Source organism: Hippopotamus amphibius, chromosome 4 (assembly GCF_030028045.1).
Source record: "Hippopotamus amphibius kiboko isolate mHipAmp2 chromosome 4, mHipAmp2.hap2, whole genome shotgun sequence".
NCBI lineage: Eukaryota > Metazoa > Chordata > Mammalia > Artiodactyla > Hippopotamidae > Hippopotamus > Hippopotamus amphibius.
In genome coordinates this window covers 56,525,629-56,745,324 of record NC_080189.1, presented here as the reverse complement: position 1 = coordinate 56,745,324, position 219,696 = coordinate 56,525,629, and the positions used below count along the sequence as shown (strand labels likewise).

The window sequence follows — 219,696 nt, the reverse complement described above, 5'->3', positions numbered from 1 at the left end:
ATTCCACGCTCTTGGATTGGAAGAATTAATATTGTTAAAATGGCCATACTATCCAAAGCAATTTGGATTCAACGTGATCCCTATCAAAATACACATGACATTTTTCACAGGACTGGAACAAATAATCCAAAAATGTACATGAAACCGCAAAAGACCTAGAATTGCCAGAGCAATCCTGAGGAAAAAGAACAAATCTGGAGGCATAACCCTTCCAGACTTCAGAGTATACTACAAAGATACAGTAATCAAAACAGCATGGTATTGACACAAAAACAGACATATGGATCGATGAAACAGAACAGAAAGCCCAGAAAGAAACCCACACACCTACAGTCCATTAATCTATTACAAAGGAGATAAGAATATATGAAGGAGAAAAGAATCTTTAACAAGTGGTGTTGGGAGAGCTGGACAGATACATGTAAATCAATGAAATTAGAACACTCCCTCACACCATATACAAAAATAAACTCAAAATGGTTTAAATACCCAAATATAAGACATGACACCATAAACCTCCTAGAAGAGAACACAGGCAAGACATCCTGACATAAATTGTAGCAATATTGTCTTAGATCAGTCTCCCAAGGAAAAAGTAATAAAAGCAAAAATTTAAAAATGGAACCTAATCAAACTTAAAAGCTTTTGCAAAGCACAGGAAACCATCAGCAAAATGAAAAGACAACCAACAGAATGCAAGAAATTATTTGCAAATTATGCAATGGACAGGGGGTTAATATCCAAAATATACAAACAATAAACAACCCAATCAAAAAATCAGCAGAAAACCTAAATAGACATTTATCCATAGAAGACATACAGGTGTGTGAAAAGATGCTCAACATCTCTAATAATTAGAGAAACGTAAGTCAAAAACATGATGAGGTAGCACCTCACATCAGTCAGAACAGCTATCATCAAAAGTCTACAAATAATAAATGCTGGAGAGGATGAGGAGAAAAGGGAATCCTTCTACACCATTGGTGGGAATGTAAATTGGTGCAGCCACTATGGAAAACAGTATGGAGGTGCCTTAAAAAACTGAAAGTAGAGCTACCATATGATCCAGGAATTCCACTCCTGGGTATATACCTGGAAAAGACGAAACCTCTGATTCAAAAAGATACACATAACCCAATGTTCACAGCAGCACTATTTACAATAGCCAAGACATGGAAACATCCCAAATGCCCATCAACAGATGATTGGCTTAAGAAGAAGTGGTGTGTGTGTATATATATATATACACACACACATATATATATACACATGTATATACATACACACACACATATATATACACAAATACATGCCATCTGCAGCAACACGAATGGACCTAGAGAATATTATACTTAATGAAGCAAGTCAGATAAAGACAAATATTATGTGGTATCACTTATATGTGGAATCTAAAAAATAATACAAATGAATATATATACAAAACAAATAGACTCACAGACATCAAAAACTTACGGTTACCAAAGGGGAAAGGTGGGGGAGGGGGATAAATTAGGAGTATGGGATTAACAGTTGCAAAGTACTTACATAAAATAGTTAAGCAACATGGATTTACTGTATTGCACAGGGAACTATATTCAATATCTTGTGATAACTTATAATGGAAAATAACATGAAAAATATAACTGAATCACTTTGCTGTAATCTGAAACTAACACAATATTGTAAATCAATCATATTTCAATAAAGAAGAAGAAGAAGCAGCAGCAGCAGCAAAAGAAAAAAATTAATGTAGGGAGTTGCGTAGACAAGTATTAGAGAACTGAAAAGGTAAAGGAAGAACTGCAGTAACATAGAGATAATAAATATCGCAAGTAGCTACCATCCCTAGGGATGAAGGGACGAAAGGAAGAGGTTGGGTTATTAAAAACCACAAACTTGGAGGAGCAACCTACAAAGATGGGATCCAGACCTCTGAAGAGGGGTGCTGCTTAGCTGTGCAGGTTCCTCAAGAGTCACCCAAAAGACGTAAAGTCGGGTGTTAGTTCTTGAAAAGATTGTTTTACTTCTACTTTTTATAGAAAAGATCCCCTTTCTTAAGACATTTTACTTCTACCTATTGGAGAATTGTCATAATGCACTGAATGTGTTGGGGTAAGACACTTCAATACCATATGTAAACCTGCAATATCCACAATGAGAATGGTACTCTCTGCATGTGGCACGAGGGGCCACTGGTTATCCTCTGTCTTCGAGAAACTTGCTGAGTTCTTTCATTCCTTTATGTGTCCTTTCTCATTTTCTTTGATCTTTTTTATTCCTTTCTATAATTTTAATGTGATTTCAAGAGTATCATGTGATAAATGCATGCAATCAGTAAACTATCTATAGCCAGCAATTATACATGTTAATCAGTTATTAATGTATTTTAATGATTATTAAATTATTCATTATAGAATAAAATTATTGTGTTAAAATTCATTTGTAATTTAACATCTTTATTATATCTCTTAAACTCAACATTTGTTTTGTAGGTTCAAAAGAAAAAATTAAACATGAAAATTATAACTGAATCACAACCTGGTATTGGTATAAAACATATCAGCAAATAAGATGTCTGAAAAAAAGAGTACTTCAGAAGAGCTAGAGGATATCACTGGTCAGTTTAGGAAAGAATCTAGATCACGGTTAGTGGAAGAATCTGGAATTATTAAAGAAACATCAAACTCGTTAAAGGAAGCTTCTGATGGGACAGCTTCCAATCAAGTGTGTGAAACACGTCCTAGAAAAAAAAAACTAGGTATGTGTGATGATACATCAACATCCTCCTCTGGAAGTAAGTCTAAGAGAAATGAAGAACAAAGGAAAACTCTCCAGTTTTCTGAAAGAATCACTGCATATGACAGCTTGCCGTCAAAACCTGAAATTTCACGAAATTCATCACTATCAGTCACTGCGATGAGCACTGAAGATCAGGCTTTCGTTGACTCCCTATCTCATGAAACATTAGAAAAAATTAGTCCACAACTCTCTGAAGAAAATCAGAAAGGACTTCGCTTAGGGTCAGATGACTTTACAGTTAACCTCAAAGCCAAGGGTTTGCAAGAATTTCCTAAGGATATTTTAAAAATCAAATGTGTAAAATATCTCTGTTTAGATGAGAATGAAATCAAAAGTTTTAAAGGGGTAGACGTGGGTGATCTGCTAGGACTTGAAATTCTATCCATGCAAGAAAATGGGTTATTATCACTTCCAACTGAAATTCAGTTACTTCATAATTTAAAGCTGTTAAATGTCAGTCACAATCAAATATCACTTATCCCTAAAGAAATATCACAGCTTGGGACTATGAGGCAACTCTTTTTAGATAACAATTGCATTGAGGATTTTCCTTGTGGCTTGGAAAGTCTTGGAAACTTGGAAACTTTAAATCTGGCTAAAAATAAGTTAAGACATATACCAGATACTCTGTCTAGTTTGAAAAACTTGAGGGCTCTCAATCTGGAATATAATCAATTAACAATATTTCCTAAAGCTCTGTGCTTCCTTCCAAAGTTAATTTCACTAAACCTTACTGGAAACCTGATAAACAGTTTGCCAAAAGAAATTAAGGAGCTTACAAATTTAGAAAAACTTTTACTGGATCACAATAGACTTACTTTTTTGGCTGTGGAAATTTTTCGATTGCTAAAAATGAAAGAACTCCAACTGACAGACAATAAATTAGAAGTTATTTCACACAAAATTGAGAATTTTAGGGAACTTAGGATTCTAATACTTGATAAAAATTTATTGAAAGATATACCAGAGAAAATTTCCCACTGTGCAATGATGGAATGCCTTAGTCTCAGTGAAAATAAATTAACAGAATTTCCTAAGAACATCCATAAGCTTAAAAATTTAAGAAAACTCCGCATAAACAGAAATAATATAGTGAAAATACCTGAATATATTTCTCATCTTAATAATATGTTCAGCCTAGAATTTTCAGGAAATTTAATCACAGATTTTCCTATTGAAATAAAAAACTGCAGAAAAATAACTAAAGTTGAACTGAGTTATAATAAAATAATGTATTTTCCACTGGGTTTGTGCGCTTTAGATTCTCTTTATTATTTGGGTTTTAATGGAAATTATATTTCAGAAATACCTGTAGATATATCTTTCAGTAAACAACTGCTTCATTTAGAATTTAATGAAAACAAACTCCTCATATTTTCTGAGCACTTATGTTCTCTTACTAATCTTGAATACCTAGATCTTGGTAAAAACAAAATAAGGAAAATTCCGCCATCCATTTCCAATATGGTGTCACTCCGTGTTCTTATTTTATCCTGTAATAAGTTGGAAACTTTTCCCATAGAAGTGTGTGCTTTAGAAAATTTGCAAGTACTTGATCTTTCAGAAAACCAAATACAGACTGTTCCTCCAGAGATCTGTAATTTAAAAGGAATCCAGAAATTAAACATCTCAAGCAATCAATTTATATATTTTCCTATTGAACTTTGCCAACTTCAATCACTGGAAGAGCTGAATATAAGCCAGATAAATGGGAGAAAGGTAAGAGACAGATATTTGGGGCTTTGTGGGGAAGTTAGGACTGATCGGAATCTAAGCTATAGGGTGTGTGCGTGTGTGTGTGTGTGTGTGTGTTTAATTTAGCTGGAATATTTTATTTTTAGAGGATAGGTTTTTTTTAACCTCAAACGTGGCTTACAAATAAACTTTTCAACACAAGTTTTATAGGAAATTATTCCATTAAAATGAAATACCAAGTAATTAAAGCTGACAATTTTATAGATTTATTTTTATTTCAGTTTAATTGTAAAAGGAGTTTTAAAGTTAGGGATGTAATATAAACACATTATTGAAAATTTGGGAAATTAAGAAAAAGAAGTAACAAAAATTCCCCAAGCATACCATCATAATATAACTACTGGTCATATGTAGATACAACTTACTTTTACTCTTGCTTTTTCTTATGTATAGGATTTTATAAGCAATTATAAAAATACTGTACACTCAATTTTAGTCTTCTATTTTCACTTAAAAGAATTTACCCATGCTATAATCTTCCCAATAATTGTAATAAAAAATACATGATTTATGTGACTAATCCTCTGTTGTTATGAATTTAGTGATGTAATTTTCCATCATCATAAATAATGCTGTGATAAACTTCTTCATAAATATAGCCTTTTTCATATTTTACTATTTCCCTAGGGAATTTCCCGTAAAGAATTGCTAGATCAATGGGTATAAATGTTCTTATAGCATTTCATTTTACTCAATGTAGAGTAAATTTTATGGAAACATTTTTAAAAAATCAAAGCATTACTGATTTATATATTAAGATCTCAGGGAGTGAGTGAAAAGGACATAGCTATTATCTAGCTATATTTAATTTGACCATCACAGTCAAATTAAAGTACTTTGATAGAGGTTGGACTATTATGTGGAGCAAGATTTCCCAGAATCTGTTCCTAAAAAACACTAGTCCTGTGAGCTTTGAGAAGCACTGGGTTCTTCTCTTAGAGAATCACAATGCATTCAGTGTATTAAAAGCTCTGAAGTGTCCTGAACTAAAGAAATCGGTTTGTCTCTATTTAACCCACATTTCCCAAAGTTATTTGACCTTTTTAAGCCTAATACCTGCTATATCATACATTTTCCAGAACAGAAAGGCTACTCCAGAAAATACTTGCTTAAGTAGATGGAATGAATAATGATAATGTTGTGTTTTAAAAGTTGCTCTTGTACTGAAAGACACATTTTAGTTCTGCATTTGATCATCAACTAATTCCTTGGCTGATTCATAATCCTCTCACTGTCTCCTCCTGTATCTTACTGTGGAAGTCTACAAGGTTGTGTCTTTAATCTTCTCTTTTTTATTAATTCCTTCCTAGACCTCAGCATGCACGTGACTCTTAAATCTACATAACTGGAGCTAATCTCTCCCAGTGCTGTATTCCTACAGATTCCCTGGAAAGTCCCTGTTCTTCTACACTTCAATTGTCTCAAACTCGATATAATGTCAAAATCAAACTCATTCTTCTCTCTAATGCAACTCCTTTCAAACCTTCTCCATTTTTGTTTGTGATGCCACTTTCTTCAGACCTACCAACCTGGAAATCATGGAACCATCACCATTTATACCGAATTTTACACAAAAACTATTTCATTTTTCCTCTGAAAAAGCTCTTGCATCATCTCTCTCATTTTCCAGTGTCACTGTTTCCATCCTGGTCCATGCTTATCACTCACTTCATGTCTAGACCACTCCAGGAATGTCCTGCTATTCTCCTTGATTCAGTCTCCTTCCTTTTCTTAGAACTTAGCAAACTATCAGACTTCATTTCACAGGACCATTCTAAGGAATACAGATTCCTTGGATGGGTGGGTGGTTGCCAAAGACACCATTCCACATCATTAAAATATCATTTCGAAGGTCACCAGTTGAGAAAAATGATTTATCAGAACTCCTCTCAAAAGGAACATTCTCTGTAATTGGAAAGATCACTTTAATAACCCTCTTGGGGTGGAATACGCTCAAAAGATTAATTTATATAACAGCATATATTCACTAAATAGTCATCTAAAAAAATAAGTCAGGTTAATCACAGGGCTTTTATTTTGCTGAGTGAAGGATGCCCACAGGAGTCTTCCTTCCATAGCACCTCTATCATCACACAGTTCTCAGGCACTTCTTCTAATAAATGTTGCGCAAGTAATTCAAGAATATTTGTTTGAAGAAAACATTTGTCAAATTATAGACCTAGCTATCTGTCCTGATCTGACTCCTACCCCATAGGCCTGGATTTCAAGTCTTGCCAGAGACTGGTTCCATGTTCCTTCTCTAAATACATCTCCTGCTTTCTATCACCTCTCTTTACTGGTCTACTTCTCACTGGCCATCTTTGTACATGACATTTGTCTTGCCTGAAGTGTCCTGTAACTTCTATACAATCCTATTCATTCTCAAAAGTCCATTTGAGTCTCACCTGCTACATGAAGCTTTCTTTTAGTTCTTTCACTTGTACTGATATACATTCCCTAAACTTCCATATATATAGAATTGTAAACTTTATTTTGGCACTGAGTTACTTATTGATTAATGCTGATTTCTGATTGTTTCATATATGTGTATTTTGTTCCCTGAACTAAATTTTAATCTCTTTGAAGTTAGGGACAGTTATGCTTCTTTTATACATAGAAGGACACTGAGCATAATATCCACTACTCACTGTGTTGTTTGATTATTTCTGAGGGGCCCATGTATTCAAAACTCTTTTGTTCACTTATAGAACTTCCTTTATCTCAAAAGCCACTTGTGATGGCCTTATTTTTTCTGAAGATGCATACTTCTTCTTTGCCTTAGCAGAGTATCTTAATTCCTGTTGCTTTGCAATACTTTTTGTACTAGGAATTTTCATTTGAGGCTATATTGCCAAACTGTGTGTGTCCATTATAAACGGATTTACTGGGCACTTACTCAAAATGCGTCATGACTGGGAACATGAATACAAAAAGTTTAAAACACAGAGTGAAGTGAGTCAGAGAGAGAAAAACAAATACCATATATTAACACATATATGCGGACTATAGAAAAATGGTACAAATCAACTGGTTTGCAAGGCGGAAATAGAGACACAGATGTAGAGAACAAATACATGGACACCAAGTGGGGAAAGCGGGGAGCATTGGGGGGAATGAATTGGGGATTGGGATAACAAATTGTACACTCTAAATATATGCAGTTTATTGTATGTTAACAGTATCTCAATAAAAGTTCTTAAAAAAAGTATAAAACATATATCATGTCATTTAAAAATCCAAGGAGAACACACAAGGGACTAATAAAAAGCAACACTGATGAGAGTAGGAGTGAAGAGATCAAATATGGAAGAGAATAGTTTAGAAAGACTTCAGGGAGCAGGAGAAGAAATCAAAGCAGGGTAAGTTTTAGGGACAGAAGAAAGGGATAAGGTGGCAACAAACACTGAGTGTTGGGAGAGTGAGGAAAGTGGTTAAGAAGCCACGGGGTTGAATTGGTAGCCTTGGTTAGACTGGGGAGATACTTGGATGCTACACAATTTGTTGTGGGTTTTATTAAGGAAGGGAATCACAAAGACTTTGTGACATAGCGAAAATATCTCCTAAAAGGACAAAAAACTCTCCTTCCATTTTATTTTAGAAAAACTTTTAGTCATGGAAATATTTATTAAAAATATAATTGTTTAATCTTCGTTACAGTTAACAAGACTTCCAGAAGAGGTGTGTAATATGACTCAACTTAGAGGACTTGATATCTCAAATAACGCAATCAGAGAGATGCCAAGAAATATAGGGGAACTGAGAAGTTTGGTTAGTTTAAATGCATACAACAATCAAATAAAATATCTGCCACCATCTTTTCTATCCTTAAATGCTCTCCAGCAGCTAAACTTGAGTGGTAAGTGTCAAGCATAATCAATAAGCATAATCAATAAGTTGAGTTTTAGTTTCTATGTTGCAATTTTGCTGACAAGACAGAATGGCAAACAGTCAACATCATGTATTAAGTGTCCATTGGAAGGAAATGGCTCTTTCCGGTACAGAAAATGAGAGCAAAGCACAGGCTCCAGTTTCTTGCCAGAAAGAGGTTATAATTCAGCTGGGGAACCTGAACACATTTTCATTTCTTTTCTGTCTTCTCTGTCTATACCCAGTCATTCATTATTTCTTCCCTTTGCGAACCCGACTTCATCCCTCTCTCTTCACACACCTACCTACACAGCCTTACGTCAGCATTTTCTCTGATTTCCTTGTCTGCTGGCTCCCCTGATCCCACTCCTACACCCTACAATACTCTAATACCTTACACTCTTTTTTTTTTTTTTTTTTTTTTTTTTTTACTGATTTTTGCAATTAAAATGCAGTCAGATGACTGCTTTTTTTTTTTTTTTTTTTTTTTATTATTATTTTATTTTATTTTTTTGGGGGGTACACCAGGTTCAATCAACTGTTTTTATACACATATCCCCATATTCCCTCCCTTCCTTGACGCCCCCCCCTCGATTCCCCCCCACCCTCCCTGTCCCAGTCCTCTAAGGCATCTTCCATCCTCGAGTTGGACTCCCTTTGTTATACAACAACTTCCCACTGACTATTTTACAGTTGGTAGTATATATATGTCTGTACTACTCTCCCGCTTCTTCTCAGTTTCCCCTTCACCCCCCGCCCCCTCCCATACCTCGAGTTCTCCAGTCCATTCCCTGTATCTGCTTCCCTGTTCTTGTCACTGAGTTCATCAGTACCATTTTTAGATTCCGTATATGTGAGTTAGCATACAATATTTGTCTTTCTCTTTCTGACTTACTTCACTCTGTATGACAGATTGTAGTTCTATCCACCTCATTACATATAGCTCCATCTCATCCCTTTTTATAGCTGAGTAATATTCCATTGTATATATATGCCACATCTTCTGTATCCATTCATTTGTTGATGGGCATTTAGGTTGCTTCCATGTCCTGGCTATTGTAAAGAGTGCTGCAATAAACATGATGGTACAAGTTTCTTTTGGGATTATGGTTTTCTTTGGGTATATGCCCAGGAGTGGGATGACTGGATCATATGGTAGTTCTATTTGTAGTTTTTTAAGGAACCTCCAAATTGTTTTCCATAGTGGCTGTACCAACTTACAGTCCCACCAACAGTGCAGGAGAGTTCCCTTTTCTCCACACCCTCTCCAACATTTGTTGTTTCCAGACTTTGTGATGATGGCCATTCTGATTGGTGTGAGGTGATACCTCACTGTGGCTTTGACTTGCATTTCTCTGATGATGAGTGATGTTGAGCATCTTTTCATGTGTTTGTTGGCCATCTGTATGTCTTCTTTGGAGAAATGTCTATTTAGGTCTTCTGCCCATTTGTGGATTGGGTTATTTGCTTTTTTGGTATGAAGCTGCATGAGCTGCTTGTATATTTTGGAGGTTAATCCTTTGTCCGTTGTTTCATAGGCAATTATTTTTTCCCATTCTGAGGGTTGCCTTTTAGTCTTGTTTATGATTTCTTTTGCTGTGCAAAAGCTTTTAAGTTTCATGAGGTCCCATTCGTTTATTCTTGATTTTATTTCCATGATTCTAGGAGGTGGGTCAAAAAGGATGTTGCTTTGATGGATGTCAAAGAGTGTTCTGCCTATGTTTTCCTCTAGGAGTTTGATAGTGTCTGGCCTTATATGTAGGTCTTTAATCCATTTGGAGTTTATTTTTGTGTATGGTGTTAGGAAGTGTTCTAATTTCATTCTTTTACATGTTGCTGTCCAATTTTCCCAGCACCACTTATTGAAGAGGCTGTCTTTTTTCCATTGTATACTCGTGCCTCCTTTGTCAAAGATAAGGTGCCCATATGTGTTTGGGCTTACTTCTGAGTTCTCTATTCTGTTCCATTGATCTTCCTTTCTATTTTTGTGCCAGTACCATACTGTCTTGATCACTATGGCCTTGTAGTATAGTTTGAAGTCAGGAAGCCTGATTCCACCAACTCCATTTTTCCTTCTCAAGATTGCTTTGGCTATTCGGGGTCTTTTGCGTTTCCATACAAATCGTAAGATTTCTTGCTCTAGTTCTGTGAAAAATGCCATTGGTAATCTGATCGGGATTGCATTAAATCTGTAAATTGCTTTGGGTAGTACGGTCATTTTCACGATGTTGATTCTTCCAATCCAGGAACATGGTATATCCCTCCATCTGTTTATGTCATCTTTGATTTCTTTCATCAATGTCTTAAAGTTTTCTGCATACAGATCTTTTGCCTCCTTAGGCAGGTTTATTCCTAGGTATTTTATTCTTTTGGTTGCAATGGTGAATGGGAGAGTTTCCTTAATTTCTCTTTCTGCTCTTCCGTTGTTAGTGTATAGGAATGCAAGAGATTTCTGTGCATTAATTTTGTATCCTGCTACTTTACTAAACTCATCAATGAGTGCTAGCAGTTTTCTGGTAGAGTCTTTAGGGTTTTCTATATATAGTATCATGTCATCTGCAAAGAGTGATAATTTTACTTCTTCTTTTCCAATTTGGATTCCTTTAATTTCTTTTTCTTCTCTGATTGCTGTGGCTAACACTTCCAAAACTATGTTGAATAACAGTGGTGAGAGTGGACACCCTTGTCTTGTTCCTGTTCTTAGAGGGAATTCTTCCAGTTTTTCTCCATTGAGAACAATGTTGGCTTTTGGTTTGTCATATATGGCTTTTATGATGTTGAGGTAATTTCCTTCTATGCCCATTTTCTGGAGAGCTTTTATCATAAATGGATGTTGAACTTTGTCAAAAGCTTTTTCTGCATCTATTGAAATGATCATATGGTTTTTATCCTTCAATTTGTTGATATGATGTATCATGTTGATTGATTTGCGTATATTGAAGAATCCTTGCATCCCAGGGATAAACCCCACTTGATCGTGGTGTATGATTTTTTTAATGTGCTGTTGCAGTCTGTTAGCTAGTATTTTGTTGAGGATTTTTGCATCTATATTCATCAGTGATATTGGTCTGTAGTTTTCTTTTTTTGTGACATCTTTGCCTGGTTTTGGCATCAGGGTGATGGTAGCCTCATAGAATGAGTTTGGGAGTGCTCCGCCTTCTGCAATATTTTGGAAGAGTTTGAGAAGGATAGGTGTTAACTCTTCTCGAAATGTTTGATAGAATTCGCCTGTGAATCCATCTGGTCCTGGGCTTTTGTGTGTTGGGAGATTTTTAATCACTGCCTCAATTTCTGTACTTGTGATTGGTCTGTTCATGGTTTCTATTTCTTCCTGGTTCAGTCTTGGAAGATTGTATTTTTCTAAGAATGTATCCATTTCTTCCAGGTTATCCAGTTGATTGGCATATAGTTGCTTGTAGTAGTCTCTCATGATCTTTTGTATTTCTGAGGTGTCCGTTGTGACTTCTCCTTTTTCATTTCTAATTCTGTTGATTTGCATCTTCTCCCTTTTTTTCTTGATGAGTCTGGCTAATGGTTTATCAATTTTGTTAATCTTCTCAAAGAACCAGCTTTTAGTTTTATTTATTTTTCTTATGGTTTCTTTCCTTTCTTTTTCATTTATTTCTGCTCTGATCTTTACGATTTCTTTCCTTCTGCTCACTTTGGGGTTTCTTTGTTCTTCTTTCTCTAGTTGTTTGAGGTGTAAGGTTAGGTTGTTTATTCGATCATTTTCTTGTTTCTTAAGGTAGGACTGTATTGCTATAAACTTCCCTCTTAGAACTGCTTTTGCTGCGTCCCATAGGTTTTGGGTTGTTGTGTTTTCGTTGTCATTTGTTTCTAGATACTTTTTTATTTCCTCTTTGATTTCTGTAGTGATTCCTTGGTTGTTTAATAGTGAATTGTTTAGCCTCCATGTGTTTGTATTTTTTGCAGTTTTTTTCCTGTAATTGATATCTAGTCTCATGGCGTTGTGGTCTGAGAAGATGCTTGATATGATTTCAATTTTCTTGAATTTGCTGAGGTTTGATTTGTGACCCAAGATGTGATCTATCCTGGAAAACGTTCCATGTGCACTTGAGAAGAAAGTGTAGTCTGTCGTTTTTGGATGGAATGTCCTATAAATATCAATTAAGTCGAGATGGTCTAATGTGTCATTTAAAGCTTGTGTGTCTTTATTTATTTTCTGTTTGGATGATCTGTCCATTGATGTAAGTGGGGTGTTCAAGTCTCCCACTATAATTGTGTTACTGTCGATGTCCCCTTTTATAGCTGTTAGCATTTGCCTTATGTATTGAGGTGCTCCTATATTGGGGGCATAGATATTTACCATTGTGATATGTTCTTCTTGGATGGATCCCTTGATCATTATGTAGTGCCCTTCCTTGTCTCTTTTAATAGTCTTTACTTTCAAGTCTAATTTGTCTGATATGAGTATTGCTACTCCAGCTTTCTTTTGACTTCCATTTGCATGGAATATCTTTTTCCATCCCTTCACTTTCAGTCTATATGTATCCCTTGGTCTGAAGTGGGTTTCTTGTAGGCAGCATATAGAAGGGTCTTGTTTTTGTATCCATTCAGCCAGTCTGTGTCTTTTGGTTGGAGCATTTAATCCATTTACATTTAAAGTGATTATTGACATGTGTGTTCCAATTACCATTTTCTTAATTGTTTTGGGTTTGTATTTGTAGGTGTTTTCCTTTTCTTGTGTTTCCTACTTAGAGAAGTTCCTTTAGCACTTGTTGTAAGGCTGGTTTGGTGGTGCTGAATTCTCTTAACTTTTGCTTGTCTGGAAAGCTTTTGATTTCTCCCTCAAATCTGAATGAGATTCTTGCTGGGTAAAGTATTCTTGGCTGTAGGTTTCTCTCTTTCAGGACTTTCAGTATATCCTGCCATTCCCTTCTGGCCTGCAGAGTTTCTGTAGAAAGGTCAGCTGTTATCCTGATGGGTTTTCCCTTATATGTTGTTTGTTGCTTTTCTCTTGCTGCTTTTAATATTTTTTCTTTGTGTTGAATTGTCGTTAGTTTGATTAATATGTGTCTTGGTGTATTTCTCCTTGGGTTTATTCTGTATGGGACTCTCTGTGCTTCTTGGACTTGGTTCATTATTTCCTTTCCCATGTTGGGGAAGTTTTCCACTAGAACCTCTTCAAATATTTTCACAGACCCTTTCTTGTTTTCTTCTTCTTCTGGGATGCCTATAATTCGAATGTTGGTACGTTTAAGGTTATCACTGAGGTCTCTGAGGCTGTCTTCTAGTCTTTTTATTTTTTTATCTTTTTCCTGCTCTGTGGCGTTTATTTCTTCCATTCTATCTTCCAACTCACTTATTCGTTCTTCTGCCTCAGTCATTCTGCTGGTTAGAGCATCTAGAGTATTTTTAATTTCAGTTATTTTGTTATCCATTGCTGTTTGTTTTTCTGAGTTCTTATGAACTGTTTCTTGTACTTTCTCTAATTTGTTATCGAGATTTTGTATCATTTTTACTATCATTACTCTAAATTCTTTTTCAGGCATTTTTCCTATTTCCTCCTCATTTATTTGGTCTTGTGGGTTTTTTTCCTGCTCCTTTGCCTGCATGGGGTTTCTTTGTTTCCTCATGGTTGTCCAAGCTTTTGGGGTTGCTTGTCCTGGTGATAGAGGTGTTTATAGAAGACTGTCCAAGCCTCAGACTAATGTCCAAGTATTGGAGTAGACGAATATTCAGTCTAGGAAACACATACATGTATAAGACACACAATTATTGAATCCGTTAGGACATAAGGCTCTAGAAAGACCTGACAGAACCCCAGTGTGCTATCAGATATTCAGAGAGAAACCCAGCAGAAATTGACAACTGAAACAGAACAAATCAGAGACAAAAGCAAAAGCAAACAAACAACAAATAACACCCTACACATACAAACATCAATCCAGGGAGATTTTGTAAGCTAGGATCAAATATAGAAATGAGCTGGAGTACCACCAGAGAGAATGGAGATTCTCAGAATGTAATTAGACAACTGTACTAAGAACTAAGATAAAGACAAAAGCCTAATATTAATACCAAGGCAGTGCATCATCTGGAGAATAGAGCAAGGAGTCTGAGCAGACCGATAGTGTTGCTTATAAGTATGTTAAGATAAAATACACTTAAAATGGCTGGAAGAAAGGGGAACAGAAGAGCGTAATGTGGTTGGAAATATGCAAAGAAAAAGAAAGGAATAGAAGTGTATAAAAGAAAGGGATGAAAGGAAAGTATGAAAGATATTTTTTCCGTACTACCAAAAACTTAGCTAGATATAGAAGTATTTTAAAAGGCAAAACCAAAAAAAAAAAGAAAAAAAAAAAAAAAAGAGTAAAAAATATCCTTATAAAATTATGTTGTAAAACTTGTAGATCCCTTAGGGCTAAGATCGTATTTAATAAATCAAAAAAAAAAAAAAAGAGAAAGGAAAAAAAAAAAAAAAAAATCCAGAACTGATCCCCGAATGGACCAGTTCAATAGGTATTGATACTACTATTTCTGTTTCCTTAGCGTCTCAGCTGTAAGTGTCCTTTTCCTTGCCTTGGGTTTTTTTTTTTTGCGTTATTCTGTGACCAGCAGAGGTTCCTTTATTGTTCGTCTGTAAGCCTCGGTGTGTGGGGAGGGAGAGGGTGCAATAGTGGCTCCTTCTCCTGGGAGGGAGTGAGCAGTGGCGCACTGTTGCTTCAGTCAGGCTTGGAGGTGCCTGTTGCAGAGGGCGCTGGTGGCTCAGGCGTACACAGAAAGTCTTAGAGTTGGGCCTCTCTCGGGGTTTTTTCTTTTTGATGCTGGTTTTTTTTTTTTTTTTTTTCTCTCGGCAGCCTCCCTGCTGCTGGCGTTGCAAGGAGTTTTAATCTAGCCCCGCCCGAGCGCCTGAGGGTGCTTGTTATCCCTGAGCGCCTTATGTGGCCCCGCAGGGCATCTCTCCACTGCCTGTTGCAGAGGCGCAGAAAGAGAGAGAGAGGCTATGCGCGCGGCTCCTCCCCCCCGCCCGGGAGCCTGCAGCCTCCAGCCGCCATCATGGCCGGGCAGCTCTCAGGGATCGGCACTCCTCTCCGCGGACCTCCTCCCTCCTGTCCTCTCGGTCCGTCACCCTACCGGCAACAATGTTTCTCCCCCTGAACCAGCTCTCTGGTTCCCACGCTCCCGCTCCTGGACCCTCCGTTCAGCCGCGGATCGATGTCTCGGTCCGGGAACGCTGAGCTGCGCTGCGGACCCTCCGTATGTTTCTCACTCCCTCCCGTCTGCCACAGCTCCGCCGCTTCACCCTCTTTGAGCCCTCGTAGATGCCTCCCTACCGGCTATGTCAGGTTCTCCGCAGCCCTTTCCGGTGTCCGAGGCCGTCTGCTGGTGTTCAGCTGGTTCTCTGTGGGAATGACTGTGTCCTTCCGTGCATTCCCAATGCATCTGTGGAGAGGGATGCACTCCACGTCTCTCTACTTCGCCGCCATCTTTTTCTCCTCCCTTACACTCTTTTACAAAGTAAGTCACTTCAATAACAACAACAAAAAGTAAATCACTCACTCTCAAAATATCAGAAAAGAATTCCCAAAGCTTGACTAGTAGTTTTCTTTTTTTTTTTTTATAAATTAATTTTATTGGCTGTGTTGGATCTTTTTTGCTGTGCGCGGGCTTTCTTTAGTTGCGGTGAGTGGGGGCTATTCTTTGTTGTGGTGCGCGGGCTCCTCACTGCCGTGGCTTCTCTTGTTGAGGAGCACAGGCTCTAGGCATGTGGGCTTCAGTACTTGCAGCAGATGGGCTCAATAGTTGTGGCTCATGGGCTCTAAAGCACAGGCTCAATAGTTGTGGCACACGGGCTTAGTTGCTCCGCGGCATGTGGGATCCTCCTGGAGGAGGGATCAAACTTGTGTCCCCTGACTTGGCAGGCAGATTCTCAACCACTGCGCCACCTAGGAAGCCCAGTAGTTTTCTTAATAATTTTTATTATGAAATATTTCAAACATAGATAAATAATAAACACCTAGGTACTTACTCTCAGGTATAAAGAACGCTAACATTTTGTGATATTTACTTGAGGCGTTTTTGATTGTTAAGAAATAAAATAGAATTGAAACTACTTTTGTACTTTTCCCCAAACTAGAAGTAACCACTGTGCTGAAGTTGGTGTAAATCTTTTTTCTATCCATGTTTTTATACATATATATCCATAACAAAGTAACATTATTTTGAGTTTTTTAATTTTATTACATCTTATCATACTATATGGTATGTAAGTTACCATTCTGTAACTTGTTTTTTCATTTGTCATATTTCTAAAATTAATCCATGTTAATCTATACATAGACCTATTTTATTCATTGTAAATGTTGTATAATATGTATAATAATCAATTATATGGTTAAATAACAATCCATTATCTTTTTGATAGATGATTAGGTTGTTTCCAATTTGTGTACTACTATAAATATCCCTGTATATGTTCCTAGTATACATCTGCTTGAGTTTTTCAAAGTGCATATAGCTGTAAGTAGAATCACTGGATCAGAGGGTATGTACATCTTCAACTTTACCAGATTTGAGGAAATTTATGTCCATAGTGGTTGTACCAGCTAATCTCATAAACAGCTTGGTTTCTAAAATTATATCTTTCAGTTGGAAGTAGCACTTATAACCAGAGCCTTGCACCTTCTTAAATTCAGAGGATTTCTAGATTAAAAACAAACTCATCTTTTGGGTGAAGTAGTACCAGTAGTACAGTAAAACCTACAGTAAATATATCAATTCTTAGATATGATGCAACAGGCGTTTGTCTCCTGAATCCCCAGAACTCCTAGTAAGCTGGCTATGTAGGTATATATCAGTTTGCAACAACTTGCAAGAAATTATAGTGTCAGCCCTGCAATCTAATTTTTTCAGTCCCACTTTTGTATTATGGAAAAGTTTTACTGTTTTTTTAGGGAGGTTATCTGTTTTGTCCAAGTGTAGGACATACTGCTACTCAGCTACTCTTTGTGCATGAAAAAAACAAAGGCTGACCAGAGTCTTCTGGCTCACTGGAGAACACAACTACCAATAGAAAGCATATTTCTCTCGAGGCTTTCTAGTACAAGAATCAAGACCAAATAGGAAGATCGTAGACCTTTCTGCAAGCTTAGCCTGCTCTGTGAGTGCCTATCAGAAATAGAAAAGTGTATCAATCAGGATCCAGTCAGGAAACAGAAACCACACCTTAGTTAATTACTAAGTAAAATGTTATTAACTGTTTAACTAAAAGGGTAAAGAGAGAAGAATCTTAAGGTTATCACAAAAGTAGCAATGGCAGGAAGCAATAACCACTTTATGGCTGAGGGAATAAAGTGAAGAAGTTGAAATTATTAAAATTTAGAAGTTTGGAGGAGGGGTCACACAGCTGAAGCTGAGTGGTGAAACAGAAGTCTGAGGATGAAGTACTGCTTGCCTGGTGCTTGCTCCTGTGAGCTTGGGGGTGGTGAGTGTGCGTTTGTATAGGGGTGTGTGTGGGGGTGTGTGTGTGTGAGAGAGAGAGAGAGAGAGGGAGAGAAAGAGAGAGAGAAGGGAGCTAGTTCTGCGAGTGTTGGGAAAACTGCAAACTGCATTCAGCCGTTAAGGGCAGGAACTGCTGCTGGTGGCGTAGGAGTGTTGCTGGTGTGACACTCAAGGGAAAACAGTGAAGGAGCCCACAGAGGTGGGTTTGGATCTAAGAGATAATCGCTACACAATTGGCATGACCCTAGTCTCCAGCTTTCCTTGCCAGATTTGAAGTTAGAATCTGTTTCCTCCATTCATAAGATGAAGCTAACAGGCATACCCATGTCATAAATTTGGTTTGTGGACTGAATGAGACTTTGAAAGCTGGTAGTATTTTCATTATTCAGACCAAATACATTTATACACAGTCTTGAGAATTAGTGCCCTCTGTTACTAACGCTAGTGGATTTAGGAAGATAGATAACCACTATGAACCTCAGTTTTTCCAACAGCAAAATAGGAAAGCTATAACTTCTGCTTGTTCGTAGAGTTGCGGACATACAATAAAACTTATGAAAATATTTTGATAAATGTGAGACATTATACCAATGAAAGGGATTTACAGATTAATTCGTTGCTTTCTTCATAGCACAGACTTTGAAGTAGGACATTATTTAGAATTCCAGCTTCATCATTCACATCATCTAGATTATCCAATTTGCTGGTATAATTTTCGTAGTGCTCTATAATCTTTTATTTCTGTAGAATCAGTAGAAAGTTCTCACTTTCAGTTTTGATTTTAGTAATTTGAGTCTTGCTTCTTTTTTCTTAGTCCATTGAGCTAAAGGTTTGTCGATTTTGTTGATATTTTCAAAGAATCAACTTTTGGTTTTGTTGATTCTATTGTTTTTCTATTCTCTATTTCATTTATATCCACTCTAATCTTTATTGTTTCCTCCTTCTGATAGTTTTGGTTAATCTGCTTAAAGTTATTAACTTGAGATATTTCTTCTTTTTTAGTGTTGATATTTTCAGCTATAAATTTTATCCTAAGCACTGCTTCTGTTGCATCCGTAATTTTTGGTTATTGTGTTTTCATTTTCATTCATCTCTTTGTATTTTATAATTTCCTTTTTGATTCCATCTTTGACACACTAGTTGCTTAAAAGTATGTTGTTTACATTTGTAAAATTTCCAGTTTTCCTTCTATTATTTTTGGTAGTTTCATTCCATTGTGGTCAGAGAAAATATATTGTATGAATTTTTTCAATCAATTTTAATTTATTGAGACTTGTAGTCTAATATATGGTCTATCATGGAGAGTGTTCTATGTGCACTTGAGAAAAATGTGTATTCTGTTGTTGGAGTGTTCTATGTATGTCTGTTAGGTTTAGTTGCTTTATAGTGTTGTTCAAGTCCCCTATTTCCTTACTGACCTTTTGTCTAAATGTTCTATCCATTATTGAAAATGAGGTGTTAAAGTCTCTATCTATTATTGTAGAACCACTTATTGCTCTCTTCAATTCTATCAATATTTGCTTAATATGTTTTGGGGCTCTGTTGTTTGATATGTATATACTTATAATTGTTATATCTTCTTAATGTAATGATCTTTTTATCAATACATACTGTCCTTTGCCCTTTATAACAGTTTTTAATTAAAGGCTGTGTTATCTGATATTAGTAAAACCACCCCAGCTCTTTGGTTAGTATTTGCATGGATATCTTCTTCTGTCCTTCAATACCTAGAGCCATAAAAGAAAATACTATTTTCCCAGTCTTTGCAGCTTAGCTCTAAGCTGGGGCCCTTGAATGCTAAGTCAGGGGACCTATGACTCTGCCTTAGCCTTCTTCTCCTGATTGTGTGAAGCCCAGAAATCCACCACAGGTGCAAGCCTAGGATCCTCTCAGTTCTCTTCTGTGCCTGTGTCCAGTCCTGGATATGCTTACTGTATTCCATTTTCCCCAGGATACACTGTGGCCCTTCTTAGCCTTTTTCCCCCAAGAAACTTCCTCTTTGGTCTCCTCCTTCCTGGGCTTTTGGATCTGTTTGCTGCTTTCCCTGTCTGCTGTTCCTTGTCCCAGGTGGGCACAGACAGTATATGTATTTACATGTGACAACAGCTGCCACCAGGAAGGCAGCTCCAGCCTGAGTTGGGGGAGCAAAACAAAGGTCAGTCTCTATGTCAGTCCCTCTGGGAATCAGAAGACAGGTCAAAATGCAGAACCTCAGTATTAAAAGAACAAGGTCCATTTTGGCTTTCTGGCACCAACAAGCTGCATCAGGAATGCAGACTGCCCTCCCCAGGGCTGTTGCTGCTGTGCTGGGAAATGCAGGGTGGTAGGGAGATGCATGAAAAAGCCATAGTGCTCTCTTACCAAAATTCTGCTGCCTTTTTCTTCACTGAGCAGTATCCTAGTAACTGTAAAATTCTGGATTAAATTCCAGAATTCTGAAAAAGCTGATTCTATCACCCTTTTCCAGCTTTTGATTGTTTCAAGTGGAGGGTCTGGTTTTTTGAAAGGCCTGCTCTGAATTTTCTGTGACATTCATTCTAGGTGTGGTTTTCATGTTTATTTATACTGCTTGGATTTTGCTGTTTCTGGTCTGTATATTCATGTATTTTACTAAATTTGGGGATTTTTTTAACCATCATTTCTTCAAAAAATTTTTCTGCTTCATTTTCTCTCTGTTCTCCTTGTAAGACTCCAATTACCTTTATGTATTGTTCTACAAATCCCTAAAGCCATGTGTGTGTGTGTGTGTGTGTGTGTGTGTGTGTGTGTGTGTACAGAGCTTTAAGCATATTGATCTGCCTTCAAGTTTACTGACTTGCCTTTCATCTCTATTCTACTGTTAATTGTCTCCAAATAATTTTTAATTTCAGATACTGAATTTTTCAGTTCTAGAATTTCCATTTTTTTCTTTTTTATAGTTTATATTTCTCCTCCAAGATTTCCTATTTTTTCATTCATTATGAGAATACCTTTTTATTCTTGAATATCATTGTATCAGCTGCTTTAAAATTCTTATATTTTAACTACAATTGAGTCATTTTTTTCTTTTGGGAGTGAGCCACATTTTTTCTGTTTTGAATCCTGAACTCTATAATCAATTCCATTTTTCTCCAAAGAATGTGATATTTGTTTTTGTTGCTATTGTTGCTTCATCAGGCACTTAAGTTGCTGGACTAAAAATACAAACTCCTTCCCTGCAGTTGGCAGCTCCTTAGATCTCAGTTCAGTACTTTTAGCCATTAGCTGTTACATCTGTTAACTATTGGTGTGTGAGACATTTCCACAAAATTTAGCTTCTTAAATTAATAAAACATTTATTTCACATAGTTTCTGAGGGTCAGGAACCCAGGAGGTGTTTAGCTGATTTGTTCTATCTCAGAGTCTTTTATGACACTGCAGCCAACCTGTTGGTTGGTGGTGCAGCCAGGCTTGATTAGGGCTGATGGATTTGCTTCAAAGCTTATTTATGTGGCTATTGGCAGCAGGCTTTAGTCCCTTGCCATAAGAGCCTCTTTATGACATAGCAACTGGTTTTCCCCAGAGCTAGTGATATCAGGGAATGAGAGAGAATATACATAAGTCAGAAGCAGCACATACTCCAAGAAGAAATGAGCAACTCTGGTACTCAGCTCTTGGTTTCTAAGTACCTTTCTTCACTAAAAGGAACCAAGTTCCTTTATTTTTGGCTAAAATAACATAACCACAAATATATAAATAGCACAAAGGCAAACTTTAGGCCAGTTCCTCTTGAAATGACTGCAAATTCTTACTTTGTCAATTATCACAGTTTTGTTTTTTATGTCAGGTTTATATCAGATTAAGGTGGTTTTTAAAAAATTACATTTAGGGAAGTGGAGCTTAATCTTCACTCCTCGAGGGTGAACCAAACTTCATAACTCAGTTTTAAAGAATAGAGTATGGAAAGGAGAAAATCAAAACATTACACTGGAGAAACCTGGCAAACACTATTTTAGCCAAGGGATAAAGTTGAACATGCTAGTGACATCTTGTGGATGTCAGGTATCCCTGGTGTGATGAGAGCACTTCACCTCTGTAGTATTCTTTCCAAAAACCCATAACCCCTATCTATTCATGAAAAAATATTATCGGAAAAACTCATATTAAGAAATATTCTACAAAATACCTAAGCAGTACTACTCAAAACCATCAAGATCATGAAAAACAAGGACAGGCTGAGAAATTATCACAGACCGGAAGACATAACTGTGTGCAGTGTGCTATCCTGGAATGGATATTGGAACAGAAAAAAGACACTGATGGAAAATGTAATGAAATCCAAAAATGTCCAAAGCTTATTTAATAGTAATGTGCCAATGTTAGTTTCTTGGATTTTAAAATGTAACACAATAATGTGAGATGATAACATCAGGGAAAACTAAAACTAGATGAAGAGTATATAGGAACTCTATATAATTTCTGCAACTTTTCTGTAAATCTAAGATTACTGCAAACAAAAAGTTTATTTAAAAAACTACCATTATGGTAGTGGAATGAAATGCCAGGCTGATATCAGCCCAGCTGATATAGCTGTGTATCAGTCCAGACTGGGTGGGAAGGCACCAAGGGAGACTATCTTGGGAAGAGATCAAGTACCATGCATATAAATTTCTTGAAAAAAGATTTATGGGTTGGGTTAGTGTTAAGTACACAGAAAACCAAGCAAACAAACTAAAAGTTAAGGTGAGTATCATCTCCAGAAAAAAGACCAAAAAAATTATGCAGGAAAGGAAAATAAATCATCATTTTCTACATGGCTCAGCTAGTATATATGGTATTTATATAGTTACAATATTGTAGACACTGAGCATCAACTTAAACAAAATAATAACCAATTTGGAAGAGAAAATTAGGATTTGTAGTTGTGGAACATAGGTCGGGAAGAAGAAAGCTACATCTTCATCTTCTATAGCTGAGAGTCAAAAGATTATGCTGAAACTAAAAAATCAAGAAGTACCATTATAAGCATGTTATTTACAGAACTGAGGCAAATACTTAAAGAATCAGGTAAAACAGATCAAGTGCTTACCCTGGAGAAGAAGGGGATAGTGTGGGACTGTTGTTTTCTATAACAAACTTTGATGACAAATTCTTGACTCTTTATGTGCATTCTAACTTCAAATAAGAATTTCAAATGTTAAAAAAAAAACTACCATCACACTTACTCTGTAGAGTCCTTTCCTGTATTATAAGAGGAAAGCCTCCTATCTCATTTTGTCATTCTCTATGAGAAAAAGGAATCATTTTGCTCTGTTTCTATACTTCCTCCTTTTCATTCCTAGCAAGTGGACAACAGTAAGAACTTATGATTTGCCAGCACTGTGAGGTTCCTCTGAAATTTTGTCAGTGAGACACAGTAGATGCTCTTTACATAGTCATTTGTCTACATAGTTTTCTTTTACAGAAGAATATAATTCAATTATAGTTTTTTTCTACTAGGAAATAATCTGACAGCTCTGCCTATTGGTATCTGCAAACTTTTTTCACTGAAGGAGATAAATTTCAATGATAACCCTTTGCTGAGACCTCCAATGGAAATCTGTAAAGGAAAACAACTGTATACTATTGCATGCTATCTACAGAGGGCAGATGAGAGAGATGGTAGGTGATGAGTGAGTTGTTAGCTAGCTTACAAGTCATTTTCTGGTATCTGTAAATTAACAAATAGTTTGCCTTAATCAGAGTCTTTCAATCTGGCAGAGACTTTCAAACATTTATCATCTTCCCTTTTCTGAAGGCTAGGAATTTATTTTGGTAATTTTGATTATTTAATTTGGGTCTATACAATTTGAACCATTGAAAACAGGTAAATTTAAGTCACAGGTGAGCTGCTTCCCACCTATTGGCCTCAATGTACTTCTAGAAGTTTCTCATCATGGTTGTGGCCAGACTCAGAGAATCTACATACAGATTATTTCATCAGTTGTGATCTGTAGCACCCCATATGTAGTTGTCCTAAAGGTCGTATTTGGCCTTGAAGGAAGTTCACAGATCCTTTACATTGATGCCAGTCAGTTCTTGACTCATTATGACACCTGTCTGCAATCCTTGGGCAATCTTCATTCCTTCTGTTCTTTAGTACTCCTTTGGTGTTCCTGATTACTTCAGAGAGCGAGTCCATTTTCTTTAAATGCCCTTTCCCTGGACCAGATGGAGACTGGTTTCTCCAAGACTTTGAGATGGATGTTTCACTATCCAATTCTTTCCCTGGGTCTGGGTTCTCAACAACTAAGCTTTTTTCTGGGACTCTAACTTTGCCGCTCATTGTCACTCCTCAGAATAGATTCAGATTTTGGCCCTCCAATTTAATGCAGTATTTAAGCATTAAATCAATTTAATGATCCAGATTTGAGGAAAGAATACATACAACTGTCCCCCCAAATCATTCTATCATGTATCCTGTCTATGTAATCAGGAGGTTTATGTCATCATCATACTATAATCTATTAAGATGGTCACTAAAGATGTATAGTCCTCTGTAAGCCATGTAGGCTATCATTCAGAAGCTTTTGCAAGACATGGGTCTCACTGATGGAAGGAACCTAAGCAATAAAAAAGTCACAGTAGTTGTCTTCTCTAACTTGCTATGAAAGTTGGTTCTGCTAATTATCATAAAAAGGGGGATATTTAATGGTAACTTTATTTTTATAAAACAAAGCTTTTAGGGGTTTCCAAGGATCTATAAGGCATTCCTGTTAAGTAACAGTACTTTAGAGAAGGGCTGTAAAATTACATGATTGAATTCCCTTGTTAAAATTCTGTTACTCAAGTTCCTGAGGAAGGAAGATTCACATGGTTCTAGCCTCTATGGGGAAAGTTCAATGGGCAATGACAACAGATCAAAGTCAGCAAAAGCAGGAGAATCCAAGTCATTTATCTCCTTTCTTTATTCCCATGGGCCCTTCATACTGCAGGCTTGGCGCCCAGAGAAATTGGAAAGGAAGTCATCATGGGAGACATATTTATTCTGCAATTAACAAAGAACATGGGGTCTCTTCCTTAAAATTTCACTTAGGAGATTGGATTTTCAATTATATCGTATCAATACCTGAGGGATTAATGGTATGGATAAAAATTTAAAGACAGAAAGCATAGAACATATTTGAGATGATTACAGAGGGGTGCCAGATCACTAGTTCTTGAAAGTTCTCAAATTACCTTGGTTAACAAAAAAATGGATCTAGTTCAAATTACCTAGAAGCCTTTTTATAAATTAAAAATACTCTACTTATATCTAAGTCAACATTCATTGAATAAGTAATTTGAATATAAAATAAGCATGTATATACCATATTTATAGTAGATTTGAACTTGGTTTCTCAGGATGGTACCGAAAGAAGCATATAAAAAAGCCAGAATTGAAGGAAAGAGTTAAATTCATTCCAAATCCCGAAAGAATTAAGGGTTTGATTGATCACTTTGAAGTGGCATGTGATATCCTTGTAAAAAGACATTTTATGTTAAGTAGACATTTTATGTTATTTATGTTTAGGATTATTCAGATTTTAAAAGAAATGGAATAAATGGTTCAAATTTCAGTTTGTGTATTAGATCTGCACTTTATTTTTCAATTTTATTTTATATATACATCTTATAGGAGCACAGAAGTAAAAAAAACCTAGCTGTAATATTAACTTAAAACAGAGTATGTTTTTCAAAAGAGATGACCTAAATTTTCTTTTACGTTCAAATATAGAGAAAATTTTAGCAAAGATCTTCAAGATAGTTGCCAATAATATTAATGAAACAAGTTTTCAATTTTTGTGTCAAAAATTAAACCTGGCAATCTCAGAAACTGACAAGTCTACAATAAGGTATGTATGAATGACAACAATGTAGTATAAGTTTATTCTCATGTTCTGATTTATATCATATTGATATTACATGGTTTTGAATCATTCATATTAACAGGAACTCTAATATGCTGTAAAAGACTGATTTTAGTTTATTATATATTTGAGATACATATGGGTATAGTAGTTTTAGAGCAAGTACTCTGAGGATAGACTGCTTGGCTTTAAATTCCAGCTAGTTTTGTGACCCTGGATAAGTCCCCACACTTCTCTGTGCCTCAGTTTCTTCACTGGTAAAATGGATAGACTTATCTAAGAGAGTTGTCATGAGATCAAGTTATAAAGCATGTAGTACTCTAGCAGTAATGTACTGGTTTATAGTAAATAGTCCACAATTATTTTGAGGTCTTAAGTAACTCTCTCTTAGAATCAAATGTTAATTGAACTGTTGGTTTTCTACAAGGAAACAAGGGATGGCATGAGACTAATATTCATTTACTATGTATGTGCCAAATTCTGTGCTAAATTTTTATATAGACTATCTTCACCAATTATTTTAATCCTCGCTTCATTCTGGTAAACTAGGTTGAAAACCTAGATATACAATATTGATGTAGTCTAAAACAATGTTCTTAATTGATAATTAAAATAATTATTATTTTCAAAAATTTCAGCACTGTTTCACTAAGTGAGAGAGTTCACCGAGCACTTGATAAGTGGAAAATGGAAAATAACTTGTCAGTAACCACTGTGGCTCTAAGAGACCAACTAACTCGGGTGCTAACTATGATAGGAGCATATGAAATTATGGACAAAATAACAGCTTTAAAACTTTCTACATGTGCAATTAAATTCTGAACAGTATATCCAGAAGAACTGAGAACTTATGATGCACTTATATAATTGAGACTGGATACAACAGAACTGCACGTCATGTCTTTTTTCATGCATTCCTAAGAGATGATGACAATTTATGGCTACCACTCTAGTACCATCATAATAAAATAGTGCAGACACCATTTTGTGTATTCTGTTGCCTTTCTACCCTCCCTTCAGAGATACAGATATAAAGACAGCTCTTCTTAAGCTATTATAAATCCTTAGGCACTCTTATCCCTACTGGAAAAAGTTTAAAAATAGAGAAAGATTAGAGACAAAGGCGTTATACTTGTGAACCAATATTTCATTTTGTACTTCCAAAATAACAAAGACAATAAAATATACAGTGTTTAAATCCAGCCTGCAAAATTAATTCCTTTGTTTAATTTGGTCTCACATCACGAAGTTTCTGTGTCTTTTAAGTAGATAGTTATTTTATAAAGTTAAGAAAAATTTGGAAACCCAGGTCACACTACTTTGAGTGAAAAGTGAAGAATCCAGAAGTATCATTAGTTTCATACATGGCTGATGTGATGGTTAATGTTCTCAACTAGCGGCAAGGTACTTCCATGGAACATTAAAATCGGAAGGATCTTGTAAATTGTCTATTATTTTACAAAGAAGAAAATTAAGACCTAGAAAAATTAAGTGATATAAACCAGGTTCTCTACCCTTCCTTCAGAGATACAGATATAAATAGAGCAGAAAATTTTCTAGGGGAAACTTTGGTCTGAAGTGAGAGACAGAAAGTGAGAGAGAGAGAGAAGAAAGCTGGATAACAATGAAAGCACTTTCATCCTGTCCAGTTCTTACTGTCTCTTGCCAAATTGCTACAATAGGCTTTTTTTTTGTTAATTTATTTATCTATTTATTTAATTTATTTATTGGCTGTGTTGGGTCTTTGTTGCTGCAAACGGGCTTTCTCTAGTTGCTGAGAGCGGGGGCTACCCTACATTGTGGTGTGTGGGTTCCTCATTGTGGTGGCTTTATCTTGTTGCAGAGCCCGGGCTCTAGACACGTGGGCTTCAATAGTTGTGGCATGGGGGCTCAATAGTTGTGGCTCACAGGCTCTAGAGCACAGGCTCAACAGTTGTGGCACATGGATTTTGTTCCTCCATGGCATGTGGGATCTTCCCAGACCAGGGCTCGAACCCCTATCCCCTGCATTGGCAGGCGGATTCTCAATCACTGCGCCACATAGGAAGTCCCTGCTACAACAGCCATTTAAACACGTGTCCTATCCTACAGACTCACCCAAACCATACTGTACTTTACTGCCAGGTTTATCTTTTTTTATAACTTATTTTTTTTAAATTTTATTTATTTATTATTTATTTATTGGCTGCTTTGAGTCTTTGTTGCTGTTTGCGGGCGTTCTCTAGTTGCCGGGAACAGGGGTTACTCTGTTGCAGTGCTTGGGCTTCTCATTGCTGTGGCTTCTCTTGTTGCGGAGCAAGGACTCTAGGTGTGTGGTCTTCAGTAGTTATGGCACAAGGGTTAAATAGTTGCGGCTTTCGGGCTCTAGAGTGCAGGCTCAGTAGTTGCGGCACATGGGCTTATTTGCTCCAAGGCATGTGGGATCTTCCCGGACCAGGGCTTGAACCGGTGTCCCCTGAATTGGCAGGTGGATTCTTAACCACTGTGCTACCAGGGAAATCCCAGATTTATCTTTTAAAAACACAGATCTAACCATATCAACCTCCTGATCAAAATTTAAAATTATTTCTTTTATAGCCTAGATTACTCCATTCTTTCCCTTGTTATCCTCCAGTCAAGCTAAGCTATTCGAAACTCCTCAAATATGCTATGAACTCTCACTCTTTTGCATTTACTCTTCTTTCTGCATGGAACATGTTCTCCTTTTCCCTGAATACTTACCTCCCCTGGCTAATTTCCATGCACCTTCCCTAAGACTTAGCCCAGATCATATCCTCTCCCCTCACCCTGAGAATCAAATCTTGGAACAAAGATAAGATTTGCAATGTAATTACAAAAATATCTAGAAAACAATGGTTATGAGAACTTATCTCTTTATCATGCTCTACATATATTATACAATAATATTCATAACATTAGTAATGAAAGAATAAAAACAACTTTAAATAATTAAGCATATGTTAGAGAAAAACATAACTCAAAGACCAAATATATAAAAGCTATGACAGATGAAATTTAAATCTCTAACATAGCAGCAATATTAAATACTGTAGTTGACTGTGTGTTCATGTTGGTACATGACAGAATCTGCCACTTTGCAGTTGAACTTCCTCCTCTCCTATTTTTGATGAACTTGATATTATATCAATATCTTGGAAATTAATGTTTAGATCCTGAGAGATTTCCCATCAAAAATTTCTTGTATGGTTGCATTTTGTTTTTTAATAAGTTTGACAATTTTAGCTTTTTGATTTGAGTAATCTATTTTCATTTAATTACTGATATTTTGGGGTGGGTTTTTAAGATATATTCACATGCCATAACAATCATCCTTTTAAAGTGTATAATTAGGTGAGTTGTGCACCTTTCACCACCATCTAACTCCAGAATATTTCATCACTTCAAAAAGAAACTCCAGACCCATTAGCAGTCACTCTCTATTTTCCCTTCCCACAGCCCCTGGCAACAATCTGCTTTCTGTCTCTAAGGATTTACCTACTCTAGATGTTTCATATGAATGGAATCATATAATATATGGCCTCTTGTTGGAGCATGCATCAATATTTCATTCCACTTTATGGCTGAATAATATTCCATTGTATAGATATACCCATTCTGTTTATCCATCAGTTGATGGAAATTTGGTTTGTTTCCACCTTTTAGTTGCTATGAACATTTGTACAAGTTTTTGTTTAAACATCTTTTAAGAAAGTATTTGGGGTATGTAAGTAGAAGTGGAATTCCTGGGTCATATGATAACTCGATGCTTGACTTTTTGAGGAATCATCAAATGGTTTTCCACAGTGGCACAACCAATTTCTATTCCCATCAGCAATATATGAGTTTCAGTGTCTCCACATCTTCTCCAATACTTGTTATTTTCATTAAAATTTTGTTTTTTACTATACACATCCCATGACATGGTATCACATCATGATTTTGATTTGCAGTTGCCTCATGGCTAATGGTGTTGAGCATCTTTTAAATGTGCTTAGTGGCCATTAGTATATCTTCTTTGGAGAATTATCTACTCAGATTCTTTGCCTATTTTAAAATTGGGTTATATCTGTCTTTATTTATTGAGTTGTAATAGCTCTTTTTGTAGTCTAAATACAAGTCCCTTATCAGATGCATAATTTACAGACATTTTCTGCCATTCTGTGGATTGCTTTTTCATTTTCTTCACAGTGTCCTTTGAAGTATAAAAGCTTTATATTTTGATTAAGTCCTATTTATCTACTTTTTTATTGCTTGTGCTTTAGGTCTTACACATAAGGAACCATTTTCTATTCCAAGATCATGAAGATTTACACCTATGTAAGACTACATTAACAGGGTTTTCACCAATGTAAATCCTGTTGCTTCCTCCAGTGACTGTCAAGGTAGCTGGTTTTCACCAGGAATGCATGTGGTTAGTTTTCAAAGCTATCGCAGAGGGAGGGTGGGAGTGGAATAAGTTAAAACACCACTAAGCTTGCTGTTCTTATCAAGATATGGCTGCTTTTCTTTAATAAATGCTCCACGGATGATTGACAGGCTTTGGTTAATTTTCAGAGTTTTGAAAAAATTGATTCTGACATTTTTGGGGTTTGTTTTCTTGTTATTTTAGAGGGGAGAATTTAGGAACTTTTGACTGCCATTTTCACTGACATCATTCAATATATTTAGTTCTATATCTACCATCTTGCTATATGTTTTCTATTTGTCTCATCTGTTTTGTGTTTATTCTCTTGATCTATCTCAATTTTACCATTTTCATTTTTTTCTATTAATTTTATTGCTATTCTTTTAGATTACATTAGAGATTACATTACATATATATAGCAAATATGCAAAGAGCTAAAACTCCTTAATGAATGTTCTCCCCTCTTAACTTGTGTTATTGTTATCATGCATTTAATTCTATATTTAAATTGGCTAACTTTATAATTGTTGCTTTTAAAGTCAATATATATGGATATATGTGCAAATTATTTCTCCCAGTGTTCTTCATTCTTTCCTGCATTTCTATCCTTTTGTCTAGAATAATTTTCCTCCTGTTTAAAGAGCTCCCTTTAGTATTTATTTTAACCCAAATCTTCTCATGATGAATCTTCTGTTATATTTCACCAAAAATAGCTTGGCCCTAAGAAATTCATTTTAATAATGTTAGCACATTACTCTTACATGCTTCTATAGTGACCACTTAATTTTTCTCGGCTCTCCCAAAACTGAAATGTTTCAGGAGTCCCATCTCTCTTCAGACGACTTTGTCAATACTTGAATTCAGTCTGCTTAGTTATCTTGCAACTACATCTCTCTAATGGTTTCAAAAGAAAGCTACGATTTTAGAAAATTTTTTTCCCAGGGAGTTTGGACTTAAGGTGGGGGCAATGTTCTTGTGTGGTTTTCTTTATCCTAAACAAAAGCAGAAATCCTTGTTTCTTTGTATATCATTCCTTGAATGCTTTTCCATCTCTTTGCTTAAAAAATTATAATAACATTGGCTTTGGGCCAGTGTTTCTTGCAAGAACCAAAAAGCAGGATGATTTAGCTGAAGTTTTCTTCCTTTGTTTGAGGACCTTAGTTTCTTTTAACTTTCTTCTCAGTTTACCATATGGTGATGACTGTTAAAGGTCCTAAATATACTCTATTAACAGAACAATGTCTCCTCCTTTAGGTCTCTTCTGGGTAACTAAACTCCATCCTACTTTTCCTTGTCTTGAGCAAATTATTTTTTTATAGTTTGTAACTGGAGCCTTGTGTAAACCTTAATGTCCTCACTTTGCAACTTTGGGCCCTCTGTCAAATTCTCATTCTGTTAATTTCTGTGTTCTTGCTGATAGTCTCTCAGAAAATAATCTTGTCATACCGGTAGGCAAAGGCTCTGCTTGTGGATGAATGTGGCTACTTTCACTTCTCCACATTATTCCCTTTCCACTTATGCTATGCATTCTAGCCTCAACTATGGCAACATTCTTTCTTCCGTCATTAAATCTTTAACCTCACCCTAAACACAGAAGAGTGATTAAGCCTCCTCAAAGTCAGGCTGGCACAATGTTTTCACCACTGGTTATTAGAGCTTTTCGACAGTAAGGTACATGTGTTTGTTTCTAAGTATCCGCTATCCTTTATAGAACGCATACCCAAAAGTATAGTGACTAGCATGCACATATTATTTTCCCAATTTCAAAGTCTGGCTTCTTACAGAAATTAGAGTTCTCACTTCTTTTGAAATTTATTTGAACATAATCTTGCTCAGTGTACCAATATTGTCAGGAATTTTTTTTTTTCTTATTTGTTTTGTTTTGTTTTTGGTAGACAGTGGTAGCCATCGATAGTTTCAGGTGAGTGAGGGTTAGTTACAATACCCCACAACCTCACCCTATTAATGAAGGAAGTCTTGGACAATTCTTACACACACACATACACAAAAAGTCATGTAATCTGTTCTGTAAGTGGAGTGAAGTCCCAGCTCTGTCATTTTAAAATATTCTAACCACAGCTTTCAGGAAAGATACACTGGAGGCAAGATCCAGTTAAACTTATAGCCTATTTTAGGCAACAAGAATCTTCCAAATTCCTAGCTGGATAAATGACAATTTAGAGATTGAGCCTGGAGAGTCATCCTTAGCAGAAGAGGCTATGGGGCTGGATGGAATTTTCTTCTAAATTGTGGTAAAGCACACATAAAAGTTATCATCTTGACCACTTTTAAGTGGCCTTAAGTACATTCACACTGTTGCGCAACAATCGCCACCATCCACCTCCAGAACGTTTCATCATCCCAAACTGAAACTCCAAACCCATTAAACTCTCCCTCTGCCCTTCCCTCAGCCCTTGCAACCATCATTCTACTTTCCATCTCTGAGTATCCCATATAAGTGGAATCATACATTTATCTTTTTATGTTGGGCTTATTTCACTAAGCATAATGTCTTCAAGGTTCATCTACATTGTAGCATGTATCAGAATTTCATTCATTTTTAAGCTTGAAAAATATTCCATTGTGTATATATACCATACTTTGTTTATCCATTTATCTGTCATTGGACATGAGTTGCTTCCACTTTTTGGTTTTTGTGAATAATGCTGCTATAAACACGGGTGTACAAAAGTCTGTTCAAGTCCCAACTTTCAGTTCCTTTTGATACATATCCAGAATTGAAATTGCTGGATCGTATGGTATTTCTATGTTTAATTTTTTGAGAAATCATCATACTGTTTTTCAAAATGGCTGCACCATTAAATACTCCCACCAGAAGGGCACAAGAGTGTACTTATCCTGGTACGACTTGTTATTTTCTGTATTCTTGATAATAGTCATTCTAATAGATATGAAGTGGTATTTCACTGCGGTCTTGATTTCCATTTACTCAATGATTAGTGATGGTGAGCATTTTTTCATATCCTTATTGACTATTTGTATATCTTCTTTGAAGAAATGTCTATTTGAGTCCTTTGCCTATTTTTTAAATTGGGTTTTTGGATAAAATTTGTATATTCAGGAGTATCTCTAAAATATTTTAGCCAGTGCAATATATATACATATATAAAATGTCACTAACTTCTTCAATTAAGAGCCCATTTCTAACATATAGCATTTTATTCTATATTTACAAACTATAATTTTACCAATGAAAACACAGTTCTAGCATTCACTGTGCAAATTAGCAAAGCCTCTGATGTTGTTTTTAGTAGTTACCTCTGATATGACCTTCCTGATTCAAATTCTAGCTGACCATCCTGAGAATTAAATTCCATATTGTGCAATTGCCCTCACATATACTAACACATAACATCACACTGCTATGTTGAAATATTTTAAATTTAAACTAAATCACACACACCATAGCAAAAAGCTCCATGTCTGGTTCTGTAGCTATTGTGCTGACCTTTCTCTCCTTCATCCACCATGCCCAGTCACATTTGCTATGTATTCTTTCTTGAACCAGCTAATTTGCCCATTTCTACCCCAGAGTCTTTGCACTTGCTGTTCTTTCTGCCTAGAACACTCTTCCTTTTGATTCCCTCATGGACTTATCCTTCTCAGTATCCAAGTCTCAGCTCAAATGTTACCTCCTTAATGAAGCCTTTCCTGACACCAAAATTAAAAGTAGCTCGTTTCCCCCAAGTCTTTCTCAATCAAACTGCCCTGCTTATCTTAAACTTAAGTTTATGTGCTTATTAGCTCCATGAGAAGAAAGACTTTTTATTCACAACTTTGTACCCAGTACCAAGATAAGTGCTTTGGCATATGGTAAGAGCTCAATAAATATATATATTTTTATATTCAAGGAATGAATGAATACCTAGCATGTGACATGTTAGAACAGAGGTCAAAAGAAAGCACTATGAGAACACAGAGCAGGAATAACTAAATCATGTTAGGACAGGCTGCCTAGAGTAGGTGAGAAATATCTTGAAACAACTGTCCTGATAAGAAGTATATTAGTCAGCATGGGCTGCCATAACAAAATACCACAGATTGGGTGTAACAATAAAAATTTATTTCCCACAGTTCTGGACCCCTGGAGGTCCAAGATCAAGATGCTGGCTGCTTTGGTTCCTGGTGAGAACTCTCTTCCTGGCTTGCAGACAACTGCTTTCCATTGTGTCCTCACATAATGGAGAGAGCAAGAAGATGACACCTCTTCATCTTCTTATAAGGACATTGGCCCTATCAGATTAGGGACCCACCCTTGTGATCTTATTTAACCATCATTACCTCCTCACAGGCATTATCTCCAAATACAGTCACATTGGGGGTTGGGGCTTCAACATAAGAATTTTGGGGGCACATACACATTGTCCATAACAAAAGGTGTATAAAGAAGGGCGGGCATTTTGGGGAGATATTCCTCCATGGATCTCTTATGCTCCTATGCATTTTGTTGGACATGCCAAAAATGAGGGCACTTCTGGGCTCGGTGATAGGCCAGTGAAGTGAGGGCCTCACCCCAGCAGCACCTTAGCTTCCTTGGACAGACAGAGCACCTTAGTGGCAGGTGAGGAAAGGGCAGAATTTCCTTCCTTTTTAAGACTGAAAAATACTCCATTGTATCTATATGCCACATTTTGCTTATCCATTAGTCCACTGATGGACATTTGAGATGCTTCCGTTGTTTTAGTTATTGTGGTGTGAACAATGGGAAATGACTTCTCTCTGTATAATCATGCATAGTGGCCATCTCTGTTAAGGGCAGGGAAATCTGTGTAAATTTAGCTGGAAATGTTTAGGAAATGTCATTCAGGGAAATGTTTCTCTTCCAGTGTCCCAGAGTTGAGAGAAATGTTTGTCCTTGGAGTATGCATGTGTGTGTGGTCCAGTAAGTCACCAGAAAACTACAGGAGATATGAAAATGTACATTTCATTTCTCACTGGTGTAGAGACTTGAGGGGCCTAGACTTGAGATACCAAATGGGATAGTTTTGCTTAACTGCCTCTTACTGAAAAACTCAGACTTAGGGAAATGTATTGCAGAATTATGTCCTGTGAATCATGTCCTCCATCCTCTGTGGTGGGGATGGAGTTTGGGTGTGAGCTGGGCTGTGATTCCCAGGGTAGAATCTCTGTTGGGTACAAGTTAGAGTCCTCCTAAATGGAGATTTTTTTTTTTACAGTAGGGATTAAAGCTCCTTCACAGAGCAGTAACAGAGAAGTAAATTTAAACAGGACAACAAGATACTGTTCTGTGTCCCTGAAGGGAACCTCCAGTCCCCATGAAATGTTTGTTTTGTTTTTTTCCTTTGACTCTAGAAATAGTCATACTTAAGCATCTGGTTTTAGTTTTTCTCTTGAGTACTAAAATTTATTTTGTTATCTATAATTCATCAGTAAAATTGTAAAGTCCTGTGTTGATAGTGTGGTTTTGGGTATTTTAAGGGGAACACCCTTTCTGAGTGCAGGAATTATGGGAAAGTGAGCAGAGGCTGAACATCAAGCAGAGAGTAGAAGAGCTCTTTGGAAAAATGACTGCAATCTATACTTATTCTGGAGTCAACTTAATATAATCCTCCTCCCCATCCCAAATATATAAGAGGAAGATTACAAGAAGGGAAAAAAACTTTTAAGAAATGATCCTAGCTTATTTTCAGTCAAGCATCTTATTGTTTAAATAAACATCAAAAATATTTAAACAAAGAAACTCTGACTTTGATCACAGATGCTTTATCAATCACCCAGCATTTCAGTCCATTCTTAGATCACAATAAGGAGCAAAGTTTAATTTCAATAATATTAAAAGAGTGGTCTGATGAGAAGTATGGGCAGCATAGGAAAAAACTGAATTATTATACTAACTAATAAGATAATAGTAGGGTTGAATTGGTGGTGAAGCAACAATCTCCCCTTTGATTTTATGATGTGCTTCTGAAACATCACCTTGGAAAACTCATGTTAAAATAACAAAAGCAAAAAAAAAAAAAAAAAAATCTGCCGCAACTAAGACCCGATGCAGCCAAAAATAAATAAACAAATAACTAAAGCTAAAAAAGATAACAAAAGTTATAGTTATACAATGAAACTACCTTGAAGTTTTAATGAATAACAGGTTTTGCTTTAAAATGATTCCACATGAAGGTAGAACTGGTGGTATGGTTCCACAGAGAACAAAAATTGAAAATCCCACATATCATACACCAAATCAGCAGTTTTCAAACTTCTTGGTCTCAGGACTCTTTAAATTGTCTCAGGACAATCTTAAAAATTATTGAGAACTCTAAAGGACTTAAGAAAAATGTGGGTTATATCTATAAATATTTATAGTATTAAAAATCAAAATAGAGACGCAGAGAATGGACTGGAGAACTCGAGGTTTGGGGGGGTGGGGGGTGAAGGGGAAGCTGAGATGAAGTGAGAGAGTAGCATAGACATATATATACTACCAACTGTAAAACAGATAGCCAGTGGGAAGTTGCTGTATAACAAAGGGAGTTCAACTCGAGGATGGATGATGCCTTAGAGGACTGGGATGGGGAGGGTGGGGGGGAGTCGAGGGAGGGAAGGAATACAGGGATATGTGTATAAAAACAGATGACTGAACTTGGTATACCCCCCCAAAAAATAATAAACAAATAAAAATACAAAAATAATCAAAACAGAGAATGAACATGTTTATTAATTTATTAAAAATAACAATGCCATGTTAATGCATTTTTATAAACAGTTATATTTTCAAAAACAAAAAAAGTTAGTGAGAAAGGTGGCATTATTTTAGATTTTTGCAAACCTTTAATTCCTGGTTTAATGGAAGACAACTGAATTCTCATAGGTGTTCTCAATCTACTGTGCTATCTATATTGTTTTGATTGAAGTACATTAAAATAACCTGGCTTCACACAGATGAATAGCTGGAAGCGGGAGGAATATTTTGGTAAGTTTTTCAGATAATTATACATATTCTTCGAAAGTGGTAGTATCTTAAAAGTTAGTTGCATATAGAATCTGAAACCATCAATGAACTTTTTGTATTCTGTTATATGAAAATCTACTGGTCTAAGTTGTACCTTGAATGGATGTTTCACTCATGCATGATTTTGTAACATCACGCACTGGACATATGAAAATAGTGGCTCTTTTAACTATGCAAAGATTCAGTATGTTGACACATTTTATTATACAAATTCCACCTGTTACTAAATTTTCTCTGTGGAAAAGTTTCAAGTAGTCTCAAGTTGTCAAGTTCATAGTGGTAGATACAAGTTTTTAAAAATTCTTAATTTTTATTTGAAAGCTTTAATTTTATCACCAACAGAAAATAAGGTTTTCTTTGAAAGGAGAGGTTGACTTCATTTTCAAGAAAACATCTGTCAAATACCTAAATCTGAATGATCAAAGTTTGTCACTTGTTCTTTCAAGTAAAAATGCCATTCTGTGAAAAAAGCAGCTAGTTAAAATACACATACTCAATGGCTGACCTTTAAAAAAAATTAATGCTTACAGTTTCATCAAGGATATTCTTAAGTGAAGCAGGCAATTTTTTTCTACTGCAAGTGCATGGCAGTGAAGAATAATGACTACTAGAGTTTGGTGCCACTTGCTACTTATTTGTGCTAAGGCCCCAGAAGTCTTATTTACTATTGATTTGATACCATCACTGCAAATTCCAGCAGTAGCAAGCAAATACTGGTATTATTATAAAGAGCTTTGATTTTGCAAACGCCCCTGGGGTCCTGGGAATCCCCAGAAGGCCATGAACCACACTTGGTGAACCTCTACGTATGAGAATAAATGCAGAATATAAAAACGAGATCCCTATTCTCAAGTTCATCTTGTAACAAAGGAAACCGACTGGAGACGATTACAACACAGCTTTAGTGTAGAAGAAATGGCAGCCGTGTGGAGGACAGATTAAAGACAAGCGTGGAAGCAGACACCAGGCAGCATGCTATTGCAGTAACGCAGACAAGCAATGATGAGGGCCTGACCTAAGGCAGTGGCAAGAGTGGAGAAACCCTTAATGTGGTGGAGTAACAGCACTTGGCGTCTGATTGGACGTGAGGCACAGCGGAGGAGGGCACTTTGGCCGACAGTGGTGCCCCTCCTACAGAGGCATTACAGGAGGAGAAGGCTGGCAGCCAGGTGGGCGGAGATTCATGAGTTTAGCTCGGCATTTACTTTGAGAGGAGTACCAGATCTCTCGGCTGAGGTGTCTGACCAGGCAACTGGCCGTCAACGGCTCCTTCCCCGAGGGCCTCGCAGTCCTCGTTCACTGCTCGATCCCAGCGCCCAAGCACAGCAGCCAGCTCTTAACGCTGCCTGAGCAGAGGCTCTGGTCAGGGGCTCGTGACGGCCACCTAAGAGAAGGGTTCAATCTGGCAGTCACTGCATATACATGCTTATTTGAAGCCACAGAAGTGGGCGAGATCAGGTTGACTGCAACAGGAGGGCTGAACCTCCGCTTCAAAATCTATCTGGTGCTAAACGGTCAGCATAAGCGGCGTGCGTGGGAAATGTTGCCTCAAATCGGACACGACGGCCTATAACATATACATGTAGTTTGCAAAACCTGTTTTTGTAGAATGCAGAACACCCGACAGCCAAGACGTGCTACCTTTATGCCTGCGTGTGAATACCTGTCAGAGTGGTTTTACTCGGCGGGGGGGAGATGGGACTGACCTCGGCGTCCCAACCTTCTGTCTGTAGACGGCGTCTCTCACAAGTTGCCTTTGCGCGAGTGCTGGCAACTCTCTCAGAATCCCAGAACGCGGCCGTCGAACAGGTTCGGGCGCAGCGCATTCGCGCACCCAGGCAGGGGGCGGCGCTCCAGCCACCCGCCCGGCTGACGTGACATAAGCCGAGATCACCTCATCCGCACGCGGTGCAATCACGGAGCGCGCGCCACCCCTGCTGCCCAGCCGCAGCCCTGGCCCTGAGATCCTTCCGCCGTCCCCATCCCGGGGCCGTGTCCTGGCGCCTCGCACCTAGCGCGCACCGGCTCGGATGGCCCGCAATTCTTAGGGGCTGATCTCCTCCTAAGCCCACGTTCTCCTCTGTCTCTGCACCACCCGTGCCATAGCCGCAGGCTTCTTCTTCAGGTCCTCTCTCCCCGCGTCGGGAGACCTCAGCGGCGTTGGTGGTCCTACTTAAAGGGCGTGGTCAGACCCAGGCCCCGCCCCATTCTGTGACGCACAGGGTGGTGCGCGAGGCCGCCTGGAGTAGAGGGCGGGGCGAGATTTAGCAGAAGACCTGGAGGCCGGGGCCGCCTCCCGACGTCTGTCTGCCGGCTTCCCTCCCTCAGTCGATTTGGGGGAGCCGCGGCGACCTCGGCCTCCAGCGTCTTTGGCGAACTGACGCAGGGATAGCGGCCGAGATGGTGATGCTGGGCTTATTGCAAGCCGGCAGGTCCGTGCTGGGGCAGGCTGTGGAGCAAGTAACCGGCGGCAACCTCATGTCCACGCTGCTCATAGCCTGCGGCTTCACGCTCAGCCTGGTCTACCTGTTCCGCCTCGCCATCGGCCACTTGGCTCCACTGCCGGCTGGGGCGGTAAGTGCACCCCCGGGGGTTCTGGCGGGGGACACTGCGACCTGGGCGACCGAAGGGCTAGCGGGGGGCTGGGACCGCGGGGGTGCTGGGCGGAGGAGTGGCGGCGGGCGCGCTGGGGCCTGGCGGTGGGGGAGGGAGGGTGGCAGCGGCACTGATGCTGGTGGAGCTGGCGGTCGCGACTGCTTAGACCTTGCTGGGCTCGGTGCTGGGTGTCCAGATGTCAGTCGCGTTTCTAGTGGTGGCCGCGTGTGTGGTCCTGGCAGGAGGCTGTGTTGGCGAAGGTATTGGTGGCCCTAATGGCCACGGCCGGGGTGGCGACTGTGGCCCTGGCTGTGGCGCTGAGCGTCCTGTTGGCCGTATTGGCCGCCGTAGGGGGTGTTTCGGGCCTGGGGGGGCCCTGGTGGTGATGTTTTTGGCAGCTTAGGCCCTGCTGGCCATCATTCTGGTGGCTACCCTTCTGTGGTTCAGTGTCCTATAGGCTGTGTCATTACCCCTAATGGCGATTTACATCAGTTTGGAAGAGTGGGAATGACTGGAGTGTTGTAGGGACCTTCCTATGATGCTGATAGAATATCAGATCCTGTAACTTAGTGGCTTTATTGACCAGCTTCCTACTTCCCTAATATATTTGATGAATTCATCCTTCACCAGCCAGCTCAGGTAGCTTTTAAAACTACCCTTTTACTGACAATGGCATATACAAACTATTGACCAAGTAGTTTTTAAAATGATATTTGTTTGAACCACAACAGGCGTGAGGCAGTTCTTTTTCCTACGTGTTGTATTTTTGAGGAAGTGTTATTTGTCTTTGGAAAGACAAAGGTAACTTTAGTATTTTAAGATTGCTACTATTGTCCAAAGAGTGTGTTTGTAGAGCTCCTTACTATTTGAGACTATGAAAGATATGAGGAGTATTATCCTTTTTCATCATTGCAAATTTGATTTGCAGGATACTTGATGTTGTAATCTGCAAGTCTCATTTTGGGGCATCTGAAGTACCCTTTATAGGGAGTGCTAAAATGTTCCTGCTAGAACTGATCTACTCTCTGTTTAAAATCAATGAATCTAGATTATTTGTTGAGAGAAGCATGTTGTTTACTGATGAATATAGCTTCTTAAACATTTCTCTCAAGTTACTTTGTCTTTTCCCATGCCTACTTTAGGCAAGATCTTGGGACTAAAATTGTGAGTGGTAGTAGAAATAAGTGGTGAAGAAACCATAGTTTGACTTTTCTGGTTTTTTTTTTTTCTAATAATGGTTAGGAAAGTTGCCTAGAGACACTAATAATACTGGGCATATTTCAGAAAGTGTTCAGCGTTTATATTTGCAATGCCTTGGTGTTTGTCTAGTTGTTTATCTTATGCTAGGTCTTGAGTTTCTGTTCTTTTTACTATGGCTACTCTCCTAAGATATTTGCGGTTTGCTTGTTTTTTTTTTGTTTTTTTTTTTTCATTTTATTTTTTTTTGGGGGGTACACCAGGTTCAATCAACTGTTTTTATACACATATCCCCATATTCCCTCCCTTCCTTGACGCCCCCCCCCTCGATTCCCCCCCACCCTCCCTGCCCCAGTCCTCTAAGGCATCTTCCATCCTCGAGTTGGACTCCCTTTGTTATACAGCAACTTCCCACTGACTATTTTACACTTGGTAGTATATATATGTCTGTGCTACTCTCCCGCTTCTTCTCAGTTTCCCCTTCACCCCCCGCCCCCTCCCATACCTCGAGTTCTCCAGTCCATTCTCTGTATCTGCTTCCCTGTTCTTGTCACTGAGTTCATCAGTACCATTTTTAGATTCCGTATATGTGAGTTAGCATACAATATTTGTCTTTCTCTTTCTGACTTACTTCACTCTGTATGACAGATTGTAGTTCTATCCACCTCATTACATATAGCTCCATCTCATCCCTTTTTATAGCTGAGTAATATTCCATTGTATATATATGCCACATCTTCTGTATCCATTCATTTGTTGATGGGCATTTCGGTTGCTTCCATGTCCTGGCTATTGTAAAGAGTGCTGCAATAAACATTATGGTACAAGTTTCTTTTGGGATTATGGTTTTCTTTGGGTATATGCCCAGGAGTGGGATTACTGGATCATATGGTAGTTCTATTTGTAGTTTTTTAAGGAACCTCCAAATTGTTTTCCATAGTGGCTGTACCAACTTACAGTCCCACCAACAGTGCAGGAGAGTTCCCTTTTCTCCACACCCTCTCCAACATTTGTTGTTTCCAGACTTTGTGATGATGGCCATTCTGATTGGTGTGAGGTGATACCTCATTGTGGCTTTGACTTGCATTTCTCTGATGATGAGTGATGTTGAGCATCTTTTCATGTGTTTGTTGGCCATCTGTATGTCTTCTTTGGAGAAATGTCTATTTAGGTCTTCCGCCCATTTGTGGATTGGGTTATTTGCTTTTTTGGTATGAAGCTGCATGAGCTGCTTGTATATTTTGGAGGTTAATCCTTTGTCCGTTGTTTCATAGGCAATTATTTTTTCCCATTCTGAGGGTTGCCTTTTAGTCTTGTTTATGGTTTCTTTTGCTGTGCAAAAGCTTTTAAGTTTCATGAGGTCCCATTCGTTTATTCTTGATTTTATTTCCATGATTCTAGGAGGTGGGTCAAAAAGGATGTTGCTTTGATGGATGTCAAAGAGTGTTCTGCCTATGTTTTCCTCTAGGAGTTTGATAGTGTCTGGCCTTACATGAAGGTCTTTAATCCATTTGGAGTTTATTTTTGTGTATGGTGTTAGGAAGTGTTCTAATTTCATTCTTTTACATGTTGCTGTCCAATTTTCCCAGCACCACTTATTGAAGAGGCTGTCTTTTTTCCATTGTATATTCTTGCCTCCTTTGTCAAAGATAAGGTGCCCATATGTGTTTGGGCTTACTTCTGAGTTCTCTATTCTGTTCCATTGATCTTCCTTTCTATTTTTGTGCCAGTACCATACTGTCTTGATCACTATGGCCTTGTAGTATAGTTTGAAGTCAGGAAGCCTGATTCCACCAACTCCATTTTTCCTTCTCAAGATTGCTTTGGCTATTCGGGGTCTTTTGCGTTTCCATACAAATCGTAAGATTTCTTGCTCTAGTTCTGTGAAAAATGCCATTGGTAATCTGATCGGGATTGCATTAAATCTGTAAATTGCTTTGGGTAGTACAGTCATTTTCACGATGTTGATTCTTCCAATCCAGGAACATGGTATGTCCCTCCATCTGTTTATGTCATCTTTGATTTCTTTCATCAATGTCTTAAAGTTTTCTGCATACAGATCTTTTGCCTCCTTAGGCAGGTTTATTCCTAGGTATTTGATTCTTTTTGTTGCAATGGTGAATGGGAGAGTTTCCTTAATTTCTCTTTCTGCTCTTCCGTTGTTAGTGTATAGGAATGCAAGAGATTTCTGTGCATTAACTTTGTATCCTGCTACTTTACTAAACTCATCAATGAGTGCTAGCAGTTTTCTGGTAGAGTCTTTAGGGTTTTCTATATATAGTATCATGTCATCTGCAAAGAGTGATAATTTTACTTCTTCTTTTCCAATTTGGATTCCTTTAATTTCTTTTTCTTCTCTGATTGCTGTGGCTAACACTTCCAAAACTATGTTGAATAACAGTGGTGAGAGTGGACACCCTTGTCTTGTTCCTGTTCTTAGAGGGAATTCTTCCAGTTTTTCTCCATTGAGAACAATGTTGGCTTTTGGTTTGTCATATATGGCTTTTATGATGTTGAGGTAATTTCCTTCTATGCCCATTTTCTGGAGAGCTTTTATCATAAATGGATGTTGAACTTTGTCAAAAGCTTTTTCTGCATCTATTGAAATGATCATATGGTTTTTATCCTTCAATTTGTTGATATGATGTATCAGGTTGATTGATTTGCGTATATTGAAGAATCCTTGCATCCCAGGGATAAACCCCACTTGATCGTGGTGTATGATTTTTTTAATGTGCTGTTGCAGTCTGTTAGCTAGTATTTTGTTGAGGATTTTTGCATCTATATTCATCAGTGATATTGGTCTGTAGTTTTCTTTTTTTGTGACCTCTTTGCCTGGTTTTGGTATCAGGGTGATGGTAGCCTCGTAGAATGAGTTTGGGAGTGCTCCGCCTTCTGCAATATTTTGGAAGAGTTTGAGAAGGATAGGTGTTAACTCTTCTCGAAATGTTTGATAGAATTCGCCTGTGAATCCATCTGGTCCTGGGCTTTTGTGTGTTGGGAGATTTTTAATCACTGCCTCAATTTCTGTACTTGTGATTGGTCTGTTCATGGTTTCTATTTCTTCCTGGTTCAGTCTTGGAAGATTGTATTTTTCTAAGAATGTATCCATTTCTTCCAGGTTATCCAATTGATTGGCATATAGTTGCTTGTAGTAGTCTCTCATGATGTTTTGTATTTCTGAGGTGTCCGTTGTGACTTCTCCTTTTTCATTTCTAATTCTGTTGATTTGCATCTTCTCCCTTCTTTTCTTGATGAGTCTGGCTAATGGTTTATCAATTTTGTTACTCTTCTCAAAGAACCAGCTTTTAGTTTTATTTATTTTTCTTATGGTTTCTTTCCTTTCTTTTTCATTTATTTCTGCTCTGATCTTTACGATTTCTTTCCTTCTGCTCACTTTGGGGTTTCTTTGTTCTTCTTTCTCTAGTTGTTTGAGGTGTAAGGTTAGGTTGTTTATTCGATCATTTTCTTGTTTCTTAAGGTAGGACTGTATTGCTATAAACTTCCCTCTTAGAACTGCTTTTGCTGCGTCCCATAGGTTTTGGGTTGTTGTGTTTTCGTTGTCATTTGTTTCTAGATACTTTTGGATTTCCTCTTTGATTTCTGTAGTGATTCCTTGGTTGTTTAAGAGTGAATTGTTTAGCCTCCATGTGTTTGTATTTTTTGCAGTTTTTTTCCTGTAATTGATATCTAGTCTCATGGCGTTGTGGTCTGAGAAGATGCTTGATATGATTTCAATTTTCTTGAATTTGCTGAGGTTTGATTTGTGACCCAAGATGTGATCTATCCTGGAAAATGTTCCGTGTGCACTTGAGAAGAAAGTGTATTCTGTCGTTTTTGGATGGAATGTCCTATAAATATCAATGAAGTCGAGATGGTCTAATGTGTCATTTAAAGCTTGTGTGTCTTTATTTATTTTCTGTTTGGATGATCTGTCCATTGATGTAAGTGGGGTGTTCAAGTCTCCCACTATAATTGTGTTCCTGTCGATGTCCCCTTTTATAGCTGTTAGCATTTGCCTTCTGTATTGAGGTGTTCCTATATTGGGGGCATAGATATTTACCATTGTGATATGTTCTTCTTGGATGGATCCCTTGATCATTATGTAGTGCCCTTCCTTGTCTCTTTTAATAGTCTTTACTTTCAAGTCTAATTTGTCTGATATGAGTATTGCTACTCCAGCTTTCTTTTGACTTCCATTTGCATGGAATATCTTTTTCCATCCCTTCACTTTCAGTCTATATGTATCCCTTGGTCTGAAGTGGGTTTCTTGTAGGCAGCATATAGAAGGGTCTTGTTTTTGTATCCATTCAGCCAGTCTGTGTCTTTTGGTTGGAGCATTTAATCCATTTACATTTAAAGTGATTATTGACATGTGTGTTCCAATTACCATTTTCTTAATTGTTTTGAGTTTGTATTTGTAGGTGTTTTCCTTTTCTTGTGTTTCCTACTTAGAGAAGTTCCTTTAGCACTTGTTGTAAGGCTGGTTTGGTGGTGCTGAATTCTCTTAACTTTTGCTTGTCTGTAAAGCTTTTGATTTCTCCCTCAAATCTGAATGAGATTCTTGCTGGGTAAAGTATTCTTGGCTGTAGGTTTCTCTCTTTCAGGACTTTCAGTATATCCTGCCATTCCCTTCTGGCCTGCAGAGTTTCTGTAGAAAGGTCAGCTGTTATCCTGATGGGTTTTCCCTTATATGTTGTTTGTTGCTTTTCTCTTGCTGCTTTTAATATTTTTTCTTTGTGTTGAATTGTCGTTAGTTTGATTAATATGTGTCTTGGTGTATTTCTCCTTGGGTTTATTCTGTATGGGACTCTCTGTGCTTCTTGGACTTGGTTCATTATTTCCTTTCCCATGTTGGGGAAGTTTTCCACTAGAACCTCTTCAAATATTTTCTCAGACCCTTTCTTGTTTTCTTCTTCTTCTGGGATGCCTATAATTCGAATGTTGGTACGTTTAAGGTTATCACTGAGGTCTCTGAGGCTGTTTTCTAGTCTTTTTATTTTTTTATCTTTTTCCTGCTCTGTGGCGTTTATTTCTCCCATTCTATCTTCCAACTCACTTATTCGTTCTTCTGCCTCAGTCATTCTGCTGGTTAGAGCATCTAGAGTATTTTTAATTTCAGTTATTTTGTTATCCATTGCTGTTTGTTTTTCTGAGTTCTTATGAACTGTTTCTTGTACTTTCTCTAATTTGTTATTGAGATTTTGTATCATTTTTACTATCATTACTCTAAATTCTTTTTCAGGCATTTTTCCTATTTCCTCCTCATTTATTTGGTCTTGTGGGTTTTTTTCCTGCTCCTTTGCCTGCATGGTGTTTCTTTGTTTCCTCATGGTTGTCCAAGCTTTTGGGGTTGCTTGTCCTGGTGATAGAGGTGTTTATAGAAGACTGTCCAAGCCTCAGACTAATGTCCAAGTATTGGATTAGACGAATATTCAGTCTGCTGGTGTTGGAGGGTTGCTTACAGAGGTGGGGGGCAGCTGTGGAGGCAGGGGCACTGGCAGCAGGGGTTTTGGGAAGTCGGTTTGCTTGTTTTTAAGTTACTTTTGGTGCTTCATCTTTTGGTAACTTTTTAATATTAAGGACAAGTTTCTTTTTTTTTTTTCTTTTCTTTTTTTTAGTCAAGAAACTAAACTGAATGTCTTGTAATAGGAAATGTTAACTGGAACTTTGTTTTCTTTTCTTTTGTAGAAAACTCCACCATACATTTCCTCTCCAATTCCATTCCTTGGACATGCTATAGCATTTGGGAAAAGTCCGATTGAATTCCTAGAAAATGCATATGAGAAGGTAAGTCTTCCAAATCATTAGAGGAAAAGAAATTAGTGCTTTTCCAATTTTCTTTTAAATGACAGAACATTAAAAAAAAAAGTAATCTTGTGCTTATTCCCAGTATAGGAAACCGATAAAATTGGAACTGCTCTGGTTTAAGAGCTGGAGGGGTTTTGGAGACCCTCTTATGTTCTTCCATGTCCTGGGATGATCTCTGAGGAAATCTAGTTCTGGCAACTATAGTTTAAAAAGCACTGGACTCAATTTTGTATTCACAGATCATAGTTAAAATTGATACTAATTGACCCTTCTTTTTTTTTTTTCCCCTGTGGCTTCACTTCCACTTGGATGACCCACACAGCACTGTGGCCTCTCAAATCTTTGCCCCTCTCCTCCCCAGTGAGCTTTCTTCTACGAATTCAGCCATTTACTCCACAGTCCCACTTTGGACTTATTGTCACTCTTACCTGTTTTACCTCCACAGTATTAGTTTAGACAGCCTATTCTAGACCACAACTACTCCTGTTTAGCTTGTCCAACTCCTTCCATTATAACCATTCTTTGACCTCATTAGATGTTCTAGTCCACTGTTGATTTACTTCCTCCTGCTCTATTAGTCTTATCTTCCTTCTTTTTCCACTTTGGGACCATGGTCTATCATTTCAGTTACACTCTTGCCAAGACCTTAAATTTCCTTGCCCCTGGCTGTGCTTTACCTGGTAAAACCCCAACCTTGAATTAATTAATTAATTAATTAATTTTCATCGAGTTGTCTGTACTTAGTCTCTATTTCCACACATCCTACTTACTTACTCTTTAGTCCACTCTAGTCTGTCTTTTAGCCCCTTCAGTAATGAGCTCTGTGTCCTAATCCAATGAACTCGACTTCTCAGCTCTATTTGTCAGTGATGACCGCTCCCTCCTTAAATGTGGCTTCTCTCATTTTTTCTTCTGCTTCTCTGACTGCTTCTTCTCTTAACTCACTTGTGGGCTCACGCCTGGCCATTTACTGTTGGGGTTCACTGAGGTTTGGTCCTTGGCCTTTATTCTTTCGTAGATCATCTTGTCTCTACCTGGAACTTCAGTTGTTAGCCAGATGTAGAGGACACCCAGATTAATGTCTCTGGTTCAGGTCTCTTCTCTGATCTTCAGACCTGGATATCTGACTCCCACATGATTCTTTCCTAGTTATCCAAAGGCACCTGAAACCCAACATTTTTAAAGTGTGACCCTTGATTTTTCTCTCTCCAATCCTCTCTCCAAGCCTAGGATTCATCCTTGATACTTCTCCATCCACCAATCCATTGCCAAGTCTGCAGATTCTCTTCAAAATAATTCCGTATCCATCTGCTTCTGCCTCCACTGCCCCTCTGTTACCTTGTTCCAAGTGCTTATCATCAGGTTTGTGTGATAGGTTCATTGGTCCTCTGGCTTTCCTTTAGCTCCTGTCTCTCCCTCCTCTCCACACAGGAGCCAGAGGGATCTTTCTTTTAAAATATGCACAGATTAGTATCTTTCCCACGTAGTTTAAAATCTTCCATTGCATTTCACTGCTTGCAAGGATAAAATTTCCTGAGTATGGCTTATGAGGCTCTATATGGTCTAGGTCCTACCAGACTCTGCCCTCATCTCATCCTTTCCCTCACTTTTAGGACCTTTGTGCATGCTCAGTCATCAGGCTAACTTCTACCCATCCTTCAAGTCTCAGCTCAGGTGTCTCTTTCTCTTTTTAGTCTCCCTTTGATGGTTCTTTCATCATGGAGTTGCTTTCCATTGTTTAGTACTTCTCACATTTGCAGTTTTACATTTATTAATGGGATTATTTGAGTAAGTTGTATCTTTTTCAGTAGACTAAGTTTCATGAGTTGGAGACAGTATTTTTGTTCATGACTGTATCCCCAGTGCCTGCAGTCTTCAATAGTAACCAGAAAACTGCAAAGCAAAGCACTTAACACCTAACCAGATTAAGAAAAATTTGACATGAAATCATTCAGCGCTGGTGAGATAGTGGTAACACTGATAGCTAAAAAAACTCATGTCTTCATGTAGCAAGTACTGTAGGAAAGGTCGTATCCTTTGGCTACTCCTATAAATTTATCTTTAACCAGAGGGAAAAAAAAATCTATATTCTCAGAGATATTCATTACATAATTATCTATAACAAGTAAAAAACGGACACATCAACCGTAGTGAAAGAACAGTTAACATATGATGTCTGTGTAAAAGATAGAAAATATTTTTAATATAAACAGTGAAAAAGCAGAATAGAAAGTTTTATTTATATTTTATTTGCAACTGAATGAATATACTTATAAATTCAGACAAAGACTTGGGGAAGAATTGCATTAAAGTGTATGAATGTTTTAATTTTCAGCAATGTATGAGTTTGTTATTTAAGATGAGTGTCTTAGTGCTTCAGATTTTTTGGCAATATCACTATGGGTACTTTTCCCTCTTTAGTATGGACCCGTATTTAGTTTTACCATGGTGGGCAAGACGTTTACCTACCTTCTGGGGAGTGATGCTGCCGCACTGCTTTTTAATAGTAAAAATGAAGACCTGAATGCAGAAGATGTCTACAGCCGTTTGACAACACCTGTGTTTGGGAAGGGAGTTGCCTATGATGTGCCTAATCCGGTAGGTAACACTGTTATCTTAAAGAAAGACAAATCTGTACTATAATATTATAGCTAGTAGTGTAACTTATACATCTAAAGTATAGAAGCAAATGTCCTTTAAATGAGACATTTAAAAGAAGGGAAACCGTGGATAGCTGACAAAGAACGGGTATTTAGTTGATGGCATGGACTAAGCAATTTTAAAAGGCTTCCTGTACAAAGAAATAGAATCACTGAGAATTTAGCGTATTAAGATTTGATTTGAGCGAGTAAGAAGAAAAATCCCATTATTCCATCAGAAGGGCCTCCTACCTTACCACTCCTGTCTGAAATTCTAGCATAAGAGCTCTTTTGGAAAAAAAACAAAAGAGCTCTTTTGAGCTAGAGATTGTTGGCTTTAGAAGTTTGTATGATTTCTTTCCTCCCCCAAAGTCAAATAGTACAGTGCTACAGTTTAATGTAGAATGCAAATCAGGTAATGAGCCCGAGTACTTGGTACAAGCTCTGGCTGTGAACATACCATGCATTACCCAATACCCTAGTATAGCAGATAAAAACTGACATTAAATATTGCTTCTGGGGATTGAGGAGGTGTGGGAGAATGAATAACTCTCCTCCAGACCAATAGCAAGAGCCTTGGGTAATCCCTCTGGTTGGATGTATCTATTCATTTTCCACACAGTTTATCAGATTCTTAAAATAGAACTGCCCCAAAGGGCTGAAACCATTTGTTGTCTTAGTATGAATTTATTCTGACTGTATTACAATCTAATTAAACTTTGGAAGATAGTGTAAGTGAGGAATGATATTTGTTTGGGAATAGATGGGAAGATATGTGAAGGAGGATAAAAATATTAGCAAAGCGTAATGGACTTTTGGGAGATTGTGTTGGCATCTGGGTTGGGTTGGAAGACTAGAATATAACAGAATAGGAAAGAGGGAGCTCTGGAGTCAGGAGTGGGGAGAGCGTGTACGTATAGGAACAAAGGCAGGAAGTGGGATTCCTAATTTATCATTTGTCTTGGGCCTGTGTAGCAAGTGTCTTCTACATGTTACTTCAGATATATGCATATATGCTTTAAGTTTTGCATATCTGGTATAGTTTAGAAAATTATTTTTATTTTCAATTTTTCAGAAGATTGTTTTCTTTGAGTGTTAAAGACTTACAATAACCTAAATGAATCTTATAATAAAACAAAACTGTGTTTTAATATATGTATACCCTTAATATTTTGAAGGTTTTCTTGGAGCAGAAGAAGATGTTAAAAAGTGGTCTTAACATCGCCCACTTTAGACAGCATGTTTCTATAATTGAAAAAGAAACAAAGGAGTACTTTCAAAGTTGGGGAGAAAGTGGAGAAAAAAGTAAGCAAAATGTTTTGGTTTTGCATTTGTCCTAATATGTCTATGTTTTCCGTGACTAGAAATCTTAGAGTGTGTGTGTGTGTGTGTGTATGTGTGTGTGTGTGGAAAAAGCAAACTACAACATATGTAAAACCACCTTAGATTTAATGAAATGAACATTTCATGATTACCATGGAGTTATAAGACCCAAGAGGAAGTGATTATATTAAGTCCCCTACATAGGAACCTTCAAATTGCAAACTTTAGAGATGTGAACATGCCCTGTATGCCAGCTGTTGTACTGTACTACTGTACTTTTCTAGGTCCTGTATATAAGATTAAAAATGGTTTCTTTATTTTTTGTGCTTGTTTGTTTTTTATGTATAATATTTTTTGTGTGAAAACTGTTATAAATCTATTACAGTACTATATAAGTCGATTGTGTCGGTTGGGTACCTAGGCTAACTTTGCTGGACTTACTAACAAATTGAACTTAGGAACACACTCTCAGAATAGAACTCGTTTGTCTGTAAGGGACTTACTGTATTGCTGCTCACTTAGCAAAACCTTAAAATAGGTTAATTAATGTGTGTATTATTTAGCTCATTTGTGTGAATAATATAAAAATGATTCATGATTGAATTTTGAAATAAACTGAATGTAAAACTTATATTTAAGGTCATTTGAAGATAATAAATAAGATAAAAAATTTTGAACTCCCAGTGGGCAAGTAGAAGTCTCAGTGATTTAATTATGTATGCATTATGTTATTTTTCAAATATTGTATGGGAATGATTTATTCCAAGGAAAAAGTAAATTTAAATGCATTAGTGTACCACCAAAAGTGTGATTTTAGCCATCCCCAATAGAAATCTTTAAAAAATGTGTTATGTGCTTTCTCACATTATATAGGGAGTATATTGAATGTAACTTAACATTCTTTGGATTCTGTGAATCCAGTTTTTATATCGGACTGCAGTAAGTGTTGCCTTCAGAGGCAACTGTCATCCCCATAGCAGGAAGCAGCATCTGCCTGTACAGGGCAGTAAGACCACTGTGTAGGTCACCACATTCTGGGTCTGGTCTTTAGCTTCTATAAAAGGTCCAGAAACCTGGTTTTATTTAATACACCTGATGTTTATGTGACATATTTCCTAGTCTGCAAGAAGCTGATGTATAAACTAGAATGCCAACTGAGTAAATACAAGTGAGATATAATTATGGCACCAAGAACACCAGAATATTTGCTGTACTTCTCTTTATTGGCAATCTAATTGGAAAGCCAAATGGTATCTGGAAGTCCATTTGGTGAACATGGAGTTAAAGAACAGGATATTGATTGGGTAATTGTTTTAAAGTGTCATCCAAATGTGCTTGCCTGATGCATCTGTCTCTAATGTTTAGATATACAAGTTCGTTATTAGTTATAGTTTTATTTTATATATGGTCAAGACTTCAGTTTTTTTCCAGCTTCTGAGTTTCCCACTTTTTATTTTTTTTCCCACTGTTGACCTGGGAAATAATCCATTCTTCAGTCTTTGGACTGCTGTTCCTTGGAAAGCACCTTATTATTGTCCCCATGTGCACTAAATAACCTTTTTATTGCCTTTATTATGCTGTGACCTGGAACTCAGATAACTACATTCATTTTTATCTTCATTTTATCTTTTCAAGATGAAAGGCTCATGAGTATGAGTGAGGTTTTTGATGCCTTTGTGGCATCTGTTTTGGCTGTCCAAATGGAGTGCCTCCCATCATTTGGTTTCTTGCCTCTCTTTGTTGTAGCCACATATTTGTCCATAGGTTTTTTTAAAAATTAATTAATTAATTAATTAATTTATTTATTGGATTTATTTATTTTTTATTGGCTCTGTTGGGTCTTTGTTGCTGCACATGGGCTTTCTCTAGTTGCTGCGAGCAGGGGCTGCTCTTCATTGTGGTGTGTGGGCTCCTCATTGCTGTGGCTTCTCTTGTTGCAGAGCTCTAGGCACGTGGGCTTCAGTAATTGCAGCACATGGGCTCAATAGTTGTGGCTCACCAGCTCTAGAGCTCAGGCTCAGTAGTTGTGGTGCACGGGCTTGGTTGCTCTGCAGCATGTGGGATCTTCCTGGGGCAGGGCTTGAACCCGTGTCCCTTGCATTGGCAGGCAGATTCTTAACTACTGCGCCACCTAGGAAGTCCCTAGTTTTTTTTTTTGTTTGTTTGTTTTTTGATGGTTTGAATAAGGATTCTCGTTAGTTCCTGAGTTAAGTTTTTATTCTCATTTTCCTTCACAGTACTTTTATATCTCTAAGAAAACAGAACACTTCAAAAGAATTTTTGGCAATAGTAATGGGAATGATCTTTTTCCCTCTAGATCTGTTTGAAGCTCTTTCTGAGCTCATAATTTTAACAGCTAGCCATTGTTTACATGGAAAGGAAATTAGAAGTCAGCTCAATGAGAAGGTGGCCCAACTGTATGCGGATTTGGATGGAGGTTTTAGCCACGCAGCCTGGCTCTTGCCAGGCTGGCTCCCTTTGCCTAGTTTCAGGTATGGATAAAGAAATGATACTTGGTCATTTCACTTTGTTTAATTACTGTAGTGTTGGTTTGCTTTGCATTAACAAAGATAAAAATTGAATGTAAAACCTACAAATTTGGGGAGATTATGAGCCTCCATTCTTCTGTAAGCATTTGACATTTCTTTACATAGTGGGCTCATTTAAGGTAAGTTTCAGTTTATTAGAAAGGTAATTTGTTGTCTGTCTGTTTTAAAACCTACTTGTCTCACATATTCCTTGTACTCAGGAAGGTTTCTGAACTCCACCTAAAAGTGATACAGCCTTCTAAGCACTTGTGTGAAAGTATCTGACTAATTTATAATGTATTGTGAAGTTTCTTTGTTTTGAAGTATTAGTACCTTTCTTTAATTTTCTCTTTGTCCCCTTGACAGCTCTATTATGATCTCCTTAAGGGCAGGCATCACCTGTGATACAGAGAAACATTGCTCATAGGACTTGACGTGTAGCTTAGTGTCTTGCGTGTTAGTAAGTGCTCTGTGCCTTTGTTGATTCATTTCTGTTCAGATGAGAAATGGGGATTTATTCAAATCCTAAATCCCATAGAAGAACTAGGGTGACTCTGTTCCAAGAATTAATTTGGTTAAAGTTGGAAATTCACGTTAACATAAAAGATTATTCTGCTTTCTCTTAAACTGGAAAATGGTTATAAAGGAATAATCATTTGAGTCTTATCTTATACCTTTAGTTAGAACATAGGTAGTGTGTTAACAATCAGGGATATAGATGTTAAAACACATTTCCTGCCCTTAAGGACCCTAGAAATTCCTAACAATGTAAGATTTTCATGGCTTCTCTTTTTTTGCTCTTGGTTCTGAGTTTTGTCAATTTAATGCCTGAAAATATTGCTTTATTTTTTAAAGTCATTTTCATGTTTGAATTACAGACGCAGGGACAGAGCTCATCGAGAGATCAAGAATATATTCTATAAAGCAATCCAGAAACGCAGAGAGTCAAGAGAAAAACTTGATGACTTTCTCCAAACTTTGCTAGACTCTACTTACAAGTAAGAGCTCTTCAGATCACATATTAAACTGAAACAGGAAATTACCCATTAAAACATAGTTAAATAATATGTACATTTAAAAAGTAATAATGCTGGCAAAATTAGTAGCGATGACCTTTGAACTTCTTAAATGGATGAGACATAAATTACTGGGATCCTGTGCCTTTCGGGAATCCCAGTACTGCGCATGGTGTAAAGTTTGCTAATAAACTGCAATGAAGTATTTGTAATCAATATCAATTTCATGTTTCCCTTTTCCTTAAGTGAAAAAAAAATTCTGACTTGTGATGGGTAAATGCAAGAGAAAAATTAATTCATTTTGACCCTTTATATAAAGGTTGGGGTGAGAAATGTGTCTGCCAAATGTTAAATTTGTGTATGTGGTCCATTCTGTAGGGATGGGCATCCTTTGACAGATGATGAAGTAGCAGGCATGCTTATTGGGCTGCTCTTGGCGGGGCAGCATACATCCTCAACTACCAGCGCCTGGATGGGCTTCTTTTTGGCCAGAGACAAAACACTTCAAGAAAAATGTTACTTAGAACAGAAAACAGTCTGCGGAGAGAATCTGCCTCCTCTAACTTATGACCAGGTTTGTTGGATTTTCAGTTTTATTGCTGCCTATGACACTGAGTATGTGTGGCTAATTTTTAAAGGGGACAATTTGAGATTTTCTATGTACTATAGATTAAATTGATTAGATTCTTTATTTTTAGAAAATTCCCCATAGCCTTCCCTGAAATGTCCTAATGCCGGATCCAGTTTGCTAGTATTTTGTTGAGGATTTTTGCATCTATATTCATAAGGGATAGCAGTCTGTAGTTTTATTATTATGTCTTTGATAGGTTTTGGTATCAGAGTATTACTAGTCTCAGAGGATGAGTTTAAAAGCATTCCCTCCTCTTTTACTTTTAGGAAGACTTTGTGAAGGATTGGTGTTATTTCTTTCTTACATGTCTGGTAGAATTCACCAGTGAAGCCATCTAGGACTGTGCTTTCTTTGTGGGAAGTTTTTTGATTACTAATTCATTGTTTTCACTTGTTACAGGTATATTCATATGTTCTGTTTCTTTTTGAGTCAGTTTTGGCAGTTTGTATCTTTCTAGTAATTTGTCTGTTTCGTCTAGGTTACCAAATTTGTTGGCATACAATTGTTAAAGTATTCTCTTAGCATCCTTTTTATTTCTGTTAGGTCAATAGTGATGTCTCCTCTTTCATTCCTGATTTTAGTGACTCTTAAAGTGATAGCTAAATTGATATATAATTCATATACTGTAAAACCCATCTACTTAAAGTATACAGTTCACTGGTTTTTAAAAATATATTCAGAATTGTGAAACCATCATCACAATTTCATTGTAGAACATTTACATCACTTCCAAAGGAGAGCTGGTACCCCTTAGCAGCCATGCTCCATTTCCCCTTCCCCTGGCAACACTGATCTACTTTCTGTCTCTATGGATTTGCCTGTTCTAGACATTTCATGTGAATGGAATCATACAGCATGTGGTCTTTTTCTTTGCTAACTAGGGACAGTAACAAAACAAGATATTCCCAGTTACCCTGAATTTATTTGTATCCTGTTGAAGTATGTTAAATATTTGTAAAACTTGGGAAATTATTTCTTTTTAGCTGAAGGATCTAAATTTACTTGATCGCTGCATAAAAGAAACATTAAGACTTCGACCTCCTATAATGACCATGATGAGAATGGCCAAAACTCCTCAAGTGAGTCTCCTGACTAGATCTTCTCTGTGCCCCCAGTTTTTATTTATCAAAAAAATTGTAATATCAAAGAGAATTTTTAAAATTAAAAATAGAATAATCACTTTATATAATTTTCAATTTTGCATATTCTAAATATATAAATACTTTTATGTAATTGCAGAGTATGCATGCTCTTCTGTTCTCGCTACATTTTAATTTAACAATTGGGGTTTTTAAAATGGAAGTATATTTTTTTCTTGTTTTTTAAAATAACATGTGTTGTAAAAAATTGTAACAGTGTGGAAGTGTGTAAATTGGATTGTGAAAGGCTCCTTGAGATCCCATCTCTACCGCTAAGGCATTATCATTTTTTAAAATTTGTGTATATACGTCCAACCCAATGTTGTGTCATTTGGAAATCATCTTGAGTTAAAATAATTTTTAACTGGCCTATCATCTAGCCAGCCAGTTTTATAATATATGTATATTTCATGTATTTTAATGCTTTATTACACAGTGGTCTGATTATTTGGTAGAATATTTTAAAATTATCTAATGAAATGTGTTGCTTTCATTTGTAGACTGTGGCAGGGTATACCATTCCTCCAGGACATCAGGTGTGTGTTTCTCCCACTGTCAATCAAAGACTTAAAGACTCATGGATAGAACGTCTGGACTTTAATCCTGATCGCTACTTACAGGACAATCCAGCATCAGGAGAGAAGTTTGCTTATGTGCCATTTGGAGCTGGTAAGATGATTACATTTGAAATGTTTGTTCTGATAACATATTTGTCTCTGTCAAAATAATCCATGTGAATTTTATTTACAAACATCTTTCCCTTTCCTCTTAGGGACATTCCTGCAAAAATTTGTAGGAGTGTAATCTTTGCAGGTTGGAAAAAGTATTTTATTTGTACTAAAGGAAGTAGTTTTGTGAATCCTCATATAATGTTCTATTACCTTCTAATTATCTAGTTTTATCAGTTCTGATTTTTATAGCTCACCCTGTTTTCCCTTATCATAGTATTTAAAGCTCTTTGTGAATTGTTTTAAAGAACCACTGGAGTTAGCACACCATTTGGACAATTATTGCAGGCTAAATATGAGACAATCAGTGTTTCAGAAAAGAGCAATGGCGTGGAAGCTTTTCTGCTTTGTTAGTGAACTTTTTGGTTCTCTGTCTATATATCCTTATGATAAAATGGTCTTTAAATTTAGGCAGGCTGTGCATAGGTGTGCAAAGCTCTGCATTTCAATTAAGATCCTAAAATAATGTAGGCAGACTCTTGTTCCTCCAATAATTTCTCTTTTCATTGGTACTTTGTACAGGTTAAACTATGTTCTTTGGTTTATTTGATTTTTCCAAAGAGATCATTTACGTGACATGACTTTTTTGTGATTAGTCACACCTTTTCCACACATAAATGAAAGTATAAGTCCTCTGGGAACTTCAGATGTTAATAACTATTTAGTAAAGAAATTCAATAATGCTATATGACATAAATAACATATCAATAAAAGTCACAGATTGTTCAAGTACTTGAAAGGGGCATTAGTTCTCTAGCCCAAATTCTGCCCCAAAGAGGAACAGTTTCTAAACTGACAATTATCTGGCTTCTATCTGGGGTTAGTGGAGACTCCCTTGGTTAAGGACTCAGTCCCACAAGACTGTCCCCCCAGCACTTTAGATGCCAGTTACAAGTCCAGGTTGTCACCTGTTCTTCTTACCAACTGGCTGTAAATTTGAGGTTCTCTAGATTCCCCTCCTTGGGTCCCATAATTTGTTAGAATGGCTCACAGAACGGATAAAAGTTTATTTACTAGACTAGTGGTTTACTATAAAAGTATACAACTCAGGAATAGCGTGATTGAAGAGGAGCACAGAGCAAAGCAGAAGGAAGGGGTACACAGCTGCCATGCCCTCTCTGGGTATACCGCCTCCCAGCACCTCCACATGTTTACTACCCTCGAAACTCTCTGGACACGGTCCCCCATCCTGTCCCTTCCCTGCACTTCTGTAGGGATATTGTGGAGGCATTATTACATGGGCACGATTGATTAAGTCACTGGTCATTGGTGATTAATTCAACCTCCAGCCCCTGTCTGTCCTGGAAGTTGGGGGTATTGCTGAAAGTCCCAACCCTCTAATCACGTGGTGGGTTTCCCTGGGAGCCAAGTCACCTCATTAGCAAACTCAAGTGTGTGGTAGAAAGGGGATTGTTATGAACAACAAAAGGCTCTTTTCTTCTTTGACCTTTATTGCTCTTTTCACTTAAGAAATTCCAAAGGTTTGAGAAGCTCTGTGCCAAGAATGGAAGGCTAAATACATATTTCTTATTACAAACCACATTATCATAGTTGCCATACCTTTAGTACTGAAGTCAAAGCTGAAGTCAGTTTAAATCCTCCAACTTGGTCCTTCTCTTTCAAGATCATTTTGGATTTCCTAGTCCTTTGCATGTCTGAATGCATTTTAGAATCAGCTTGTCAGTTTTTACATGTATATGACCTTTTAAGTTTTGATGTGTTGCTATTTCGGTTTATTAAAATCCTTTTTCTTCCACTACCATTTGTAATGGCACTTAAAGTTTTGATTGGAAGGTTCATATTAACTTTTAACTATGGGTTTCTTGGGACAGAAGTTAAGAATATTCTGATATATTTCTGAACTAGATTACCATCGTATGTTTCAAACCTTACATGTATTTAACCTAGACAGATGTTAGGTTTCAGAAAAAAACTGTAAAATCATTGTATCGTTACCCATATGCTATTTCCCCTGGTAACAGACATTAAAAATCTCTTGGGATTTTTATTATTTACACTCTTGTGAAAAGAATATGTCATCTTTTTACTATAATATCTGTATATCTGCTGTTCACCTTAACTGTAGATAAACAAATTTTATCACTCCAGGCTCAAAGGTGTGAGGAAGAATTTCAGCTGATTGTTATGGAAACCAATTTTTTCTTTTACAGGGCGTCATCGTTGTATTGGGGAGAATTTTGCCTATGTTCAGATCAAGACAATTTGGTCCACTATGCTTCGTTTATATGAATTTGATCTCATTGATGGATATTTTCCCACGGTGAATTATACAACCATGATTCATACCCCTGAAAACCCAGTTATCCGATACAAGCGAAGATCAAAGTGAAAAAGGCAGCAAGAAACTAAAATGTGAAACATCATCATAAACTGCAAAAGCAGTGAAGAGAATGAAGTTTACGAAACAACTCCCAGTGTACTCTTTTTTTTGAGTGTGATTTTAAGACAGCCAGCTTAACTTACAGTTTTTATATTTTAACTGAATGGTTCCATCAAACCCAATGGCATTTCAGAAATTTCCTAATGGTTTTATGATGGATAGTTACTTCATATGCTTTCTTTAAGGAAATCAAGCTCATTAGTTTGGGGGTGGATTGTTGGTAATTGGCAGATTCTAAATAACACAATTTCCAGGAATTAAGTTTAAGAGCATACATAGCTATTGACAAGTAAGTTCAAAGTATTTAATTAGATCTGCATGTATAAAAGCCCAGTGAAATACTTGGAAGCCTTATTTATTCATTTACTGGGCATGTATGTATGTGTAAGGATGGGTGGGCAGGGAATAAACTCACATTTAAAGCCTTGGATAAAAGAGAAGCCGATTGTTTTGGTATGATGAATTTAGCAGTGATGGAGCTATGCTGTAGCAAAATACAGCGTTTGAAATAACTAGAAGCACTGTCTGTAGGAAATTGATATCTGACAATGACTAATTATATTTCCTTAAAAAATTATATGAAAGACTGCTCGTGTAACTTGATCTAGTAACTAAATATTACATGTTTATCTGCCTGATAAATTTGTATCTGGTTCCACACAGTTGCATCCATGTGGAAGTCCAAAATAAAGTCCTCATTGAGGGATAGTTTTGTTCTCTTTGGCTCAAGGTGGTTCCCACTTCCTCTCCAGAATCTAATTAGGTATGTTTGTTACTAGTTCTGTTAATTTAGATTAACAAGTTTTTGGGTTTTTTTTTTCCTTTTTAAATACAAAATCTGAGATCAGGGAACTCTGACTTTAAGATAAGGGTAATACGAAGCAGGGGTCTTGGGAGTGTATCACTGGTCAAATTCTGTGAAGCCTGTGTTTAAGAATCAACTCAAATTATAACTGGAAATGTCTCTATGATACCTGTAATTTGCCCATATAGTTTGTTACTACTAGATGAGGTAAACATACTTTCCCTTATGTATATTACGGTTCTATTTAAAAGGCTGGAGGACTCATGTTAAACTCTATTTGTGAAGGCAAAATCTGTGTTGTTGAGTTTTTCACATTAAAATTATCTTTGAGAATATAGTCTATTCACAAATTGTAAAGTGTGTGGTTCAATGAATAGAATTCAGAAATCTAGGAACTTGGATGGGAAAAAGGTTCCATCTTTATTTGTACTAATTTCAAACTGTAATTTAGTATTTTTTTTATTTATGAATTTAGGCAACAAACCACACTAGTATTAGCAGTACCCATGATTTTGCAAACAGAAATAAGATAGTTTTCATATCACATTATGGATGTTGCAGATCTCTTGAAATATCTTTAACTTGAATCACTACTTTGAAATTCTGGTCTTATGGTTATTAGAGCTGCTAAATCTTATTGCTTTACTCACCACAAAAATTTTTAACAGTTTGACTATTTCTGTATAATTGGTATCCTTTGCAATCCTATATATTTTTTGTCTTTAAAAGCATTATTCTCAGAAAGGATCCATAGTTTCACAAGACTGCTAGAGAGGTTCATGACACACACATACACAAAAACTGGGGGAAGCTGGTCCATGTTTAGTGAATAGCTTTAAGACATAAAAAGATTTAGTTTTTTTTAATTTTTAATTTTTTACAATAAACTGCATATATTTAGACTATACAATTTGGTATCCCAACCTCCCAATTCATCCCCCCCCACCCCTCCCCGCTTTCCTCACTTGGTGTCCATGTGTTTGTTCTCTACATCTGTGTCTCTGTTTCTGCCTTGCAAACCAGTTGATTTGTACCATTTCTCTATAGTCCACATGTATGTGTTAATATACGATATTTGTTTTTCTCTTTCTGACTCACTACACTCTGTGTCTCTACAAATGTCCATCCATGTCTCTACAAATGTCCCAGTTTCATTGCTTTTTACAGTTGAGTAATATTCCATTATATATATATACCACATCTTCTTTATCCATGCATCTGTTGCTGGACATTTAGGTTGCTTCCATGTCTGAACTATTGTAAATAGTGCTGCAATGAACATTGGGGTGCATGTGTCTTTTTGAATTATGGTGTTCTCTGGGTATATGCCCAGCAGTGGGATTGCTGGGTCATATGGTAGTTCTATTTTTAGTTTTTTAAGAAACCTCCATACTGTTCTCCAAAGTGGCTGTATCAATTTACATTCCCACCAGCAATGCAAGAACGTTCCCTTTTCTCCACACCCTCTCCAGCATTTACTGTTTGTCGATTTTCTGATGATGCCCATTCTAACTGGTGTGAGGTGATACCTCATTGTAGTTTTGATTTGCCTTTCTCTAATAATGAGTGATGTTGAGCAGCTTTTCATGTGCCTCTTGGCCATCCGTATGTCTTCTTTGGAGAAATGCCTATTTAGGTCTTCTGCCCATTTTTTGATTGGGTTGTTTATTTGATATTGAGCTGGATAAACTGTTTATGTATTTTGGAGATTACTCCTTTGTCTGTTGATTCGTTTGCAAATATTATCTCCCATTCTGAGGGCTGTCTTTTCGTCTTGCTTATAGTTTCCTGTGCTGTGCAGAAGCTTTGACGTTTCCTTAGGTCCCACTTATTTATTTTTGTTTTTATTTCCATTACTGCTGGGGGTGGATCAAAAAAGATCTTGCTGTTACTTACATCGAAGAGTGTTCTTCCTATGTTTTCCTCTAGGAGTTTTATAGTGTCTGGCCTTACATTTAGGTCTTTTATCCATTTTGAGTTTATTTTTGTGTATGGTGTTAGGAAGTGTTCTAATTTCATTCTTTTACATGTAGCTGTCCAGTTTTCCCAGCACCGCTTATTGAAGAGGCTGTCTTTTCTCCATTGTATATCCTTGCCTCCTTTGTCATAGATTAGTTGACCGTAGTTTATCTCTGGGCTTTCTATCCTGTTCCATTGATCTATATTTCTGTTTTTGTGCCAGTACCATACTGTCTTGATCACTGTAGCCTTGTAGTATAGCCTGAAGTCAGGAAGCCTGATTCCACCAACTCCATCTTTCCTTCTCAAGATTGTTTTGGCTATTCAGGGTCTTTTGTGTTTCCATACAAATCGTAAAATTTCTTGTTCTAGTTCTGTGAAAAATGCCATTGGTAATTTGATCGGGATTGCATTGAATCTGTAAATTGCTTTCAGTAATACAGTCATTTTCACAATGTTGATTCTTCTAATCCAAGAACATGGTATGTCCCTCTATCTGTTTGTGTCGTCTTTGATTTCTTTCATTAGTGTCTTATAGTTTTCTGAGTTCAGATCTTTTACCTCCTTGGTTAGGTTTATTCCTAGGTATTTTATTCTTTTTGTTGCAATGGTGAATGGGATTGTTTCCTTCATTTCTCTTTCTGATCTTTCATTGTTGGTGTATAGAAATGCAAGAGATTTCTGTGTTTTAATTTTGTATCCTGCAACTTCACCAAATTCATTGATTAGCTCGAGTAGTTTTCTGGTGGCATCTTTAGGATTTTTTTTGTATAGTATCATGTCATCTGTGAACAGTGACAGTTTTACTTTTTCATTTCCAATTTGGATTCCTTTTATTTCTTTTTCTTCTCTGATTGCTGTAGCAAGGACTTCCAAAACTGTGTTGAATAGTAGTGGCAAGAGAGGACATCCTTGTCTTGTTCCTGATCTTAGATGGAATGCTTGCAGTCTTTCACCATTGAGAGTCATGTTTGCTGTGGGTTTGTCATATATGGCCTTTATTATGTTGAGGTAGGTTCCCTCTATGCCCAGCTTCTGGAGAGTTTTTATCATAAATGGGTGTTGAATTTTGTCAAAAGCTTTATCTGCATCTATTGAGATGATCATATGGTTTTTATCCTTCAGTTTGTTAATATGGTGTATCACATTGATTGATTTGCATATATTGAAGAATCCTTGCATTCCAGGGATAAACCCCACTTGATCATGGTGTATGATCCTTTTAATGTGTTGTTGGATTCTGTTGGCTAGTATTTTGTTGAGGATTTTTGCATCTAAATTCATCAGTGATGGACTTCCTAGGTGGTGCAGTGGTAAAGAATCCACCTGCCAATGCAGGGGACACGGGTTCGAGCCCTGCTCTGGGAAGATTCCACATGCCATGGAGCAACCAAGCCCATGTGCCACAACTGTTGATCCCATGTGCCACAACTATTGAAGCCCACATGCCTAGGGCCCGTGCTCCACAAGAGAAGCCACAGCAATGAGGAGCCCATGCACTACAATGAAGGGTAGTCCCTGCTCATAGCAACTAGAGAAAGCCTGTGTGCAGCAACGAAGACCCAACACAGCCAATAAATAAAATAAATAAATAAATAAATTCATCAGTGATATTGGTCTGTAGTTTTCTTTTTTTGTAGTATCTTTGGTTTTGGTATCAGGGTGATGGTGGCTTCATAAAATGAGTTTGGCAGTGTTCCTCTGCAATTTTTTGGAAGAGTTTGAGAAGGATAGATGTTAGCTCTTCTCTAAATGTTTGATAAAATTCACCTGTGAATCCATCTGATCCTGGACTTTTGTTTGTTGGGAGATTTTTAATCCCAGTTTCAATTTCATGATTTGTGATTGGTCTGTTCATATTTTCGATGTCTTCCTGATTCAGTCTTGGAAGCTTATATCTTTCTAAGAATCTGTCCATTTCATCCAGGTTGTCCATTTTATTAGCATATAGTTGCTTGTAGGAATCTCTTATGGTGCTTTTTATTTCTGCGGTGTCCATTGTGACTTCTCCTATTTCATTTCTAATTTTATTGATTTGAGTCCTCTCCCTCTTTTTCTTGATGAGTCTTGCTAGAGGTTTATTGATTTTATTTATCTTCTCAAAGAACCAGCTTTTAGTTTTATTGATATTTGCTATTGTTTTCTTTGTTTCTATTTCATTTATTTCTGCTCTGATCTTTATGATTTCTGTCTACTCACTTTGGGTTTTGTTTGCTCTTCTTACTCTAGTTTCTTTAGGTGTAAGGTTAGATAGTTTATTTGGGATGTTTCTTGTTTCTTGAGGTAGGATTGTATTGCTATAAACTTCCCTCTTAGAACTGCCTTTGCTGCATCCCTTAGGTTTTGGATTGTTGTGTTTTCATTGTCATTTGCCTCTAGGTATTTTTTGATTTCCTCTTTGATTTCTTCAGTGATCTGTTGGTTATTTAGTAGCGTATTGTTTAGCCTCCATGTGTTTGTGTTTTTTACAGTTTTTTTCCTGTAATTGATTTCTAATCTCATAGCATTGTGGTCAGAAAAGATGCTTGATATGATTTCAATTTTCTTGAATTTACCAAGGCTTGATTTATGACCCAAAATGTGATCTCTCCTGGAGAATGTTCCATGTGCACTGGAGAAGTACGTGTAATCTGCTATTTTTGGATGTAATGTCCCATAGATATCTATTAAATCAAGCTGATTTATTGTGTCATTTAAAGCTTGTGTTTCCTTATTAATTTTCTGTGTGGATGATCTGTCCATTGGTGTAAGTGGGGTGTTAAAGTCCCCCACTACGATTGTGTTACTGTCAATTTCCTCTTTCATAGTTAGCATTTGCCTTATGTATTGAGGTGCGCCTATATTGGGTGCATATATATTTATAATTGTTATCTCTTCTTCTTGGATTGATCCTTCAATCTTTATGTAGTGTCCTTTCTTGTCTCTTGTAACATTTTTTATTTTAAAGTCTATTTTATCTGATATGAGTATCGCTACTCCAGCTTTCTTTTAATTTCCATTGGCATGGAATATCTTTTTCCATCCCCTCACTTTTAGTCTGTATGTGTCCCTAGGTCTGAAGTGGGTCTCTTGTGGACAGCATATATATGGATCTTGTTTTTGTATCCATTCTGTGTCTTTTGGTTGGTGCATTTAGTCCATTTACATTCAAGGTAATTATCAATATGTAAGTTCCTATTACCATTTTCTTAATTGTTTTATGTTTTTGTAGGTCCTTTTCTTTCCTTATGTTTCCTGCTTAGAGAAGTTCCTTTAGCATTTGTTGTAGGGCTGGTTGGGTGGTGCTGAATTCTCTTAGCTCTTGCTTGTCTGTAAAGCTTTGAATTTCTCCGTTGAATCCGAATGAGATCCTTGCTGGGTAGAGTATTCTTGGTTGTAGGTTCTCCCCTTTCATCACTTTAAATATATCAAGCCACTCCCTTCTGGCTTGCAGAGCTTCTGCTGAGAAATCAGCTGTTAACCTGATGGGAGTTCCCTTGTATGTTATTTGTCGTTTTTCCCTTGTTGCTTTTAATAACTTTTCTCTGTCTTTTTGTCAGTTTGACTACTATATGTCTTGACATGTTTCTCCTTGGGTTTATCCTGCCTGGGACTCTCTGCGCTTCCTGCACTTGGGTAGCTATTTCCTTTCCCATGTTAGGGAAGTTTTCAATTATAATCTCTTCCAATATTTTCTCACGTCCTTTCTCTCTCTCTTCTCCTTCTGGGACCCCTATAATGCAAATGTTGGTGCGTTTAATGTTGTCCCAGAGGTCTCTTAGGCTGTCTTCAGTTCTTTTCATTCTTTTTTCTTTATTCTTTTCGGCATCAGTGATTATCACCATTCTGTCTTCCAGGTCACTTACTCGTCCTTCTGTCTCAGTTATTCTGCTATTGGTTCTTTCTAGTGTATTTTTCATTTCACTTATTGTGTTGCATATCTCTGTTTGTTCTTTAATTCTTCTAGGTCTTTGGTAAACTTTTCTTGCAACTTTTTGATCTTTGCATCCAGTCTTTTTTTCAAAGTCCTGGATCATCTTCACCATCATTATTCTGAATTCTTTTTCTGGAAGAGTGCCTATCTCCTCTTCCTTTAGTTGTTTTTCTGGTGTTTTATCTTGTCCCTTCATCTGGTACAAAGCCTTTTGCCTTTTCATTTTCTCTGTCTTTCTGTGGCTGTGATTTTCAGTTCCACAAGATAACATACTGCTGATACTGCTTGATTCTGCTGTCTGCCCGCTTGTGGAGGAAGCTGTCTAGGAGGCCTGTGGTTCCTGATGGGAGGGACTGATGGTGGGTTGGGCTGGGTGGGCTGAGCTCAGTAAAACTTCAATCTGATTTGGTGGGTGGAGCTCAGTGACACTTTAATCTGCTTGTCGGCCATTGGGTGGGGCTGTGTTCCCACCCTGGTGGTGGTTTGGCCTGAGGCTACCCAGCACTGGAGCTTACAGGCTCTTTGGTGGGGCTAATGGTGGACTCTGGGAGGGTTCACACCAATGAGCACTTCTCAGAACCCGTGCCGCTAGTGCCCCTGTCTCCTCAGTGAGCCACAGCTAACCCCCACCTCTGCAGGCAACCCTCCAACACCAGCAGGTAGGTCTGGTTCAGTCTCCTATGGGGTACTGCTCCTTCCCCCTGGATCCTGGTGAGCACACTTTTTTGTGTGCCCTCCAAGAGTGGAGTCTCTGTTTCCCCCAGTCCTGTGGAGGTCCTGCAGTCACATCCTGCTGGCTTTCAAAGTTTGATTCTCTGGGGATTCCTCCTCCCATTGCTGGACCGCCAGGTTAGGAAGCCTGACGTGGGGCTCAGAACCCTCAGGACTTCTGTGGTATAACTGTTCTCCAGCTTGTGAGTCACCCACCCAGCATTTATGGGATTTGATTTTAACGTGATTGCTCCCCTCCTACCATCTCATTGAGGCTTCGCCTTTGTCTCTGGATGTTGGGTGTTTTTTCTGGTGAGTTCCAGTGTCTTTCTGTTGATGATTGTTCAGCAGTTAGTTGTTATTCCAGTGCTCTTGCAAGAGGGAGTGAGCGCACGTCCTCCTACTCCGCCACCTTGATTCTTCTCCCAAAAAGATTTAGTGTTTAACCACAGACTAGTTATTAGGAAGCAATAACAGGTTTGACTGCAGAGGCCTAATGTCTAAGGACGATGATGGTCAAACAATGAGAGTGAAATAGAGCATCTGTTTATCTGTTCTTCTCCATTCTCTCAGAGTGGAATCACCTTGAATGGAAAGCTGTGCTTAGCTAAAAAAAAGGTTTTACCCACAAGGTCCCCTCTTCAACTGTTTTAGAATACACTTGTAACTTCTAGAACTCCTTATTGGAACCCAGCTGCTAATATGGAAAATTTAGGTAGTTCAAAATTTCCAAGAGTGCATCCTGCTTGTTTGTATTGGTATAAATCATAGACTATCTAATTGTAAGATAAAATCCTCTAGAAATAAATATCAAATACTACTCTTCTTGCTGTTTTAGTGATGGCCATGTTATCATGCAGGACTCTAGTTAAGAAATAACATTGAGATCTATATTATCTCTGTGAGAGCATCTCACTCTGAATTTGGATTGGATAGCAAGAATACTGCTTAATTCTGCTGCACTGTGGTTAATAAAATTTAAGATTCTGCATATTAGTGGGCATGGCTTTGTGAGGACACACCTTTGGATACAAGTAACCTAAATATAATAGGGCAAATATGGGTTAATCATGAAAATACCCATTTGGCTTCTAAAAAACACTGTATGTGGACTTAAAGTTGATTAAAAAGGCACATATAAAAACTCTTCTTCAATGTACAGAAAGAAAAATCCCAAACTCATTCTATGAAGCAACCATCACCCTGATAACCAAAACCAGAAAAAGATGTCACAAGAAAAGAAAATTACAGGCCAATATCACTGATGAACATAGCGGCAAAAATCCTCAACAAAATACTAGCAAACAGAATCGAACAGTACATTAAAATGATCATACACCATGATCAAGTGGGATTTATCCCAGGAATGCAAGGATTCTTCAATATACACAAATCAGTCAATGTGATACACAATATCAGCAAATTGAAGGATAAAAACCATATGATACCAAGTGAGGAAAGCGGGGAGGGTTGGGAGGGAATGAACTGGGAGATTGGGATACCAAATTGTACACTCTAAATATATGCAGTTTATTGTATGTTAACTGTATCTCAGTAAAAGTTCTTAAAGAAAATAAAACCATATGATAATCTCAACAGATGCAGAAAAAGCTTTCGACAATATTCAACACCCATTTATGATAAAAACCCTCCAGCAAGTGGGCATAGAAGGAAACTACCTCAATATAATAAAAGCCATATATGACAAACCCAGAACTGACATCATTCTCAATGGTGAAAAACAAAGCATTTCCTCTAAGAACAGGAACAAGAGAAAGGTGCCCACTCACCACTATTATTCAACATAGTTTTGGAAGTTTTAGCCATGGTGGTCAGAGCAGAAAAAGAAATAAAAGGAATCCAAATTGGAAAAGAAGACGTAGAACTGTCACTGTTCGCAGATGACATGATACTATACATAGAAAATCCTAAACATGCCACCAGAAAACTACTAGAGGTAATTAATTTAGTAAAGTAGTAGGATATAAAATATTAATGCACAGAAATCTCTTGCATTCCTATACACTAACAATGAAAGATCAGCAAGAGAAATTAAGGAAACACTCCCATTTACCACTGCAACAAAAAGAATAAAATACCTAGGAATAAACCTACCTAAGGAGGTTTGTATGCAGAAAACTATAAGACACTGATGAAAGAAATCAAAGATGATACAAACAGATTGAGGGACATAACCATGTTCTTGGACTGGAAGAATAAACATTGTGAAAATGACTATGCTACCCAAAGCAATTTACAGATTCAACGCAATCCCTATCAAATTATCAATGGCATTTTCCACAGAACTAGAAGAAGGTATTTTACAATTTGTGTGGAAATGCAAAAGACCCTGAATAGCCAAAGCAATCTTGAGAGAGAAAAATGGAGTGGAGGAATCAGGTTCCCTAACGTCAGACTATACTACAAGGCTACAGTGATCAAGACAGTATGGTACTGGCACAAAAACAGAAATATAGATCAATGGAACAGGATAGAAAGCCCAGAGATAAACCCACACACATATGGTCACCTTATCTTTGAGAAAGGAAACAAGAATATACAATGGAGAAAAGACAGCCTCTTTAATAAGTGGTGCTGGGAAAATTGGACAGCTACATGTAAAAATGAAATTAGAACACTTCCTAACACTATACACAAAAATAAACTCAAAATGGAATAAAGATCTAAATGTAAGGCCAGACACTATAAAACTCTCAGAGGAAAATACAGGCAGAACACTCTATTATATAAATTACAGCAATATGCTTTTTGACCCACCTCCTAGAGTAATGGAAATAAAAAATAAATAAAGAAATTGGACCTAATGAAACTTAAAAGCTTGTGCACAGCGAAAGAAACCATAAACAAGACAAAAAGACAATCCTCAAAATGGGAGAAAATATTTGCCAACGAAGCAACTGAGAAAGGATTAATCTCCAAAATATACAAGCAGCTCATGCAGCTTAATACCAAAAAAGCAAATAACCCAATCCACAAATGGGTGGAAGACCTAAACAGACATCTCTCCAAAGAAGACGTACAGATGGCCAACGAACATATGAAAAGATGTTCAGCACTACTAATCATTAGAGAAATGCAAATCAAAACCACGAGGTATCACCTCACACAGGTCAGAATGGCTGTCATCAAAAAATCTACAAACAATAAATGCTGGAGAGGGTGTGGAGAAAAGGGAACCCTCCTGCACTGTTGGTGGGAATGTAAATTGATACACCCACTATGGAGAACAGTATGGAGGTTCCTTAAAAAACTAAAAATAGAACTACCATATGACCCAGTAATCCCACTGCTGGGCATATACCCAGAGAAAACCATAATCCACAAAGAAACATGTACCACAATATTCACTGCAGCACTATTTACAATAGCCAGGACATGGAAGCAACCTAAATGTCCATCAACAGATGAATGGATAAAGAAGATGTGGCACATATATACAATGGAATATTAGCCATAAAAAGGAACGAAACTGAGTTATTTGTAGTGAGGTGGATGGACCTAAAGTCTGTCATATATAGTGAAGTCAGTCAGAGAAAAACAAATACGACATGCTAATGCATATATATGAAATCTGAAAAATCAGTATTAAAGAACCTAGTGGCAGGGTAAGAATAAAGACGCAGACGTAGATAACAGACTTGAGGACACAGGGGTGGAAGGGGAAGCTGGGACAAAGTGAGAGTAGCATTGACATATATACACTAACAAATGTAAAATAGATGGCTAGTGGGAAGCTGCTGCATAGCACAGGGAAATCAACTCGATGCTTGGTGATGACCTAGAGGGTGGGTTAGGGAGGGTGGGAGGGAGGCTCTAGACGGAGGGGATATGGGGATAATGTATAAATACAGCTGATTCACTTTGTTGTACAGCAGAAACTGGCACAACAGTGTAAAGCAATTACACTATAATAAAGATCTGAAGAAAAAAAATCCCAATAGTAGCTAATTCTAAACTTAGGACAACTTTCTGAATCTCTAAATCCTACATATTTGAGATAAATAATAAGGTGATATGTACTACCATAGGCTGAATGTTTGTGTCTCCCCAGATTTGTATGTTGAAACCTAATCCCCAATTTGTTGGTATTTGCAAGTGGGGCCTTTGGGAGGTGATTAGGTCATGGGGGTGGAGCTCTCACAAATGGGATTAGTGCCCTTATAAAAGAGACGTTAGAGTGCACCCTTGCCCCTCTGCCATGTGAGGACACAAGTGAGAAGATGGCAGTTTACGAAATCAGGAAATGGGCTCTCACTAGACATCAAATCTAGTGGTGATTTGATCTTATACTACTTAGCCTCCAGAACTGTGAGAAATAAATTTCTATTGTTTTTATAAGCCCCCCAGGTTATGGTATTTTGTTATAGCAGGGCTGAATGGACTAAGACATGCACGAAGAACTACGGCTCGTTAAAAAAAGAAGGTTCAAACACAGTGTAGTTAAAATGGTGAAGTCATTTTTATTTCAGTACTTGACAAAATACCCCATAAAATTCAAAACGTCTACCATTATACAAAAATAGGTCTCTACAAGTGATATTGTCTGTCTTCATCACCAGTAGCAAATATATTAGGCAGAAACATGTAACTTCAGTAGCCTTATAAGAAAAGTGCAGGACACCTCAAGCTACACATTCAACAGTAACATAATGCCAAAACTTTAATCTTTTCACCCATTTGATAAATACACAAGGTTTATAATTTAATCATTTAAATTAGCATTCCACAAATATACACGTAATTTAATGATTATTGTGCATGAATACACACACAATGCTTATATGTACAAATTCCAGTTTGTTTTCATGTGCTGGCAAGGGGTTTGTATACAATCATAAGCTGTGTTCGTATTGGTCCCATTGAATATCCACAATACAAAAGCACAAAAGAAGCATTGATTTATAAAAGGGAATTTGTTTAAAATCACTTCAATCCGTGATGTTTCAAAAGATTATCTTCTCATGCCAGCATGAAACTGAGTTGAACCTACAAGAAAGGAACAGGATGGTTCACTGATTTCAAATTAGACTGTGACTTATATCAGACTAACTAGTTCATCATGGGCAGAAGATTACTACCTATCACTTATAAAAATGCTTTGTTTTCCCCTAAAAAAGTCTTCTTTAGACTTGAACTGATTTTTTAAAAGAGATTTTGAACCTATATTTAGAAGTCACTGTGGCTGGCTCCACAGCATACTAGGTGAGATGGATGTTAAGGTTCTCTGTAAAGTGTCCTGCAGGTTGAATGTTCTATACCTTTTGAAATATCTTTTGGTCTTCAAAATCTGGGTCTTGTGAAATTTAGATGCTCAAAACAACAAAGTCCAGCTATGATAATAAAAGTTTGCTACAACTACAAGTTGCTTGGGTTAGATGATTTCTTGTATGTAGAGATAAACTACTAACTTAAATAACTGGTTAATTAGTCCTATTTTTTTCCTGGAAATAGTAAAAACAAGGGTCTCTAATAATAAATATACACACACACACACATAGACTTAAAGCTCATTAAATTGATTCAAAACCTTTGAATCAGGAGTGAATTGAAGAGGGATAGGGAAAAGAGGTTTTTCTCACAATAAACAAGGAAGGGAACCCACTTCTACTAAGAATGAAATTTTTTTGTGTCTGTTTTTGGGCAGAGAAAAATAAAAGGACATTCTTACAGTCTTTTGAGTGGGATGGGTTCCTTGGATCATATGTAAAAGCACAAGGTCCTAGCAGAGATTATGGCTGAAGTAAGTGCTTAAAGTACTTGTGTCCTTCTCTCATCTCTCTATCCCTCATCTGCAGGCCTCTCGACGTGTTACTTAGGAACAAGTTCTCTAGTAGACTGTAAGCTTCAGACTACTTTGCACATCGGTGCTCGGTGTGCATTTCACTTAATTAATCTTCTCAATGAGACGAGCAAGAATTTTTGGCAGGGGAGAGTGGGATCCAGGGTGATAAATCATGTTTTTTTCTTAAATTCCTAAACTCTAGCCTGGTAACTCATGCACTGAACTGTAAGATTTGATTATCCTAATGAAGAAGGTCAAAGAATTTCAAAAAGAGAGAGTTCCAGTCTATCTAGCACTATGGTGGCTGCCAATACTTGGTTAAGCTGAGGGTACCTGGCTGTACAGTTCCAAGTCGTCTCTGTAGTGCCTCTAGCCGTGTGATATAATCTGTCAGGGCTCTGTCAGGATCATAATTCTGAAGCTGAGAGCATGCTAAGGAACCAGGATTTAAATCAGCCGGAGGGCCTGGGTACCTATGAGATTAAAAATATGAACATGAATCCAAATTATCCAGAATCAATGCAAGTAACTCACCAACCTACTTCTACCCTACCCTCAAAAGGCAGACCACTTGTACACTGCTCAATCTATACCCCCATACTCCTGAGTCTGCCATATGTGAAGGAAAAATTCTTCAATGAATTCAAAGCAGCAACTAAGTCATCAAAAGAAATGTCCAGTACACTGTCTGTCACAGAGGCCATCCATAAAGGCTACATATGTATAAATGCATATTGTCCTGCAAACTTTAGAGGTTTTTTTCATAATTTCAGAGACTCCCAATTTTAGTCAACACCTTTCTCAATGTCTAACCACAGCACACATACTAAATAACACTTGATCAGCTCTGTTTCCTATACCCCTGGAAACTAGTTACAAATTCAAAAACTATTTTTGATTCTGAGCTTTAGATTGTGTAAATAGATACGAAAGACACGTTTAGCTATGTCAATGCAAAGAAGTCAAAGCCCTAACACTGTCCTTCATTCTTCGTTAAATATTAGTATATTAGTATAGATTTTATCAAATTCTTACCTATTTTGAAATGGTAAAGGAGACCTTGGATAGTCCAGATCTGATCTTGAGCGATATGTAGCATGCCTCGGTTCTCCATATAGCTCCAGCCCACCAGAAGAATGATAAAATGGGTCTGTCTTTTCAGCACCTAAAGTAATCCAAAATGTACCTTGTAAAGAAAAAAAATACCAAGCCCTTGAAAAATGTCTACAAAACAGATAAGGGTTCAAAAGACTTACTATATTGTACTACACTATACTATCTCCTGTTGCTAGTCACTTTCAATTGTTCTGGCTACAGGAGAGAAATAATAGTACAGCTTGTTTTGTTTCTCTTTGAATATTTGCATTTCTAATAATCTGGAAATAAACCTCTAAGAAAATAGAGTATTTTATTTTTAAAAGACCTCTTCTTAACTAGAGGTGAAGTGAGGGGTGTCTGAGTGTGTGTGGTTTGAGAGAAAAGGCAACGTGGATAAAAAATATTAGATTAATATAACCAAGTCCTTTTTATTACTCTATTACACTGACTCTTATTGGAAAAAAACTTGAAATCAAGGTATGCTAACTTACAACACAGAATTCAGTATGGTACAAGTTTCAGCTATTTCAGAATAAGGATGCATATTTCAAAAACACTTTGTTTTCAGTACCATGTATATTTCCTCCTTCTCTGCATAGAACATGTAAAGGCGGTTTACTACCACTATGTTATCAGTTATGCTGTGTGTCTATAACTCTGTGTGCTCCACAGCTTCTGACCTCATCCTTTTGCCTGAATTGTTGAAGCCCTAATGTTTGAATGTAGGAGAAGGAATTTTAACTGTTATATCACCTATGGGTAAGCTGAGAAACCTGTTTGAATATTGCTAAATTGTGAAAACTTTAAATCAAAACTTCTACATAACAGAGTAACAGCAATCTTATCCTGAACCAGAGCCTTAAATGCAGTTTAAAAAGAGTGGGCTCTGGAGCCAGACTGCCAGGGTTTGATGCTGGCTCTACCACTTCCGATAATGGGTAATTTGGGACAAATGACAAATGCTTTCCATGCCTCAGTTTTTCATCTATAAAGTAAAAAGAAGAGTAACTGTACTTACATCATAAGATTATGAGAACACATGGAAAAAAGCAGGGCCTAGTGTGAACTAAGTGCTCCATAAAAATCAGCTATTACTCTTTAGAACAGGAAGGTCCCCAGTTTTATTAGTTATAAGGGCTCTGTCTTTGGACAACACAGGTCCCAGAACACATTAATTGCAATTACACTTACAGTAATTTTAGAGCATCACCAACATAAGAGAAAATTCTATTTTGACTTCACCTGGATTCAGTCCAAAGCCATCCCTGTTAATATTGATGGAACCAGAACTTGTGACTCGATGCCACCGTCGAACCAAAAATTTCATTCTAAAAAGATCCCAAGAAAAAATTTCACAGAACATCTATAGTGTAAAGAATATAAACATACACTTTCCACAAAAATCGTCATACATTTAAATATGAAAGCAGAACAAATTTCAATATAATCACATGACTGCCTAATCTAAGATAATGCAAATGTCCCCTGGTTTATGGCAAAGTTAACTAGAACAGAAGAACAGGGCCTTCCATGAGGCGCCAGAGGCCTCTTCTGTTACCAGCACCAGGCTCTGGCTTTAGAGGTACATGGGACACTAAGAGATGAAGAGCAAAGGTAGAAAAGGGCAACTGGATGGGCAAAGAAAGGGAGAGAAGAAATGAAAAGACAAGGAAAGAATGGAGACTAAAGGGCAGATGAAATGGAAAGAAGAGAAAGACCCTTAAACTGGCAGTAAGAGAGAGCAGCAGAAGCTGGAAAAGGAGTGAGGCCATGTAATCAGGGATAAAAACAGTGCTAACTTCAAAAGGAATGGGGGTGGTTGTGTCACAATCCAGCTGTAGCAAATTGCTGCCTGCCGCATCCTGGCCCAAAGAGCTTTTTGGAGCACCAGTTTTGACTTCTTAATTACAACTACTTTCAAGGCTCAGTTTTAGGAGCATCAAAATACAATAAACAGGGACTCCTCTGGTGGCATAGTGGTTAAGAATATGCCTGCCAATGCAGGGGACACAGGTTCAAGTCCTGGGCCAGGAAGATCCCACATGCTGCAGAGCAACTAAGCCTGTGCACCACAACTACTGAGCCTGTGCTCTAGAGACCTCGTGATGCAACTACTGAAGCCCACATGCTCTGGGGCCTGTGTGCCACAACTACTGAGCCCGTGTACTGCAACTACTGAAACCTGCACGCCTAGAGCCTGTGCTCTGCAATAAGAGAAGGCGCTGCACTAAGAAGCCCATGAACCTCAACGAAGAGTAGCCCCTGCTTGCCACAACTAGAGAAAGCCTATGCGCAGCAACGAAGACCCAATGCAGACAAAAATGGATTAAAAAAAAAAATTTACTTTGAGACTGTCTGGCTCCTGGAGAAGTAAAAGGGAGAGGAAGCATGGAGAAGTTATCTAGGTGTCTGGGTATACACCAGCCAGGTGAGAGGACTGCAGTGGGCTAGCTTCTCAAGGTAGTTTGATTCCTGGCTCCATTTCAACCACATACAGAATGAGCACCAGAGTTCCTGGGTTGGAACTTCCAGAAAAGGAGTGACAAAAGCACCAGCAAAGTCCAATGCAGAGTCAGGCCAGGGCTTTCTATAGCTAGGCTGTGAAAGTGGGCTATTTTAGTAATGAAGAAAATGAATATATGTCAGCCTAAGTAACTTTTCAAAAAACATTTTTCTCTCTTACGATCTCTTTTATTTATACGTCTGAACTCGTTCATGGGCTTATTCAGATTAAAAAAAAAAAGAGGGACGGAATGAATAAATTTTTAAAATTAAAAAACAAGAAAAGAAACAAACAAATGAACAAACAAAAAAACCCCAAAAAAACCCAAAATAAAAAAAGAGACAACCCAGATTGGATGTCCCAGCCGTAACTTGGCTGCCTGCCTCTGGGAGGGTCCTTTTCATAAGGTCTCTAAAGTATAACATAAAGTATCCCTGACTAAAGGATGAAAACCTAGAGAGAAGTGGGCACGTTTTAGTGATGGCAAGTGTCTCATACTATATGAATACAGAAGATAACAGGCAGAGAAAAAGAGAGGAGTGAAAATAACTAATCTTTTTAGAAAGTCTCTTAAAATGCATTTTCTTTCAAGTACGTTACCTTGAAATTGCCATGGACACTCTGACAGCTGATCGAAACCTGGTGAAGCCCTTTGGACGGTTGGTGATCACCTCTAGATCCGTAAAGGTCGGCTGTCCCCCCATTCGGGCAAGCAGAGCCAGGGTGGCATCCTCACATTCCTGGAACCCACCCAGTAACAGAAGCAGATATTTCTTCTGATAAATGAGAGCTTTCCGAAAACTTTCTGCCCTCAGGTATTTGCCATAAATTCTCTATGTTTAAAGAAAAGAGAAACATAAAGACATTATTAAGAAGTTGTTCAAATTGTTCTCTAGTAGAAGATAACCTAGACTTTATTTTAAAAAAGTAGCAGTAGTAGGATGGCAGGTACCCTATCACTGTTTTCTACTTTATCAGCAAAGGTAAAAGTAAAGCTAAACGTTTATACTTCGGCCTCCCTTTAGTCAATGGATTTTAGCTCCTATTAATCACATTTACTGCAAACACTTTTGTCTCTGCATTATACCTGAGTTTTTTTAACTGTATAATAGAGCTATTTTTATCATCATCACTAATCTATTTAACTTTTTCAATGTTAATGTTTTCTGTCCCTTTAAGAGTCATGTTCACTCCATAGTTGGAATAAATATTCCAAACATCATCTTTTGTTTTTTCTTTTTTCTTTTCTCTTTCTTTTTTTGGATTTTATGTTAACTAATTAAGGTAGCTGTACTACAATATTCATTATTAGTCATTAGAGAGGCTATTCAGAGGGCTTACCATTTATAAGGCATGATCCTCTGACAGTAGTAAAGCTTCTGTTGGGAGATGAAAAACTAACTTTCTGTTGGTCTATTAGGGATGAGACTGTGGGAAGTGGGACCATGAGCCCAGGGTCCTGCCTCTGTGACCATTAACAGAGCTTAATCTGGTCCCAAACCCGGGCGTGCTTCACCACAATTTTTTTGTAACCAGCTAGAGATCTGCATTCAATGACAGACTGAGTGGAGAGACCTAGAGACGCAGCCTGAGTGCCACCTAAAATTCTTTAGTCTGACAAGGTTAGTGAGAGATGAAATAAGGCAAAAGCAGATGACCAACTTTAGTATATGTTTAGATGGAAGATGTCTCCTACCTTTATAGTGGCATGCTCAGAATCAGGGCTCAGATTCTGAAGTAAAGCTTCATTTCTTAGTTCAGCTTTTAGTTTGTACACTTCAGCTTCTGCCCTTTTCAAGGATTTTTGGAGAGTCAGCTTCTCTCTGTTCCAGACTTCTTTTTCTGAAGCAATGATGGCTTCAATGTTGGGGCCACCACTGAATGAAAACCTAGAAGACTGCAGAGGCCAGAGCCTACTTACATGATTTTTAAAGAACAAGTCTCTGATGAAATGTCTGAATTAAACATATTAAAGATATCCGTATGGGGGATATAGAATGCTCAGCTTTCCAACCTCGGGGAAGTTCAAAGCCAATCTCAACTAACATTAAAAAATATCTACTAACTTTTTTTTTTAATCCACTAACTTTTAAAAAATAAATTTATTTATTTATTGGCTGCGTTGGGTCTTTGTTGTGGTGCACGGGCTTTACTCTACTTGCAGAGAGCAGGGGCTACACTTCATTGTGGTGCACGGACTTCTCATTGTTGTGCCTTCTCTTGTTGTTGGAGCACAGGCTCTAGGCACGTGAGCTTCAGTAGTTGTGGCACATGGGCTCAAAAGTTGTGGCTCACAGGCTCTAGAGAGTAGGCTTAGTAGTTGTGGTGCACAGGCTTAGTTGCTCTGCGGCATGTGGGATCTTCCCGGACCAGGGCTTGAACCCACGTCCCCTGCATTGGCAGGCGGATTCTTAACCACTGTGCCACCAGGGAAGCCCCTCCACTAACTTTTAAGTTTATTATCTTGCTGAGGAGATTAACTTTATAACTAAACATCTTGTGAAAACCTGGCCCCAGAGAAGATGTTTAGATTAGTAGAGCAGAGACGTTCAACTAAAAATGTCTAGAAACTTTTTTTTTGGCCGCGCTGCACGGCTTGTGGGATCTTAGTTCCCTGACCAGGGACTGAATCCAGGCCATGGCAGTGAAAGTGCTGAGTCCTAACCACTTGACCACCAAGAAATTCCCTCTTTTTGTTGTTGGGTTTTTTGCTTTTTTTGTTTTGGTAGACTTAAAAATAGACCATCTGGGACTTCCCTGGTGGCACAGTGGTTAAGAATCTGCCCACCAATGCAGGGGACACAGGTTTGAGCCCTGGTCTGGGAAGATTCCACATGCCGCAAAGCAACTAAGCCCACGTGCTACGAATACTGAACCTGCGCTCTAGAGCCTGAGAGCCACAACTACTGAGCCCCTGTGTCACAACTACTGAAGCCCATGTGCCTAGAGCCTGTGCTCTGCAACAAGAGAAGCGACTGCAATGAGAAGCCCATGCGCCACAAGGAAGAGTGGCCCCTACTCGCCGCAACTAGAGAAAGTCCACGTGCAGCAACAAAGACCCAATGCAGCCAAAAATAAATAAATAAATACATACGTAAATTGGGGCGGGGGCGGGGGGGGCGGTGAGGACCATCTGGGTCCAAATGTTAATAAGCCTGTGCCTGAAATAGTACACTGGAGAAGTGGGGGGAAAAAACCCAGCTTGTACATAGGGAAGTGGGTCTCTACAGAAGCTGTGTGGATGTGTTATCATATATCTTACCACACAGTTGGTCTTACAGGTCTTTCCTATCTTTATATTGGATGGTAACAGAACTAGCAATTTAGTATTTTGTAATTTTTAAATGGAAAAAATTTAAATAAATTCCCAGAGTAGTTTATTAGACCAAAATATATAATTTAATGGCCTTACGCACTTGAGTTATGAACACAATAACTGATAAATAACTGACAAAAATAGGCAGAATGCACATGTGAACACTTCTTCACATGTGTCTGCAATTGGTCCATAGGTAGCAAAGTACCTGGCTCTGGAGGTAAGTATATCTTGGTTTGACTACTGACTTCAGTTTTCTCATGTGCAAGGTTGGGTGTGGATTAGAGATTCTGAACACATATAACCCAGAATCTGGCAGAGAAGGCTGCCCATAAGTAAATAAATAGCTATTATTATTACTGTCATTCCTATAAAATCTTCCAATGATCCTACTAAGAATCAGATGCTTGGTATGCGGCCATGATAAAAACAGACGTACATAATCTCTGCCAGCTCCTGTCTGTCGATACCACCTGATCTGCTCCTCCAGCTTCATAACCATGTTTCTTAAGTCATTCTTTTCTTCAGTCAGTTGCCTGATATGTCCTGTCAGCTCAGTATTTTGTCTTAGTAGTCTTTCAGTTAATGAGCCACAAGAAGTACTTGGGGACATTAAGGTAGGCTAAAAGACAAAATGGTGTAAGGTCATATAAGCACAAACGTTTATAAATGATGCACATAAAATGTGAAATCACTGAGAATAATCGATTTCATGAAGTAGTGCTTGAGCTGTGTCTTAAACAATAAGTAGGACCTCACTAGGCAAGAAAGAAGGGCATATTAAGCAGAAGGAATAGCATGTGTAAAGGCACAAAGGCTTGAGCGAGAGTATGTTTCTTTTAAGGAGCTACAACACGCTTGTTAAGACTAGAATAAAGGTTGCTTTCATTTAATGGATAACAGACCTAAATGTAGGCAGTGAAGAGCCATGAAAGGCTTTAGGCTAGAGCACGCCATAAACAAAATTTATGTGTGAGAAAGATTCCTCTGACAGTATTGCACAAAGTAGAGTAAATTAGAGGAGAAAGATCCTGATATCAGACAGACACATAAGGAAGTTACTGCCAACAGTCCAGATGAGAAATGCTAAAGGCCTGAATGCAGGCAATGACTAAATGCACATGAGATGGACATTTAGGAGACAGAAGACACAGAACTTAGTGACTGCCTGGATGTGCAAGTAGGAATGAAGGAAGGTGGTCTATGGTGACTTTCAACTCTCTAAACTGGGTGATATTATGACCAGAAATGTGGGCTGGGGACAGGAAGGAGAAACGGAGGATGATGCTCAGTTTGGATCATGCCTGTGAGGTTCCTAAAGGGGTCAATATGGGGTGTTTCCTCAAGAAAAGATGCAGCTAACTGAGAATATAAACCTGGACCACAGGACAAAGGTCTAGACTAGAACACAACCCACAAGAAGATAAGCTCCATAAAGGCGAGATTTTTTTTATTAGATTTTGTTCACCATAGCTCCAGAACCCAGTATATACCTGGCACATAGTAGGTGCCCAACATAAGTATTTGTTCAATAATAAAGTCTACTGAGAATTCAGGCTGTGGGAATGAGTGAGCTTTCACAGTTATAGTTAGAGGGGAAAAAAAAAAGGAAGATGAGGAACTCATGAAGGTGACTGACGACAGGAACAGAGGAAATGAGAGAATATTAACACAAAAGGTAAGGAAAGAGAGGGTATTTAAAATGGTCAAAAGTGTCAAATGCTACAAAGAAGCCAAGAATGAGAGGGACTAAAAAGATTCACCAGATAAGTCAATCATCAACACACTGGTAGCATCCTGACAGTCGTTTCATGGAGTGGTGAGGGTAAAGGACAGACTATTCTTTCAAGAAACTTTTCATAATGTAATAAGAGGTCACCATAATTATTCAATGATGATAATTTTGTTTCCCTTCAAACTTCCACTATCTTCTATTTGAGAAAGACAAACATTATTAATATTTTAAATAAATGAAAAGATAAAATTAAAACTCTTTAGAAAATATGCTGCCAGTTTCAAATGATTCATATAATTTTCATTAAATCTTTGCTCTCAATACTTTACAAAGTGTTTTTAGAAAGTCTTACCTCTGGGGCTTCCTAGGTGGTGCAGTGGTTGAGAATACGCCTGCCAAGGCAGGGGACACGGGTTCTATCCCTGCTCCAGGAAGATCCCACATGCCACGGAGCAACTAAGCCCGTGCGCCACAACTATTGAGCCTGCGCTTTAGAGCCTGTGAGCCACAACTATTGAACCCATGTGCTGCAACTACTGAAGCCCACGTGCCTAGAGCCTGTGCTCCGCAACAAGAGAAGCCACGGCAATGAGGAGCCTGCGCACCACAACGAAGAGTAGCCCCGACTCACCGCAAGTAAAGAAAGCCTGCGCACAGCAAAAAAAGACCCAATACAGCCAATAAAAAAAAAAAAAAAAAAAAAAAAAAGTCTTACCTCTTCACCTGGCTGGCCAGTTAATTTTTGTAGTTGTAAAACAATTTCATCAATATTTTCCTGAACCCAAACAAAATCTTCATCATCTGCTGTTTCAAACTGTAGTCTTCAAAGAAAAGGACAAAAAGTCAAAACCTATTGTCTCAAGGAGCAGTGCTGACTAACACAAACATTACAGATCAGGTGACACTGCTTCACTTCTTACTTCTCCTTTATATTAAGTGTTCTCTTTCCCTGAGTCAGGGTTTTACAATATTTGTTTTCAGGTATATGAGTTCTGTTAAAGAATATCACCTCCTAATGTAAACATGCATTAACTTTAAAATTTCAGTTTCCCACCCTTGGCTAGCTAAGAGTGAGCGACAGATTCTGTCCAGCTTTTCTAAGAATGCCATTTCCAAAGGTCAGGCAGAAAATTCTAACCTATTGGAGGCTTTCTGGGCTAGATGCTGTAGTTTTGAAGCCACATGTTGAAGTTTTTGTCTGACCATTTCTAATTCATGATTACAGCCAGTTCCTCCTCCATTCATTTCAATCATCTTAGGATAGCTTGATTCCTTTGTCTCTCCTATTTTCTGTTGAAGAACCCAATTTCTGGTTCGATCATTGGTTAAACTCCATGTGGTAGGCTGGCAATTTGGGACAGAAAAAGAAAAAGCAATAATTAATAAAATGAATAGCACATCACAGTCTTTCTTAAGGGAACACAATTATTGGTTATATTCCAAATAAACGTCTACAGATTTCATTTTTAAATGATTTGTACAGAGCTATTTAAATAATTTAATCCAATGTCAAAATTATATGATCACAGGGCTGCAATATTCTTTTTAAAATATTTTAAAACAAAATGTCAACTTACCTCATTAAGATTCTGATACAGAATTCTTCTACTTTCTCGTTTTTCTTCTCGTTCCAGTTCTTGCTTTTGGAATTCCTGCATAATTCCCTGCAGTCGTTTTCCTTCAAGGTCTAATTTATACACTTGTTGCCTTTTCTCTTCCAGTTGGCGCTGAAGATCTTCCACTTTGGACTGAAGCTCATGCATTTTTTTCTGTCCCTCAGTGTTGGCCTCTTGTTCTGTCTGCAATGTCTTTCTGTGAACCTGTCTATCCTTTTCCATTTGCTGTCTTGTTTGCAAAGAATCCAGTTTATATTTCTCAGTCTCATTTAACAATTCTACTATGCGACTGTGTTTCTCCTCTAGCTGTTTCTGAAGCTCTTTAAGCAGGTCCTCAGAGGGTAAGGATGGCCGAGGCTGCCCACTGTCATCGCTGCTCTGCAGCTGTGCGTGTAATTCCCGCTCCCTATCCAGGGCACTACTCATTTCCTGAATTCGCACTTTCTCAGACTCAAGAAGTACTTGAAGCTCTAAGTTCCGACCTCGTTCCTCAGATAACTGGGCATCATGTAGCATTCTTTGTGATTCTATTTTCTGCTGTGATTCATTTAGTTGTTGTTTCTGTTGTTCCAAAAGCTGATTTAGCTGAATATTCCTTTGTTTCTGACCCTCAAGTGAAAATTTCAGATCCTCATAGGAGAAAGTTGAATTTAAGAATTTATGTTAGTATTATTGAAAATACTTTATAAGTATACAGTTATGCCTTTATTAATACTAAGTTGGTAGTATTTGGTAAAAGAACTGATTATCCAATTTACTAACTTGTATTTTCAGTGGTTAGAGTATTTTGTGAGCCAGTTGATTTTCATCAAAGGATATCAACAAAATAGAGTTAAGCTAAATAACACTTTCTCTCCCAACATTAATCACATCTGGTTAAGGAATATGAAGCAGAGTACATTTCCTCTAGGATTAACAACCTTTAAAAAGTAAGTGTTTCTGATACAATGTGAATTTTCTAATACCACACCACATAACTAAAAATACTAGGGCTCATGAGGAGAGCAGGGTTAGGGACAAAGTACTCAAAACCCATACAAATTTGTAATGACAAAAAATAGTAATCAATACCTGAGAAAATAACACGTCCTTGCTAGGTAGAAGGCTCACTATGCCTGGAGGCTACCAAGGTGGACGTTAAAAAAAACAAAAAACAAAAAAGTAACAGGACAGAAATTCTGGCCACACAGTTTTTTAGCACAGAGCTACTGGTCATGTGGACAGAAGAGCTCTGAGCCAGGGGGAACTGTTAAAGCGGCACTGCATGCACTACAACCTGCTCTGAGCTGTGAGCTGCGCAAGGCTGGGGTGTGCCTCTCTGGGAGGAGAGCCTACTGTCAAGGGACTGACTGTAAGTTTTCTAAAAATATAGTAGCAAGGGCTCCTGCTGCCAGAAAAGTATCACTTCTCTCCTTCCCTAGGAGAAGACAGGAACCAAAACCACTTCTGCGTTAAAAAGACACAACTGCCATACTTATCAGATTGTACAGGCACCAATTCAAATTCCTAACACACATGCCGCAGCAAAACAGACTCTATGCATCCTTGGAGCAGCAAAACAAAAAAAGGATCACACCATTAGCAATTCCTGATAATACTTCAGATAACATTATAATAATATTCAACACGTAGTGACTGACTTATTATATCTAATAAGAGAGTCTAAGGTGGACATTTAAGGAAGAGGAATGGCTCTCTTCCATCATTCTGGGTTTTCCCACAGACATTTAAAGGCAAAGATAACAATACCTCAAGTTCTTCTTTACCCTGCTCTTCACTGCGTCCCAGCTTGGCTTTCTCTTTCTCCAAAGCCCACTGGAACTCTCTGGATTTTTTCTGTTCACTTGCTAATGTGTCATTAAGCAAATGTACTTCATCTGTTTTATCTTTAACTTCCAACCTAAATCAGAGAGACAAATGAACTTTCATAAAACTACTCTGACTATGTATATTATTGAGAGAGAGAGAGAACAGCTTCCACTGAAAAGTGGTGGCATATTATAAATTAGCTAACAGGAAAATATACACTATGTAAAGATGAAAGATTTTTGACTGTGGTTCATTTCAAATTAACTGTTTCTAGTAACAAAACTGTTAATTATTCTTTACCATTATAAACAATTTATTGTTACAAAATAATATGAAGAAAAATGTCCTTTAACTTTTAGTGAACATAAGAATCACTGTTTGTGTGTGTGAAAACATTCAAAATAATGGCTATACTTGTTATGTGTCCTTGGCAAGGAGAATATCTCAGTATTTACACCAACAAATTTATCCTTTTTACAAGCATTATCTTTAAAAAATTTTTGCGTATTTTAGCTAACTAAACCATGAATTACACTGAGATCATAAATATCATATCAAATTACTTGGTAAAATGAAGGTCAAATGTATGTCTCTTATAAAACAACAAGTCTCAAACAGAACTGAAGCTACGTAGAGAGTATGCCAACATCTAATCACGAGTTTATCATTTGGAAAAATTTGGAGTGTTTCCTTTCCACTGTAGTTTTTCCTGTAAGTGACAGTTTCATGCTATTTAAACATTATATACAATGTTATGTTTTCATAAGATCTGCACAATGTCTGTAACAAAATTACTCCAAGTCCTTCACTAATACAGGTTTATAATTAGGAAGCCTGGCATACCTGAATGCCTCTAATTCCTTTAGGTGCTTATGCTGGGCCTTGAGTGTTGTTTCTAGTTCCAATTTAGTTTGTGCAAGTTCACTTTTCAGTTCAGCAACCACCATTTTCTCAGAACTCAGTTGTTCCTGCAGTTCTGTTGCTCTGTCTTTCATGCTGCTGAGCTCCACTTGCATCTCCAGCAATTGAGACTGTTTCTGCTGCATATTATATTCCAAGAGCTCTAAATGAAAAATTATTAATATTTAAAATATGATCTAGCAACTTGTATTTGGTTTATAAATATTTTGTTGATAATAAATGGCTTGTTACTTAGGAGATTACTACAAAGCAAATGCAAAAAGATTACAGCCCCCAAAGTTAGCAGTTTATATAAATACATGCATATGCATATTTTCCTCATATTGCTAAATTGTCAAGATTTCAGAACTATGAATATATAAGGATGATAAAAGTTTAACAATTGATTACTGGATACAAGACTTGAAATTAAAAAAGAAAAAAACTTGAGGTGTTCACATAATACTATAAATAGAAACTTGTGTTAGTTCATTCAGAATTTCTATAGCTCACTCTAAAAAATTCCAGTGGTTTTTGACAGCTGTAACGCTGACTGTAATGATCAGCACTGCTTGCCTATTTTGTTTAGCCCTCCTTTGCAGACAGTCCCTAGGAACTTCATTATAACAGAAGTGGGAAGTCCAAATGCCAATTTGGATCATGGTCTTTTCTTTAAAAACATACCAAACCCTTGCTACATGTCTGTTACAATTAAAACAAAGTGCAATATTTAAATCTCTAAGTATAATAAATGAAAAAAAATGTAATACAATATATATCAGGATCCATTTTTATAAAAAATATAAACTTATGTACATAGGCACAATGAAAAGGTCTGAAAGCATATTTCCTGGGTGTAAATAGTCATTATTTTAGGATTTAGGAGATTCCAGGGGTGATTTTTACTCTGTTCTTTTGTTTCTCTATTCTACCATAAATGTATTTTTAACTTAAATTTTATCAAAATTCATCACTTGCTATTACAGTTCATATTACTGATGTCAGAAGACAGGAATAACATTGGCTTTAGAGTATTCACGTTAATTTAGGCTTTTAAAACTATTTCTTAGGAAGTAGAGTCTAAGGATTCACATATATAAATATGTACCTATGTGATACTAATTAAGCTTTCAATACAGTCCTATTTTTTTAAACAGGGTCCTATTTAAGTAAAATAATACTAATAATAAATTTTCCAAAAATAATCTTTAATTAATTCTGTATCTAAATATAAGGGATATATTTAATCTGCGACCTCATTATAACTTTTTTTTCTAAAATATTTTAAGATATTTAAATTCCTCAGCTTTTCAATGACAAATGAGACTGGTATAAATCTCAAAATTGGCAAAAGTATAGGTGTTTCTACCTTTATATTAAATAGAAATGAAGACAAAGACACGTCTTCATTAGATATGATGAATTAGATTTTACTTTACTCTCTAATGATTTCTAGCTGCAGCTAAATTTAAATTAAGATTCCCCTATTGAAAAGTGAAGAAAAGATCTGAACAAGCATATCACAAAAGCAAAAATCCAGCCAGCCAATAATCATACAACAAATAAGCCAATTCAGTCAGAGAAATGTACATTAAAAGCATACAATCCACTGCATACCTACCAGATTGGCAACAAAAGTCTGACAATAACAACTTTTGGCAAAAATGTGAAGCAACAGAACTTTCATACACTGCTAGAAAGTGTACAAATTTATATGACCACTTTGGAAAACAGTCTGGCATTGTCTAATAAATTTGAAAATACGTAGTCTATGATCTAGCAATTCCACTTCCGGGTATGTATCGAGAAGACTCATTCATATATGCACCAGAAACACGGCATGACAATGTGCAGAACAGTACTGAATTTAATAGCTAGAAAGTAGGAACAGTGTGAATGTTCAGCCACAGAATGGATGTATAAATTGTGAAATATTCATACAAGGGAATTCTATGCAGTAACAAAAAGGAATGAACTAGAGTTAAATGTGGTAACTTAGAAGAATGTTATACAGAGGTGAAAGAGACAAGACACAAATGTATACAGGGCGATAAAGTCCAAGAGCAAGAAAAACTTCTAACTTATGTGGTTTAGGAATATACAAATAGGTAGTTTAAAAAAATCAGGATAATGGTTACCTCTAGGGTACCAAAAAGGAACATGTGTTCTATATTACTAGAGGAGCAGAAGGGGGCTTCTGGAATATTTGACATGGGTGAGGTTTCCACAGGTATTCATTTAATAGTTTTTACACTTTTCACATTTTGCACTTCTTTGTATGTTACAGTTTGCACACATAAAGAAGGTATTAAAAAAGAAATGGTTACTTCCATTGAGGATTTCTTTTTCTTTTAGGTTATCCTCACATAGAGCTTCAAAACAAAGAAAAATAATAAACTTAACTGGCTAAACAACCTGATCACTGCAATGCCTGTTCATTTTAAATACATCTGTTCATATGTCAGAAAATTGCTGTCTCTTGGGCTAAAGTACTCTGTAAGAGTTACTACCATTCTCTCTCCACACATAGCTTGGTGAAGTCAATTTCAACCACCTCAGGAGATAAAAGCAAAGTCCTTTGCTATTTTAAAAGCATGTCCTTACCAGCCTGTTTGGCACACACAGCATTTTTTTCTCTTGCGATTGAACAATAACCCCTTACCTCCATCACCACTACCTCCTCCCAATTTCAAGAACTGTTGTTTTGTTTAAGATGGAGCAATAAGCATAGATGGCACAACATAACTGAGCATTTTTTATTTCATTCCCAAAGCTGAGTATGAGTTTTTGCCTGGTCAGAGAACCCTGTTGTAAACAAATATTTTTCAACACTAAAAAAAATTTTTTTTAAAATATCATATATGTGTGTGTATATATCCCTTAAAATTGGACACCCCTTTAATCCCTAGAGTAATTAATGTAGATTAACTTCCTGATATGAGAATGAGAAGATATGAGAGAAATGTGACTAAGAAGAAATGTGTTTTAACTCAATAATAATAAAGTGAAATAGTTTTACCTATTTGCGTCACCATATGAACCTGTCATATAGCATACCTTGGCTTGGTTCATCATTCTCTTGTTCTCTTTTCATTTTCCTACCATTCATTTGAGCATGCAGTGCTTGAATTTCAGCTAACAAACTCCTTCTGTCTGCTTTCTGGAGGCATTCCATAGCTGCTCGATATTCAATACCCTGTAAAAAGCAATCAAGAGAGTTGTAAAGACAATAGAATTAACAATCGGGAAGTCTGAAGAAGAATGACATACTAAAATTTTGTAAAGATGTTATTAATTTTCTCTTCCTGCTCATTAGGATTTACTTTTTAGATATTAATCTTCACATTTATTTCAAAATTCTTTAAATACACAGTAAAACATGATGAATAATATAATAAACACCCACGCACTTAGCCTAAGAAATAGCCCCTATACAGCTGAAGTCCCTTGTGTACAACTTTCCGAACACATCCTCCTCTGCACCATCTGCTCAAGAAATAACCAAATTCTAAGTCTGGTGTTATTTTCATACACTCTGTATATTACATTACCTACATACACATATCCTAAAAAATAGATAATTCTGTTTTACGTGTTTTAAAACTTCATATGAATGGCACCATATTTTATCCATTTTTGTTTAATTTGCCTTTTTCACTGAACATGTTGGTGAATCATCCTGGCTGACACATACGGCTCTACTTTGCACTCATTTTCAATGTTATATAGTATTCCACAGTATGAATAATATAGCACATTTTATTTGAGCATCTTTTCACATATTTATTGGATACTCTTTATTTCTTCCATGAGCACATATTTATATCCCTTGTCCATTTTTCCACTGGTGGTTATTCTCATTAGATATTTGGCCTGTAGATTTCTTATGATATTTCTGTCTGGCTTTAGAATCTGAGCAATACTGGCCTCACAGAATGAGCTGGGAAGTGTTCCCTTCTCTTCTTTATTTTGTAGGAGTTTGTGAAGAACTGGTGGTATTAATTCTTCTTGCAACATTTGGCAGAATTCACTAGTGAAGTCACCTGATCCTGAGCTTTATTTTGTAAGAAATTTTAAAGTTACTAATTTAACTCTTTGTTATCTGCCTATTCAGATTTTCTGCTTTTTCATGAGTTAGTTTTAGTAATTTGTATACTTTTAGGAATTTGTCCATTTAATGCTATTGTTAAATAATTATTTTTAAAATTACATTTTGGACTTCCCAGGTTGTCCAATGGTTAAGACTCCACACTTCCATGGCAGGGGGTGTGGGTTTGATCACTGGTCAGGAAACTACGATCCCACATGCTGTGTGGCGTGGCCAAAATAAACAAAATTGTTGTTGAGAAATCAGATTTGTACATCTTGATCTTATATCCAATAACATAACCAAACTTTCTTATCGATTTAAAAACTCTCTGTGTGTAGATTCTCTTTGGTTTTCTATGTAAGTGGATGAGGGTGTCTCTCCTACTCTTATCCCTTAATTAATTTTTCTTGCTTTGCTTTACTAGCTAGATCTTTAAGACAAAGTTGAACAAACTACTTAACCCTTTGTTAAGGAATGTTTTTAACATTTAACTACCAGATATGATGCTAGTTGCAGTTTTTGCAAGATATACCTTTTATATAGTCAATGAAATTCCTTTCATTTTTAGTTTATTTGTTCTAAGGTGTTTTAAAATATGAAACTCATTCATTCATTTGCTGTATCCCTTGAGATGATCACTGGGTTTTTTCACCCTTTAATGTGTTAAAATGATGAGTCACATGAATTTTTCTTAATGGTATGCTACCTCTGCATCCCTGGATAAGTGAAAGGTGACTGTGTCTTTAAAAAATATACAATGGTGGATCTGGCTTGCTAATATTTTGTTTAGGATTTCTGCATCTCTGTTCTTGAATAAAGTAGGCCCATAAATTTTCTTTCCTGTATTATCTTTGACTTTGGTAACAGGGTTATACTAGCTTTCTAATAGAAAGGGCATTCCTCCAATCATCCTACAATGGGGGAGAGAGAGAAAGAGAGAGAGAGAGAGAGAGTGTGTGTGTGTGTGTGTGTATCCCACATCTTCTTTATCCATTCATTTGTTAATGGACATTTAGGCTGCTTCCATCTCTTGGCAATTGTAAATGATGCTGCTATGAACACTGGGGTGCGTGTATCTTTTTGAATTAGCGGTTTTGGTTTTTTTTTGGATATATATCCAGGAGTGGAATGCTGGGTCTGAATGAGCTTTGACAAGCAAATAACTGCCCATTTCACCAAAGCTTTTGAATTGACATAAAATTATTCATAGTATTCTATTAATTTTATATCTCAGCTATATCTTTAGTTAAATCCCATTTTTTAAGCTCTTTATTGGAACGTAATTACTTTACACTGTTGTGCCGTTTTTGCTGTACAACAAAGTGAATCAGCTGTATTTATACTTATATCCCCATATCCCCTCCCTCCTGCCCTCCCTATCCCAGCCCTCTAGGTCACCACCCATCATTGAGTTGATCTCTCTGTGTTATGCAGCAGCTTCCTACTAGCTATTTATTTTACATTTGGTAGTGTATATATGTCAATGCTACTCTCTCACTTCATCCCAGTTTCCCCTTCATCCCCCACCCCGGTCCTCAAGTCCGTCCTCTATGTCTGCATCTTTATTCTTGCCCTGTCACTGGGTTTATCAATACCGTTTTTTTAGATTCCATATATATGAGTTAGCATACGGTAACTCTTGTTTTTCTCTTTCTGGCTTATTTCACTCTGTATGACAGACTCTAGGTGCATCCACCTCACTACAAATGACTCAATTTCATTCCTTTTTATGGCTGAGTAATATTCCATTGTATATATGTGCCACATCTTCTTTATCCATTCATCTGTTGATGGGCATTTAGGTTGCTTCCATGTCCTGGCTATTGTAAATAGTGCTGCACACAATGTTCATTTGTGGTACATGTTTCTTTTTGGATTATGGTTTTCTCAGGGTATATGCCCAGGAGTGGGTAAATCCCATTTTTATTCCTAATTTTTTTAAAAGTATGCTTTATCATTTTCCTTAACCTATTCTCCAGCAAAAAATTTAAACTGCCACATGTGCATGTTTCTAGCTGAAGTCAAACAAGGTGATACTCTGCCTTCTTCTTTCATCTCTTATACTGTAAACAAGTGTCCTTTTTGCCATCTACTTAGTGCTGTAGTTTTGGAACTTTTGTGCTTTTCAATTGGTGAAATGGTCCCCAAGCATAGACATGAAGTACCGTCTAGTATGCCTAAGCTCAAGAAGGCTGAAAGATAACATTACAGAAAAAATGCATGTGTTAGAAAAGCTTTGTTTAGGTTTAAGTATTATAATGCTGTTGGCCATGAGTTCAATGTTAATGACTCAACAATACATAGTAAATAGCGTGTCTTTCAACAGAAACACACATAAAACAAGATTATGTATCTACTGGCTGACAAAAATGTCATCACCAGGGGCTCACAGGGACCTACCCCTGTATCTCCCCTGGTGGTAATGGCTCAACATTCACAGCAGCGTTACAGAATCTATCCACTGCAAATAATGAGAACTGATGGTATTTTATTCCTTCTATTTTCTTTGGACTTGTTTCGTTACTCTTTGTCTAACTTCCCAAGTTGGATGATTAGCTCATTAATTTTTAGTCCTGCTTATTTTCTAACATAAGACAAAACATTTAAGGTAATACATTTTTCTCCTAAATATTCTTAGTGGTTCTTGTTAAAATTTTAACCTCCAGATTTACTCTAAAACTAATCAATAACTTTTCTCATTACTATTAAAAAGCATTCTTTGTTTTAAATTTTTGTTTAAAGTTTCATTTTGATACCTGTTCTTGTATTCTCTGTTCCAAACAGCTTAATAATTCAACTTCATCTCTAGTACCTAGAGCTGTCAGCTCGGTCTGAAACGCGGCTAGTAAAACACCACGCTCCTTTAAAAAAACCTGCTGAAGAGCAAGCAGAAGTTCACCTCGCCAGTCGGAGGAGCTCTCATGAGATTGAGAACCATCGTAAACCTAGCAGAGTATAAAAAACAAAAGTTAGTTTTCAAATAAACATGCTTAAGAACTGTGCTAAAAGTGATACCTGTCTACTAACCAAACTCAGTATTAGAGGCCTAAGAGGATACAAATTTATTTTCAAGTGTGCAACTTGGGGCATTTAAACAACATATAGAAATTCATGTGAAAATACATTATGAAAGACAACAATTTATTCTGTAAAGTTCCTTATTGATAAAAATCATATAAAGCTTTTCAGAGGCACAATATTCTTTGAGTACCTTGGCTTCTCTTTGCACTTGCATTTTGGTAATTAAATCCTTAAGAGATGAGATTGTACTGAGGTAAGCTCTTCTCTCTTCTAGCCAAGATTCTGAAGCTTGCTGATGGTCCTCTCCATCACTATAGGGAGACTCAGTGAGAGAGAGCACCTGCATGCCTTCATTATGGACAGCTCTTAGTAATCCCTAGAAACCATAACCCAAAAGCTAGAATTAGGACCTTTTTTCAAAGACTGCAGACTCAGACGTGAAAACAGAAATAAATTTTAACATAGCTTTATCCCAGTCAGACTGATTTTGAAAAGCCACTGCAGAAAGGAAACACAAGCCTACCATTACTGAATGCCTTCTTCCTATGGAAGGGTAAGCCAATCCCAGAAGACAGCCTATGACTTTGTGTAGCTCTCATCTTTAAGTTCCTTCTATCTAATGTACTCTTCTTGAATTTAATTAGGCACTAATTTGACCAAAAGAAATATGCACGAGATAAGTTATAGTCTTTGAGACTGCTTTAATAATTCTGGCAAAAAAAAAATTAGGAGTAGAAATTTTAAAAAATCTTTATACAAATAATTATTAAATATACTGTACTTTATTATATGCTAAATACAGAAATAAAACTAGAGCCCCAAGGTTCCTTCTAGCTAGGCAATTCTCTTTTTAAAAAGATCTTACTATAATAAGATCTTCTATACTAACTTCTAATAAACTACTATGTTCAATATAGAAACCCTAATAAACTGGCTAAGTTTTACTAAAAGATGTCCTTTCGTACCTTTATTTTCTTTGGAAATGAATCTGTTGAACTTTCACCTTCTTCTCCTCGGCCTTCTGATGTTGTGTCAAATCCTTGACTTTGTGTAAGATAAATTCCCTGACCCCAGTCTGATCCAGAATCTAAAATAAAGAAACACTGACTATTAAAGAGAAACAAATTCTTTTATAAACAAGTACTTAAAAATTCCAGAAATTTATATAACTTACCACTGGAACATATTTCTCTAGTTTGGTAAGCATCAGAATGTGTTAATTCAGGAACTGAGGAGCCCTAATCAGAGAAGACAAACAAAAAAACATAACATTTTTTGCTTTAATAAAAGCAGGGAACAATGAATAGTTTTGTTCTTTTGTAATGCTGTAAAAAAACAAAAAAACAAATGTCACACCTTTCACAATAAATCAAACTATCCATAGTTTACAGTAAGTCTTTAATTTTTTCTTCATGGATATTACCATAATAATAAGAGACATTAATAAATTAAGGAATGATAACATCAGGTTCTAAATCTGCACAGGAATTTTGTGGAACATTATTATTTGACTCTACACAATGGAAAGATTTTAAACTGAAGTTTTATCATAAGGAAGAGACTGCCCCAAATTTCTTTGTGTCTTGGAAACATAGAATTAAAAAAAAAAAATCAGAATGTTGCAGAAACACATTATGAAAACCAAATACCTCTTTGGATCTCAGACACTGTATCACTGACTTCAAGGCACCACATTCCTCTGTCAGTAACTGAACAGCGACATAGTGATCTTTCTTTAAGGTCTCAGTTTCTGAAATGTGTCTAGATTCCATATCCAGAATTTCAGCAGCATGTAGTTCTTGCATCTGCTCAATTTTTTCAGTAAATTGATTAATTATTTCAGTGACTTCTTCTGATGAACACTCACTCCGTAAATCAATTTGGATTCTTGCATTTCTAACAAGAATTTGCGGAGTCTGACTGCTGCTATTGACAGTGAGAGTCCCATCTGTCTGGGACGCAGAGCTTTTACCCACTTTTACAGGAAGTGGCTCTAATGTGTTCTCTTCTACCTCAGTATTTTCTTCTTTTTCTAAGAAGTAGGATAATTTCTCTTCTGCCTTTTTGAGTTGATCCCTAACGTCGCTTAAATCTTTCTGGAGAAATGCCATATTTGTTTCTCTTACCTAAAATATAATGAATAGAATAGCAGAACATTCAGTTAAAAATAACACACGTAGAATTTAGGGTAGAGAGGAGCGTATAATTCAGGCTAATATGTTAATTTTCCTCAGAATAACAGGAAAAACATTTCAGAAACACAGTTTTCATATATATATTCACATATATGTACAGTCACAGATTACCACAGAAGTGAAATCATTTTAGCAGCCTCTATATTTGATCTCGGGATATACAGTACTCTTTAATATCTGTCTTACTCCTTCAATAACAGACTAGAGAGTAAAAGCATCCCCCTAAAAAAGATTCCAAGGAAAACCAAACAAGGAAGATGACAGTAATGAAATTTATAGTAACTCTTCATCAAATTTACAAAAGATTTTTTTTCTAGCTGTTAGGTTATAAATCTGGGTTTGTTTTCAGGTAAGAGAATATATACTTTGAAATAAAATGAAGATAGGGAGAAATAGGAGCTATGTTACTTATTTTACCAAAAGCTCTTCCTGAAGTTCTTCTGACTTCTCTTCATAACTGGCAAGTTCTTCTTTGGTAGCTGCTAACTCAGCTCTAAGAGTCTCAAGTTCACCAAAAAATTCATTTTCTTCACTGGTATGAATCAGCTCAGTAGTTGTCTGGATGGCAGTGGAAAACATGAACACGTCATTTTCAAAAAAACCAAGCCAAGTTCAAGATCCTTGTACCAATAAAGCTTTTTAAGGAATGACTGCCTATTAGATAAAAGGGGTTAAAATGATCCATGTTCTTTCAACAAACAGGGAAACTCTTCAGAACCATCATTTTATATTCTTGAGACAGTAAAAAAAGAATGACTCTTCTGGGAATACAAGAAGAATCATGTCATTAGAATATATCCTAAAATTTTATAATTAATGAAAACAGTTTCAGTTACCCATTCAATAAATTTTCCTATTTATATTGCTTTCCTCAGAAGATACCAGGTGTTATTATTTCTTAGAAGTTTTATATATATGGAAAGTCACATTATTATTTTAAATATTATTTAAAGTAATTTATGTAGTTCCAGTGAGCTAGGAGGAAATAGCCTAGGAAACGGAATGAATTATTATCCTTTGGGAAATAAATATTTATAGAATCCTAATATATCAGTTAATTTCTGGTATTCAGATAAGACTACACATTAAGTATTCAAAATTATAAACACACAAAGTGAGAATTTGAAAATTAAAGTCCTTTCACATCTGTCCTATGCTAAGAAATAACTGCGATTTCAGATCTTTACATAAGTAGACTTACAGGGGTGAAAGGATGAAATCTATTATGCGGTATAAAATCTTCAAAAGTGAATAACAATCACTCATACATTAATTCACTAGAACACTAATATATTTTGACATTTTCCATTACTTAAAAGGAATGATGACCACTTAACATGCATGTTAGAGGAAAAGAAAAAAACCCACAGAAGATCCAGAGGACATATGCTATACTTAACATTTCTAAGTTTCTTCTGACTGCTGTACTTAATGACTACGATAATGAAATAAATATCATGATTTTAAGACCACAAAATATAGTTTGTATCCATTATTCTAGTGATAATAATATGACTGTACAGAATGGTAATACTTTTTCTAAAAACCCTATATAGATGAATTGCTAGATGTAGAGAACATTGTATTTCATTTAATAAGTTAGCAGTAAGTTTAAGGAACAGGGAAAAGAGAGTTTCTTAGGGTATTTAAGTGAAAAAAATCAAATACAAACTGACCTTGAGAACTTCAAAATCTCCTAGGGGGCTTCTTTTCCTTTCTTTGCTTCCCTGTTTTTTCTCATTGTCCTCCAATAGCTTCTGTAGTTCTAGTAGCTTCTTTTCTTTTTCCAAAGCATTTTTTTCTGCAAATTCTACCTGTTCTTTTTCTAAAATCAAACTAGTCTGCATTTCAACCACCTGGTTTTCTAATTCTGATACTCTCAAGGTCAATGCTGACACATCTGACTTCATCTCATTTTCTGTTAGTTGATTTAAATTCTGCATATTTGTTCTTTCAAATTCTGATGAAACTGCTTGTTTATCTTGACAGAATTTTGCATATTCTTTAACTGCTTCAAGTTGGACTTGACTCACAAGAGCAGCAGCAACCTTTTCCTCAAGTATATTTTGTAGGTTTACAATCTTCTTTTTTAGCACTTCTTTTTCAGACTGGCCTTGCTCCAGCATGTCCTTTATTTGTTGATGACACTGGGTAAGTTCTAAGTCCTTTGCACTCACTGTGCTCTCAAGTTGTAGCACCTTTGTTTCCAAACTGCTTATGGAAACTTTGCTGTTTGCTTCAAAAGATTTGAGGTATGTCTGATTTTCTAAGGGTTTAGCAGCATCTTCAGTAAGGACTACTTCTAATCCAGGTTTGTTTTTGCTCAGATCATCCATAGCCATGTTAACACTTTTCTCTGGTATATTATGGATACTTTCCATATTTTCACGTTTTCTCTTTAAGTTGCATAACTCTTGTGTTAGCTGGTTCATTTTTAAATTGGTTTCTTTAAGTACATTTTTCGTCAAGGCCATTTCTTCATTAGTGGTTTCTACTTGCTGTTCCAAAGCCAGTTTTTCAGCTATTACCATATCCAACTGATGTTTTAAGCTATCTGCTTCTTCTGGGAGAGAATTAGCAAGCACTGATGTCTTCGGTTCAATATTTGCCAATTCCTGTTGAAGTTTTTCAATCACTTCATTGAGCTGCTCAATTTCTTCTTCTCTATTTTTCTTCGCACGTTCTTGATCACTCATCAAACATTCTATCTGGGTTTCAAGATCCCTTATCAGTTCATTTTTTTCTTCAATAACCTATTAGTTAACAAAAAAGTAATATATATAATGAATATGTATTTACATTTGGGGAATTTTATTTTATTTTAGGGCAGGATCTTAAAGTGCTGACCACACACACAAAAATAATATACTTCTTAGACATACTAATTTTAATATAGACCAACAGTCCTCCATCATAGCAAACAAGGACCTTATTTAGAACTTAATTCAGAAAGTCATTAAATATAAAGTGATTTATGCATTTAATAGCTGATTTCCTATAAGTAAAACGGTCAATATCTATACATTCTAATCGAAAAGGATGAAGTATTGATATAAAACAGTATATAACAGACGGTGCTCAAATGTCATTATCTTATTTAACTCGTACAAAATAGAATTTTTAATAGATTTGGTTACGATATGATGATATCTAAGTCACCAGAGACTCCCTACAAAACATCAAAAATTTCTGACAATATTAGAAAGGGATAAAAATACACACAGCTTGTTAAACCAATATGTCTTAATAAATTAAAACTAATGGGTAAAAGAGAAAATTTTATTTGGTTTTTATGTTAAAAAAAAAACCTGAAAAATAACCATCTTGCCCTTTAAAATTCTAGCTTAGCCACTATGGAAAACAGTATGGAGGGTCTTTAAAAAGTGGAAAACAAAGCTACTATATGATCCAGCAATCCTACCACTGGGCATGTGTCCAGAAAAGACAAAAATTCTAATTTGAAAAGACACATGTACCCCAGCATGCATAGCAGCGCAAATTACTATACATAAAATAGATAAGCAACAAAGATTTACTGTATAACACAGGGAACTCTGTTTAATATCTTGTAATAGCCTATAATGGAAAATTATTTGCAAAACAAAAACAAAAAACAGGATCACCTTGCTGTACACCTGAAACTAAAACAATATTGTAAATCAACTATACTTCAATAAAAAATAAAATTCTAGTTTAAATAATTTCAAGCAATAATTTTAAATTAGTGTACCTTGTTATCTATTGTAATTTTAAGTTGATGCTGAAGTTTTGCAATTTGCTCATTCAATCGGTCAATTTCTACCTCTTTTTCCTGCATTATTTGAGCAAATTTCCCAAATAGTACATGTTGGTCCTCAGTAGAGACAGGATCAGACTCCTTTATGGCAAATCCTAGTTTCTCCATTTCATCCTAGGAACATAAATAACCATCCCAGTTGGAGAGAGCATTATACATGATTTTTGGAGCATTCTGTCAATTAACTCTTACCAAGCTATAGCGCCCAAAACTTATAAATGAAAAAAAACACAGAGCTATTATATAATTACTGCAAATCATAATTCTTAAAATGTTTTGATAAAGGTCTCCAAAATTTTTCATTTCTGATGAATTCAAACGTTTATGTTGGGTTGAAGATAAATTCATGCAAATCTATCTGCAGCTAATGTTCCTCTGTTAAGTATTATTTAGCAGCTGGATTTAACAAATGCTTAATACTTTGACTTCTCAAGACAAAAACAATTATTTAGAAGCAAAGTTTTCCTTAAATAATTACCCTAAAGGGCTTCCTAGGTGGCGCTGTGGTTAAGAATCTGCCTGCCAATGCAGAGGACCCAGGTCTGATCCCTGCTCCAAGAAGATCCCACATGCCATGGAGCAACTAAGCCCGTGCACCACAATTATTGAGCCCATGCGCTACAACTATTGAAGCCCACGTGCCTAGAGCCCATGCTCCACAACAAGAGAAGCCACGGCAACGAGGAGCCCAAGCACTGCAAAGAAGAATAGCCCCTGCTCGCTGCAACTAGAGAAAGCATGTGTGCAGCAACAAAGACCTAACACAGCCAATAACATAAATAAATAAATTTATATAAAAAAATTACCTTAAATAATTTGTTTTCTTGTTCAAGTTCTTGTAGGCGGGTAGTAGATTCCTTTTTCTGTATTTCTAACTGCATATGTAGTTGCTGGACTTCTTCATTCTTATTTTCCAGTTCTTCTCTGAACTGTTCTAACTGTTCTTCTAAGTTTGCGATCTTTGATACCAAAATTATCAAAAGGAAAGAGAAAAAAACTGTTCATACAAATGTTTGTCAAGAGAGAATGCAGAGTGCTGTATTAGCTCTATAATATATATGCTTAAAACACATGAGCCATGAAAATAAAGGAAAGGGGTTTCTCTAAGTCAGATATAACTGTGTGGTTTCTAGACATTTTCAAACTAAACAGCTTTAACCCAACCTGCCTGAAGCAAAGAGGAGACCTTCAGAGGAAGGATACAAGGAGCCATCTCCTACCTAAAATTATGCTCTGGTAAAGCATAAAGAGTCATGGGAGGAAGGGAAAGAGTCCACATTTTAAATCTTAATGTATGTTAAATTAATTGCTATCAAAAAGACTCAAGAAAGCTGTAGAATGAAGTCATTCATTTTAGCCGCAAGTGAGACTAGCTCAATTCAGTGCATATTAATACTTAACCCAATGAAAGTTTTGGCAGCCATGTGCCTTATTTGAGCAGAAGGGAGCAGAGGGAGACACTGAGACAAAGAGATCCTTAGGTCTGAAATACAGAAACTTAAAGAGTAAGTTAGTAAAATCATTTTAGGAGAAAATTAGAGCATTCCTATATGTAGGACAACTGAAATTCAGCTCATTTCAGAGCAATGATTACCACTAATGGTAAAGCAATTGCTCTTTGATGGTTATATAGAGACTGAAACTAATGATGAATATTAAGAGCTAGTTACTGCTATATTCTAAAAATTGGATTTGGTTGAGGACAGGAAGTCATGTAGCTCAGTGCTTTGCAGCTTCTTAATACATTTTTAATGAATGGATTTTCAAATGTATATTTACCTAGTGATCAAAATTGTTGGATTAAAAGCAACCTAAGACACAAGAGCAGCTGACTCAGAGAGTACCTATAAATCATTTATTACCTTAGAACTTGAAAGGGGGCATATTCTGATTACACACAGATATGTAATCAGAATCATAGCATTAGCAAGGCAGACCTTCAAAATCATTTAGCCTAATATTTCCTTAACAGAAATCATACTCATATTAGTAATAATAGCCATCATTTATAGACAATTTACTGTTAGGCACTGCATAAGATGCTTTATGTGTATTTTTTTTAAAATCCTGTAACAACTTCATGAGATCTTTACTAGGATTATCTCCATTTCAGAGATGAGGAAGGGAGTCATTGAGAGAGGAGTAACCTTGTCCTGCAGTCACAAGGCTAGTATGTGGAAGTCAGCTTTTGAACCTCAGGAGTTTACCTCTGGAACCTTACTTTCCTAACTATCATTTATCCTGCTTCTAATAACTAATGTCTTAGACTTATATTTAAATAATTTTCTTTAATCCTGGTATTAAACTCAGTGTATACCTTAGATACAGTTACTAGTTAGGCATATATAATTATCAGGTTAGTTTGCTGAAAACTGTCATGATTATATCTTCGTCAAAGTTACCTAATACAATGGTATTTATACTTATCCCTATCTTCTACAGCTACTTTTGATGACAAGGTATTATTTCAACACATACATAGATATTTACGTTCAAAATTGCTGCCCTTGCCCTGCTTCACCTGATACTTATCTTCTTTTTGATAAAACAGTTTATGGTCAAATTCTTAGCCTTAATATTCAAAGCGTGGTCTCTGGAACAGAACTGGCATCACCTGGGAACATGTTAGAAGCACAGATCCTAAAGTCCCATCCCAGACCTACTGAATCCGAGTCTTCATTTTAACAAGATCCCCAGGGGATTCATATGCACATTAAAGCTTGAGAAGCACTGGTCTACAGCACTAACACTCCTGTCATAAGTAGCTGAACTTATGGCATCAAAACAGAGCCTCTAATTCCCAAAATGACACTGTAAGGCATTCTTTCCTCTTATTCAGCCAGACTTCAGTTTCAGTCCCTGGCTGTCTTATTACTGAGTCTATCACAACCAAAAATCAGAAAAATATTATGAAGGTCTAAAAATAGAATGGTAGCTTTTTGGTTTAACCTTGTTCAATTTAGCTACCAAATGATATCTAGACTGTTTGGATTACATTAATGTGCACCTATTTGTATTTTGTTTAAAGTATTCTTCTCTTCCAAATGTATGTGTGTATCCCAGTTAGACAGGTGATTCCCTGAAGATCAGTGCTGGTTTTACAACTGGACAGTTCAATAAACGTTGAATGCCAATCTACAATACTTCTCACCAACAAGCAAAACATGACTAGATGTCTTGGCAGTATAGCACCACAGGGCTCCAGAATCAGAGAAATCGAGGAGGAATTCTTGTTTAACCACTTACTGTGTGACCATGAGCAGGTTCCTTAACCTCTCTTCAAGATCTGGTTTACTCATGTCTGAAGTGGAAATATCAATAGAACCATCCTTGCGGAGAGTATGAGGGTTAATGACATAAGGCATTTAAAATACTCAGCAGTTTCTAGCACAGACCTCAACAAAGTTAACTATTATTATTTACTATTGCCATTTGTAAGCTAGATTTCATTAGCTCTATAGAGTTAAAACTTTTATAGAGCTATAATCTACTGAAGGTATCTTTTTCTTAAAGAAATTCCTCCTTCTATTTCTCTCCACATTATTCTCCTTCTCTTATACATCCTGAAACTCCCATCTTCTAAGGTTTTCTTCTCTTTCTATTCATTCTGAATTTCTAAATACTGTAATACACTTAAAAAAAAGTTTTACACAAATTCAGGATATGAGAGTAGTGGTAAGCATCTCAAATATAATGACACATAGACATCTTATGTTTATACTCTCAGCTGCCTGAAAACACATGCCCAGTGCAGGAGAGAATGCTTAAGAAGTTATTTTCATTAAAAGATGTATGTTCCGGGCTTCCCTGGTGGCACAGTGATTAAGCATCCGCCTGCCAATGCAGGGGACATGGGTTCGATCCCTGCTCCAGGAAGATTCCACATGCCTCGGAGCAACGAAGCCCATGCACCACAACTATTGAGCCTGAGCTCTGGAGCCCATGAGCCACAACTATTGAGCCCATGTGCTGCAACTGCTGAAGCCCATGCACCCAGAGCCCATGCTCCGTAACAAGAGAAGCCACAGCAATGAAGAGCCCGTGCGCCACAACAAAGAGTAGCCCCTGCTTGCCACAACTAGAGAAAGCTCGCGTGCAGAAACGAAGACCCAACACAGCCAATAAATAAATAAATAAATATTTTTAAAAAAAGATATATGTTTCAATTTTACATTCCTATCTTTCAGTCTCCAGTTACTGAGTGAGTGAGTGGGTTCTGACAGAATACTTGTCACCGTTACTGTTATTCAAAACTAGCAGACCAATGTCAGCCGTCAGTTTAATTCTTTACTCATTCAACATGTCTGGCTGTTTCATTATAAAAACTGGGAGCTGGGCATTGGCCTTGTTCTCCGCCTTTCTGTTTTTCTTTTTGCAAACGCCGCCCTGCTTTCCTCAGCCTCCGGCCTGCCATCTCCTTGAGACTTAACACCATGCCTTCAATTAAGTTGCAGAGTTCTGATGGAGAGATATTCGAAGTTGATGTTGAAATTGCAAAACAATCTGTGACTATCAAGACCATGTTGGAAGATCTGGGAATGGATGATGAAGGAGATGGTGATCCAGTCCCCTTGCCAAATGTTACTGCAGCAATATTAAAAAAGGCTGCAAACTACTTAGAAATCAAAGGTTTGCTTGATGTTACCTGCAAGACTGTTGCCAATACGATCAAGGGGAAAACTCCTGAGGAGATTCGAAAGACATTCAATATCAAAAATGATTTTACTGAAGAAGAGGAAGCCCAGGTATGCAAAGAGAACCAGTGGTGTGAGGAGAAGTGAAATTTTGTGTCTGACGCTATAACACTGTAAGGATTGTTCCAAATACTAGTTGCACTGCTTTGTTTATAATTGTTAATATTAGAAAAACAGTCAACAAATGCAGCAGCAAATCAGTTGTATTAGCAGAATGTTGTCCTCATTGCATGTGTAGTTTCAGTACAGATTCCAAACTTATGGCTCCATTTCTTCTAGTATGATCAAAAGTTCTTCTTTCTTTGCTCTGAATAAAATTGAACTGTGGGTTCTCTATAGAAAGTGGCATTTTGGGCTTTCCCTCTTTTTGTAAAGCAATTTCTGCCTAGTTTGCTGTCCAGTTAACTTTAGTGACTTTTAAAAGTTGGCACTGTAAATAAAGCAACTTGCAAAAAATTTTCTGAAACAGAATTAACAATGTATTATCTTTATTCATGAGTTGGAAACGAGAGAAAGGCTACTTGAGGTAAATGTTATCAGAGTGGGGTTATCAGAATGTTTTCCAGCTTCCTGGAGTCAAGGAGTGCCACTGGTATTGATTAGCCTGTATGTAGCAGGGCTCCCTTAATTGTATCTCAGGACTTGTTTTTGCATTTTTAATCCTCTCAGCTTTGAATATGCTGTCTAGAGGCTCAGTTATCTACTCAGTTTGTGGTCTGGGAGAAAATATAATTAGACAGTTTGCTGGCTTTTCAGTTAAGACAGTTAACCCATGTGGTGTGTCATCTTTTTATAATCAGTAATCCCATGTGGGGAAAACTATTCACACTACTTCCATGTAAAAAAAATAGTTTAACCTTTAATGTTAAAATGTGTGTCATAACCCAGAAAGCATCCGTCATAAATGCAAGATACTTTCAATAAAAAGTAAGTTATATAGTAGGTAGTAAAAACAAACAAACAAACAAAAAAACTGGGAGCTGGTTGACAGAAGCTCTCTAAGGTCTCTCGTCATTCCAACAACTATGATTCTGAGTAAATGGTAGGCAGTTATTGGATACTTACTTCAAGAAATTAAGGTGTTAAGTAGTGTCAAATAAAATTCAAATGTCAATAAAAATATAAAATTATAAACTTAATCAATTATCCATAATCAATTATCATTGCCTTTGTGACCAGTTTTGGAGCTCCACCTTTTTAGAAAGCAGACAGTTTATCTGATTATTTAGTGTAAGGTAAATCTTTAAATGTTAATTCTTTTCGAAACACAGAAGTGGCTACCTATCAACAAAAGTATTCCCTGTCTCTCACATAAAAGCCAAAAAACAAAATAAATAGGAATCTCTTAGATAAACATTAGTCAATACTATGTGACAATAAGAAAACAATCATTCTCATGGAAATTATGATTTCCATCATTCATTTATATAGATGGCTTTTTTATCCACTAAACTACAAGTTCTCTGACCTATAGTTTTAGCTGACATCTAAATCATTCTTCTTTTTTCAAACCACTCATTAACATTTATATACTATTTACATTCAATAAATATTTATTAAAATATATCAAATGTCCTGAGAAAATTATATGGAAAGAGATAAAAATGTAATTAAAATTTTTGAAACATTTAAGATGATATGATATAGCTAGACAACAAAGAGTACAATATGCTTTAGAAAACCTAATAGTAGACAAAGGTTTAAATAATTAGGAACTGGAAATCACTGCTGTTTTAAAAGTGCATTTTCTGTTTGTTTTTTTTCTGGAAAGGGAGGAAGTAGAAAAACATAAAAGAACTTTATACAACTACTTTATTATTAACCTTTTGTTTTAAGAACATGTTTGGTACATTGTAAAAAGGCACTATTATCTCCAGAGCAATACAACTTAAAAAAACAAACAAACCCCACAGCAAAGCAGCAGTAATTCAAAGCCTATGGTAAGGTCAAGAGGAAGATACTCCCTTGTGCCCTAACACCACTCTCTCTCTCCACACTCCATTTAATTCATACCTACCAAACTGGCCACCTTTTTGTCCTCAAAACCTCCTCCTGCATCAAGGCCTTTATACTCGTCCCCTCTTCTTCATTCCAGTTTATTTGTTCAAATGTTTACTGCCTTCAAAGTCAACTTAGGCAATGAGCTAAGAAACAGTCTAAACTTTGGTTTTAGACCATAAACTCCATTCTAATCAAATGATATTTTCTAAAATAATTCAAACCACACTTTGTCATTAAAAATAAACTTACCTCTTTTTCCTTTCTGTCTATGGCATCTCGCTCAGCCTGCAACTGTATTTCTAGGGACAATTCCGCTTTAGCTTCTACAGCTCCAAACTGTTTTCGGTCCTCTACCTTTAAATACATAAGAATCTTCTCAAAATTTCAGACATTAAATCCTGATTATCCATTTTAATTGCAATTCTATTTCTCTAATTAGAAGTAGATAATCTACATGAGTGAATAATCAAAAGTTACAACATGCAGTCTTAAATGTATTTTATACAAATTAAAACAGGAACGCTTGATAATCTTAAAATTCATTTCTCAGATAAAATGAAGATAATCCCCTCATCTGCTCCCCTCCCAAACTTCCTTATCCTGCTTTTTTCTTCAATTTTGCTTTCTGTTGCACAACAGGAATAGATCTCATTGCTTCTTAGTCTGTGGTAGAGCATGAGGCTAAATGGGCGCCTACAGCTTTTTCACCTGGCTATTATTTTAGAATCACAAACTTATTGATGGTTAAAAGGGTAATTAATTCTCCTGGCTTAATTAATCTTTCTCTATCAGGACTCAGATACGAAAAGAACATTTGGAGATAAGAATCAACAGAAATGGTTATGATGTCAATGAAGACACAAAGATATACACATTATGCATAATATTAAGTCATCAGTAATTTTTTTATTTAAAAAAACTGATGTTCATGTAACTAAGAGTAACCTGTACTAAAACACTTCATAAAATTAACCCAAAGAAATGTCACACCTTTTGAAAAGTGTCTGTACTAACGAGTAAGGCTTGCTCCAGTTCCCTTACTCTGAACTCCAGTTTCTCAATTTCTTCATTCCGCTCCCGTATATCCCTCTGAAGCTGCTCTTTAGAGAGCAAAAGCTCACTGCACTTGTCTGTTTTTTCTTTCAAATGATTTGTTAACTGTTCAACCTGGAAATATAAGCAAAAACTGTAATGTTAAAAAAAAAAGGTAAGCATGTTAATAATATATCTAATCTCATTTCAAAAAGGATTTTTAGATGCTATGCTAATTTTATTTTTGATAAGGATAGCACTGTTGTCTCCAGCTATAGCAACATTTTCTGAGGTGACACATCTATGCTGCACTAGTAAAAGAAATAATATTGCCTTCACCAACCCTTTTAACAAAGTCTTCTGAAGACTAAGATTTTCTCTAGCTAGGAGGAGAAAAAAATACATTTTTGAATAATGTTGGATTACAAGTTCTAATGGTACAACCACATTAAAACCTAATATAAAGAAAACAATTTTACACAGTACTGACTTACATTCATACGTAAGATAAGATGACCTAAAAAAAACTTTCATGGATTATAGTTTTCTTTCCACAAATGGTTCTATCAATACATATAATAATACAATGGTTCTAAATACCACAGGGATGGGAGGCAGTTGGGGACCTTTAATATAGTCACTTGGAAAGCTTTTCAGCTCACACATTCCACCAGCCCAAAATAGAGATGGGAATGCCAGGTGGTGAGAGGGATCTGTGCACCCTGAAAGTTTCTCTAAGTGGTTCTGATATGCAGCACCATTCAAGTAAATGGCTCTGGGATGGAAGGATACAAGAAGGATCAATAAGATATCTTGTGAAATTAGTTCTAATCAAGTGAAGAGAAAAAGCTTAATAAAAAAAGAAATGTGATGGTAAGAGAAAAAGGAATTCTACCTTGCTTCAGTGAGATACTTTGAGGAAATTATCTAAAAATCGCACTTACTCCTCAGAACATTAAAAGAAATGTAAGGTTACCTACAATTACAGGTTCAAGGACAACAGTAACAAAGCCTGAGGAGAAACTTTAACAATAAAAGGTGGACTAAGATTTGAAGTAAGGTCAAGGAAAAAGAAGTAAAGCAGATATAGGAAAATGGCACAATACACTATTACAGTTAGGTGGTTTTGTTTTTTTGGATCCTGAGAAAATCAGAAGCTGAGGAATCAGATCTGGCAAAGTAAGGAGAAAACAAACATATCACAATGTTTTGGAAGAAAATCAAATACACACATCCTTGTTAGTTTCTTGAAGTTTCATGAATGAGGCAGGTCACCCTTTTTAAATATAAGAAAACAAATAGCAGGAAATGACAGTAAGTTCTAGAGCTTAAATATTCTTTTGAGTTTCAACAAACACTCAGCTATTTTTCAAAATCTAAAAATCTATTAGAAACAGGATGAATAACTATAAACTCTGTGGGAATTGATAACTTTTCTACTGCTCCAATAGCTAAGGCTCTTCTACATCAGATTCCTTCTATTAAATGAGAATGTAGATAACATTTTACTACAATGAGTTTATAGGTATTTTATACTTCTTTGGAATTTTTAGGGTTTCCATAACCTTCTCATATTGAAATAATATTTAAGCTTCTGATTTTGAAGATTTATACACAACAGAAAGAATTCCTTTTAAGTTTTTTATGACATGAATCTTATTTTTCACATAGTATACAAATTATTGTATGGTAGACAGTATCAGTAAAATTCTTACCTCTCTAGTTTGATGTTCATTGATAGGCTGGAATCGAGGTACGACCTTAAGCTGCTGTTCTAGTTTCTGTATTTCCTGTTGGAATACATCTCTCTCGTGTTCTCTATCAATGGCTTGCTCCTAAAGTTTAATAATAATAGTAATTGAAGAAATAATATTTATTGAAGCTGTTATTTCTCTTACTTCCCTGGTACATAAACTATTAGGGCTCTTCAACAAAAATTTAAGCATTTAAATGTTATCTGAAGCACAACAGTTTTTAAAATTCAAATAATGTTAAATACAGAATGAAATAAAAATGTTCTCCTTAAAATGCAATTACTTTTTTTAGAAGGAGGAATTCCACTATTAATTTAGTCATTAAACAGAAAAGAGTAGAACAAATTGTGTAGTAAATCAATTTCTTTAATTTTAATTTAGGTTTTACACCTACAATTATAAAATGCGTAAGAATTTGATTCTCTGACCTCTGAAGATAACAAAAAACTTAAATGAAACCCCAAAGAAGAAAATCCATGTGAAATTAGGAACTTAACATCTTTTTGGAAGAGAGTAATGACAGCATGACAACTGTTCCAGTCCTTTGCTTCCACGGCACACTGTTACCTGTGTGTCTATCTTTTATGGAAAGAGTGGTGGCCAATTACCTCTTAGGATCCTAACTTGCTTTGGCTATTTGTTAAGAAAAAAGACTAGGACAAGTTCTTAACTATGAACTTGGAAAGGCTAACTGGTAGGGCTTATTCATAATCTTCCTGTACTGCTTTCAATTCTGAAAGCTGCACAATAAAAATTACTAGAATTTTTAACTGAAATAGTACTTTTCAGTTAATTAGTAGATAACACATACAGATGAAAATATTAAAATTTAAAGAGTCTCTTCATAATTTAAAATCCACAACCTAGAATAGCAGCAAGTAGCATTCCACTGAGAAAATTAATATTAAAGTTGAGGATACTTACATCTAAAAATTTTCTCATTTTTTCTAACTGCTTTTCCAGTGCTTGGTTTTGCTGTCTTAAATCCATTAGTTCAGCATTCTTTTCCTGTTCCAGCTCTATAAATCTACTGACTTGTTCCTCAACATCTATTTCTAGAGCTTTCACTTGTTTCTGAAGGTCATCACGTACTTTTTCAGCTTGACACTGTACCTCTAGTTTTTCCTTCATCAGTTTTTCTGTCTCCTGTAGTAATTCTGTTTATAAATGTAAAAATATACTACATTAAATCACAATTAATGATGTTATGGTAGTGAAATCACCTGTAACTATGTTCAAATTTTAACTTAATGAAATAAAGGAGCTGAGGTTTATTTCAAACACATGTAAAAAAGGAAAACACTGTTATGAAAATATCAAACTAACATATTCCTATATAAGTAAGCAAGCTAGTATCAATAAAACCATACTGAGTTTAACAAAAAAGGAATGTCCTGTCACTAAAAACAATATTTTTGTGAAAAGAGCATAGCAAATGACCCCCTCAAAATCCACTTTCACTATGAGGACAAGAGAAAAGTCTAACCAAATTCAAACACAGAAATAACTCACCTCAGGCAAAAAAGTCAATTCATTCTAAACCCATAAAAAATCATTTTTATATGCATACACAATACACACAAAAATCAACTACTGTAAATCTTTAACCAAGGCAAATAAGAGTTGCAGAGAAAAAATATAACTAAAATCAGAACTTCCTGTTAGTCTTACTCCTTATTAGATCCATATTCCTGAGTTAGTTTTGCATGCTCCCATGTACGCATATCATGGGAAAACTGACCAGCATGAGAAGTAGTGCGGTGCGGTGCTTAGGAGCAAAGACTGTGGCTTCACATCCTAACTCTGCCACTTAGCTCTGTGACACTTAACATGATGTCCTTCAATTTCCTTACATGTAAACTGGGGATAGTAACAGTACTGATCTCTAAGAGTTACTGAGGGATCAAATGAGTTAATATATGTGAAGAATAGTGCCTGGACTACGGCAAGCACTACATATAAGTGTTAGCTATTATTATTAATATTAATCATATAATAATAAATTATATATAGCCATGTAAAACAATTTTCTAATGAAGAAAATGGAAGGAATATAACTCTATAGAGTCTTTACACTAACTCGTCTGTCAACATTGTACTCAGGATTAAGAATCTATAGAAAATAGCTTTCCTTTAAAACAATACTGATTTAGATGTTAATATAAAAGTTAATCAACCAGAAAGTCTCCTTACTAAATTTCACTGATCCTTATTGATACCATCATCTTATATACTTCCTGATTTATAAAAGAGTACTTTGAAAAGTCACAGACTGTAAGAGTTTAACATATTTGTTAAAGAAAAAAAACTTCTAATAAATCAACATTTTCTTTAAAGAAACTGAAATGGTCTTAAGCTCTGTGGAAAAATAGATATAATAAGATGATGGTCACTATGAATCTCAGTTGTTAATTCCAAATATAAATATGTACTTTTATTGTAAGAAAAGGTTTTTGTTAAAGAGAAAAACTGTAAGTATGAAACAGAACAGCAAAATTAGAGCTATATTAGTTGGCTGAAAAATCAAAGGGTCACCCAATGGCCATGCAATTGTATAAACACACCTGCTCCAGGTGCTGCATCGACTGCAGCATCTACTAGTCCTATTAGGAAAAAAACACACACACACAGAACAAAAATATAATTTACATGTCTTCTATTGCCTAAAATAATACACACACACACACACACAAGAATTAGAAGTAAAAGTTGAAGCCACTGATTATATCACTGGTAACATTTTGAGATGTATCAGTATTTCTTGAATATTTTACATGTATGATACACATACTTTCCACCTCAAAAATTCCAACCCTAAACTTGTGTTAAACAAATTTGAGCAATCAGAAAAACTTCACCATGTTACAAAAATGTATGTTACATCTCTAAATTGATAAAATTCAATTAGTAAAACTACACATTTATAATCTGACTGCATATGTAATATAAAAGTGAGAGGATATGAGTAAAAGGATTTAAAGTTCCATTGTTACAAAGACTGACATTTACTTTTTTTTACCACTAAACAAACCTTAAGATGTTACCTAATGTCTCATTTGAGAAAAGATTAAAGGTTATTTATAAACTTATTTATTCTTTGAACTCCTGTTTATATTAAATTAGATGTCAGCCTGCTTCTAATAGCCAGTGACCTTTTCAATCTATTATCTTGCAGGCTGAAATTCACCCCACCTGCTCACTACTAGTGCCAGATCAGTGCTCTTAGTTAATCCAAGTATACATTTTGCTGCTTTTCTGCAATTAAAAGAACAAAATCTTACACAATTTAAAAAATATCCTGCCTCATTATATGCAGCTTTCTCTTTAGGCAGAGGTTTGAGGATAAATGAAGAATTATCTTTTCCTGTTAAAATATGCCAAAAGAAAAAGAAAAAAATTTGATTCCACATGGGTGGCTAGTAAGACAATTACCAATAAGGTAGATTTTCTTATTATTTTTTAATCCCTATATAAAATATATAAATAATAGCACTGAAAGGGGAAAAAAAAGACATCTTGAACTTTTAAGGAATGTTTCATATAAAGTCTAAAAATACATACGCTGTTCAATTGGGCCTGCCTCTGCTTTCATAGCCTCCTTCTGCCTCGACAGTAATTCTCTTTCTTCTTGGATCTGCTGTTGCTCTGCTTCTAATTCTTGTAATCTATTACCTGCACATAACAACTCCTGCTCAAGACGATCTATTACATCAGTTTTTTCTTGAATTTGCCTTTCAAAAAGCATTTTTTCATCTGCATATCCATCAATGACACCTATAAAATAAAGTTAGCAAGGAATGCAATTATTATTCCAAATTTTACCACTGTATTTATATAAACAATAAAAGGTATACTGTTAGGAAATTTCAAATCATTCCAACCGATTAAAAGTCTTTTTTTTTCTTTCTTTTCGTAAGTCTTTTTTTTTTTTAATTTTATTTATTTATTTATTATTTTTTGGGGGGTACACCAAGTTCAATCATCTGTTTTTATACACATATCCCCGTATTCCCTTCCTTCCTTGACTCCCCCCCACCCTCCCCGCCCCAGTCCTCTAAGGCATCTTGCATTCTTGAGTTGGACTCCCTTTGTTATACAACAACTTCCCACTGACTATTTTACAGTTGGTAGTATATATATGTCTGTGCTACTCTCTCGCTTCGTCTCAACCTATTAAAAGTCTTGAATGAATCTGTTGTTAATGATAGCAGTAACCAAGCTATGCTCAATACAGCCTTTTTCTTATTAACCACTGTGTCTAAATATGAAATTCCTCTGAATTTTCTATTACTTTGTTATGCTAATGTATCACATCATGTTAGGTGTAATACACTTTACTAAAAAGATATAAATAGAGAGGTTCCTGGAAAGCCTAATATAAATCAGATGCTTGTGAACTGAATCACATTTTAAATACACTAGAGAAAGTTGATACTTTAAGTGATTCTAGAAGGCCAACACCCACAACAGTATGGTAGGATATAAATAGCATGGGGCTTTAGAGGCTTAAAGGCCTGGAATCACCATTTCATGGTGACTGAACAATTTATTAGCATCTCTTTGCTCCAGTTTCCTGTCTTTAAATTATAAGAGATGTCTTAGGATGGTGGGATTATGGTAACAACTCACTATCATTCATTTCTGTATTTTCTAAAATTTTAAATACTTTCTATAATTCTATTAAGTATTTAAGTATATTCTATAATAAAAAATATAGTTTTAAAAACTGCTTAGAGGAATTTTGAAGATAAATTATAACTACTTTTCAATGGTCATTTGAAATTAAAAGTAGATTGGTAGGGACTTCCTAAGTGGCACAGTGGTTAAGAATCCACCTGCCAATGCAGGGGACACGGGTTTGATCCCTGCTCCACGAAGATCCCACGTGCTGCAGAGCAGCTAAGCCCGTGTGCCACAACTACTGAGCCTGCATTCTAGAGCCCGTGAATCACAACTATTGAGCCTCTGTGCCACAACTACTGAAGCTCACGCACCTAGAGCCTGTGCTCTGCAACAAGAGAAGCCACCGAAATGAGAAGCCCCCGCACCACGATGAAGAGTAGTCCCCACTCACTGCAACTAGAGAAAGCCCATGTGCAGCAATGAAGACCCAATGCAGACAATAAAGAAATAAAGAAATAAATTTTTTTTTAAAAGATTGGTGGTTTCCAAAGCTGACTTGCGCAAAAATCTATTTTTAGACTTGAAATTTCTCCATCCTCAGTTGCCAATGGCAGAGTACTCACCCTCAGCCTTACTAAGCTCCACAGCCAGCTGTTCTCTGGCCCTGGCCTCCTCATGAAGGCGCTCTCGCAGTTCTTCTTGGCACTTAAGGGACTCTGTCACTTCTTGTTTCTGTCTAAATGACTCACGCATCAACTCTGTCTGTGTAATTTTCGCATGTTCCAGCTAAACAAAGAAGGAAAATACACGTGAAGGAAGACAAAGTGTTAAGAATATCAGTGTCATTACCCATTAAAGTTAGAAAAAAAAGAATTTTAAATGAAAATAAAGATATACTGTTGAACTGTAAGTCATTTAATATTTCTAGTGCATGTTAATATTAGTAGGTAGGGTAAGTCAGCAGATAAGTAGATTAGCTGTGTACAACTTTCCGTAAGAGATGTATTCTAATTTTACTGAACAAAAAAATTGCTTCTTTTGGAAATAAACCACTTTAAATCACCAGATCAGGATTCTATCATATAAAGAGAGAGATAAAATTAATAATACATAGGCTCCTTTTGTATTTGGTAGAGAATTTTATGTAACTATGTGTTCTACAAGCTTTATTTCTTCTATATTTAACATTTATTGACTGCGACTCCTGCTGTACACTGCGGGGAGCTAATAATAAATGATTAACGCAATGGCATCGATGAATAAAATCACAGTGGCACAACAAAATGAAATTTAACCCATGTTTTAACCAAAAGCTTTATATTTCTGTCCAGTTGTGAAACACCTACAGGACTCTAAATAGTTTATTTTCAAAACCTTAGAATATAGAGGCATTATCTATAAACAAAGCCTCCTTAAAATGCTGTCATTGGCATATACTGATTACACTCTTAAATAATTTTTAAGATGACAGTCAAGTACAGGCTCAAGGCCAAAGTGCTCAAAAACAATCATCACTGTCATCAGCTGCATGAAATTGTAGAAAAACACTCTCTGCTTTAGTTTTCTGGGCTTCTTACTGCTAGCACCTGCTTTATCTGTTTTTACTGAAACAACTACATGGGGAAAAACTTAGCTCAAATGTTTCCAGTACTTAATATTAACACTATTATATTTTTAAAAATGCCATAGCATTTTAGAATCTACCATAGCAAATAGATTTTAGAATTACTAAATAAAGCTTTTTGTCGTACCTTTTTGTGGTTGGATCAATCAGTATCCCACATATCTACTGTGCAATTATTCTTGTTTTAATAAGATGTTTTAAATATCATTCATGACTTATTACTTGAAAATACTATGAATACACATTTAAGACTCATAATGGAAAATTAAGCACGTATTTTAATCACAAAATATTTCCTAAAATATCTATAATAATATGTTGTTACCTCAACAAAGATAAAACTATTTTTTTACTTCTGACTGGCAAAAGATTATTTTCCTTTAAATGTGGATAACCAGTATACATTAATTTTTAAAATTTAAAAAGGACTATAAAATATAAACTTATATACAGCCATGCTCCTGAACTTACAGACACAGCCTATATTTTAAAAATAAATCAATTGCTTTCACACGTACATATGTAATTTTTTTCTGTACATTATAAAATGGTTGCCTGGTAAATACATGAAATTTCTAAAAGAGTTCATAGCTCTAAATAGGATATGAGTTTTTGTTCCTTTTTCAAATTTACTGTACAAATACAACAATGCACTTACCACAAAATAAATACCTGCTTTAGATAAGAACATTAAATAAGTAGGCTTCTGTATTCTACTTTTTTGAGATCTAAACCTGCCTTAAGATGCATTTAAATATTACTATAAAACCACAAGAAATAAGTTTTACAAAGCAAAACAAAAAAGTTGGGACTCAAATACAGTAGATCTAGCAAACAAATCTCACTTATTATAAATGAAATTATAGATGGCAACAACATGTTACTGGAATAAGAGATTCCTTCAAATATTTATCTAAATATTCTTAAAACTCCTCTATTAGTTAAGGTACAGTTTATTCCTAATATTTATATAATACCTATACCTAATACCTAATAATGTGAAATATATAAAAATATATTTAATATTTTCAAATAATTTAATAAATTTACTACTACATTAAAAGCGTGTACAAATAATTAGTAAATATTCTGTCACTTTAATATAAAAGCTTCGGGAGGTAACAAAACTATTCTGAAAGCATTTGTCTTGTTAAATACTAGCTAGTACATATAATTAAAGTCATGAAAGTCATAAAAAGTGCCGAATAACTTACACTGAATAACTTGCAGTGAATCATTCACATTTAAGTGCCAAATGTACCTGAAATACTATTTGCTAAATAATCTTAACACTGCTTATAACATACATTTCACATAAACAGCAGTAAACGGTTATTTCCTCACAGGATTAGTAGGCGTATTAAAAATAAGTTCCTTAGGGAGTTAGCAAAAAAACTGAAATTAGAATCCAGGTTTCCTTTTCTCTTTTCCAGAACTACAGCCAATATGCCGTATGACTGTAAACATTTCCTAATTGGCTTAATGACAGTTCGCTTAGCTGTTTTAGGTATGACAATGCCTATTCCCTCAAATATAATCATTTCATTTTTACTCAGGATTGGCATCATAAACATATAGAAGTAAAGATTCTTAAGGACAAGCAGGATTCTTTTGAAACAGCTTGCCTCGCATAGGAGAACTGAAATATTATCTCATTCTGCTTTCTGGAACTAAAAACGTAGCCAAGTTGGGGCTTGTGGATGAAATTTAGCCCTTCAATACATTAATCATTACAGGATGAATGAGTAGTAACACACCAAACAACAAGAAAACAATCCCATTTACCCTTACCAAAGACATTTAAAGTTCATTTCTCATTACAGTTTTTTTTTAACTAAATGTATAAAATACTGAAAGCATAAAACTATAAAAAACAAAATTTTTATACTTACTGAATAAGGAGGGGTAGGCAGGGAAATTTTAGAAATAAGCTTTAATATGTGCCCATTTCTTTTATGAATAAAATGAAAAATAGAAGTATTAATAATTACTGAGTTATTTTCATCCAAATGTTCACACAGAGGAAAAGGATGTGGTAAAGGCACACGAGATTCAACCTCATAAACGTCTTCATCTTGTTCTTCCATCCACAAGCCACTAAGTTTGACAGTTGCCAAATAGGTCCTGTAAGAATCCATTCTTGTCGTTGTAGCTGCTAATTACCCTCATTTGCTTTGCCAGTTTTCCACTACACTAAAAAGTTCTGTTTAGTTTGTCAAGATACACAACAGCAGTATGAAAATTTCTCCTTAGCACTATCAAATAGACATTATAAAATTAATTCATACACGTAAACAACAAAAAACCCCACAGATCTAAAAAAAAAACAAAACCCTAGATCTCCATCAGTCTTCATCAAAAAAAAAAAAAAAAAAAAAAACCAGAACAAAAACAAAAAAACAAAACTAAAAGCAAGCAAACGTTTTTAATTGAATAATTACTGAACAGTTGAGGAATGGAAGAATGAAAATATAAATATCTAATTATCTAAGTAATAAAACTGCTTTCGGTATCAAATATGTCTGTGGAAATAAAAGCCTTCCAAACAGAACCTGGCAGGGAAAGTCAAGTTTCAGTCTCCATAGCAGCAGTCTTAAGAAACGTAGTTGCAACATTATTTCCCTTGTTCTTGCTGCTTCACTCAATGCTCTTCTGAACTGAGCTATTCAAATAGCCTCTCATGCTGAGCCAAAGGATTCTAGTCAGTGTCCCCTGAGGAAAGGTCAGAACAGAGGGTGTGGTTTAATATCTTTACCTATAGGTACCCTGACAGGTGGAATCTGAATTAACACGCCCACAAAAAAGCCTGCCTAACAGGATCCAAGTTCCACGTCAGAGCTCTGAAGAGGATATTTAGATAAAAGTTTATAATGCTTCTAAGATAAGCTAGTGTTTTTCCATTCCATTAAAAAACTTTTAATTTAAAAATGTGAAATCAAGTAGGTTTGAGTCCACATTACCAATTAGTTCTTCAATTATATCCAATAATGATAATTATTTCTGGAAAACTTAGTATTTCCTTTTGATATTTCCATAAAATAATACTTATTCTTTTGAGCAGTCATTCAAACTAAATATATAGTTCGGTTACAACCCATTTCCACATTGAATTGTTTTTGTTTTTTAAATTTATTTATTTATTATTTTTGGGGGGGTACACCAAGTTCAATCATCTGTTTTTATTCCACACTGAATTGTTTACAGAGTAATTGTTAAGAAAAAAAACCCTCTCTTTTTAAAACTGCACTGTATATAATAGTTGGTAATGACAGTTTGTTATCTTATGAACGCTGACTAAAACTAAAAAGCACAAGTTGTGTATAATGGCCTTCTGGTAGCTCCAGAAATCTCGGCAGAAGTGAATAAACCAGCTACTCAGAATTTTAAAAGATGAACAACACAGTTTTTCATATTAAAAGATCCTCAATAGTGAAAGTCGTTTTAAATAAATGAAAAATCTTTCATTGTGGTGTCTTTTCTCTACCCAGTAACTAAATATCCTTAACTCATAAAACCTTTATCTACTACGGAAAAACAAACACTAAAGCAAGCATATCAACAAAAATCCATTTTACAGCACTTTCACTACACAAAATATCTTTAGAGGAGTCAATACTCAAACCCTTCACAGTCAGTTATTAATTAGGACAGAGAAAATGAGATTCTTATGGTTTCTTATGTGACGCCTCCAGTTAGTTTGTGAACACATCTTAACATCTGTACATCTAACCCTACTACTGGTGCAGCTAAATTTGACTTTACTGGGGCCTCAGCAGATACAAAATCATCAATATCCTAGGATGCTCAGCTTTATGAATTGGTTGGACCCAGTCTCAGCATATTAAACACCTCTCAAAATACTCTTTCTCAACTCCCTCTGCAAATTACAGTTTATTCTGATAATCTGGTGTCCAATTTCTCTGATTTGAAGCAAAAAGAAAAAAACCCTGAAAATAAGACATATCCCTTTACAAACATAAATCTTTAGGTCAAGGCAAGAACTAACTACAGAAAAGAGAGACAAAAAAAACTAGGAGGAAAAGACTCAAAAAAGCTGATTAAGACGACTTAGAATGGGGCAAACAGCTCTCACAACAACAGTACATTAACTGATGGCATACTATATTAATTCATGTTCAGAAAGGTAACCCTGAATTAAAATATTTCTAATTATAGTCTATTTTCCCCCTACTTCTGAAAGCATGTAAAACTTGTGTTTATCCATGTAAAACAAAAATTTATAAGTAAGGGGTATTCCCTTATAACTAGGAACATAGGTCAAGGTTAAGAAATTAACCACAAAGAAAACACAGTAAAATTAGAGGGGGAAAAGACTCAAAACAGCAGTAAAGATGATTTAACATAGGGACAAACAGCTCTCCCCAAAACAGCATATTAACTGATGGTATATTATTTATATATTGATGTCCAGATAGATTACTTTGAATTGGTATAATTCAAATTATATTCTTTTTTAAAAAATTTTAGAAAGCACATAAAACTTTTCACAATCAAAAACAGTTAAAATAAAATTATTTCAATTTTTAAGAGGACAACCCTTTAATTATGCAGACTAGCTCATTATCCCCTGGTTTCGGATAATCAAGATTTTAATGTATATTTGGGAAGGCTATTATTAATTGGTGGTATACAGTTATGTTTAGCTTTGCTTTAGTTGTACAATGTCAAGCTATTTAATCTTTTCCCCAGAAGTATTTCCCTCAACTTGTAAAACACTTCTGTTGCTCTCATTTGTATTTTGATTTATTTTTTATTTTTCTAAGGTATTTAACAGAGAGACTGAATCCTGGCTACAATACCTCAACAGGGCCCTGATGGATGCTTACAATATACAACACTGGGAGCAACACCTAATGGCAAATGTATTTCAACACTTTATTACAGTTTATGTTTAAAACACAACAGTGACAAAACAAAATCTTAACTTACAGTACTACTGTTTCATCCTCAGAAAAAGGCTCCTTTTTGGAGAAAATATAGAAACATGTACCTTAAGTTCCATTATTCTAAAAAATGATTATTCATAAATCCATGAGAACTGCCTATAATGGAAGTCATTCTTTGGGAATAAATTCCTCATTCATTGTTTTCTTCTAACACCTAAAGGAATTTCTTGGTAAATAATTTCCTATGACTCTAAACAGTACCTCTGGATTCTGGAAAACTTTAATTTCTTAAAGACTGTTTCCCACAGAACAGTCCAATTCCTATTTCTACCTGATCCAGGAATCAAGAATCTGAAACCACACTCTCAAAGATAACTTTTCTGCAGAACTACAAAGAGACTACTAAATAAAGACAATGTTAAAAAGATTAACTTTCTAAGGGCTTGAGAGTAGTCTGTCAGCACTTTTACTCCTATTCCAACAAAAGCTATCCCAACCAACAGGAAACAGCAATAGGTTGAATACAAGCCTGGATATATTCAATATTTATGGTATCCTGTTTCAGCAAAAGAGAAGTAAAATCCATCACAGTAAATGTATTATTATATGGATTTGGATATACCACTGGGCAAATCACTTGTGAAATCAAATACATAAAGTAAAACACTCATAAAAGATATTATGAAATCAGGCTATAAAGGCAAATACCCTGCCTGATACTTACTAAAGAAAATAATTCTAATTCTTTTATTGAAGCAAGAGGCATCTATGGAACCTAAAGCAGCCCCCAAACTTAAAACTAAGTACAAGGCTTAATCATGATTTTCCACTAAAATTACATAACATATAAAACCAAACCAGTTTAAAAAAAAAAAAAGGAAAGAAAAAAACCTTGATTATTTGACAATATTTACTTAGACTACAGGGCCTTTTCAATGAAACTCCTCCCCAACCCCAAACAAAAGGCCACAATCACCAGCAATAATCTCTCTCACCAATCTTAAAGGAGGCAGAGTCTCTCTGATCCAAAGGCCACACCTTCCACTTGTGTCCTGGATTCCTTCCTCATCTACCCCAAGGTTCTGGCTCCACAAAGCCTATCCCCTCTGACCTGCATCTTCAACTCTTCCACTGTTACCCAATATAAACATTTGAAGCTTTAAAAAAGCATTCTCCCTCTTTCAAGCTAGTGCTCTCCTGTTTTCCTCACTGCCATATATTGACATATCCAATGGGTACTAAATCCTCAGCATGCATTACCTTTCCGTGGTATCTGACACTTATGGAAAATCACTGCTCATCTGGCTTTCATGACACTATTCTCTTGACTCTCCTCTCTCATTCTCAATTTCTTTTGTGGACTTATCTACCTTTATTATCTTTTAAATCTCAGCACTCTACCAGCACAAAAAATTAGCTTTGTACACTCTCCAAAACCATGGTTTCAAATGTCTTTAAAGTGATGACAACTTCCAATCTAGTCTCCCAAACTCTAGACTCTAGCGAATATCTTCTCCGTCTATGCATTTCAAACTCAGATTATCCTAAAACTGAACTCATTATTCCCTTCCTTTGTATCCCCCAGCTCAGTAAGTGAAATACACCAACAACTTAGTTGGTCAAGGATTCATGTGTGGTTTCCTCTCCCCTTCCTTATCCCCCACATCCAATGTCACGCCAACTTCTATAAAATTCAACTTCCCACAAGTTTTAAAATCACTTCCCTCTTGCCCTAACTTGATTCTATCCCTTTTCACTTGGAATATTTTTTTAAGAGTCTCCTGTTTCTTGCACATTTAGCATCTCTCCTATTTTCCTGCCCATCTATCCACCACACTGCTGCCAGAGGAAAGCTCTCTAAAGCACAAATTTGATATTATTTTCTACCAAAAACATTTCAATGACTCCGTACACTTTTCAGCATTAAGTTAAAACTCCTTAACTTAGCCCTCAAGGGACTTTGTGCTAACCACTGCTATTCTTCTACCCTCTGTTTCCCATATTCCACCCTGGATGTTTACAACACAAAACTATCCACTAGCCTCAGACACATCATGCTGGTTTACACCAACATGCTATGCCATTTGCCACAAATTTTCTTCTTGATCCACCCACTTAGTTGCTACTTGTCCTGTAAGTCTATACTTAAAAGACTCATTTTCCCTTGAATTATGCTTTCACCTCCATCACTTCACTGAAACTGCTCTTGTAAAGTAACCAATGCCCACCCCCCCCACACCCCTGGATTTCAAAATCCACTCCTCAGATTGTAACATGACCTGTCAGCGGTAACTGACAGAATGATTCACTCCTTTCATTTTCAAAGGGCAGAAAAAGAGGTGGTTAAGAGCAGGGACTCTGAAGCCAGACTTTCTAGGTTCAAATTCTAACTTACACCTAATTTATAAGCCTGGGCAAGTTCTCTAACTGGTTTCTATGCTTCTGCCCTGCACCCCTCCATCCCCCCAGTCTATATTTAACAAGGTGGTCAAAGTGATCTTTTTGATAAATGTAAGTTTGATCAGTTACTGAAAAATCTTTAATGACCCAAAGCTGGAAACAATCTGTATGTCCTTTTGATAAACAAACAGTGCATCCATTCAATGGAACACTCCTCAGCTCTAAAAACAAACTATTTAACACACACAGATGAACCTTACATGCATTTGTTAAGACAATGAAACCAGACCCAGAAGAATGCATAATGTATGATTTCATTTATGACACTCTGGAAAAAGGCAAAACTATAGGGACAGAAAGCAGCTAGTGGTCGTCAAGGGCAGGAGGTGGAGGAGGAGCGGACTATAAAAGAACAGAGCAGCACCAGGGAATTTTGGGGTGATGGAATTATTTTGTATTATGTTTGAGGTGGCAGATACATAATTCTATGCATCTGTCACAACCAAAAGAACTGTCTACACACAAACTGAAATTTACTGTATGTAAATTTTAAAAAAAAGTAACCAAAGTGTGGGGGAACCCAAAATGGAATAAAAACTATAACAAATGATTCTAATTGTACTAAAAATGAAGAATTAAAGATGTGGGGAGAAAAGAGTTAACCTAAGATACTTTGAAAAACATTATTTTGATTATATACTGTTAGGCTAAAGACCAAAAAGTACTGTACATAAATGTTGCACTCTAGTTAGTAAATCTGTTTTACAAATTTCACAGGGGTATAGGTGGTTAGCAACTGTAAAATTACTTTATGGGTATATATGGGTATGAAATTATTTTATGGGTATAAATGGTTAACAAATAAAGTAAAACTACTGTAGATTATGAGAGCCTGGTTTCTAACCTTTGGAGAACAAAGGACAAACGAAAGGGGAAAGGGTAGAAAGAGTGCTGTGGTACTAGATGGGAACTGGAGGTATCAGTATGAATTTATATTTTTATTAAATATACAGATAGATACAGAAATAAACACAGATGCAAGAGTTAATATACTACATATATTTTCAAACTGCCTGCTGAGAAAGCCATGACACCTTAGTAACAATAAGACATACAGCACCCAGGTCTTGGTTTCTAAATGTCATTCTCCAGTAAAGGGAACTTGAATTCCTTGGAGAAGTGGTTGATTCTAGGGCTGAGGCAGGGAAAATACAAGATGGGCCTGGAGCCTTTGATAATGCAAATGCTCAAAAGAGTAATAAGCACTTTGAAAGTGCACAAGTGTCAACCTGAAAGAGTTCTTAATGCCAAGCTGGAACAAAACAAACTACTATAGCATTGGATTACAACCCATTGAAAAAAATTAATAGCCATGAGTCCATATGGAGCCTGATTAGTTAAGTAAATAAATGTGAGTGAAGAAACAGCTCTTACAGACTATTCCAATCAATAAATGAAGGAATGATGAATGAATGGATGAATGACAGAAAATCACCATTAGAACACCACAGTAATAATTGCGCAAGCAAGATCTACCAATGGATGCTAAGATTAATGGATGGAAGTTTAAACAGAAATGGGATATTTGCATAGTATAAAACTACCTCCCCCACGATATTTATTAATTACAAAAGGAAAAGAGTAATAATATAGTGGAGAAGCCCAGCCCATACCACAAATAACTGAGATTAACAGCACCAATAAGAAGACATGTGCCTTTTGATTTGACACGCAGAGAAGGGCATATCACCTCTGCGGTATTCCTGTCAAAAATGCATAAGCTACGTGTAATCATGAGAAAACATCACACAAAATCAAACCGAGGGACATTCTACAAAATAATTGGCCAGTCCTTTTCAAGTGTCAAGGTCATGAAAGGCAAAGATAGACTCAGAAACTAACAGTCAGAGTTTGGAGAAGATGAAGTAGACATGACAACTAAATGCAATGTGGGATCCTGGAATAGATCCTAGAACAGAAAAAAGGGCAATAGTGGGAAAACTGGTAAAATCCAAACAGCTTGTAGTTTATAGTATTATACCACTTTTCATTTCTAAGTTTTGATAACTATAGTATGGTTATGCAAGATGTTAGCATTAGGGAAAGTTGAGTGAAGAGTACATGGGGGGCTTCCCTGGTGGCACAGAGGTTAAGAATCCACCTGTCACTAAATATATGCAGTTTACTGTATGTTAATTGTATCTCAATAAAAGTTCTTAGAAACAAACAAACAAACAAACAAACACTCTACATTGATCAAATAATAAAAGCAGAGCAATTGTCTGAAACAGTTGGTTTCATCAGTCTTTAAACCCAACACCTCTGCCTGGAGACAAAATGAAGCCTTTCTTCCTCAGCGGGCAGTCAGCTAGATCAAAAAGAGGCCAATGTTGGCAAGACTCGGTCACCTACTAAGAGACATTCTCTACTCCAGACAGAGCAGAAAAGTAAGACCTCTCAAAAAGGACACTCAAGAAGTGGAAGGACTGAGAAACAGGGCAATTTATAAACCCCAAGGGAACTGAATGTTCTTCGTGGCCATCCTACACTTCTGTTCATATGGAGAGCATAATGGAGTACCAGTCACATCTCAGTGCTTTAGTTCTGGAAAAGTATAACGAGACAAAGTATGTTTCTTCTAGTGATAACTTGGGGTAACGACAGCTTTACACTTCTGGCATTTTCAGACATTTTCTTCAGGGCAGTATATGAGTTTGGTGCTCTACCTACAGTCTAATAAGAACTAATAACGCTCATGATGTTGGTACTGTAACATAGGCCAATTTCCCCCAAAACACTGTTTCTTCATTAACATATACATCAGCCTATTTTTAAGAAATCTACTAAATTTATAATCACTGAAAGCAATACTACTATGACATGATAGGGTCTCTCTATTATTTTTTCTTTTGCAGAACTTGGCATCTGTAACACAAAAGGCATTGTGGTATCAACTAAAAACTGCTTCATTTTATCCTGAAAAATACATGTGAAGAGAGAGAAAGGAGGACTAGCTAAAATCCACATATACTCCTCCAACAGATGTTCAGTCTCAGCCTCCATCTTCACCAAATTTTTAAATAAATTCTGACATGAAAAAAAAAAAAAAAGAATCCACCTGTCAATGCAGGGGACATGGGTTTGAGTCCTGGTCCAGGAAGATCCCACATGCTGTGGAGCAACTAAGCCCGTGTGCCACAACTACTGAGCCTGCACACTGGAGCCCATGAGCCACAACTATTGAGCCCATCTGCCATAACTACTGAAGCCCGTGTGCCTAGAGCCTATGCTCTGCAACAAGAGAAGGCACAGCAATGGGAAGCCCACACACCGCCACGAAGAGTAGCCCCTGCTCACCACAACTGGAGGGAGCCTGTGCACAGCAACGAAGACCCAACACAGCCAATAAATAAATTAACACATTAAAAAAAGGAGTACATGGGAACTCTTGGTACTATTTTTGCAACTTTTCTGTAAGTCTAAAATCACTTCAAAATGACAAGTTAAAAAATTGTACCCAATGACTCCACATCTCATTAAAAATTAAATTTCAAGTTCTATGTGATCTGGTTCCCAGGTACCTCTGACCTTGTCTCCTACACTTTCCCCACACTTCTTGCTCAAGCTGCACTGGCCTCCTTGTCAACCACACAAAGAACTAGCACATGACCACCTCAGGACCTCGTACTCGCTATTCCTTTGCCTGAAATATTCTTCCCCAACTTCCCTATGTGGCTGTCTCTTATACTTCCTTAAGGCATATACCTGACTATCACATTACCAGAGAGGTCTTCCTTAATTTTCCTGCATAAAATGTCCTCTTCCCCCATCATGCTCTGTCTCCCCCTATTTTACTCTTCTTCACAGCAGCTATCACCATCGGGTATACTATGTTTATTTATGATCGGTGCCCACCACTATACTGTAAGCTCTATGAGACCAGGGACTTTGTACATTTTGTTCAATGCTGTACCTCCAGTATCTAGAAGAGCGATTGTTACGTACTAGGTGCTCGATAAATTTGAGGAATGAGTGACTCATCTCAAAGCATCAAGTCCTCCAATAAGCTTTATTTGTTCCCACCTTACCCTAAACTGTCAGATACTGCTCTCTTTTCTAGTCTCAGGGTATCCTATGCAGAGCTATTTACCTGAATTTCTCTTTCACTGCAAGCAAAAAGATATTACAGCAGTGCCAGTACTTTTTTAAATTTTTTTATGACAAGTAAAAAGAAAAATCAAGATAAAAGGGAAATATTCCATTATGAAGAAGAACCAAATAATGACTTATTAAAAGGAAAATGGAATGCTAGTCATTTCACAAAGAGGACTACACATTACTTTGTATCAATCTACCGGATGATTAAAAATATTCATCATATTCAGGGCTTCCCTGGTGGCGCAGTGGTTAGGAATCCGCCTGACAGTGCAGGGGATGTGGGTTTGATCCCTGGGCTGGGAAGATCCCACATGCCTTGGAGCAAATAAGCCTGTGTGCCACAACTGCTGAGCCTGTGTGCCACAACTACTGAAGCCCTCGCGCCTAGAGCCCATGCTCTGCAACAAGAGAAGCCACCGCAATGAGAAGCCCACACACTGCAACTAAGAGTAGCCCCTGCTCTACGCAACTAGAGAAAGCCCGTATGCAGCAATGACGACCCAACACAGCCAATGATATAGTAAATAAATAAATAAATGTGAATAAATAAATTTATTCAAGAAATATTCATCATGTTCAAAGTAAATCTAGTTATTGATGAGAATATTCTGAAGAAGTCTGTGTCTTTAAACATCTCTCCATGCAAGAGTAGTAACTGAACTAAAGCTCCTATTCCCACAGCCTTAAGAATATAATTCATCTAAGAAATATCTGATTTTTATATCAAACGTCAACAACTACTTCAACCTTTATATAACAGATTCATAGAAAACTTCAAAATTCAGCTAGAATAATGTGAATATTATAATTTCTAGGTCAGTGGTTCTCAAACTTTAGTCTGTACCAGCATCATCTAAGGGACTTGTTAAAACACAGGTCTTTGGACTCCATCATTTTGTAGGTCTGGAGTGGGGACTGAGAATTTACATTCAGAACAAGTTTTTAGTGATGTTTATGTTGCTGCTTTAGAGACTGCACTTTGAGAATTTCTGACTGCCCTAGGCAAAATTTCTGTGATCTATTCGGTGATATTCAAACTAACACAATACAGTAAAATCTATGTAACATATTGCTGCTACAGTATTTAATAAACTGAGAATAGTCAAGCTCCTACTGTAACTCACTACTTGCTCACATAAGCAGGTTTGATAGCCTGGGAAACAGTCTTTCAGGTGGATCTCCCACACTGGTCTGTTGACACTGTTAATGGATTATGGGGAAAGTTTCTCTTCAGTAGCAGGTAGGAGCAAGTCCAACTACTGATCACTTCTGATTTATTTACCCTTTTCCATGGGGCTTGTCAAATGACAAACATATTGCATTAATCAGATTGTCCATAAATTACAATGAGTATCAGGTAGTAGAAACAGTATTAACAGAGCTTGAGAGCCAGGTCAAAAGTATTTAACAGTGGTCAAAAAAGGAAAAGTATTAACAGCTTTTCTCATGGTATAAAAGATAAATACAGAAATTAAACTGATGTGACTGAAATAAGCAGAAAAGAAAAAAAAGCAGGATCATGTGGAAATTCAGTGCAGAATCATCTATACCATATAATTTTCACAGACTAAAAGGGATAATTATGATGCATTTGCATTCACACATTAAGATGCTGAAAAGCAACAGTTGAAAATGCTGGAATTGGCCCAGCTGACTCAGTAGAGTAGCATATTGTAAAAGTGGCTTATGCATAAGCATTCTAAAAGAAAGCCAATCCAGGGCTTATGTCAATTTTAAAAAGTAAAGATTTTAAGAGATACCATATATTAGTAGAAAATATATATTTTTAAATTGTAGCTATGGAATTTCACATTATGACATAGCATTCATGATTCCAATGCTGAGCGTAAGTCTGTTACACCTGAGGCTGAAGAAAAATGCAGTAAACATTATAATTCCTTGATCCAACAGTATAATTTCATGTCTTGTTAAATGAATAACACAAATGAGGCTGGTTTTAATTGCTGCCATTTCCTTAACAGCACTTAAGATGTTGGCAGTGAAAAATAACTCGTGACTTTAGTAAAGATGGGAGCCCTATCACTGTGTAAATAGTCAAACTTTCTGTTAGTAAATACACAAAGATTTGAGTTTTGAGGAATACTACACTTCTTTTAGTTCTCTGTGGATGCTCAAGGAAATTTCTGAGTTATTGAAGCAAAACCTTTTCAATCAGTTTGTACCTGATGTGAAAGAAAGCTTCAGAAAAACAAGAATTACCCAAAGATAGCAATTTCTTCTGTAATATAACTATATATCACATTGTATCTTCAGAATTTATCTATGGAAACATTTTTGAGACCTACTTAACTGCATATGAATACCTTAGTTGCATACCTTCAGTTGAATACCTTCAGTCAATCAAGGTGCAATCCAGAAGTTTAACAGTAGAAATATATTATGATATATTCCCCTGGCCAATCAGTGAATTCTCACTGCAATGTGTGGTAGTTTTAGGATTCTTTTGCTCTCAAAGATATGGTCCATACTCTATCACAGAAGAAAATTTAGACTATCTTCAAACAAAGAAGAATGAACCTGAGGAAAACTCTGGTTAAGAAAACAGTCTTCACAGCTGAAAACTATTTGGAGGGCAAATATTTCACTGGAAATATATGTTGTATTGACAATGCCTTCTTAGTTTAATGCCACTAGAACTTACCAAGAGGAAAAAAAAGAATAATGGATTGATAATGATGTTAACCAAATAGTAGGTGGTTAACAAATTATTTCAAGGGTCACTAAACAAGAGAGGACTCAAGAAATGGTGTATAATCACTGACAACCTAAAAGTAAATAAATTTCGCATTAAAACATAATATATATAGCAATATTTGTCAAATCTGATACACCCAATAGTCATTGCTACTGCAGAAACAGAATAATTTCTTACAGGAAAACAAGTAGCATCAATGGAGGTCAGACATCGGAAATAACAAGAGATCAAAGATACCCAACTTCTCAAATTTTGTTTGAAATGCACATGGATCTAGAATACTCTGAATAAAGATATCAGTGAAAAATGTTAATAATACTGGCCTTGTAACTGATGACAATGAAGCACTCATGTGAGTAAGATGACAGCTATGACTCTACAGTTAAATTACATATTTTTAAAGTAAGTGAAATTTCTTCATTTTAAATCAGCAAATGATTTTTAAAATTCTGCATAGAGAACTTAAGAGCCAATTACTACACAGGTTGTAAAAATTTTATAGACAGAGGAAATTGCAAGCTAAGGTATAAGTACAATGGTATATACTCTCAAAAGTTCTATGAAAACAATACTTTAATGTAGAAACTGCCCCTCACTCTTTAATTTCCTACCAAGGTAGTAAAGCGATGTACTCTAATCACATTTGTGAAAAGAATGTAAAAATCACGTGAAGGAATTGTAGGCTTGATTTGTTATATTTATTAGTAGTGTTACAACATACTTGAGCACATGGTCTGTTTTAGAGATTCCTTATACTATTCCTTCAAATAAATAATATATATTATAATGGAATATTTCACACAATGGTAAAGTTAAAATCTCTTTTGATATCAAAAAAAGTAATGTGTAAGAGGCCAGGAAATCTGCAAATTAAAACACTGAATTTTAGAATTGAAAGAGTCCATCAGCAATTGGTTGTCACAAAGACAACCAATTATTAAAGGGGAACCAAACTAGATTTCTGTGAGACAGTAGAGAGAAAGCATTTAGTCATCATTCCCTGGCTTAAAAGAAAACCTATTTCAAACTCAGTATATATTAGCAATATAAGGAGGTTACCTGACTACTAGTTTCACTTATGGCTTCTAGGAGTTTTTCAACTGCCACTTGTAGTCGAGAGCTAATATTCAGCATAAATTCTTCATTTTCAGGGTCTATTTCAGTTCCAGTAAAGCCACTCCTCATGAGCCGTTGTGACAGCTCCGTTCCTTCCTCAGTTATTTTGGACCACATGCTACTGTCACTTCTTGGTATAGCACTTCCAGAATAAGAGGGTATAGATTCATCTGTAACCAGAATAACAGTAATTTAAAGGTATAAATCAATTATAATTAATAATTATAGTAAAAAAAGGTTACAAAATAAAATCAAATTAAAACTTGAAATCATGGAACGATAAGGTATCTTAATAACATTGCAACAAAACAAATTAGCAAATACAGAGTATAATGTTATTTGATGACCATGTATAAGAATGGGAAGAATAATGCTATGCTAATAGGGCTTTGCATAAATTAATAATTGGGATAGTATTTTTTCTTTGATAAAAAATTTAAAACACCTTTCAATAGATATTTACTAAATAAATGCCCATCATGTAGGGGTTACCAAGTAATGGAGACACATACGTGGCAAGATTTTGTTCCTATCCTCAAGGACACTACAGACAGTGTAATGAGAAAACAAATATCTAAACAATAACATGAAAGGAAAAACATCGTGTAATGGGATAGTCCAGGTGTATCAGAGGATAGAAGTGCTTGATTTCGTATGCAGCAGACTCTCTGATTTCTGAGCAATATATGGGGCAGCATCAGCCAGACAGTAACAGGGACTAAGACCTTTTTGTAACTTGCTACTTTTGTAATAGGTATATTGGGAAGAGGTTAGACTAATAAGCAGTTGTAATTTTAACTATGGACTTGTATTTCCACACTAGTCTTTTTTCTTATGTAAAGAAAATTGAGTTTACATGGGCAGAAGATAAAGACTTAGAAGTGTTTTCACAGGTTACTTATCACTGTCATGGAATATAGTACTCATTTGTGGCAGCATGTTATAATCGAACAATGAAATTTCCTGAAGAGGAATTACCTATTCTTTTATTACAAGTAGTACATTTCTTATCAGTAACTGTACAAAGTTAACAAATTAAAATCAGAAGAAAATTTAATTTCCAAAGTACTTGTAATAAACATTCAGTTTGATACAATCCCCCAAGGAGAATAAGAGCTATTTATTAAAATGTGTTGCTAAAGTAGCTGGTGCCATTTGGAAGTCTCTCAATCTCATGTAGTAATGATATTAGATGTGGTTTCAGATATAAGATCTGAACTCAGCACAACTCAATATTCACTAAGCACCTCCTCTATATAAGTCACTGGCTGAAGAATCCAAAACTGCATTCTAGAAAATGACTTTATGTGGACTTGTTTTTTTTTAAGTCTTTATTGAATTTGTTACAGTATTGCTTCTGTTTTATGTTTTGGTTTTTTGGCTGTGAGGCATGTGGGATCTTAGCTCCCTGACCAGGGATCAAACCTGCACCCTCTGCATTGGAAGGCAAAGTCTTAAACCACTGGACCACCAGAGAAGCACCTAGAGAGAATGACTTTAAATATTTGCTATTACATAGGTTTATCTAATCCTCAGTGTAGCAGTAAATATAATTTCATTTTGCATTTTTATTCTCAAAATTGAAAAACAACTACTAGACTGGTATTTACTTATATTATTCCACATCCTCAAAACTGAATGTCTTGATAACAGATTAATAGTTTATAAATATTCATGGATGGGGGTTGGTCACAGATTGGAAAAAACTGAATGTATTAAGACAAGGGAGAAAGAAAAGCAGTAAAAGATGACTCTGGGTTTCAGATTTATCTCAGCTTAGATGATTCTTAGACAACAGAAGAGTCCATTAAGACAAATACTAAAAAATTAGGAAAAAGTGTATAGAGGAAGCATGAAAAATGATTAGTCTGAAGTGTTAATGGGCTATGTGGAGGAGAGAAGTCAACTTTTGGAAATTTGAGTCTGTAAAGACTTCGGAGTCATTCGCAGAAAAGTGAGAGCTGAACCTTGGAAGTAGACACATTTACTCTAGGAGCAATATTTAGTGAGAGAAGGATAAACACAGTTGGAGCCTCTGTATAGAAGAAGCCAATGAAAGAACCTATGTAAAAAAATGTCAGAGAAAGTCAGGAAAGAGATGTTCCAGCAGACAAGAAGAGAATGTTTCAAAAAGATAGAGACTTCAATGTTATTTGTCTAGAAAGTCAAAACAAGACGAGGACCGAGAAGATGCTACTGGATTTGACAACTGGAAGATCAAGGTTGTCCTTAGAGAGAAGAGCTTCGGTACTGAGAAACAGAAACCAAAGCTGGTGGAAGCAAGAGCTGGTCTAACCTCTCACAGAGTTTGTAGCGGTTTACCTTAAGAGCGGAGCAAAGTTGAGAAAAACCAACATATTTTTTTGTATTATGAAAATATAAGCATGTTTTTGGGTATAGAGAAGGAATCAATGGTGAGGAAAAAAACTGAAGATACTGTATGTTACACTGGAACAAAACTCAAACACAAAATACAAAGTACATATAAAACAAAATGGCTTATAAAAAGCCATGATTAATTTTTTTTAGTTTGTAAAGAAGATAATTTAATGAATTTAATCTAAAAATTGACATAACCACATCATAGGAGTAGAAAAATTCTCTTGCAATCATATCTCTCTAAACTTGAACTATTTACTTAGGTATAATTACAATGTAGTTTTGTGAACCTTTTTTCACTTGGCCAACACACGTTTTGCCTTTCTGCTATCTGCATGACCAAATAATATTCCTTTTAGAGTACATACCATTGTTTAACATTTTAGTTTCCTTCTGAAATTTTTTATAATGTGACAACTTTCTGCATTATAAATGCTTCTTTTTGTGGATTTTTGTCTTTAGATTGTCAGAAGTGTGATTAATATATATATTTAATCATCATTACTTTAGGCTCTTGGAGTATATCACCACATTTAAGCCAATTTCCCCTAAATTCGGTATCATGTGAACTCTTCAGTGTCATATACTTTTGCATAATGGGTATAAAGACTAAAGATTTAAAATTTTAATTGCTGGGGGTGGGGGAGGGAAGGACTGGGAGTCTGGGATTAGTAGATGCAAACGAGTATATATAGAATGGATAAGCAACAAGGTCCTACTGTATAGCACAGAAAACTATATTCAATATCCTGTGATAAACCATAACAGAAAAGAATATGAAAAAGAATATATATGTATAACTGAATCACTTTGCTGTACAGCAGAAACCAATACACTATAAATCAACCTACTTCAATAAAATTAAAAAAAAATGTAATTGGTGAAAATACTTCATTGTTTTACTAACCATTTTTTTAAATTGGGGTATAGTTGTTTTATAATGTTGTGCCAGTTTCTACCGCACAGCAAAGTGGAGTTCTCTATGCAATATAGCAGGTTCCTATTAGTTATCCATTCCATACATATTAGTGTATATACGTCAATCCCAATCTCCCAGTTCATCCCATCCCCCTCCCCCAAAAGCCACTATTAACATTGTTGATGGCTAATAAAAAAACAGACATTAAAATACCCACAAAAGATGAAGATGTGAACCAACTTAATGTATTTTACTGATAACATTTTGAAGATATAAACAAAAATAATCTGAATATGTTCCAATGAAGATACAGAACTTTACTCCAATGAAATAAAGGAATGAGAACAACATGAAACATGTACTATATTTATTATAACTAGTCTTTAGCAGGAAAAATTAGAGAAAAATATACATTGGCAGGACAATTTCGTAACACGCCAATAGAAATCTCAGAATCACCAGTTTGGTGAAGAGAATCATGATTTCAGATTGGCTAACCACTCAGACTTGTGTCTTAAACATGGCAGATGATGGTTATTCAAAAAGTCTTCAGTCATTTATTTTATGGATTATACCATGTTCATTCCATATAGATAGCAATAAGCTTCTCAGTTTAAGCAGGGCAGGTGATAGCACAGAGCACTGCCCTGCCCCAACGACCTGAAGATCTCTAGGGCTCCAACTGGAAACCACTGACTCTAGTCTGACTCTTGTACTTGACAGGTGAGTAAACTGAAATAAAGCCCCGGGAGGCTAAGAGACTTGCCCAAGGTCACAGTGAGCTAGAACAAGGACCTCTTCATTACTAATCCAGTATTTCTGCTGGAACATCAGACTGCTCCAAAAAAAAAGCTGCAGCAAATAATATTCAGTCCCTAGTTTTCTAAGGGGGAGTTACAGGTATTTTACCACTGAACCATCACAGTATAGGCCTAAAGGACATTTTCTTTCAACACATCCTAGGGGATCTCATTTTTATGAATAGTCTAATAGTCACTCAGGTTCAAGTGATTTCACATTGGCTCAAAATTTCCCTTCAATTTCATAAACTAGGTTGCTCTTATGGGGAAGCAAACATTAGCAGGTCAATTATTTATTTTTTTAGATAGTTAACAAGTCCACACATGTTTAAAATCTAAACAAGTTCAAACCTGAGGGCTGCAAATAGATTTCAAGTGCTACTACCCATAACAAAAAGTCATATAAAAATTGAAAAACAAGAGCTGCTTCATAATCAGATTAAAACTGAACTTTTTGTTATATTAAATAAAACAAAATATATCAAAAGTTCATTTTAGTTTTTATAATAATACTTTCATGTTAGCAAATATGAAGAAATATCAGAAAAATTGTTACATTTGGAACATGGTGTCAATCTTTTAAATACAGTATTTTCTTAGTTTTCAATTATAAATCTATTAATTCAATATTTCTTTCAAGATGGAAAGTGAATCTAAGTGCCCCAAATGATATTAGTGATCTTCCTAATTTTGTTACTAAGACTAGCATATCACTGCCAAACACAAAAACATAAAAACTAATTAAACAGAAATTACACATTATAACACCAGCAAAATTCTCATCCCTGCTTTGTTTTCATACTATGTTTAACAGTGGACTTAATTTTTCCTCTTGTATCTTAATATTATTCTTTCAGTATCCATTAACAGTTAAATAATTAAATATTTATTTTAAAAGGCTTAAATGATTCAAATACATATAAAGTGGTATTAAGTAAAATCTTAAGTACCATGATTTTATTTTGCCTTGAATCGGAATTTCAGTGCCTCCTTCACTGGACTAAGAATTGTTGTAAAGCAGAGAGCAAAAAGAAATTGCTCAATACATTGTAAATGTCTGTATAATTAAACTGATAAAACTACTTATAACTGAAAAACTATTATTGGATATCTTAAAATAGAACACAGATATATTTAATCTGTAATGGGAGATTCAGATGCAGCCATGCAAGAAAGTAGGCTAATAGATCAGATGTCCCTTTAGGTCTGCTTTCTCATAGAAAAGGAACATAAACATAATCCTCTATGCTTGAGTTAAATTACCAATTTATTCCTTTTCATAATTATGGGAACACTGCTCTGAAAGTGAGTTTATTATCTTTTAAGATACGTTGTTTGCCGAATACTTCAGCAACCACTTTGAGACATGCCTAGGAGAACTGCTAACAAAGCACAAAATATTCTTGTAATGTACAGAACATTCCTCAGGGTGTCTTTTGAATATGGTGTAGGTCTTCTTTTTTTCTTGTTTTTTTCCTATTTATTTATTTATTTATATTGGCTGCGTTGGGTCTTCCTTGCTACACGTGGGCTATCTGTAGCTGTGGAGAGCGGAGGCTACTCTTCATTGCGGTACATGGGCTTCTCATTGCGGTGGATTCTCCTGTTGCAGAGCAGGGGCTCTAGGCTCCTGGGCTTCAGTAGTTGCGGTGCATGGGCTCAGTAGTTGTGGCACACAGGCTTAGTTGCTCCGTAGCACGTGGAATCTTCCTGGACCAGGGCTTGAACCCACGTCCCCTGCATTGGCAGGAGGATTCTTAACCACTGCACCACCAGGGAAGCCCCTGGTGTAGGTCTTAACTGTAGCACAGCAATATGCCTCCTTTCCCAGATGGTTAAGTGAAACTAATTTATTAAATAATTGTTTTTAAAAGAAACATAATTTGATAAGTACTTTTACAACAAGATCAAGAAAATATTACCTAATTCTTTCTATACATCAAGATTCATATGCAGAAAACAAATAGCCCTTGATTGAGAGCTTAACCAAGAGAAAGTTAATTAAAAAAAAAATAGGACTTCCCTGGTGGCGCAGTGGTTAAGAATCTGCCTGCCAATGCAGGGGACACGGGTTCAAGCCCTGGTCCGGGAAGATCCCACATGCCGCGGAACAACTAGGCCCGTGCACCACAACTACTGAGCCTGCTCTCTAGAGCCCACGAGCCACAACTACTGAAGCCCACGTGCTCTGCAACAAGAGAAGCCACTGCAATGAGAAGCCCGTGCACCACAACCAAGAGTAGCCCCCACTCGCCACAACTAGAGAAAAGCCTGAGCGCAGCAACAAAGACCCAACACAGCCAAAAAATAAAAAATGAATAAACAAATTTATTAAAAAAAAAAAAAAAAAAAAAAATACTTCTACAAAGTCTGAAAACAATGAGTTTGAAAGTTTAAAGTTACAGTATTATCTCAGCTCTTACTTCTAAATTTTAAAAATTATCTTTGAATTCAACTGAGGTTTTGTTTTGTTTTGTTTTTCCAACTGATGTTTTTAAAATCAGGTTTACTTAGAATTCCAAATGAAGCTTTTCTCTGCACTTAGAAACATACTACTGGCCAACCTGTAATTCAGTAAACTTTCTCTAACTGGGGTAATTTCTTCTCATTTCTCCACATGAAATCTAACAAACAGAATGCTCTCAAAAATTGCATAAACTGGCATTTTTATTTTCAGATGACTGGCCTCCAACTGGGGAGAAGTTCTTAAGTATGGAATGCTGAAGGCAGGCCTTGATCTTCTGGTCCAAGTGTTCAGACCCTATCTTTCTCCATCTGACAAAAACTTTTCCATTTAGAGGGTGGTTTCAGGATGCTGCTTATACCTCGTGGATATTGGTAAAACTCCTGAATGTTGATATGGAATTTTTCTCTTATTGGTGGAGAAATTAAACAGCCTTTGGTTTACGTAGCACAGTAATAACCCTGAGTACGTGTAATGACAACTCTAAGAAACCCCTTTGCAAATGCAAAACAATAATGGTATTTTGAGAAGAGTGGCTCTAGTGTATTTGTGTTTGGAAGTCTTTTTTTTGGGAAAATACTTTAATATTCTCTCTTCTGTACTTTCAACACTAGTAAAGTGCCTTGAATTCAGCAAGATTTATTGAAGATAAAGATGATAGTTTCAACAGCATATAAAACTTTTACCTCCTGTGTGTTCCTCATGGACACATGACTTTATTGGTGTCTCTGCTTCTGACCTCCAAATCAGGCTGGCTGATGACTGACCTTTACTAGATCTATCTAGAATACCAAGGACATGGCGACCAATTGTTTCTTCAACAGCTGCTGTAGTCTTTACAACTTCTAAGAGAATCTTTAGAAGTCTGTTATTAGCTTTCTGGAGTGCATACCTGTATAGATAAGGAAATATTTATTAAAATGTTTAATCTTTTTAAAGCAAACACTTATGTTCCACAAAAAAATACACTACAAAATATCTGACTTAAAAAGTACAATTGCATATGATCCTATTAAAATAATATGCAATAGCACTTACAATGAAGTGCTTTTTGCATTTGATTTATTTTATAATTATAAAATCTGTTTTCTTCTGAGAAATTTTCATCAGTGAACTATAATATTTTTTGAAAATGTGCAGCATTTTATTGACCTGAAAGAAATCAAATAACTAAAGTTTTAAGCTAGTAGACTTTCTAAATTAGAAAATTTTAGGGAAATGCAAAAGTTCAGTTTTAAAAAGTGTGGCAGTACCTAAGCATATGCAAGTTATTGAGTTGGTAATACCATTCATGGTTACTCTTACATATTCTACATTTAATCTTTTTTTATGTTGAACAATATATTTTAAAATAAATTCAAAAATTCCACCAGAAAAAAGATGTTTGTATTTCTATAACTTAATGATGATAATCTACATGGTTAAATTACAAAAATAGGCAGAGACCTGTTTTTTAAAAAGTCTATAGTACAATTTTACTATCTGCCAACACCAGAGGGAATATCTCAAGCTGTTATTATATCTGCTCCAGAGACAGAAACTTCTGAAGTTACATATACCACACTCATTTCAGCCAGGAGAAGGAACATATTTTCAACCAAATGGAATTCATAGTGAATCTCTCTTTTTTACAAGTAATACATTCTTATTTTAAAAAATTAGAAGATGCTCCTAAACACCCATCAAAATATCTCAGTACTCAAAGATAACCACAGTTAACATTTTAATGCCTACTCTTCTAGATATTTTCCTTCCTTTCTCTCTCACAAATACAGACATTTTAAAAACAAAAAACGGGATTATCCTGGACAAAATGCTTTTCTAAACTTTCTTTTTTCTTTAACACAAATATGTTCGTGTATAAAGAAATATACTTCCATAAATGGTGATTCAGAAGGTTATCTGATTAATCTTCTGAATAACTAAGCAACTCTCTTATCCTAACAGCTTAATCCAACAAAAGTACTACAGTGGCAAACTATATATTTAACACAAAATAAGTGACTTTCACGATAAAGGTCCTCTGACTTAAGATAGTTTCTCTTTCAACTTCACACTGTGGGAGATCATCAACAAGCAAGTTAAAGGGTATCTGTTTTCACAGGCACATGACATAACTATTTTAAGACAAGGTAATAAATGGAGCAGTTTTCCTAGTGTATTTGTCAAGTGAAAAAGACAGTTCTATTTTCATACCTAGATCAAGTTCTCTGGTTACATAAGCAAGGGTATTAAAAATAAAACTCTAAATAATTTCGTTAGTAGGCAGTAAGTAAAGGGTTTTATTTCTTTAACTTTTCCTGAGGTTTTTGTTCAAGCCTCAAATACCCCAGGACTAGGATAATTTGAAAGTATTTCTACATAAGAGAAATGCTTAAAATTAGTATGATGGTAAAAAGAAATAAATAGAAATACTCATTTATCAACACTCACTATAAAAATCCCTAAAAATTAAACACTGCATAATTTTTAAAATATACGAATTAGATGTTTATTTACAAGATCTTGTAAATATACAAGATGTTTATTTTATATTGCCATGGTAACTCTAATTTTCGTACACTGTCTTTCTTGTTTGAGTTCCATACTGACTGTGTTCCATACTGATGATCCAATGGGGAAGCCAAAATCTTAGGGGCCAAATTCCTCCATGCAAGCTGAGGAAGGAGGTTAGGAGGACACAGAGGGTTGACAGTCACAGAAATTGGAAAAGGAGGAAATTTAGTTAGTAGATATTAGTTTTAATTTAAAATTAAAGAAATTATTTTCATTTGAACAAAACAAATTTTAAAATATTGTGCTTAAACTCCTTAATATTAATGTGGGGTAACTATTCTCATTTTTATATTAATCTCTACAAAATAAAAAGTAATGGAAAGTTCTGTTAACATCGGATTATTAATTTATTCTTCTATAAAAGTGGGATGTGGATTGAATGGTCTCATCTGTTATAAAGTAAATGCATGAAAAAGTTAAATTTAGACTATCACATTTTATCGTTTAATTTTTTTTTGTCATAAACAAACCAGGGGGTGGCTTATATTGAATGCATGTCCAAACAGTGAAGGAAAAAAGTCACAAGTACCACTTTGTTTTTAGGATAAAAAATGGCATATGAGCAGAATACAATTAATTAAGAAAGGTTCAATAACCAAAAAATGCCTTATCATTTACTGAGTGAAGTATATGATCAATATCCAATAAAATTACTTTATATACAAAAGATTTTTTAAAATTCATCTATTTAACCATCAAAAACTCATCATTCTTTACACAGAGTACAATGCACAAATAAATGTACAAGATAAAAATAAGGACAAATAAAGTTTATAATATTGAGATGAGTATTTTAACTCACTTTACATTGAAAAAATACATGTTCTGTATACCTTTCATTGGACAGAATTTCAGGAGGCACCTCTTCAGGTTTTCTGTCCAATTCCTTTTCTTTAAAGGTCTGTTCCTCAACTTCTTGGTTTTCATTTCCATTCTGTTTAAGTTTGTGTAAAGGTAGAGAGGATAAGACAGAAAGAAAACCTGTCATCCTGGAAACAGCATGTCACTCTTCCATACTGTTATGAAGTGAAACAGAAATCTCTGCGTGCAAAACAGACACTGTTTGAAATAATATTTAACTACGTTTTATCAAGAGATTAGCATTATCAAAAAAGGTAAAACAGTCTGGTGCACAGATGAAAAAAATATTAATGGGTTCAAGCTAAGGCATGCTATAATAAAACATAAAATAAATAAAATAAAAGTTTGTTAGGCTACTCTGCTCCTTGGTGAAATAGCAGTTGCTGCTAAATCACTGTCAGATTCAAATTACTTTAAATGGAATGTAAGGCATCTTGACTCCACCTACCTTAAACATAAATAATCACAAATATGTTGAGCTCATACATAAAAAATACATTTCACACCAACAACAAAGACACACAGATCCTACTGCGTTGCTGATCCATTGCTCCTAGGTGGGCCAAAATCCATACTACCTGTGTTTGCGTACTGCTGTTGCGCAGCTCACAACACAGCTTCTCTCTTCCAGCTAGAGACAGCTGCTTTAGTGCTTCCAGCTCCTCTAAAAGCACCCTCTCTCTTTCTGAAACCAGGTTTTCATTATCTATTGAGGATCTCTAAATAAGAAAAAAGGTCATGAGAGAATATTGTTTGCGACAGAAGGAAAAGCAGGAATATCAGCAGATTTCTTTTAACCCCCTGGAACCAATAGGCCCTGGTTCTACCCCGATTCATATTCCATGATTAGGGGTTAAGAGCATATATAAAGTTCAATGCAAAATTTGAAACTTTAAAAAAAGCTAATTAGGCTTAAATATTCAGCAATTTTTGTAGCTCAATTAATATTATTTTTATATGCCAGTTTTGCATTGAAAATTCAGAAGTTTAAATTCACAAAACACGATGAAGAAAAGCAAAATTAATTTTTCCAAATGATATGGCTTATGTTCAACTGCCAATTTTCCTATTATTCTATATCTGAAACTATATTTCAAGAGTTCTCTATTTGTTCTCTTACTTTAGCTTAACTTTTCAAAATAAATTGAATAAATTTGTTTTTATAAGAACTTTTACATAAATATTTGCTTTTCTACAATGATTTTGTGAGTATATTATATACAGCAACTGAGAAGAATCCAGCTCCCAAATATGTAAATTTAGCCAAGAAAGTGGTAAGAACATTGTGTAAATTTGTATTTCTCAAACCAAGAAGAGATGTTTCCCTGGAGAAAGTTCCAGAAACATACTACTTCAGATTTCCATTCATGATTAAAAAGATAGATTAAAGATAGATAAAGATAAACCTTGGAGATGCTAACTGGTGGACTCACAAAACTATAAATAAATAGGGGAAAACTGAATCGTCAACCGCACCTCAGCACAAAGAAATTCCAAAATTGTCAAAGTACATACAGTTGCCATGTATGGTCAATGGAATGATTAAAAACACACAACCTTATAACCACTTTTCAGTGCCTAAAAAGGCAGAAAGGTCAAATGGTAGAGAGACTGCACTCCAAGGTTGAGTTAGGTGCCCCTAACAAGATTTTAGGATGTTGTGCTGGTGGAATCTGTTCCTGATGTTAAACATTTGTATTTATTCAGATCTTGGCAATAATTCTGACTTAAAAAAAAAAAGCTATATAAAGAACACTACTATTTTAATTGGAGAGGAAAGGGACTCCTGGTCCCATACCTGGGCTAATTGTTTATTCAGCCTCTTAATCTCTTCTTGTAGCTGTTCCTGGTCTTCTCGCTGTCTCTCCATCTGCCGCATGTGTGCCTGCCTTAAAAGTTCTGTTGCCTGTTGATGCTCTTGGTATTGTCGTACAAGTTCCTGTCTCATATCTTCCAACTGTTCTTCATTTAACATTAGTTGTCTAGAAGCATCCATGCTTGATACCATAATCTCATCATGAAGCTATAATAGTAAAAAATATAAAAATAAAATAAAAATTTCAATCATAAAACATTTTGTGGAAATCTGTCAGCATGGATATGTTAAATACATATGAAAGTAATTCTAATACTAACCCAACAAAGCACCTTATTTTAAAATTCCCATTATTAAATTAAAACATAAATAATTTTAAAAATTGTCTTAATTATCAATACAATTTCAGGTCAATATGAAGTTAGTTTATCATTATACATGTTGTTCTCCAAAATCAAAATAACTATTTATCAGTTATTTTAGATGTAATCTAAATCTAAGGGAGGAGAAGAATAAAGACAGACTCTCAAGATTCCTTCTACTCTTAACGAATAACTCCATTATTCCTTTTGATATTTTATGACGAAATAATAAAAATGGGATACTTATATTTTAAAATTAAATTTATACAGTGAGAAATTTTTATCTCTTTAATTTATATTATGCAGTGGTCATCAGAGTACTACAGAGAACTGCTTAATAAGAAACAATCTTCATTACTTTTTATTTGGAAATAAAAGCCTTATATTCCACTTTCTCATACTCATAAGAAGTCAACTCCTTAATGGGTTTCAACAAGTACCTCAATTCCTGAAGAGCTACTACTTAAACAAATCATTCTGCCTTCAACAGCTGCTGGCAAATTAAAGACGTTTACATGAATACCTCACAATTTCACACTTCATAAAGAATTGACAATTTTATTTGAATATGCCTCTAAAAAGATATAACCTATCACGAATATTAATACAAAATTTGAATTAATTTTAAAAGAAGTAGCATTTACTACGTTCTGTTAAAGGCACAAACGGTTGAGGTACAGACACATGATAAATCCTCCATTAATGAATAAGTAAAGAAAAAGAGTATTAGTATATATAGAGTAGAATGCTTTAAGTTGTCTTCTCAAATGGGTAGCTATTTCCTTGTGATATTATCCTGTTAAATTAAGCAAATCTTTTATTCATCCGTATTGCCAAATTGTAGTATAATCTTGAACTGACTGAAACAAAATTAATGTAGGTATAACTTACAATGAGATTTTACCATGCACAATGTGTATAAGACAAACAGGAATACTATGAATCTGACCGGTTTCATTTAATAATATTAAGTCATTTATTCATATACTTTAAAAATCACAAGTCAAGACTGAACGGAATACTTATCTTCTCCATTAAGCAATATTACTGTTAATATTTTTATAGTGAAGAAAGACCCAATTTTTTACAAGTTTTTATACTCAAGGAAGCATACTTACAGATTCTCTGATCATAAACGTTTTATCTCTGGAGAACATTTCTTCTGAAATAGTGAGTTCATGGTCCTTTGATTCTAGTATATCATCAAGATTATCCTTGTTTGATAACAGAACTTCCTTTCCATCTTCTCCTAACTCTTTACTAAGTGGTTTAAATTCTTCTTTAAATTTCATGTCTGTTGCCTCAAAAGTCTGAAAACCAATTTGACCTTGTGATAATTTCATTTCATTTAAATAATATTCTTGCTGACAGAGAGCAGATGCTTGTTTTGAAGATGCAGCATCTTCTTTTTCCCCAGATACTCTAGATAGTTCAGTTTGTTGAGCGAATGCTATACTCATTGACACAATGACCTAAAGCAATGAAGTAAACAAAAAAGGATTAGATCTATAAATACCATCAGGAATTAAAAAAGCGATTACCTTTCAAAATTATATTAATTGGTAAAAAGATGGCTTCGTGCTTTTAAACTAAAAGAATTTCTAGGATAAAGTGATAAGGAGGTAAAGATTCTCTATTTTACAATGAATCTAATGTCAAAGTACTTTACTCCCTGCCTTTTAAAAATCAATTATAAAAAATTTTTTCTTACTATAACAGCAATAAATGTTTGGTATAGCAATTATAAAGGAAATAAAAGCCCTTATAGTTCTCTCTTTCAAGAAAAATCACTATTAACACTTTAGTAAACACATTTCCAAAGCTTCTCCCTCTTCTTTACATTTAGATATGGATATGAATAGGTATAGATATGCATTTTTCTTACAAAAAGTAGTCATATTCTAGTATTATAATCTGTTTTCATAACTTTAGTATTTTTAAGTCAAGAAATACATTTCTATATAATTTTAAATGTGTTTTAAGTTTCATATTATACAGATGTACTATAAATTTATTTAATCAATTCTCTATGTTGAACATTCAGACTGAATTCAATCTTAACATTATTTTAAACACCACTGTGATGTAATCTTTTTAACCATATCGCTGGGCATATTCTTTCCGATTTTCTGGCAGTAAATCCCCAGAAGTACAGCACTAGGTTTGTGTGATTAGTGAAACCCAGTGAGGCCCTGTGGGGCTCCCAGACACGAAGACCTTTTTTTGTCCCCTGTTTCTTGTAGGCAAGACTATAGCCTCCAAGACCTTCCCTGAGTTCCAAAGGGCAGATCTGGAGCAGTGGCTAATCAAGGGAGGAGCAGCCAAGAAACCCCCTGAGGCAAAATTAAAGCTACCAGAGAAGCTCATCAAGATTAGGAGACCAACCACCTGAGACCAGGTTAAGGGAGTGAAAGCCCTGCTCACACCCTAATCTTGGCAAAGACCCCACCCTTGAACTACTGCTATAAAACCCCTCATCAAATTCTCCCAGGTTGGGACACATAGTTTCTGAGGGCAGAAGCCCGCTATGTTCCCCCTTTGCCTGGCAAAGCAATAAAGCTATCCTTTTCTATCAGTAGTTCACCCAAAAACTTTGTCTCCGAGATTTGATTTAGCACCTGTGTACAGAGAATCTGAGCTTTCGGCATCATTGGTAAGGATGATGATATCTAATCTAACCTATTTCACTTTCTACTTCAACTATGATCCTAAATTCCTGCTTATTTTAATTCCACCCGCCACAGGTACTCAGAAATTCTGACCGACAGCCTTGGCTCTGACAAGTCTTAAGTCTTTGGGAACCAACTGTGTGGATAACTTTATTTTGAGTCCCATCTCCACATATAATTTGCAGTGGGGGAAGCCTGACTGCCATAGTTTAAGATAAAAGATACAGCATGCCCAGGATTTGAAACTTTTGTGCCTACTGACCCTCAACCTTTTCTGTTTTGCCTGTCGGTCCTGGCCACATAGCTGAACTATCACTTTAGTGTCCTGTCTTGAATCTGATCTGCATACCTGGGGTTCTGAGTCTCACCTGGCTCCTGCTAGCCTTCTTCCTCCCAGTTGCTATGTCTTCTAGTGCAGGCGATCCCAACCCCTGGGACACGGACCATTACAGGTCCATGGCCTGTCGGAACCCGGCCGCACAGCAGGAGGCGAGTGGTGGAGGGAGCGAAGCTTCATCTGTATTTACAGCCACTCCCCAGCGCTCACATTACTGCCTGAGCTCCGCCTCCTGTCAGATCAGCTGCAGCATTAGAGTCTCACAGGAGCAGGAACCCTATGAGAAGCTAACCTCTGATGATCTGAGATGGACCTGAGGCAGACCCATCACCCCTAGGTGGGTCCATCTAGTTGCAGGAAAACAAGCTCAGGGTCCCCTCTGATTCTGCATTATGGTGAGTTGTATACTTATTTCATTATATATTACCATGTAATAATTGTAGAAATAAAGTACACAATAAATGTAACGCACTTGAATCATCCCAAAGCCAACCCCTCCCTGCCCCAGCTGAGAAAAATTGTCTTCCATGAAACTGGCCCCTGCTGCCAAAAAGGTTGGGGACTGCTGTTCTAGTGGCTGAATGCAGTCCTACTTCAATAGAATAATGCTGATGATAACGTACAACAAGAATAAAAGCAGCAACAATCATTTATCAAGCCCTTGTATTATTTCATTTAAAAATCCTACAATGTAGGTACAATTATCACCCCAATTTAATCAGATGAGGAAATTATGGAGAGAAATTAAGTAGATTAAGAGACTGAGTGATCTGCTTGTTTCCTTTGACCTCAAGACAAAGAGCAAATAAATGGTGAAAGCGGGTTGAAATTGTGCAGTCTTACCTAAGCCCACCTTCTAAAATGTACATTACACTATCACTTACACATCTGAACAAATCTGCCTGGAAGATTTCTTACAATTGAATTAGGAAGAATAATTATAATACCAATAGTCAGTGCTGAGAAAACTGAAGCATAGCAAGATTAGGAGACAGATCAATGGTAACATATGTAATAAATGTTAGGGATTTGAATCAAACTGTGTCTAACTACAGAGCTCAAGCACCTTAAACACTATACATTATACTGTTTCTGCCCAGACAATCCACTACTACACCTCACCTACTAAACTGGACCTCCTGGATGCCTATGCCAGCTTACACTGAACCAGGGTTTGGTAATAATGTTCTAGATGCTGTCATCTGGAAAACATGCCCATTACAGCAAAATGTCAAAGACAGTGATGAAACAATTAGTGAATTAGGCAATACAGCTTAGCAAACCATACCTTCAATCTTATCTAACTAGTGGTCCAGGCCTTAAAACTGGCTTTTATTTTAATCTCTTGCCTTGAACCTGATCTGCCTACCTCTCAATACTAAGAATAAAACATGGAAAGACAAAAAGATTAAAAATATGGAAGAGAAGCAAAGAGAGATGAAAAAAGTGTGAGAATCGTCAACCAACACCTAATCAAGAATTCCAGGAGGACATACTAGAGAACAATGGAAAGAAAATATTTCATGAGATAATGACTGAGAATACAGAAGACACTACTTCTAAGATTCAAGATCAATGAATCATATAAGGACAATAAAGAGAACACCAAAACCAAAAAGAAGACCTTAAAGTTTCCAGAAAAAAGATGTATTCCCTATAAGGGAACAACAGTTAAAATGACAAGGACTTTTTCAGCATAAACAAGAAAAGTCAGAAAACAATGGAATATTATCTTTACAGTTTTGACACAGAAATAACCAGATTCAAATGGTGAACAAAACCATCTTTCATAAATAAAAACAAAATAAAGATATAAAATAAAGACAAACAGTTTACTCTGAATAGAACATCAATAAAAGAACTTCTAAAGGATGTCCCTTAAAAAGCAGAAAAATGATCCTAGAGGTTAAGACCTAAGATGCAAAAAGGATTAGAACATTAAAAAATTTTCTGTAAATATGTGGATAAATCTAAGCACTGATAGGTATAAAGCAATAACAACTGCATCTAAATTGTGGCATAAAAAAACACTAGATAGATTTGTAATTCCAGTCAGCATAAAGTAAGCTCGCTATAGCCTCTCTCCCACTGATGACAACTAAAAACTCTGAACAAAATACAAAAGCAAACTACCTGAGAACTCTGAAAAGTAACCAAAAGCAGGTAAACAGCAGAGGGAGTCAAAACCTGGAGAAGAAATCTGTATAGGGAGAGTGAAATTGAACTTGTGGTCTAAACCTGGGTGGTCTGTTTAAAAAAAAACAATCTCCACAGGATTATAAAACCTAGAGTCTACAGAACCAAATATTCACTATGTTCAACAAACAATTCAAAATGAGATGACATACACTTTGTCGTATGTCGAATTTGTTGTCAGGAGATCTACTCTTAAAAAAAAATACCAAAGAATGTCTTTCAGGCTGAAGGGAAGTAACACTAGGGGGAAACAAAGTTTGAACAACAGCAGAATACACATTCTTTTCAAGTATGCAAGGAGTATTCAACCAGATAGAACATATTTGGGGCAACAAATTTAAATGAACTGAAATCATACAAGATATGCCCAACCACAAAGAAATTAAAAATTATTATATTAACCAAATCAATTAATAGGAAGATATCTGAAAATCTGAAATAAAATATCTGGACTGAATGAAAATTTGTGGAATGCAGCTTAAAGAAGTGCTTAAAGGCAAACTTACAGCATTAAATGCATATATTGGAAAAGAAGAAAGGTCTTTTTTAGGAAGCTGGAAAAAGAAGAGCAAATTAAACCCAAAGCAAGCAGAAACAAGCAAAAAATAAAGATAAGAACAATCAATGAAAATAAAATAAAAACAATTTTAAAAAAACCCAAAAGCTCTATCATTGAAAATATCAACACAATCAATAAACTTCTAGCTAGACTGACAAAGAAAAAAGTGAGAAAGCAGAGATAACATATAGATCTCACAGCCATTAAACGATAAAGGGATACTATAAACAACTCTACCAACAGTAACTTCAACAGCTTAGATGAAATGGACCAATTCCTTCAGTGACACGAACAGCCAACGCTCACTCTAAAAGAAATACATCACCTGAAAATAACAAAATCTATTAAAGAAACTGAATTCATAGTTAAAACAAACAAACAAAACTTCCAACAAGGTAAACTCTAGGCCCAGTAAGATTCATTATCAAATTCTACAAGTCTGAAATAATATCAATATGACATAAATTCTTTCAGAAAATAGCAAAGAGGGAATATATTTCAACATTTTATAAGACCAGCATTATCCTAATAGCAAAACCAAAGACATTATAAGAAAATAAAACTAGGGATTGATGTTTCCCATGAATATAGACAAATATTCTTTTTTTTTTTGGCCACACCACGCAGCTTGTGGGGTCCTAATTCCCTGACCAGGGACTGAACCTGGGCCCTCAGCAATGAAAGCACAGAGTCCTAACCACTGCACTGCCAGGGAATTCCCCAGACAAAAATTCTTGACAAAATATTATTAAATATTGTAGAATCCAACAATATAAAATGGAGGAGACTGGCTTCAAAGTGGCATGAAAATACTCTGGAGGTGATGAAAATGTTTTAAATCTTGACTGTGGTGTTGGTTTCATACCTGCAAACATTTGTTAAAATTCACCAAATTTTGCACTTATAATTGGTGAATGTAAATTTCATGTAAATTACATCTCAATAAAGATTATAAGCAAACAACAAAGTCAGAAAAGCTTTTGAAATTTTGAAAAGTTGGTACCATAAGGATCACTTTCTTTTGTATATGCCTTTAGATTAGAAATGGATAACAAATATTTAAAAGAACTGTGCAGTTTGAAACTAAAAAAACAAAAACAAAAACAGACTCAACTACCTTGTACTTCTCTTCTTTCCATTCACCACCACACCATCTAACCATATTTCACCTGTGTTTACAACGAACTCTGCTTACTCTGTGCCTGTGTAGCTGAACTTAATTGAGAAGAAAAATAAAAAACCAAGCTGACTGGTCTCATTTTAAATTCATAACCACTACCCTTGAAATGGGCCCTCAGTGACACTGGGTGAAAATTTCCCAGTACACAGACTTCCCTTGTCTTTTCCATTTCTTATTCCTTCTCTTAGCCCTTTGCTTTCTCCTTAATGATCCAACACCTTCTCTTCCTTTCTTATTCTCAGGTGCTGACTTTTTTATTTTACTGAGAAAACAGAAGCAAGCAGAAAAGAACCTCCACAGTCTCCAAATACTGTATCTGAAAACATACCCGAATCATGAGTCAAACATTTTTACCTTCCTTCCTGTTTTAATGGATTAAAATACCATGCTCCTATCCAATGGCAACTTTTCAGGGGATCGCATCTCTTCTCATCTACTCAAGGACACTGCTCCATCAACTGTTCCTCACTCTCTTTAATCAGCTGTTTTTTATCCTCTCTCCTCAATCACTTCTATTAGCATAGAAATATGATGTGATATCTTTCATCTTAAACAAAAACAAACCAACAACAAAAATCCACCACTTGACTCCCTACTTCACCTTTTAGCTATCCCTGTATTTCTCTCCTCCTTTCAAGTAAAACTCAAAATAGTTCATTTCCCCACTCTTCTTCACTCTCTCTCTCAAATCCAATCTAATCAGTTTGTCTTTACCATCCCATCAAATGTATTCTTGTCAAAGTCACCAATGATTTCACATTGTAAAATCCAATGGTTTATTTGCAGTTCTAATCTTTCCTGACTTATCAGAAATATATGGTGCTCGCTTCAGCAGCACATATACTAAAATTGGAACGATACAGAGAAGATTAGCATGGCCCCTGCGCAAGGATGACACGCAAATTCGTGAAGCGTTCCATATTTTTTAACAGATGATTGAACTTTGTGTACCCCCAAAAAATAAAAAAATTAAAAAAAAAAAATAGGCAAAGGACCTGACTAGACATTACTCCAAAGAGAAATGTAAAATGGTACAGCCGCTGTGGAAAACAGTATGGTAATTCCTTAAGAAAATGAAAAATAGAATTTTCATATGATCCAGCAATTCCACTTCTGGCTATATACCCAAAAGAACTGAAATCAGAAACACAGAGATATTTGTGCCCCCATGTTCATAGCAGCATTAGTCACAATTAAAACATGAAAGCAAAAAAAAAAAAAAAGAAATATATGACACAGTTTAATATAGTCTCTTCTTGATACACTTTTATTATTGGCTTCTGAGATGCAATCTTTTGTCCTTAACATATTTAATTTACCACTTCTTCATCTCCTTTGTTCTTCCTCATTTCTCTGACCTCTACAGCATTCTCTAGGCTCAGTTCCCAGACCCCTGCTCTATTTACACTCACAAAATATATATATATATTAATATTTTTCACTGTAACTCTGGTAAACCTACACATACAACAACAACAAAAAAAATTTTATATTGTGACCCAAAGCATACATAGGTACTTGTGTGTATATGTGTTTTATATAATTGAACTTTTCCATGAATATTAAAATCCTGGTTCCAAATCAATAAATTGATTTCATGACTTAAAAAGAAGTGATATCTCACAGTTTGAAAAACACTGCCCTAGATATAACTATTATATGCCTAGTTTTATCTTTGCTCCTGAACTCTAGATTTTTATATCCAATCACTTCCTTAACACTTCTACACATTTAGTAAGTGTTTTGCATTTAATGGGAAAGCTGAATCCATTAAGCCACCCCCTCCTCTCCAAAAACTACTCCTTTGCGTTCTTTTTCATCCTGTACCCAACACCTAAGTAAATAGTTACTTAGGTCAAATTACCTGCAGTACTATCTTCCCTTGAAGGGCAAGTCCTTGCCCCTCTTTCCCTGTATTTCTTCTTCCTGTATCCAGATACATCTGCTGAGGAGATAAATCTATACCAGGATTTCACAATGCTTCTCCAAATGGTACTCATGAATACAGAGGTGGCAGGACTGAATATTACTATTCTCCAACTCGGCAAAGCTGGCAGTTCAGTAGGTGGCCTTCACACTGTTGTCAATTCTCCATGGACACCTCTTGAAGACATCCACTGGAGAATTGCTGACTTTTTCTTCTGCATCCCACTTTCTTAAAAGGTGCTCAATCTGTTATCTTCATGATTTACTCTCTCACTTCCATCTGGATTCTCCCCTAATGTCACTTCTAAAGTGAGGCCTTCTGTGATTACCCTATATAAAATAACACCATCTCATTCCCCATGGAATTTCCTATTCCTATTACCTTGGTTTGTTTTTTCTTCATATTATTTATTACCATCTGTATATTGTCTATTTGCACCAACTAGAATGTAAGGTCTATAGGAGCAATGATTTCATCTCTTTTTCCTCTGCTATAACCCCAGCACTCAGAATACTGCCTGGCAGCGAAATATTAATGAATGTCTATTTTTTCAATAGTATGTACCCAAATCACAGGCTGAATCTAATGTTATCTATGTTGGGAATCACTACCTCCTGACTTCTTCTAGATACCCTGTGCTTTTAAAACAATGTTTCTCAATCTTTTTCTAAAATTGTATCTGAGGGTTATTGTGTGGAGCATAATCCCATCTGTACTGGTGACTAATATAAACAACCTATACTATTCTAGGATCAAGCTGGGCCATCAAATATTGTCTCTTGGATCACAGTAGCTTGGCTGCCTCTGGAACAGTTTTCACTGATCTGTACTCTGGCAATCTGCTAACAGCTTGGATGAATGATGCTTCACAAAACAGATTTATATCATCACTATTATAATACTAGTAAGACTACTTTAAAAATGTCATTTATGAGTCTTTATTATCTCCTAGGTGCCTTATATGTATTAGTTCATTGAATCTTCACAAGAATTCCTATTATTTCTATTATTCTCCTCTTTTAACATAGAAGGAAGTGAGACTGAATAGTTAAGTAACTTTCCTAAGATTGTGAATCTAGTAAACCAGAAGAATAAGAATTTAAAGCCTGGTAAATCCTATACTACACCTCATTTTCTTAACTACTATACTATGATGCCCTGCTATAAACATTTCACTTGAGAAATTTATGTAAGAGGTAATTACAAAAGACCTGCAACTCTCTAAAAGAACTAGATAGTAAAAGCTATATAAAAGTGATGCTGCCTCCCTTTTTACTTTGAACTAAATATTCAATTCAGATACAGAAGTGAGGAGGTCCTTATGGCTCACATATTTCCTTGAGTCTTGACCTCCTCAGCTAATTTTTGTTTAACCTAATTCCTTATGCTTTTCTTTTAAATTCTAATCACTCCTCCCCCTTTAAAATGCATATACTCTGGGGACTTCCCTGGTGGCGCAGTGGTTAAGAATCCACCTGCCAATGCAGAGGACATGGGTTCAATCCCTGGGCCAGGAAGATCCTACATGCTGTGGAGCAACTAAGCCTGTGTGCCACAACTACTGAGCCTGTTGCTCTAGAGCCCTCGGGCCACAACTACTGAAGCCTGTGTGCCTAGAGCCTGTGCTCTGCAACAAGTGAAGCCACCATAATGAGAAGCCCGTGCACTGCAACAAAGAGTAGCCCCCACTTGCTGCAACTAGAGAAAGCCTGCGCACAGCAATGAAGACCCAATGCAGCCAATAAATAAATAAATAAAATTTTTTTTAAAAGTAGTTCAGGTAGGAAGCTATTATATTAAAAAATAAAAAACTTAAAAAAATAAATGTATATACTCCACTAGGAGTGTTACAATTGGAACAGTTTAAATATTATAAGAAACAATCAGACAAACTGAGAATTCAACTGTTTCAAAAAAAGAACCCAATCAGGTATATGCATTTTAAAAGAGAATACAGAGACAAAAGAAACGGAATTATAATGGTATAGGTGATATGCTTGGTGTTCAGGAGTTTATAAGAATAGCTCTGGGCATAGCAGCTAGGAGCATCTACAGTCATTAACATCACAGTAATTTCTCTGGAAGGAGGCAGGCAAAGATAATATATCAAAGACCAAGCACTTTCTTTTTCATTTCCTACCATATCCCCCACCTTTAAGGAAGGCCAAACTCCTCCCTATGGTACTACTCACAAGGTAACAAATTTCCAACTTTGAAAAGTTTCTAATTGCTTTCTACATCAAGAGAAGAATGCTTTTCTCAAAGAAAGATTCACAGAAGATTCCATTCAAAGGCAACTGTGGTTAATACTAGTATCTGACAACTTAAATGAGCTATGTATGTAGTTTACAACAAAAAATAAACTGCATTACCATCAATAAAACCTCTGTTTTCTGAAGGCTCAAAGGGAATACAGACCATAATAATCTTTCAAATAAACTATAAACTTACCTTAGCTACTTCTTCTTCTAATCGTTCTTGGTACTGTCTTTCCAGCAACTTAACCATATTTGTTTCTTGTTTCACTCCAAATTCACTAGAAAACTAAATTAAAAAGCAAAATATGACATACTTATTTACACTAATTATACACCACTTATTTTTAAACTTCTACTCTGAAATATCCTCAAAAGATTACTATTTTATAGAAAGCTTCTGAAAAGTTTTAATTAATAATAAATTTCTGCTCCCTTAATTAAAAACAATAATTCTAGTGTACAATTCTACTAAATATTTGTACTTACTATTGTAAACTTAACAAAGATGCAAAGTGAGAAATATATTCATAATTACTAACATACAGTTCTAGAATGGGAAAAACACTGCTTAAATATAATTAATAACGTGCATGTATTTAATTTTAAGTAATGTTAACAGTGGCTATCTTTGCTCACGAAATTATAAACAAATTTCTTTTCTTCTTGGTACTTAATAGTATCCAGTTTTCTATAAACACAAATTACTTTTATAAACAGAAAAAGCCCCTGAACGGTTATTTAAATGTAAACATGTTCTCGGTATGAAAGTATTTCTTAATTTACCAATTATCTGAATGTCATCCAAACGGATGTTCCACATGGGATGAATGTGGAAGAACTGAGAATGTGGCCAATGTCTCTCTTCTATACCCAGAATGAGAGAGGGCAATGATCTTTTCCTGAAGGGCTTAAGAGCTAAAAATTTACTGAGTTAAGATCAGGGTTTTACAGTTATGTTTGAGGAAAGTGGCCACAAATTGGGAATATATACAGTGTTGAGGAGAGGCCAAAGGTGGTTTAGCTAGATGAGATATACTGTAAAAGATGAGGGCTTTTCTATATTATATGGCTTGTGCTGAAGAAAGCCTCATCCAGTGTCCCAGCCCTAGCATACTGAATTTTGGGAATTCCTAAATACTATTCTAGAGATAGTCTAGTTCAACTTCCCATGGGAGGAAGAAAAGCTGTTTCTCTTTTCTGAAACTAACTTGTTATATAGCCCATGTTATATATAACAAGACAAATTTTAAACTAGAATACATTCAGGGGGGAAAATACCTCTCAATTTTAACTTTCTTGTGTTTCTCCTATGCTATGAAAGTAAATCAAATTTCTTCACTTATATATATTCTTCTGGGTCTTTTATATATGGTATTATCCTCCTATTTACCATACATAATTCTTAGCACCTATTTATTGGGTAATTATTAAACCACAGACACAAAAATGACAGTAACAAAAATAAAATCAGTGTACCTAACAGTTTAAAGATATAATACCTCTGTTGCACCATCGATGTTCTTTAGACAACTTCCAGGGTATACTGTTTTCCGTACATCAGGTTCAGTTATCACTGAGTCAATGGAGAAGCTAAATATAAATCAAAGAAGATGAAAGAATTAGTGTTGTGTGTGAATTTTACTGTTAGTCCAAATTTAGAGCATGCATACAATGTGTACTGGGGCAGTGGAAAAAAAAATGACAGGTTAAGAGTTACAGGTATTGGGACTTTTCTGGTGATGCAGTGGTTAAGAATCCAAATGCAGGGAACAAGGGTTCGATTCCTGCTCCAGGAAGATCCCATATGCCATGGAGCAACTAAGCCCCTGCGCCGCAGCTACTGAAGCCAGAGTGCTCTAGGGCCCATGCTCGGCAACAAGAGAAGCCACCGCAATGAGAAGCCTGAGAATCACAATGAAGAGTAGCCCCCGCTCGCCACAAGTAGAGAAAGTCTGCGTGCAGCAGTGAAGACCCAACACAGCTAAAAATAAATACATAAATAAATACATAAACAAATAAATATTAAAAAAATAGTTACAGGTATTATAACTTGTCATATTTTTGACTAATTTTTCCACTTAAAAGTAAAGCAGCAGAATTAAATAACAGAATGTTTTAACAGATTATCCCTGAATTTTATGCCATTTTATAAAGTCTACTACAAATGTATGACATGGAACTATTTATAACTATAAACATTTTTTAAAAGTTATCTATGCTATTATTGAGTAAAAAAGTTTATAAAGTCACATTTTTATTAAAAATTTACACACACACAGAGAAAAAAGTCTTGAAGAATGCACGTCAAAAGTAACAATTACCTCTAGTGCTTTAGGTGGGCAGTGACAGTGAGAAGGATTCTTAATTTATACACAACCACTTCTGGAATTTTTTGTTTTTAATTTATTCATGTATCTTTTGGTATTCATGTCTTTATTCTGTATTGTATTGCATTTGGTCATTTCCAAATGTTCACTATTACAAATAATGCTACAATATAGATCCTCATAAATATATCTTTACACACATCGGCAGATGTTTCTACATGATAAAATCTTATATTATTTAAAATTTTATATAATGCCATATTCAAAAAAGTTACATTAAGTTAACTCCATAACAGTACCACTTAAGTGTTTTCTCAAAAACTCAAAAACACAGACTCATAACAGTCTTAAAACTTTCTTAGTACATGTACATCTTTATTTTTGAGATTATACATTCTTTCAAATGCTACTAGCTGTGAAATTTTCTTCTGTTGTGAATAGCCTATACATCTTTCATATTCATGTTAAATGATCGTAAAAACTCATTCTTCTTGTCTTTATTCTCTGCCCTTTCCTGGTTTTTCTATCTTCCTTATCATTTTGTCTGTTTCCTCATAGTTTCTTGCATACACTATTCTGATCCTTTGCTTCATGTCACAGCCCATGGAAAATCCCCCTGATTATTTATCCAGCTATGAAAGACCCAAACTTCCAAAAAAAAAAAAATGCTGTTTAGTCCACAATGACTTCAGTTCTGTAGCTTTATAGCATTTGAAAGTGTTTATCCCAAATTCAAGAACAATAGTCTGGCTAAAACCAAATCCACTGTTCCCATCTCACAAATTAAGGTCCTACCGTCTGCCAGATTTCTCTATTTATATTAATACATCATAAACCTCTATATTCTCTAGCACAAACAACACAGGTCATCTTTCCTCTGCTTTGCTTCCAAGATTCCTTCCATCCCACTGTCTCACAGTCATCCCTTCATTTCCCTTTCCCCTGGAGACACTCCAAAAAGCATCATTACAGAAATGTGCAGTAGCAAGCACTGAAAAATGACACAAAAACATGGGTTTACATTCTATCACTTCGGCTGTATCATCATGTTATATTCCCCAATCACTACTTTAAAAAAATTATTGTTTTGTGAATAAGTATTATTTCAATAACTGGGCTGAAGTCCCTTGAGGTAAAGAGACTTCATATACATCTAAAGTTTCCTCCGCGACATCTAGCCAAATCTCTTCCCAATCATGGTTTCTTTTAATCCTCAAGATCTTAAAGTAGTTTTTATTCCCTAATATTACTCAGACGTATTTAAATATCTGCCGAAGACCATACAGCCAGTCAAAGATCAAATCAGGAGTCAAATGCAGGTTTGTCTGACTAAAGCCCATGGCTGTTCCAATTCCATACTACATCCTCCCAAGAGGCTTCTAGTATGACATCACCAAATATTTGTTAAATGAATTGACAATTATTTTTCTTAAACTAGTTCAAGTCTATCTTAGGAGAACAGTATACTCTTTATTCAAAAAGTACTATCGTTGTCTCCAAATATGTGACGACATTTAACAAGAAATAAGTTTAATTACATGTTCATAGAAGTGAACATGGCCGTCAATAAACCTCATTTTTAGGGGGTGGGAGAAAACTAGTGGTTTTAGTTGAAAGCTATTGTTAATACATTTCCACTGATTATTATAGAAACTCTGAAAAAGCATGATAAGCTAGCAAAAGCCCAAGTGCAGGAACAGCAAAGGTCTATACTTCCAGAAAACTTTCTTTTCTTCATGCTTTGGAGAGAAAACATCACTAATTAAAGGAAGGCTACTTGAAATACTCTAAATGATTATAAGAGAGTTCTTGCTATCTACCTATTTTCTTTCATATCAAAAAACCTAAAAGTAATAGTTTCCAAATGTCAGTCTGTGGACTGCCTGCATCAGAATTATCTTGTTACAAATACAAATGACAGAATCCATCTTAAAGTTATTGAATCTAATTCTTCAAACATAACATACAGTAATCTGTAATTTTATGTATTCAAAAAATAATATTAAATTTCAAAAACCTCCAATGTTTTTGATGCATGATAAAGTTCGGGAACCACCGACCTCAAGTAAAATGGAAGCTTTATAAGGCTGTGTCAATGCTGGATAAACAATTCCAAAGCCTACATACAGACCCTAAATAAAAAAAGGAGAAACAGAATGCTTCTGAAGAAGTGTGGAAATTCACTACTTGGGCTCCAAAATAAGAAAACAAAACAAAACTTGTCTTTAGGTTCCAATATAAGTGCCTAAGGAGACATCAGTCCTAAAGCAGTAGAGTCAGTCAAAGTTAGGTTAAACCTCCGAGGACTTTATAGAGCTAAGTTAAATATTATAGCACACTTCCCTACTAAATTATAAACTTTTCATTCATTTAACAACTATTTATTGAGCACCTACTATGCATAGGGAATTATTATAGGGTTTGGGATACAGTAAATTAAATAGACATAAATCCCCTTACAAAGCTTGAAGTCCTTCACAGAGGACAGATAATAAAATCAAATAACTTCCCCTCCAAAAATATATGCTTATTTTTAATTTTACATAAATATATAGTTTTATATATATATAAAACAGATACTATTAATATAGAAAAATGAAGCAGGAAATTCATATAGAGAGTGCTAAGGGATGATTTTAAGTTAAAAAAGGTGATCAGGATAGGACTCATGAGAACATGACATTTGCGTAAAGACCCAAAGGAGATAAGCGTGCTGGGCATGCAAATACTTAGAGAAAGATCATTCCAGGTAGAAAGAACAGCAACGAGAGAGAAACTCATAAGGCAGGTGCATCACGACGGTCTGAGGATCTCAAGGAGATTATGTGGCTTTACAACATTGTGACAAGTCATCAGGAGATAAATTCAGAGAGGTAACAGGGGCCCATTATGTAGGTCCTAGTAAGGCACAGTAAGGACAGAAGAACACTGGAATAACATGATCTGCCTTACATTTTAAAAGCAATGTTTTGGAACTGTGTAGAAAACAAACTTTAGGGAAGAGTTAGGGTAGAAGCAGGGAGATCCGCTGTTGTAGTAATCCAAGTGAGACATGGCGATGGCAGGGACCAGGGGTGAGAAGCAGTATAGTTTAGATTTATTTTGGAAGTAGAGATAACAGGATTTCTTGATACACTGGAAGTGAAGTTTGAAAGGAGAGTTAGGTGGGTGCAGAAGGAACAAATTTTGAGGGAAGATCCAGAGCTGTATTTTGAGACATGGTGAATCTGAGTGTTAGACAACCAAGTGGAGAAAGTCCAGCTATGACTGGAATGATCACTTCTTATATTCTTTGTGTATTCCCCATATTAGAGTAGCAAGACTGGGCATACAATGAGCAACAAATACATGCACACCGCCTGATTTAACTTAGTATATTCATAACAATGAGCATCTTTATAAAATAAAGGTGTAAGTAAAATTCCTAATATAAAATGTATTTGGTTTACACTAACATTTACTTCACACATTTCAGAGACGAGTTTATCTCCTTATTTCTTGACAATGCTTACAGCCCATCTCTTTCAAGCAAATTTGCTGAAGTTACGCTTTTTTCTTAAAACAACCATACTATGATTGTTACTAAGCTACAAATACTACTGAATGAAGTTATAAGTAGATGGATACCTTGGCTGAACTGTGGACTCATTAATGGATTGAAGCCTTTCCTGCAAAGAATAAATTTCTGCCCCATAATTTTCTTCAGTTTCTTTCAATTGCTGCTGCAAAGAGGATATGAGGTTTTCTAATTCTTGAACTTGTCCTTCAAGTTGTTTAATTTTTTCGGTATCTTGCAGAGTAGATAACTTGCTTTTATGACAAATATCTAAGTTACATGAATAGGAGAAAATACACATTTCAATACAAATTTCAGTGAAATACCACAATCACTTTTTTGAATGTGCAGAGAATATTCTTCTTTGAAAAATGTTTTTCAGTAGTCATAACTCAGGTATCAATTTAAACTCATTTGTACTGATGATAACAAGAAAACATGAACAGTGTATTCCAAGATCATCTCTTCTATTTTCATGGCTGCAGTATCCCTAAATCTACCAATTTTATGTCTTTAAATTGAAGAATTTAGAACCAGAGAATGTGAAATGCCCAAGGCACTAAGCACTAAGTTGTCTCAAATTTTAAAGTAAAAAATCAAATTACTGAACATTTGGTATAAAAATACCGCACTATGGTATATAATCAAAATTTACCAATGTCTTGCAAATTGGTCATCTGAGGATGGGCTGATAAGAAGCTGGTTTCCTCTTTTGGTAGGTTTTCTTCTGCAAATTCAAGTTTCACATTACCTGTCTGCTGTCCCTGAATCTATTGAAAATAACAGAAGAAAGGAAGTGACATAAATATATGACCCAGGACTGTGAAAACTATATAAAAGCAACTTTGCCTTTAAAATGTTTTTTTCAAAATCATCCAAAATTGTGACACACTAATAAAAATATTTTCTCTTCAAAGTTATTCCACGTTCTCCTTTGACACAGTGACTCATATCCCATTCCCTTCATAGCACTGAAATTATGTTAGTAAATATAATGTTCTTTCATATCCAGAAGGAATTTCATTTTGTTATAAAAATAGGAGGCACACAGAATTTTGGTATAAAATTCATAACAATATTTAAAACATGACTTGATCTCTGAAATTTCAACTCATATACAGTAAATTTTATATTAACAATACTTGATAACATACCTGCTATTAATCTCTGGGTATAACCTGTATACAACCAGGTAACTGACAAATATATGCTGTTCTTTATACAAAAAGAAGGAAAACAACGAAAATAGATAAATCTTGGCTTATTTCCTTACCTATTAAAACTAGGCAGCAATATGTCAGATGTGTATGTGTATTAATTTAGTCGTTTCTCAAATATTTAATAATTAGTCTACTATGTGGCCAGCATTGTGACAAGGGAGAATAAGAACATAAAATCAGTAAAAAAATAGATATGGTATATGTGCCCTCATAGAATTTATCAACTAATTGAGGAAGTAAAATTAAACAATTAGAGAAGCATTAAACTATAATGTTTGAGTAAAGGGCAATAACAGAAGAAAGACTGATGTGGGTCTGAGTAATTATGGAGGAAGTAAAAATTTGATTTGGGCCCCCATCATTTTGGACAATGATTAGGAAAGGTTACAAGGAAGAAAGAGTAAGAGCATTTGTGAAAGAATGACCTGCTATAAGTAGTGAAGACAATGATCTTCAGGGATGGGGGAAACTGTGCTAGATAAATAAGACAGATATAGACTGAAGAGCACTGTAAAAGCAAGGGGAGAGTCTGGACTTGCTATACTAGATGAACAAAGGATACCGTAGAAGGAGGTGAGCAACAGGATAAAAGCTATTTCCCATGAAGGCTATTTTAGTTAGTACTACTCTTATCAAGTCTTCTACCGAACTCCTACCTCACATGTACATGTCAACCAAGGATCTTGCCTCCTACTTCCCAGAGAAAATAAAGCACATCAGGTAAATACTTAGTTTACAGCTCAACCTTTCTGTATTGTTACTTAATTCATTCAGCAAACACATAGTAAGCCTTTACCATGTACTAAACAAAGCACTGTGCTAAGAAGAGGAAATGAAAATAAAGACTTCCTGATTCTCAATGGTTTAGTGGGGTTTAGTCTAATGGAAGAGGCAGAAGAGTCAACAATTACAATAACATGAAAAGTAATGTAATACAAATGAGAGATTTTGTAAGTAGTTATGGAACAGCAAAGAAAGAAAAGTAATCAAGTATTTAAAATAATGGAGAAAGAAGTGCAAAAAGAAAAAAAAAGTACAGATGCTAAGAGAATGGAGGAAGAAATTTCTAAGTCTAGGAAGATAGGTAAAGAAGACGACACTTAAGAAATAACATTTGAACCAACTGGAATTACAAGCAGGAACACACTAAGCAAACTGGAAGGGGAAGTGTAGTGTCAGACAGAAAGAAGAGCATGCAAAACAAGCCCAGGGGTCTGAAAGATATGGGTGCATTTCGGAAACTCCAAGTATTTCAATATGGTAAAATGAGGAAGAGGATTAGTAGATGAGGCTAACAGGTTAAGCAGTGATATACTGCTGATTGACTCATCCCAACCAATGGGATGCCTCTACAGTTGTAGCTAACTTGCTGGGATAAAACGTGAAATTCACTTTTTTACCCATTGTGCAGCAAAAAGTTAACACAGCAGTTGTGAGATTTCTATCTCTTTAGAAAGGCCTGCTTACAAGTCTGGCCCTTGGCTGGCATCTGGAAACTTAGCTGGTAAATGGTTCTCTACACTAATATAAAACTTTCCATAAATGGAAGAGAGTCTTACACATGGACTGTACAAGCAATATGGTTTATGCTGAACACATGCTTTCTTTCTGGAAGTCTGAATTTTGACATGCTCTAGGCAAAGGATGCCTATGTGACTGACACCTGATTAAAAAAAAAAACAAAACTATGGATTCCCAGGCTTAGGTGAGCTTCTACCACATATTGTTATAGCTTCTATAGGAATTGTGTCCTGTGACTCCATCAGGAGAGAATTTCAGAAGTTGTGCCTATTTCCTCCAGACTTCGCCTCATGCTCCTTTACAAACCTTTATGGAACTGATTTTGCTTTGTATCCTTCTGCTGTAATAAATCTTGGCCTTAAGTACAACTATTAAGTTGAATCCTATGAGTTCTTCTGGTGAACAACTGCACTGAGGAGTGGTCTTGGGGACTCTCAGCACATCCATACTCTTATTATATAAAAATCTAAGGTGTAAGATTCACCAATATAGGGAATGAAAAAATAAAGAGTTGTCTTGGTCTTGTTCCTCTCCTTTTACTTCCACATCAACTATCAAATTCTTTAGGTTCTTCCTTAAAATATCTTATGAATTATCCCTTCTTATTTCCTACCTCCAACTGCCACCATATTAATCTCCCTAAAAGTTCAACTTCATGATGTCTAGCCCATGGTCACAAATTTCCAACAGCTTTTTAATGTCCACAAGATAAAAGTGCCACCTAGCATTCAAAGTTTGGTATATTCTAAACTTTCTAATCTTAGCGTCCATCACTCTCTGAGCAACATGCTCCAAGACTTACACCCCCAAGACTTTGATCATATCGCCTCTTCCACCTGGAAGGCTCCTCCCCTTCCCCTTCCTTACCTAAACATCTTTCATGGTCCAATTCAAGTCCCACTTTCTCCAAAAATTCTTCCTTATTTATTTGCACCTATACTCATATACCTATTTGCTTAATTCCAAAAGTACTTCGCTTTTATTTTTTTGGCTGCGCCTTGCGGCATGTGGGATCGTAGTTCCCCGACCAGGGACTGAACCTGCGCCCCCTGCAGTGGAAGTGCAGAGTCTTAACCACTGGACAGCCAGGGAAGTCCTAAAAGTACTTCAATTTTAAACAATTAAATGCTGCCTTGGATAACTATTTTATATACATATATATACACACATCATATTTCTTGCATTAGTCTATGAAGTCCATCAATTATTCCTTCTGTCCAGTGACTACTTAGATTGTATACTGCTTTATTCCCAGTACACAGTATAACCTGGCATATAATTAGCAAATAAACATTTCTGGCTGGATAACACAATGAGAACAAGGTATACATCTTTCATTTCTTTTGTACTCCCTTCAGGCTATATTACAGTATGATGGAAGATCAGGGGTTAGGGGAAGAATTATCTAGGATGATACGATCAAGTTTCTGGTTGAATGTCACTCTTCGAAATTGAGAAGGGGGGAGAAGCTGGTTTAAGAGGAAGAAATTAATAAATTCAATTTCAATGTTAATTGAGACATACCTAAAGGATACTTGAGTAGAGATATCCAATTAGATATACGACTCTGCAGCTTAGGGGTAAGAACTGACTAGACACAGAGATCTGGAAGCCATGGAAGTAAATGAAGGCAGCATACAGCATAATTAGCAGGCCAAGTACAGATTCCTGGTGACTATAAATGGGTGGGCAAAACCCACAATGAAGGTTTAAAAAGCCACAGAATTGAAGACACAGAAGTTAAGGGAAGAAAATATTCTAAGAAAGTAGCTAATACTACAAAATAAAAAATAACAGAATTAAAAAGAAAACTAGTTCAAGAGACACTGAGCATGTGTTTATACCTACAGTTGCAAAGCAGAGGTTTGACTTTAATTCTAGGCTACAGAAGTATTCTTTTGGGTACCAAACAGTAAACAGTTTTTCTTGTTTTTTCCCCGTTTCCCAATTCGAAAAAAAAAAAACCACAAAAAAACTTTTTTTTTAATACTTCCCATCATTTAAAAAAGCAAAAGACTTCACATGAAATTGAAAAACTGAAAGAATAAATAACACTGGGCCTTGTTCCTACATGTGATGACAACAGCATGTGAAGCTGAGTAGTCTCTGCCTGCTTTAGATACGTTTTCTATGGGTTTCACTTTCCCAACTTGCACTTGGCCTTCTTCATTTATTTTATGAGTTAAGCTCATGTGGGCATCTATGTTTATGATCTCTGATATATACCTTTCCTCCCTCCCCAAGACTCAAAATGACAATGAATCTTTAAAAGGTATAAATCCATAATGAACCAAAAAATAAAACAGACCAAGAGAGATTTCAACAGAAAAGGGGCGGCAGAATACTGATTAAGCAGGGTGGAGGAAGCAGCAGCCTAAAGCACTGGTGAAGGGAGCCACAGTTATAGAAGATATTTAACTTGCGTAGCAGAATCCTCGAAAGGCCCCAGGCTCAGAGAGAGATCAGAAAACAAATATATTGACCTTTAACTAATCACAGTATAGCCCTTTCTGCTGACCCAGCCAGGCAGAAGTCTGGTGGCAGGTAAAAGTTTTTCTCAAAACAAACTAAAAGAAGTGTCTGGGAGAACTAAGGAGTAGCCTCCCACATTCTAGCACTAGGGAAGGGAGGTTTGTGTCTCACCAAAGGAAACTGTTCCCTACTCACTGTCCTGAAAGGAAAGAGGCAAAATGACAAACGTCACTGTAGTTACTTTTTTACTGTAAGCCCTCCTACACTATTTAGTAGTTTCAAGTATGTACTGCCATAAGGAAAAGCAACATATTTTTAAAAGAAAGAAAGAAAACAAGGATGGAAGATAAGATAAAAAAGCAGAAAGAAAATTTGATAATTAAGAATTCACTGGTAATTATTCCAAAGGAAGTTCAGTGAAGCATAAGCTGGGAGCTTGTTTATAGTGGGTAGACGAGAGAGCAAGAGAGGAGGAGATGGGGAACTACGACTACAGTCTATTCTTTCCTTCAAAGATTATGACAACGAAGGAGAAACAGAACCACAGACAAAGGGAGATACTGGATTCAGAGAAGACTGGTTATGTTCTGAGTGGAGACATGAGGAATATGCAAGGGCAAAGAAGGACTGAAATAAGAAAAACAAAGAAGCTGAAAACACAGAAGGGAGGGAAGAAACAGGTTATCAATCTTAGAGGAGGTAGAAGGGGATGTTAACAAAAGCACAGGAAGGACTTCCCTGGTGGCGCAGTGATTAAGAATCCGCCTGCCAATGCAGGGGACATGCGTTCGATCCCTGATCTGAGAAGATCCCACATGCCACAGAGCAACTAAGGCCATGCGCCACAACTACTGAGCCTGTGCTCTAGAATCCACATGCTGCAACTACTGAGACCGTGTGCTGCAACTACGGAAGCCCGCATGCCTAGAGCCTGTGCTCCCCAACAAGAGAAGCCACTGCACTGAGAAGCCTGTGCACCGCAACAAAGAGCAGGCCCTGCTCACCGCCAACTATAGAAAGCCCACACGCAGCAACAAAGACCCAATGCAAGCCAATAAATTAATTAATTAATTTAAAAAAAAGCACAGCAAATAAAATAACCTTGGTTATGAAAACGGTAACCTCTTCTGAGACAGAAGGAAAATAAATTAGGGTATTTTCAGATTTAAAGAAATACATATGGTCTATAGGTAGCAAGATGAGATAATTTATAATTTATAACTGATAGCTCATACTCACAGAAAAATGGGAAATAAGGCCATCTATGAAGTAAAAAGGGGAGTAGAAATGGAATGCATGACTTGAGGGAAGTTATAAAGTTAGGTAACATCCACTGAGAGGACTATGAGAGAATAAATGACAACATAAAAGAATTGTCAAGTGATCCTGAGGGTCCAGCTGCAGTCAGAGACCATGATTATACAGTGTCACCAAACCACATCACCGTCTAATTTTCTTAGCAGCCCTCAGAAACCCAAGTATAAGTGGAGAAGAAGGGTTCTCAGAGGCAGGATAAGGGTAGCAGAAAAACAAGAAATCTAGACTACAAAGGGTTCTGGTAAGAAAATGGTACAATGATTCTGAATAGGGTTCAATATTTTAGCTATGAATGGAAGGAGAACGAAAACTAATAACTGTAGAGAAATGCAGAATTAAAGGATTTTATTTTTTTAAGGTTTTTTTTTGATACGGACCATTTTTAAGGTCTTTATTGAATTTGTTACAACACTGCTTCTGTTTTATATTCTGGTTTTATGGCTGTGAGGAGGAGATGGGGAACTATGACTACAGTCTACTCTTTCCTTCAAAGAATATGACAATGACAATGAAGGACAAAGAGAACCACAGACAGAGGGAGATACTGGATTCAGGGAAAACTGGTCCTGACCAGGGACCAAACCAGAGATGGCTTCTGGTCCCGAAGTAGGGAACAGCTCCCCGACTAGGGGAACCCGCACTCCTTGCACTGGAAGGTGAAATTTAAACCACTGGACCGCCAGGGAAGTCCCAAAGAAGGGTTTTTAATCTATCCACCTGTCCTCCTACATAGTTATCTATAAGACACTGGGATAGGTTTACAGGTTTCTGGAAAGGCTGGATAAGGTTGCGATTTAATTGCAAAGAAAGAGGAAGAGAGAGGGGAAAGAAGAAAGGGGATAAAACAGAATGGGAAAAAGGAGGAGGGGAAGAGAAAGAGGAAGAAGAATGAGAATTTTAGCCAGAGTATCCCTCATCAGCAATATAACTTTCAACGCCTATCAGTTACATCTTTCAAATCAATATAATAACATCAAAAAGTACCCAAATAAGCAAACTGACATCTTTCTGGATATTTTTTCATACAACATGAGGATTACAACTCTTACTCTGTTAATATGTTATTTTTCTGATATAGATAATAAATATGATGCCATCTATACTGTCTTACCTAGTTTTCTATGCACACATTTCTGAAACAACCACTTGAAAGAAATTTAATCTATATAACACCATGTGAAACTAATTAGCTATGTTCTAAACAACTAATTACTATTTTTCTCTAAAACAGACTCACTGCTTTAAAAAATATTACATGTAAAATTAAATGCAACCATTTCACAAACTTTACAATTTGACATTTTAGATACATTTTAACTTTATCATGATTTAAAAAATTCTCTAAAGGGATAAAGAGTATTCAAATTGCAGAAATTCCTTTAGCTCGATTCATATATATAAATATACATCACTCTTCCCTAATTTTCTTTCCATGTTCATTTACTTTAGAAATTCTTGGTTGATGAAGTAACTTACAAAATAACAGGTAATACAATAAATGCAAACATTATAATGCATTTTCCATTTTACATACCTTACTTAATCGTGACTGAAGTACCAAGAGTTTGCTGTATTCTTCTGTTATTTTGTTGAGAAGAGTTTGCATATTTTCTTCAAAATCTAAATGATAAACAATTATAATAATTCCACTTCAGAGTAAAGACTGCTTCTTTCAATAAGTGTTATTCATCTACTCCTATCTTTAGAAAATTGCCTGCTAGAACTAAAATTCATATATTTAGTAACCAACAATTAAAACCTCATTAATGTGGAGCACCTGCTACATATTAACTTGACAATTTCGCATTAAAATATGTTATTTTCTTTTGGCATTCATTAATTTGTACACAGTAATTTGTTCATTATTCATACAAATGGACAGGGGTGGGAAACATTTTTATATGTGAAGGAATACCAAAAAATTAATTAAGGTTGCAATTTGTAAAAATGAATAAAGGATTCCTATTAAGAAAGATAACTGAATGTCGTCTTATTCTTTTTAAAAAAATAAAACACTGACATAAACTTATTTAATAAATACAACAACTTTTAAAGTTTTGGATCTATGGTATAAAATTAAGAATTACAATGAGGAAAATGATGGAAGTAGAGGAACAGAATATAAAGAGACAAGGAAACTTGTAGACTGCTTTGGTTCTCTTTATATCACAATTATTGCACTGTAAAACTAAAAATGTACATTAAAGATAAGATTTCATGAACCTGAAAGAATAAGATATTAAGGTAAACTCAAATTGGCTAAGTGATTAAGTCATGAATTAATGGAAAAAGTTTATCATGAATTCATTTAAGAAAATTAAATACTCTGTTCAATAATGCGGTAAAGCCTTTATTACCTTGAACTTCATATCTATAATCTTGCAATTCTAGTTCTTGATTTTCAGACGTATGAACACCGGAAGTCTCTTCTTCTTCTACATTTACTTCACATTTTAAAGCAGGAGTATAATGTTCACCAAGGACACTGCAAAAAGTCTGTTGACAACAAAAGTAGGTATTTTGTGGAATTAAAATTTTGATTTCTGCCACTAAAGATCATTAAACATTATTTTACTATATGCAAAAGACAGTCAAAATGGCACAGAAAAATCAGCAAGAAAACACTCTTCCATATATCAAATCAATCTGCAAAAGACATAACCAAGTCTAAATTTTTCTCTCCACATAATGGATGTGAAATTCTTCTTACACCAGGAAAATACTGATAGTCTTCATTATCTATAATATATACCAAACATATCTATCAAAACTATAATTTTTTTGCTTCTTCCTAATAATGAATATATCTTGTACTTTAACCTACCACTTTCTAGCTTGGATCCTATTCTGATGTTATCTCTGTAATGTCAACGACCCTTGAAAAAACACCAAAAGATGAGGCCAGAAGTTCAAAAATGATGACTAGAAAGCAGTCTATAAATTCCTTAGAAATTATAATATATGAAGTAGGAGATCACATTCATAGACTTTAACATAAGAGAACACTATTCTGTGGTTTATACACAGAAGAAAATAAAACAATATTTAACACATTATTCTGGTTTTTCTCCTGGGCAAGAGACAATTCTATCATCATTTACAAACAACATACACCACATAATCATTTGATAAGCTCTCTAAATAAGTTTCACCTTCGCCCCTCATGCAACTGGAAATAACAATCAACAATTTCTAGACTTAACCAATTTGTTTATTGTTGCTATTTCTTGAGATTTGCCTAAAAGTTAAATTATACTATTAATAATTTACTTTATTAAATTTTCGACATAGTCCCTAAGGTAGAATTTTATCATAAATTGATGAATTAATTCAGGTTGGTAGAAACCTGAACGATCACCCAATTTACAGATGAAGCAACAGACCCAGAAAGATGAAGTAATTAATCCACGGTAACATCAATGATTAGTGACATAACCAGGTTTCATGATGAACTCCAGGGGACCTCTACATTACAACAAGCTCATTCATACTGCAACTTGAGATTGGGGGTCAAGTAAAGACATTAATGGAAGAAACGAAAATATAAAGTCAGCTTATAAATGAACTACTGTGACTTGGGCCCTCTTTCCACATTTACAGATTATCCATCAACCATGGATATGAAAGGACGATGCCTGAACCCTTCGGCAGAGGTGGAAGCTGAATGAATGAAGGCCTTTGGTGTGGTTATTTCTGACTTTCTTCTGTTTTTTTAAATAGTGTTTTTGAACAATTCTACAGGTAATCAGAATCAGTAAGGCAGCTTTACCTTCCCAAGTAATACCACCCTCCTCCCTCTTCAATTTACAAATACACAGGCTAGAATGGAGATGGGTGACAAATCTAGGCATATATATTAAAATCTGAACTATTTCAAATGTGCAGAAAAAATAGTCCACCTATTAGCTCTAACAAATACTAATATTTTGTCATATGATATACATATTTTTAAAAAGAAATTGAATATTTCATACAGATTTGAAGATCTCTGAATTAAGTACTACTTACCTATTTCATTCACCTCTCTCTCTGCCCAGAAGTGACTACTCTAACATGCATGTTTTTATACTTTTTTGAAATTTGCTGATATTAGTACACCTATCAAACACTGCATTATGGTGTTCCATTGTATGCATATACCACAGTTTGTTTATTCATCTGCCTGTGGATGAAACTCTGAGTTGTTTCTAATTTCTGACTTAACATAGACACTCTTGCAGTGAACATACCTGGTTGTGCACATATGTGAGCCTAGGAAGAATGCCTGGGCTGTGCGATGTACATACCTTTAACAATATACCTTGCCAATCTGCTTCTCAAGGTAGCATACTCCCACCAGCAGTATAGAAGCTCTCCTATTTCACCCAATCTTCACAAATATAATTATACTTGGCATAATTAGCTTTTAGATTTGGCAATCTATAGTGTGAAACCTTATCTCACTAGTCTTGTGCAAGATCCCTAGGTAAGTCATCAAATTCACTCAACCACCAAAGCAAGCCTGGGTAGAAAACAGACCTGCTTAAGGCCCTACTGGTCTGTTTTTTTTAACTAGGCATACCTTTTGTGTATTCTACTGCTGAGATACTTTACCCTAAATTTCTTTTGTTCCAAACAGATTATCAGGAAAACATTTAAATACTCATCTTAAACTTAAAAACTCAGCAATATTCTCTGAATACAGTTCTGAGCTAAGATAGTAGGAAAAACTAATTCCGATGATTCTGCTTATCAAATCAGTAGTAACTTAAAATTTAACATTTCTTGTCTAAAAGTATTTTTTAAGTAATATCTTACCTGTGTAAAATGAGAACATTCCTCAGACACTGCCTTGCGAAGTTTTCCAATGAGCATCTGTAAAGGCTTCACTTCATCACCTAATAGAATAGATACTGCATTAAAATGTTCACTTTACATACTTAGAAACTATTTTCATATTAAACCTATTTCAACTGGAAGCTTCCTGACAATAAGATTAGTTTTAAATTCTTTATTTCTTGCAATGTTATTTTGTACTGTTCAATGTTAACTGTAAGATAATTTGTAGAATTTTAAATTTATATCCCACAAAAAGCAGTGACTTACAATTTTTTTTATTATAACCCAATACAAGAAATACATCATACAGCATAACTTATTACATATATACATCCATATAAAATTGAAACAAAAATTTCACAAATCAATATTTACTCTTTCTACATGCTATGCATGCCAATGTTTTCTGTTCTACTCTATTACTGGACTGACTTCATCACCCATTAATGGACCCATTAATTAACCTGTAGTCTGAAACACTACAGATTCCATCTGAAGAGGATACCAATACAAACAATATATGCTTAAAATCTTATTCAATTCAAACCAAAAGAACTCCTGAAGTGAAAAAGTATGATATTCTTCTTTAAGCCACACTTTAAATTCTACTCTGTTCAACAAAACAATTCCAAACTTATGAACCACCTCATTCCCAAAGACAGATTTGTCAAGAGTGGGGGCCTAAAGATATCTTGAACAGAGGAAGTCTAATTAATTAACTAAATAATTATCAATGATAAAAGTTAACTGCAACCAGTCTTCCACTTAAGGTTCCTTAAATATTGTTGCTTCCACAGTGTCATCTTACTCTTTTGGCTCACTCTACAGTCTCCCATGGCATCTCATCCTTGTTCTTGGCCTCAAATGATTATTGATTTTACAAATCTTTATCTTGAGCCTAAACCTCCCTCTTTGGTTTCAGTCTTCTATTTTCAACTGCCTACTAGATATCTCTTTTTCAAAGTCAACAGGTATTTTTAACTCAATGTTCCAAGCTGAATTTACTAGTTTTCCCACAAGTTTGCTCTTCATCCTTCTCATGACTGGAGTCACCCTCAATCCAATTACTCAAGCTAGAAACTTAGGGATCGTTCTCAATTCTTTTCCCTTTCACTGCTAATATTTACCACAGACTACAGCCTACCTCTTTAACTCTTAAACTTTCCTTCCTTCTTCAATCCCCAACGACATTTTAGTTCAACATCTTAATGTTAACAGAACTACCGCCAAAATTGTTTATCTGGTCTTCTGATCACTTACCACTCTCCCCCAAGTTGCCCCAATGGTGTCATCCTAAAATAAAAATCTTACTATGTTACTCCCACTATTTAAAATTCTTCTTTGGGTCTTATCACCAAACACATAAAGATTAAACATGCTTCCATTAGGGTATATGAAAACTTCTCTGATCAAGCTCCTGCCAATCTTTCTGGCTTTATCCCTCACAACTTTTTCACACGTCTTGAACTCTCAATTCTCCAAAATGGATGCAGTCTCTCATTTAAGACTCAAGAGCATTCCCTAAAATTCCAACCCCCCTACTCCTGCCTACTGCCTCACTCTTCCAGGAAGTAATACACTTTTCTCCTCTCTCCTTCCAATCTTTTTGTTCATTCTTCAGTTATAGAAATTTTCCTATTCTTTTTCTAAGAGTTTATTTTATATTGCTTTCCCACAGGATTATGGACTTCTTAGGAAAAATAACTCAGTGATTTTAGATTTCTCAAGCACTTAAATGAATATCCTATGATTGTATGAACAAATGCATCCAGGACTAGGATACCCAGTCATGCTCCTCTGTGGGGTCTAAGTCAAGAAGAGAATCATGGAATGGTGGGCTCGAAGTGATACTTAAATTGTTTCATAGTACTTATAATTTTGTTAGAAACCATTTACCTGTTTCCTGTGTTTTTATATTCTGTAGCTCTAGCTGGTGTATTTCCTGAAGTTCCTTGATCTTTTCCTCTTGAGCAGAAATAAGCTCCTGTTTAAGACTGCAAAGAGCTTTATCTTTTTCATTTTCCATATATTCACGAACCTGATCCACATGAGTTGAATAAACCAGAGAGAGGCATATACGTTGAGCTTCCATCTGTAGCCTTAAATCATTCTTAAAGTGAATTAATGTGTAAGTTAGAATATTTTTAAATGACAAATCAAATAATTTAACTTTTGTTGCATATACTGATTACAAGGGCAGAAATACATGAAATTACAGTTTAAAATTTCATATAAGAGAAGTGACATCTAATTTAATTTTTTCTCATTTATTCTGTTGCACTGACTTACCTATCTTTTCCAAGGAAAATAGCACAATATTTTCATTACTTAAACTTTGCAGTAAATTTTGAAATTTGGTATAGCTAGGATGGCCTGATATCTCATTTTTGTTTAAAAATAACATTTTAAAACATAGAGAAATGCAAATAATAATGTAATAAACACATACACATATCCCAAATTAACAAATACAATTATTTTATATATTTTTTCATTTCTCTCCTCCCTATTTTTTTGGTTTAGAAAGAAAACACAGACAAAATGTAAACTATGTTCCCATTCCTCCTTCCCCAGAGGCAATCATTATAAATTTGATCATAAATTTGCTGCAAGTTCATTTCTTATGCTCTTACTTCTTAATCCATCTATAAACAATGTGTTATATTTTCTGTTTTTAAGAACTTACATAAATGGTGCAAAATGGTATTTATTTTGCAAATTACTCTTCTCATTCAATATGCTTCTGAGAGCTATCCATGTAGATATAGATGAATTTATTTTAACTGTATGAATATATCAAAATCTGTCCATTTCCTTTTTGGAAATCAACTGGATTATTTCTAATTTTTTGATATTTCAAAAAACTGCAACAAATTTGTATACATATGCCCTTGTACAAATACGCTAGTGTTTCTTTAGTGTACTGGTTCTCAAACTTTAGCACACATCAAAATCACCTGGAGTGCTTATTAAAACAGACTGCACCCCTCCCCCAGAGCATCTAGTTCCGGAGGTCTGGTATGGGGCCCAGAATTTGAATTTTAACCCATTTTCAAATGATGCTGATGCTGCTGGTCAGGGACCACACTGAGTGCCACCCAGAAATGTAAATGTTGCATCACAGATAATGTATATTAATTACATTAGATTTTAACACTTTTTAAAATATAATTACACCAATTTACACTGTGTTTAACAATGTAGGTGAAAACTCACCTCCCCACATTCTCATACTTTTTACTGTGAAACTTATTCTGCCAATCTGATAGGTATACAATACTATTTTATTATTGTGTCAGTTAATAATATTGAAAATATCTTTCCAGGTTTATTTAGCCAATTAGCTTAGTCCCAAGAGTAAAAGTGTTTTTGTGGTCTCAGCATTATTTCTAAGCATATTTCGATTGCTCTTAGGTGTTATTGTTGGGTAAATTGTTGCTCAGTTTCTTCCATGAGCTTCCTTCCACAAACACATAGCTCATTTCTTCTCCCCATCACTAAGGGAGTTTAGGGGGTTTATCTTCATAGTGATGAATGGGCAGGGACAGCTTATGGGTTTGTCTCTGTTTACTTAGTTAATGTCAAGGAGATAGTATCTGAATGTCACTGAAAATGTCTTTAGTTAGAACAAATAAAATTCTTACTGAGAAAATTTGACCATTATGGCAGTTTCAAATTTAGGTCCTCTGCCAGTAATGCTTTTTAAAAAAATTTAAATGATCTCTGGCATTTTTAGGAGTGATTACATGAAAACCAATTATGATTCTGAAAACAATTTCAGATATTCAACAAAGCATTAACTTTGTCAAGGGAGGGAGGGAATACGGGGATACGTGTATAAAAACAGATGATTGAACTTGGTGTACCCCCCCAAAAATAATAAATAAATATATAAAATTAAAAAAAAACAATTATGCAATTAGAACTTTTTAACTCTAGGTTATTAAAATGTAAAACATCCTTACATTTGATATAAGATCATAAATGTGAGTACATTTATTAGAAAAAGAAAAAAACTTTCCAATGACTTCCTGTCGTGTATAGAATAAAATCTCAACTTCTTACAAAGTCGGTAAGACTCTAAAAGATCTGGTCTTTTCCTTCTTCAAACTCCTTTTCTTCCACTCTCCTTCTCTCAAACTCAACTAAACATGTCTTTATTCTGTTCCTCAAACACATCTCTGTCATCACAATTGCTCTAATTTGCATGTGGTAGACTCCTTGCTGTCATGCAGATGGCAGTTCAAATATCAATTCCTCCAAGACACCTTTCTTGACCACCCTATTTAAAGCTACCACCACCACCACCCACCATTCTCTATCACATTATCTGTTTTATTCTTTATAAAGCATCACTATTTCTTAACTATTCTACTTGTTTCCTCATTTACTGCCTGCCGCCCTCACTAGAATATATGCTCTTTGAGAGCAGGAATCTTCTTTCTCTTGTTCACCACTGTATTCCTACCTGTCAAGAGACTCAATAAATACTTGTTATAAACATGAAGAAACACATAAAGCTCTAGTAAGCACCATTATACAATACGCCCAGTGGAATATTCCTGTTATTTCTAACTTCAGTATTTAGCAAATATAAATTGTCAAGAGTGATCTAGCATTACTCATTATCTGCATTCTTTAAATGTATTTAGAATTAATACATTTTTCCCCCTTCAGGTATAACAAGACTGAGAAAATGCTAGGATTTAAATCAAGATTCTTTTTCTTAGGGAAATATAGTTTCATAACTACTGAACAACTACATGGAGTACCAAAAAGTTTGAGTTAATTTTCAGCTGTGGAACCCTGAAAACACCAATACAAAATAAGTCTCTGAAACCAGTCTTTGGGATTGCAACAAAATATTACAAAATAAATTTTCTAAAGCTCACTCTCAACAAAGTTATTTAAACTCTTGCCTTTTCAAAGAAAATGTGTTCTATGTTCTATTTCCTGAGCAGATTAACTGAAAGAGAGGCAACAATGTTTAAGAAAAAAAAAGATAAAAGAAATGATAAAGGATAGGCTTAAGTGAGATTTATATTACAGGGTTTACTTTCATTCTCTTGTAAGGAGGTTACTTTGTGTTTTATGAAGATGAAAACTTTTAGTATGAAATGTACGCTTTAGCATATACACGTAAGTAAACATACCTGTTCTGATTTAAGTACACTGAGCTCCTGCTGAAGTTTATCATTTTCACCTGGTTCAGCTGTCCCACGTGATGATTCATTTGTCACTGACGGCAAGAGATCAAAAAACCATTCCTGCTTGCTTTCTTTTCCAAGAGTCATATTTTCAAAAGGAATTTTATTTACTTCCATTATTTCTGATTCTTCACCAAAGTCTTTATTTATTTTAGGAATTGACCCTCCAGAATCCCTGCTTGTCAAAACTCCATCTTTTAAAGAGCTTAAATGGACATCATGCACATTTACATTTTCTGTCCTATTATGGTTAATTATGATTTCTAGCTCTCTACATCTCAATAAAACTTGCTCTTTATCTTGTTTTAAAGATTTAACTTCTTCCCTTAGAAAACTAATCTCACCATGTTTCTGTTTTAATTCTTCAGAAAGATCAGACAGTCTCTCTGACAGTTCTAATTTTTCTCGCTTGGTTACCTCAAGTTTTTCCATAAGTTCTGTTGTATCTTTCTCAACAACCTCATCAATTTCCAAAGGTTCTGCTGTAAAAGTTTTGTCATCCTCAAAGACTGAACTTTTCACTTTCACTACAGCTGGATTTATTCTTTGCAAATGATGAAGCTCTTCATTAAGTGCTTTAAGCTTACTTTTATACTCTACTTCTTGTTTATTTTTACTGTCTTCTAAATCGGTTTTTACCTTGAGAAGGCAAGCATAATCCTCCTGTAACTCTTGATAGTTAACTTCAAAATTTTTTTCAGCAAATGAAAAAGTATTCCTTTGCTTTTCAATCTCTTCAGTTAGCTGAATACATTGTTTTTTGAGGTCCTCATTTTCCTCTGTAAGTATTTCTATTGCTTTTTGCCAGCTACAGTCTTTGGTTCTGGACTTAATGGGATCTATGAAAATTAATCTTTCTTCTTGATTAACAGGAGTATATATTTTCAACCTATCTTCAAGGGCCTTCTTTTCATCTTTAAGAATGCTATTCTCTGCTTCAAGTTGTGCAAATTTTTCTTGAAGGTCATCCTCTTTTTCCTTCATTTGTTTCTCCAATAATTCAGTTTTAAGTTGTAATTCTTGAACTTCTTGTTCAAGTGTACCCTTTTCCTTTTCTTCTTGTCTGAGTATTTCAATTTCTTTTTGAAGTTCATTGATCTGAAGGGTCATTTCTTCCGATTTTGAATTCACAAGGGACTGCTGTAAATCTTTTAGCTTTGAAATTTCCAAAATTAATTGGTTCTGCTTAGTTATCAAATTGTCTTTTTCAAACTGCATGGTTTCTATCTTTTGACTCATTTCATTCTGTAAGCCATCTATCTGCTGTTTATAGTGAATGCCTAAGTTATCTTTAAGCTTTTCAATATTTATTTGATGTTCAATTTCCAAATCTTCCTTCAGTTTGGAAAGTTCTTCTTCATGACTAAACAGAAGCTGTGTCCTCAGCCTCTCTAGCTCAGCTTCTTGTGATTCAGCCATTCTGTCTAATACAGCATTCTTTTCTCTTTCTAACATTTCAAGCTTTATCTTATAATTTGTAACTTCTGCTTCATGTTTTAACTCTAATTCCTTCCTGGATTCAGATGCAGAAACAATCTCAGCTTTCAAATCTTCCACTGTACTAAGGGACTTGTGTGCTTCATTGAGTTTACTTTCTTGTTCAGCTATTGTCTGTCTAGCCCTCTGAATCTGGTCCCTTGAAAAGCTCAATTCTTCAAAAAGGTCTTCAAGCTGTCTCTGTAGAGCAGACTTTTCTCCTGAAATCACTCCTAGTTCTTCCTTGAGTTTTTCCTTTTGAGAGTTAGTATCTTGCAATTTTATGTTCAGTTCATTTATTGCCATATTCATCAACTTTATTTGATCTTCATTAACTGTACTACTTGGACATGATCTTAAAGCATTCTCCATTTCTTCCTCATGTCGTGTTTTAAGTTCATCTATCTGTGACATGTGTTGTTTTATTAATTCTTGTTTCATCTGCACTATCTGCTGCCCATACATCTCATCCAGCTCTGCCCGAAGTTGTTCTAACTTTCTTTGTGTTTCTTGTTCCATTCTTTGTAGGATATCAGTTTCAAAGTGACTATCTTTATGATTTTTCTTCTGAAGTTCTTCAACTGTCCCCATTAATTGTTTTATTTCCTCAGAACACTGTCTTTCCTTTTGCTTGGAATTAGTCAGCTCTAATTTCATATTTTTTATCTCTTGGTTCTTTTGTACAACCTGTTCCTGTAATTCTTCCAGTAATTTATCAGCAGTTGTTACTTTATCCTTTAGCTCAAGAGTTTTTTTTTCTTCTTCTATTATCTTTGTATTTAATTCTTCAATGACTGCTTCCTTTTCCTGCATTTCTTTACTTGAGTTTTCTATTTTTTTATCCTGTTCCTTTATAAAGAAAAAATGAAAATATAAATATGGCATTTTTAGTTCCTGGTTACTTATATCCCTTAACCCCATTACCAAAAGACTGACAGAAGACTGCTTTTTATCTTATTTCCATAAAAAGTAACTGCTGAGCCTGCCCTTTAAGTTTTCTTACATCAATGAGACACAGGACTTCTGCAGTGAACACCACCTATGAGCAAACATTACAGCAAGTGTTGACCTTCTTGGGGGGAAGAAATCTTTCTTACATCGCTATGATTAAAATTCAGTTGGATTAAAATGTGTCTGAACCATTATATTTTCTTCTTCTTAACTGATCAACATTCTAAGTATTTAGTATTTGCAACAGCTAGAGTACTACATACTCCTTACAGTTCCAGAAGATAGTGCTAAAAATAAATCAAAGTTTCTCCCATACAGTATTTTAGTGACCTGAAAATTTGGTGGGCAAGTGCTATGAAAAGAGTAAAACAACAAACATGGGTTCCTATAGGTCAGCCTTACCTTCACTCCTGGGGCTAAGTGAATCAGAAGTTCAGAGATATGCCATGTGATCTGAATCACAAGTGATATATGGCAAGACAATTATGCCATTTATGGCATATCAATTTGATCCTAGATTTTTGGTGTAGATAGAAATTTGAAAGCAGGACAGAGTTTTTTTCCCAGTTCTGACTTGGGACTCTATTTTGGAACTGTAGCTAAATTGAAACCCAGGACACACACCAAAGCATGTCCCTAAATCATTCACAGAAGTGTTAGAGCATAAGGGAGTCAAGTAGAAGCCCTGGAGACAAAGTAGTTTTGTCTCTGTTACTTAGTTGCTGGAGTAGTTAAGGGCTGTAGTCCCAGGGTCAAAAGAAAAAAGAAAAAAAGGAAAATCCACAGAACGGAATAGAATATAAGTAATTAAAATCACCTTCAGGAAACAAAAGTCCCAGTCCAAGAGGACTTAAGGCACTTCAAATGAATGTATTAACATATCTAAAAAAAGAATGTCAAAGCCTAGGAAAAAAGAAAGCCTCAGAGGGAAATATTGGCAGTGCCCATTCAAGCACAATTCAGGAAAGAGAATCAGGATACCATGAGACTTTGAAAATTATAACCCCTCTGGGAAAGCCATAACTACTGTAGAAAGCAAGGTGGGGGTCTGTTGTAAACAGAATTAAGAATTTCAGTCCAAAGGCATGACCATTCCTACTGTGAGATGGATATATGAGGTTATCACAGCCTAATGCCACTGAACATTTGATTCCTCTAACATCCCTTTATCTCATGCTCACATGAACAAAATCCTATCAGCTTTTGTTTTGGTATCACATATCCCATAAATGTCACCATCAGTTATTACTAAGTACTGAGACTTCTGACTTTAATTTCTGGACCAAAATATGACATTTAAATCAGTTTAACCTCTTTAAATCTTGGTGCTTTTGTCTGTAAAAGAAACAATATTATTTTTGCTATCTCACAGAATATGCTTGAATCTAAAATAAAATAAATATATTAAGGTATTAATTCTCACTGTGCTACATACACACATTATTTATATACTAGAAAAAAATCTATAAGGCATCTGGAATCTATGAGAAGGTAAAATCAGTTCACAGTGATCAACTTCAGTTAAATTGTTAAGTAATTAGTCTTGAAAATGTTAATGTTGTTATGAAATCTGTGATATTTATATATCCTGGTTTTTCATGGGGGGAACCCTCATGAAAGAAAAAGTATCAATTCAAAATTGTCCAACATCTGGTATTTCTGCAAACAATTCTTCATTCAATGATTAAATAGTACAAATTCATGGTTCATTTTTCTTAGTACCATTTATTCCAAAGTACATGGTTTTAAACCACTTGTGTGGTGTTGCCAAAAAAAGACAGCTCTGTGGTTAAGCATACAATCTCTCTATTTTATGGAAACAGACCTGAGAGAGGAGGGAATAATATAGCTCCTGCCTGTGACTACTGCATGGGAAGATCAGAGGATTAGGACAATAAGAATGAACCTGGAACAGTTAATGCAGCTGTCTCAGAGACCAAGAGAGTTCCAACTATCATCCTAATGCCCTAAGTCCCTCAGTTGTTTTCATGGAACTTCACCTCAGGGGGATTCATTCAAAGAGAAAAAAAGGAAAAAATATGTATGTAATGAAAAAGGGGCTGATATCAAAGTATTCTTGCTAACATTCAAATAGACAAAAGTTACTCCCCCTACAAAAATGAATTTACTTGAATTTTAAATAATCTCAAATTACGCTGCCTACTGAAAAGAATATAATAAGTACAATAAAATCCAACTTCCCAGGCTCTTCTGACCTAGGCCTAGACTGCCTTTCTACTCTTACCTCCTGGAAAGACTCATTTTCAGAGACAACTGTTTTCTAATTAAACTCTTTTTTGATGCATATATATTTTTTTAACGTGCTTCAGCCTGGGTCTTTATGCACCCTCCACCCTGTCTAAAATATCCTCCCCATCTCAACAGTTCAGATTCATAACTTAGTCACTTATTTACCAAATAAGTATTAAGTAGCTACTGTGTACCATATATCACACCAATTATGGAGAAAACAAAACACAATTAAAAGGGGATTGTTCCAATTTACGCTCACCTCAAATATCACCTCCCTGCTAAAGCCAATCCTGAATCACTTCCCTTATGAAGTCAGACCTACTCAGAATTTCCAAAACACTTTTTACCCATACCTAGCCTTGTTTTGTGGTGTCTTGCATACATGCCCTAATAAACCATGAGTTCTAGTGAAGAAAAAAAGCACATTTAAAAGCATCACTATCTCTTGCAAGAGCCTGATGCAAAACAACTGTTCTGTAAACATTTACATAATGATTTTTAAATTATCTTGGTTGTAAAGCATGTCCATTTCATAATTTCAATATCTTAGAATTGTACATTTCCTATTTTCCTAAGAGACCATCTCTGGAATCAGACTACATAGATTTGAAATCTGGCTCTACCAATTTATTACCTATATACCTGGGCAATTTACTTCATCTTGCTTTGCCTTGATGTCCTCATCTGTAAAATGGGGGTGATAATGGTACCTCTAACTCATAAAGTTGGTGTGATGACTCAATGAGTTAGTATGTATAAGATGCTATGAATACTGCCTGGTACCAAGTAAACAAAAATAAATGCTACCTAATAGTTTTATTATTATCCAAATAATTTCTCAACATCTTGCAGAAGAACCTCCTAAGTTTACAAAAAGTACTGTATTGTATGTATAGTCTGTCCTCATTATTCAAAGATTTCAGATCCGTGAATTTGCCTACTTGCTTAAATTTATAGGTAACCCCAACGTCAATACTCACAGTCATTTGCAGAAGTGCAGAGTGGTAAAAAAATTTGAGTTGCTGGACATACATGATTCCTGCTGATGCCAAGCAAGGTGAGCACACTTTTTTTGTTTAAGCTCTCATATGGAGAGGATGAGTATGGAGACCGTAAGGATGGAGATGGTAGGGGTTAGTGGAGTACACTGCAAGAAATTCTGGGTATGGGCTAGTCCAACAGGGTTTGAATCCTGATTCTGGCAACTACTGGGGGTGGGGGGGACACCCTTAGGCAAGTCACTTAACACTTCTAACCTTCATTTCTCTTCTGAAAAGTAAACAAAGTATAATCTACCAGGATTTTTTTTTTTAGGATTTAATATTATAATCTATATGATATGCACAACACTGTAAATTAAATATACTTCAATAAAATTAAAAAATAAAATATAGTGGAAAGAGCAAAAAAAAATCTGTATGACATGTATGTGCATGTATGTATGTGCATATACTGTATATCCTCTGGGAGCATTATTCGTTGAATAAGTGTTCCAGGCAACTACCATGAATAAAGAGAATCTGTATTTTTTTCTAATTAAAACCCATTAAAATTTCATTTTGCCATGAAAATATTTTCAGAATTTTATAACCATGGCTAAAATGAGTAGAAACACCTTTAGATGAAAAAGAAAAAAGGATAAAAGTTCTGGTTATAAATGTAGATTCTCCTGAGAACTCAGTTTAACATAGGCTGATGGCTTTCAAAGAACTCATTGATGAGTATTATCTTAAAACCTATTACTGGAAGACTCCCAATTGCTTTTGAAATAAATTATTTTACATGCTTAAAGAGCTTTTCTTAATTATGAAACTTTGTGATTCATGTATATAACAAAAAGATAAACACCTGGATAAAAAACTTTAAACTGTAAAGCTGCTGCATATTGGCTGACTCCCTTAAAATAAACATACCATTTCATATGCTCTAATTTTCTCTTGCAAGAAACTAATCTGCATTTTGAAGTCTTCTTTCTTTTTGTGATAATCTTCTAATAGCTGGTCTTGTTCTTCCAGCTGTTGCTGATGAGTGAGGATCTGTTGTTTGGCTTGTAGTAAATCTGCAGCTGTGCTACTATGAGTGCTGTTTCTCAGAGTTTCACTAGCCTGTAACTTGAAAATAGAAAGAAACCTCAAAGTATTAAATTCTTAAGCGAGTGCACTAAGGAACAGACATCCTTTGAGGGTGTTACTTGGCTCATAGTTGCTTTCTGGGAACTGTGCTGGATTCACAAGCTTGAGATCCCAGATAACATGCTGCCGTAGCTGATTAGACAAGTATGAGTACATGATCTAAGCTGATAAATTTCTCCTTTATCTCAAATTTATTTTCTATTACTCATCAGAAACCTTGGTTAATACAATTAGATTCCTAAGGCTCTAATTAAAGGTAAGTGGAATAGGGACTTCCCTGGTGGTCCAGTGAGTAAGACTCTGTGCTCCCAATGCAGGGGGCGTGGGTTCGCTCCCTGGTCAGGAAACAAGATTCTGCATGCATGTCCCATTAAGAACTCCACATGCTGCAACTAAGGCCCAGGGCAGTCAAAATAAATAAATAAATAAATATATACATTTTTTTTTCTTTAAAAAGGTAAGCAGAATATGTTCAGTCTAGTTACCATTTCAGAACCTAACTAAAATAAAATCATACCAGGGTTGACAGGTTGGATGTGACTACAGGTTAATTTCTGCAAAAATCCACCCTTTCAGACTTACAAGATTTTAAAATATAGATGAGGAAGAAGTACAAAGAAAACAATAACACAAAACCACTCAAGAAGTATGAATTCTTAGTTAACATAACAACAAGTATTTACTAGTTTTGTCAACATAATACATAAGCAAATGGCTTTTAAACAAATTTATATTTGTTCTGGAAAATATGAGAAAAATGTTAAAAATTCATTACTAAAAATTTAATAAATCTTGTTCTATTAGTAATACTTACATGCTGGAATTGAATCTGTAACTTCTGACTTTGCTCTGTCAACTCTAAAAATTCTCTCATTGTCTCATCCTTTTCTCTTCTTGCTTGTTGTAAATTAGCAGTGAGCTGAGTTATGATGCCATCTCTCTGTTTAATGGCAGCTTCAAATTCTTGCAACTAAAAGACATGAGTGAAAATTAAAAGTGCTACACATTTTTTTTAACAAAATTAAATATAAGTACAGGTAACTTCTTTAAAAATAAAATATCAAATTGCATTGGCAGAATTATTACAATTTGTAAGCAATCTTTCCCACATTTGAAAGTTATTATCTTGCAGGAATTAGTTTTACTTCCAAATCAACTTTTAAAAAATTATCTGAACTAGGGAACAAAATACATTAGACTTGACTTATCCACATATCTAATTCTAGAAGGACAAATGTCTTTATATTTAGGGATGCTCCAATGTTTGTAGGCATTACCATCACAGGTGTGTTTAAGCCTTGTTTCCAGAGAAGATGAAATTGAAATATACTCTGTCATCCTCATCAATGTCTTATTTCACCTTGTTTTCATAACTGACTGCCACAAACAATAGATATCATTTTAACCACAAGAAGTTACTTATAAAGACTGGCTGACATTTTTAATTAGTTTATATTGATGTGGTTTGCAACATAATTTTCTCTCAGGCTGATTACAAAAACATCTTTCCCTACTGAAGTGATTTCAGCCTAGCTATCTCAAAAAGTTAAATAAAAGATCTACATTATATTACCCTTGTTGATGGACTAGTTTTAAGCAATGTTGTTTATGATATGCATAAGGACAAATATTATGAGGTGACTTTAAGTTACCATTTTAAAAACCCATCTTTAAAGAATGTACTTATACTATCATTCAAATTTCCCATTTTTGTTTTGTAACAAACCAAAAGCCACATAAGGTAAACACACCTGCTTCAGTCCTTCAGTCCCATAGGTGGCCCTCATTTCTTCCAGTTCTCTGTTTAGCTCTTCAATCTCATGTTGTTTCCCAGCCAATTCATTTTCCATCATCTCTAGTTGGGTCTGATTGTACTGTGCTCCATGTTCAGAATAAGAATCATCAACACCAAATTCTTCTTCCTAAACCAATCCAGATTTTTAATAATTCAGTACTAGCAACATTCCCTCAGGAAGTGGGATTCAAAAACTGAATCCCACAGCAAAGTCCACTTTAAAATATCACTCATCACCTGGGAGTTTACTGGCATGACAACCTACTTTGTTGTTACTGTGATGTATACCTCAAGAGCAAAAACAAGGTATCTGCAAATTCTGTTACAAGTGAGTTTTATAACAAAAGGTGGATAATTTTGTTTCATTACATATTAAAAGCATTTAGAAATCATACAGAGAAAGAAGGACATGCAGAAAAAAGCTTTGTTAGTAACCAAATGGTTTTAAATAGAATAAAACATTAGTATCATGAGTAGTTTTAAATACTGTACCCTTAATAAATTTGTAGGCTTTCCTGTTCTCACCACAAAACTGCAACCATTTACCTGTATAAAAACAATTTCCTTAAATATTATGATTGTAGATAGAATTTTATTTAAAGCTAACAATTATATTTGTGCTAACTGTATTCATGTTTTTTTATGCCTAAGAAAAATGCCTCATTGGCAAAAACAGATATAGTAAAAATAAAAGACATTATGACCATTTCAAATGCCACTGATTCCTCACATACCTGAGTCCTTACAATGCAAAAAGACACTGTGCTATACATTTTCATTTGAGTGAATTAAAGCTCTAAGTGCAGTTTCTCTTTTGTCTTCAGAAGAATAACTATAAACCTTGAGTTACCAGATCCTCCTCTACAAAACAATGCCTTAAAATCATTTAAATAATTGTTTTTTGATTAAGCCCTATTCATTTTAAAGTAAAACCGTTTACTGGTGTAAATCTATTGAAGGTTGGTAAGCAGGTGAAGAAGTAGGAGGAGATGAAGAGCTGAGGAAAACTCCTCCAAGAACTTTCCCCTGGGGGTACTATGATAGCCATGCCAACCCTGACAGATGTGGAGATTTTCCAGAATACATATGTCTCTATCACAGACATTTTGTGGTAGGAGGAAGGAGGCTGGCAGAATAGTCTCTGTGGTTAAATTGGTGGGAGAGTAATTTCAGATCAATGAATCTAATCAATAATCCCTTCTTTTCCCCTTACAGCAAACAACTGAGCTTCATTCCTGTTTATATCTTAATTTTTCAAAATTCTATGTCAACAGAATCCAAGATAATGAAGTTTTTAATTGTTGAAATACACAGAATAGAATATCCTAGAATTAGAATTAGATCAATATGGATCACAACACTTTAAAAAGTGAAGATCCTAGGACTTCTTTAGAGTTTGATTTCTTTGTTTTTTCCCAAGGATAATTTCAAAAAAATAAAGCTAAAGTTAAAAAAAAAAAATTCACCTTTACAGCAACACAATATTGTGATTTGTGAAAACTATCAGAACACAGCAGTACTAACTCTATTAATATTATTAATAAAGTCACTTGCAATAACTTTCAAATTAAATTTTTCTAACTTTCAGTTAGCTTTTCCTGATTTTGAAACGAATCACTTTGATAAACATCTACTAAAACTTTTCCTTTATGGTAAAAGTGTAATGAAATGGATTTTATGAATATTTACAAAATATTAAGCAAAGGATATTCCTTTAAGTGGTAATGATACCACTATTACATAAATTAGTTATTTATAATAACTGTATCTAACATATTACATTGCCAACATTCAGCTTAATTTTTCTCTAGGTTGAGCACATTTTACACTTGAGCAACTCATATGCATTGGCTTCTTAAAATACTACGTGACTTTTCAAAAGTTAATTATGTTATTATAATAAATATAAAAATCTTGTCAATATTAATAGTTCTTAAAATTTTAATATCATGTAAATAGGTAATAAAAGATTATACACCAGAACTAAACTAAAGCAAACTATATTTCAAAGTTAGAACAGAAACACTCAACAGAATATAAGGATCATTAATAGTTAGCAATAAATTATCATATTTTTTAATCTAGATAATTACTTCACTGATACCTAAAGGGTAGAGCATTTATCTCATCTTCTTACATTAGCCTTCTAACATAACACTTAGTAAACCATAACATGAAAGCACATTAATAACCTGAAAGATGAAGATTAGATGAACAAACTCCTTCAACTGAAAAAAGCTTAACTTTCCTTAATGTCCTTCTTTACTGTGCCATTTGTCAAAGTTATTTAACCTTTAGGTTATACTAATATAGTCTTTTTGAATTCATAATGTACTCAATCTGTGCAGACAACTTGAAGATTTGGGAAAGTACAAGTAAAGTACATTCTAAATTTTAAAATGTTCTGTAGCATATCATCTCCTAAAAATACTGCTATTCAGAAAGAATCAGAGGAAAGATCACTCTTATTTTATAACCATAAAATGTTCTTCACACAAAAATTTTTCCTTTCAGTGGACATCAGTTCAAAAACATAGAAGAGTAACTCACTCTTTAACTTGTTTATGATTAATACCTTACCCTTATTATACTTAATTTGGCAGTATGTACAAAAATATTAATGGATGTTTTAATAAAAAATAAGAGCAATCTGAGAGTTCACACAGTTTATAAAAATTACAGTACTTCAGTGTGTCTAGCTGACTCTTGGAATTGGAGCCAAGAAACTAATGAAGTTAAGATCATTCATTTAAAGTCAAAGTTAAGTATCAAGCACCATGTTATACAGCTTCAATATATACACTTTTTAACTGTCCTTAATACCTTAATACCTTAATACCTTAATAAAGCTGAGGCAGGAGAAAATAAAAATAAGGTAAACTTAAAAAAATGAAAGAAAAAGAAAGAAAGAAAGAAAGAAAGAAAGAAAGAAAGAAAGAAAGAAAGAAAGAAAGAAAGAAAAGAGAAAGAAAAGAAAAGAAAAGAAAAGAAAAGAAAAGAAAAGAAAAGAAAAAAAAAGAAAAGCCAGCCAAGTCAAAGTTGAAAAGCTAAGTTATGTTACTTAATAGCTGACTACAGGATATGTCTTCAACTCCAGCCAGTAATCTCATAAATGTCATGAGTCATATAAGTAACTTGGTTAAGAAGTACTAAATAATTGGATGAAATCCATAATGAGACTGTATGCCCTAGTATCATTTCATCTTTCTATACAGAGCAAAGCATATTTATTTACTTGTCTTATCTCTATACGTTGCCTGTAGCATTTCCAACTTTCCCCAAATAACCCTGCTCAAAGGGTATAGATAAAAATATTTTATGTAAATAGAATTACCATATGACCCAGCAATCCCACTACTGGGCATATACCCAGAGAAAACCATAATTCAAAAAAGATACATGCACCCCAATGTTCACTGCAGCGCTATTTACAATAGCCAGGTCATGGAAGCAACCTAAATGTCCATCAACAAATGAATGGATAAAGAAGATGTGGTACATATATACAATGGAATATTACTCAGTCATAAAAAGGAATGAAATTGGGTCATTTGTAGAGATGTGGATGGACCTACAGACTGTCATACAGAATAAAGTAAGTCAGAAAGAGAAAAACAAATACCATATATTAATGCATATATGTGGAATCTACAAAAATGGTACAGATAAACCGGTCTGCAAGGCAGAAAAAGAGACACAGATGTAGAGAACAAACGTATGGATGCCAAGGGGGAAAAGGGGGGGTGGATGAATTGCAAGATTGGGATTGACTTATACACACTAATATGTATAAAATAGATAACTAATGAGAAACTGCTGTAAAGCACAGGGAACTCCACCTCACTGTACAGTAGAAATATAACATTGTAAAACAACTACACCCCAATAAAAAATAAAGTTAAAAAAATTTTATATAAATATGGCATTCTAGATATGAAATGTCCCTTCACCAAGAAATGAGAATTATGTATAATTTACATTAATTTGTAAGAAGGGTATTTTTTCTTTAGTCTGATTTCTCTAGTATACATAATTGGATATATTTTATACAGAACAGATCTTAGGTCATAGGATAAAATAATCTGACTAATCCTTTCTAGACCTGAATCTATTTTTTAATCCAAGGAGTATACTAGCCATAGAAGTCAAGAACATTAAGCACACACAGTATCTACACAGTATCTATCAAAATAAAATTTCTAAGCTAATTTTTAATTAAACATATGATCAGAATCTAAAATCCTTCTGGAATAATGTGTTAAAAGAATTCTCATCACTCATTTGCTTTCATATAAACTTAGTGTGAGGAAAATCATACTCCTATTGAAGCACAGTAAAAAAACACAAGCTTTGCTGATTGTTTTTTATATATCAAACATCATACTAAAATCACCAAGTAACTCTTAAAACTACCCTGTGAGATGTATATTATCTCCCCCATTTTACAGGCAAGAAAACTGTATTGCAGAGTTTAAGGGATGTGTCCAAATTCATACAGCTCAGAAGTGAAGAAGCTGAAATTTGAAAACAGAACTTTCTGACGCCAAAGCCCCTGCTCTTTTACATCACCTTATTTCTCTATGTACTGGAAAAATGACAGTGATATTTAGACAAAACAGAAGATAATTATTGTCCTATGATTAAAACTATGTAATTTTGAAATTTTAAGAATACTCAAATGCAAACCAGAGCAGCCAAGATTATTAAACTCTGCAAATCTGTTATTTGTAGTGAAGTTATATGTATTGCCTAGAACGTAATTTCATTCTTGAGGGGTATTACTCAGAAATAATCCCTAAGAGTTCTAATATGAAGAGTATTATAGTGTGAGGTTTTTTTCCCTTGGTTTATTTATTTTTAATTTTATTGAAATATAGTTGACTTACCATGCTGTGTATTCCTTGCTTTATAAATTTGAGCTACTGAAGATTTTTCTGCCTCCTAACATGATGAATATGGCTTGGAAGTCCCCTGAAATTCTAGCTCAGTCAAACCAGTCCAATGTCATTAAATCAAGTGGCTAAAGACCCAAAACTAGTCCAGAGTACCATGGACTGAAGCAGTACCCATTTTAGCAATCTTGATGAGACATCATCAAATATTTCAGACTATCAATTTTTCTACTATTTTCTATGGACATACTGAAATATATAAGTTTCTCAAAGCATAATCCATTATGAATGTAGGCCCAACATGGATAATATCACAAGGATTATGATTCAAATCTGGTCAAATCTGTCAAAGATTATTTCATAATTATCTTTCAATATAACTTTCTAAATCACTATTTTTTTCAAATTATAAATCAGCTAATCAATTGAATTTCTGGGACCAGTGTTAGGAAGAAAAAGTATCAGAGGACTGCTTACATAGTAAAGTATCTTTTCCTCAAAGTTTGGTTTAAAAAAGTATATATGTATGAATATGTATATATTACTCATGTGCACAATTATTCATGTATATAACTATACACATATAAGTAATACATATGTAAATATATAAAATTACATATACATGTATATGTGAAATATATTGTTGAACCATTGTCAATACGTTCTACCTTTTATCTGTAGGACTTATATTTAAAATTATTTGTACCTTATTTTGAAACACATCATATTTACTAGGTATCACAGATACATAGTTTCAATAAATTTCTCTGGATCTAATCATAATCCCCACCAAATTTTTTAATTAAAAAAAATTAGGCAAAAAAAGTCTTAGGGTAATAAGAATTTCCAATATTATTAATTTCCATTTTTCATAAAGAGAACCTGAAAATCACATTTTTGATGTCTTTAACTTTCAATTTCTATTAATAAAAATTAAACTTTGCTCTCTTATCCCAATGTGACAAAATGGCTATATAAATTTTAACCAAATTTCACAGGTATGTATTAGATGGTCTGATCTGTAGCCACTTGGATTATTAAAAAATTCACTTTGGTATAAAGAAAAAAATGTACTTTGTGGAATCCCGGGCTGCCCAAAAGTCACCAGGAGTTGAAGACCAAACCATCTTAAACTTTCAATCAAGAGAGACAAGCTCTAAGAATTAAGTATTACAGAAGAGAAAAGCAATGTTTTCACATCTAAGCTCCAAATTTAAAGTCACAAGGGCAGATTCTCTGAATTGAAAGCTGTAATTTGAAACTGAGATAACACCCATAAAGGCAACTTTATGTAGCCTAAATTGGGCACTAATTTATTTATTTAGCATTGGTTAATTATTTTCCTGAACAGATCACTAATAAGTATATTACCAGCTTTTAAACACATTAAACTTTTAAACTGTAGAAGTTTTTACTCCCATTAGCAATCCAAAACAGTAATAAGATCATTTAAGTACATGACCTTTTTTTCTGTTAAGACACCTATAATAAATCAAAACTTATAGAATACACTAAGTTGTTGAACCATTCACAGTAAGAAAGCTTTCCATGTCCTGAAATACTGGACCAAAAAAAATAACAATCATACCTAAAAGAATAAGAAAAAGATAAAATGACATACATTTATTAACACATAAAGGTGTTTCCTAAAGTGCTCAATGCCCACATTAGCTTTTACCACCTAAATTAAAAATCACTATAGAAACATTAATTTCAATAAATTAATGAATGAATTTTTATAATTAACTAGAATTCACACATTTGTAAAAAGCAATACTCAAAATAAAATAGCCTATAATGTAAAATGTTTACTGTGTTAAATATAGTTACCTTATAACAATCATGTTATCCTAGAAACCCAATTTCAAACACTTTGCTAGAAACTAAAACAAGGCCTCAATCTAATTAAGGACCAAGTTACTCAAACAGATTTAAGATTTTAGTTAATAATCTGAAAGAAGGTATGTCAGAAAAACATAAACTTCAGGTTTTCTAGGTCATTTACATCACATCATATTATGCTATATTTTTATTATATTTAAAAAAACATAAAAGCATGTGAATTACAACTAATAAAGTATTAATAATCAACAATAATTTTTAAAAAAACCATAAAATGCCAATCACAGTATTACTTATCCTTACCTCTGAACTATAATCATCTGCTGTGGTTGAGATTTCACTTTCCGGCTAAAACAAAAAGTAAAAACTGATTATATTAAGGCCTTTCTACCACTCCCCCTCCCCAATATTGTACATTACTATTGGTAACTTATGATAGAAAACTCAAAAAATATTACTAAAAAAACAAGTAAAGAGAAGGACAAATATTGTATGCTAACTCACATATACGGAATCTAAAAATGGTACTGATGAACTCAGTGACAAGAACAAGGATGCAGATACAGAGAATGGACTGGAGAACTCGAGGTATGGGAGGGGGCGGGGGGTGAAGGGGAAACTGAGATGAAGCGAGAGAGTAGCACAGACATATATATACTACCAACTGTAAAATAGATAGTCAGTGGGAAGTTGTTGTATAACAAAGGGAGTCCAACTCAAGGATGGAAGATGCCTTAGAGGACTGGGGCGGGGAGGGTGGGGGGGACTTGACGGGGGGGGGAGTCAAGGAAGGGAGGGAATACGGGGATATGTGTATAAAAACAGATGATTGAACTTGGTGTACCCCCCAAAAAAATAATAAAAAAAATAAAAATAAAAATAAAAAATAAAAAATTATTCAATTCTTCAAAAATTCCACTCTGATTATGAATCACAATGGCTAAACAACACATCTAAAATTTATCACTAAGCAGTTTTCTAAATATAAAAATATCAATAAGTACTTTCACACAGGGCCTTTTATACACTACAAATCATTTGTAAGATAAAAGCACCAAGTAAGATATCATCCCTCTAATTCTTGCATCTCTTTTAAATAAAATAAACCCCTAAACTGTTACTCAAAAAGTTCAATTTCTTTAAATGAAGAATCATCAAATCTTGGTGCTAGAAAAGTAGTAAAAACTTGAAGAAAACTACCAACCTCTGTTGTTATTAACACTGCTGCAGCTTACAAAAATCTTTCAAAGACATTCTTGCTTCATCCTTACATCCCTGGGATTTGGGTATGAAGTGAGTGGCTTTTCCAAGCTTCCCTCAGCTTAGAAGTACTAGGAAGAGTCAAGGAGGAAACCTAAATTTTCTCTGCTTTCACTGTTCACCTTCTCATCTAATCTAAGAATCTAATTTTATAAGTGAGAAAAGAGACCCAGATATTTCATTTTGTCTTTTAACAAACATGAACCATATATGTACCAAATATAGGAGTACCTAAATACATAAAACAAATACTAACAGACATAAAGGGAGAAATTGATGGAGATATAGTAGTAATAGGGGACTTTAACACCCCACTGACATCAATGGACAGATCTTCCAGACAGAAAACCAATAAGGCAACAGCTATCATAAATGAGACAATGGAACAATTAGACATAATTGATATTCTCAGGACCTTACATCCCCAAAAAACAGACTACACATTCTTTTCAACTGTACATGGAACATTCTCTGGGATAGATCACATACTAGGACACATGACAAGCCCAAACAAATTTAAGAGGATATAAATTATTTCAAGCATCTTTTTTGATCACAACAGCATGAAACTAGAAATCAACCACAGGGAAAAAAATGAGAAAAAAAAAATGATTATAGGAAGGCTAAACAATATGCTACTAAAAAACCAATGACTCAACAATGAAGTCAAAGAAGAAATTAAAAAATACCTTGAGACAAATGACAAACCACAACCATACAAAAGTTATGAGATGCAGTTAAAGCAGTCCTAAGAGGGAAGTTCATAGTGATACAAGTCTTCCTCAAAAAACAAGAAATTTCTCAAACAACCTAACTTACCACTTAAAAGAACTAGAAAAAGAAGAAAAAGCAAAACCTAAAGTCAGAAGAAAAAAAGAAATAATAAAAGATCAGAGAGGAAATAAATAGATTTTAAAAAATAACAGAAATAATCAATAAAACCAAGCGCTGGTTTTTTGAAAGGACAAAATCAACAAACCTCCAGCAGGAATCACCAAGAAAAGAGAGAGGACCCAAATAAACAAAACAAGAAATGAAAAGAGCAGAAATAACACCTGATACCACAGAAATACAAAAAACCATAAGAGAATACTATGAGAAATTATATGCCAACAAGTTGGACAACCTTCTAGAATAAATGGACCAGCTTCTAGAAACATAAAGCCCACCAAAACTGAATCAAGGAGAAATAGAGAATTTGAACAGACTGATCACTAGAAGTGAAACAGAATGTGTAATTTTAAAAAAACTACCTGCAAACAAATGTCCAGAACTAGATGGCTTCACTGGGGAATTACTAAACACACAAAGAAGAACTTATACCAATCCTTCTCAAACTTTTGGAAAAGATTAAAGAGGAGGGAACATTCCCAAAGTCATTGTATGAAGCCACCATCACCTTGACACCAAAACCAAAGACACTACCAAAAAAAAAAAAAAATTTACAGGCCAACATCTTTGATGAATATAGATGCAAAAACCTTCCACAAAATATTAGCAATCCAAATCCACAAACATCTTAAAAAGGATCATACACCATGATTAAGTTGGATTCATCCCAGGTTCCCAAGGATGGTTCAACATATGCAAATCAATCGTGATACATCACATCAACAGAAGAAAAGACAAAAACCACATGATCATCTCAATAGATGCAGAAAAAGCATTTGACAAAATTCAGCATCCATTATTTTTTTTTAAATATTTAAACTTTTTAATTTCATATTGGAGTATAGTTGAGTAACAATGTTGTGTTAGTTTCAGGTGTACAGCAAAGTGATTCAGCTATATGTACACATATATCTATTCTTTTTCAAGTTCTTTCCCCATTTAGGTTATTACAGAATATTGAGCCGAGTTCCCTGTGCTATACAGTAGGTCCCTGCTGGTTATCTATCTTAAATCTAGCAGTGCGTACATGTTAATTCCAAACTCCCAATCTATCCCTGTCCCTGCTCCTTCCCCCTGGTAACTATAAGTTTGTTCTCTAAGTCTGTGACTCTGTTTCTGTTTTGTAAATAAGTTCATTTGTATCATTTTTTAAGATTCCACATATAAGCAATATCAATAATATTTGTCTTTCTCTGTTTGACTTACTTCACTTAGTATGAAAATCTCCAGGTCCATCCATGCTGCTACAAATGGCATAATCTCATTATCTTTGATGGTTGAGTAATACTCCATTGTATATATGTACTGCATTGTATGTATCCATTCATCTGTGGATGGACATTTAGGTTGCATGCATGTCTTGACTATTGTAAAAAGTGCTGCAATGAACACTGGGATGCATGTATCCTCTTGAACCACATGGTTTTCTCCAGATATATGCTCAGGAGTAGGATTACTGGGTCATATGGTAGCTCTACTTTTAGTTTTTTAAGGAACCTCCATACTGTTCTCCATAGTGGCTGTACCAATTTACATTCCCACCAACAATGTAGAAGGGTTCCCTTTTCTCCACACCCTCTCCAGAATTTATTGTTTGTAGACTTTGTGATGATGGCCATTCTGACTGGTGTGTAGTGATATCTTATTGTAGTCTTGATTTGTATTTATGTAATTAGCGATGCTGAGCATCTTTTCACGTGCCTCTTGGCCACCTGTATGTCTTCTCTGTAGAAATGTCTATTTAGGTCTTCTGCCCATTTTTTGATTGGGTTGTTTGTTTTTTTGATATCGAGGTGCATGAGCTGTCTGTAAATTCTGAAGATTAATCCCTTCTCAGTCACATTGTTTGCAAATATTTTCTCCCATTCTGCGGGTTGATGTTTCCTTTTGTTTATGGTTTCCTTTGCCATGCAAAAGCTTTTGAGTTAATTAGGTCCCATTTGTTTATTTTCGTTTTTATTTCCATTACTCTAGGAGCCGGATCAAAAAAAGTATTGCTGCAATTTATGTCAGAGTGTTCTGCGTATGTTTTCCTCTAAGAGTTTTATAATATCTGGTCTTATATTTAGGTCTTTAATCCATTTTGAGTTTATTTTTGTGCAATATTCATTCATGATAAAAACTCTTACCAAAGCTGGTATAGAGGGAACATATCTCAACATAATAAAAGCTATTTATGACAAACACACAACCAACCTAATACTCATATGATTACCATATGATCCAGCAATCCCACTCCTGGGCATATACCTGGAGAAACCTCTAATTTGAAAAGATGTGCACCCCAATATTCACAGCAGCACTATATACAATAGCCAAGACACAGAAACAACCTAAATGTCCATCAACAGATGAATGGATAAAGATGATGTGATACACAAACACACAAATATTACTCAGCCATTAAAAAATGAAATGATGCCATTTGCGGCAACATGGATGGATCTAGAGATTATCATACTAAGTGAAGTAAGTCAAACAGAGAAAGACAAACATCATATGAAATCACTTACATGTGGAATCTAAAAAAATGACACAAATGAACTTATTTACAAAATAGAAACAAACTCACAGACATAGAAAACAAACTTACGGTTACCAAAGAGGAAAGGTGAGGAGGGATAAATAAGTTTGGGATTAGCAGATATAATCTACTACATATAAAACAGATTAATAGCAAGGTCCTCCTGTATAGCACAGGGAATTATATTCCATATATTGTAGTAAACCATAATGGAAAAGAATCTGAAAAAGTATATATACATATATATGTATACATACAGACAACTGAATCACTTTGCTGTACACCAGAAACTAACACAACATTGTAAATCAACAACTGTACTTCAATTTTTAAAAATTAAAAAACAAAAAACAAACAAAAAAAAAACAAAAAAACTGATTCATGGGCCCCACCCAGACCTGCTGAATCAGAATTTGCATTTTAAAAAGATCCCACACATGATCTGTGTACACACTGAAGTCTGAGCAGTATTCCTCTAAAATAGAGAAAGATAATAAAGTATCTGTCCAAAGAGCTCAAACAAAACCAACCAAACAAAAAACCCCTAAAACAAAAAACCCAAATACGAACCATCACTGTCTCCCTTCTCGTCTACACTTCTGGAAATTTTATTCAGCACTCAAGACCAAGTTCCAAGTCCACCTCCTCTCTGATGTAGTAACTGATGCCAGAAACAGGAGTAAGCTTACTCCTGTTATAAAATTCTGTAGCAGTGGTTCCTAACTTATGTGGACCTCTTTTAAATCTAAAACACTTTCATGATGCAAGCGCTCATGGTTTATTCATTCATTAATGCCTTTTAAACGGCTACTGATTAAATGCACACTGTGTACTAAAAACTGTGCTACTGAGGATAAAATGGTGAACAAGACACTGCACTTGAAATGCTAAAATTCCCCGTGAAGAGCCCAAGTACTGATTTGTTAGGCAGAAAATGAAAATAAATACATCTTCAGGACTCCCCTGGTAGTCCAGTGATTAGGACTCCATGCTTCCACTGCAGGGGGTGTGGGTTTGATCTCTGGTCAGGAAACTAAGATTCCACATGCCCCATGGTGTGGCCAAAAAAACAGAAAAGAAAATAAATACATCTTCAAATCAAATCAAGCAATAGGGTTGCAATATTGTATTATACAAAAGATTCTAATTCCAACAAAAAATTACAAACACACAAAGAAAAAGGAAAGTATAGCCCATACACAAGAAAAACAGTAATCAGTAGAAACTGTCCCTGAGGAAACATAGATGTTGGACCTAATAGACAAAGATTTTAAATTAGCTATTTTTTTATAAGTCAAATGAAGGAAATAATGTCTAAAAAACTAAAGAAAGTTATAAGAACAATAAATGCCTCACCAAATAGGGAATATCAAAAAAAGAAAATTTATAAAAGAACCAAAGAGAAATTTTGGAGTTTAAAGTAAAATAACTGAAATGTAAAATTCACTAGAGGGGCTTAACAGCAGATCTGAGGAGGAAGAATAATCAGAGCAAACTTCAATATAGTTCAACTGAAATTACCCAGTATGAGAAAAAGAAAAAAGAATTTAAAAATAATGAACAGATCATCAAAGATCTGTGCAAAAATACCAACACCAAACATACTAACATATGCATAATGGAGACCCAGAAGGAGAGGAAAAGGTCAGAAAGAATATCTGAAGACATAACGGCCAAAAACTTCCCAAATTTGATGAAAAACATTAATCTATGTATCCAAAATGCTCAAAAAACTCTAAGTGGGAAAAACCCAGTAAGACCTACTTTTTTAAAAATTTATTTATTTATTTATTTATTTATTTATTGGCTATGTTGGGTCTTCCTTGCTGTGCACAGGCTTTCTCTAGTTGCAGCGAGCAGGGGTTACTCTACGTTGCGGTGTGTGGGCTTCTCATTCCAGTGGCTTCTCTTGTTGCAGAGCACAGGCTCTAGGCACGCAGGCTTCAGTAGTTGTGGCTCGAGGGCTCAATAGTTGCGGCTCGTGGGCTCTAAAGTACAGGCTCAGTAGTTGTGGTGCGCGGGCCTAGCTGCTCCGTGGCATATGGGATATTCCCGGACCAGGGCTCAAACCCTTGTCCCCTGCACTAGCAGACAGACTCCCAACCACTGTGCCACCAGGGAAGTCCCAAGATCCACTTTTATGATGAATAGCAATCTCTATGACATCTCTGACTCTTGACTAAAGCCTATATATCTAAATCCTATTTCTTCCTAAATATGCCCAGGCACAATCCAAATTATAATCATCATGTGCCTTGTCCAACACTCTTCCTCCTAAGCATCCCATCATTCTCTACTCCTAGTCTTAACTGATGGCTCCAGCATCCCACACACCACCCAATCCATTCTTAACTTCTCCCTCATCTCCTTATTCTTGAAAATTCCATCAGTAATGGGAGGAAGAAAATTAGCACTTACTGAGGAAAACTTTTGTGGGCCAGGTGCAATCTCCCTTCCTCTGCCATTACCACCACCCTATTCTGATCACTTTGAGATCCATTTAAAACTAAACTACTTAACGTTTCCAAATCACATCACACTGTTTTATGTCTTTGAGAATGCTGATTCTTTAGCACAGAGCTTGTCTGCCCTACTTCTCTGCCTCTAGCTAACTAACTTACACTTCAAACTTGGTTCTATTATCTCTTTCAGGAAACTTTCCCAAATAACACACACAAGACTGATTTGGGCATTCCCCCAAATCATGGTACTTTATGGCACCATGTGCATTGTTGCTAGCATAGCTCTAATCAGAGTACACAGCCTATCTTACAACCACCTCCCCCATTATAGTGACTTTCTTAAAGGACAGAGACTGTCATATTTATCTTTGTATTCTTGGTGCTCAATCTTTGGTGTATTACAGTTGCCCAATAAATGTTCGTTGAATCAAGCTCACGAAAACCACATAGGGTGCTAACAAGTGTTGTCATTACAACAACTTTACATTTAGAATGCTAGTATTTAAAAATCTGGATGAGGGCTTCCTAGGTGGCGCAGTGGTTGAGAGTCCGCCTGCCAATGCAGAGGTCACGGGTTCGATCCCAGCTCCAGGAAGATCCCACATGCCGTGGAGCAACTAAGCCCGTGTGCCGAAAAAAAAAAAAAAAAAAAATCTGGATGAATACTTACTTCAACAGAGAAGACTTGGTCATGTTTAACTATTTCTCCACTGTGTAGAGTTCTCAATATTGTGGATTCAGGAGTTGTAGCTGATCCTAATCTCTGAGAACTATTTAGGCACGTCTCATCACTCTCAATATTCACAGCATGGTATGCTGACACGTCATGTTTACTGCTTGAAGTTTTCCTCTTTTTTTTCTGCTTCTTAGGATTCTGCCCATCAGACTGAGCTTTCCTTTGTCGAAACTGTGCAAGCTACAGAAAAAAAAAAATCATCATTATTGTCAAAGATAATTTTTCTTTAACACCACTAAGGAAAAAGTAGCTTTGGAGTCACTTTCTTTAAAAGATCAACCCACCACTAAAATGATGACAAAATAAAGGACAATGGTTACTGTCTTTAATATGAGTGACTACTGAAATCGCAAAGAACGTAGGTATTTCTGAATGAATGCTTCCAAATATTGAGAAGAACTGAAAATATCATGTCTAAAGAAAAAAAATTAGCGCAGAGTTGGGGAGAATAAAAAAACAGGCACTCTCATTCACTGTTTAGTGAGAGTATAATCTCTGGATATGAGATTATATGAAAACACAGGAGTTCTAAATGCTTTTGCTTTGTGGAATTCCTGCGACTTCCACTTACTTATATTAGTAAGTGTAATTATTTCATGCAAAAAGCTTTAGCTATACAAATGATCATTGTAGCCTTGTTTATAATGAGAAAAATTATAAACATTTTCAGTATCAAACAATAGCGCCTCCCAGCCCTTAATCATTTACATACTATCTTCAGGATTTTTGCCATATCCTAGTGTCACCTAGACTTATCATTTACTTAATATATTTTAACTAGTGTACTTTTCTTATTTAAATTTATTTTAAAAGGAGACTTTCTACCTTTGACATAAATTAAAAGACAGTATCACTTGTGATTTTTTAAAAATAGAAACAGGGACTTCCCTGGTGGCACAGTGGTTACAAATCCGCCTGCCAATGCAGGGAACATGGATTCGAGCCCTGGTCTGGGAAGATCCCACATGCTCTGGAGCAACCAAGGCTGTGTGCCACAACTACTGAGCCTGCGCTTTAGAGCCTGAGAGCCATAACTACTGAGCCCACATGCTACAACTACTGAAGCCCGTGTGCCTAAAGCCTGTGCTCCACAACAAGAGAAGCCACTGCAATGAGAAGCCTGCACACTGCAATGAAGAGTAGCCCCTGCTCGCTGCAACTAAAGAAAGCCCGTGAGCAGCAACAAAGACCCAACAGAGCCATAAATAAATAAACAAATAAATAGATAAATAAAAACAAAAATGAATACAATGAAAAATAAAACTATATTATTAAAATTTTAGCTAGATACACTGCTGAAGGTTCTAAGAGAAATAGGCAAGTGTTAGAGGAGTGCTAAGAATCTATCAGCATCAGACTTTTGGCTTATCATAAGCAGATGGACTTAAAGAAACCTGGAAAAGCAGTTTTTTATAATACTATCCACTGTTATTTAATACTGGATCAGGATATCACCTAACTATCTCATCACTACCTATATCAGAAGTATGGATTACATGCTTTGGGCAACACTGGATTAATTCAATTAAAATAATACTAATGCAAACCATTATTAATATTAAAAATATTAATGTAAACCATTACTAATAGTAAATGTTTGACACATTAGTAGGTATAATATTGCAATATAACCTTTTTTTAATAAAAGGAAAATTATGTGCATCTCTTTTAACAAAGACAAGGCAGGTCTCAGGCTCACAGCCTTCAACAATTATATCTATCATAAATTTTAATAACATTATACACATAGGCATGGATAAATTCTGGAAGAATATAACCATAACAACTTTGATCTGTCTCTCAATTTGAGATTGCAGGTATTTTTCCTCATGCTCACTTGAAATCTCCTTTGTGGTGCAATACATTTTCTAAATTTTATATGAAGAAATAATTACCTAAATTTAATTTGAACTCAGTTATTCTGAGAGAAACAAAAGCATAGGAACATGTATAAACCCTTTGTGCCTTAAAAAGAGAAAACATACAAACATATTAATACATAAATTAGACCAGTTACAAAGATGGCCAGTAAACGTCTTATAAAGTATTAAAGCAATCTTAATTATGTTGATATCATTAACTATCAAAATGTGACAAATACTGGAATCTATAGAATAACATACAGCATATGTTATACTTCTGTCTGCTGTAGGTGAAGAAAAGTTTATAGATATGTACTGTTTACTTAACAAATGTCTAAATAGTAAGTCAGAAATATCTAATCACTGACCTTGCCGAATATAAAAATATATCACATTTAAATTTTATCCCCAGCTGTTTAGCAACTAGTTGGTAATTCTACTATCTGGTTAAGGAACAGATGCAAGACCAGTTGCCTCTATTTGTACATTATGAAGCTGCTGGAATGCATTTAAACTACTTTGGATAGTAAATTCAGTCTTAAAAATAAACCAACTGAAATACTATTATATATTATCTGTAAATAGAATCAAAAGTCTAGGCACATCATTTTAAAACGATCCCTCGGAAAGAATGCAAAAGCAAAAAAAATGTTAATGACATTCTTAATATTTAAAAATATATTCAGACAGCAGAGAATATCAGGACAAAGATGAAGACTTTGTTTAAAATTCCAACTCTGTTAGGTTATATATATATATATATAATTTATATTTAATATTTATATGTACAAATACATAACAAAAGAGAAAACTAAAATCCTGCACTATAAAAAGACTGATTTAAAAAAAACCAAATAAACCTCTGCCTGAGGCAACAGTATCCATTATTAAATGAACCCTATGAAAAAGTTAATAACAGATATGGAATAAAAAGTAGAATAGTGCTATTACAGTGTTTAGAACTAATCACTTCTAAGGACATAAAATTACCAAGACAATGTTTCAGGCCTATGTTATTGATTTTATGAAGTCATATTATTTTTTCAGAACAATTAACCAGAAGGTAAACTCCATGAAGGTAAGAATTTTTGCTCACTGCTATATATTCAAAATCTAGAACTGTAGTCAATAAATACATGTTGAATGAAAAAAAGATAATGTATCTTTTACAGAAAAGTTAACATTAAGCATTCACTTTAAGCAGAACCTAAGAACTAAGATGATAAATAAGCATATCTAATTTCACTATCTAAAAAATTCCATGGTCTCAGAATTCAAAGTGGCAATTAAATGAATTAAAACAAAAAATATTTCCTCTCACCATAATCTCTAACAAATCACAAAGTTAAATTCTCAGAAAGACAATGCCTATAATTGCTTTTTAGGAAGAGTTCTCTGTTTTGTAAAAACATGAGAAAGTGAACAAGATCACATCATAAATCACATCATAAACAGCTATCTATTTTTACTTTAAATCTGAAAAATGGCAAGCTGGCAGATAAGCAAATATCAGACACTCTATTCAATTAGCTAATCATCTGATACCAAAATGATACACTTTAAATTACTGGAAAAACATTTATTCTAAAACATGCTGGAAATTCAGACTACAGACATCTGTGTTTGTCATTTAGAAGCCAATTATAAAAATGTTAACATACGTAGACACAGAAATAGTTGCAAGATTTACTGGGAAGATATTATGTCCATATACACTTGTCTTTCAAAACTAATTCAGATCTCAAGCAAATATCTTACCCTGACCAGAACATGAATAAATGACTAAATAAAAATGACTAATTTATTCCACAAACTCAATATTTATAAATGATCGTTCTCAATACAACAAAGAATTTTTTAAATGCTGTAAAAAAAAAGTCAAGTTTTTATAATGTCACTTCAAAAAGACTACTAATTGCAATCTTTTGTTTCTTGAGAGTTTATCAGGTTTTTACTATGTACCAGGCACTAAGCTAGACATGAGTCAAAATATATGATCCTAACAGGAGGATATTTTAGTCTAGGCCAGCCTACTACTTCATTGACTTGTGAGAAACAAGATAAAAGTTAGTGTAAAACTTTGTAAACTCAACAGTCCTATATATCTTTAAGGAGGCAGTATGGGAACTTCTCTTGTCCTGATTTTCTCAAAAAAGACTTTCAGTAAGAGGTGTGGCTGTAGACTTTTACAGCTGTGAAGGAAATAATCTGGCATATGACAGATAGTAGTGAGTTGTCCATTTATTTAAAAAATATTTATTGTGTTTATGTAATAAATCCTGAGTTTACGATATAAGTTATCATATGTCTGCGCTATGCTAAAGGCAGGGTAGGTAGTAATGAAACAGATATAAACCCTACTCCTCTGAACTATAATCCAGGTAGGAAGAATAAATTAAACAAATATGGACAAATACACAAATATATCATTTCAAGAGACAAAAAGTACTTTGAAGAAAAAGTATAGGTACTAAAGAAAGTCTAAAATAGAAAGACTTAATTTGGATGGGAAAAGTCATGAAATATTGAGAAAAGAATGTGGAAGCTGAGATTTGAGGACAAATGTAAGTTACTCACCCAAGAGTAAGTAGCAAAATAGAACAACATCTGACTCCAAATCCAGTATTCTTTCCATTATACCAATTTGCATTCCATGCATTCTGAGCTCTTTTCCTTCATTTGTCATTAAACTTAAAAACACTAACATTAAATCTAGAAAATGAAGTTTAAAGGCATGAACAAGTGAAATCACCAAAACAACAAATACTTTTTGACCACACTGGGGAAAAAACATTCACACAACTCACACACCCCGAAGAGATTATAAAATATTTTTAAAATGTTATCTACTCTCCCTAGTCTTCAAAAACAGCTGTAGGTAGAGCTATTTTCTATGTTTTTACTGCAGAACATTTAAGAAATTCTCATTAATTCTAATTATGGTGACTATTTGTACTTGTCTGTGCAGCCTTTAAACCATTCCTTAATGAATCTTGCACAAGAATGCTGTACAAGCTACTACAACAAAACTCCAGAGGCCTAACTATGAAAACAAAAAGAAGATTAACACAGTTGACCCAAAGACAATTTGTATATACAGCTAAAGTAGGGCAAATGAAAACAAAGAGGACAAAAGCAACACTTAAAGATGCTATGAAGAATATTTTCCAACAATATCACAAAGATACACACTGTTGGAAAATAACAGTGTCAAATAGACCCAAGAAAATCAGATATGGAAAAGACCACAGGACTTCACCTTATGGAGCCAACAGTCTTATTTATTTCTTATAACCTCACACAATGCAGAATTTTTCTTAAAGTTTTGGAACACTTTCATGTCTAAGAAGAAAACAGATTCTGCAATCTTAAAAGTTATCTTAATTTGTATATTTTAACATATTTCATTGTCTGGCACATAGTAGGCCCAAATATTTTTTGAATGAAAATAATGTTTCAAAAAGAATATGGATTACATATAATAGAGTACTGGACTGTTGTGTCTCCGGAGACTCTAATAAGTTAGCTATGTGACACTGGACAAGCCACTTAACCTCAAGAGAACTCAGTTTTTTCAACTGTACAATGAAGAAGAAGACTAGAAGGATCTCTTAAAATCTCTTTTGGTTTTACCATATCATCCAGCAAGTCCACTCCTAGGTGATATATCCAAAGAAAACCAAAACACTAATTCAAAAAGATACATGCACCCCAATATTCACAGTAGCATTATTTACAATAGCCAATATATGGAAGCAAGCCTAAGTGTCCATCAACAGATGAATGGATAAAGAAAATGTGGTATATACACAAGGGAATATTACTTGGCCTTAAAAAAGAATTAACTTCTGCCATTTGCAACAACATGGATGGACCAGAGAGTGTTATGCTTCTTCAAATAAGTCAGACAGAGAAAGACAAATACTGTATATTATCACTTATATGTGGAATCTAAAAAATAAAACAAATGAATATAACAAAACAGAAACAGACTCAGATACAGGGAACAAACTAGTGGTTACCAGTGGGGCAAGGGGCAAGATACAGGGGTAGGGGATTAAGAGGTACAAATTACTATGTATAAAATATTATAAATATGTATCTATAAATAAGATACAAGAATATATTGTACAGCACAGGGAATACAGCCTATATTTTATAATAGCTTTAAATGTAGTATATAATCCATAAAAATATTAAATCTCTATGCTGTACACTTGAAACTAATATAATATTGTAGATCAATTATACGTTAATCAATCAATAAAACTTTTTCCAATTTTTAATGCCTATTTTAGAAAAATATTTTTCAACTGTGCCTTTTCTTTTTTCTTCCCCATGCTCTCAATTATACAGGAGAAAAACTAGAATTCTACTTTATAAAAAAAGTTTTTTTAACTGTTGCTTGAAAAAACAATTCAATAAACAGTATCTATTACTAAATGATCCCAAATGAAAAAAGATATAGAATAAAAAGTAGAATGATTTCATTATAATGTTTAGAACAAATCACTTCTAAGTACATAAAATTATCAAAATACTGTTTTAGGCTCATGTTACTATATGAAGTATATGAAGTCATTATTATTGTGAACAAATAACTAGAAGATAATCTCCAGGAGGGCAGGGATTTTTAATTAAAATCAAAGCCTATATAATACTCTAAGTCTTGAACAGCGCCTGCACATAGGTTCTCAGTAAGTATTTGCTGAGCGGAAAAAAAAATATTTTTTTTAACAGAAAAGAGGAGCCATAAGCAATAATTTTAAGTTTATTACTCAGAGCTTCAGAACAACTGTATAGTTTCTTAAAAAAAAAAAAAAGAAACTAAAATGATAAATCAGGTCCATGGTTACATTACTGTACAACCATACAATGTAATATTACATACCTGTCACAGATAACGTTTTCCAAAAAAATTTAATGTGGGAAAATGCTCTCAAGTCAGAGGAGAAAAGAGGCCAAAACTGCACATACAGTATGATTCAAATTAGATTTAAAAATATACTCACACACAGAAACAAAGAACCAACAAACTGTTAATAGTGAATATACTCACACATAGAAACAAAGAACCAACAAACTGTTAATAGTCTCATAGGTTATGAGACTATGGGTAATTGTTATCTTTTTTGAAAGATTTTCACTGCCTCCCTCCCACCCCCAAAGATCTGTAAAAAAATATTCACTAATAAAACTATGGGTTCATATGTTAGTATTACTATTTTTAAAAGGAAATAATACAACTACACATCTACTAAAAATCTCATCCCAAAAGACAGAAATAAGGCAGAAGTCCCAGGAATTATGCTGTCCTAGGGCCTGTCCTCTTTCATCAGCCTCTCCAGACACCCTTACCATAACCCACAGGCATAACTGCTAACAGTGATAGATTATTACACCTCACTGTTAAGATGCCGCCAACTTCTGTTTCATTTCACTGTCACCTCATTTGCTGCTAACATTGAACGGTGAGAAGAATACCCCAAACTTATCTAGTTTCTGCATAGTATAAAGCTTAATCTCATTAAAAATAAATAAATAAATAGCATTTCATGTAAAAGAGAATCCCTAAAACAAGGTATATCTGTAATAGATGCTATCACTCTCAGCACCATAAATACATGCCAGCTTATCATCTGAGGTTTATTCACTTAAAAGCCATAGGTAATACACTATTATTCTCTCTTACATGCATATTTCTCTTCAGGAAATATCGACTTAAAAAATAAAAGAACTGCCATATCTGGTCACTTCAATGGCCCATCCTGTCAGGTATCTAGTGCCTATCAACAGCTCCATGGGATATCTGCCAGAGATCATTTGTGATGAAACTGAGTGTATAATAAACACATAAATATCAGTTGGCTTTTGGTTTTGCTTTCTCTTCCTATCTCATTCCACAACATAGTCACTACTCCCCAAGGACTGAGGGACTATGGGATTATGATCTCTGCACACCTCTAGGCCCTTGGTGCGTGCTACGCATTGGAAAATGGACAGAAGTTAACACAGCACCAGTGTATGTAACAGTTAGAAAAACTGGAAACAATCCAAATGCTCAATGATATGAGAATGCTAAATGAGGTAAATTCCTGCAATGGAATAGTAGTATGCAAGTGTGAACATCTTTTACATAATGTTGAACAAAAAGAAAATCATTAAAGACTGCTTAGAATATGATACCATTAAGTTCAAAAACAGCAAAACTAATATATTGTTTATGTAAACATATGTGGTATAGAAAATTATGCCACTGATAAACAAAATTCAGAATTATAGTTACCTGAGGTGGGGAGTGGGTGGGATTACACTGGAAAAGGTTTCAAATATATCTGAGTGTGCATATTTTTTAAACTGGGTGATAGGCAAAGAGGTGTTTTTTTTTTTAATCATTTTTCTTATCTGTATATTTTACACGTATTCTTTTGTAGGTGAAACACATTTAAGTATTTTTAAAGTATGTATTTAGAACTTCCTGCTGAGGAAACTGGCCAATGCTCATAGCTCCTACCATCCAGGACATCCCAGCTGCTCCTCCCACTCTAGTTTGATAAGAAAAGAGGCAGTAGATTAGATTCTTCTCTTGAAATTAGGGAACAGAGTTAGAAAAGATGTCCAGAAGTAACAGAGGGGAGATAAATCTTATTGAAGGATTTTAAAATCAGTGCATGATGCAATAATCATAAAAATATCCCTAAACGCACACATAAAGTATTGATATACTTACGTTATCAACCTACTAGTCATGTTGCAGACTGAAATACAGACAGACTTTTTTCTGTATGCAACCCAGCCAGTGTCCTTCTGACATTAAATCACCCTTACTTCTTTAGTTGCACACCAAGTAAAGTAGCTGGCATATAAGAATTCATGATGTATAATCACTTAGTTTTGCAGAATCACACAAAGTAGCTATGTTAGTGGGTCCCAAACTTTACTGCACATTGACGATCTTTAAAAAATACTGAGTCCTGGCTCACATCTCAGACTTTCTGATTTGGGGATGGATGTGATCTAGGCTTTGAAATTGTTTAAAACTTTCCAGCTGCTTCCAATGTGCATCAAAGTTTGGGACCCACTAAGCTAGATGCTTACTCTATGAACTGATCTGCTTGTACTATTTAGTAATTTTTCTCTCCCCCTTCTTTTTGTTTAAAGTGTCTACACTTAAAAATTGTGGGAAACAATTCCGTTGAATGGAACAGATTTGGGGATTCACCCTGTAATTTTTGGTCATGTACAAACTGATGTATAAGCAAAGGAAACTGACCTGCAAGAGAGGAGTATCAGATATTGTGAAAGTGAAATAAGGGATGATAGAGAGAATGGCATTGGTTCCAAACGGCTGTTCAGTTTCCCATGATGCCCAACTACACTCTTAGCTTCCTTTGAAATCTCTCTATCTTTACAATAACCCTCTTTTTCTCTCCTTCACTTAACTAATCAGTCTTTTTGGGAACAAAGTGCCCTGCTAGAATTAGGGTGGTTACATTTAGCTATTTGAATCAGTCAGTATTTTACATTAAACACACACACACACACACACACACACACACACACGGTTTTACTGTTTCATCTGTACAGCAATAACATATATCTGCCACCTGGTGGCAGCATACCTACCTGAATGTGGGATACATATTTTTGGAAAGGAATATACTCTTAAAAGGTTAAACATGTCAAATATACATTCTTTAACAGTTTTGGCTACTTTTAAGATAAAATCCATACTGTATCAACTGACATATACGGCTCCTCATTATCTGATCCCAGCCTATTTCTCCAATCTAATTTTCCAGCATGAGAATAATGATGATGACGATGATGGCTGAATACTTCTTGAAAAATTCTTATAATCTGACAATGTTCTAAGAGCTTTATATGTATTAACTGAATCCTCACAACAACCCCAAGGCAGATACTATTATTGTTCTCATTTTCCAGATGGGAAACAGAAGTACTAAGAGGTTAAGCAACTTGCCTGAAGTCACAAAGCCAATAAATTGCAGAGCCAGGATTAGATCCCAGGAGGTCTGGGCTAGTCCGAGCTCATAACCACTACTATTATACTGCTTTTCATAAAAAAACTTTGAAAAAGAATGTGGCATTCACCACCCTTTCCTGATTCACATTCATTCCCCATCCCAAAGTAATCTGAATTCTTCATTTGCCTTCCTGACCAACTGCTGCTAAAGCCCAAGGTCACTTTCAAGACTCCAAGTGCGATACTTGATTTCTCATTTCTGACAAGTGGCTACTCCTCCTTACTTGAAACTCTTCCCTTAGTTTCACAGACATCATCATCTTCTAGCTTTGTAAGTAGTTTGTATCTCAGTATCCTCTGCAGATACTTCTCCACTTGTTTTTTAAACATTAGTGTTTCCACAGGATTCAACTCTCAGTATGCATCCCACTTAGTCTTCTTCTTGAATGAACTCCCCACTCCCAGAGTGTCAGTATCTTTAAGTCAAATATTTATCTCTAGCATGGCCTTTTATCTTAGGAACAGATCCATATTTTACACTGGGCCACTCTCTAGGATGTCCTCTGTCTCATCATATCTAAAACAAAACTCGCCTTCATCTTACTCAAATATTTGCTACCCTCCAAATATGCCCACATTTCCTATCTCAGAGACCCATTTCACTCAAATCCTCCCTTTCCCCAAATTTGTCCATGTTCCCCTGTCTACCAGTACCTACATCCCTTCAGTTGCTCAAGTCAGAAAACTAGAGTCTTCTCTTATCTTAGTCTGTTTGGGCTGCTATAACAAAATATCATAGACTGGGTGGCATATAAACATCAGAAATTTATTTCTCACAGTTCTGGAGGCTGGAAGTCTAAGATTAGGGAGCCAGCAGATTTGGTGTCTGGTGAGAGTCCACTTTCTAGTTCACAAATGGCCACCTTTTGCTATAGCCTCACATGGTAGAAAGGGCAAGGGATCTCTCTTTTATAAGGGCACTAATCCCATTTATGAGGGCTCTGCCCTCATGACCTAGTCATTTCCCAAAGGCCCCACCTCCTAATACAATCACCTTGCGGGTTAGGATTTCCACATATGATTTTTGGGGGACATGAACATTCAGATCATAGCATCTCTCTTACCCTTTACAACCAAATACCAAGGCCTCACAATCCTACCTCCTAAACAGTGATCAAGGATATAAGAGCCAGTGTAGGACTGAAATTAAGATTAAGAACGCAATCTCTTGGGTCAAAAAGAGTGGGTTTGAATCCTTGTCCTACCACTATGACTTTGTGCAAATTACTTTACTGGTTCTCCCACCTATAAAAGAGGGATAGAAACAGTATCCACAGCTCTTAGACTAGTTATAAAGATTAAATAAGAAAATGAATGTAAAACCCTTAGCATAATGCCTACCATTAGAAAGTGCTCAAAAATTGGTAGCTACTATCATTATCAAATTCATACACTTCTTTCTTCCAATGTCAACTTTCCCATTGTTCAAGTGAGAGACAACGAAACAGAAGTGGGGATAAATCAAGAAATATTTTGAAGGTAAAATCAGCAGAATGTGGTGACTGGTTGGCTCCAAAAGGTAAAGGAGAGTAAGTCAGGGAAACCAAATAGAAGGTGAGGTAATCTGGGCCTATTTGGTTGTGGTTTAGAATGTGAACAAAAAGACTAAGTATGAGACAAATTTTGAATAAAAAAAAAAATTAAAGGGGTTGGGTTATGAGTAGACAGGATACAGAAGAATAATTCAAAGGGTTACAGTTTTCAACTGAGATGCTTTCTGAATAGGTATAAATTACTGAGCCTCAAAAATATGATGGCACATAAGATAGAAAAGAGAAAACTAGAACATTAAAAATTTTAAACCCAAATTGTAGAGGAAAAAACACCATATAGACTCTTCTGTCATAAGACTAAAACACCGAGACCTGTTAAAATTACTTATACTGCATTTCACCCTTTTAATTTAAAATATATATATATATTATTCTCAACTAAAAAGAATCCCAAATTATTATCTTCTCTTTTTCTCAAACTCTATTAAAAATTACTATTGGTTGAAATGGAAAAGTGAGAATTCTCTTGCTAAAGGAAATAGAAATGCTCAGACATGTTTTTATTAGAAGAGGAATTTATACAAATTAAAAATTAAATATCAGTTTGGCAAATGTAGCTGGTTTTACATTAAAAGAGTCCTAATATTTTAAGTTATCTTTGAAAAGTTTCTATAAGTTTCAGCCAAAACCTATTATTTCATATATAAACTCCCAGCAAATAATTGCTAATGCAGTTTTTACACATTTTCTAATACTTAGCCCTTTAAAGCATCTACTTATTTGACTTTAGAAATCAACTTGTACATAAACAGTTAACAGACCATAGATGGTGGGGTAATTAACTCAGATCACTGCCCAACGCCCATCACAAATCACTGTATCTCTTTCCCCTGCAGCCTCTTACACACTTTCATATGTTAAACTTGCTTTCTGATAAATATGAATAACTAATATTTTTAGTTATAATTGGTCCCTGTCCCTATCTTCCCTGGGGAAATAATAAGGCAATATCAACTGTAAAAAGTGAGACCCTTGAGGAATAAATACAGTCTAATCAGGGTCCATAATGAATGATCCTTAGCAAACAAGGAATTTTGTTTACTAAGTTTGTGTGTTCAGTGTCAAGAAAAAGAAGGAAAGAGATTCTAGACTTTATACGCTGTTAGTTTCTCAGAGCTCTGTAACCAGAGAACCTATTTAATTAATACAACTTATAAATTCAAATCTTTGTAGATCAGGATTTTGAATAGTAAAGTTTAGTAAAGTTCTTACTAGTGAAGATAATAATTTGGGAGGCTTTGAGAAATGTTCTCTTAAAAGAAAAGAAATAACTGTGAGGGCTTTAAGAAATGATTTCTTAAAAGGAAAAAAAAAGTTAGATTTACAGAGAAACGTCTAAACCACGTAAGAATCTCAGTAAATAGCAAACCACAATAAGAATCATAACCCTGATGGCAACTGAAAACAAACACCACACTGTTCATGAAGCTAAGAGGATAAAAGAATTTTTCACGGTACAAAAGAATCTATAGATTTAAGTAAATAACCTAGGCAAAACCACTTCTGGAACAATTCTAAGTTTTTGAATAGCATTAAATTCACGGGCAAATCGACCACAGCTTTATGCAGTGTACCTAGATGAGCATTAAGTATTCCAAGTTATATTTTGGTGACTGTGACCACAAAAACTCTAGGCAAAAGGGCAGTCAATATGACAAGAAAAGTATCTTACACTAGCAAAATATCTGTACAGATCTATTGTATTCACATATGAAAATGGCAGGTCTCTGTTACTAAAGCTTAGTTGCTGTTTTTTTCCTCCACAGTGAAAATGGATTGATAATGATCAAGTCAAAAATCCAACAGGGGCCCCTTGGACCAACTGCATGCACTTGTAAAACAGCTGGCCATGGAATGAAATGACTCACTGGCCCATACAGAATTTAAACTTTAGCATTATACTCTAATCAAACTACTGAGAACTTATTCAAAGGAAGGAACAATTTAAATTTTGGCAGCGCCCAGAAGGCCTAAAAAAAAAAAGATGGAAGACAATCCTACTGGAGATGTGTACCTCTCTCTGTCCCTCTCTATCACCTGCTTGAGTGCATGTTTCTCCCTCTCTCTCCCTCTCAGTATATAAATATATATGTAATATAAATATAATAAGTAATGATCAATAATATTATGCAAAAGAAGTTGGTAACAACAGAATTAAAAAATGGGCAAAGGACTTGAACAGACATTTCTCCAAAGAAGACAAATGGCCAATAGGCACATGAAAAGATGTTCAACATCCTTGGTCACCAGGAAATTAAAGAGCAAAAGCAAAATGAGATACCACTTCCCACTCACTAGAATAGCTATAATTTTTTTAAAAATGAAAAATAGGTGTTGGTGAGGATATGGAGAAATTAGAACCCTCATACACTGCTGGTGGAAATGGATACAGCCACTGTGGAAAAAGTTTGGTGGTTCCTCAAAAACCAAAGAATTACCATATGATCCAGAAATTCTACTCCTAGATATACAGCCAAGGGAAATGAAAACTGATACTCAAATACTATATACAAATGTTCACAGCAGCACTATTCACAATAGCCAAAAGGTAGAAAACAACTCAAATGCCCATCAATGAATAAATAAAATGTGGTATATATATACAACAGAGTATTATTCAGCCATAAAAGGAAATGAAGAAATGATATATACTATAACACTGATGAACCCTGAAAACATTATACTAAGTGGGAAGAAAAAACCAAACCAAAAACCAGACACTATAGGTCAAAAAGTATACAATTGCATTTATATGAAGTATCTAGAATAGGTAAATCCATAGAAACAGAAAGCAGATTGGTGGTTGCTAGAGGTTGGGGGAAGGAGGGAATGAAGAGTATCTTTTTAATGGATACAGGGCTTTATTCTGGGATGATAAAAATGTTTTGGAACTAGATAGAAGTTGTGGTTGCACAATGCTGTGTATGTACTACATGACTCTGAATTGTTTTAAGATGGTTAATTTTATATGACTTCCGCCTCAACTAAAAACAATCACAGCTTCTTTATATCTAGCACCAGAAGAACTCAAAAAACTCTCAATTATTACCACATTTATTCTTCAAAATACCTGCTGAGGGTCATGAACTGTGACAGGATTATTCCCACAGACAATAAGACACAGAATTCATGATAATTTAAATAAATGCTTGCCAAGTAAAAGTCCATAGCTGCAGTTGTAGGCGTTCAAAAATGTAAGTTGAACAAATAAGCAAATAAACATCTCCAAAGTCCTAGTGCCTTTTCTTGTACGACAAATAGCATATAAATACATACTGACGCCCCAGATGCAAAACAACCTTTGCAAGTTTATAAATAAACTTTTAAAAATTCTGAAGTTTTCCAAATTAAAGTTTTTAAAGAGATGCCCAATTTCAATGAAACCAAACTGAGAAATAAATATAATGTTCCTTATCATTTAATGTTTAACAATTTACCATGAGAACCTCTTCTAGTTCCCATATTAGAGGAAATTCACTTACATTTCAATAATCAGTAGCCTATAACAGATAAACATTTTATAGTCATAGTTTAGTTCTTACTACAAACTTTTATATATAAAAGTGAGAGATGTTTTGTTTGAAAATAATTTTTGCCCCAATCTTGTCAAATTCCTGACACTTGGATATGTCCTATCTTTTTCACTTCCTCTTTTCCATGTGCTCATTCAACTTTCAGTTTCACTGACAGGACACCACAGACCTTGCTAAGTCTCTCCTCATTGGATCTTAAGGCTCTTTTACCCAACCACTTCTCTATCCCTGTTTCTGCCATTTCTTAGAATCGCCTTAAAAACCTTTCCAATATACACTTCAAGAAATCTGTTCTGCCCATTCTTTCCTCCATATTCTCCCATAAAGCTCATAATCTAAAAATCATGTTTTGCCTTGTTTCTTTCCAACAAAGCCTAAAGGTCATGAATTAGTTTTTAAGTCACAGACAATGCACCACTGTTGCAATAAATGCTGAAGGTATCAAACTGCTGTATCCACTTTGAAAGCTAAGCAAGCTATGTCGCATATAAAAATTAAAAACTAGAAAGTTTAAAAGAAAAAGGGATGGAGAGCAACTTTCTTAGTGGTGGAGCAGTGTGTCTGAAATATGCAAAGAACAACTGTACACCATAACTAACTCTATCAGAGCAGAAACAGTAATTGAAAAGTCCTGTTATTAACAACCTAATACACAGCTTGCACAGAGCAAGGTCCTTTTTTTGCATACAACTGACACTATTTTTCAAACTGAAAATGTGCATTACACAAATAAAAATCATATAATTAATACTTATTGAATGCAATAGGCAAAACCTTTCATAATTATTCAAGAAATAATGCCAATTATATAAAATGCTGAATAGTTGATACAAAACTTTGGTTTTACTGAATTCCACTACAGTAATAGAATGTTCAAAAGTATACCTAATGTGAATTTGCAGAAGTAATTTTATACTAAATATACAACTGTCCTCTAATTTTGTTTGCTAATATTACAATACTTTCTTTATATAACATTGTAAATAACTTCACTTGGAAAAAAATGAAGTCATTTAAAGTGAAGTTGGAATAGTTTGGATCAACACAAGGACAGCCTATGTCCCTAACTGCCATCCCTGTCAGCACCTTGCAATGGGGTTAGCCCAGCTCTGAAAATATTTACTTAATGCAGTAATGTCTCACATCTCCACAGGTCAGGCTTCTTACCACATTAACACTGAGGAAATAGCTGAGGACCCAATAACAAACGAAAAAAACAAGTAGCAGAAGAACTAAACTGTCATAAAGCCCATTCACCAGGCTCCATCGATGCTTGGTTATTACTAACTATTCTATCAAGTTCAGTTACGGGGTTCTCTAGTCACAGCAAATCTAAAACAGTAAGGCAGGGGAGCAGGCAGATGAGATGGAGCAAGGCAAGTTTAGCATGTTCGTGGCAAGTTTAGCATGTTCATGGCAATGAGAATTGACGGAGAAAAAGGATAAGAACTACAAAGTGAGAAAGGATATCTATAAATGTCTAAAAATATAGAATCTCAGCTATACAATGCAAGCTGCACTGGCATAAAAATTATAGTTCCAGGACTACACTAATGCCAGGGCCCTTGGGAAACACAGTTATTCTGTGCCTCATTTTCTTGTTCTATATAATGATCATACAACATAACACGTTCTCCAACATACTATATTTGATAAGCTTTTATTGTTTTTAAAAATGGCATTTAAACATTTTTACTGGTCATAAAAGAAATATATTGCAGAGAATATGGAAAATACTAAAAGTGTAAAGAAAATTAAAATTGCCTATAACCCACCACCCAGAGAAAACCATCCTTTGTATCTTGGTGTATTTTTTTTTTCTGGTGTCTTCATATATAAATATGTACATATACTTTTTTCAGTAACATTTTTATTAATCTGGCATTACCTGTGGGCATTTTCCCAAATCAGAAAGTTTCTGTAGAATTATTTTAATAGCTACATATACCAAAATTTATTCTCCTATCACTGCAGATTTTGGTTGGTATAACACATTTTATAAAGTATACTATACTGTATATGCAACCGGTCATTTAAAAAAATGATCATTTATAGATATAGAAAGGAAATTTTTCAATGAACACTTACCAAACACCAAGAAAAAAAATTTACAAGTTGTGGTTTGTAAAACTACATTATCGAATACAAGTCCAATGAACAAACAAGACATTTAGAGAACCAAGTATCTGAACAAGTTTTAGAAATGATCGTTTTAAGTGATTTCTAATGCCAGCAATGAGACTTCCATTAAGAGAATTCTGGATTACTGTTATTAAACTACAACGTGCTAGTAAAATAGCACCCATTAACAACTCACAATCATCCTGCTCCTTCATTCACTAAGCAAATATTTACTGAGCACTTACTATTTGATAGGTTTTATGCTAGACTACGTTAATATCAATATCAAGAGCCTTCTTTGTAAAATAGTCTTAAAAATGAGGTAGCAACATTTAGCACATTTTAACAAATGAAAAAATTAACCCAAAATCCTACTATACCACCTCTCTCGTATTTATTACCCAGTGTCTGTCTGTCCCACTAAACTCTGAGCAACTCGAGAACAGAGACTATCACCATCTCCTGGTATAAAATAAGAGTTTGATACAGGTTTGCTGAACGACCTTACACTTACAACCCAAAGTTTTTAAGTTCTAATCTAAAAGCACACATTTATACAAATGAAGTAATGTATACACTATTTTTGATGCTGTTTTCACTCTATTTTCCATGTTTCTATCAGTCTTCATAACCTTAATGGCTGAATAATATTCCATCACAGTTTAATATGATATAGTTTAGAAAATGATTCTCCTAATATCATCTCTGAAGTTTGCTCCCGTGTTTTTATAGTGTGTCGCCAATACTCCAGCAAATATATCTTGTCTTACAAGTCTCACAGATTTATTTCTGACTGGAAAAATTGGGCTCAATTCTAGAAGATAATCTTCTACAATAATGAATGTGAAAAGAAGGAGATTTTTACCCCATAGGCAGAATTTTGAAAGACAAAAAACCACATACACACAAACTAGAATTCTTTTTTGCCAAATCAAAGCAATTTAAATAAATCCTCTACTTTGAAATGTGTTGTCCAAAGTAAACTATGTTTTTTGGACTGCTTCACATATACTTAGGGAAGACACTTCTGGAGGGAGACAGTAAAAATTCTGAGGTAACAAACAAAATGTCTAATCAGAATAAACTTCAATGCTTTTGGAAGGAGGTGCATGCTTTACCTCCACCTTCTTGGATTCACAGATCATACTCAGACCCTCAGATTGCAGAAACGTAAGCGACTCTGGGCTTATAGATGCCTTGATTCCCTTTTCCCTCCATGTATAGATCCTAAAGTAATAATCCACCTGATAACATACAAGCACTTAAGCTTTGATCTTATATAATATGAAGCTAGTTTATATGTTTATAATCATTTAAGAAACGTGTGCTAAGCATCCGTCACTGTATCTCTGCAGTATGGCCCTTCCGTGATGACTGAAATCACAGACCCAGTCTCGTTTGTTTATTTGGAGGAAGGGGAAGGTGAGGAAGAGAGAAGTAACAGTTAACTATATTATAATTTAATTGAGGTGCACGTATGTATGATTGCTAATAATGACCTCTAACAAGACAAAATATAGTCAACAAACGGTAATTTCATTATAGGGAGGAAGGGGGCCTTTGAGGCCAGCCAAAAAATATGCTCAAAGAGGTAATTTTTAAAAGAAATATTCTATGTAACTTATATTTTGTCTATGTCAAATTTTTCATGAAACCCAGTGAATAATACCTTTTGTACTGTTTGCTTTACAGGTTTTTTCATACACACATATAAAACAGGGACTCAACAAGATATATATGACATTTCAATTATTTAAAGCAGGAATTCTATAGATGTTGCTTAGAATATGGAATCTTTCAGACCCAGAAGTTCCATTCACAGACTGTATTAACATTCCACACAATACAAAGCACATGCCATGACAAAGACCTCCAAACACAAACACACAAAGGCATGCTTCTAAAAAAGCCCCTAAAGCGAAGTTCACAGCTGGCACTTGTGGCACACTCAAGCCACTGCTGAGGCAGCTGTCACAGGCCAATCACACACCCAAGAGTGCCAGCGTGCCACCTAAGAAAGCCAAGCTGATGATGAGCGTACAAATCCCCTACCGAATAAAGAAAAGCCCCAAATCCCCACCCTGAAAAGCACAATGCCTGCACGACCCAGAAAACTCCCTAAGAAAAGTGAAAGGTTGGAGATTTAGAAGCAATAAATATCAGTTGATGGCAATACACTAAAAGAGGGGTTTTAATATTTGGACATTCACGAGAAAGGAGCCACACCACCCAATCATCACGGAAGTATCCGCTAGGTAGTATATCGCCAGGCTTTTCCAATTGGAAAAGGGAGAGACGAGGGCGAGGGCAAAATGCAGACTCTGCAGCACCTCCCTCCCAGGCGGCGCACCGGGGCTGCTGAGGTCTCGGCTTTCCAGGCCCCCTCCCAACCCTTCCCAGCCACCGCCTCCCAGCGCAGGCCGGGCAGCCTCCAGCTCCCTTACCTTGGCTTTGCCAGCCTCCAGCTTCTTCTGTCTCTCTTCGTCCTCCATAGCTTCTGCGAGGAAGGCTGGGGGAAGACAGGCAGGGGGTCGGGGATAGAAAGGAAAGGTCGGCTCAGACGGGGGTGGGACCGCAAGCTCCGCGGCCCGGGGAGCAGGGCCGGGCCAGCGCTCCCCCCCGCCCGGAGTGGAACCAGTCTCCGCGCTCACTGGCTGACCGTCCTCGGCCTCACGGGCAGCGTCGTCACCGCCGCCGCCATCTTCGTCTCCACGTAAACACACGGCGAGACGGGAGTGGAGGAGGCGGGTAGACGTCTTCCGCGCAGCCGCCGCGAGCCCGGCCGCGGCGGGCAGGTGCGCCCGCGGCCCCGCCCCGCCCCACCCCACCCGTCCCGCGCGCCGCCGCGGAGGCGACCCCAACCAGGCCTCCGATCCCTGCGCCCACAGGCGAACATCCGGCGGGGAAGAGCACCCTTCCCCGGGGACGAACGCCAGTCCCCAGGTGGCGGCCTGGCTGAGGAGATGGTAGAGAGGGGGTGTGCCAGGGGTGCCGGTCGGACCTCCACCGTCGTCCAAGGGACTCGGTGGTCGCTGTTAAAACACTGAGATTTTTCAAATTTCAAAGGAAAAAAGAAAACACAGGTGCTAACGGTGAAACTGGTGAACGCTGAAAAACCCCAAAGGAAAAGATGGGGGCAGGGAGGGGGTTGAATTGGGGAAGGGATCCGCCGGGCGACTCCTCAACCCGGGGGATTGGGAGAGCAGCCAGAAGCCCTCCCTCCTTTAGCTGAAAGTCCCTCCCTTTGCCTCGCACGGGGCTGCCCAATCTTCGGTTCCTCTTCAAGGCCCACCGCACACGCCGCCAGGAATAGCTTTTCTGATCTCTTTGTTCCCTCCAGCCTAACTTAATCCCCACCCGCCCCTCCTTGGGGCTTCCCTTTAGCTGTAGTGTCCTGAAGGGAGCCTAGGCTTTGGAACGTGGGTTGAGGACAAAGCCGATGTAGACTTTCTAGCTTAAATGACCTTGAACAAGTTACCTATCCTCCTGTAGCTTACCTGGAAGTTTTGGAAGGTTTGTTAATATATGTGTTAACATAGGTGACTGCCCCTGGCATGTTAAAACATCGTTAATGTCAGTTTTCTTTCTCCTTGTATTTCCTTTATGTACTCTGCATGATATTTGAGTAACTTGTGCCCTTCTTACTTCTCTTCATACTCCTGACTCCTTTAATGGCAAAGACTGTCTTGCTCATCTTGGCATTACTAAAAAGACCGGCATAATGCTTTGCACCCAAAAGACACTTGTTGGATTGAATCGAGCCATTTAAATAAATTTAGCTTGACTTTATTTTGATCTGTTCCCTCATTACTTCCTTTTTCCTCTCCATTATCTTACCCTCAAATCCATTCCTGGGATGAACTAACTACCCTTTTTGATTTCTCAGGTTGATCATGTTTCTCCTTTGTTTTGGGTTAGGTTGGACTGAAAAACTAGCAGGTGTGAACTGAAATAAGCTAGAAGTGGTGTTAGGTGAAAATTGGGGTTAAAAAAAGAAAAAGGAAAAAAATCTAAAGACCTTAAGTCTACCACAAACTGAAGACTGGTTTTAAATAGTCCTGATTTAGAAATCATTAGGTTTAAAAGATTTTTTTGTTCTCAAACTCCATAATGCGTACATAATTGTGGCAGCCTGTAACACCCAAGTATATATTGTTTTCCTAACCTGAATTGAGAAGTGAATGATATTAAAGATTTTATCATGGGAATAAAAGAA

The 219,696-nt window shown here is 35.6% G+C and overlaps 4 protein-coding genes and 1 non-coding gene across 10 annotated transcripts; 4 read left to right on the top strand and 1 right to left on the bottom strand.

The window, feature by feature from the left end:
- Positions 1 to 2,571: 2,571 nt before the first annotated feature.
- On the top strand, positions 2,572 to 26,555 carry LRRD1 (leucine rich repeats and death domain containing 1). The gene is made up of 5 exons (XM_057733610.1): positions 2,572 to 4,518; positions 8,212 to 8,410; positions 23,344 to 23,505; positions 25,601 to 25,718; positions 26,372 to 26,555. Exons 1-5 carry the CDS (start codon positions 2,572 to 2,574, stop codon positions 26,553 to 26,555), a joined length of 2,610 nt encoding a protein of 869 aa, XP_057589593.1.
- Positions 26,556 to 39,350: 12,795 nt separating this feature from the next.
- Positions 39,351 to 59,821, top strand: LOC130851400 (lanosterol 14-alpha demethylase). Its single transcript, XM_057731638.1, has 10 exons — positions 39,351 to 39,700; positions 46,610 to 46,708; positions 49,151 to 49,327; positions 50,547 to 50,673; positions 53,009 to 53,183; positions 54,098 to 54,217; positions 54,614 to 54,809; positions 55,850 to 55,945; positions 56,506 to 56,674; positions 58,905 to 59,821. Exons 1-10 carry the CDS (start codon positions 39,527 to 39,529, stop codon positions 59,081 to 59,083), a joined length of 1,512 nt encoding a protein of 503 aa, XP_057587621.1. The 5' UTR covers positions 39,351 to 39,526; the 3' UTR covers positions 59,084 to 59,821.
- Positions 59,822 to 70,983: 11,162 nt separating this feature from the next.
- On the bottom strand, positions 70,984 to 218,200 carry AKAP9 (A-kinase anchoring protein 9). Of its 6 annotated transcripts, XM_057730301.1 has the most exons (51): positions 217,925 to 218,200; positions 198,299 to 198,544; positions 190,795 to 190,839; positions 184,250 to 184,303; positions 183,714 to 183,884; positions 182,777 to 182,932; positions 181,744 to 181,941; positions 175,097 to 177,475; positions 171,840 to 172,053; positions 169,923 to 170,002; positions 167,483 to 167,621; positions 166,660 to 166,745; positions 159,251 to 159,365; positions 158,667 to 158,865; positions 154,212 to 154,302; positions 152,906 to 152,998; positions 142,705 to 143,058; positions 141,207 to 141,431; positions 139,987 to 140,127; positions 139,381 to 139,481; positions 136,678 to 136,883; positions 129,373 to 129,599; positions 113,132 to 113,294; positions 111,447 to 111,659; positions 110,450 to 110,488; positions 108,810 to 109,042; positions 107,847 to 107,966; positions 106,090 to 106,266; positions 105,349 to 105,453; positions 99,211 to 99,363; positions 98,339 to 98,518; positions 96,285 to 97,361; positions 95,026 to 95,166; positions 94,063 to 94,539; positions 93,588 to 93,651; positions 93,379 to 93,500; positions 92,604 to 92,789; positions 92,149 to 92,337; positions 88,360 to 88,498; positions 85,246 to 85,465; positions 84,343 to 84,493; positions 82,555 to 83,223; positions 82,116 to 82,321; positions 81,693 to 81,798; positions 79,682 to 79,864; positions 77,623 to 77,823; positions 76,527 to 76,759; positions 74,666 to 74,751; positions 73,361 to 73,490; positions 72,659 to 72,798; positions 70,984 to 71,529 (listed from the first exon to the last, which is right to left on the bottom strand). In XM_057730301.1, exons 1-51 carry the CDS (start codon positions 217,970 to 217,972, stop codon positions 71,495 to 71,497), a joined length of 11,706 nt encoding a protein of 3,901 aa, XP_057586284.1. In that variant the 5' UTR covers positions 217,973 to 218,200; the 3' UTR covers positions 70,984 to 71,494. The 6 variants fall into 6 exon arrangements, with proteins under 6 accessions (XP_057586284.1, XP_057586285.1, XP_057586286.1 ...); XM_057730302.1 differs by lacking the exon at positions 110,450 to 110,488 and having other exon boundaries at positions 73,361 to 73,511; XM_057730303.1 differs by lacking the exon at positions 110,450 to 110,488.
- LOC130850871 (S-phase kinase-associated protein 1-like) lies at positions 102,641 to 104,018 on the top strand. The gene has a single exon (XM_057730307.1). It carries the CDS (start codon positions 102,838 to 102,840, stop codon positions 103,183 to 103,185), a length of 348 nt encoding a protein of 115 aa, XP_057586290.1. The 5' UTR covers positions 102,641 to 102,837; the 3' UTR covers positions 103,186 to 104,018.
- LOC130852896 (U6 spliceosomal RNA) lies at positions 149,347 to 149,453 on the top strand. The gene has a single exon (XR_009053596.1). It is a non-coding gene; the product is annotated as a U6 spliceosomal RNA (small nuclear RNA).
- Positions 218,201 to 219,696: the final 1,496 nt, after the last annotated feature.

What these genes read in the sequence shown, in the direction of transcription:
- LRRD1 (XM_057733610.1), top strand. Translation starts at nt 2,572, where the DNA reads ATGTCTGAAAAAAAGAGTACTTCAGAAGAGCTAGAGGATATCACTGGT. An exon ending in CCAGCAGCTAAACTTGAGTG is followed by an intron (nt 8,411 to 23,343) that starts GTAAGTGTCAAG and finishes TTTTTCTACTAG; the next exon opens with GAAATAATCTGACAGCTCTG. An exon ending in GAGGGCAGATGAGAGAGATG is followed by an intron (nt 23,506 to 25,600) that starts GTAGGTGATGAG and finishes GTTCAAATATAG; the next exon opens with AGAAAATTTTAGCAAAGATC.
- LOC130851400 (XM_057731638.1), top strand. Translation starts at nt 39,527, where the DNA reads ATGGTGATGCTGGGCTTATTGCAAGCCGGCAGGTCCGTGCTGGGGCAG. An exon ending in TAGAAAATGCATATGAGAAG is followed by an intron (nt 46,709 to 49,150) that starts GTAAGTCTTCCA and finishes TTCCCTCTTTAG; the next exon opens with TATGGACCCGTATTTAGTTT. An exon ending in GGGAGAAAGTGGAGAAAAAA is followed by an intron (nt 50,674 to 53,008) that starts GTAAGCAAAATG and finishes TTTTCCCTCTAG; the next exon opens with ATCTGTTTGAAGCTCTTTCT.
- LOC130850871 (XM_057730307.1), top strand. Translation starts at nt 102,838, where the DNA reads ATGCCTTCAATTAAGTTGCAGAGTTCTGATGGAGAGATATTCGAAGTT.
- AKAP9 (XM_057730301.1), bottom strand. Translation starts at nt 217,972, where the DNA reads ATGGAGGACGAAGAGAGACAGAAGAAGCTGGAGGCTGGCAAAGCCAAG. An exon ending in GAAATTCTGTCCAATGAAAG is followed by an intron (nt 136,884 to 139,380) that starts GTATACAGAACA and finishes TTATCTATACAG; the next exon opens with GTATGCACTCCAGAAAGCTA. An exon ending in CAGGAGCTGGCAGAGATTAT is followed by an intron (nt 77,824 to 79,681) that starts GTACGTCTGTTT and finishes TGGCCTCTGCAG; the next exon opens with TCTTCTAGGTTTTCATTCAG.